This window comes from Microcebus murinus, chromosome 24 (assembly GCF_040939455.1).
Source record: "Microcebus murinus isolate Inina chromosome 24, M.murinus_Inina_mat1.0, whole genome shotgun sequence".
NCBI classification, from domain to species: domain Eukaryota; kingdom Metazoa; phylum Chordata; class Mammalia; order Primates; family Cheirogaleidae; genus Microcebus; species Microcebus murinus.
In genome coordinates, this window is record NC_134127.1 from 19,185,264 (window position 1) to 19,438,411 (window position 253,148).

At 53.3% G+C, this 253,148-nt stretch overlaps 13 protein-coding genes and 1 non-coding gene across 32 annotated transcripts; 7 read left to right on the plus strand and 7 right to left on the minus strand.

The window, feature by feature from the left end:
• Positions 1-3,114: 3,114 nt before the first annotated feature.
• On the plus strand, positions 3,115-8,704 carry FGF17 (fibroblast growth factor 17). Of its 2 annotated transcripts, none has more exons than XM_012739238.2 (5): positions 3,115-3,322; positions 3,515-3,551; positions 6,426-6,570; positions 6,809-6,915; positions 7,904-8,704. In XM_012739238.2, exons 1-5 carry the CDS (start codon positions 3,288-3,290, stop codon positions 8,195-8,197), a joined length of 618 nt encoding a protein of 205 aa, XP_012594692.1. In that variant the 5' UTR covers positions 3,115-3,287; the 3' UTR covers positions 8,198-8,704. The 2 variants fall into 2 exon arrangements, with proteins under 2 accessions (XP_012594692.1, XP_012594688.1); XM_012739234.2 differs by having other exon boundaries at positions 3,178-3,322; positions 6,393-6,570.
• Positions 8,705-9,002: 298 nt separating this feature from the next.
• DMTN (dematin actin binding protein) lies at positions 9,003-34,188 on the plus strand. 8 transcript variants are annotated; one of them, XM_075997426.1, is made up of 15 exons: positions 9,003-9,134; positions 23,995-24,184; positions 24,366-24,440; positions 24,801-24,956; positions 25,722-25,766; positions 26,116-26,215; positions 26,526-26,582; positions 26,791-26,943; positions 27,759-27,883; positions 28,460-28,565; positions 31,887-31,951; positions 32,118-32,166; positions 32,319-32,566; positions 32,810-32,890; positions 33,055-34,188. In XM_075997426.1, exons 2-15 carry the CDS (start codon positions 24,167-24,169, stop codon positions 33,166-33,168), a joined length of 1,392 nt encoding a protein of 463 aa, XP_075853541.1. In that variant the 5' UTR covers positions 9,003-9,134; positions 23,995-24,166; the 3' UTR covers positions 33,169-34,188. The 8 variants fall into 8 exon arrangements, with proteins under 8 accessions (XP_075853541.1, XP_075853540.1, XP_075853542.1 ...); XM_075997425.1 differs by lacking the exon at positions 9,003-9,134 and adding an exon at positions 13,753-14,633; XM_075997427.1 differs by lacking the exon at positions 9,003-9,134 and adding an exon at positions 13,753-14,633 and having other exon boundaries at positions 24,132-24,184.
• Positions 34,189-43,436: 9,248 nt separating this feature from the next.
• FHIP2B (FHF complex subunit HOOK interacting protein 2B) lies at positions 43,437-56,126 on the plus strand. Of its 4 annotated transcripts, none has more exons than XR_012914731.1 (18): positions 43,437-43,569; positions 47,296-47,374; positions 49,133-49,305; positions 49,810-49,914; positions 50,005-50,127; positions 50,288-50,533; positions 50,642-50,838; positions 51,150-51,258; positions 51,473-51,549; positions 51,910-52,099; positions 52,635-52,780; positions 52,889-53,017; positions 53,168-53,258; positions 53,426-53,569; positions 53,905-54,045; positions 54,256-54,356; positions 54,519-54,925; positions 55,692-56,126. XR_012914731.1 is itself a non-coding variant. In XM_012739253.3 (17 exons), exons 1-17 carry the CDS (start codon positions 43,525-43,527, stop codon positions 54,655-54,657), a joined length of 2,235 nt encoding a protein of 744 aa, XP_012594707.1. In that variant the 5' UTR covers positions 43,447-43,524; the 3' UTR covers positions 54,658-55,355. The 4 variants fall into 4 exon arrangements, 2 of the variants coding, with proteins under 2 accessions (XP_012594707.1, XP_075853506.1); XR_012914732.1 differs by having other exon boundaries at positions 50,645-50,838; XM_012739253.3 differs by lacking the exon at positions 55,692-56,126 and having other exon boundaries at positions 43,447-43,569; positions 54,519-55,355.
• A 1,368-nt stretch (positions 56,127-57,494) lies between these two features.
• NUDT18 (nudix hydrolase 18) lies at positions 57,495-59,890 on the minus strand. Of its 2 annotated transcripts, none has more exons than XM_012739256.3 (3): positions 59,678-59,890; positions 58,661-58,874; positions 57,495-58,441 (listed from the first exon to the last, which is right to left on the minus strand). In XM_012739256.3, exons 1-3 carry the CDS (start codon positions 59,837-59,839, stop codon positions 57,846-57,848), a joined length of 972 nt encoding a protein of 323 aa, XP_012594710.1. In that variant the 5' UTR covers positions 59,840-59,890; the 3' UTR covers positions 57,495-57,845. The 2 variants fall into 2 exon arrangements, with proteins under 2 accessions (XP_012594710.1, XP_075853507.1); XM_075997392.1 differs by lacking the exon at positions 59,678-59,890 and adding an exon at positions 58,962-59,616.
• A 4,611-nt stretch (positions 59,891-64,501) lies between these two features.
• On the minus strand, positions 64,502-79,502 carry HR (HR lysine demethylase and nuclear receptor corepressor). 2 transcript variants are annotated; one of them, XM_012739260.2, is made up of 19 exons: positions 79,395-79,502; positions 77,510-78,159; positions 75,741-76,527; positions 74,291-74,441; positions 74,022-74,215; positions 72,184-72,348; positions 71,339-71,428; positions 71,060-71,175; positions 70,330-70,411; positions 69,772-69,935; positions 69,421-69,657; positions 69,115-69,280; positions 68,867-68,936; positions 68,560-68,690; positions 68,302-68,421; positions 68,089-68,204; positions 65,927-66,091; positions 65,380-65,508; positions 64,502-65,190 (listed from the first exon to the last, which is right to left on the minus strand). In XM_012739260.2, exons 2-19 carry the CDS (start codon positions 78,119-78,121, stop codon positions 65,128-65,130), a joined length of 3,558 nt encoding a protein of 1,185 aa, XP_012594714.2. In that variant the 5' UTR covers positions 78,122-78,159; positions 79,395-79,502; the 3' UTR covers positions 64,502-65,127. The 2 variants fall into 2 exon arrangements, with proteins under 2 accessions (XP_012594714.2, XP_012594713.2); XM_012739259.2 differs by having other exon boundaries at positions 72,184-72,351.
• Positions 79,503-79,560: 58 nt separating this feature from the next.
• On the minus strand, positions 79,561-80,123 carry HRURF (HR upstream open reading frame). Its single transcript, XM_075997134.1, has one exon. The coding sequence runs from the start codon at positions 79,668-79,670 to the stop codon at positions 79,566-79,568; it is 105 nt and encodes a 34-aa protein (XP_075853249.1). The 5' UTR covers positions 79,671-80,123; the 3' UTR covers positions 79,561-79,565.
• A 5,807-nt stretch (positions 80,124-85,930) lies between these two features.
• Positions 85,931-89,798, minus strand: REEP4 (receptor accessory protein 4). Its single transcript, XM_012739263.3, has 8 exons — positions 89,326-89,798; positions 88,463-88,535; positions 88,037-88,113; positions 87,816-87,936; positions 87,304-87,417; positions 86,807-86,942; positions 86,519-86,673; positions 85,931-86,430 (listed from the first exon to the last, which is right to left on the minus strand). The coding sequence occupies exons 1-8, from the start codon at positions 89,355-89,357 to the stop codon at positions 86,365-86,367; spliced, it is 774 nt and encodes a 257-aa protein (XP_012594717.1). The 5' UTR covers positions 89,358-89,798; the 3' UTR covers positions 85,931-86,364.
• A 4,050-nt stretch (positions 89,799-93,848) lies between these two features.
• Positions 93,849-101,291, minus strand: LGI3 (leucine rich repeat LGI family member 3). Its single transcript, XM_012739262.2, has 8 exons — positions 100,847-101,291; positions 99,937-100,008; positions 99,398-99,469; positions 98,985-99,056; positions 98,808-98,879; positions 98,014-98,183; positions 97,663-97,827; positions 93,849-95,953 (listed from the first exon to the last, which is right to left on the minus strand). The coding sequence occupies exons 1-8, from the start codon at positions 101,044-101,046 to the stop codon at positions 95,136-95,138; spliced, it is 1,641 nt and encodes a 546-aa protein (XP_012594716.2). The 5' UTR covers positions 101,047-101,291; the 3' UTR covers positions 93,849-95,135.
• A 4,504-nt stretch (positions 101,292-105,795) lies between these two features.
• On the plus strand, positions 105,796-108,486 carry SFTPC (surfactant protein C). Its single transcript, XM_012739266.3, has 6 exons — positions 105,796-105,904; positions 106,663-106,821; positions 107,148-107,270; positions 107,487-107,597; positions 107,957-108,107; positions 108,287-108,486. The coding sequence occupies exons 1-5, from the start codon at positions 105,800-105,802 to the stop codon at positions 108,095-108,097; spliced, it is 639 nt and encodes a 212-aa protein (XP_012594720.2). The 5' UTR covers positions 105,796-105,799; the 3' UTR covers positions 108,098-108,107; positions 108,287-108,486.
• Positions 108,487-109,232: 746 nt separating this feature from the next.
• On the plus strand, positions 109,233-146,898 carry BMP1 (bone morphogenetic protein 1). Of its 3 annotated transcripts, XM_012739267.3 has the most exons (20): positions 109,234-109,538; positions 116,853-116,966; positions 119,014-119,178; positions 119,387-119,504; positions 119,797-119,975; positions 120,569-120,674; positions 122,088-122,212; positions 122,751-122,866; positions 130,381-130,483; positions 132,194-132,310; positions 132,550-132,695; positions 132,818-133,013; positions 133,658-133,783; positions 134,449-134,609; positions 134,986-135,166; positions 139,097-139,222; positions 142,445-142,572; positions 142,890-143,103; positions 144,525-144,775; positions 146,173-146,898. In XM_012739267.3, the coding sequence occupies exons 1-20, from the start codon at positions 109,385-109,387 to the stop codon at positions 146,305-146,307; spliced, it is 2,961 nt and encodes a 986-aa protein (XP_012594721.1). In that variant the 5' UTR covers positions 109,234-109,384; the 3' UTR covers positions 146,308-146,898. The 3 variants fall into 3 exon arrangements, with proteins under 3 accessions (XP_012594724.1, XP_012594721.1, XP_012594723.1); XM_012739269.2 differs by lacking the exons at positions 109,234-109,538; positions 116,853-116,966 and having other exon boundaries at positions 119,041-119,178; positions 119,760-119,975; XM_012739270.3 differs by lacking the exons at positions 139,097-139,222; positions 142,445-142,572; positions 142,890-143,103; positions 144,525-144,775; positions 146,173-146,898 and adding an exon at positions 138,402-138,762 and having other exon boundaries at positions 109,233-109,538.
• Positions 146,899-150,824: 3,926 nt separating this feature from the next.
• On the minus strand, positions 150,825-163,447 carry PHYHIP (phytanoyl-CoA 2-hydroxylase interacting protein). The gene is made up of 5 exons (XM_012739271.3): positions 162,995-163,447; positions 159,525-159,717; positions 158,172-158,346; positions 156,219-156,336; positions 150,825-154,530 (listed from the first exon to the last, which is right to left on the minus strand). The coding sequence occupies exons 2-5, from the start codon at positions 159,687-159,689 to the stop codon at positions 153,996-153,998; spliced, it is 993 nt and encodes a 330-aa protein (XP_012594725.1). The 5' UTR covers positions 159,690-159,717; positions 162,995-163,447; the 3' UTR covers positions 150,825-153,995.
• A 9,685-nt stretch (positions 163,448-173,132) lies between these two features.
• POLR3D (RNA polymerase III subunit D) lies at positions 173,133-189,796 on the plus strand. Of its 4 annotated transcripts, XM_012739279.3 has the most exons (9): positions 173,133-173,275; positions 173,502-173,671; positions 174,647-174,690; positions 175,615-175,766; positions 175,885-176,009; positions 176,171-176,339; positions 176,725-176,990; positions 177,719-177,871; positions 189,096-189,795. In XM_012739279.3, exons 2-9 carry the CDS (start codon positions 173,507-173,509, stop codon positions 189,282-189,284), a joined length of 1,263 nt encoding a protein of 420 aa, XP_012594733.1. In that variant the 5' UTR covers positions 173,133-173,275; positions 173,502-173,506; the 3' UTR covers positions 189,285-189,795. The 4 variants fall into 4 exon arrangements, with proteins under 4 accessions (XP_012594733.1, XP_075853505.1, XP_012594735.2 ...); XM_075997390.1 differs by lacking the exon at positions 173,133-173,275 and having other exon boundaries at positions 173,304-173,671; positions 189,096-189,796; XM_012739281.3 differs by lacking the exons at positions 173,133-173,275; positions 189,096-189,795 and adding an exon at positions 178,033-181,313 and having other exon boundaries at positions 173,310-173,671; positions 177,719-177,826.
• A 5,107-nt stretch (positions 189,797-194,903) lies between these two features.
• On the plus strand, positions 194,904-245,240 carry PIWIL2 (piwi like RNA-mediated gene silencing 2). The gene is made up of 22 exons (XM_012739283.3): positions 194,904-195,351; positions 196,428-196,515; positions 196,665-196,803; positions 197,296-197,502; positions 198,353-198,463; positions 201,466-201,583; positions 202,212-202,336; positions 203,176-203,256; positions 203,568-203,681; positions 206,447-206,635; positions 207,553-207,637; positions 208,378-208,467; positions 209,959-210,099; positions 220,215-220,328; positions 221,348-221,536; positions 223,894-223,995; positions 224,573-224,689; positions 225,687-225,775; positions 226,719-226,824; positions 242,541-242,794; positions 243,553-243,660; positions 244,281-245,240. The coding sequence occupies exons 1-22, from the start codon at positions 195,160-195,162 to the stop codon at positions 244,435-244,437; spliced, it is 2,916 nt and encodes a 971-aa protein (XP_012594737.1). The 5' UTR covers positions 194,904-195,159; the 3' UTR covers positions 244,438-245,240.
• LOC142864297 (U4atac minor spliceosomal RNA) lies at positions 210,501-210,627 on the minus strand. The gene has a single exon (XR_012914822.1). It is a non-coding gene; the product is annotated as a U4atac minor spliceosomal RNA (small nuclear RNA).
• Positions 245,241-253,148: the final 7,908 nt, after the last annotated feature.

The following is a 253,148-nucleotide window of genomic DNA, read 5'->3' on the forward strand; positions in this document are numbered from 1 at the left end:
GCACTGTTCAGTGAGGGGGTCTGAGGGCTCCCTCAGAGGAGGTGATGGACAGGAAGGGGCATCAGGCTACGTGAGGAGCTGGCAGAAGGACGCTCCTGGGAATGGGAACAGGAACAGGGCATGCAAAGGGCCTGAGGCACGCAGGAGCTTGGAGGGTCTGGGCAGAGAGGAGGCTGATCCGCCCACAGCGGTGCAGGCTGAGCGGGCCCTGCCCCACCTCTCAGATTAGGAAAGTGAGGCACAGGGGCTAGACAACCTGCTCCCAGGTCTCGGTGCTTGGTGCCCTGACCCTCTGTTTTTCCACAGGAAAAGGGTGGGCTGGGGCTGAAGCAGGTGGTGACAAGTGGCAGGTCTGTAGGTGGGCTCTGCGTTCACACCAGCGGGGCTGTTAGGAGGAGCAGGCGTGAGACAGCCCCAGCTGGGGAGTGTTGAACTTGGCACTAGGGGGTGGGGATTCAGCACAGGCAGCAGCAGCTACTTCTCAGTCCCTTATCACCCCCCATGGTAATGAGCCCGCCTGCCCCTCCCCTTTGCCCCCAGCTCACTCCAGCCAGGGCAAAAGTCTGCCAAAGTTTAGGTAAACTGAGGCTGAACCACATCGAGGGTCTTCGCCATTCCCCTGCTCCTGGGGCACTTGATACTTTCCAGTGAGTCCTTTATCTCAGCTGACAGCCTCAGTGGTAGTAGCCATTTCCTGTTTATAAATTGGAAACCTGAGACCAGAGAAGGGAAGGGACTTGCTCCAGGTCACACAGCCCATAACAACCAGGACCAGGGAATGGGGACAAGGGCTCTTCATGGGGCCCACTGACAGCTTTCCCATGGGGTGAAGGAGCAAACTGAGTCAGAAAGCCAGGCCTGCAGGTGCCGCAGGGGAAGGGACAAGGGGTCGAAGATATCCCACTTGTGAAGCCCCCTGGCTGACCCCACTGCCAAGTGTGACTGCCGGCATGTGTTACCATGGAGACCCAGGCTGGCCAGTGACAGCAGGCCCTGTCCCCACCGATAGGAACCAGGAGGCCCAGTGGCCAGTGAGTCCCAACAGACAAGGTGCACCTCCCGCCCTCCACCCTCCGTCCCCCAGTTGACACCTCCAGCATGGAACCTGCAGCCTGAGCTGTCCCCTCCAAGCATCTGTGCTCTCTTCCCTCCAGACACCCTGCCTAGGGGAGGCGGGTGGGGATGTGGTCACAGTTTTCCCAGAAAATGAGCTAGGCTCGAGCCAGAACCGATGGCTTTGGAGAGGCAGATGAGGGACATATCCATGGAAGAGGCAGAGCTTAAAACAGGTCTCAAGTGACAGGAGGAGCACGCACCGTAGAAGACCAGAAGCAGCAGCGTTAGAAGCAGAGGGGCGCAGGCTGGGGTGTGCTGGGATAGTGCAAGCACTGTGCCGGGCACTTGGGCACCTGATGCCTTGTGCACCATGCCACCAGCCAGCTGCGAGGCTTTGGGCAAGTCACCAGCCCTCTCTGGGTCTCTCTGTGGAAGGTTGCAGCAGATGCTGCGTCTCTAAGATCCCTTCCGGGTTCCACATGCTTTGAGCTGGATTCCCAAGCCCTGCCTGGAACCACCTGCCCTCCCCACACCAGCTCAGCCTGAGCCCCCAGCCCCCTGCAGTGGAGCTCTCAGGTGTCTGTGTGAGGGGGCAGGGGTGACAGACCACTTTGTGGATTGACCTAGCTCAGGAAGGCGAGAAGGAACCTAGAGGTGAGAGTTTCTCCCTCCCAGTCATCTCTTTAGGTAAATAAATCCACATCAGCATTTCCCCTTCCCTTCCCATCCTGGGGAGTCCAGAGCTGAGGCCTGAGCCTGCTTCCTGGGACCAGGGCTTCCCTTGGTGGCACCCCCAAGGCCACCCCCCTCCTGCAGTCACCATCCTCCACCTTTCCGTAGGAAGGGTCACCAGCTTCCAGGGCCTCCGATATCGCCTACAATCCCCCAAATCCGGGAAGGCTCCTGGACCCCTATGCTGAAGCCGTGCGGGATTGGGCCCTGGAGGGCGGGACATAATGCACGCAGAAAGGAAAGAATGTGGACTTTGGAAACCTGGTTACTCCATTTACTAGCAGGGTCATTCTCAGCAAATTACCCACCAGTGTGCCTCAATTTCCTCATCTGCAAAATGGGGTAGCAGCTGGCATGGTACAGGGCCATGCAGGACTGGAGGCTGTGTGGAAAGGCTGGTAAGTGCTTTGTCCCAGGCAGCTGCTGGGGACATGGGGAGGAGGCCCTGAGCTCCTCCCAGCTTTGAGAGGCTCCGTGGATGGTGGATGGTCTGGATGGTTTCTGATGGAAGGAAGGTGAGTGGGGCTGAGTCTTTGCCTAAGGCAAGGTCTGGGAAGCAAGCGTTTTGCATCCCGCTGAGTGCTGCTGTGTCACTTGGCCCTCAGCACCCTAAGGCATGCCTGTCCCCATTTCTCAGGGGAAACTACAGAGGCCCAGGGAAAAGGGGCTTGCACCAGCACATGCAGCTCTTCTCATCTCAGGCCAGCTTTTGCACCTCTGCACCAGGATTCTTCCAAGTCCCCAACTGTACCTGCTCCCCACCTTGATCCCCAGCCTGTAGCCCCTGAGATTTGCAGCCGGCCAGGACGGCCTTAACCCCTCCTCCCCAGTGGCAAGGGGCCACAGAGAGACAGTGCAATCTGCAACACCAAGCAGAGCCCACCCCTGCCCCCTGGAGAGAGCTCCTCCTTTTAAGGCTGCTTCTGGGACTTTGCACCCCAGAGCCAGAACCAGAGACCCCAGCCCCAGCTCTGCTGGACACCTGCGGCTCACCTTCAGGGACATGGGGCGCCAAACTTGAGGGGAGGAGAAGCTGACCCTGAGCAGGGAGGAGGGGCCCTGCCTGCCCTGCCTGCCACAGGACCCCAATCGCATCAAGCGAGTGCAAGGGTCCAGAATAGAGCAGGGACGGGAACTAGGACGACAGGGCCACCTCATCAAGAAGGCCCGCAGCTCTGTCCCTGTCCAGGGCAGCCCAGGGGAGGCTGGCAGCCCAGAGGGGACAAGCGCACGCCCCCACTGAATCGGCCAAGCAGCCTCACTGGCCGGGAAGGTGGACACCTCACACCTCAGTCTCCCAATTACGCCCTCCTCCCCCTCCTCCTCCCCCTCCTCCCCCCTTCTCTCTCCTCCTCCTCCCCTCTCTCCTCCTCTCCCCCCTGAAAACCTGTGGCTCGGAGAGACCTTGGCTTCTCTGGGACTCTACCCCTAGGGACTGCCCACATCTGCTCCTGAGTTTGGGGGCAGGGGGGCAACCACCTCGAGAAGTCTCTCCAGCGATGGGAGCCGCCCGCCTGCTGCCCAACCTCACGCTGTAAGTGCTGCCTCCAGGGCCAGGGCCGGAGTTGTGTTGCCACTTCCAGCCTTGGGGCAGACCTAATCTCCCTGGGACTCCCACGCGGGCCAGCTCCCCACACAGGCGGCGGGGGCAGGGTGGGGTGCACTCCCCCCCCCCCCCGGGCTCCTGCCGCCACCCACACCCGGGTCTGCCTGGTCTCCCACACAGGTGCTTGCAGCTGTTGATTCTCTGCTGTCAAACTCAGGTAGGCGGGCACCCAGCTTTCTCCCCATTTCCCATCCCACTGGGGGGGCGGTCTCCTTCCAGGTGGACAGAGGCAGATTCTGGGCTCTCACAGGTGCAGGAGGTGCTGAGGTTTGGAGGGGTCAGCCTTTGGGGGGGACGGGGAGGGAAAGGACCAAGGCAGATTTGGGGAATGAGGTTTTATCTCACTCCTCCCTCTGTCCACCTTTTCTCTGCTTCCCTGTCCACCCCTCTATTCGGGGTTCCGGAAGGAAGGATCCTGCACAGGCACTCTGGGCTTGAGGGGTGGAGCCCTGGAGTAGTTGGCAGTGGGTGGCGGTGATGGCTCAGGTGAGGCTTGTGCTTGCAAGTACCTGAAGGGACAGGTTTGGATGCAAAACCACTTGTATGTTCCACTTACCGCCCCACTCCCACCAACACGTATGTCCTGGTGGGTGTCACCTGGGCGCAGTCAGAGTGCCCGGCCAGGGCAGGGTGATCCCTTACCTACGGGGTGAGCCCAGAGAGGTTTGTTTGGGACGGGATTCAGGGTTTGCTTCTGCACACTCCCCCCACCCCAAGTCAGCCCCACACACCTCCCACCCCCCAAGTCTCAGCCCCCTGTGCAAGGCTTGGTCCCTTTTTTGTGATCCTCCATAAAAGTGCAGCTATTAAAATGCACTGGTCCAGAACCGCTCTGGGGAGAGATCGCTTGGCTTTCCCAGGCCAGAGGCCCACTTCTCTTCATATCCAGTGGGGACTTTTTTTGAAGGTAAATGCCTTTTCTCTGGGAGAGGGAAAGGGGCTGCCTTTGAAGCAGTGGGGGGGTGGGAGAGGGAGAGACAACCCCCCCTTCCTTCCCCCTTTTGCTCCAGCCCCGTTCCAGGCCTTTTGCTTCACACATCCAGGGAGAGCAAGAAGAAAGCCCCCAGCCTGGCCGGGAGGGGGCTGGGGGTGGGCCCAACCTGTTCTGGAAGGGGAACTAGCACAATAGTGCGGCTGGCCGGGCGTTTATGGCCTGGCTGAGGCCCCATTCAGGAGTCGGGGAAGGTGGCAAAGCTGTCCTTTCCCCCTTGAAGTGCCCCCTCACCCCCCTGGGGGGGCCGGCAGGCCGGACCACAGCCATGCTTGAGGGGCCGTCTGACAAGCAGCTGTCTGCGGCGGTGGAAGGGGAGGTCCCCCTGCAGCGGGAACATGAAAGGGACAGGCAAGGTCCCTCGGGGAGAGGGACTTGTGGGCTGTGGGCTGTGGGCTGTGGGGGGGCGTGGGGCTGCTTTTGTGAAAGGTTTGAAGGGGGACAAGGAGAGGTGGGGGCTTGGGGGGGCCCTCTCTGCCCCTGACCTGAACAGGCTGCCAGAGGGGCTGCCCGCCAAGAGGGGCGGAGGGCCTGAACCTGGGCCAGGAGGCGGCGCTGGGACAGACGGGACCCCACCCCCTGGCAGGGAGGCCACTGCTGAGGGCAGTCGGGGCAGGCCCCCCACCCCAGATACCCACCTGGGGGTTTCCAGGGTGGGGCACAGGCTAGGTCCTGCTGACACCACCCTGTCCTGGGGTGCTGGCAGCCCACTGGCCTGTGGGGGCTGGAGCCATGGTGCACAGGAAGGGTTAACCCTGCACAGGTTAAACTTCCAGCTGGGGGAGCTGCTCCCTCCCAACCCCGGCCTGGGACTGCCGGCCCCAACAAAGGCTGATGGAGGTCTAGCTCTGTCCAGATGGCTGGGATTGGGCCCGGGATAAAGGTGGAATTAGGGATTTGGGGCAGGTCAGGGAATGGCTGTCCCAACACAGGACCCAGGTGGAGAGAGAGACAAAAGAGCTGGGGTTATCGCCAGCAGCTGGGCAATCTCAGTGCTTGCAGGAGACAGGGCAGGAAGCTGTCTGTTTCTCTGCCACTCAGTGCAACAGATGGATAAGGCAGGCGAGACCCGCTCAGAGAAGGTGTTCCTCCCGGCTTTGTACAGTGACAGGGGGAAATGGCTTCTCTCCCCGCCCCGGGAAGCAGCTGGGTGGGTGGCATCCTCCCCGACTGGCCACAAGCCTCTGTTACATTGTGGCAAAGGAGGCCACCACAGGAGCAGCTGTCAGGCCACTGCTGATAGCCTCCCTCCGTAGAGCCTAGAGCCGGGCCCCAGCTCCTGCCCCAGCCCTTAGAGGAGGGAGGAGGCTGGAGCAAGGACTGGCTTCTCCACCCTCCGGAGCACCCAGTGTGAGGCCAGGGCGATGGGCATGAGCGCAGGTTTCACTGTTAGTGCTATAAAGAGATGCTGACTAGGGCCCTGCAGGTGACTACAGAGCCTTCGAGACCCCGAGTGACCCTAACACAAAGCACCAAACAGGCCATCCTCTCTGCCTGTGTGTGCTGGCCATGAGGTCTTTCGAGGCCACTGGGGAAATCTGGTGTCCTGGCTAACAGAGCCAAGGTTCAGGAGTTCCAGGAAGGCAGCAGGCTCTGATCTGAGAAGCAGGGACAGGGCTTCTGTCCCTAATGAGCTGTGTGCTCCTGTGCACCTCCTCTACAGAGGAGGGATGGGTCATGGGTATGGGACACTGTGACCTTGAAGGCTCCTCCCAGCTCCTTAAGTCATGATTCCAGGTCTTTGCTGTATCATTAAGGGTCCTCCAAGCATGGGCAGCCACCAGGCCTCTGCTCCAGGGTGGATGCAGAGCCAAAAGGTCATGACTGGCTCACCCGCTGGCCTGAGAAGGTCACAGCCATGTGGCCCCTTCACCCTGCACCCTCTGCTCTACAGGACAAGTGGCCTTCCCCCTCCACACTCACCTCCTCACCCCTCTCCCCTAGATGGACCAGTGGTGGTGTCACCCAAAGCAAATTGACATTATTTTTCCCTTGGTAACCACAAAGGGGGAGAATCACCCGTCTCCTAATTTTAACCAGTATGTGAGGGACCAGGGTGCCATGACCGACCAGCTGAGCAGGCGGCAGATCCGCGAGTACCAGCTCTACAGCCGGACCAGCGGCAAGCACGTGCAGGTCACCGGGCGTCGAATCTCGGCCACTGCTGAGGACGGCAACAAGTTTGGTGAGAGCCCCCAGGCCATCCACACCCCTGCCTGGCCTCACCTCCTGGTCCATCCCCAGATCCTGGGTCAGGGCTGGGGGCCTCCAAGGGCCTGCTGGCTTTGGGCCTGACAGTTCCCACTCTCCCTCGCCTGAGTTTGGAGGTCAGTCTTGTTGGGGGAGCCCCCATGCCGGATCCCCCTGGGCCAACAGCCCTGATGGAGGATGGACAGAGGCCTTTCTCCCCTCCCCCATCACAGCTAAGCTCATAGTGGAGACAGACACGTTTGGCAGCCGGGTGCGCATCAAAGGGGCTGAGAGTGAGAAGTACATCTGCATGAACAAGAGAGGCAAGCTCATCGGGAAAGTGAGTCAGCCCGGGTGGGCACGCGCGCTCCCCTCCACTGAGCCCCCCACCTGGGTAAAGACAGAGGACTTGGGCAGGACCCTAACTTCTCATTCCACTCTCAGCCTGGCCACTTAGCCACTCTCTGGTTTCTCTATTTAAATGAGTCCCTGTGGCTCTATCCCCCCTCCAAGGGGACTAATGGGTGGTCCATAGGATCCTTGGCTCCCATATCGGGAGCACTTCCTCCAGGCTCGATCAGTCAGAATCTCAGCACCGACAGGATGTTGCAGTCCACGTGGAAGTCTACAGGCAGATGGGAGTTGAAAGTTGGGGCATGCATATAAGACAGAAGTTCCCCCAAGTTCTGTGGGGTCCACAGCTCCAGCTACAGAGATGCATGCTAAGCACCTAGAAGAGTAACTGCTGTACGTTTGGGGGTCCCCGCATTGCTGAGCAGGGAGAATTCCATCTCCTTTGCAATCAGGCAATCTGGCTGTTGCTCACCAAATAACCTCTGGTTGGCTTATCCTTGTCAAGCCTCAGCCTTCTTGTCTGTAAAAATGGGCGCAGCCTCCAGGTTGTCAATAGGGTCAGGGGGTGGCTGTGTCCTTCCAGCCAGGCAGCAACACCATTCCCGAAGCCTGCAGGATTCTGGTAGGTACTAAGGGCCCCAGGGCATGCACCTGACCGCATAAATACCTTGATCTTTAAGCTACATCTCAGGAAACTGAGGCTCAGCAAGGTTAAATACCTGACTCGAGGTGCAGAACTGCCAAAGGACAAGCCTGTGTTTAAGTTCAAATCTGATTCCAAGCAAAGCTGGGTGGGTTTTTTTGCAGCTGTTGCCGCTCTCACAAAGGCACCCATCCGACGGGGCAGAGTTCCTTGGGCTTACAGAGCCCCCCCCAACTGTCCCCTCCTCAGTTCTGAGAAATAGGCCCCCAGGAGGCAGATAACCCAGACAGGTGGATGGACAAATGCCCCTCCTCTCCCTCCTTCTGCGCAGCCCAGCGGGAAGAGCAAGGACTGCGTGTTCACGGAGATCGTGCTGGAGAACAACTACACCGCCTTCCAGAACGCCCGGCACGAGGGCTGGTTCATGGCCTTCACGCGGCAGGGGCGGCCCCGCCAGGCCTCCCGCAGCCGCCAGAACCAGCGCGAGGCCCACTTCATCAAGCGCCTTTACCAGGGCCAGCTGCCCTTCCCCAACCACGCCGAGAGGCAGAAGCAGTTCGAGTTTGTGGGCTCAGCTCCCACCCGCCGGACCAAGCGCACTCGGCGGCCCCAGCCCCTCACGTAGTCAGGGAGGCAGGGGCAGCTGCCCCCAGCAGCCTTCCCGTCCCTTTCCCTTCCTAATCCAAAGACTGGGCAGGGGTGGAGGGAGGGAAGCCAGATCCCCCGGACCCTGAGGACCGGGAAGCACCAGGGCCCCAGCTGGGAAGGGGCAGGACTGCGATCAGGCCCCCTCCAGGGCCAGGGGATGGTCCCCCAGGAAAGGAACTGTAGCGTCACCCCGATCTCAGGCGCCAGCCTCCCAGTGGCTCCCTGAAACCAGTGAAAAGGTCAGCAGATTCGAGGCCACCTTCCGCAGGTGGCTGTCTTCAAAGTCTGCTCTTTCTAGCTCCCTGGGCCCATCCCAGCCCCCGAACTCAAATTGGCCAGACGGTAGGAAGGGACTTTGGGTTTTGTTTCAGGAAAAAAGGAGGGAGAAAAAATAAAAGAGAATTGGCCATTCCTCACATTCCACGACCCCGACCCTCACCCCCACCCCCAACTCCAGCCCCAGAATAAAGCCGTTTTCCTGCAAGCAGGTTATCTGAAGCGGGCTGCGGGATCCGACTCCCAGCCTCTGCTGGTCGGAGAGGCCCGGGAGGCTAGCGCGGCCCGGGAGCGCCCGGGCGGGCGTGGCCGGCAAGTGGAGGGGACCGGGGACCGCGGGGGCAGGGCCCGGGCAGAGCCCGCCTGGAGGGCAGCGGCGGGGCCCCGCGGGAGGCCGGCAGCCCGGGCGTGCCCAGGCCCGGACGGCGGCCCCTCCCTCTGCTCCCGCTCCGCTGTGTCCGGCTCGCACAGCGCGCCCGGGCCACCTGTGGGGGCGGAGAGAGCCCCAGCCCAGGGGCAGCCCGAGCCGCCGGGCCGGGCCGGGCGTCCAGCCGGGCCCCAGGCCGAGGCGCGGTCGAGCGGCCTGCGGGGCCCCGCGCCTGCACCCTCCTCTGGGGGAGCGAGATTGCTTCTTTCCGGTGAGGAGGGCCGGGGGCGGGGAGGAGGCCGGGACGGCGGAAGGGCAGCGGGGCGGGAATGGTCCCTTGTTCTCCGGTCCCCGCAGGGAGCGGGGGCGGGGGCCACACCTGAGGGCAAACCTCAATTAGAGGCGGCGGCGGCTGCAGGGCTGCGGGGGAGGGGCGGGGAGGAGCAGGGGGGCGGCCCCTGCCCTCCACCAGAGCTCGGTGGGCCTTCCCCTAGGCCTCCAGGTGTGCGCTGGGAGTGGAACAGGGGGGCCATAAAAGCCTCCTTTTTGCTTCCACGCACTGGCTTTTAATCCGACCAATGGGGAGGCCCTTCCTCGCGGGGACACCCCACCTTCAGGGGAAACACCCCACTGTGTCTGTGCTCCTGCCAATGGCCCCCAGCCTCAGTTTCCCCTCCCTCTTCTTTCTGAGAAGAAAGGGGATGAAAGACATCTCTTCTCCCATTTCTCCCCAGAATGGCCTAAAAATAAGGGAACGACAGGAAATGGGGTGGGGGCCTCTGATCTGGTCAAAATGGAAGGTGAGTTAGCAGCTGCAGTCCCAGTCAGCAGCAGTCCCCGTGGAAGTCAGGGCCGACACCCGGGCCCTGGCGGGAAAGCAGGACAGCAGCAGCCAGGAGGGAGGTCCCTCGCCTGGGACAGACATTCCCCCCCAGCTCGTCATAATTGCTTTTCGCCAGGTTACTTTTTTCTCTCCCCTTCCTCACAAAGAGCCTTAATCCTGGTGAAGACTGGGAGCGTGGGGGCAGTTTGCTGGGATGTGTGTAGGGAGGGTGGTCCGGGCACAGCTGATAACTGGCGAGTTCAATGGGACTTTAAAACGGGGGCAACACCCAGCAATTACTGGAGGACAAAGGGTTGGGGGCCCCCCAGGTGTAAAGGACTGGCTTTGGGGGTCTGGCGGGAGGAGGCTGGGAAGGAGGTGTGTTGGGGAGGGGAGTTCTTAGAATCCCTCTGATTTCCGCAGGAATTTGAGACATTCTTTAAAACTGACTGCCTCCCCCCAGCTGGGCTGTCCAGCCCACCCCCACGCCCCCCCCTCCCCGGTTAGAGACGGCTTCAAAGGTGGACAGGGCCCTTTGTCTGGCCTCAGCTTTCTTCTCGGCCTTTCTCCGGCCCCTCCCTCCCTTTCTGACCTCCCCAGCACAGACAGGCCTCTGGGGGCCGGCTCCAGAAAGCTCTCTCTGTTTTCTGTTGCTTTCTGAGGTGAGACCTGGCAGGGAGGAACACAGCATGGGGAAGGGTGAAGGAGGCCGCTGCAGAGGCCTGTGCCAGCCCCAGCCCCAAGCCTGGGTCTCTGACTCTGCTCCTGGCCCTGGGCACTTCTTAGCACCCCTGCTCAGCGTCCAGGCTCCATACCTGGAGGCTGTTCACATTCTGGGGAGGTCTGTTCAGCTCATTCCCTCTGAGCTGGTGGTGACTTGGAAGATGCTAAAAGGAAGAAACCAAATAAATGGGTCTCTAATAATGGAACTTCAGAGGGGACTTAACACGCAGGTGTGTGTAGTGGAAAGAAGGCTTCCCCACGGGCCTCAGACCACACCTGGCCTCAGCAACCCTGTTTGCTTCTGTGTGCCTGAAGGTTCTAAGCTAGTGTGAGCAGCAGGTGGTCACAGGGGACTAATTGCTAATAGACCCTTGCTACTGGGGCAAGATGAAGACATCAAGGGGAAGATGTGGCCAGGTGGAGGGAGGTGGCAGCAGCATGCCTCAAATCCTGTGCCTGTTTAGGATTACAGAGAACTCTCACTAAGAATAGCCCACATATTGATCACTCCCTCTGTCCTCCGAACGAACGATGGACAGGAAATCCGAGCAGGAAGTCCAAGGGGGGACATTCAGTCACTTTTGAAACCACACAAGCTGGTTCTGCTTACGTCACTCTGCTTAACCCTGTCTCCCAGACACCAGGCCAGTGACTTCACAGTGACCAAGCCAAAAGCCTTGTCCGGTCCTCAGCGTTCTTGGCCCCCTTAGCGTTTGACATCACCAAGGACTACCCCTTCCTGACCCACCTTCCCCCCTCAGCCTGTGACGACAGGCTGTCCTCTCTGGCTTCTCTGTCCTGATGCCTCATCATAGTAACGTCCTCTAAGATCTCTTCTTCTCTCCTCGTTCTGTGTGCTGCCTCTCTGAGCAAGCTCAATGTGTCAGTCAACACCCCCTCGCACACTGGGCCCTGTCTAAATTACTGTAGTCACTTCCTAAGGGGCCCCTCTGCCTCCAACACACCTCCACTCCAGCACGACACACGGATTGTCCCACTCACCCTCCCCTACCATAACCCACAGCCCCGCCCAGGCCACAGTGTGCCGAGCAGCCTCCATAGTCTTCAAGACTCCTGTCCAGCCCTAGCCCCACAACTCCCCTTCAAGAAGGCTGGCAAAACTGGAACCCTTGCCACCCAGCAAGCCCTGTCTCACCCTCGTTCATGAAGTTCCCGCTGTCTGGCACGCATGCTCTCATGGGCTCGCACGTCCAGACCACAGCATTCCCCCCTGCTCCCTAGGCTTTCCTCTCCAGGGTGAGTGGCCGTCTCCGCTGCAGCTGACCTTGCCAGCTGTTCACTTGCCCTAGCCTAAGACATATATCACAGCTTGTCCAGAACTGTCCTTATATATGTTAGTGCCGTGACTGTACTAGATGGCAGGTGCCTCAGGAGTGCAAACAGTCTCCGCCTCCCTACCGTGCCCAGCACAGTATGTCCCACAGGGTATTGAGGGACAAAACCACCCGAAGCCCCAAAAAGAAGTCATTTGCCCAGCACCCTCCTGTCCCCCAAAGTGGAGGCAGACAGAGAAGCCAGAATCCTGCCTTCACCCTCCATCCTTAGGTGGACTTGGGTGGGGAGGGGTCTTAAACAGTTAATGCAATATTTATTTATTCTCTACACCGTTCAAGCACATGCTAATCCCTCAGTTAAAAAAGACGGGCAAGATAGAGCTCTCAAGGCACTTGAAATTTAACTGGAGGCATAAACTTGTAAAAAGGCAGTTCTGTCGGGGCCCAGTGGCTCATGCCTATCATCCTAGCACTCTGGGAGGCCAAGGCAGGAGGATCACTTGAGCTCAGGAGTTCAAGACCAGTCTGAGCAAGACCCTACCTCTACCCAAAATAGAAAAAAGTATCCAGGTGTGGTTGTGCACACCTGTAGTTCCAACTACTTGGGAGGCTGAAGCAGGAGGATCGCTTGAGCCTAGGAATTTGAGGTTGCCGTGAGCTATGATGATGCCACTGCACTCGGGGTGACAAAGTGAGACCCTGTCTCAAAAAAAATGGCAGTTCTTTTGTGGGATGTTTGGAACTCTCTCTTAAGATAACAAAGCAGCCTTTGGTACACCCCAAAAGAGTGAAAGAAGATGTAAGAGCTATTAGCAATAAGGAAACTGATAAGCACTGAGCTCCAGGTGGCACTCCAGGCAAGCTCACTGTAACACCTTATTTAGGGCAGTAAGATGTTCCCATGGGTCACATGTGGATGAGCTCACACTGGGATGTGAAACCCTTCCTGGCCTCACAGCTAGAGAGCACTGCAGTCTAGATTCTTGCCTGTGTTCAACGCCTGAGTGCGATGTTCTCCACTTCCCTTTGGGGGTTGTGCATGGGGGAGGGGGCTTGCTGGAAGGGCATTATTTCAGTGGAGAGAAGATGCACAAAGGGGAAAACATTGGGAGGGAAAACAGCATGAGCAGAAAGGCTTGGTGGCAGGAAAATGTGTGATGTGTTCAGGGGAAGGTGGTGGAACCGAAAGTTCCCATAGAGAAGTGGCAGGAATAATAAAGAGTCTGGTCCTTATGCTGTGGCAGGGAGGAGACAGGCAAGGGAGGTGACCAGATGCTGTGGTCTGGTGGCAGCATGCTGGGTGCTGAGGCTCTGGGGTCCAGGAGGCAGAGTCCGGTTGCCCAGAGGTAGGGGGCGTGGCTTTCAATCTGATGAGAAAGGGTCCCTTTCAGGCCCTCATCCTTCCTTCTCTTCCTGGGGCTCAGATCTCTGTCCCCTCTCCCTCCTCCCTGGGTGTCCAGGGGCCCTGGCTTAGCCTTTCCAAGAGTTAATATTTAGACAGCATAGGGCGCACCCCTGGCTCCCCCTCCCCAGCAGGTTGGCTCAGGGGCGGGGCCAGGGGGCACTGGAGTGAGACAGAGAGAGAGAGAGAGAGAGAGAGAGGGTGGGCAGAGAAGCCTACTGCGCAGGCTGGGGACAGGGGAGGGGGCAGCGGGCAGGGCCAGAGTCCACTCGGGACATCTGTCACCAGTGACCTTGCCCAGGAGAGGCCTGAGAGGGGCAGGAGCCCCAGCCCTCTGTTGTGGACACCAGTGCCCATCCTGGAGGCCTGGAGGACTCCTGAACTGCTAAAGGTATGCTAGTCCTGTCCACGCCTTCTGCCTGCTGGGCTCTGCCTCAGAGGAAGCCGTCCACCCGGGCTGGCCGGAACTAGCCGGCGCCCAGTTTTGTGTTGCCACCTGGAGGCAGGTTTTGCCTCCCCTCTAGTCCCAGCCAGACAGGGCGGGCAGGCGAGAGGAGCCCCAGTAGGCTTTCTCACATCAGCTGGCCTCGAGGAGTCTGGGCCTTCGCGGGAGGAGGGGCTGGGGCAGAGCTAGTCTCTCCATGGGACAAGGACAGAGGCAAGGGGGAGGCAGAGCATGACAGGGGAGAAGGGTCTCCTGGCCTGGCTGTGCGCCCCATACCAACACACACACACACAGCCCAGCCAGGAGTGACCTTGGCAGCCAACTCTCCTGGTCAACAGAGGGAGCCCTAACTCTGCACTCCCCTGCGGGCAGGGCTGGCTGGGCGGAAGACGCTCCTGCCCATGGTGGCCACCCAGTGGAGGGACTGGGCAGTGGGATGGATTAGAAGAGAGCTATCCTATCCCATGACTTTCCTCTAGGTCGAGAGGAATGAGAGAGGGTTTGGGACCGGGAGGAGGTGCTCAGAGAGAGACAGCACAGTGGGAGGGGGGTGCCCCAGCTGCATGCCCACCCCAGCCAGCAACGCCCGGGGGGCCTCCCCTCCCTGCCAGAACCACCCCTTTGGCCCTTCAGCATGAGGGCCATCCCTCCCTGTAGTCTGTCGCCTGGCCCAACTCCACGCTAGGCTCCCTGGCATTCGGGGCTCTCCCCAGTGCTGTGCCCACATCAAGGCTGGCCTTCTATCTGGCCCTGAATTGGGGTTCTCCCAAGGCCACCCCCGAGACAATCCTAGAGCCTTATTGGGGGAGGGGAGACTTGCTTTGGGGGCTCAGGGGCAGCCCTAGCTCCCCAAGCTCTCCCCTAACCCCCACCCCAGCACACAGAGCCCCCCCCAATCACTGAGGAAGAGGCAGTGGGAGCTACAGCTTCCTCCTCCCCCTCCCGCTGCCGCCGCTGAGCCGGCTGAGCTGCCGGCAGGTTGTCTTGGCAACGGGAGGCGGAGAAGAGATGCGCCGAGGGATGGAGGTGGATATCACCGAGGAGGCTGCCGTGCTCCTGCCCCACGCCCCAGGCCCTTGAAGGTACCTCGCACCCGCCCCCTCCTCCTCCTCCCCTCCACCCTGGCCCTCTCCCCTGGACTCCCCCCATTCTGCCCTGCACCTCACGCTTCCGTCAGAAGGAGGCTCCCCTCCTCCTCCTTAGCAGCGGTAATCCTGGCTCATGGCCCACCTCGTTCCAGGCCCCTGTCCACAGCTGTCCTTCCTGGCATCCGCTCATTCCAACTCTACCTCTGGGGACCCTTGCACAGAAGGCCCATGTCCTGGGGTGGGTTCTGGTGGGGGGCAGGTAAGGGCAGGGAGGGAGTGGGAAAAATCTGGAATCCTGGAGGCCGAGCTGTCCAAGCCCCTGGTGCCTGGCGTCTGGAGGGACTAAGGGAGACTGCTCAGGGCTGGGGTGGCCAGGCCTCCCAGTCTCTCCCTCTCAGACTCAGGTTCGAGGGCAGCACGGGTGGGGTTGAAGCTTCAGAAAGCAGAGAGGCTGGGCTGAGGCCGGGCTGCTGGTGGAGAAGCGGCCTGGTTTGCTCCTCCTACAGGGCTGTGGCCCCCTCCTGCCGCATGACAGGTGCACCCCCCACATCACTCCTGGCCGTTCTCTCTGAGGTGTGATGGATCTAGTGTTTCTTCCCCCACCCTGGCTTTTCTCTGCCTTCCGCAGCACCCACCCCCAGCTAAGCCTGGGTTCTTTCTCCTTTTCCCAGCCACCTGTCCCCAACATCCCCCCTTTCTCTCTGGAGCCCATCCTTCAGGGCACAGTCTTCTCTGTCCCCACTATCCAGACGGTCCCCTCTTCTGTCGCCTTCCCTTTGAGAAAGAGATCCTGCGGAATACCTTCACCTGTCCCCCTGTGGGTCTCCCCTCAGCTATCCCAGAGCCCCCTCCCCAGATTCTAGATTTCCCCAACAACAGCTGATACTATCAGCTGACCGGCTGTGGGCAGCGGTTGCCAGGGCAACGGCCGGGCTGCCTAGGTAGGCAAGTCTGCTCAGGCAGGCAGGCGTGGAGGTGGAGAGGGCGCTGGGGCCAGGGCGAGGTCGGGTCGCTGGCTAGGCTCACCCCCTCCCCCGCCCGGGGCACCAAAAGGCCAATGACAACAGGGTCCTGGGCTGGCTGAGGTTTTTTCCCAGAGGCGGGGAAAGCACCTCCCTATAAGCGCTGTGCTGGGACCTGGGGGTCACCTGGCAGGAAGCTCCCTTTTCATGAAGCTGTCCTGGGGAGAAATGGGGTTCTTCTGGCTCTTTCTGTTGCACCTCATGGCAGTTCCCAGGGAACTGGGGTTACCAGAGGGCCAGCCTGGCTCTCCGGACTGAGGACCTACTTTCTTGCACCTTCCATTTGCCCCCTCCCACCCCACCCAAGGAGGGCTAATCCTTGGGTGAGCGATTCTGGCACCTCTGCCCGCACCCAATCCCCAGAGGCCAGGCCCCCAGCGGCCTCAGCTGCTGCTGTTGGAGGATGGGGCGGCCAGGCATGGGGTAGGAGGTGCCGGTGCGGAGTGGGCAAGCATTGCCCCCTCGGTCAGCAGCAGACACCCCCGCGTCCAACTCCCCGGCTGTATGTGAGGAGGCTTGAGGGGCAGAGTGTGTGCACGTGCATGTGTGTGAGTGCAAGTGTGTGTGTGTGTGTGTGTGTGTGCGCACACTGCAAGGCTGAGGGTGTGGGAAAGGGGAAAAGGACAGCGCTGCCCAATTGATTCTGCTTCGTCATGATGCCGGGTTAATGCTGCTCTTGTTCGAAATGGACTGAGCTGCAGCCGGGCGGGCGGGCCGGGAAGAGCACACATCCAAACACACACACCCTCGGCAGCCACACTATCAGCTGGAGGTGGGAGGGTGCGGGGAGGGCGTGGGGGAGCCGCTGCCGCCCGCCCCCAGACGCGGACGCCCCAGCACCGGGATCCAGGCTGCCGTGGCTGGCAGAGAAGCAGGGTGGGGGTGAGGGGGTGGGGGCCCAGAGGGGAGACCAGACCGCTGAGCCGAGACCAGCTCCCCTCCTTCGCCAGCTCCCACCCACCCCAAGCCGGCTTTTTTCCTGTTATTTGTGCTCCGGGAAAGCACGGCTGGGTTCCTGGAACCGACGCCTATTACCTAGGCGCCCCGGGAAAAAGCGGCGGCCTGTGGATCTGGGCCTGGGCCTCCCAGGCCTGGGGGCCTCAGAGCGTCTGGGCCACGTTGTCTGGGAAGAGGTAGGTGGCAGGGTCTCCCGCCCCTCTTGCCCTCTGTGGGCACTTGGGGCCCCAATACCTGCCTGGGAGAGAGGCTTTGGGTGGCGGCAGGGAACCCCCAGGGAGGAGTCAGCTATGGTCCCCTGCTCAGGGGAGAGTGGGCCTGGGTGGCTGACCCTCGGACAGCTGGGTTTGAGCTGATTTGGAGAAGAGAGCTGGGGTTTCCGATCCCAATAGGTCTGTGCTGCCACCCTAATGCCCGCTTTCCGGCTGCTCTGTTCTGCCCACCAAGCTGCACCAGCCCGAGATGGGAGTGATGGGGTTGTGGGGGCTTGGGGTGGGCGGAGGAGCCCTTCCTCCCTTGCTGAATAATGGAGCAGCAAGCCCAGTCCTCACAGCCTCCCTCCCACCACCCCAGGTGCCCTGGAGGGTCGGAGCAGTTAATTTAGGGGCCTGATGCTGTGGGTTTGGAGCCTGCTCCTTAAGGGGAGGGATCTAGGGAGCCCCCTTCCGGCCCTGGCTGGCCAGGCTGGGGTGAGGCCCAGTGAAGACAGGCTGGGTGGCAGGGCATGGCTGCAGGCCCAACCCAGAGCTCTCCCAGCCCAAGCTACTGCAGGACCTGAAGGGGCTGGGCCTGAGCAGACACGGGGGACCCTCAGGGTCCTGGGGCTCCCCCTTGTTAGCTCTGTCCCTCCCTGGGCCTGGTAGGCCCAGCACTCCTTCCTGGGCAGACACGCCGGTGTGTCCCTCCCAGGGGCCTGGTTGCCAGGTTGGGGGGGTCAGGGCAGCAGGGGCAGGTCTAGCAGAAACAAGGCCACTGGGATCTGGGAATGGGGCACAGGGGAAGCCCCCTGCACATGAGTAACAGAGGGCCCTGCGTGTGTTGCTGTACACGTGTTCGGCTCGGGATGGGTGCCAAGGAGAGGATGGCCGGGTGGGTGTGAGTGGGAGTCAGCTGCACTGTGTGTCACGGTGTGGGGGCCTCGCTGGGAGAGTGGGTGCAGGATTGGCAGGCAGCCTTGGAGTCTCCCCGAGTGCACCCGTGTGCGTTCTGCAACTCTTCCAGAGCGGGCCTTTTCCACCCGTGCGCACCTGCGGGTCTTGTGTCGGTGCCACCGGCCTCTCCATGGCCCGGTGTCAGCCCCCTGGTCCAGGTTGTCCTCCTGTGGGTGGGCGTCTGCAGAGTCCCTTGTCCAAGGCACCTCTGCGTGCAGAGACCAGAATAGGGGTGTCACCAGAATCCAGAATTTAGGAGGCAAGGCCCTTCCATCTCCCTCAGCTCTCTCAGTCCAGCTTGTGCAACAGGACCTGCTATGAACGGAGGTCAGAGCAGGAACATGCTGGCAACTAAGGGGGGGACATAGACGTGGGGACCTCTTTAGAGGGAGGGTGTAGAGTGAGGGTATGGAAACTCAAGCCCAAGAGAGAGAGACCTACGAGAAAACGCTGCATGATGCATATCTGTGTGGGGAGAGGGAGAGAGGAAGCACCTGGGCCCATCCTGTTGTCCTTGAGAGAACAGGGGGGGCCAAGGCCTGGAGCAGGTGGATTCTGGATCCACCACCGGCCCCTGCCTGGTCCCTTTCAGAGTGACAGGGTGTTGTGTGGCGCTGGCCTTAGAGGAGGCCTGGTCCTGGCAGCGAGAACAGGGGTGGGGAGAGGGAGAACAGGAGAGAAGAGGGGGAAGTAGCCAGGCCTTGACAGCCACAGACAGACTCGGGATGCAGGTGTGGCCTAAGTAGTGACACTGCTCATGAGCCCCTGCCCCAGAGCAGGCCTGAGCTGTCCTGATGTCCTTTTCAGGGCCAGCATGGTGTCCCGCCCCACCCCAGCACACACACACACACACACACACACACACACACACACACACACACACGCAGAGCCCAGGGGAGCCGGCCCCTGCCCTGCCTCCTGCAGCAGCCCTCCTCCTCCCCACCCTGGGATGCTGTTTTGGGAGCTGGCGACCTAGCTGCATGCTGCCTTTATTTCTGGCATTGAGTTGTTGCCACAGTAACTGCGGGGGTGGGGCCGGGAGGGGGAGAGGGTGAAAGGGAAAGGGAGAGGGAGGGAGGAAAGATGAAGAAAGCAAAGGAAAGGGGATGGGAAGCAGGAAGACGGGAGAGAGAAAGGGAAGCGGACACGGGAGAGAGAAAGGGAAGCAGACACGGCGGCGGTGACACCACCGTGGCTGAAACTGGGGAGAAAGAAGAGCAGCAAAGTTCCCTGCCCACCCTGACACCCGCCCTCCCGGACAGCGCGCCTCATTTCATAACTGGCTGACTGTCTGGCCCGGTGGCCTCCAGCCCAGCTGGACCCTGGCTGTGTGGCGCAGAGCCGAGGGCCCCAGACTCCCAGCTGCTTTGCGCCAGGTGCCGTCAGCAAGCAGGATTTGGGTGTCTCCACCATCTGAGGTTAGCACGTGGGGCCCCAAGTCCAAGTCAGATTCAAGGGGTATCTTTGGGGACTCCCTTGAAAAGAGCACTTGGCCTTAGACAGGCCTGGCTAGGGATTCCAGCTTGGCTGCTATTTGGGGTTAGCGTTGGCAAGTGAACCTGTCAGCCTCGTTCTTCCATCTCTACATGAGGAAAACTCCATTTTTGTGTGAAGTTTAGAGGGAAGGTACGAAAGTCCCTGGCACAGCGGCTGGTACAGGTACAGGGCAGGCGGTGGTTGGCTTGGGATTGGCGCAAAGGCTGGACCCGAGGGCCCAAGGCGTGGTTCTGCAGGTCCAGGGAACCTGGGATGCGACCGGCCCCTACATGGAACAAGAGCCCCACTAGGACGGGCGGGTGCAGCCTTGGAGGTCCCTGTGGGAAGGTCTTATCACGGACGGACGTGCTGGGGAGCTGTGGGGAGGAGAGCTGGGGCGAGGTGGGGCTGGCTGGCGGCTCAGATAAGGCAGGGTGCACAGCTGGGGCAGGGTGGGGCCGAGGCGTCCAGCCAGAGCCGGGGCAGTTGAGCTGTCCGTTCCGCCACCTGGGCCTGCCTTCCTCCACCAGCTCTCCCCTTCCTTCCAGTCCTCCCTCCCTTCCTGCTGCAGCCTGCCCTCTCTGTCTCTTTGTCGGTGGAGGTTGCTGGGACAGCAGGGATGCGCGTGCATAGCATAGGCGAGTGGTGCAGCACGGGTGGAGAGGGCTCAGGACGGGGCAGGAGCAGGTGGGCGACAGCCTGTACTGACCTGCGAGGAAGTGAGCTCTGCAGAGGGAGCTGCATGTGGGTGGAGTAGGCAGTTGCCTGCATGGTGTGATCCAGGGAAGCCAAGGAAACTCTCTCGCTCACACACACACCCCACACACTTCTCCGCCCCAAAACATTTTCCCTGCTGGCCTTCTAACAACCCAAAATTTCACCAGGAAGAACTTTCTTCCTTAAGGCTAGCCCCAAGTTTCAATGTAAATGCCTGTGATGGGTGAGATGGATTCCTGCTGTTAGCACCTCTCTAGATAATATATTGGCATGCTCTCTAAGGTGCAAGCCCTGAAGGAGACATGGGGGCAGGAGCCCCAGATGCTAAGGGACAAGACCCAGCAATGGAGCTGTGGACAAGAAGGGGCTGGGGACAGGGCAGAGGCGGGAGGCCAGGGCTCACACCGGCTTTGCACGGGGTGATATGGTGGTTAATGGTCTCAGAAGTCAGACAGCCTCACGTCTAAGTTCCACACAGTAGTGTGTCCTTGATGATAACTTAAGTCTCAATTTCCTCACCTTCAAACTTGAGATAGTAGCCAGTTCACAGGATTGGGATGTAAGGACTAAGTGCCCAGCACTGTGCCAGCCATAACATCGACATTCCATAAACAGAAGCCACGAATATTACTGTGACCATCTTTATTTCGATCCTGTTCCTAAGTGGCCGTGCGTGTGAGTGTGGGGGTGTACGTGCTCCTGTGACGTGGGTGGGCTGACCCTCGATGCCTCACCTGCCTCCTCACCTGGACAGTCCCCACTCTGTACCCCTCCCCCAAGTGATGTCCAGGAGAGGGTGCCAGGGCCGCCCCCAGACCCAAGACCTGCATATGATCTTATCTCTCACTCGTACTGGGAAAATGGAAGCCCCTGCATGGGTGTCCCCCAACTTCTTTCCCTGCCTGCTCCTTGCCGGTGAGCCTGGCTTCCCAAAGCCAGTCCTCCATGTGGGCACAGAACAAAGCCCTTCCTCCCTGCTAGCACCTTGCTCCACAAGTGCCCCTCTGTCCTGAGCCTCAGTTCCTCTCTGTCTGCTGTTCCCTCCCCACTGCCTGCAAGCATGTTCAAAGCTCTCCTTTCCTTAAAAACCTTTGGCCCATCTTGCCTCCTCCAAAGTGACTCTTTCAGCCCAGTCCTGCCCTTCTGTCACACCCCTGCCAGAGCCCGCCCTGTGTCATCCCTAACCAGCAGGCCACCGGGCCCTGACATCCCAGTTGGAGGGAGGGCATGTCTCCTGACCTTCTGCACAGCAGTGTGCTCTTGGCTTCCAGGACATTCTACTTTCTTAGCCCCTCCTTCCCTCACATTCTCTCTCTCGATCTTTACTGCACACTCTCTGTGTATCAGACCCTTGGCTGAAAACACAATCACTAGATATACTCCCTGCCCCCTAAGAGCTGCCCAGCTAGTTTTCCTCTCTCCAACTGTGCCATCACTGGCTATTTTCTTTCTTCCAGTCTCCTGGGAGTTTCCCAGGATGCTGTTTTTGACCTTCTTTCTCCCTTGGCAGTCTCAAGTTCAAACTTGCACCTTTAGGCAAAGGGCTCCCAAATCTCTGTTTCCAGCCTGGCCCCTCCCCCAAGCTCCTTCCTCCTGGACATTCCCACCAGTTCAGCTGCTGCACCCACCACAACCTCCACCTGGCAGAAGTGAGCTCCTTCTCTCCCCTCCTCCCTCCAGTCTCTCAAGGGGCCTGCAAGCTGCCTGCTCTGGGGATCTCCCGATGAAGCCCTGCTCTGCACATTCTGCCTCCACGACTTCTCCCGTTTGCCCCTTTCCTTCCCGCCCAGGTCTACACCTTCACAGCCACTGGCCTGAACCACTGCCACAGCTTCCTGGCTGGTCTCCCTGTGAACCCCCTCTGCCTGTCCAATCCAGATTCCAGGCCACAGCCGGATTCACTTTCCCAAAACACTACTTAGATTGTGTCACTTTTTTGCTTAAAAAAAAGTTTTTGAGTCTTCCATGGTCCCCTGTTGCCCACAGATTTCAATCAAACCATAATCTGGGTTCAGGGCCTCCACAATCTGGCTCCAATCTCCCACCCCAAATATTCCTAAACCTCATGAGTTCCATGATCCGTATTTGCTGTTCCCCAGACAGACCCAGTGCGCCCCTACATCCCCACCTTCATTCATGCTGCTTCCTCTGTCAAGAATCCCCTTTTCCGGTTTTGTGTGATCTCAAACTGGGCATCTTTCAAGGCCTGCCACAAACACCCCCTCCTCCAAGAAACCTGTTTTTCCCCCACCCTGACACCCTAGCAAGAGTAATCTCTCTCTCTCCCATGACTCCTCATGGGCCTTGTACTATCTTATCTGGCACATGTAATTTTCTGCTTTGCATGGGAGCCATCCAAATGCATGGGCTTTATTTCTGGAGGGGCAGCTTGGCCCCTTTAACTCATGTTTCTCTCCTCCATAAGAGCATTCTGCATTCACTGCAGAAGAGGTGGTCAGAAAGTATTTGTTGAATGCATAAAACAATACATGACTGGGTAGATGGATGGATGGACGGATGTATGGATGAGCATTTGCCTTAGAGTTAAGCCAAATGTATAGCTAGTTTGATAATGGCTATTAACAAAGTAAAGATCAGAGAGGAGTGAGAGGGAGCTAGCAGCTCTTCACATATGTACCAGAATTTACTCTGCTCCTCAGACACCTAGCTAAAAGCATTCCAAAGTGAGAACTAAGAAGGCAAGAGAAGTATGAAGCTCTGGAGTGGAGATTTTCCATGGGTGCCCAATACCTACTGTGACTCTGATGGCCAGGGTCTTGTCCTAGAGGTACCATGGTTCTTGAATTCCAAAAAGACTTGAGAAATCTGGCTAGAAGCTATCCGCCCCGTGCTAGGTGGGCACAATGCATCACACCTGTGCCGAAGACACGGTCATTTTCAGTTCCATGACTCTGGACAAGTGTTTAACATCTCTGAGCTCAGTTTCCTCACATGTAAGATGAGCTTATGTTATAGGATTGTTGTATCGATGTAACAAAATAATCCTATAAGGTGCTTATCCAAGTACCTAGCATGCAATGTGCATTCAGAAAACAATAGTTCTTCTTATTGTTGTTGTTGCCTTCCAGAAGTCAGTCTAGTTAAGGAAAAAACATGTTCCCATGTCTGGCAGCATACAACCAAAGGCTTGGTTACATGGGTCTCTTTTTATGTCCCACTGGAATTCAAAGAAGGGTTTATCAGTAAGGACTAGACGACTAAGCGAGGCCTCCCATAGGAGGGACCTTCTAGCTGGGTGGCATCTGGGAGGCAGAGAGGTGGACCGAGCAGTGCTAAGTGTGTGCAAAAGCAGAGAAATGTCCTAGCACTCTGGGAGGCTGAAGCGGGCGGATTGCTCGAGGTCAGGAGTTCGAAACCAGCCTGAGCAAGAGCGAGACCCCAGTCCACCCTCTTCGCTCTTCGGGAGGGGACCCAAATCTAATGCGAAATTCATTCATGTTTCATCTACACCTTATACACATACCCTGACGGTAATTTTATGCACTATTTTAAGTAATTTTGTGCATGCAACAAAGTCTGTGTTAAGTTCTCATGTGTGGAATTTTCCACTTATGGCGTCACATGGGCACTAAAGTTTCGGGTTGTGGATTTTGCATTTTCGGGTTGTGGATGCTCAGACTGTATCACTAAAGCAACCCCTCCGTGTTAAGCCTCCCCGGGCGATCATGAGGGAGCGGTGGCTGCGGGGACAGGAGACTGCAGGGGTGGGACGAGGGGCGGGAGGGCGGCCCAGGGCCAGGGAGGGCCAGGGCAGGACAGCCGGCTCCGGGCGGGGCGGGCAGGCAGGTGCGCCCGGGTGGGGAAGCCGCTGACCCCTGCCGTCATTTCCTTTGGAGCCCGAGAACAATGGCTCGATAACAGTGCAGCCCGTCCACTGGGCCGCCTCCCGTCCGCACGCGCCCTCTGCCTTCCCCGGGTCGAGGGCCCGGTCGCCTGGAGCGGGGCTGCCCGGCCGCCGAGGCCCCGCGCCTGACGCCCCCGGGCCCGGCCTCCCTCCCCTTCTCCTTGCAGCCCGGGGAGTCGCCGCCCGCCGAGGGATGAGGACGCGACGGCCGGGCGGGACGCGCTTGCTGCCTCCGCGGCCCCGAGCGCGCAGCGCCCAGGAGCCGGGCCGGGCCTGACACCCTGTCCTCTCCCCTCGCGCACAGGGCTCCGCCAGTGACCCGCCGCCAGCGCCCGCCGCATGGAGCGGCTGCAGAAGGTGCGCGCGCACGCGCAGGGGCGCCGGGGCCGGGTGGGGGGCAGCTTGGGAGTCGAAGGGCGCCACCTGGCGGCTGTGCTCAGCGCGGCGCCGCGGTCCCCAGAGGCCTAGGGCCGCCCGCCCCGTCCCCGCCCTCGCCCCCATGCGCATCCCCACTCGCCCGCCTTCTCGCTCTCCCCAGCAACCACTCACCTCCCCCGGGAGCGTCAGCTCCCCCCGAGACTCCGGTGAGCCCGGCTCTCCCTCCAGCATCGTGGTGAGTACCCCTCTCGGCCACAGCACCCTCCTGCTGGGAGGGGGGTGGGCGGGGACCGCTGGCTGCTGCGGGGGGCGGCTTCACTCCAAGCCTCCCAGGTCTGGCCGTTGCCCAGAAATCGAGAGGAGCGCCCCCACATCCTCCTTCTCCTAGTCTGGTCTCCGTGTACCCAAAGTGCTAAGCAAAGTGATGTCATATTTTTTAAGGTGACTATCTAAACTCTTAAAATGAAAATGATAGGTAATAGGACCGTTCACATCTAAAGTGATGCCATTTTCTCAGTAATAATCTGTAAGTCTAGCCTGTGAGGCGGGTAGCCCAGGTGAGGCTTCCGGCTCCATTTGCACCGTTTCCCTGCAGGCCAAGATGGACAACCAGGTGCTGGGCTACAAGGACCTGGCCGCCATCCCCAAGGACAAGGCCATCCTGGACATCGAGCGGCCGGACCTCATGATCTATGAGCCCCACTTCACCTATTCCCTCCTGGAACACGTGGAGCTGCCCAGGAGCCGGGAGGTGAGAGGGGTCCTCTTGGGCAGGACCTGGGGGGAAGGCTCCACAGCTCCACTGGTGGCAGAGGGACACCTGTGCTGCTTTCTTTCCCCAAGGGCTGCCTTGTGCTGGGGGCTGAGCTAGGGACAGGGCAAGTTTCCAGGCAGCAGCACAGGGGCTCTGGGAAGGAGAGGCCGGGAGTGAGCAGAAAGGGCAAAGTTTGTGGAATGAGTACAGAGGCACTGAATATGGAGGCTGGAAGTCCTAGCTGAGTTGCCTGGGTGACATTGTGGCTCAGTTTCCCCTTTTATAAAATAGAGGTGATCCCTCTGCCGTCCACCCACAAGGTACTCCAGGCACAGGCAGGTCCTTTGGCCACCATGTTCAAGAAAGGGGTAGTGCCGTGGCTGAGCAATGCCACCGGGCTGGACTGTGGGGTGACTTCAGTCTCCTCCCTGGATGCTTCTTGGTTCTGTCCCTTGGGTTCCTTGGCAGGCTCTGAGGACAGGGCCACAGCCGTTCTTCCCCTGGCCCTCAGAGCACCAAGCACACTGCTCCAAGGTCCGTGGTGTGCTGCTTGCCTCCTCCTGGAAGACTGCGGGAAGAATGAGGACGCTGCCTAGGGGGTGGTAGGAAGGAGGAGGGGAAAGGCCAGCACTGGGGACCAGCAAGGATGTGAGAGAGAGAGGAGGCCCAGACACTGGCCAGGAAGGGCTGCGGAGCTGGGTGGGGATGAAGTGACCCCTGGGGTTCTAGGGACCAGGGTTTAATCTCCCTGTCCATTCACAGCGCTCGCTGTCACCCAGATCCACGTCCCCACCACCATCCCCAGAGGTGAGTCTGCCCCACACCGGACACTGCCCAGCCTTGCTCTGAGGGGCCCCCAGCTCCCTCCCCCCCCACATCCAGACAGAGCTCTGCCGGGCCCAGGGGTGACCGGCCAGCTCTGTGGCCATCACTCTGTCTGACCCAGGGCCTCATCTCACCCTTTCTCCCCGGGCCAGGCACCGTGTGATCGGCAGGTTCAGTCCTTGGAGTCACTTCTTCTGCCACAGTACTGCCCTGGGGCCAGGGATGTGGCTGCCAGGGTGGGAGGACAGAGTAGGGTGGCATGAGGGGAAGCAGGGGTGTGTGGGTTGGAGAGGGTAGCCGGGGACTCCAGACCCACACACATGCTCTGCAGGTGTGGGCAGAGAGCCGGACCCCTGGAATCTTCTCCCAGGCTCCGGCCCCAAGAACCACTGGAACCCCCCGGACCAGCCTGCCCCATTTCCACCACCCTGGTAGGTCTTGGCCACACCCCTCCCAGGACCCTCTCTTTCCTTCAGTAGCCCCAGTAGCCCTTACCCTCAGTTCCCTCCTCTCTGGAGCACACAGTCACCACGGATCTGCGGGGCCCTAGAGATGGTGGGCCTGTCCCTTCTTCCCTCCCTCCAGCCCAAAAAGCACAGGAAGTCCCAGGCCCCTGAGGGACAGTGCCAGGAACTCCGGGTTCCATCTTGGCTCCGGGCAGGAGCCAGTGAGTCCCACCTTCTCCCATCCTGGGCCCCCTTCTCACGGCCCTGCCTCACCTGCCCGCGCTCGCTCCCGCAGAGACCTCCCGCCCGGATTCCAACATCTACAAGAAGCCCCCCATCTACAAGCAGAGAGGTGAGGGTTCCCTGGCCTGCTGGGGGGCCATGCCACGGGGCTGGGGTGGGGAACAACTGCTCATCACAGCACAGAACGATTGCCCTGTGCTTGTATGTCCAGCATCTCCCAGGTGTATAGGGGCCAGGTGAGGGACTAGGGGCAAGCGTGGCCGGGTTGGCTGCAGAGGTGGTGGGGTGCGCCTGGCTGACCCTGGCCTCATCTGCAGAGTCCGTGGGAGGCAGCCCTCAGAGCAAGCACCTCATCGAGGACCTCATCATCGAGTCGTCTAAGTTCCCCGCGGCCCAGCCCCCCGACCCCAACCAGCCTGCTAAGATCGAAACTGACTACTGGCCGTGTCCCCCTTCTCTGGCGGTCGTGGGTAGGAGAGATGGGGGAAAGCAAGGGCTTTGGGGTCTGCGTAGGCTTTCCCCCACCTTCCCGAGCCCCCAGGCTCACTGCTCACCCACTCGAAGCATTCCTACAGCACTGGGTATAAGTAGCTGTGTTTGCCAATCATTCGTTCACTTTCCCTTTATTTATTTGGCGACGCAACAGACATTTATCAAACTGTGTCCCAGGCTCTGTGATAGGAACTCTGCGAAAGAGAAAGATAGATAAGGTGTGGTCCTGGTGCATTTGTTGCGTGTGTGTGTGTGTGTGTGTGTGTGTGTGTGTTGCCTACCCAGTGTCACAGCAAGGCGAAGAAATGTTACTTTTATATTATTTTATTTTAAAAAATAATCTGGGCCGGGCGCGGTGGCTCATGCCTGTAATCCTAGCACTCTGGGAGGCCGAGGCAGGTGGATCACTCGAGGTCAGGAGTTGGAAACCAGCCTGAGTGAGACCCCATCTCTACTAAAAATAGAAAGAAATTAATTGACCAACAAAAAATATATATACAAAAAAAATTAGCTGGGCATGGTGGCGCATGCCTATAGTCCCAGCTACTTGGGAGGCTGAGGCAGAAGGATCGCTTGAGCCCAGGAGATTGAGGTTGCTGTGAGCTAGGCTGATGCCACGGCACTCACTCTAGCCTGGGAAACAAAGCGAGACTCTGTCTCAAAATAAAATAAAATAATCTGTAGTGGTCTCTTCAAGGCCCAGCCTAGGGCAGTGCACAAAACCAGCACCGGATAAATACCGGCTGAACCAATGGCTGGCTGATGGCTGTGCCTGCCCTGCCCTGTCTCCTAGAGACAGAATGGAGGAAGCGGAAGGCATCTCGGAGGGGTGCGGAGGAAGAGGAAGAGGAGGAAGATGATGACTCTGGAGAGGAGATGAAGGCTCTCAGGGAACGTCAGAAAGAGGAACTCAGTAAGGTAGCATCTCGCCACCCTGTGTCTTCCACCCTGTGTCTTCTCAGGGATAGATGTGCTGGCTCCATAGCTAGTCTAAAGGGGTTCAGGCCAGAGAAGCATCCTTGTTAGAACAACATGAGCAACCCCTCTTCTTTCCTGGGATCTCAGGTTTCTGCTTGTGAAGGGACACCTGGACTTTATGCTGCTTTCCAGGGGACACTACTTGACCTTAGGGGCAAAAGCACAGAAAAGGGTGGTCCCACCTGTGCCAGGCTTCAGCAGGCCTGGTCTCCAGGGGAGGAGAGAGAGTGTCAAGAGCCATGGAAAGGCCATTGACTGAGACATGGGCTTGTGCTCTGGGCAGGGTTACCTGGGACAAGGAGGCCACCTGGGTAGAGTTCCACCAAGCACTCTCACTCCGCTTGGGTGGCCAAACCCAACATGGCCGTGTGTCAGCCAAGAACAAGAGGCCCTGTGGGCTTCAGGGCATGAACCAGCCACCTTGGTAAATGTCCCTTGCCTGCCTGCAGGACACGCAACTCTAGGCTATTTGGAGATGAGGAACGAGTATCTGAGTCTCCCATTCTCCCTCCTCAGGTTACTTCCAACCTGGGAAAGATGATCTTGAAAGAAGAGATGGAAAAGTCATTGCCTATCCGAAGGAAAACCCGCTCCCTGCCCGACCGGACACCCTTCCACACCTGTGAGTACCGTAGAGGGGGTTCAGAGTCACCTGGCCGGACCTGGAGGCCAGACTCTGCTGTCTGGTGACTTGTTAGATGTAGGAGATGCGGTCCCTGGCCCAAGGCACTCACACTCTCTCCTTTGGGCAAGAACACCAGTCAGAACAACATCCAAGGACAAAAGCTAGTGCCAACTGAGTAGAGTTAGCAAATTCGGTTTAACAACACTTATCGAGTGTCTACCATGTGCACTGGGGGTAGAAAGAGTGAAAATATCTAGTCCCGTCCTCCAATGGCCTGTGGTCAGTGGGGAAAACCCATGTGAATCCCGAGGTTTCCACGTGCTGTTGTAGCTGGTGTGATGGGGCATGCCGGGGTACTTTGGGAGCACGGCAACACAGACTTCAGCCCATCGGGGAGTGAGGCCAAGTGAACCAGACAAAGTGAGGGGAGAGAAGGTCATTGCAGACAACAGGAACAGTGTGGGGGCAAAGGCAGGGAACCAGAAACATCCAGCCGGCTTAGAGGACCTCCAGGAGCCTGGAATCACAGAGCATGGCATGCACCTTTGGGTGGCAGGCAGCGCGACCAGAGAGATGGGGGCCAGAGCTTCAAATGCCATGCCTCTGGTCACCCACTGCTCTGGCCTGGACTTCCTTAAAGCATGGTGGCTGGAGAGGAGAGGGAGAGGTCTGAGAACCCAGGGTCAGAAGCCACATGGCGTCACTTCTGCATTCTATCGCTCAGAGCCAGGCACTGGGCAGCCTAGACTCTAGGGGAGGGATGTGGACTCTACTCCTTGATGCGAGAAACCGCACAGTCTCATTGCAGAAAGCGTGCGGGGTGGGAGTGAATGGTGGACGCCATCTTTGGGAACAGTCTACCACGCTCTCCAGTAGTCTAGGAAAGGGCTGAAAACAGACATGGGCCCAGAGAGAAGGGCATGGGTTTGAGAAATATATGGGTGGTCGAAGCCATTGAACATGGGGCGTGGGGGAGAGAAAGGTTGGGGTTCTTAGGTGCCAGGCGATGACCAGCGTGGAGCTGAGATGCTAAGAGCGGCAGGTTTCAGAGAAAGATGGAGGTGGTTTCAGAGGAGTTGGATTTGAAGGGCCCCACCTGGAGCGTGCAAGTGGAGGTGCATTTGGCGGAGTCCAGAGCTTGTATGTGGCAGTGAGAGGGGGAGGAGAAAGTGAGAGTGTATGGAGAGAGAAGGGAAGGGCAGCCCTGGAGGACGTATCCATTAAGGGTGCAGGTAGCGGGTTGGCTGACACGGAGCCTCTGAGCCTGGGAATGTGGGAGGCTGGTCTGGGGGCTGGGGACGCCGATCCCGGAGCAGGCCAGATCGGAAGTCGAGGTCATCTGCTGAGGGTCGGGGGGGAGACCTGCTGAGGCTGGAAGCTTCGGAACTGCTACTGTGGGGATGGGAAAATGTACGAGCCTTGGTCTTGGCAGTGATGCTGAGCTCCATGGTGTGGGCTTTATGTCCGCAGCCTGTGAGCAGAAAGGGGCTGCTGGGTTGACCTGGGTTTTGACTTTTGTAAGGAAGGTGCCCAAGGGGCTGTACCACAGAGGTGAAAGCAGTGACTGTCCCCAGCCACAGGGTTGAAGCTCAGTAGGTAGGACACGAGGCCGGGCGGGGCCAGGGTGGGCATCAAGAGACCGCAGCTCTACAGGAGATGGATGAGCTGGGGTGGTGGGGTGAGGCTACAAATGGGGGTGTCGGGCTCACAGTTCCCAGGTGGAGCTGCTGTGGCTGACGACAAGAGCCAGGGTGTGGCCCTTTGAAAGGGTTGTCTGATGCGGAACGGAGGGGAAGACACCTGGCACAGGGGAATTCAAGGAACCGCGAGGCTGACATGTGGCTAGGACGTCCACGGCATCGCCCAGCGCTCCCAGGATGCTGTTTCAGTGTGGGTGGGAAGAGGCGCAAAAGGTTTTTTAGAGAAAGTGGAAAAATGCAATAAGGCCTGAAGAATGAGATATAGACAGGTGCCCCAAGGTTGGATTCGGTCTTAATGTTCCGCCAGAATCTTCTATTCAGTCAAAATTAGCTCTTTAACTTCCATTTTGGCCTTGCGACGTTGCATAGCCAAATGCCTACCTCAACATCATTTTTGGTTTCCCTGAACTCACGCACAATGATCACATGATCGGGTAGGCCATTGTCATGCCAAATCAACCTTCCTTTCAGAATTATGAATAGGCATGTCATTCTGATTTAATGGTAACATTGGAATAGTCACTTTTTTTTTTGTCTTTTTTTTTTTTGGAATAGTCACTTTCAAACATATGTAAGCATGCTAACAGTAACTGGGAGTGAAAAAAATCTTCATATGTACTGTGAAGGTTGAAATTCCATCAGTCAGTTGACATTAAATAGATACGTATTATTTATTGCAAGAGTGAAATGTTTCAATAATGAATGGTGATTGTGAAAGCTGATACTTTTCTATACAAGAAAGCAAAAGTGTTAGGGGGTCAAAATGAGGTTCCCCAAACCCATTTTGTTCTCACCAATCGAACTTCCAAGCAACAGATTTTATAAGAAATGTTTTAAGAATATATTTCCTTGTAGTTTTGAATCTAACGGATGCTAAATATTTAAGCAAAATTCTTGTGAAGGCAATTGCTAGAGAACGCCAACCATTTTTAGTAATTGGAGATGAAAGAGTTTGGGGATCTGTTCAAGCTAAGATTCTTAGGTACAAAGTTCTTTCTAGGGAAACAAGTTACTGAAAACACATTTTCTTGAGTTAGAACCTGCGGTGCCTGAACGTGGAGAGATCCTATGACATGTGCAAGTTGACAGTGACACCCAGCGATGCTGACAGGAGGTGTTGACGGCTGGTCCCAGCCAGCAGCCGACAGCCCTGAGAAAATGACAGTTTTCATAGTAGAATGCCAGATGTTTGGAATTTGATTACTAAGGTTGTTAATGAAATTGTAATAACTCAATTATTTTGATTCGGTTTTAGATTTAGTTGGATATCCCAGAGTTCATTCTGTGACAGCGAACCTCGGTGTTGGCTGGCTGGCGATTTTCACACTCAACCGTGCACTCGGGCCACTTCTAGTTAGAAAGAAGAGGGAAGGCAGTAGAGACAGTTCTGAGTCACCAGTGTCACTTCTAGTTAGAAGAGGGAAGGGGTAAAGACAGTTCAGAGTCACCAGTGTCACTGGCTGGAGGTCCCAGTAGGAGCTGGTGGCCAGAAGTCCCCCAGCCTGCCCAGCTCATTCTTCACTGGCTGTCTGGCAGGGGAAGGCCAGCAGGGGAGCCCTCACAGGAAGGACTGTCAGGGCCACCAGGACTGAACGCAGGACCCCTTGCTCTCTTGCAGCATTGCACGCGGGAACCTCCAAGTCTTCCTCTCTGCCCGCCTATGGCAGGACCACCCTGAGCCGGGTAAGGTCTCAGAACCCGAGATGCAGACTATGTGGGAGGGGCGTGCATGTGGGGTACTTCTGGGGGACTGAGCCACTGTGTCCTCAGGAGCGGGGACACCTTCAAAGTGAAGGGGACCAATGAGGAATGTCCCCAGCTTCCTTTGACTCCTTTGTGTCCTTTGTAGCTACAGTCCACAGAGTTCAGCCCGTCAGGGAGTGAGACTGGAAGCCCAGGTGAGAAGTGGGACCGGCTGCTGGGGAGCGGAGGGAGGGGCTTGTGCAGGCCCCTGGGTGGCATGTGTCTGGGTTGTGGGCAGGGGTCTGACCAGGTCAGGCAGCAGCTGGCCTCAGAGCCCCCTCTGAATGGTGACCCTTCCCTCCCGCAGGCCTGCAGGTGAGCACCTCCCGGAGGGGAACAGGTGGACGCCAGAAGCCGGGCCAGGCGACTGGACGTGTGGGGGACGGGGGTGGGGCCTCGGAGTTGCCTGGTGACACCGTGAGACGCCAGGGTAAGGCTGGGAAGGTCTCCCCGCCCCGCTCTGGCTCACTGCGGCTTTGGTCTCCCCAGAACGGAGAGGGCCAGAGGGGGAGGATGGACCGGGGGAACTCCCTGCCCTGTGTGCTGGAGCAGAAGGTGAGGGGCAGGGACCCGAGCACTGCAGCGGGCGGGCGGCTGGGGACGCCAGGCAAGCTGAATGCACTGTGGGGTCCTCCTGGCCTTGAAGATGGGAGGGACAGCAGGGAAGCTGGGGTGGGTGACAGAGGGCAGAATGGCATGAACCCCACTGGCCCCTGCAGGTTGATGGGGGCCTGGGGACTTGAGGGGGCTCACAGGAAACCCCATGAGCCTAAGATTGCCTCCTGCCCTCGCCCCCAGATATATCCCTATGAGATGCTGGTGGTGACCAACAAGGGGCGCACCAAGTTGCCTCCAGGTGTGGACCGGATGAGGCTGGAGGTATGTGGGGAAAAGGCACCTGGCGGGTGCAGGGTGTCAGCAGAGCAAACACTCCTGCCTGGTGGGGAAGACCCGGGGCCTCTTTGTCTGAGTCCCCTGGGTCACTCGGCACAGCCCCCAGCCCACGGCTCCCTTTCCTGAGCCGCCCTCTGTGCCCCCTACAGAGGCACCTATCAGCTGAGGACTTCTCGCGGGTGTTCGCCATGTCTCCCGAAGAGTTCGGCAAGCTGGCTCTGTGGAAGCGGAACGAGCTCAAGAAGAAGGCCTCTCTCTTCTGACGGCCCTTCCGTGACCGACCCCTCACCCCTGCTGCTTGGGACACTGGAGCTGGGGTCACAAGACCCCACAGCATCCTCTTCCCCTGGCGAACCAGGAGGCGGAGGGGCCCCTGTGGGCCTGGCCGCTGGGCCCGGACTTTCCCGGCCACGAGTAGCCAGGCGGCCGCCTCCTCTCTCCCTGGTCCTCCCTGCACAGGGCAAACCCAGGCGGGGCTCCAGCACACACAGAGTTCACGTTTGCGCCTCTCCCTGCCCCTCACCCCCACATGAAGGTCCCCAGCAGAGGGTGAGGAGAAATGAAGGGGCATTGGTGGTCAGGCCCGGCGCCATCTTGCGCAGTGGGTGGAAGCGGCCAGGCAGGAGAACTCCAGGCCCCTGTGTGCGCCCACCCAGCTTCCCCCACTCCCTCCTGTCAGCTTCCCTGCACCTGGGCTTCCTGCTTCTCTGACTCTGGAGGGAGCAGCCTCCAGCTGGCCTCCAGCAGGGAGGCTGCCCTGCCCTCTGCTCGCAACCCAGAGCTTTGAAGCCTCTTGCTCCAGCCCCGTGGCTTCCCCAGAAGCCTTGGCTTAGAGGGGGATGCCGCGTGTACACAGCCCCAGCCCACCGCCGCCTCCAGGCCACGTCAGCAGGAATCCCACCTTCTAGTGCACGCCAGGTACCGGGCAGAAGCCAGGCCTTCAGCCTCCCTTGGATGGGGTCCAGAGGCCAGGCGTGGCACGTTCCTGAGTGTCCTGGCTACCAGCTCCCACTCGTACCCATGCACCCCCCACTATGCTCTCTAAAGAATGTATTTATTGGGGCCCCCCAGCTGCTTTCCTCACCTAACTCTCTGCCCTACCTTAGTCACACTCCCAGCTCTACTTCTCTCCAAGTACACGTGTATATAATTATATCTATATTTTTGCCCAGGTCCGGGTTTTGTTCCCGCCCAGACCCTGGCATCCCTTTCCACTGTGTGTGTGATAATGCTGGGGGAGGGGGACTCTGCTTGGAATTAAAAGGTTGCATTGGGTCCCTAAATCTGTTTGTCCTTTCTGAGCCACCACACCTGGGCAAGAAGGACAGGTGATGTCTGGGGTGGGGCGGGGGCAGAGAATGAGGGTTCAGATGGGGCACATGAGAGTTGTTCCTCTTCCCCCAACCCAAGCCACAGAAGCAGGGGCTGGTCTAGGCCGGGTCCCACCTGCCTCCTCCCCTTCAGGGGCTCTGTGATGGGGCAGCAGGGGGGCAGAAACCCCCTACCTCCTAAATGATCACCTTGGTGGTCAGATTCTTCAACATCTGACATGACTGCACCCCAGGGCCCAGGGTGCTCCTGGTTAGATGGGGAGGCCAAACACACAGCAGAGGTCAACAGCACATGCATATGCAGAGGGCAAGGGTCAAGTGCAGGAAGAGGGGCTGCAATTTGGTCTTGGTTGACTTGGCAAGGGCTCCAGAGGGGAACAGACATGGAACTGTATATGGGGGGGGTGGTGAGGGGGTACAGATTTGATTGAAAGACCAGAAGGAGGGAGGGCTGCAGTATGGGTGCTTATGGGGGCAGGGGCTGGCCCTACCTGGCTGACTCAGAACCCTGTGTGGGCACACGAAGAGGTGCAGGGGCAGAGGGACCAGGTGAGTTGGATGGGTACCCAAGCTGAAAACTGTAGCCTGGAGCTAGGGCCCAACCCAAGCCCCCTACATGAGTTTCTAGCCACTTTGGCTGAAATAAAAGCAAAGTGGATAAGAATCCCTAAAATGTGAATGATTGTTTTAAATTTGTAGGGGTTCTGTTGCATTCATGGCATTGTTTTCAACAAGCAAACCTGTAGGGTCAACAAGACAGACCATTTTAATCCTTGGAGCAGTGTCCCGACCCGTGGGACCTTCTATTACTCGCGGGGATCAAGGGGGACCTTGCCTGAAAGAGATGGGCGAGAGAAAGGAACGAGACCAAGCAAATGGTTGTCAAGGTCTGCTTTACTTAGATTCTTAGTAGGTTTTATAAGCATACAGAAACAAGGAAGTAGAAACAAAAAAATAGAGTGGGGCGAAGATGAGGCTTGGGTCTGGGTTAATCAGCCCCAATCAGCGTCTTATCAGTATCCTGTTTTTGACTGCTTACTCAACTCCAACCTGGCAGGTGGTCGGGAACAATTGCAGCCAGCACTCCCTGGAGCATCCCGTGGTCAGCACGTCATGGAATGCATTTTTCTCGGAGCTATAGCTGGAATTTTCCAGGGCGAAGTCCGTGCGTAGGACGAGTCATAGGGGAGTTGAGGGTCTTTGAGGGTCCTTGCCTCTAACATCTCCCCCTCTCTTTATTAATATGAGGGAGATTTATATAGGTGGGTGGAGAGCCTGTCTTAGGCTACTCGATGTGCTTCCGTGACCAGCACCCCAAATATAAGATCTGGCGATTAATGTGAAGGTGAGGTCTCTGTCTTAGGCTATGTAGGTGGCATCCTGCTCCGGCACTTCTGATTATGAAGTGTGCCCCCGGGCATGGACCTACAATATTCCCGTCATGGAGTCACCTCACTGTCGGCGGGGTGTGCATCTGGTACACGGCATCGTGATAATCCCATCATGGGCGTCTCCACAGCCTTTGGAACCAACTGCGTTCCATGTCTGAGGCAAGGTCTGAGAAATTTAGACCCTCTGTGGCTGAATGGGGAGACTCTGTATGGAGGTCTTCTCTGGAGCCTCTTTGTTCTAGCCGTTGGTAAAACACGGAGACCAATTTTTGTGTGGCTGCGTCTACCTGTGACTTGACAAAATCAGTTAGTTTTTTGAAAGCCCAAGGCCCAAAGGTGAGGAGCAACAGAAAGCCTACAAGCGGCCCTAAGACACTGGGAAGCAATGTGGATAGCCAGGGGGATGTAGAAAACCAATTTTGATACCATGCTTCACTTTGTTCTCTCCGTTTTTTTCTATCTTCTAGGCTCTGTCTAACTCTCTCAATGCTATCTTCTACCAGACCTGTTTTGTCGGCGTAGAAGCAACATTCTTCTTTAAGTGCTGCGCACAAACCTCCCTCTTGGAGGAACACTAAGTCTAGACCTCTTCTATTTTGCAACACTACCTCAGAAAGCGAAGCGGGGGATTCTTTGAGATATTTTAGGCCCTGCTGTAGCTCTCGGAGATCGTTATCGATGGCAGCAGAGAGCTGCAGGTATTGCTGGTTGGAGGTGACTAGAGAGGCTATGCCTGTTCCAGCCCCTGTGGCACCAAGGCCTAGAACAACTGTGAGTGTTATGGCCGTGATGGGCTCTCTCTTTTCTCGGGGCATTGTGGTGCCGCGCTCCCAAAATCTGAGCAATTCGTCAGCAGGATGTACAGTGAGTCTGGGGAAAAGCATGACTAACACACAATATTCTCTATGCTCAAGAAACGTTGCAGTGACTACATACGGGGTAAGACTGGAAGAACAAGCAAAATAAGAGGTGTTAGGTGCCTGAATATACTGAAAAGTGGAGTTGACAGTAATTGACTGATTGCATAATTTTTTCTAAGGGTGCAGGAGGGAGCATTCTTGGGCTAAGAAGGCAAAGGCCTAGGCCTGTGACTTGGCTGAGTGTCAGGCCATCATGGGTCTCCAGGCCCCATCTGAGTTTGCTGGTGTCATTAGTAAATAATAGTTTACCAAATGTAGCGACACCCTCATAGAAGGGAGGTGGGGGGGAGTAGCATACCCAACACTCCTGATATTCTGAATTGTTGGCCTCTCGGAGGGTCCTGATAGAGGCGTTGACTAAGGTGAGAATTAGTTCTACAGAGGAGGGGGGCAGACCTGAATTTTTTCAGGGGACAGGCGGAGGCCTCGAGCTTGTAAGGCTGAGACAACCTGCATGGTAACTTGAAGTAAGGTTGCCTCGTCGGCTCCGGCAAAAATAATGTCATCCATATAATGAAGTATATATAGCTAAGGATGTTGAATTCTAAAAGAATCAATTGTCTGAGCTACATATTTTTGGCAAAGGGTGGGGCTGTTGGCCATGCCTTGAGGCAATACTCGCCATTGGAAGCGCGGGGAGGGTCCTATACAGTTTACTACCGGGAGACTGAAAGCGAAGCGTTTGCAGTCATCTGGGTGCAATGGTATGGAGAAAAAGCAATCTTTTAGGTCAATGACAATCTTATAGTAGCATGGGAACCATTGTTTGGTTAACAGCCCGTAAGTCTTGTAGCAGCCGCCACTTGCCAGTCTTTTTTTGAATGACGAAAATGGGGGTGTTCCATGGTGAAGTAGAGGGCTCTATGTGTCCGGCAGCTAATTGTTCCTGCACTAACGCTGTAGCTGCGGCTAGCTTGTTAGATGGGAGGGGCCACTGATCGATCCAGACAGGGGAGTCACTCTTCCAAGTGATTTTATCTGCCTGAAGTGCAGGGGGATCAATGGCCCTTACGAAAAATGGGTTTGAACCCTAGTCCTGATCTGTCTGACTTAGGGAGGGTGGTTAAGGGTGCTCTTAGTCCCTGACCCTCTTTGCCTAAACCCTGTCCTGGGAGGAATCCCTGTTTAAGCATTTGGCTGGCTACAACTTCATTGGGGCTGCACATAATGACATTCATTTGTGCAAGGATATCACGCCTCCATAAGTTAACGGGTAGGTTTGGGACTACAAAGGGTTGAGTGGTACCTCTGTTTCCCTCAGAGTCTTCCCATGTCAAAATTTTTGAGCTCTGGAGAGTATCTCTAGACTGTCCTATACCTTGCAAGTGCGTAAGGGAGGGCTGCAGTGGCCATGAATCGGGCCAGGCGTCTTGGGCAATAACCGTGGAATCGGGGCCTGAATCAAGAAGGCCTTCAAAAAGTTTACCATCTAATTTTAGCCGCAGGGTGGGCCGTTCCTTGGTGATAGCTTGGACCCAATAGAGATCAGAAGAGCCAGGGCAGGAAGCACCTTGGTTAGAGGCGATGGCTGGGAAGGATGTATTAAGGGGCAAGGGCAACGCTTGAGCTAAGCGCTGTCCCTTAGAGACACACACAGGGCCGGTAAGCGCGCTGGCTAAGATGTTACTCTCCCCGGTAAAGTCACTATCTACTATGGAGGGGTGGACTATGAGCCCTGCAAGAGTGGAGGAGGCTCGGCCCAGAATAAAAAAGAACATGTTAGCCAGGGGGGGGGGGGTCCAAAGGAGCCAGTGGGCAAAATTTGAACACCATCCTCAGGTCTTAATATTGTGTCGGAGGAGGCACACAAGTCCACTCCTGCGCTCCCTGTGGTTGCTCAAAGGAGTCTAGGGGCTGGGGATCCTCTTGTCGGCTGTTCCCCGAGGCCGACTGAAATTGAATAGGGCGAGGGGCCCGGGGCTGGCCCCTCAGGCCGTTTCCCGAAAGGGGGGGCAAGGGATTTCCAAGGGCATCGGTCTTAGAGCGGCACTCACTAGCCCAATGGTATCCCCTCTTGCAGCGAGGACAGAGGGGGGGGGCCGAGTTGGCCTGCCTGGTGGTCCACTGAGGTTAGGGGCAGCAGAGGAGGTGGCTAAGGGACACTGTTTCTCAAAGTGCCCTGGCTGACCGCATTTAAAGCAGTCCCTCTGTGCCGCGGTCCCTTGGATGGCGGCCCCAACCGCAAGCTGCACGGCCTGCGACACCTTATGGGTGAAGGGGTCAACATCATTACACATTCTAATCATGTCATTAAGGTCTTTGTTTTTGAGTTTGCCCCTGAGGATGGCCCTGCAAGTGCTGTTGGCATTTTCATAGGGTAATTGTTTAATAAGCCTATTATTCTCATCTTCGTGTCCGAGGGTTCGTTCAGCAGACTCTAAAAGCCTGCCCACAAATTCACTAAAACCCTCTTGAGCTCCCTGGGTGATTTTTGTCAGGGGAGTGAGAACAGATCCCGTAGAGGGAAGTGTTCGCCAGGCACCGAAGGTGGCTGCGGCGGTCTGGGACAAAAGTCCAATCGGGAGTCCCCTTTGGCGCTGTTCAGTAGCAAATCTCCCCTGTCCGTTAAGCTTTTCAAGGGTCCAGGATGCAGAATTGGGGTTTTTTAAATTATTAGCAGCCGTGGTCTGACAGCAGTCGAGAAAGTCGGCTTTCCAAGAGAGGAACTGCCCGCGAGAAAGGACCGCCTGTACTAGTTTGACCCATTCTCCGGGGAGCAGGTAGCCGCCCCCCCGAGGCTGCCTCTAGGAGGGAGTAAGTAAAGGGTGCATTGGGCCCATACGCCCTAACAGCAGAATTTAATTCTTTTAAAGTCTTAAGTTTTAGTCTGTGGAACTCAGTGGGCTCTGCAGTGGGCCCCGGGACTGCCTCCTCCGGGGGGTCATCACCTTCACTTTCCCTTTCTCTCTCTTCTGTATCCTCATTATCTGAATCTTGGGGCGGGTAAGGAGGAGGCCATTCGGGATTGTAATATCAGGCTGCTTCCTCTTCTAGGGTTGCTTCTCCTGCGGGGTCGAGGGACTCTGGGGGGGGGGTTTGAATACCTGGTAATTGAATGCATGAGGAGCCGTACCCTCAGGCAAGGGAGGGTAGAGGGTCTTGGTGTCTGGCTTACTAATCGGGGGCTCCTCCCTAGATGTCTGGAGCTCAGCCGAGGGGTCCTGAGGGGACATATTAATACAAACTGAGGGGCAAGGGAAAGGGCATATTGGTCTCTCAGGATTATTAGGGGGAGTCGACCCTTTGGCCACCTCTAACGACGTTCTCGAAGCGGACTGTGATATGGGTCGGAGGCAGAATTCTGCTACTGAGAGCAGCTGCTTTTTATTGGGGTCTGAATCTGCTCCCTCAACAATATCTCTGATTAGTCCCCAGTACGAGAAAACATATACAGGGACGGCATCTGGGCCTTGATTCAGAAGTAAATTGTTTAAATCTCTGCCTACCTTCTGCCATTTGCGTGGGTGAATCTCAGGTCCACTAACAATAAACCAAGGACAAGCACGATCAATGAACACAAAAAACTTTACTAGATCCTTTTTCTTAACTCTAATTCCTCTCTCTCTGAGTGAGGCCTTGAGATCCTTGATAGAAACGGCCTCTTTAGACAATGAATGGCCCATCTCAATGGGATGACAATGTAAAAAATCTACTCACCAGACCGTGGATTCTGTGAGCAGCAGAATGGAGGTCTCTCTAGGGGTTTCTCGGCCGAGGAGCTTGCGGTGGCGTCATCCGACAAAGGTCCGTACCTCGAGCCCACGTTGGGCGCCACTTGTCCCGACCCGAGGAACCTTCTGTTACTCTCGGGGGTCAAGGGGGACCTTGCCTGAAAGAGATGGGCGAGAGAAAGGAACGAGACCAAGCAAATGGTTGTCAAGGTCTGCTTTACTTAGATTCTTAGTAGGTTTTATAAGCATACAGAAACAAGGAAGTAGAAACAAAAAAATAGAGTGGGGCGAAGATGAGGCTTGGGTCTGGGTTAATCAACCCCAATCAGCGTCTTATCGGTATCCTGTTTTTGACTGCTTACTCAACTCCAACCTGGCAGGTGGTCGGGAACAATTGCAGCCAGCACTCCCTGGAGCATCCCGTGGTCAGCACGTCATGGAATGCATTTTTCTCGGAGCTATAGCTGGAATTTTCCAGGGCGAAGTCCGTGCATAGGACGAGTCATAGGGGAGTTGAGGGTCTTTGAGGGTCCTTGCCTCTAACAGAGCAATGAGAAAATTGTGGAATAGAGACATTTCATCTGAAGGCCAGAATTACAGGCACCTAACCCATGGAGAATGGAGACAGACACTCAGGTTTCTGGGGCCTTCTCGATAGGTACAGTTGTCTCTGGAGGGGAAGCAGAGGAGGGCGGACATGGAGGTGCAGAGAGAGAAGAGTGGTCTCCACACATGTACCTGACAGTAGGCATTCAGTGAATGTTTACAGGGTTACCCTGTCCTGCGCATTGGGGACACAGTGGTGACAAGGCCAGCATGCCCCTTGTCTTCATCGACCTTCCAGGCTGTTGGGGAAAATGTCAAGGTCATTGAGTACCAAGGGGTGCTAAAGGTGGTATTTGATCAGCTAAATGGGAAATGTCTGTGGTGGGAGCAGATTGGATGCTAAGTCCTAAAGGATTTTAAGTTCCTGAAAATTTCGAGTGGCTCAGAGTAGAGCTCTCTGTTCCTAAATCAAAGCCTTACGGAGAGTCTCACAGTACCTCGGCCTCATGACACACACAGATGCAAAACCTGGGAGATTATTTAGCACCGTCGCTTTCAAACCTTTTTAGTAGCAAACCTTTTTTTAAGAAAATTAAACTTAATTAGTCATTAGAATGCATTTATAAGTTGAATTTTACAGTTTATTAAGAAATCATTCAATGGGAACAAGGAAGCTGTTTGACAAATTTAAAATGTTAAGTCGGAGGTTATAGATGACAGTCGCACTTTTATCAAATGCAGGAGCTAATTTATTATTGTATTGAGTTGCAGTATTGGGGAAATCCTGCTTCAGATAGGTAGTGACACAATTGTGGTGGTTTAAAAAGTGATGGAATTCAGTCACATTGGAGGGCAGTGACGACAGCCCTCTCCTTGAATCTGGACTTAGTGCCTTGCTCATTTAAAACATCTTACCCTGAAATAGTCTTCAATTCTTCATTTAACCTGATAGGAGAATTTAAAGGTCTTCCCCCAAATGGACTAACCTGGCAGCAGAATTTAATAGTATATCAGTGGTCTCTAACGCTTTGGGCATAGAACACATATGGTATGTACATTGACTTTTATGAGAGTTTTTAAAATAACATTTGAAAAATTAAGTCAAATAAAATGCCACAAACTCCTGGTGCACTTTCATTATCCCCTAGAGTTCCTTGGGACATGATGAGGGGAAAAAGCTGATTCTGTCCATGCAGCCTGCTGCCTCACCTGTGAGGAGCCAGGCTGGGAAAAAGTACAGCGTGTGGACGGGAACTTGACCTCTCAACTCTAGGTTGCTGCTCTAAGGTGCTTCCTGATACACAAGTCAGGCTTTTTTCTTTCCTTTATTCTCAGACATTGTGGCCTAACAGCTTGTAATTCTGTGCAGGGAGCTACTTCTGCTTCCCTAGTGGGCCTTTGATTCCTTGTCCTCCCGCCGTGAGACACCAGTGATTAGCAGAAACACATTTTGGAGAACCATCCTCAGCCCTGGGAGGATCTCTTTCTACTCCTGGGGGTGCAGGTGGTGGTGGCAGCTACAAGGCCCACCCCTCCATCCCTGGCTTTGCACATTCCAGGGAGCACTGCTCTTGTCGCAGGCTCTGCCAAGGCATAATTTCTCAGGGTGTGCCTCTACATGGAGACCCGCCTTCTGCTTCTTTCCTTGATGTGGCTGGAAGTGTCAAAGTGGGCTCCTTGCGGGTTCCTCTGGAGCGGCGCGCGTTGCCGTGGAACACAATGGAGCCACATGTGCAGTTTCACGATTTCGGGTAGCCACTTACAAAAGGTAAAAAGCAGCCACTGAAATTAATTTTAACAACACACTTTAACCCAATACACCGAAAAATATTTCCACGTGTAATTAATATAAAATATGGTTAGTGAGTTACTTAACATTCTTCCTTTCCTTACACTGTCTTCCAAATCCGCGGTGCACCTGGCACTGCACAGGTCGGTGGGGACCAGCACATTCCAGGAGCTCAGAGCCACGCGGCCGGGGACCACCGCGCCGGACAGGTGGGGCGCCGAGACTTACAGAGCCCACGAAACTCCATTCAGGGGGAATTCTAATTCCCCTCGACTTTCTCCCGGCCCACTCTCAGGCCTTGCGCTCGCGGCCCCAGGATCCGCAGGGTGTCCCAGCGGGACTGGACTCGGGACCGGACCCGCTCCCCGCCGCGCTCTTCTCAGTCCAGGACATTTCCCGCTGCCCCTTCCCCGACCCGGCAGAGCCCAACGCGGGCCCAGCGACCAGGGGGCGGGGCGGCCGGCCGGGGGCGGGGCGACTGGTCAAAGGGCGGGGCGACCGGTCAGAGGGCGGGGCGGCAGGCCGGGGGCGGGGCGACCGGTCAGAGGGCGGGGCGGCAGGCCGGGGGCGGGGCGACCGGTCAGAGGGCGGTGCGGACGGTGGGGGGCGGGGCGGCCGGTCAGAGGGCGGGGCGGCAGGCCGGGGGCGGGGCGACCGGTCAGAGGGCGGTGCGGACGGTTGGGGGCGGGGCGACCGGTCAAAGGGCGGGGCGACAGGTCGGGGGCGGGGCGACCGGTCAGAGGGCTGTGCGGACGGCCAGGGGGCGGGGCGACCAGTCAGAGGGCGGTGCGGACGGTCGGGGGCGGGGCTACCGGTCAGAGGGCTGTGCGGACGGCCAGGGGGCGGGGCGACAGGCCGGGGGCGGGGCGGAAGACCCGGCCCCGCCTCCCTGCCGCGCCGCGGGCCGCCGGGCCTCCTACTCCAGCGAGAGCGCCGCCGCCGCCGCCCGGGAGCGGGGCCGCGCCGCCATCATGCTGAGCCGGCTCGGGGCGCTGCTGCAGGAGGCCGTGGGGGCGGTGAGGCGGGGCAGGCCCGGCAGGCCGGGCGGGCGCCGCGCGGGCTAGGCCGGAGGGGCGGGCGCGGAGCCGGGCAGCCACGGGCGGGCGGGCGCCCTCGGGCAGGGGACCCCGGGCCGCAGCGCCCCTTTCCCGGGCCTCGCGCGCCCGGCCGCGCCCCTCCGGCGCAGCACACCTCGCTTCCTCCCGCTGCACCCCCAGATCCCTCTAGGCCGTCCCCCCTTCCCGGAGCCCGCTGCCCAGGTGGCTTCCGGTTTGTGGTTCCTGCGCGCCAGAGTCGCTCCGGGTTCCCGAACTCTTCTCTGCCAGAGCGCTCCCTTGTCACCCAATAGTTTCCTCCTCGCCCCCTCCCCCAGCCTCTGGTAGCTCCCTCCTTCCCCTCGCTCCTCCCTTCCTCGTCACCTGGGCTTAAAAACAGCTGCCCCTTCCCCTGGTTCTGAGCTCCCAGACAGCCCCGAGCCTTGCTCGGTGCAGGGCGCCCTCCCGCTCGCGTCCGGTCCCGACAGGTCCGGTCCGGAGAAGGGGGAAGGCCCGGGGCACGGGTGGGTGGGCGTCTAGCCGGAGGAGATAGCCTCCCACTGGGTGCAAATGAGTGTCCAGCTGGTATCTCACTCTCAGAGCCAAACTGACCTGGAGGCAGGGAGAGGCCAGCCCGTGGCGGGGCCTGGGTGGCTGTGTCGGGAAGCGTGTATTGATTTTTCATATTCCATCAGAGTTTGTGTTTTCGCTGTTTTCAGGTGGGGCTGAGGGCTGTGGTCCGAGGCAGCCCATTTCATTCAGGGGTAAAAGTGCAGTTTAGGTAGGGTGGGGGGTATGGCCTCTGTTTAAAGCATCCCAGACAAGAACCTGTCTGCAAAGTTAATTCTTTTGTGTCATGGTATACACCCGCCTCCTAATTGATGAGTTGAGTGTATCAGATTTTCTCAGCAGGAACAACCTGGGGTTTCACCCCACCCCATGCCCAAATCAGAGTTCATTATGACAACGAACAGACTCAGCCTTAAGCAAACTTGTGAAGAAAGTAAAAACTACCCCCTCCACCTCTTCACTTTCCCCCAGCCCTGCTCTTCCCCAGCCCTGGGCCAGGGCCTTGGAGCATCCAGGCAGGGAGGGGTTCCAAAATGATCTCTCCTTCCCCTCTTCTCTGTCCCCAGACTGTGATCTGATAAACTAATTCATACCTCTGAGGAATGCTTCATTTAGGGACAGGCAAATAATTCCTCAAAGAATTCTTCTCAAAGAAGAGTGAATTTCTGATGCTTCCAATGCAGGAAGTCCATGCAGGAGGAGATGTTGGCAGTAGAGAGAAACTTTTTTAGGCAGGTGGTCTTGGGTCCCTCAGTAAACAGCACGTAAACCATGTCCTGGAAGTGTGGCTGGCCCTGTGTGATCAGGGAGATGGCATCCCTCTTTTCTGCTACCCCCAGGTCTCGGTTCTGGGTCTTTTCCCAGGCTGGGCCAGCAAGTAAAATTGTGACTCCAGCAAGTCCACTGGCTCCTCATTAGGGAGGAAGAGTGTGCCTTTCTGCTCTCTTCTGTCCAAACAGACTAGGAATCCTGGCACTTCTTTTAAGAAATCATACTATCTTTAAAGAGAAATTGTTTGGTACAATTTCTCTTATTAGCAGTTACAGGAGCTGGGCATAGAGTAAGGTAAAGATTAGTCCCTTATGAAATCAGCTCTCAAACAGCCTGTGCCGGCCAACCTGCCTTTCTCCTGTGTCTCCTGGTCTTACTGGAGCATTCTTTTTGGTTAAAGCCCAGCTCAAGGTTTTTGGAGACTATAAACCAATTTCAAGGCTAGATAAGACCCCATCACAGAAGTTGCAAGGTAAGTGCCCTGCTGGCCAAGGGTCAGAGGGCTTTCCAAGACAAGGATCTATGGAAAGCATGTCTTCAGGAGTTTGTTGAGACGTGCAGGCAGAGATATAAAACACAGACACCACCGCTCCACCTCCACCACGCACCCTCAGGGAGCTCACAATCTAGCAGAAGAGGCTACTGCTTAGCCCAACAATAGCAGTATCACATGGAATGTGATAAGAGGTGGTCAATCCACAGTGGATAGAATATTTGGAATGACTGTGGGCAGTGCCACTTTGGGAAGGGCCTTGGCCCTTATAACTAACTTTGAAAGAGGGCAAGATTGCCTGCAGCCACTCCTCCCTGCTACCAGGACCTTCTAAGCATTCTTCTGTCTTTGTCTCCTCTCCTGCCCTCCACTGCCAGATGAATTTTTCTAAAATACTGCTCAGAAGGTGTCACTGACCTGCTCCCTGCAAAAAGCTGTCGGGACTTGGCTTGTCATAGGAGGCCCCGAGAACTCATCAGCCCGTCCTTTCCCCAGACACACTTTGCAGAGTTCCTTCTGGAGTGGAATGTCTCCCTTCTCTTGTTGAAATCTGACCCAGTTCTTCAAGTTTTAGTTGAAATGTGACTTCAGTGAAGTCTTCCCTGTTCTAACCTGTTAAAGGTGACCCCTGTTTTCTGAGAGGTCACTTTCCACTCTCCTGCAGCCTCACGCTATCTCCTTGGAGTTCATTTAGTCATGTGGTGCGGTTTCATATCCTTTCCTCCACAGCCCACCTCTGTAGCGTCCAGCGCAGTGTCTTGCACATAGCTGGCGCCACAGGCGTGACCTAATGAGTAGATGCTGAGCTCTGTGGTGCAGTGAAGTGTGGGGTCAGAGAGGGGTGTGGCCAGCAAGACCCCTGGAGAGGGCTTGCCAGATCGGCTGGCCCCTCGCTGGACCACACTGAGACCTCTCCGGATCTAGACAAGTTAGGGGGCTACAGGGCCCCCTGGGAAGAAGAGTGGCCCAAGCAAAGACCTCGAAATAGAAATGGGCACCTGTGAGTAGAGATGATTTGGTCAGGCATTTTTCTCCTGCAAATACTTACTCTGCAAGGAAAGATAAGGCATGGCTTTTTTTCTTCAAATAAGGTTTCAGGGCAAGTGGTTGTTCTCAGTTCAAGGCCAGGTCCAGCCAGTGTGCAGGTGGACAGAGCACTTAGGAAAAGTAGGGAGGTTAGGGGTTTGCTCAGACCAGAATCAGAGTTGCCCAGGCTGATAAGACGGAGCCAGCAGAGGAGGTGGCAGAAGCAGCACTGGCCAAGTAGGAGTGAAGGCTGCGCAGCCCGGGGCCTCGGGCGCCAGGTGAAAGCACATTGCAAGTAAAGCACTTGTCATGCTGTCAGCACAGTGTCATGCTGTTACTGGTAGTGGCCTTGAACTCAGTTTTTGTAGACTCTCAGATTGAGAGGGACCAGAGAGCCGCATCCCTGCCCTGCTTTCGATCTGTATCATTTGCGTTATTCTTTTGGGGGTGCTCTCCTGTGTTCCTGTATGTGCCTCGATTGTGGCATAACCATGTTGTATTGAAGTGATCTGTTTCTGTGTCTGTTTCCCCCACTAATATTCTTAGCTCCTCTGGGACAGGATCATAACAATGACATGTGGCAGGAAAATAGCATTTCCAGGAGGGAGGGGTATCTAGGGAGAGGTGCGGGGAGATCCTTCGTGAGACATGGGGACGATGCCAATGCTTCCTGGGGAACATGTGTAACTCTACCCTTTGAAAACCAGGGAGCACAGTGTCTCCCCGGTGCGTAGCACTGACCTGACACTTAGCAGACACGTGGCATGTCCATTCCCACAAGGACCTGTGGCAGTGGGCTCCGTGGTCATTGTAGCCCCACTGAGGTGGTGTCTCTGCTCTCTCTGCAGCGGGAGCCCAGCATTGACCTGCTGCAGGCCTTCGTGGAGCACTGGAAAGGCATCACACATTACTACATCGAAAGCACAGGTGGGGCCAGGTCCTCCCCAGCCCAGGGACCCTGGAGGGGCTGGAGAGGAAGGTGTAGTTTCCTGGGAAGGTGACACTCACTGTCCAGGAGTTCAGAGTTGGGTTGAGCTCATGGAGACAGGGAATCAGATAGGTGGGAGGAAGACCTAGAGGCCTGGCCACCTCTGTTCCTAATCGCTGAGTTGCTGGCCCCACCCTGACCTTTTGAGGGAGGGGCTGGGTAAGGAGGAGTGGGCACGGGAGATTGGGGGACTCACTGGCCTGACTGAGCAAGACAGAGGTGGCTCTACTTGCCCCAGCTTCCAGCCTCCAGGCCTTAAGTCCCCAAATGTTTGTGCCTAGAGTGTACTGATGAAAAGAAAACTTTAACAAATTCCCCTATCCCTTGAACCAATTTAGGGGCATTTCCCTCGTAGAGATCTGGGATAGGAAGAGAACAATACCCAGAGTGTGCACCATGCCTGGGTCCTTCTCCCCAAGCTGACACCCCAGAGAGCCAAAGCCTTGGGTCATCTGGGCCCATGAGGATGCTCGCTGAGGGGGCAGAATCTGATTGGCTGCTTTGTAGGCAGTGTGCCAGCATTGGTGGATACAGGCTGGTTGCCAGGTAACTGTATCCTGCATCCCTGGCTTCCCACTTCCGGGAGTCCAGGGGTTTGCTCCCAGCCTACCCTTTCCTAAAGGCTTTATTTCCAGCTTGAGCCAGTCCAAGAAATTAAAAAGTGACCTTGGACACTCTGAGGGACCCTCTGAGAGTTCTGTTCCAGCAGGTTTCTCAGTCTTGGCATGGCTGACGTTGGGACTGGATCTTTGTCATGGGAGACTATCCTATGTGGTGTGATCTGTTTAGCAGCAGTTCTGGCCTCTACCCACTAGGTGCCAGTAGCGCCTCCCTCAATTGTGACAACCATAAATATTTCCAGACATTGCCTAATGTTCCCTGGGGGGCAAAATCGCCCCCCCCCCCAGTTAAGAATCACCCGTTTACACTAAAGATTTCTCAAAGAGAGTTTCAGTCTATCAGGAGAGTGGGACGAGATCCCAGAACTGATTCAGATTCACGTGGGGCTTCACCTGGATCTAATCCTTTAATTTCCAGACCAGAGGTGTCGGAAATGGGGGAGATAAGTCACCTTGCTCAAGCACCTATGCCTTAGAGAAAAGCTAGGGGGTGCTCCAAGGCCAGTCCCAAAGTACCAACACTTGGATTAAGAAACACACTGTACCTGGGGACTGACTACAACAGCCCCACAAGGTCACTTCCCTATCAGGGCCTGGGCACAGGGGAGCAGGTTTGGGTCAGAACTGGGGGTGGTTCTTTTTCTGCTTTTCAATGATTCTTTTTCTGCTTTGTGAAAAACCAGAGTGGTGCCTGTTTTTCTGGGTGTAAGAGGGACCTACACAGGCTCCAAGTGTTCCCTCCCAGGCAGCTGCTGGATAGGGCTCCTGAGTGACACGACAGACCCCGGGGCCCACAACCAAGTGTCCCTGTCCCGGGTATGGGACAGAGGCTGCCACCCTCTGATGGGGGTGCACTCATTCTCAGAGGGCTGCGTCCCAGGCCTCATCCCAAAGGACATTGATGTTTTTAAATACAGAGGCACCCGCCATAGCCTTCTGTTTCCTGGCTGTCCTCAGCCCCTCCACCTGCCTCCCCGACAGGCCTTCTCACTGCTGGGCTTTGGCAGGAGGGTGCAGTGGTCAAGCCGGGATGCCCCGGCTCAGCCTGCTCACACTCGTCTCCGGACTCCCGCCTAGATGAAAACACACCGGCCAAGAAAACAGATATTCCCTGGCGGCTGAAGCAGATGCTGGACATCCTGGTGTACGAGGAGAGGCAGCAGGCGGCCGTGGGTGAGGCAGGGCCCTGCCTGGAGTACCTGCTGCAGCACAAGATCCTGGAGACGCTGTGCACGCTGGGCAAGGCTGAGGTGGGCAGGCCGAGGGTGGCCCTGGAACCTCCTGGCAGGGACACTGGATCCCAGGCTTGTCTACCTGTGCACCTCCCAGTGCTCACACCAAGGGAGGGGCCAGAAGGGGGACAGAGGATGTGGCTGTCTCCCTTAGAGCAGCAGCCCATCACCTCCCAGGGGAATTCACTCCACAAAGATGCACTGAGCTCCTGCCACGTGCCAGGCTGTGTTGTAGACGCAGGGGATGCGGCACCAAGAATCCTGGCGGGGGAGGGGCAGGATCATTGGGTAGTATGTTCAGTGGTGACCCGGAAATGGAGGAAAATGAGGCAGGAAGGGGTTTGGGAGCACTAGGGAGGCTGGTTTCTAGCACCGTGGCAAGGGGTGGAGGCCTTGTGGAGGAGGTGCCCCCCCAACCCTGAAAGGGGAACCTGAGCCAGGTGGCTCTCTGGGGGAGAAGCATTCTGGGCAGTGGCCAAGCATGGCCTGGTCTTCTGACGAGGCCTCTGTTCCCGACCCCAGTATCCGCCTGGCATGCGGCAGCAGGTGTTCCAGTTCTTCAGCAAGGTGCTGGCCCAGGTGCAGCACCCGCTGCTGCACTACCTCAGCGTCCACCGGCCCGTGCAGGTGAGGCCCGGGAGCCACCAGTGTCTGGGCACGAGGCCCCCTTTTCCCTGCCGCCCATTCCCTTCTGTTTGTATCCTGCTCCCCTTCCAGAAACTTCTCCGCCTCGGCGGGACGGTTCCTGGGTCCTTAACAGAAAAGGAGGAGGTGCAGTTCACCACCGTCCTCTGCTCCAAGATCCAGCAGGATCCGGAGCTGCTCGCCTACATCCTGGAAGTATGCACACCCCCTCAGGATGGGGGAGGGCAGGACCCCAGGTGCCAGCCAGGGAGGCGCTTAGACTGCCCCCCAGCCGGCCCACCCACCCTGCATTCCCGATGGGGGCCCCAGGGAATGGCGTCCACTGTGACCCGGCCTCATCCCACCTTCCCCGCAGGGTAAAAAGACCATAGGCAGGAAGAAGGCACCCAGAGACTCCACCGCCCTGCCGAGGGACACAGCCGGCCACAGGGACAAAGACCACTCCCACAGCAGTGCTCCTTCCAGGGGTACCCAGCGGGACGGGGAGCTATCTGGGGCCCAGGCCTCAAACAGCCACCTGCCTGCTGAGACCGAGGAGCCGGACTGTGGGACTGGGGAGAGCAACCTGATCACCTCCCTGCTTGGCCTGTGCAAGAGCAAGGTGCCGGCTGCAGAGAGTGGAGGCTGGGCGCCGGGAGGGGTGGGGTGGTCACTGGGAGGCTGCTGGGGGCTCAGATTCATGTTCCTGAAGTCACACCCTACTCCCTAGAAGAGTCGGGTGGTGCTGAAGGCCCAGGAGAACCTGCTGCTCCTGGTAAGTGTGGCCTCCCAGGCGGCTGCCACCTACCTGGTGCAGAGCAGCCCCTGTTGTCCTGTGATCGCCGAGCACCTGTGCCAGCTGTACCAGTCCCTGCCTGCCTTCCTCGACCCTGCAGACATTGCCGCCTTGGAGGGCATCAGCTGGAGGTGGGTCCTTAGCCAGGGGAGGTGGGCAGCACCCTCGGTGGCAGGAAGCCCTGCCTGTCTCCTGGTGGCCAGCTCCTCTGGTGTTCCAGGTGGGCTGGGGACCCCGCTGGCCACCCTCTTCCTGAGGTTGCAGCTGATCCCCAAGGGCCTCTCGCCCTCCAGGCAAGCATCGCTCTTGCTGCCTCTGACCACAAAGCCCCCAAGAGAACTGACCCCTAGCCACGGAATTTCTGTGGGGGAGGGCGGAAGGGCCCCACTTCCAGGACATCCTTGAGGAAGACCTCAAAGCCCCTCCCTCCCTCTCCCTGCAGGCTGCCCAGCGCCCCGTCTGATGAGGGTTCCTTCCCTGGCAAGGAGGCCCTGGCTGCCTTCCTGGGCTGGTTTGATTACTGTGACCACCTTATCACAGAGGCACACGCGGTGAGCGGGGCGGGTGTGGACGGGGCTCCCCTACGCTGCTCCCTCACTGTCTTGTCTCGGGGATGCTGGGAAACATGGGGTCTGGGAGCCGAGCAGCACCCTGGGGTAGCCAGGCCCCTCTACTGGCTCAGGCTTGCACAAGGACACGGTTGTTTCTCAGTGGAAGATCGTGGTGGGTATAAAACACCTTGATGACATGCTTCCTGGCACCCAGGTGGTGGCGGATGCCCTGGCCAAGGCTGTGGCCGAGAAGCTGTTTGTGGAGAGCCTGCAGCCACAGCTCCTGCACGTGTAAGCGTGTGCCCCGTTCCCTTGGGTGCAGCCATGGTCTGGATCAAACTGCCTGCCAAGCCCCTTCCTGTCCCTAAGGCCAGGGACCTCCTTGTCCAGAGTCACCTCTGTGGACTCCACCAGTAACGTTTGCCGGGCCTGCCCCTGCCCCTGCCGTGCACAAGGCTCTGAGCTTAGCCTCGGGCTAAGCAGAGGCCTCCCACCCTTCAGGACCCCTGTAGGGACAGGGAAGTGACAGGAGGCACGCTAGCCAAAGATGTAAGGAACCAGGAAAGGGCTCCGCCCCGCCATCACCCGCTGCCCGCTCCTGCGCTGCTGCCCCAGCCTGGCTCTGAGCGCCGGGCCTCCCTGTCCCCGCAGGTCTGAGCAGAGCATCCTGACCTCCACCGCCCTCCTCACCGCCATGCTGCGCCAGCTCCGCTCCCCCGCGCTGCTGAGAGAGGCCGTGGCTTTCCTCCTGGGCACGGACCCGCAGCCCGAAGGCCCCGAGGACAACCCCCGCGCCCTGTGTGCCCACCTCATCCGGCACTGCGACCACCTCTCCGACGAGGTGCGGCGGGAGGGGCGCCTCTCTGCTCACCCCCCACCTTCACAAAGGCATTTCCAGAACGCTCCCTCCCATTCTCATTAGCTTTCCCAGGTGATTCTGCCTCTGAGGCATTCAACCCCACAAAACGGCGACACAGAGGTCGGTAGCCAGGCTGTCTTTGTCACACGTTAATGTTCTGTGGTCGCATCCTTTGTGTGACGCTGTGTATTTTGCAAACTGCGTTTATATTCACTTGGCTTGTGTGAGGCTTACAACCACTCTGTGAGGGGAGTGAGGCTGAGGCTCCCATTTTTCAGACGTGGAAACTGAGCCACAGGAAGCCAGTTGGCTTGCTGAGGCCGCACATCAAATCAGTCGCACAGCGGGGACCACCCCGACTTCCTGGTTCCTAGGCCAACACCCACCCACTCTCCCAAGCCTGCCAGCGTTGCCCCGGCCGGCCGAGGGAGGCCTTGTCTTACGCGGGCCACCAGGTCCAGGGTCGCTCGGGGCCGGGTGGGGCAGGGCCGTCCTGCTGACCCACGTCTGGCCGCAGATCAGCATCGCCACGCTGCGGCTGTTCGAGGAGCTGCTCCAGAAGCCCCACGAGTGGATCCTCCACAGCCTGATCCTGCGCCACCTCGAGGGCCGCCTGTATGTGGCCCGGGGCTCGCCGGAGCCTGAGAACTATGAGGACACCCTGTAAGTGAGACCCGGCCCCACGGGACCCAGTCCAGCCCTGAGCACAGCTACACTCCGTGTCTCTGTTCATTCATTCATTGGCGCTGTGCTGCTCTGCCCCGGCCACAGAGATCTGGAGGAAGACCCCTACTTCACAGACGGCTTCCTCGGTCCCGGCTTGCAGCCCTCCGCGAAGCCTCGCCCAGCGCCCGCCCCCAACGCAGACGGCAAAACGGCAGTGACGGAGATCGTGAACAGGTGGGGAGCGGGTTAGGCAGTTGCAGCCCCTTGCGTTTGTTCTGTCTTTGGCCACAGCCTTGATGGGGTCTGGCCAGGGTGGAAGACGGGGTCCAGCGAGCAGGGGAAGCCCAGGGGGCACGCTTCCACACCTGGCCTCCTGTCTCTCAGCTTCCTCTGCCTGGTCCCCGAGGAAGCCAAGACCTCAGCTTTCCTGGAGGAGACAGGCTATGACACGTACGTCCACGATGCCTACGGCCTGGTGAGTGTCGGCCGCTGCCAGCTCCCATTTCTTGGGCTGATAAACTCCGTGTTTGATTGCCTGTCCAAGGACCACCCCCCAAGCCCATCCCTCCTGCCCAGGGTCCCCCCATCTGCCGCCTCCTCCTGACCGCTCGGCCCTCTTTCCCCTCTCCCTTCCTGTCTCAGTTCCAGGAGTGCAGCTCCCGCGTCGCCTCCTGGTGCTGGCCTCTGGGTCCCACACCCTTGGACCCCCACGAGCCCGAACTGCCTTTCTTCGAGGGCCACTTTCTCCGAGTGCTGTTTGACCGCATGTCCCGGATTTTGGATCAGGTAGCCCACAGGCCGGGGCCCACAGGAGGACTCCAGGCTGGTGCCTTCGGAGTCCTTAGGGAGAGCAGGGGCTGACCACGGGGTCGACCCCTCCTGGGTTCTCCAGCCCCACGATGGCTCCCACCCCCCTTCCCCGGGCGGGAAGCCCCATCTCGCCTCTGCTCCACACGCCCTAACACGTTCTGGCCCTCAGCCCCATGGAATCCATGACACACACACATCACGTGAGCCTCCCACCCCCGCACACGTTCACACCGGCCAGGCGCCTTGCTGGGGGAGTGCGAAAAAGCTCCCACCCTGCCAACCCTCGGCTTTGTCCACCGTGTTCCCTACAGCCATACAGCCTGAACCTGCAGGTGACCTCAGTCCTGTCCCGGCTCGCCCTCTTCCCCCACCCCCACATCCACGAGTACCTCCTGGATCCGTATGTCAGCCTGGCCCCCGGCTGCAGGAGCCTGTTCTCCGTGCTCGTCAGGGTGAGGGCGACTGTGCCCCATGGGGGCTGGGGGGGCGAGAAAGAAGGGGCACAGGGCAGGGTGGTTGGGGGCTGGAGGAGTGGGCACCCTTGCCAGTGCCAGAGCAAGCACAGATCCGCACCCTCCCCACCCGCCACAGCGTGGCAAGGCCAGGGTACCCTGATGCAGCGTCTCTGGCCCCTTCTTAGTCCTATGTGGTTCCCGTTCTAGGTGATTGGGGACTTGATGCAGAGAATTCAGAGGGTCCCCCAGTTCCCAGGCAAACTGCTCCTGGTGCGCAAGCAGCTGATGGGCCAGGTCCCTGGGGAGCAGTAAGTACCGAGGGGAACGGGTGCCAGGAGAAAGAAGCCTTGGGGTGGGCAGGCAGAAGACGCCTTTGGCCGGGGAGGGGTCCAGCCTTGCGGACACTGGGCTGTCACTCTGGGTGCACTCCCATCACCTCCCAGCGTGGCCCCTGTGCTGTCCCCCCGCAGGCTGGACCACCAGACCCTCCTTCAGGGCGTGGTGGTGCTGGAGGAATTCTGCAAGGAGCTGGCCGCCATCGCTTTCGTCAAGTTTCCCCCACGTGGTCCTCACCTGAACCTGTCCCCACCCCCGGAAGGGCAAGTCTGAGCCAGGAGCAGGATGGTGGTAGACTGCTGTCCACACCTCTGCCCCAGAGCTGCCTCCCGCCTGGCACTGCCGCCGCACCCTCCCCACTGGGGCTCTGGCTCTCAGGCTCGCTCACGGAGACCTGGAACTGTTGAGCGCACCGGCCTGGGTTTGGTGTTGTTTCAGAGAGTAGGCCTCCAAGGTACCCGGTGCCCAGGAGCCAAAGAGATGGCTCCCCAGGCAGCATGGTGTCCTCGAGGCCTTCTCAGAGGAGCTGGGTGGTGGCCAGGTGAGCGCCCACACCCTCACGTGCTGTGTGCCTGAGCCCCTCTGTACTGGCCATTTGTGGCCAGGGCCAAAACCTGTGACTCGATTCCCAGGCAGAAGGGGCGGGGAGGGAGCTGATGGCTCCAAGGCTGGTCGGAACCCGGGCCAGAGAGATGGGGCCAGGAGCCCTGTCTGTCACATTAGGAACCCTGGAAGCTGCTGAGACTTGACGTTTTTTCCCTGCCTTCTTGACTTGGCCCGTGGAGATGGCGCAGTGAAGGGGACAGTCGGGGAAGCCCCTCTTCCTGCTCTGCCTCCTGGAGACTGTTGCAAATTCCCAGCCTCCTCATGGCAAGTGCCCAAAGCATGCTCCGCGCCCAGGCGGGGGCAGCTGTTAATGAGAACCTTGCTGCAGCTGCAGCCAGGGCGGGAGAGGGCCTGGGGAGCCGGGGGCCAGGCTACGGCTCCAGCTGGTTTCTCTCTGGCGCCTTCTGAACCCGTCTCGGCAGGTCCGCAACACCTGGGCAGAGAGGTCAGAGACCAGGGAGGCCGGGCCTTGCCCTCTGCCGCCTGCCCAGCGCCCGGTGTTCTCAAGGCATGCCCTTCCAGGGGAGCAAGGGAGCTTGGGGTCCAGATGAGGGCCGGCTGCCCCCGACTCCAGGCCCTGAGGCCCGGCCTGGCGGGGAGGGGCCGAGGCGCAGGCAGCCAGATCTGCTGTTGTTCTCCCTGCGTGCCCTCCATGGCAGGGGCTGCTACCCCACCCGGCCCAAATCTGTCTCGACCTGCAGGCACACACGGGCAGCGCCAGCCATTACCTCACAGCGGGACTGCAGTTGCTGGCTCCGCTCCTGGGCAAGGAGGAGCAGGCCAGAGCTCCTTTCGCTTCCTTTTCCTGCCCATGCGGCTTTTGGAAGCCGGGCGCAGGTTGCCAAGAGGTGACATGAAAGAGGAGGGAACTCAGTGACCTCTGCCTCTCCCGCATTCCTCCCAGCGGGGGAGGACTTCGCTGCTGCACGGCACACCGTGCGCATGTGTGTGCACGCACGTGGGTGTCGGTCTGGACAGGGGAGCGGATCTCAGTGGGTGGATTGCGTCTGGACTCTTAGAATCATAAAGCACTCGAGGGGCTGCAATTCACAGACCGTCCCCTCTCCTCAGCGCACTTTGGTGTTTGCACAGTGTCTTCCCAGACAGCACAGCAATAAATGGCGTGATTATGTGGACACGGTGGCTCTGTTCTCCATGCTTTGTGTCCTGCTGCCCAGGGCTCCACTGCTAATTTGGGCCCATCTTCCCCTCCACCCCCCAAGGAAGACAAATTAAGTTCTTTTTCCAGCACTGGGGGGTGGTGGTAAACAGACAGGCTCTGGCAGTGCAAATCTGACGTTCCTCAGTGCCTGCCAGGAACCAGACTCTTGGCCGGGCAACGCTGTTTCTGCTCGGCTCACCTACAACTGCGCGCCTGCTAGCCTTGGACACGCCAGGAGGGGACGGCCCATGTGGCTGCATCTGTGTGCACGTCCCTTTTGACTTGTTTATGTTGCGTGTTGTACGGCTTGACTTGTAAACAGTGGGCCTAATGTTGAACAGACTTTGTCCTTGGATATGTGTGGAGGGGTGGTGGCATACTCCCAGGGAGTCACCCAGAGGACTCCAAGGCAGGGCAAGCTGTGAACTTGGAGGAGAACGGGCCAGCCAGTGGCTCTTAGCTCAAGCATGTCGGGGTCACTGGGTTGCTTTGTAAAACACCAATGCCCAACCCCACCATTTAAATCTATGTCACTCAGGGTGGGCCCAGAGCTAATGCTAAAGCTCCCCAGGTGATCCTAATGTGCATCCAGGGTTGGAAGCTTCTAGTGGGAGCAAATATCATTGCCCATCTGAGGGATTACCCACAGGCAGAAGTGAACCAAATAAAAGGGTTTGGTTCCATCATTTGCAAGATGTTTGTCCTTGGAGGGGAGGAGGATTCCTTGCCTCCAGGGGCCAGCAAGACAAGGTGGCAGCCAGGAGAGGCAGGGGGAGGGGGCTGGGAAGAGGCCCTGCAGGGCTGGAGTGTAGACCCGTAGCAGGGAAGCCACCCAAGCGTTTCCCTGCACAGAATCAGAAATCTGTGCTGTAGTCGCCGTGATGAGCACACAGTCTATTTTCTTCATTTCCTTTGGTTTTCCCTTAAATTGTAGTGAAGTTCTTTTATTATTAATACAAAAACATCCTGCTATGACTCAGCTGGGCTGAAGGGAAATGAAGAAAAGGTTTGGTTGGGCTTAGGCTGAGGCTGTGAAAAGGCAGAGGTGCAGGGGTGGTCAGAGCCAGGGAGGCCCAGGGAGACAGGAGTGGGCCGGTGTCCCCACCTCCTGTCCCACCTGAAGCTCCCCGGGGGTCCCCACTGCCCCATGTTGGAGCATTCAGAGCTATGTGGTCCCTCACAGTCATGCCCCGCCCCACAGGCGAGGTAGAGACAGCCCCAGCCCCAGCAGGCTGGCCCTGCCACTCTGTCTGGGACAGGCCTGGCTGGCTGTTGGTGGCTGAAGGGCCTGCCCCCCCCCCAGCTTCCTCCCCACAGAGACATTTAGGCAGGAAAGGCAAGGTGAGCAACACCTATTTACTCAGCAAGGTGCCCTCCAGGTTCTAAGTGCCTGGCAAGACCAGGACATACGCCTTTACCAAGGTGGGCACAGAAAGAGATAAGCAGATGACATCTGGGGTTCAGAGAACTCCCCATCCTCATCCCCTTAGTGAGAAGACTCAGTGTGTCCCCACGGCAATCAGGCCTGTGCTTTGGACTCGCTCAGTTAAAGGCACAGTCCCTTGTGGTGCAACGTAGGGGTCTGCTCTGCAGAACCCCCATTCCCAAGGCAACAAGGTCCAAGATCACCAGCCTCCTGCCTCCCTCAAAGGGAAGCATGGCTGCCCAGCTCCCGGCTCCTGCTGCCACCTTCCTATCTGTTCACTGGGACAACGGAGGATTCCTGAAGCCGCTGTAGGAGCTGGCTTTGGAGGTCTTCCTCCACCACCTTCCACCAAGAGAAGTTCTCACCCCGGACCTTTGGGGGCTCATCCTGGATACCTGGGTTCCGAAAAGCCACGGTCACCAGCACATTCAGACAAATGCCATCTGTACGGTCTCTGCCCAGGTGCTGCAGTCCCAGCAATCCCTTGGTCTCCACTGCCAAGTGGTGCAGGGTCAGACACTCCTGCAACAGGCGCAGGACAGCCATCTTGATGCCGCCCCTCTGCTCCATGGGGGTGAGACCACAGGCGGTGACAGGCAAGTGAGGCATGCCCACGGTGCCCACCAACACCCACACCGTCTGCACGCTGGTAAAGGTGGCCACAAGCCGCTGGCAGACCACACTGCAGGGAAGCTCCTGGGGCAGAATGAAGGGGTGCCTGGCTCGATGGCGGTACTGGGCAGCCAGCTCAATCAAGTGCAGGATGTCCTGGGCCCGCAGCGGTGTGGGCAGGGAGGCCCGAGGGTACCAGGCAGCCTGCAGGGACTCCGCATCTGCCTCCTTGGGAGTCTTGAGAATTCCACCTAGGGGAGATTCAGGGGATGGGGGGAGGGCCGGCGTTGAGAGAAGTGGGGGTCTGGCTGAGTAAACAGAGACCCCCTGACCTAGTGGGGAGGCTCTGGGCCCTCGAGCCCGAATCTGCTTGTGCCAGCCCGTACCAGCCAGAGGATGAGCTGGGAGGACCAGCTGGGAGGAGAGGTGTACACTGGCCCACGCTCACACTGCCACCAGGTGGGCTGTACCTGTGGGGTGAGCGAGGAACGAGAAGCGGATCCAGGAGGGGCCCCGCTCCTCCACAGACAGCAGCGTCAAGGGCTCGCAGTGCAGCCCGGCCTCCTCCTTCACCTCCCGCTGCAGCGCCTCCACGATGGTCTCACCAGGCTCCATTCTCCCTGCGGGCAGGTACCACGACCCCCGGCACTCTCTCTTGGCCTCCTGGATCAGTAGCACCTCATCCTGAGGGGAGACAGGGGGTCTTCACCGCCCACCTCGGCCGGCCCAGGGCTAGGGAAGGCTGCTAGCTGAGCTCCCAGACCAACAGACCTTCCCTGGCGCTGGGGCTTGGTCTCCACAACTCCCTTCCTCCCCGGAGAACTGCCCCGTCGTGGCTGGGGCTGCAGCCATCTCCTCTGCCATTCCTCCTCACAAAGGGGTGGAGATTCCGGGTGTGGGAGATTAGGCCCCAGAGTGAGGGTTACCCTGTGTCCTGCACGGAGTCGTGTCAGCATGTGTGACAGTGTATCTCGGCCTCCATCGTGGTTTACATACTGCTTGTGGTCAGTGCTCACGCTAGAGTCTGGGTTTTCAAATATGACCCTCCCCTGTATAACCCTGCCCTAGGGCCCTGGCCCTTTCTAGCTCTTACTACACCGAGGAGCACACGGATGGGCACCCAAGGCCTGAGGATAAGCCAGGGTTGTGCCGTGGCTCCCCGTGGGGCCCTGGACGGACATTCACGAGCGCCCTCTCCGCGCCCAGCACTCTGCTAGACTCGGGAAAGGAAGAGGAATACAACAGCCCTCTTCGCAAGGAATGAGGCCTGGTGGGATGAGAAAAACAGGCGCCCGGGCCTCAGTTTCCTCATCGATGCATCGGGACACTCGCAGGGCACAGATGCAAGAGTAAAGGGGAGTGCTTTGCAAAACTGGGAAGCGCCACGCACACAGCCGGCCGCGGTGGCTGTGGCCGTTAGGGCTCCTGTGCGCTCCGGGGCTGGCTGCGCGCTCCCGAGCCCCGGCGGCCGGCGGCCGGACGCTCACCTGCTCGTTGAGGAACACGGCCAGCACCACGTAGCTGACGTTCTTCCGCAGCCGCACCGGCGCCAGCGCCTCCCCGGCCGGCCCCGAGTCACAGCCCTGCACGAGCAGCCCCCGGCCCCCCAGCACTGCCGCCAGCGCCCCCGCCAGCCCCTCCGAGGTCATCGGGTCGCCTGCGAGGCGGCGGGCCGGGCCCCCGCAGGCCGGCCGAGCACAGCGGGACGCGTCGCGGGCGAGCGTGGGGCCCGGCGCCCCTGCCCCTGCCCCTGCCCTGCGGCCGCGGCCAGGCACGGTCGCCAACGCGGAAGCGCCCGGAGAGCCCTGGCCGCTGATAGGCTGCGGCCCGCCGCGGCCTCCCTGGATTGGTCCGCGGCGCCACCGAGGGGGCGTGGCCAGCCCGTCACGGGGTGGGCGCCTGGCCGAGGCCCTGAGCTGGCCAGCACAGCGTGCGCCCCCGAGTTGGTCCTCTTTCGCTCGCCCTCGGGGCGCCTCCCCGCTGCCGGCCTCGCTCGTGCCCCCTGCACGCACTTGCCCGCTCGGGTTCCGACGGTGGCGTCATCCCGCCTGCAGGGTGCGTTGAGCCGCGGTGACAGCGACGGTGACGTCACGAGACCGATGACGTCACGGGGCCCGGGCCGCCCCTTGGACCCACTGTCCCGCTTTTGTCATAAACATATACGACTGCATTAACGGAGATGATCACTTCCCCTGTAACTTTCTTCTTCGCTAAAAATGTACCAAATGTCACGTGACCAGAGGGACATAAACCCCTGCCTTGGAAGGGAGGCTGCTCCAGTCGGGAAGAGGGACACAGACGTCTGATGGAGGGAGCTGAGGGTTGTAGGCTAAGTGCTAAATGATTGGTTTGGGCGGGAAGAGTGACAGGTGCTCAGAGGAGGGAGGTGGCAAGCCTGGGGAGGGAGGAGGCGTGGGGCGAGAGGGCTGAGATTAGCCAGCCCACCCTCATCACTGTCCCCCTGCCCACGGCATTTCCCACGCAGCTTCCAGGCCGTCTCTGCTGCAGACGTGAGCCCTCGGAGGGCCGGGTGGTGCCCGGTGTCCTCGCCCTCGCACCCAGCACGCAGCGCCTGGCGGCGGAGAGCAGGGTGTGGGCTGTTTTGTCGAGCTCCTGCTTCTCTCCCAGCCTGACCTTTCCTCCTCAGAGCCTCCCTTAACCTCCTCTCAGGACGGAACGCAGGGCCAGCTGGAAGGAATCTGCCAGCCAAGCCTAGTCTGGGCACCCCCGCCTCCAGGAGGGCTCCCCTTCCCTCTTCCCACCTGCTGCTCTGCACACCTCCCTTTGGGGGCAGGGGACAGTGGCACGGTGGTGTGGACAGAGCACAAGAACTTGGAGCCAGACATGGGCCGCTGCAGCTTGCTCTGTGGCCCTGGGTAAGTGTGGGCCTCAGTTTCCTCATCTGTAGAATGTGGTCATAACAGCTCTTCTTTTACAGGGCTGTCAAAAATGCAAGACATTCAGGGAGGAGCTGGGTGGACTGTCCAGTGTTGGACACCGTCACCAGGCAGCCCTCCACCCTCCGGGCTGGGCCCTCTCCGCCGCAGCTCTTGGTGCTGCAGGAAGGCCCATCCTCATGGAATGTGCCCACGGAGCTGCCTGAGCGCCAGACTTGACTCTCAGGAATTCCAGCAACACCAGATAGGCCTCTTTAGGCCCTTGTCACGTTGGGATTCTGACTGCAGGTTCCCCGGAGGCAGGGCCCTGGGTTAATCATGGGGGGCCTGGGAGGGCCCACGGTGTTGGAGGCACTTGCCGAACACGCTGGTGGGCCAGGCCCTATCCTAGACCCCCCACCTCCCAAACACCTGTGCTCCCTGGGGCTGAGAGTCAGGACTCCCGGCTGCAGAGCAGCTTGTCAACATATTTGCTGTATGTGTTTAGCCCTCAGTTTTCCCATCTGTGAAGTGGGGGCAGATTCCTTTCTGCCTCCCGGGGATGATTTGAGCGAGAGTGAGGTCATGTCTGGGCAGGGTTCTGAGAGCTTCAGAGGCGCCTAAGGTAAACACCAGAAGGCCTGGAACGGCCAAGACTGCAACAACCACAGCTCCACTCCCCTGTCTGCCCCCGGGGAAAGCGCTCCTCCCTGTCGAGTGGGCCTGATCGCCCCTGCGGTGAGCGGGGTGTGAGGCAACAGAACACGCCAGAAGCCCCTTGTAAACTGTGAAGGGGTGTGCCCAGCCCTTCCCGCGGTACGGAGGAGACAACAAGAAGCAGACTTTCTCAGGGCCTGGGGAAGGAGAGAGCAGCGGTCAGACAGAGGCTGGAGGGACAGCAGCCAAGGAGGGAGGGAAATGGATGGGAGCGCCAAGGTCTCCGTCACATCTGCGGTGTGCCCTCCAGTCCCACAGAGGGAAGCGCACAGCCGGCGTGGCTGGCCGCAGGGCGCGGTGGACGACGGGAGTGAACTGACTGCTCCCAGCACCCATGGGAGCGGAGCCCGAGCCAGACGATTTGGGGCATGTGCGAGCACATGTGCGTGTGAGCGTGTGAGCAGGGAGGCCTAGGGTAGGCAGCCTCAGGGACCGGGACCAGGCCCGGGACAGACAGGCAGGGTGGGGCAAGGGTGTCTGTGATGCTAGAGTCGTTTATGGAGCAGCAAGGCTGGTCTCTTGACAAAGGAGGAAGGGTAAGGAGGGCAGAGCCCAGGCTGCAGGGGAGGGGGGAGGGCTGGCTGCAGGCTGGGCTCTGCCACCGGCTCTGAGTGACCCTGGGACAGCCACATGTACCCTCTAGGCCAGCTGTCCAACTCAGGCATTGCTGGATCCTGGAACAGAAAAGGACGTTAACAGAACTGGCGAAATGCCAGTGAAGCCCACTGCTTCATTAATAATGTCACGTCCGTGTTAATTTTGCAGTTTTGATAAAGGTACCCTGGTGTTACGTAAGATGTTCACATTAGGGGAAGCTGGGTGAAGGATGATTGGGAACTCTCTGTGCTATCTTTGTGACTTGGCTGTAAATCTAAAAGGATTTCAAAATTAAAATGTCTGAGAATTTCAACAGAAAAGGAAAAGAAGGCATTGAATATGCACACCCCACGCTCACTTCCGCCTCTGCGAGTTGTGTGTCTGGGATATCTGGGCCAGACAGAGGGGGCTGGAGGCAGAGGGTGGCCAATGAGCTGGTGGCCCTGGGAGAAGCAGGGGCCCAAGGGCCTCCAGGGGGAATTAAAAGTGCCACCAAGTGCTCCAAGCTGAATCTCAGGGCCAGTGTCCACCTGGTCTGGCCGCATTCCCAGGTCCAGTCCTGGAACACTCGAATGTTGGTCCACTTGCTATTTATAGTCAGACCGGACACGGCCTCAAGGGTGCTGTGACCCACCTGGAAGGGAGAAGGGGAAGAGGGGACCCAGTGACTGTGCCATCCCTGCCCCCACTGCACAAAATGAAGAGCGCCATCTTCCCACCCGAAGGACCCCATATATTGGGTTCTGGGGTGGCACAGAGACAGTTCTAGAAGGTGAAGCGTAGGTAGAAATGGGTCATTCAGTGCTACTTGGAACACGATCAGCTGTAAAGTGCATACTTCGGAAGGAGGAGGGCAAGCTATCTTTAAACTCCATTAAGAGCTAAGACCATAAAGTAAACGGGGTGGCCTGAGTGAGAACACTTGGTTCGAATCCCAGTCTGCCACTACAATGCTGTGTGACCTTGGGTAACTGACTTGAACCCCAGCCTTCCTGTTTCTTCTTCTGTAAAATGGAAATAAATCGTGTCTACCTCAAAATAGTGAGCAAGGGATTAAATGAGATCATTTCAATGACAGGGATTAAATGAGATAAGTTAAATGAAAACAGTTGCACAGCAAAAATATAGGAGTTCTCTAATTTTTCTTTTCTTTTTTTATCCCATAAAAAAGTCAAAATAACTGAGCTATCCAAACAATGAAGGAATCTACATTTTTTTTTCAACAAAGGATGGTTATGTAAGTCATGGCAAAGCTACTTAATGGCTACAGGCTGGCATTTAAAATGAAGGTGCAAAGACAGTAGCAGGGAAAATGACTACAATACAGTGTTAAAAGAAAGAAACCAAAGCCAAGGCACCCCAATCCAGCCATGTGTACTGTAGATCCTAGGAGAAGATTCTAGAAGGAAAGGCACCAAAATACTCTTAGTGGTTGGGGCCCAGCGAGTGGAGAGGGGCTTGCAGGTGATTTTCTTTTTTTCTAAATGTTCGGAAAGTATTTTTACATTTTATAATAAAAATTTTTATTTAATAAAAAATATTCCCCAAACCACAGCAGAAACAATTAGGCATGACAAGAGCTGGGGCATGGTTTGTGTGGGTCTGGGATACACAGGGAAGGGGAGAGGGCAGAGTCCCACCTGAGGGCTGTGGGCGTTGGAAGGGACAGGAGGGAGGTTGGCTGTCTGGGGCAGTGAGGCTCATCCTGGGGTGGCTGGATGGGCCTGGCACCAGCCATGGCCACCAAGGGCAGACGGGCTGGGCAGGGGCTCTCGTGGGCCACACTCCTGGATGTCTAGGTCAAGGCAGATGGCAGAGATGGGGTAGCCTGGTGTTTTCGGGGAGGGGTGGGCGCTGGGATCTCTGCAGGCTGATGCCAATGCCACACAGGGAGGCCCCTTCACCGTTGTGTGCCACCACTCTGCAGGGCCCACCTGCTGCCGCAGTCAGGAGCATTTGCTCCTCAGTGGGAGAAGAGCAGGCGTGGGGTTCGAGGTCCCTGCCACCCTGGCCCCTGGCCCACCCCTCTCCTTTTGCCTCTGCTCTGGAGCAGATTTCCGCATCTCCCCTCCCTCCCGGACCATGTGGCCTGCAGGAGCGGGGCCAACCACACTGGCAGCCTTCACAAAACAACAGACTTTAATGGAAATCACGAAGGAGGGGGTGGGCAGAGGGAGCAGGGCAGGGTGGCATCGCCCACGCTGTTCCCTGCAGCCAAGCCTGGGCAGTCCCTGACGCTGTCCCCTCCCCACACTTCTCAGCTCTTCTGGCAGGAGGGCAGGATTTTGGGGCCCCTTGTCCAGAGTGCCTGCAGTGAGCCCAGTGATGATGCAGGGGTGTGGGCGTAAGCACAGCCGGGGTGCAGGTGGGACGGCAAGGGTGAGGCGGCGTGAGGAGGTACTGCTTAAGCCAGAATGATTCCCAAGGTCCCCCAAGGAAGGGCTGCTTGTCTCCTGGGCAGGGGATGAGGTTGGGGGAATCAGTCACCCCCAGTGTGGGCCTGGTACCCTGAAAAGGGATGCAGGGGTGGGGCAGGTGTGAGCTTCAGTGGTACTGTGATGGTTGGATTTAGGGCCCGGGACCGGGGTGGGGAAGGGGGTGCCCTGCTTGTGCCCAGAGAGGTGTTTGTGGGATGGACCAAAAGCCCCCAAATCTCCCTACATCCTTCCCTGCTGCCGCTGTAGCTGTGCCCACCCGAGCACCTGGTCTACCTGCCCTGACTCCTACCCCAGACACCTGGGAGCCCCCTATTTGACCTCCTGTAATGTCCCCACAGCCACCTTCACTGCCTGGAACACAGCCCAGTCCATCTAGGAGAGAGAAGACAAACAGCTGTCAGCCACATTCCCAGGCCCCTGCCGCCCTCACGCCGCCCAGGAAGGACACCTTCCTCTGTGCACAGTGGCCGCCTGCCTGCCTGGCACAGGGCCGGCTCCGACATGCCCACCGCAGCTGGGCCACCGGGGACTTGGCAGCCCTCTGGCCAGTGGCACACTCACCTGGGCATAAAGCAGGCGGTGGTCGGGGGGCAGGCTAGGTCCCTGATGGTAGAGCTGAGCAGAGAGGGCGGAGGTCTCAGGGGACAGGAAGTGCTGAGTGACGCTGACTGTGCTTACCAGGCCCTGCACCTGTGTCAGAGAGGACACAAGCAGGAGGGTCAGCGGAGGCCCAAGATCGCACATCCTGCCCCTGCCCCTCTGGTCCCCAAGGCCTAGTTCCACTAAGGACCCCAGCCAGCTCTCAGAGAGCAGAAGCCCTGGGTAAGGCAGCCGATACCCCGAAGGCCATGGCCAAGGCCAGGCCACAGGGCTTCCAGAGAGGACACGGGGCCCCTTCACGTCAGCATGCCAAGGGGGCCAGGGCCAGACTCTGGGGCGCATCCTAGTCGGTTTTGACGACTCCAAGACCACTCAGCCTCCCTGTTTCCTCTTCCCACCACAGGGCCTGCCCTGCCTGACTCTCGGGACACTGGGAGAACGTTCTGTGCTTGTGATGTGGCTCTGGTGGCCTCTGATCTCCCGAACAGCCCCTCCCACGGGGAAGCACCTGGTGGGGAGCCCCCGCGGGCACCAGCACGGCCTCCCCGGGGGCCTGCAGCAGGGTCCAGCAGCTCACGCCCCACTCCTCCCGCAGGCGCCGGCGCAGCCCTGCGTCCAGGTAGCAGCTGCCCGGGGCGCCGGGCTCCAGGGTCCCTGCCCCAGCCGGGCACACCTCAAAGAAGAGAAGGAGGAGTAAGTGAGGCAGGGAGGGAGGAGCAGGGCTGCAGGAGGCCTGGCTCAGAAGGAGCTGGGGGCCCAAGTCAGATAGTGAGGGACAGGGGGGAGGACGTGGGCTGGGTGGTGCGGGGCTGGGGCAGCTCAGGTTGGCAGAATAATCACTGGGCTGGAAGGAGCTTAGAGAAAAGGATTCAGGGCCCTAACGCTGTGGGGGCCTGAGACCCTGCTTTTCATGGGGCTGGATGACTCTCATAGTCTCTGTGGCCCCAGCCCTGGCCCCCCTCTGCTGCCCCTCTCAATGGGACCCGTTTCTGCAAAACCCAGGGAGAGGTGCTGCATAATCCCGATTCAGGAACCGTCTATACCAGCATTTCTTAACCTGCAGTCTTGTGAATGGCCTGAAATGTGTGCCAAGTGGTGGGTGAGTGGGTAGCTACATGTCTCTAGGGAGACAACCCAAGGCATTTATCAGATTCTCCTAAGATCCCAGGTCCAGGAAAGGAAGGCCACACAGCTGGGGGACAGGCCCACCTGTCCAGGCAGAGCCCTCTGCAGCAGGCACAGCCATGGGGCCTCCACCAGCCCAGCTGAGCAGGGAGCCCCTCAGGGGGGCAGGGACTCTTGTGGAGGGAGGAGGAGGAGGAGGGAGCGGCCAGGAAGCACCTGCAGAGGTGAGCGCCAGCATCATGCTCCAACCAGCCACCACCTCCATCCACCCCCTTCAGTGAGGACTTCAGTGGCTGTCCCTGGGCTTAGGGCTATAGGGCTGGGCCATGGGGGGAGGGGAGGGCCAGGAACCAGACGGGACCCCAGGGGAGTCGCAGCCATGTGCCAAGACTCCTTTGCTCCCAGAGCCTCAGGTCTACCCTGGCTCAGCAGTGTTTCCCAGGCCACCCAGCGAGAATGTGCCCCTCAGCCTTCCCCGTGAGTCATCGGGATAGGACAGCCCACGGCTGGCCACACCCAGCTGAGACGGGGCCATCTGTGTACGGAGGTGTGCTGCCGTCTGCATGTCCCAGCAACTGTGTGCACATCTACACGTGTGCGAGCCTGTGGGCAGGAGGGTGGTGGACACCACATGGTCCTCTGCATGTCTGTGTGTGTGTGTGCCTTAGCAAGGGGTGACACTTGGTGGGTGTCTTTCCCCAGGACAATCAAGGCTCAGTTGGACTTGGGAACCACCGGGACGACTAACCTTACCCCTGGCCTCCCCCTCCCCTGGCCCTCAGGAGCCTCCTGCCCCCCCAGACCCTTCTCCATCCCCAGCCCCTCCCTGGCCCATCTCTCCATCCCCTGCCCCTCCCTGGCCCATCTCTCCATCCCCTGCCCCTCCCTGGCCCATCTCTCCATCCCCTGCCCCTCCCTGGCCCATCTCTCCACCCCCTGCCATGCAGCCACCTTCAGCCCCTTGGTCGCCAGCACCTCCAGGAGCACCCCTCCAGGACGCCTCCCCTCAGAAGGTGAGGCCACAGGACAGTGTCTCAGAAAGGCGCCCCTTTGTCCCCTGCCCACCCCCCACCACAGCCCAGGGAGGGGAGGCCAGCTGTCCCCAGGGAGAGCACAGTGTAGTGACCCGGGGCTGCGACAGACATAAGCTCTGATCCCAGCGGTACCACCGAGCCTTGGTTTTCCCACCTGCAAAGTGGGACAGTGGCAGCACCTGCCTCAGTGGGAGGTGGTGACGGTTAACTGGGCCAACGCACCCAAGGCCCCAGCCCTGTGCCCAGCCCGCTGCAGCGGCTGCCCTCGCTGCAGCAGGGCTCAGCCCTCCCGCCTGGGGACCTGCTCTCTCCCTGAGCCCCACAGGAACCTGAGGGCCCCACCTGCCTCCTCTGACCTGTCTGAGACGAGACTGTCCGGCTCACCTGGGGGAGTGGGGCGGGGAGCGAGCACACGGGGAGCACACACTCAGGTGGGCGCTCAGGTGGGCGGACGGGACGAGCTTCTGGGGCTGGGCGGGGGCAAGGGGAGGGCCCCCGGCTCCCTCCTCACCATCTGCAGAAAGCGGCGGATGCGCTGGGCGTCCTGTGCCCGGAACACGTGCCACACAGCGCTGACCTGGCTGCCCGGAGACCACAGCCCCTCTCCGTCCAGGCCTAAGAGGAAGTCTGAGGGAGGGGAGTGCTCAGATGGGGCGGCGGACGCTCGCACCTGCAGCCTGCCCACTCCTGTGCGTCCCTGTCCCGTCTCCAGCAGGGGACCTACCTTTCTGTGCCCGGTGCCAGGCTGGCAGCGGTGCCTCAGCGTGCACCAGGATGCTGACCAGGTCAGCCACCTCCACACAGAGGTTCTTGGTCCCCAGGTGTCCCCGATGTGGGCTCACACCTGCACGGAGGTGGAGAAAGGACAGTTGGGAACAGAGTCAAAAAATGCTTCAGCCCCAGGCCCTTGGCACAGACGCACATGTGCCCGAGACAACAGGTACCAGAACGGGGAGTGGGCAGGAGGGGAGGGGACACGCACCATAGGCTGCCCAGAGCTGGGGCTGCAGTGGACGCAGGGCAGGGCCTGGCGGGAGGTAGGAGGCCAAGTTGAGTTTCCCGTGGTGGGCACAGTACTCCGGGAGTGGCAGGCTGGCAGCCAGGTTCTCTACCCTGGCGGGACAGGGACAGGGTCATGCCCAGGAGGCCCAAGCCAGACACCAGAGACCCCATCACAGCCCCCACTGCTGGGGAAGACTCTCAGAGGGCAAGTGTGGGATCTCTGAGGGTCACAGGGTGGGCACAGGGACAAAGGAGGAGGGGGGGTTGGTCCTTAGTACTGCACATACCTGCTGGTGTCATCGTCCCCCAGAGCTTGGTGCAGCAGGAGGACAGAGCTCTCATCTGACTTTGGGCGAACTGGGGGAGAAGACAGAATGGCCCTTGTCCCAGAGGCTCCTGCCCCAGTGGCAGCGGCACACGAGTCCAGTCTCTGCCCTGGGCCTGCTCCCACCCCCAGGTCACACTGGGACTCCTGTGCCACCCAGCTCCTGGGGCTCAGGCTCCTGGCTCCCTCCCCCCGGGCAGTGGCACTTACGCTCAGGCCGGGAGAAGCCCTCCCAGAATGTCGTGCTGCCCAGGCTTGTGGGCTGGGGGGGCCCGAGGGGGGCCAGAGCCTGCACCTGGCCGCCAAGCGCCCCAAGAGCTTCCGTCCCCCACAGGCTGCCTCGCAATGCCCTCTGGATCCCTGACACCAGCACGGGCTGTAGCGGAGAGGAAGGCAGACAGGAGGAGAACGCATGGGGTGCCGGCGTGGGCGTGGTGCGTGTGTCACAAGGGCGCCAGGACATCGTGGGGACCGGGCCCTGGGTGTGGGGGTGGGGGGGCGGGCAGGGAGCCTCACCTGGCCCTGTCTCCAGTGTTCCTGGAAGAGGTGGAAGCCTCGCCGAGGCCTGGGCTCCTGCAGCCACAGCAGGGCCCCGGGGGGCGGCAGCCGGGGCTGCACCGGGGACAGCGGCAGGCCCAAGCCCCTGCGCAGGCCCGGGCCAGCTCGCAGCCCTGGCCCCAGGGCCTTCTCCTGGATCTTCCGTTCCACCACCTGCGCGATGATGCTGTCCAGGATGTTGGTGATGCGGTCGTCCTGCGGGGGGAGGCACGGAGGGGCAGGAGGGCTCAGGACCACCAGGCGCTGCACGGAGGGCCGGCCCCAGCCTCTACCCCGGGCTCCCAGCCCGCCCTCCGTGCCCTTGCTCACACTGGGCAGGGCTGGGGTGACGGGGGCAAAGGCCATGTGTATCCGCTCGTGGCCCAGGCAGAGTTTGACCGCAGTAGAGGCCAGCAGTTCGCAGAGAGAGGGGCAAGGCAGGGGCCTTCGGCCAGCACGGTCCTCTGCAGGGGTCTCCGTGGAGTCCGGGGTTTCTGTCCGGGAGGCAAACGGTGATTGGCTCCCTGTTTTGCCCCTCACCCTCCTCTCGAGGCTCCACTATCCACAACATGCTTCTCTCGAGTCCCGGCTGGGTCTCTCTTTCCACCAGCACCCCCACCTCGACCCTGCCCTGGGTCCCCCCCACTTCCACCACCTCTCCTGAAGGCAGAACCTCTAAAAAGAAGGGGCTCAGAAGGGGAATCTGGCCCGAGAGGCGGTTAGGAGGCTTATCTCAAGAGGAGGGACAGAGATTGCTGGTGGGGCTGAAGAGTTGCTAGACCAACTCCAAGTCGTCCCTGGACACTTCCGCTGTCTGTTCCCCTCCTGCCCCACATGCTGGCCCAGCCTCCCTCCAGCACAGTTCCCAGGGCAGGAGGAGCCACTCACCCTCTTTGATGTCCTTGGTCCTGTTGGTGTCCCCATTACAGGAAGGTTGTGGAGTTGGGGGCGTTTTATCCGTCGGCTCCTTCTGTGAAATGCATCCACCACCCCCCAATCCAAACAGAGATTTTAAAAACTGGCAGACACAACTCAACCCACGAGAATTAACCACGGGCTCTTGCAAGTACTAAAATTGTGTTTCCAGGAGCAAAACGGTTATAGGGTACCACGTTAGGTAGGAAAAGTTGCCTGTGGACTTCTGCATACAGTATGGTCTAAAGTGTGCCCTAAAATAGACATGAATAAACATGGAGACAAATGACTGGAAAGAAATATGTCAAAATGTTAAGGGTGGCGTGAGAGGTCATTGTTGTTTTTTTCCTTAAACTTGTCTGTATTTTCCAAATTTTCCACGATGGGTGTGTAGCACAGTGTCTGGCACCCAAAATGCATTCAGTGAACTATTTCTTGAATGGATGACTTGTAATAAAAACATGAACTTCATAAAAGCTTTGCAAAGTGCTCACCGAGCACCTGCTATGTGCTCGGGAACACCAAGAAGACAGACCAGCGCTTCTACTGAAGGGGCCTAATTCCACTGGCTTCCTTCTCCCTCTTCACCCCATCGAAAGGAAAGGGCCGACACCCCCAAGGGTCAGGCATTTGCAGGCACACTGCCCTATCCTGGGGCCCACCAGCTAGTCCCCTGTCACCTGTGCCATGGCCTGGTTTTTACCTGCTGGCCCCCATTCCCGGGGGCCCACACCCGGGCATCAGCTTGGCAGGGGCAGTGCCCCCGGATGTCAAACTTGACCCAGACCTGGTGCATCGCAGTGCTCAGCTCTGCCAAAGCTGCGCAGGGGGTAAAGAGGAGAGATGGAGTTTGGGGGTGAGTGTGGGCAGGCAGCCCCAGGAAGCAGAAGGGCATGGCACCAGAGGGAGGGACGGCCACACGGGAAGCTGATCTCCCTCGGGAGCCACCCTCTGCACGCCCCGCCCCTCCAAGATGCCTCACCCTGGCTGGAGACAAACTGGGTCAGCATCAGGGAACAGGCAGGGTGCCCAGCCTCCTGGGCACACTCCTCTGTGGACTGCTCCTGCGAGCCTGTGGGGTGGGAAGGGAGAAGCTGCAGGGCCAGACATCAAGGTAACCACAGGTCAAGGTCAGGGAAGAAGGGCAAGGAGATCTAAATCAGGGAGCTCAACAAGCCAAAAAACATGTGCTTTCTGGGAAACCTGGGCTACACAGTGACACAGGATTCTTTGCTTTTAGAATGCAGAGGCCTTAATACGCTGGGATGCTTTGCAAGAGCCATATAGAAGAGAATGTTCCAAAGCACATCTGACCCTGGAACTCTTTTTTGGCCATGTCGTTGGGACACCAGGAAATTCCAAGCCATCAAGTAGCCAAGCTAAGCCAAGGGAGAGGAAGCTGACCACAGTGAAAAGAACAGGATGAAATCAGAACACCTGAGTCTAAATCCTGGCTGCAACACTTGCTAGCTGTGTGACCTTGGACAAGTCACTTAACCTCTCTGAGATTTTCTTACCTGGAAAATGGAGGCATAATAACCACACTACAGTGTTACAGCAGGTTTAAGAAGGTGCAAGCTGAGCTAGTGGGCAGCACAGAGTGGGCACTTGACTTCCTTCAAGGGTGGGCAAGGAGGCAGGGTGTCCCTCTGATCTGGGGACAGGGGAAGTCTGCTGTGAGGGTCATTGGGCAGTGATGGCTGAGGCTGGGCTGAGCAGGGCGTGGCAAGGGCTTTTTGGGGAGAGACAGCCAAGAAATGGCCACAGCCTCAGAGCAGTCCCACTGAGACCCCCACCCTCCCACCTCCATCCCCTGGCCTCTCCTACCTGCTTTCTCCCCGGTCCTCCCAGCACCCGCCATCCGGCCGCAGGCCACACACAGCCGGTGGCTGCAGCGGGGACATCGCCAGTGGGTATTGAAGACTCCATGGTGGCAACGGCTACAGCAGCGTGGAATGCCTGGGTTGTCCTCTGTCACGGCTGGCCCCTGGCCTGCTGACCGCAGGAGAGAACAGGGTCAGAGGGCTGCAGGCAACGGCCCCTCTGGGGGCCCTCATGTGAGCAGCATCCGGGCAGGGGTGGGGAGAAGCGGGGAGCAGTTTCCACGGAGGGGACTCCCAGGGAAGGGACCAGGCCCCTTACCAGTCACCTCTACTTGCTCAGCAGCACTGTCAAGAACCCCATGCAGAAGCTGTCCTCTCCAGCCAGCCCTTCCCGGGGACACTAGAGGCCTCAGCTGCCCTGGTCCTGCCCCCTGCTGGGCCTTGCCCCAGGGACTTCCCACTGGCCCTGAATCACTAACCCACACCACTTCCAGCACATTCCTTCCTCCACCTCCTTCCCTCCCAAGCCCCACATGCTACCGGAAACGGCAACATATGGTGACCAAGCTCAGGTGGCACTCTCTCCAGGGGACTCTATATTAAAAACCTTAAGAAGTCGCTGCTGCCTTTACCCAAAGGAATGCTTTTTGGTGTTGTTTTGTTTTCGTAAGAGACGGGGTCTCACTCTTTCACCCAGGCTGGAGTACAGTGACGTGATCATAACTCACTGTAACCTCGAGCTCCCAGGCTCAAGCGATCCTCCTGCCTCAGCCTCCTGAGTAGCTGGGACCACAGGTGGGCACCGCCATGCCCAGCTAATTAAACGAATGTTTTTAGTAGAGACAGGGGTCTTCATATGTTGCCCAGGCTGATCTCGAACTCCTGGCCTCAAGCAATCCCCCCACCTTGGCCAAAGTGCTAGGATTACAGGTGTGAGCTGCTGCATCCGGCCAGAAGTGAGTTATTTTAAGAGCAAAGTTTCAGACTAAGCCATTGTTGGTAGGTGCCCCTGATCACAAGCCACTTTGCCGTGTCTCACTTTGACCGCAGGAGACTCAAAGCCGGTCAGGAATTGGTCCTTGCCCTCCTCACACCTTCGAAGTGGGGAGATGGACCCATAAACGCAGCAATGACTATGGCCCACTGGGCAGGCCCTAGAGTGTGAAAATGGGACCGAAGGATGGGGGCGGGAGCTCCCCAAGCGCCCGGAAGATGAGTAAGTGTTCATGCTCCAGGTAGCAAGGGAGGAGCGCGGCATTCCAGACCCAGGGAACGGCCAACGCCAAGGCCCGAGGGGATGGCCAAGCTCAAGGGAGCTGGGAAGGGAAGGACGGGTGGTGTGTGTGCCGGGAATACAGGCTGGCAGCAGCAGGAGCCGACGGGAGTCAGCTGGGAAATGCCAAGGGGGCTGGGGCTGGCCTTTCTGGGGTGAGCGGGAGCCCCCTGTGAGCCCCACCCAGGGAGTGACCTGTGGGCCCCAGGCTGTGTGTTTACAGAGACCACTCTCTGGGGCTGTGGAAAGGCAGCCAGAGGGACAGCTTGGAGCCAGAGCAAGCAGCCTCGTGCCCGCCCATCTCTGCCATCAGCCCAGGTCCCACGGGTCCTCCAGGAATGCCACTACCTGCCAGGCTCTTGGCACTCAGTCTTGCTTTCCCCAAAACTCCGAGAGAATTGGGCTGCACCAGGTTTGATGACACCTTTCCAACATCCCCCAGCCAGGCCAGAGACTTCGGGGTGGACCAAGAGCCTAAGACAGGAGTAAGGGCAAAGCAGGGCAGGCACCAGCAGCGTGAGTGGGGGGCGCGGGGGAGGGACACCTGGGGGCCAGGGGGTCCTGCTCACCTTCCCGCTGCGCCCAGGCCTGGGCCTCCCGCTCCCGCCGCAGCAGGCGGCACAGTCGGTCCCCCAAACCACTGAGCAGGTGCTTGGCAAGGCCCGTGCTGAGCGGGGCCTCTGGGCCAGACCCCCGGCCGTCCTCGGAGCTGGAGCTGGTGGCTGCATCTTCCTCCTGCTGCCACTCCCCTCCCAGAGGCAATCTGGAGAGAGGGCAGAGGAGGGTGAGGATGGAGTCCCGGGGGAGGATGTGGGGGCCCCCAGGAGGACGGGCTCACCTCCGCACTTGCTGGGAGTGGCAGGCCAGCCCTCCCCCATCACCAGCTGCCTGGGCACAGCTTTGGCACTGGGCGAGACCCGCAGGGAGAGCCACGCATGGTATGTCCGGAAGCCCAGGGTCCTGGAGGCTGGCCTGGCCATCTCGGGGTCCTGAGGGGACAATGTGGGCTGGTCAGGAGTCTGGGTATCTTGGGATCTGGCAACCCCGGTCCTTCCCCTAGTGCCCACGTCATCCGCACACAGAGCCAGCCCAGCCCCTCGCCCCAGGTTTACGAAGCCTAATTCAGGACCAGCGAGAGTGGACCAGGCAGCGAGAAGTTTCCTGCGCAAGGCTGAGCAGGGAGCCTGCCATGACGCGGACGACCGTGGGGTCAGGGGTCGTTGGTGTGCTGCGCCCAGGGCTGCGGGCAGCTGGCGCGATTGCCTTGCCACAAGTGCAGGATCCAGCCAGTGCAGACTTTGGAGAGCTCCACTGAGGGCTTAGTGACACCGCTGGCTGCATGACAGCGCGAGGAGACAATCCCAACGCAGACGGAGGGCGCCAGAAGGTGAGAAGGCCGGGGAGTCTCAACACAGGCCACAGGTGCAGTAACCCAAGAAGGCGAAGGGGCCACCAACTTCCCAGCCCAGCCAGGCCCGGGCGGGTGCAGGCAGACCGTGCCAGGTGCAGGGGCATTTGGGCAAGGCCGAGAGAGAGGTCTGTGCCAGGCCCAGCAGTCCAGGAGGCCGAGAAACCGAAGCGATCCCCAAGACCGAGTCCGGGGCCAGCAGTGCTAGAACCCTCTGTGAAGGGCACAGTGTGACCCAGGGCTCCGGGACGTTCCCAAAGCCCTCACACTGGCAGAGCACAAAATGAGTCTCCACAATCCATCTGGCCAGGAGAGCAGCCGTCCCCGAGGCAGGACGAGGGGTCTTTCAGGAGAGGTAAGCCCACAGTGGGGACTCGCAGCACAAAGAGTCACGGCAGTGAACATTTATGGAGGGTTTACTAGGAGCCAGGAATTCTTCAGAGCCTTCAATGCGAATTATTGTAGCATTTCAGTTTTGCAGCTGTCTTCATGAGGCAGGTGCCATCTTTATCCCCATTTTATAGATGAAGAAAATGAGGCCCAGATAGGTAAAGTAACTCACACAAGGTCACACAGCTACCAATCAGCCAAGTCAGGAACCAGGCACTCTGGCTCCAGAGCCAATGCTCTGAACCATGCCATTATATGGCCACCAACACACCATGGCTTGGGAGGAGACAGAGACAGAAGCCACTCGCTGGGACGCTCTGGCCTGTAAATGCTGAGGAACTCCTAAAGAGCCAGCACAGTCCAGGTGGGGAACTTGACAACCGGGTGTGATTCACTCGTAAGGGCCTACAGTCCCCAAGCCCAGCAAAGCCCCAGCCCTGGCTGCCCCTTCCAAGCAGGGCCCCCTGCGGCCCCTCCCCTGCCTCCTCACCTCTCTGGTCGTCTTGCTGTCCTGCCTCCACCTTGCTCCCTCTTGACGCGTCCAGCACCTCCTGCCAAGCCCTGGACCCCTGCCCCGAAGAGCCTGGGAAAGAGTCAGGAGGCCGCTTGGGGGCCGGGCTGCCCACTGCCTCCTGGCCCTCAGGGCTGCCTGCCCTCTTGAGGGCCCGGAGCTGGGCAGCCGGGCTCTCCTCGTCCCCAGGGCAGCCGCCTGGACACCCAAACTGCTCAGAGTGTCGTGTGAGCCATGTCTTCTTCAGCTTGGTGTGGTGGCTGGGGGGGCAGGCCCTGGGATCCGTGCCCTTGCTCACTTCCTCACTGGAATCACTGGACCCACTGGTACCCCCTTCCAGGCCCTCCTGGCACTTCCCACAAGGGCCAAGAGCCCCATCCTTAGCAGGTGGGCGGGATGAGCAGCAGCGCCCCTGGGTGGTAGGAGGCCCAGGAGAGGGGCCCCGTGGTGTGGCAGGTGGCCCCAGCTGGTACCCCAGGCTCCCGCTGCCTGGTCCAGCCCAGACGTTGCCGAGAGTGTGAACAAGGCCTGGGGGACAAGCAGGCCAGGGGGTCCAGGGAACAGTGCCCGGATGTCCCAGGAAAAGTGGACAAAGATTCTGCTGCCTGCCAGCGCCTGTCTCTCCATCCCTCTGGTGGAGCGAGGGGCGCTCTGTCTCCCTGGCTCTCTGGAGGTAGCCGCCAGGGCCCAAGCCCAACAGCCCAGGTTCCGCAGCTGCCAGGGGCTCCTTGGCCCGCCCGAGAATGGGATCCTTGTGGTGAAAGCCCTACAGAGAGGAGAAAGGGGTGAGCTCGAGCTGCCTTTGCTTCCCAAGGCCTAAATATTGAAGAACTCCTATCCTGCTAAGGAAATGGCGCCACCCTAGCTCGCCCTTCCCGTCCCCTACACACCCCAGCTGCCCTGGCTGCCGCCAAGACACCCGCACCCCCCGGGGTCTCAGACTTCCTCACAATCCAGCAACTCCAGGGCTAATGCCTGGCACAGCCAAAGGGCAGCCAGGATCTGCTTGGATGGTCTGGCATCCCGTACCATACTCTTTTTTTTAAAATTAATTAATTTATTTTTGAGACAGAGTCTGGCTCTGTTGCCCTGGCATCAGCTTAGCTCACAGCAACCTCAAAGTCCTGAGCTCAAGCGATCCTCCTGCCTCAGCCTCCCGAGTAGCTGGGACTACAGGCATGCACCACCATGCCCGGCTAATTTTTTGTATATATATTAGTTGGCCAATTAATTTCTTTCTATTTATAGTAGAGACGGGGTCTCACTCTTGCTCAGGTTTGTTTCGAACTCCTGACCTTGAGCGATCCACCTGCCTCGGCTTCCCAGAGTGCTAGGATTACAGGCGTGAGCCACCACGCCCGGCTCCATACTCTTTTTTAAATATTTAAAAATCTCATCCTTGGGCATGGAGGTTGCCTGTCAGAGAGGTGCCCTGGACACAGGCTGTTGGGGTCACCCACACGTCCTGCTCCCAGATAGAGGGGTCTTGCCTGCCCGCCTTCTCCACACAGGACTAGGCCACACATTCCAAGGCCAGAGTTCCCAGGGCCCTGCCCAGGCTTAGGGGGGCAAAGGGTGAGTCAGCAACAGCAAGGGGCTGGGTGCTGGGGAGGTCTAGAGAGATGGAGTTGCCCACAGGAGGGATTGCTTAGGGTCAACGAGGGGCTGGCAGCTGGCAGGACCCTTGGGACCACTGAGCTACCTTGCATGGTCTGAGCCTCAGATCCCCTGCCTGTCCCAGCACTCACCTTGCTGCCTAAGCCAAAGGCAGAGGGCACTTTGGGCTGGCTCCCAGAGTACGCCCAGGGGTGTGGGGCCAGGGGCCAGTCACATGGACGCTCTGGGGGCAGGCTGGACACCAGGTAGGGTGGCAAGCAGGTGGGCACCCAGAAGGGAGCTCGCTCCAGGATCTTGGTCTCCAGAAGGAAAGGGCAGTGCAAGGGCCGGAAGGCCACAGGGTCACTCTTGGGATGGCCACCACTATGCTCAGGAACCAGGGGGCTGTAGCGAGGTGGGCACGCTGGCCCGCAGAACGCCAGCGGGTGGGTAAGCATGGCCTCCTTCCAGCGCAGTCCATCCTTGCCGCCCAGCCAGTGGGCCTTCCTCTCCCCATTCTGGGGGCCCTCACCCTCCACAAGTGGGAGCATGTCCTTGGGGCCCTGGGGGAAGTCAGGGGGAAGCCAGGAGTCCGGGGTGCTCAGGACGCCCCTCCAGAAGGGAGCAGGCTCTCCCAGGCACAGTGGCCCACGGTGCAGGCCATCTTGAGCTGGGGTGCCCGGCTCCTGTCCCACAATGCCGTTCTCAGGGGCCGTCTTCTCCCAGATTGGGGTGTCCTTCAGGAAGCTGGGCGTACTCTCCATCACTCTCCTGTCCTCATGGGGCTTGCCCAGAGGGGGGCCTGGAGCACAACCATCAGAGCATGAGCTCCCTGGGCACATGCCCCAAGCACCTTACCACCTGGCACAGAGCGGGCACCGCCCTGGCAGCACCAAGGTGCCTCAAACCAGTAAGGCAAGTACCAGCCCACAGCCAGCGACATGCTGCCTATCCGTATACGGCCAGAAGGACCCTGCCTGGGTGGGATGCTCCAGTGTGGGAGCTCACCCTTTCCCCAAACTCCTGGGACTTGACAGCCCGCCTGGGCCACAGCCCCTCATTAGAAGCTGCCATTTCTAGGAGGGCATGTTCTGGCCTCACTGAGCCAGGAACCTGGTCACAGGTCATGGGGTAGGACAGAAAGCAAGAACCCAAAGGTGAGCTCAGTGGAAGGCGCTGAACTGGGAAGACAAGAAGCCTGGACGGTGGCTCTGACTCAGCCATGGCCTTGGGCGAGGCATGTCCCTCGTCTGAGGCTCAGTGTGCCCTTGTGTGAAATGGGGTGTGGGTCACAGAGGACTGTTCCCATACTGCCACTGTGGTTTTGGGGGTGCTGCCTGCCTACCACAGCCCGCAGCCCCAGCCAGCCTTGTAGGGGTGGCAAGTGCAGGCAGAGCAGGCTGGAGTCACTGGGGAGGGCTGCGCGCCAGGGCCCTGGCGGGTCTCTCCCTATACCTGGGCCCTGAGCCTGCCTCTTCGACTGCTCTGCCAGTTTCTCGCTTCTCAAGCAGAGTCCCAGGACAACTGCTGGGGGCAGGGATCTCCACCTTGGCCCCAGGGCGGGAGTGAGCCAGCACAGGAGAGGGGGATTACGAGGTCTCAGCTGGATGGGTCAAGCTGCCCTCGCCCAGCCCCGCCGGCCGCCGCCGCTGGAAACTGCAGCCCTGCAGCCGGCGGCGAGGGGGGAGGGAAGGAGGCGGGGAAAGCGGGCTGGGCCCCAGAGAGAGGCAAGGGAGGGAAAATTGAACGTGCGTGCAAGGGACGGGGATGACAGGTGGCACCAGCCCTGCAGCGCTCTCTTGGCGCGGTCCCCTCGGCTGGCTCCTGGAGGGAGGTGATAGAGGGCTCCAGGTTTTCTGGAGCCGCCACCGTCCCGCCGGGTCTGGCGTCCTAACTTTCCCATGATGTTGGGATGTGTGGCCCAGCCCAGAGGGGCCGGGGCAACTCTCTCCCTGTGGGCGCGCCGGGCTCGGCTCAGAAATCCCCAGCCTCAGTATCCCCAGGAGGCGCGCCCCCGGCGCCCCCTTCGGCGCTTACCTGGGCTTCACTGGCCGGGCGCGGCGCGGGCGGCGGTGGTCCTGGCCGGCGCCGGGCACCCGCTCCCCATGGGCCGGCTCCGGGGCCTCCCGGCCGGCGGGCGAGGACGCGATCTCCCGCTCTCCGCTCAGCGCTCTCGCGCTCGCTCTCCCCCGGGACGGCGGGGGCGCTCTAGGGCCGCAGGTTGGAGGGGTCGGACTCCGGGATCTGCAGGATGCGGCACACGGCGCGGATCGGCCGCACCAGTTTCTGGGCCGAGGCCGTGGGTTGCGCCATGGGACGCCGAGACTCCGTGCTGCGCCGCGGGGAGGGCCGGGCCGGGGCTAGGGAGCGGGTGCCCCCGGAGGGAGAGACGGAGCCGGGCCGGGGGGAACGCGCGCCCCGGGTCGGAGGTGGCCGAGTGGGGGGAAAGGCCGAGGGGCCGGGGGAGGGGGTCGTGCCTGCAAGGGGGGCCGATCCCGTGACCCAGGAGATAGGCACCAGCGAAGGCGCAGCACCGCGTAGCGCGGCTAATGGAGGGAGAGCGCGGCGGAGAGCGCAGCAGGACCTCCGATCGCCATCGCCAGACGCGCAACTGAGAGTGGGGAAGCTGCTCCGCCGGTTTCCTCCTCCAGCACCCTGCGGGAAACAGGAGCCCGTGATTCGGCGGCCCCGCCTGGGCCTGCCCCCTCCCAGGCCCCGGGGGCTTCCGCCAACGCCCCGGCGATGCCACCGGCTGCGCACGGGGAGAATGAGCCCTTTGTTCCCCCCTCCCCCCCGCGGCACCCGGGCGCCTGCCGAGAGAGGCTCCCCCGGGGCAGCGTGCCAGCTTCCCAGCCGCCCCACCCTCCCGTGGGCCCGGCCTCGGAGCCTGGCAGGCGGGCAGCACCCCCACTATAGGTGCCAAGCCCGGGAACTGGAGCAAAGGGCGGGAGGGGCCGGACCAGGCCATGGTGGGGCGGGGTGCCCCCAGGGGTGCTGGGGCGGGGCGCTTGGGAGGGGGCAGTGCTAGAGCTGGCAGGGGCAGTCAGGTTCTCACGGGTCAGTGATGGGTGCTCTGACCCACGCCGGCTGGGCCTTGCTTACTGGACCACGGCTTTTGGTCCTCTCCAGCTCTGGCACATGGACACACCCTACCGCCGCCTGCCCTGCTTCATCCCCACCTAGACAAGCTGATCCTCACGACCCCTCACCCCAACTCCCTCCCAAACCCCCTCCCAGGGCCCAGGGGCTCTAAGGGCCATGCCTTAGGAGCTCTGGGAGGGCCTGGGCTCTAGTCCATCCCTGGTCTAAGGGCCCTCCTTTCACCAAGTGTCAGAGAGGTGATGGGGACCAGATGAGCCCCCGCCACCGCTAGAGCCCTGCATTCTGGGGTTCTGTCCTGTCCCAGGGTTCCTAGTGCTTCCGGCCGGCTCTGGCCGGCTCTGGAGGGGAGCCCATGGGAGTGGCTCCCAGGAGCAAGCAGGGAGCACGAGAGAAAATGGGAAAGTAGGGCGCCCTCCACCCGAGGAAGCATCCCGGCTCCTCTGCGGGGGCGGTTCCAGAGCACAGACACACACAGACAGATTCAGACACACACAGACAGATTCAGACTCACACAGAAACCCACACGCCCAGCGGGCACTTCCCTTCCCCTCGGGCACCCACCTCCCACCCTCAACGCCCCTGCCTCCCTGCGGAAGCCACCCTCGGCCCACCTTCTCCCAGCCTGGGACAGAGCAGCCCCCCAGCTCTCCCATCCCATGGGAAGGATAGGTTCTGGATGCCTCCAGCCTGTCCTAAGTCACACCACCATCCCTGGAGAGCCCAAGCCTTCCTCCCAAGGGCCGGGGCCTTCCCCCAGTCGAGGAGAGGAGGAGGGGTCCTGGGAAGGGACTCAAGGCATGGGCACCAGGCAGGACGCAGGCCATGTTGGCATGGATTCGCCCAGACCCTTGCGCATCCCCCGTTGGCCAGCTCTGTGGCGGGGTGGGTTGGTAGGGGCTGTTTACATGGCTGAGTTATTAGCACTCCCTTCTTCCCCCAGCTCCCCTAGGGGTGGCCGGACTTCAGTGTGTCCAGGCAGGCGCTTGTGGAGGGTCCGATGTGGCCTGGGCCTGGCCTCCCACCCCCAGACTGGCTCCCGGGGCCAAGACGGGGATGGCTGGAGTGTGCCTGTGGTCCCCCATCTGTGTCCTCTGGCCTCCCTCCTCAGCTTGTGGGAGCATCCGGGGGAGATTCCTGCGGCTCGGGGCCTGGAAGCAGCCAGGGTGGAAGCCTGGGCTGTCCAGAGCCCTTAGGGCCTGTCGCTGTCATCCCCAAAGGTGATGGGGGCTGTCCCTGGGGATTGGGACAGACACCTCTCCCCCACCCCCACTTGCCATGTCTGCTTTGTCAGGCCACAGTCCCTGGACTAGAGCGGGCTCTGGGGACAGGCTCCAGAAGTCCCCAGGGGCTCTCAGGGGCCGGGCTGGGGAAAGGACCCCTTCCTGACCCTCACCCCGCTCCCTTCCTGCTGTGGAGCCCATGCCACAGGCCCACAGAGTCCTTGCAGCCGGCTGTTCTGTGCCCGAGGACGGAGCAGAACTGAGGAGACACACAAAAGACACAAACACAGAAGGAAAGCCACACAGCGTGTGGACACAATGCCAGACCCGTGGACAAAGGCAAGCTGACCAGCACCCCCGGCCACACATGGGCCCAGCCCCAGCCCCGCGCCGACCCCTGGCGCACTGGCACACACACTGCACACACGCACACGCTGACACACACTTGTGCTGACAGGCACGGCAGCACTCACGAGCCGGCTGCCCTCTCGCCGTCCCCAGAGCCCCTTACCTGGGCAAGCACAGTGCCCCTCGGAGGAGCAGCCCCCTGCCCAGGGGAGGGCAGCAGGCGGGGGCGGGGGCAGGAGCCCCGGAGAGTCAGGCCAAGCTGCCACTAATCCGGGCGGGGAAAGGGGGGGCACCCACGTCAGAGCGGGGACTGCCGGGTGGAGGGCATCTGAGGACATCCCCTCCCACACACGCGGCCGTCTGGGCACCTAGCCCTGCTTCCCAGCCCCTCCATCCTTCAGACAGCTGAGGCTGGCCTCCCCCCACCCTGCTCCCCACCCCTGTGGCAATGGGGGGGGCATGGAGGAGGGGATACCAGGGCGAATTCTCCCAGGACCTGGGGGGAGGGGAAGGGAAATGTGGAGATGTTTTTGGAGCCAGAAGGAAGCTCTGTGGCAGATGCCACCCCCCCTCGCCCACCCACCCACAGCCCTGACCTAATTCCCCTTCTTAGTCCACACCTCCCCAGCACCCCTCCCCACCTCCCCTCCCCTCCCCCGCAAGCTGCTCACCCGAGCTGCCCACCCACTCTACCCTGGGCTTGGGACCCCTGTGCCTACCCACACCCACTGGCCCCAGGATTTCTCCAGCAGCAGGCAGCATCCTCCTGCCCAGGCTTCTGCCCCTGCCCAGCCATAGGGGCCCAGGCTGATGTGGGTGGGGGATGGGGCCAGGGGGTGTGGGGAACTAGAGGCCAGGCAATGGCAGCTAGGAACACAGCAGTGGGGCCAGTGTCTGCCTGAGGCCAGAGGCTGGGATGGGACCAGGACACAGGGGGCCACAGGCCCAGAGGGTTGGTGATGATGGCTGAAGAGGCCAAAGGATGGTGGGAGGAGGGGGGAAGGAGGCAGGAATCGAGGGTCCTTTGCACCCAGAAACTGGGAGGCAATGGAGGAGCTCTGGGAGGCAGACAAGGGAGTGGGGAGGCTGAGGAGGGAGCCCAGGACCACGCGGAGGGGTGCAGCTCTCGGGGGGCTGGCCACGCTGACCCTGCCTGGGGAGGCTGCTGGCTGGCAGTGAGAAGAAGGTTGGGGATGCCACGCAGGAGCTAAAGGCCAGGCTAGGGGGGCTGAAGGGAGGACCAGGGACTCCATGCAGAGGGCCACCACTCTGGGGCAGAGGCGAAGTCTCAGAGGTGGTTCTCTGAGGGGCAGGACCGGCTCCGAGGGAAGCCCAGCTGACACCCAGTGTCCCGAGCCTCAGGATCACGTATGTGCTTGCCCAGAAATGCCCCAGAACTTGGACTTCTTGCTCCTCCTTCGCCTCTGGCCCCAGCATGCCTTGGAACCCGTACAACTGCGGACAGCCATTCCCCAAAGCCGTGCTCTAGAGACCCTGGCAATTCGAAGGCTCTGCAGTGGGCCCCAAGTGGTGCAGGGCACAGAGACAGAAAGCAAAAGTCCACCCCCACCCCTGAGAAGCTTTCAGTTGCTTAGTGCATTTGTTCTTCTACCGGCAAACAGTCCTCGAGGCCTCTTAGGTGCCAGGCCCTGTGCTGGGCCCTGTGGGATGACTATCCGGGAGTTTGGCTTGTTAACAAACGATGACAAGATACTTTGAGTCCCGCCCTGGGGAAGTCTGGGGAGCTTCCCGGAGGAGGTCAGGGAGTGAGCCGGACTTCATGACCAAATCGCACACTTGCGAAAGCATTTCACTTCGGGTAAACCACTGTTTGTTCCAGACTGGGATAGGACAGTGAGTAAAATACAAGTCTGTTCTTTAAGAAGTCTCAGCACAGAGGGGGAGAAAATACGATGTGCTCAAGACAAAACCAGAGCCGAGATGAGCCTGCAACTCCAGGGGAGGGGGCGCTCACAGAGGGCTTCCCAGGGAGGTGATGCCTGAGTGGGGTTCCCAGGGCAGATGGGAGTAGGACAGAGAGTTGGGTGGCGGAGGTCGGAGGGACAACATGCCGGGCTGTGCAGAGCCACGAGGCAGTCTGACTGTCGGAGCAGAGAGCACAAAGCTTCGCCAGCTCAGCCAAGGGGCCTAAGTGACACCATTGCCCACTCTAAGCACCCATGCTGGGAATGAGGGTGAGTGAAATCTTCCTCACCACCCTGCAACGTTTGGCCTTGCCCCTCTTCTTTATTTTGCCTTTTCGTTGCATTTTGTCCATTCATCATGCACTCATCTCTTTTTGTTGCTCCAGTTTGGGTGTGTGCATCCTGCCATTCCAGCCCTACCAAGGCAATGCCTGGGCAATTCCTGCACTAAGAGACAGGGTCCCCAGCGCATAGGCAGCACCATGGTGGACAAGTTGCTGCAGCTCTCCAAGCCTCAGTTTTTCATCTGTAAAATGGGTATGTATAGCTCCTAGCTGACAGGCTTTTGGGGAAGATTCAAGAAAATCATCTGAAAACAAATGATCCATACCTTTTCCTTGCCTCCTAGGCAAGAAACATCTCATTTACTTAAGCACTGCACAGTAACTAAGTGCATAGTCTCTGGAGCCAGACTGGCTGGTTCAAAGTCTGATCCTGCCACTTACAAGCTGTGTGATCTTAGGCAAATCACTTGCCCTCTCTGTGCCTGTTTTCCTGTTTATAAAATGGAGATTATAAGAGTATGTGCCTCCCAAGATTGGTACGAGGATTAAATTAACGTATGTCAGGGACTTAGAGCAGTGTCTGTGGTGGGGCAGCCACTCTCCGGGCGCTGGCAATACTGCTCTCTGTACCCCTGCACTATCTAGCAACATGTCTGGTACCTGGTTGGTGCCCAATAAATAATTTTTTTGAATGAAGTAATGAGGAGATGACACCGTGATGCAAAGGAAAGCCATGACAGGAAGCCACTGGGCTCCACTGCGCAAGGAGCTAAATCATCCCGGCGGATTAAGTGCCTGCCCCCAAATAAAACCCGGATAATCCCACACCAAGAGTTAATCCGGACTCTCCCAGACCACTCCGGGTCACCACCCCATTTCTCCTCTTCTCATCCTGCGCTCTCACCCGCCTCTTTGCTTAATCGAAAGCAGGTGGGCGAGGGGAGCAGCCGGGCGCTGTGGCGAGACCAGCATCCCGGGCAGGAGAAGGTAGAGCTGGCACTGGCTGTCCCAGGGATTAGGGCAGGGCATGGACCGCGGCCAGCACAGGCAGAGACCTTGGGTCTCAGGAGAGTGGAGGAGACTCTGTGGATGGGGCAGGCCAAGGATCAGTGACCACAAGCAGCAGCGAGGGCCACAGGAGGCCTCTGCTGAGCTCGGCCAGGCCCCAGTAGGGCGAGGCTCTGGCCGGTCTCCCAGCCCCACCCGCCTTGACCTGGAAGCCGGGGGCAGCCCAGATCCTGGCAGCTGCTGCCCTCTGGTGGCCCCTGCTAGGAGGTGCAGTGATCCCCTGCTGCTGCTACCTGAATTGTTTGCTGAACTCAAGGCACCCGGAGCTACCTGGGTTCCAGTGCCCATGAAGGAAACAGCCTTCCCAGGCCTGCCCCGAGCATGGCTCCAACATCCCCACGGGACTAACATGCTGCCCGAAGCCCCTCCACACTGTCGCTCCTACAGGTTTCTCTACAATTGCATCTTCCTGCCGAGGCCCAATCCCTGCCTGGACTCTGCACTCCTCCTCGGGACCGGTCCCGCTCTCCCACCTGTGTTCTCAGAGCTCCCCAAGAGCGTTCATGACAGCACTCGCTGCACTGTCTCCTTCTGCCCTAGCCCTAGCCCGGGACTGGCCCAAAGTGGGCTGTTGAATTTCAAGGGTGTGATGTGAGGAGTGGGGACACAAATTGGGAGAAACAGAACATCTTTATGTGTTTTATTTATCAAAATGTTCACAAACCTGACCTCATTCACCAACAAAAAAAACCCCACACAACCAGGACACACACACCAGGCCTTGGAAAAGGCTGTCAAGTACTTTGAAGGACAGAAGGAATGAACACAGCAGGCTGGACTTTTGGTTTCACTTGCAGGGGTTCAGGGGGTGCTATGGTCCCACATGTGGGGAATGTAGAGGGCTGCGAAAGGCAATAAATAGGACCGGGGCCCAGCCTGCTTTGGGACGCCGTGGGTGCGCCCCCGCACGTGGCTCCGCCAGCATCGGCCTGGCCCTTGTCCACCAGGAGCCGGAGGATGGGCCACGGCGGCTGGTGCAGATGTGCAGCCACAGGTCCCTCCAAGGAGCCCCAGGCACCCTGCAGTGCACGAGGTAAGACTGGGCCAGCTGCTGCAGCCCCTAGCTGTCCATGTCGGAGGGCACAGTCTTTTTCCTTGTCCGAACCTTGAGGGAGCGCGAGGTGCCCTGGGGAGAGAGCGGGGCGCTGTGAGAGGTGTGCGCTGGAGACCGGCACGCTGGCCCTCCCCCAGGCCGTCCTGTCCTCGTGGCTGACCTCCCGCACTGGTGGCTTCCTCTTGACCACACGGAGGCTCTGGCTGCGGCTCAGTGGCTTCTCTCGGGGCCGGGCTGGTGGCCGGGGGGCTGCCTCAGTATCCGACCAACACTCATCCTCTGTGTCACTGTCCTGCAGGCCCCCTGCCCGGTACCCTGTGTGGAGGACAGGCTGGGGCACGCAAAGCTGACGACCTGGGGCCGGGCCTTCCCCTAGCCCTGGGGTGGCCATGAGCCTATGGGGGATGCCACCCTCTCGGAACGGCTCTGGGCCCCTCTGCCCACTCACCAATGGGTGGCCGCCGGCGGGGTACCTGGTCCTCCAGGTAGAGGGGGTCGTGGTAGGTGGGGGCAGGGGTGTCAGGGATGGAACGCAGGTCCTGCATGGAGAAGCTCCGCAGCCTGCCAGCCAGCGCGCCCTGACTCTGAGAGGGAGGGATGGAGGGGCTGCTAGAGGAAGGGGCTTCAGCAGGGAAGCTGCCCTCGTAAATCAAGGGCCCACCCTCGGCTAATCACTGCAGCTGGGACTCAGCATTGAAAGCAACCCAGCAAGCTTCTGGCCCTGTGCCTTTGTGGCACCAACAGGAAACCAAGGCCAAGAGAGCAGGAACTGCTGCTCACGCTCAGTGCTGGGGCCAGGAAGGTCTGCGCTTCCAGCTCTGCACTCCTGCCAACACCTCCCCTTCTCACCCTGCTCCCCAGCTGCTAACTCTGGGCTCCCTGGCAGAGGAGCTGGACAGGCCCGAAATGCACTGAGGGGTGGGTGGAAGCCGGGGACCAGAGCACCTTGGTGGCAGCCTGCACAGCAGCCGAGGCGGCAATGTTGAGGCCCCGCTTGCCAAAGCTGAGCATGGTCTCGTAGCTGCGCTCCTTGGCCTGCACGATGTATGTGTCGATCTCCTGCAGACCCAGGGGAAGAGCGGGGGCTCAGGCACACAGCCAGAGTCCCTCTTCCTCTGCAGACCCTAAGAAGCCACCAGTTGTCACACTCCCTAGCCCAACCCCACCCAGTGCCTGGGAGCAACAGATCCAGGCCCAGAACACACACTGAGAGCAGGGCTTCCCACCCACTTGCCCACCCCACCATCCCAAACCAACTTCCACCCTCAAAGGTCACCCACATGTACCCCCATTTGATTATCCCGGCAGGTAAGATAGGCTAGGACCTGTCAAGGTCCCACAGCTTAGCAGCAGGACTGGGATGAGAATCCAGGTGTCCCCAGCATCCTGAACCCCAGTCCAGGGCTGTTTCCCTCATGCCTACCCCTAAGCCTCCCTCCCCACCTCCCCTGGGGTACCTTCTCATGGCGGGACAGGGATGGGTGGACAAACTTGCGGTAAAGCAAGCTGGCCCCCTTGGTGTAGGGCGACAGTAGCCACAGCACAAAGGCCATCTTGATCTCATAGTAGAAAGGGAACCTGTCAGAGCATGGGTGGGGGGGTGGCAAGGTGAACCAGGGAGCCAGGCCAAGGTGGGGCCAAGCCTGCCCCATGGCCTGCCGACCCCCGGCACCCATACCAGGAGATGAAGATGTCCGTGACGATCTCTGCTGCCATGAAGAGCGCAAAGACGATCCAGTACATCATCCACCGGACCTGTGGGGCAGAGCACGCGGAGGTCAGCACGGGGCCTGCCAACTCCCATGCCCAGCCGGCCCAGCCCAGAGACTCCCGAGAGCCTGCCCCGTGGCATTGCTGCATTCCTCCACCGCCTGGCTGGACAGTGCCCAACCCCCATGGCTTCACCCACAAGATCCTGCGCAGGCACCCCCGTGGCCTGCCCTCCGTCCACACCCACTCCAACAGGCCCTATTCTCTTCCTCCGCACTCCACTCTGCACGTGCCACACGACCATGCCCCTGGGGGAGGGGGAGCCCAGCTCAGGCCTTCCCCACCTCACCAAGTTCTGCAACACACCCCCACCCCGCCCTGCCCCCGCACTCACATATTCACGAATGTTCTTGGTCTTCACAGCTTTATAGGAGGCGTAAGCTGGATACAGCATCCCAAACACCAGCCTGGAAGAGAAGCCATGAGAGTGTGAGGGACACCATGCCCCCCCACCCAGGTGGCCGCCTCCCCCCACTGGGGTTCCAGGTGGCAGTGCCCGCCCTGTTTTTCCCGCTTGGCTTGCACAACCTGTGCCTGAGTCAGTGCCCTGGAGGCCACCACCCCACCCCGATGTTTACAAACATCCCGAGCCTGCCCAGGCCTGCACTGGTGGCCCATGGGTGCCTGATCCAGCCAGAGCACAGCCGCTCCACAAAGTGGGTGAGAGCACCAGACTGCCCCCTCCCATGGGCATGCAGGCCCAGGGCCACCAGACCTGGCACTGCCAGACGGCAGACAGGAATATTGGAGCCAGGTGTTGGAGTTCTCAGAGGTGAGCTGCAGGGCTGAGTGAGGAGGTTGAGACCAGGGCGGTGGTGAGTCATGTGACAGCTCAGATGGGAAGCAGGCACCTGGATTCTCCGCCCACAACGTGCCATATTACTTTGTGTTTGCCAAGGGGCTGGAGGCAGGTCTGTGGCCCTCGCCCCGGCGTGTTTACAGTGTGTGAGTGTGTGTGAACGCGCGCACCATGCATGTGGATGTGCATGGGAGGGGGCGGCATCAGCCAATGAGACTGGGGGTGAGGGGTCAGCCTGCAAACCCAAGAGGCGCGTGCAGGTCCGTTAACCCTTGCGGCCAGTGTTGGGGGCGGTGCGATGGCTCTCAGGAAGTTCCCTATCCCAGCAGACGTTCCCCGCTCCCCCCTGGGGCGGGACGGCACCCCGGGACAGAGGGGCTGAGGGCGGCCATACTCACACCACCAGGCGACAGATCATCCAGGACACCATCCTGCCAGCCTTGGGGACAACCCCAGGACGACGCCCGGAGGGACGTTCACGCCAGAGCTGGGACGCAGGGATCAGCGGAGGTGCGGGAACCCGTGGGGTGGTCCGGCTGCCCCTTGGCGGAGCGGGGCCCGCCGCCCGCTGGCTGCGACCCGCAGTCCCGGGAGCCTGGAGGACGCGAAGGCCCGCGGGCCGGGGGCGCGGCGGCCCAGCAGGTAGAAAGCGGGCACCGGTGGGCGCTCGGGCAGTTGCTGCTCGATCCGCACTTCCTGCCGCGCAGAACCGGGCGTCCGGCCCTCGCCGCGCGCCGCTGCTGGTCCCGCGCGGGGGTGGCGGTCGCGGCCTCGCTCGTGCGGGTCGCCGCGGTCCGGGCTCACAGTGCCGCCGCCGGCCGCGGGGCGGAGTTTGCAACTCACTTGAAAGTTGCACGGAACTGGGCGCTGCCCAACCCCTGCGCTCCGGCGCGCGGCGCAGGCGCAGTGCGGCCGAGGGGGCGGAGCGGGGCCGGCGGCCCGAGGCCCGCCCCTTAAAGGGGCGATGCGCCGCGGGACTCGCGCGAAGGCCCGTCCTTGCTAGTGGGGAGACTAGGGTGTGCGCAGCGGCAACGGAAAGCCGGGTTGGGAGGTAGAAGGGGACGAAGGAAATCTGGACCCCAGAGTTTTCGTGGCTCTTTACTGGCTTCTCCCAGTGTCCTTCCCTCTGGCCTCATTTTTCCCTCGGTAAAATGGGAAGGGGCTTGAAATGAGTGGGATGATGAATGGGGGTCCCCCCTGCAGGCCCAGGTGCCAGCTGGAAGGAAGTCCGGATCTTACATCCCTGAGTCACCGAGATCAGTGAATACCTCCAGGCTGCTACTGAGCAAGGGAGAAAAGAGGGAGGAGTGGGGGAGAGAGGACCTGAGAGACTCGTCACCCCAACAGTGGGCTTCAGGGGTTCACTTCTCTCCGGGACGCCTCTCCAGAGCCCTCACAGCTGGGCAGGCTGACTGTGGTGACTCGAGAGATTGTGGGTACCACCCTAGCTCCCATGCCACCTTCTCCAGAAGTTTGAAATTCCACCTGTTCGTCTGAGTCAAGAGTGCATGTATCCGTGGGATACGTTGTTAATAGTATTAATTGCTATTTGTAATGCATTTTTGTGCGCAGGGCCCTAATCTTTGCAAAGATCCTTTTTACCATTTAGGAAAGGCCATGCTCAGTGGTGAAGAGTAACTTGCGCACGTCACCCAGTGGTAATTATTGCTGGCCATGGCTAAATGCTTGCCTCAATCAGTCTTCTGAGGGATCAGCAGTGGCCAGCTGAGAGTGGCCCTGGTGGGGGACATGGAACTGGAGAAGTTCCTCTAGGAGTAAAGGCCCTAAAAAAGAAGACAAACTTTGCTGCTGCTACAACTTGCTGTGTGGGGTTTCATTCTTTGGGACATCTTCAGCCTACTGCCTCAGTGGCTCCCTCCAAAAATGGAAAGAACATTGTCCCCCCCAACCCTGCACTGGAGAGAGGGTACGAGTAGAGCTGCCTGGGGCTGTGGGGGCAGAAACACAGGCAGTTACTACTTTTTATTAGAGCCGTAGTTAAAACACCCACCACCTATTGAAAGGATGGAATAGGTAATGATGGGCCAGGGGAAGGAGGCTCTGGGAAACAAATAAACACACACAGTGATTATGTGGTCTTAATTATTATCATCAACCTTATTGATATTGCTGGGTGTGAGAGCTCGCAGTGAAACCGACCCGCAGGAGAAACTCCCCCGAGGCCCCACAGCTCCCCCTTTCCCTTCCTAACCTCCCCCGCACATCCACCCAGCCCCCAACACACACCGTGGGAACTAGACATGCCAGGGGCTGAGGATCCCCTAGGGAGGTCCCAGCCACCATCCATCTCTAGGCACAGACAGTGTTCTCTAGGTGAAAAGCGTCCTGCGTCTCCTAGGAGGAGGAAGATTGCGACTGAATAGGGGCCCAGCTCAGGGAAGAGAGGGGAGTTGTAGAAGAGGAAGGGGACGTCCACGGCTGGGGAGGTAACCATGCACATGTGAGCCTCGGCTCCTTTGGTGCCTGCTGCAGAACTGCCCCTCCCCGCTGGCTGCTTTCTGGAGCCGCGTGTGCCTGACCCCAGCATCCCAGGCCTCTCTCTAATCCTGTTCCCTGGGCAGGGTTCTGTGTCCACCCTAAGCCCACCCAGCTGGGACAGTCTCTCACATGGAGACTCCTGGTCCCAATGCCTGTGCATGGGAAAGCTAAGGCATAGGATGTTGCTTACCGCACGCTCAGCATGGGGGGGGGGCGAGCCTGGCAGCTAAAGAGTGTCACCCTCCTTGGCTTTGGCGAAGTGAGTGGACCTTGCCTCTTGCAGCCTTTGGTCCTGAGCTGTTGACACAGTCACCCAGTTACACTGGGTTGCTAAGCAGCTCTCTGGACACATGGACAAGCCCCAGGGCAGGTGACCAGGCAGGCACACAGCAGAAAGCCGGGCGTTCAGGGGCCAAGGGAGTGAAACATCTCCCACTCCTCGGAGGAGCTACCCCCCTGGGGGAAGCAGCTGTCAAAGTAATATTTATCTTTCTGCTGGGCAGCAGTGTGCCAATGTGTCTGGAAGGCTCAACCCACTTTCCCTGGCAACTTCTACCAGGCGCAGGACAGAGCCCATGTCCCATTTGCAAAAGCAGGACAGGCCTCTCCAGGATGATGGGGGCACCTGCTAGGCCAAGAGCACTTGAACATTGCTTGAGGAAGTGGAAACCCAGATGAGTCACCCATCGTGAGGAGTGGTTGGGGGGTTTGGCTGGGTACCTAAGGCTGCAGGTAAGATATTGGGCACAGGGGCTCTGAGAATGAGGGTGGGTAAGGAACCCTCACCCACAGACAGCAGTTCTCCCCAAAGATCAACCTTCTCCCGCACAAAACACCCTTTTCTGAGCCACGTTTGTGTCTCTCATCTTCCTACAGACCAATACAATAATTATATGCCAGACACACTATTCTAAGGGCTTTACATATATTGATGTATAAATATTTAATGCATTTAAATCTCATGACAAATAACCCAGGTAGGTATCTTGATTATACCCATTTCATAGATGAGGAAACTGAGACATAAATAGGCTAAGTAACTCGGCTAAGTGTTACTAGCTGGTTTCACCCGGCCAGTAAGCTGGCAGAATCAGGATTCCAAAAAATTGGTTTTGTTACTGCTTTAAAGGAGAAATTGAGGCTCAGAAAAATCAGTTGACTTGCTTGAAATCTCATGCCAAGTGGAGGGACTGAGCTCAAATTATCTAGACTCCAGAACCAGCACAACACTCTCCCTAGTCATCTATTCCGCTGGCTGGCTGTGAGGTCATGTCCCAATCCCTGGTGCCCAGCTAGCAGCTCACAGGTCTGTCACTGAAAGAGAAATGAAGGGCATTTGTGACATGTGAGAGCTGAAAGCGGCCCTGGAGAGCAAATGTCCCCAGAGAAGGGACATGACCTGCCCATGATCACACAGCCAGCATGCTGTTTCCATCTCCTGTCCCTTACACTGTCACTGACCTCCACAAGGCTACAAAAGGATTCCATTTACTCAAGTCCATGGGGGAGAGGGGCCGCCAAGGAGAAGAGGGGTTCCCAAGTCCAACAACACCCCATCTTGCCATTCAGTGCTTGTGTGCTCTCCCCAAGACCCTGTCATTCCCACTGACCCTGGCCTGGGTCCTACACCTGACCGCTGCCTCCCCCTGTCCCTGCCATTGACATGGGCTCTCTTGACTCCATTCTCAGAGATGGTGAGGGACCCGCCTGCCCACAGGGGCTTGGGTGCATAAAGTGGGACCAGGTCCCAGATGACCTTTCTGTCAGGCAGAGAGCTGTGGACTTGTTGCTGGAAGAGCAGGGAGCCAAGGCGGGTTCCGGAGCAGGGGATGGCATGATGAAATATGTTATAGGAAGGTTAGACTGGAAGGGTGTGAGAAGCAGTGGGCAGGGAAGGGCATGAGGGACCCAGGGTAAGAAGCGATGGGCGAGGGTTTGGACAAAGGTGGTAGCAGGGAAAAGGCAAAACCAAAAAGCACCCATCGAGAAAAACTTTGGGACAAAGACTAGAAAGGACTTGGTGGCTGATAGAATATGGGGAGAAGAGGGACCAAGGTGTGACCCAGGACTTCTCACCCAGGGTGGAGGGTGGCAGCAGTGACAGAGGTTTGCCCAGCCGAGGAGTGGGGACTGGTGGGAAGAGGAGAGGGACCGCCAAGCTTGTCTATGGCCATGCTGGTTGGAGTTGACCCAGCAGAGGGGCAGACTTAAGTCTTGGTGGGCCCCAAGACGGTGATCTCCAGGAAGGAACACCTGGGCTGTGAGTCAGCCCCAGTGGTGGAGACTTGTCACACTGGTCTAGCACCTGAGTGTCATCACCGTGAACTCCTGAGCCCAGCCCCAGCTGGCCTTGGGGGTGCCCACTCCTCTGGGCCCCCTCTGTTCTCAGCAAAACACCCTCATGACACTTGAGAGCCTGCAATGGGTGGGAACTTTTTATTTGAAGCAAGTGATTCATAGCATTGCCCCCAGCGCCCTGGGCATCCTGCCACAAGGAGCGGCACACAATCTGGGCACAGGGCAGGGCCACCCCTGCCGGCTCCCTCTGCACCAGGCTGGTGTCTCAGAGCCGTCCGTGCCCGGCATACGGCAGGGGGCAGCAGACACTTGGCTCCAGGGGCGTGCCCACAGGCCCCTCACCCCGTCCTCTGAAAGGCAGTGCCAGGGCCCCAACACGCCCTCAAGCCAAGTCTAGTCCTGGCAACTCTCCCAGGTGGCTCGGGTGCTTGCAGCTTCCCAGCACTTGAACTTGGCCAACTCTTGTACCCACCCAAGGAGCCACATCCCAAAAGATGCCAGAACCAGGGGATGGTCCCAGCCTGAGGATGCAACAGCTACGGAAAGAAAAGCAGAAAGGCTTTCAGCTGGGGGGACCCTCCTGTCCACAGGTAAGCTGGGATTCAGGGTGACAAAGGAAACTGCAGTGACAACAGAGACGGACAGCATGAGAGAGCACCCAGGCTCTGCCGGGGCTGTTGTTATTATTGCTTTGGGCAGAGGGGCTTTGCTCCCAGGAGGCCAAGCTGGCACCTCGAGGCTGGCACCACCATCCCCATCCTTATCAGCTGAGAGTGGGCACATGGGGGTGGGCAAAGGAGGGCCAGGTACTGCAGTCCCTCCAAGCACAGAGGCAAGGTAACAGAGGAGGCCCCTCCAGACTGCGCTGAATATGCATGTGTGCACACACGCCTTCACCTGTTTGTACAGCGTACAGCGACAGGAGTGTAGACAGCCGTGGAAATGCAGAAGGGCAGGCAGGGGTGAGTGCACCCAGCGCAGCCACAGGCTGCAGCAGGGAACACGGGCAGGTAAGCAAACACCCGGAGCACCGACAGGAGAGACCAGAGGGTCAGAAGAAGAAGGCTGAGGACAGGCGGGTCCCCTCCCTCCCAGCACCCCACTGGCACCACCAATATGCACGAAGCAGGCAAGCAGAGCGAGGGGGCCTGCAGGTGGGGAGAGGGACACTGGGCGCCAGGGGTCCTGGGCGTGCCTGGTGCATATACGGGTGCTCATGCTGACTACAGAGATGATAAATGGCTCCCTGGGCCAGTGCATGGTGTGTGTCGTGCCCACAGGGTGTGCGTGTGCAAGGGCACAGGCGTAGGCTGGCCACATGTGTCTTCACACCGGCACATCCACCTCTCATGGAGGCTCCCACCCAGCCTCCAGAGGCCACCCTGAGGAGCCCAGAGGCCTCGGCATGCCCCTAGGCACTGAGATCCACCACCACGTGTCGGTACACCAGCGTCTGTCCCTTGAAGCTGGGGGCCAGGAGCAGCTGGGCGTCCCCAGCAGGCACGTAGCAGAAGGCCCGAGGGGCCTGCACGGCCAGCTCCTGGAACCGTACGAACTTCTGTCTCCCCTCGTCCCACTGGTAGATCTGGGTGAAGGAGAAGTCGCTGCCCAGCGCCAGGTAGCGGCGGCCGCCCACGAGGAAGGGCTGCAGGGCCAGCGAGCCCCGGGAGGGCAGGGCCTGCACCTCGGAGAAGCGCGCGCCCTCCCAGCGGAGGATCTTGGAGTCGCCGATGTAGCGGCTGAGGCACAGGTAGCTGTCTCGGCCGGCACGAAAGTGTTTCACGGCCTGGGCGTCGGGCACCTGGGTCACCTCCCCCTGGGCCACAAACTGCTTCTGGGTGCGACTCCACTGGTAGATGACAGGCGCCTGGGAGCTGCTAGACACAATCAGCCGGGGCTTGCCCTCGCCGTCCACAAACTCAAGGTCAGTGTCACGGTGCCAGGCGTGCAGGGCCTGGTGGGAGTAGAAGCCATTCTGGTGCCAGCGGTAGAGGCTGGTGGCGCCCGCCTTGGAGCTGTCAGCCACGGCAAAGTACCAGTCGCCGTCAATGCGGAAGGCCTCCAGGTCGTTGGGCTTGCGCACGCGCTGCGGGTCGATGTCCTGCAGCTTGGTGAAGCGCGTGGTGTTGGGATCCCAGTGGTAAATGTAAGAGCCACCAAACAGCTGGGCCACGACCACGTACAGCTGACTGTCCACCACCATGGGCTTGCAGTGCACTGCCGAGGGGGCTGCGCCAGGACAGAGCCGGCACCGTCAGGCAGGCCCGCAGCTCCCAGCCCAGCCCACCCGCTCAGAGGAGGAGGAGATCGGTCCCCTCCACACCTGGGCCAGGACCAAGGCTCTCTCCTGTAGTGTTCCACCCCCACTGACGTTCACCCACCAAGCACTCAGCCCTTCCTAATTGTTTCACAGCTAACAGTCAATTTCAGTATCACCCTACTCCACCCTTGCCCCCAGGGTTCAAATACAGGCTCACACTAAGCACAAAATAGGTGTCCCTAGATGTTGACTGATGTTTAACCATAATGTCAGCTATCAAATTTTTATTATACGTAATTGCTGTGCTAATTAACCCTGCTGAGAAGTACCCCATTATTCTTCCATTTGACACAGAAAGAAACTGAGGCTCAGAGAGAGTAAGTGACTTGCCCAAAGCTACCCCACTGGCGAGTGACCAGGCAGGGGAGGCAGGAAGAGTTTGAGCAGATCCCAGGTAGACCAAAATGACACCTGGATGTTTGCCTAGTTCAAGAGTTTGTTTTGTTTTGTTTTGTTTTGTTTTGTTTTGTTTTGTTTTGTTTTGTTTTGTTTTGTTTTGTTTCAGAGATGGGATCTCACTCTGCTCTGTCACCAGGCTGCAGTGTAGTGGCGTCAGCCTAGCTCACAGCAACCTCAAACTCCTGGGCTCAAATGATCCTCCTGCCTCAGCCTCCCGAGTAGCTGGGACTATAAGCATGCACCACCACGCCTGGCTAATTTTTCTATTTTTAGTAGAGACAGAGTCTCTCTCTTGCTCAGGCTGGCGACTTTAAGTTCTTTAATGGATACAGGGCAGTGTAAATTTTCTGTTCTATCTTATGTCAGTTCAATCCTTTCTAAATCTCTCTCTCTATCCTCCCCTCTTGCTGTCCTTGCTACCTACCACCCCAGCGTCCCTCCATCAGACAGGCACAAACGCCTCTACTGGTCTGCCCTCATGTCTTGCCCCATGCCTAGCCTTTTCCTACACAGGAAGCTTTCTAAAATGCAGACTGGACTAGTTCATGTGCTCTTCTCAAACCCTGTCAATGACCTGGCCTTCACCCATCTCTGGTCTACCTGCCACTCTCCACCTTGGTCCTTATGCGGTAGTCATAAAAGCTGCTTGTGAATTACACACACGCGCACACACACACGCACACACACACAAACTAAGCTGCTGCACAGCTTCTTGACTTTGCGCATGCCATTCCCTGTGCCAAAATACTCTTCCTTTTTATTCCTAGGTAAGTCTCTCTCAGCCTTCAAGATCCAGCTCCAACTCGGTAGATAGAAAACTGAGCTCACAGCCACTCCTATCTCCTCCTCTATGTCCCTGGCCCCACCCAGTTGCTTAAGCCAGGACCCTGGGTGTCACCTCTGAGTCCTCCCTCCCCCTCATCCTTCAAGATGCAGCTTAGGCAGCCCCCTCCACCAGGAAGCCTTCCGATTGCCTGGGGTTAGCTCGTCCTCTGTGCTGTTGGAGCGCAGTGTTCACATGTCCCTGCTGGCACCTACCTACTGTGTGGGCGTTATCTGCGTGTGCAACTGGCCTCCCTCAAAGACTGGAAGGTTCTTGTGGGCAGAGACCGTGTCTCATCTATCCCTCTCCTTACAGGAGCGCGATGGGGTTGCAAGATGGAACCCAACCTCCCAATCCCGGAGCCAAGGCCAGCACCGCCAGGTGGGGCACAGGTACCTGGGATTCTGTCATAGTCTCGCAGCTGCCGTTCCACGTAGTCCCACTTGAGGACGGTGCAGGCGCTGACCCCTGGCTGGGCCAGAGCCAGATAGAGGTCGCTGGAGTAAAGGAAGGGCTCAGCCGACACGGCGGGGAAGGGCAGGGTCTGGTACAGCACGAAATCTGCGGGGACGAGAGGTGTGGGGCGGGCGTTACTCAAGTCCACTGGGAGGAGGGAAGAGCCTGTTGGGTGGTGATGGGTGCCTGACGGCTGAGGCTGGTGTGTTGGGGCACGGTGGGGGTTCAGGCGGCTGTAAAGCTCCCCTGGGAGAGGCCTGGCCTGGTGCCCAGAGCAGGGGCACCTCCTACCTGTGGTGATGCAGTCGAACTCCCGAAGTGGCAGGTCCTGCACCTTGTGCTCCTGGAAGCGAGGTGGGCTGGCGCAGTAGATGGGCGCCACCGTGGTGTTGGTGTGCGCCAGCCACTCCACCAGCCACTTCACCTTGCAGTCGCAGTTGAGCGAGTTGCCCCGCAGATCCCTGGATCACGAGGGCAGGGGAGGGGGGCACAGAGCGGGGCAGGCTCTCAGGTCTCCGCCCACCCAGGCCCTCTAGGCTTTCAGAAGTAGATCCCATCAAAGCTGCTGTGAGTTGTTCACACGAATCTTTGTGCCAATTAGAGAAAAAGTCCCCTCCTGGTGGACAAAACCCCACAGACACAGGCTTGGCCAGCAGAGTGTGGGCTCAGTTTCAGCCCCTGCTCACCTGTTTGGCCAGATGCCTTTTGCAGTGTGCAACCTGCACAGCTGTATGTTGCCCCCCTGTTCCTCCAAGCCTCCCATAATCCGAGGGTTTTATTTTCTTGTGTAAATAATAAATAATAAATGATTGCGGCTATGTTATAGGACTTTAATGTAGGTTCAAATCAAACATACATTGACAAAGCACATGTTTTTAAGACATAACGCACATGGTGTCTCAGGTGCATTTTGAGAGGAACCCCCATTTGGAAGGCCACCATCTCAACCTTGCCTTCTCAGAGGCCCCCTCAACCCAAGCCGATCCCTGCCAGCCTCTCGAGAGCTTCTGATCATCCCAATTTTGACTCCCACGCCGCCCCCTTCCCCTATGGCACTGCTGGAAGAGGTAGGACTCAGGCCTTACAAGTCATTTAGGATGTCCAGGGGCCGAAAGATGTCTCTGGGCAGTGTCTGCAAGTTATTGTTGGCCAGTGAACTGCAAGAGAGATCCCCAGGTCACCTGAAGAGCATGACCGAGGCCAAAGGCCACAGGAGACGTGGGGCTTTGGTGCGGTGTGTGTATGGGGTGGGAGGTACTCACAGGTGTGTCAGGGACTTCAGGCCTCGGAAGGTGTACTTGGATAGTGCCCAGATGTCATTGTTCTCAATGAAGCTGGAGGAAACAGAACTTGCCTCAGCTGCCAATCAGGACCCCAGACCCCCAGGCAGCAGTCTCCCCACACCCCAGCCTAGATTGCAGCCTGTGTCTCTGAGACAGGCTTCCACACGGGGTCTGGCATCATCAAGCCCGCCGTGATGGGCTGGGCAGGATGGTGTAGGCAGAAGGGATGAAGTGGCATTCTGCTTGGGTCCTGCAGTCCAGGACTCCAGGGCTCTCGCCTCCCAGCCTCCCCTCCCCCAGCCTTCTCACTCCATTCCCCCCTCAGCCCCTGCACCCTAGGCCTGGGCTCCCTCCTCCCTCCTGTTTTCCCATTGTCTTTCCCTCCCACACACAGGTACTGCAGGTGCGACAGTCCTGTGAAGGCGTTGTCTCCGATCAGCGTAAACTTGTTGGAGTTGAGTAACCTGGGGAGACAGAGGCAGAATTAGAACTCCCAAGGGTGTGTCTGCTTATAGAATTCCAGACCCTCCTGCCATGCCTACCTTTCAGCCCCCAGCGCTTTCTTCAAACCTGATCTCTAGGGTCACCTGTCTCTAAGATGACCCCCCCTGAGCACCCTCTGGCACTGGCCCCAGCTATTGTATACAATTCCCTTGAGTCTCCAGAGGTGCCAAGTCCATGTCCCAAAGACCCCCTCCTTGGCTGCTGCATGCAATCCTAGCTCTCCTCACAAGTGCCACCCCTACCCCCTGCTCCTCCTGACTCCAGGCTACTCCACCTTTTGTGGCACATCCTATCGGAGCAAAAGTAAGGGACACCTGCATCTTCATCTGCAGAGGCTGCTTCCATCCACTCCTCCTCCTCAGCCCTGGATCTGTCCCCTGTGACCGTCCCCCACCCCACCCCACCCGTCCACAAGAGCCATCCATACAGGAACTGTAGCAGCGGCAGGTGGGAGAATGCTCCATCCTGGATCTCTGAGAAGGCGGCATTCACCAGGGTCCTGCGGGGACACCCAAGTCAGTACTGTGGGGGGCCTGCAGGGACTGTGCTGGGGCAGTGAGGGGTGGACAAGGCAGTGGCTTCTGTACTCACTCGCCCTGGAAACGTCCTGTGTCCCCAGCCTTGCCTCCACCTGTGTGTCCCTCCGTTCTCCTCCCAACTTCACTGCCTCCTAGAACTCCAGGGCCCCAGGCTCTGCTCCCCTCTCAGCCAAGAGAAGGTTCCATCACCCGTCACTCGCAACATCACCATCCAGACACCCACCATGTGCTGGGTGCTGTTGAGGGACGGGCGATGGCCGTGGGGAGTTACCGTACTGCTCCCAAGGACCTCGTAGCCTCTCTGTGGCCCTGCAGGCAAGGTGGGCCCCTGAGACCAGTTGCTGCAAGTGACAGGCGGGCCAGGCTGGGCACTGAGTGGCTGGCCAGCGGCAGGCGTGTGCCCTGTGCCAGGGTGCTGTGAAGGCATAGCTCACTTCCCACCCCCTTGCTGCCACCCCCTCCCCCACAAGGAGCCCTTCTGCCCTTGGTATGACATCACAGGCAGGGGCCCATGTCTCATGTAAACAACCCCTCCAGTCTGGAGCCCGGCACACAGTAGGTCTCAGGGATGCTGATGGTGGTGATGATTCATGCTTGGCTGCAAACTCGTGCTTTCCCCAGCCATGGCTGCTGTGCCTGCGGGCTGCAGAACTCCCTGCCTGCCATCTCCAGCCCCGAGGACCCCCAGCCCTGCCGGTCCCCACACGCTGTGGAGGGGGAGCAGGGGTTCCCCATCCACTCCTATGCTCTCGCCCTCCTCTCCCTCCCCGCCCCCCCAGGCCAGGGCTGGACACTCACAGGGAGATGACCTCGGAGGGCAGGTTTCTGGGCACTGCCTTAGAGTCCACACAGAAGGCGGTGTCCCTGGTGCAGGAGCAGCTGGGCGGGCAGGGGGGCGTCTTGGGGGGCCTCTTGGCGCTGACTTGCAGCATCAGGCAGAAGCCGATCGCAGACAGCGTCAGCAGCCCGGGGCCCCGCCTGGCCGGCAGCCGCGCCATGCCTCCTACGAGCTCTCCCTCGCTGGTGGCCGGGGCCCTGGCCCCACGGCTCCTGTGGCGGAGGGCCACCGCAGCTGCTGCCGCCGCAGCCAGGGGCCGCCTGCCTGCTGCGCAGAGCAGACTCCTCCTGCCCTCGGGCACCACCGGCTGCGGTCCCCTCCTTTGCTCGCTCCCGCGAGCGGCTCGGGCGAGGTGCGCGGAGCTGGAGCCGCAGCCGCAGCCGGGGCTGGCCGGGCTGGGTGGACGCGGACTGCGGCGCGGGTGGCGGGGGCGCGCGCGGGGGCGCGGGGGGAGAGGCCCGGGCCTGGGAGTAGCCAAGGGGGAGGAATGGCCGCCCTGTGCCCTACCGGGCTGTCTCTGGGGCCACCCTGTGTGCCTGTGCGTGAGTGCATGTGTGTGCGCGTGTACATGTGCATCGGGTGTTGGCACGCTGTGTGCACACCTGTCTCTGCAGGGTGCTCACCTGTCTCCGCAGGCACAGGCACATGCTGCCTTGAGGAAGCGTTGGGCTTTAGGGAGCCATGTGCCTCTGTGGACCTGAATGTCTTTGCATGGGGCCACACGTCCTCTAAGCGGAGTCCATGTGCCTGTTGTGAGTGACATATGCATATCTAGGTTGGCATGCAAGATTAGAAGCACAAGGGTGTCTTCGGAGGAGTCTCGCATGTGCTTAATTCTGAATTCACACGTGTTTCCACGGGCAGCTGAACAGAATGTGCCTTTGTGTCGACAGGAGCTGAAAAGGGAAATGTAGCCGCTGGAGCGGGAGTGGGACGTGTGGAATTCTGGAACATTTCTCGCTATACAACCACAGCCTGTTGGAGCTGGGAAGCGCTTTGGACCTTTTCCAGTGCAGCCCTTTATAACAAATGAGGAAACTGAGGCCCCCCCAAAAGGGGACAGCTAAGTTTGTCATTGCATCCACAGTGTGTTGTGTTCTGTCTGTGGTTAATCCTCCCCACCTTGGTGGTAGGTGATCTTAATCCCCTTTCACAGACAAGAAAAGTGAGGCCTGTAGGACCAGAAGAAAAAAAATGGCAGAGCAAAGATTTAAGCCCACTCTGCCCAACTTCCACGTTCACAGTTGCCCTTCTACACCAGGGTCTTCCAAGTGTGGCCCTGGGAACCAGGGGCCTTGAGAATCCTTCAGGGAGTCTTTGAGGTCAAAACAATTTTCCTAATAATGTTAAGCCATTATTCTCCCCTTTTATTTCCAAGAGCTCACAAAAGTGCCCTGGAATTTTCCAGAGGCTACAAGGATGTGTCTTCTCTTAAGCCCCAAATGAAAGAGATTTGCAAACATGTAAAGCAAGGACACTCTTCTCTCTAGTTTTCTTTTGGGCTTTGTAAAATAGTTATTTTCATTTAGAAATGTATGTGATTTATGTCATAACATATAATGAGTTTATTATTGCTATTATAAATTAATAATAATGGAAAAATTTCCCAGTCAATATCAATAGATAGAACCCACATGCATAAACATAAGCTCTTTGGGGTCCTCCATACTTTTTAAGAGTGTCCAGGGGCCCTGAAACCACAAAGTTTGAGAACAGCTGTTCTATACCACGTTAATTCCCTGGGGCAGGGGTGACTATCCTAAGAGCTCATGGGTACAGGGCACAGGGAGCCTGGCAGTCAGGTGCTGGGGTTCCCAGTCTTGGGTTCTTTGCACATCAGTCCAGGGAACCGAGACTGCTGCATTTAAGATGTTTCCCCAGCTGTCCCCAGCCTCTGCCAGCAGGGGATTCTCTGGTCTGAGCTTAAGTCTGTGTTCTCCCAGCCAGGGATGCCCCTGCCCTTTGATGTCCACTGGCTACTGCCCGTCCAGCTGCCCTGCCGCCCTCCTCATGCCAGCATGTGGGGAGGGAAGCAAGGGGGTGGAGAGAGTGGCTGGGGCAGCTGGGCGACCGTCCCCACCCGTCCCTGGCACAGCTCTGCCCAGCACACAAAGGGCAGAGTGAATCGTGTCCCGTTCCCTGCAGCTGAAGGGCTGGGTGGGGAAAGGGGAGGCACACAGAAAAGGGGGGGCCAGCCAGGAGCTCTCCATCCGCTATGGCTCTCAGAGGGGGTAACCTAGAGACAGACAGAAAGGGGGAGTCTGGGTCATATTCTTAGCTAGCAAGAGGTGCCCCAGGGGATGCAGTAGATGATGATCATGACGACGATTGGATTTAACACCTGTAATGTCCTTGGATCCTCACAACAGTGAGGTGGACAGGCAGTACCAGGTCCATGTCCCAGATGAACATACTGAAGCCTTAAAAAGCATAATGACTCACTCTGGGCCCCAGAGCTGGCCAGGAGAAGCCCTGAGACCTCCACGTACTGAAGCAATGAACTACCCACCGATCGACAAGAGCCCCTTGCGCTCTTGTCTTATCATTATAAGATGGAGTCTTATCATTGAATATAATTAAACGTCAGCTGTGAGCATGCTCCTTGCCTGGTGGCATGTTCAAAGAAGCCTGGAGAAAGTATGTCCCTTTCCTTCCCAGGGCCCCAGTGTGGCTGGGAAGATGGGACCACAGAAAGCACCCATGTCATGGTTGACAAGAACACCCGTGTGTGCTACACGGCAGGTGAAGGTGCCGCAGAGAGGAGGAGGATTTCAGAGGCAGGAGGGCACCGTGGGCTGGGGTGAGGTCACAGAACAGGTGCCATTGGCTCTCGGCCTGTTGGGGTGGGTGGCATTCAGAGAGGTGGAGAGGGGGTGGGGGTGGGCTTCCCGGGAGGGAGAAATGGCTTAAGTAAGGGCAGCAGAGGGCTGGGCATGCCCGCCTAAAGGGCGCTCCCCCCCTCCTTCTCCACAGAGCCCACGACCTCCAGCAGCTTGGTGCGAGCAGCATCTGAAGGTCACTTGTGGAACTTGAAGGCGCCCTTCCCCAGCCCCCAAGCAGCAAAAATGGGTTTGAGAAGCCAGGAAGCCTGCGAGCTGTCCTGAGGGCTACAGGGAGGGAGACTGAGGACCCGGGAGAGCAGAGGCTTCTCTTGAGGAAAGAGACCCCTTTCCCAGCACCCAGCGATGATGGGGAGCCCTACCCACAGTGCCTGCTCAGAACTAGCCCCACGGCTGGGCAACACAGCCCCCCGAGATGCCCGCAGGGACTCCAAGATGCCTGCAGTTCTTGGCTCTCCCGCTGGCCACGGCCCATCTGGCTTGCGCCCAGTACGCGTGAGTCAGCCAATCAATCCCAATGTTGCCGGGACGACGGGGCAGGAGTGGGGGCTCTGGGGGCCGGGGGGCACTGCAGGCAGGCTGTCTCCTACATCTGGCACCTGCACACAGCTGAGGCCAAGCTGAGAGGACACTTCTCCCTGCTCCCCTCTCCCCACCTACACACCCCTCCTCTTCTTTCACTCTCCTGGGACACTCTCGATGCTTAGGCAAATATTTAAAGCGGCAGCTGACCACCCCCCACACACAAGGAGGGTGGTGGGAGCAAACACTTTTTCCCCTCTCTCCTCCCCTGCCCTTCCCAGGGGCTCTCAGTTCAGATGCCATGCTGTTGTGCAACCTTGAGACCAAGGCCCTCCAGCTGGAGAGGGGTCCTTGTGGGGACAGGAAAGCATGCCGGGCTGGAGAGTGGGGGCTCAGGTTGTGATCAAAGGGCAGAGCCCAGGTGGAGTGAGCCCAGGGCCAGGGACAAGAATTGGGTGGTGTGGTAGGGAGCCAGGCCCAGAGTGGGCTCTGATTGACGCAGTCACAAAGTTTAGAGGTGAAGGGACATTAGGGACCACCAGCCCAACAAGTGAAGGGGGCTGAGAGACAGGGCAAGCCAGCCCAAGTTGTTGCAGATGTGACTTCATACAATGCAATACCCAGCTGAGATGGCTTTTGGGGAAGTAGTAGGAAACAGGGGGGACAAGAAAGTCCCCAAGAGTGGATCGAGTTTGGGTGAGTCACATTCTCGCACAGATATAGGATGAGAGGATATGAAAAGGGGTTGCTGGACCTCTGGACCAGTGGGCTGATTCAAGGGCGGGAAGGTTGGGAGCCCGCCAGGGACCACACCCAGCCCTATGCGAGGCCATCCGGGAACAAGAAAGCAGCATCGGGCGTGGAATCCGCCATTGGGAGCCTCCAGCTTATAGACAAGCCCAGGGCAAAGCATGAAACACTGCACATGAGTAAGAATTTACCACCAGTCGGACAGTTTCCAGAATTAGGAAAAGACTGACCAGGGGCAAGTCTGAGGCTGGTACCAGATGTGTGGGAGGAGGCGAGACGAGGTGAAGTGCACTCGATGTGGGAATCCGGCCCTCCCAGGGAAATGCACACTTATGAGCCCCCCAAACTGAGGTCAAAGCACCCCTGTCCTCAGCAGAGCCTGCTCTAGGCCCACAGGCTCTGCCTCCTCAGCCCCCCTCCTGGCGCTCATCCTAAGCTTTGGGGCAATTCTGCTAGGAACTGTCACGGCCAGACCCTGGGCTGCCTGAGAGGTTCAGCCTGGCAGAAGGACAAGGAAAGCCACAGGGTCACAGGGGCAGGTGCCAGCAAGGAAGGCAGACACGCCAGGAAGACACCCACAGTGAGAGGTGCAGGTGGCCCAAGGGCAAGTTTGCTCAGCTCACCCAGGTACGTTCTTGCTGGGGCCAAGAGGACTCATGTGTTGCGGCCAAGGGCCCTCGGGGGTTCTTGCAGCTGGCTTATCAGGGCCTTGGCTCTGGAGGACCAGGAACAAACAGGCTTCAAAGCCAAGGGCTTGGCTGGCAGACGGGGTCCCTGGTCCTCCACCGGTTCCCTCTCCCTATGGACACATATAAGACCCTGGTCACACCTGGGAGGAGAGGAGAGGAGAGCACCTGCAGCAGGATGGACGTGGGCAGCAAAGAGGTCTTGATGGAGAGCCCGCCGGTGAGCGTGGATGTGTATGTGTGTATGTGCACGTGTGTGCACGCATGTGTGCCTGTGTGTGTGTGTGTGTGTGTGTGCATGTGCGTGTGGTGGGCTCTGCCTTCTCCATCCTCCCAGTGCCTGTTTCCTCGCCCAGATTCATTCATTCAACTAACCTAGGGCTGTGGCTGGTTAGGATGGGGACACCAAGGCCGCTAAGACAGAGTCCCTTGGGGAGCTACACATAAGGGGCTGAGAGCCACCGTGGGGGTCTTGGGCTGTAGAGAGCCCTGAGTAAGGAGCCACTAAACACGTGGAAGGTCACAGGGAGCTTCACGGAGAAAATGACATGTGAGCTGGAGCCAGGATAAGCAAGAGCTCAGAAGGTAGAGAAGGGGGAAGGTGGTCCAGGAGGAAGGGGTGGTTTCTATAAAGGCGTGGATGTGTGAGAGAGCTGGGGTCATGTGGGGAGCAGAGAGGAGCTGGCCATAGCTGGGGTCCCAGGGGACTGGGGGAGCTGCAGGAGATCATGCAGGTGAAACAGACTCTCTTGGGTTCCTCCAAACTAAACCTTGCTTCTATCCATCGATGGGTTTGTTGGAATCCAAGCCACCTCCTCCAAGAAGCCTTCTCTGATCTCCTTAGCCCTCCTGGGCATGTCTATAGCATTGGCTGTCCATCCCTAGCAGGGGGTGGGGGAGGGTGGTCCAGCTTGTGCAGGGAGAGGAGGGGACATCCTCATGACTCATGTCTGTCCTCTGCCTGCCCCACCATGTCAGGACTACTCTGCAGCCCCCCAGGGCCGGATCCGCATCCCCTGCTGCCCTGTGAACATCAAACGCCTTCTCATCGTGGTCGTGGTGGTGGTCCTTGTCGTTGTGGTGATTGTAGGGGCCCTGCTCATGGGACTCCACATGAGCCAGAAACACACTGAGATGGTGAGCCGGCATGGGTGGGGTGGACAGTGGGCATGGGAAGCCAGACAGAGGGCCCTCGTGGGCTGGGCAGATAGGAAGCCGTCTGAGGGGGGCAGCGTGGAGGAGGCAAGTGCACAGCTGGGAGGACAGAGGCAGAAGCAGGGTAGCAACATGGCCTGACTTTCTCCACCCAGCCCTCGCCCACAGTGTGACAGCCAGTTCCCTCCAGCAGCTGGTTCCACTCAGGCTCCCTGAGATCTGGGGAAACAAGGGACTGAGAGTGGACATGGGTACCAAAAGCTGAGTGGGGAAACAGTAAGATCAGGTGGCTTGATGCCTTTCCCCAGGTCCTAGAGATGAGCATCGGCGCACCAGAAGCCAAGCAACACCTGGCCCTGAGTGAGCATGCGGGTACCATTGCCACCTTCTCCATCGGCGCCACTGGCCTTGTAGTGTACGACTACCAGAGGGTGAGTATGCCTGGACCTCCAGACACTGAGGCTGGGGGATCAATGACAAGACTTTGCTAGAGCCACCCAGCTGGGCCACTTCCATCTATCCCCCTCCCCTAGCCCAGATTCTAATATGACTCCCGTGCCCAACCTAGAGGGAGCTTGCTAAGGACCTGGGTTAGGGAGTGGGCAAGGCAGGGACCCCCTGGGTGAACTCTAGTGTTCCGCGCCCAGCTCCTGATCGCCTATAAGCCGGCCCCAGGAACCTGCTGCTACATCATGAAGATGGCTCCGGAGAGCATACCCAGTCTTGAGGATCTCACTAGAAAATTCCAGAGCTTCCAGGTGGGTGTGTGGGTGAAAGGAGTGGGCTATCTCCCTCCCAGGGCTGCTGGGAGGAGCAGCTGAGCTCATGGTTATTTGTCGCCTGTAGAACGCTGCTCCTTGGGGGCTGCCAGGTGAGTGCCCCCTCTGTACCCACCTGCACCCACCTTCCCTGCCCATCCCCAGACCTGCCCACTGCCAAACTGCTGGCCTCAGCTGAGCCCACCCCCGTGGGGGCTTCTGACTCCAGTACAGCCCCCTCTTTGCTGGTGAGGAAACTGAGGCTCAGAGAGGTCACCTGATGTGCCTGAGGTCCACAATAAGGGCTGCAGGTGAGACAGAAACTCAGTTCCTGACTCCAAATGAGGTGCTCTTTGCAGGCCAAGCCTGCAGTGCCCACCTCTAAGCTGGGCCAGGAGGAGGGGCAGGACACAGACCCGTCGTCCCCTGGAGGAGACCTGGCCTTCCTGGGCATTGCTGTGCGCACCCTGTGTGGCGAGGTGCCTCTCTATTACACCTAGGACTCCTCAGGTGAGCAGGTGTGACCACCAGGGGAAGAGGGCTGGAGCCACCTGCCACGTCTGCTGACTGGGCGCTCGGGGACCCACTGAAGCGAGTCATCTGGGGGAGCTCAGGGGAGGGAAGGCTCGCAGACCCCCCACCTGCGACTCCCTCCCTCACATGCTGAACAACGTTCCTGTGCTTCACAGGGTCTTGGAAGCCCCAGGGGACAGGAAAGATCCCCCAGCAAAGGGTCTTTTGCAGACGGGCAGGAAGCTGCTCCTGCCCACCCCGCGGGGACTGGCCCTGGAGAAACGGGAGCTCGGGCGAGGATGGGAGCGGGCAGAGGTGGCTCCTGTGGGCCAGGGGACTCCCGCCACAAAATAAAGCAGCCTGATTGAAAAACAAAGGGGTCGTACTTGTATTTTTCCGACACCCGGGCTGTCCTGCTCTTGGCGGGGGCGGCTCGGGAAAGGTTAGGGCCCCGGAAAGGGTAGGGACGGGCGTTCTCCCGCTGTCCCCGAGCACGGGGGGATTCGGTCTACCCCGGCGGGGCAGAGGGGGCAGCTGGGCGCATCCGCGGGCTGTCGGCGCCCTCCAGTGGTGTCTCCGGAGGAGGGGGAGAGACAGAGAGCGAGGGAGACAGCGAGGGTCCCTAAGGGGAGAGACCGGGAGACAGCAGAGGCGGGGAGCCGCGGTGGGACACCGAGAGACCGAGAGGCAGAGGCGGCGCGCGCGACCTGACAGCGTGTCCCGCCGCGGGAGGGGGCTCGGCCGGGCGCCCGCGGGGGAAGCCGCCGCTAGAGGGCCCCTGGCGGGAGCGCCGCCAGCTCGGCACCCCGGGGGCCCGCGCCCCTCCCCGGCCCGCACCCGGCGCCCCCTCCCCGGGCTGCGCGGCTCCTCGCCTTCCCCGCCCCGGCTGGCGCGCGGCCCGCGCGGCCCGGCACAGTCCCGGCCCCGAGGGGGGCTGAGCTCGGGCGAAAACCCGCCCTCCAGCGAGCTCATTTCCCTAAAAAGGGGGGGGGAAGGAGGGGGGAAAGGAGGGAGGGGGGAAGGAGGGCGAGAAAGAAAGAAAGAGAAAAAGAAGGGAAGGGAGCGGAGCCGGCCGCAGCGCAGGGCTAGCGCCGAGCGGGGGGCGGGAGACAGGAAGGAGGGAGGCGAGCGAGGGAAGGGGAAGAGGCCGGAGCGCGGGACGAGCGAGCCAGCAAGCCGGCCGAGGGCAGCGCCCTCCCCTGCCTCCGGGCCTCCGCTTCCCCGCCGCCAGCTCCCGCGTCCGGGCGCGACCCGCCGCCGCCGCGCCCGCCAGCATGCCCGGCGTGGCCCGCCCGCCGCTGCCGCTGCTGCTCTGCCTGCTGCTGCTCGCGCGCCCCGGCCGGCCGCTCGACTTGGCCGACTACACCTACGACCCGGGCGACGAGGACGACCCGGAGCCCCTCAACTACAAAGACCCCTGCAAGGCGGGTGAGCGCCCGGGCCGGCGGGGAGGCGCGGGCCGCGCAGGGTTTGGGGTTGGGGGAGGACAGTCCAGTGTGGGAAGCCGGGAGCTGCCCGGTTGGCAATGCAGTGGGAACAAAAGAACGAGGGGGAGAGGGAGGAGGGAGTTCGGGGGACTTTTCAGACTGAAGTTTTGCTGCTGTTGGTGGAAGCTGCCGCCGCTGCCTTATCTTGGGAGAAGATTCCTGGGGAAATCTCCCTGGGTCCCGAGAGGGAGCCCAGCCGGCAAGGGGGCTCTCCCTTGTGCAGGAAACTTTTCTGGCCAATCCCTGTGTCTCTGTGTGTGTGTGTGTTCCTTTCTCTTCTACCCCATCTCTCCGCTCCAGAACATTGGTGTTTCCCAGCCTGTCGTCTGTCCTAGCTGCCCTGGGGCTGCGCATCTGTCTGGCCTGGGGCTGGGCGACCTGCATCTCTAAGGAGCAGGTCTCCTGGGCCCCCGTCCCAGCCCAAGCGGAAGAGGAAAGTTTTTCAGGGGATTCCCTGAGACGGTGCTCCCTGGGTATCCATGGTCCTAACCAGCAGCAGCAGCTTTCTGGAACCCAGGAGACAGCTGTCAAAGTTGGAGAAGCCAGCCCAGTAGGGGAACCACCTTTGCTCCTAAGTGCCAGGAAGCCCCTGCCAAGGCCAAGTTGGGGTGGAAAGAGGGAAATACAAAGAGAACTCAGGTGGTGTATATCAGCTCTCTCGCCCCACAGACACCAGAAGCTAATTAGCTGAGGTCAGGGCCCTGGAGTGTGTGTTTGTGTTTGTGTGTGTGTCCTTTGTCTCTGAAGACCCTCTGTAACCCCTTCACTCCTGCTGGGCCCAGAAGGGTCCTGCCCCTGGAGTGACCAGATGGCCAGGCACTCAAGCCTTTTGCCTGATCGCATGACCCCGAACAGGCTGGCTCGGACACTCTGGGGACAAGATATCAGAACTATTCCTCAACTTCCTGCTTCTGACCTCAGCTTGTCTCCAAATAGCCAGAGCCAGGGCCAGTGGCACGGGTCCTAGAAATGGACTGCCTGCGTGTTGGCCACCAGGGGCTGGAGGGCAGGTCACTCTGGTCCTGGCCCTGAGGACCCCATTCAGGGACTTTGCATGGCCTCACACTCCTCCTGGGTGGACGGATCCCAGGCAGGAGCAGGAGACCCATCCAGTGGACGGACAGCAAGCCACATCCCATGGCCCTTCCCCCTCCACGCCTGATGGGCTAGCGTCACCCAGGACTCGCTGTCATCTTTCTTGCCGGGGCTTGGTGTGGGCGTGAGGTCGAGTGGACAGAGTTTGGGCTTTAAGGCAGGCAGACCTGGCTTTCAGTGCTGGCCCCACAACTCATTCGCTGAACCACCCTGGGAATGGTAATTACCATGTCTGAACTTCAGCTTTCGCACCTTTAAAATGGAACTGATAATACATCTCTCCATAGAGTTGGTGGTGAGGATTAAATATGAGAACAGACTTTAGACACTTACTGGTGCTTAACACACATCCAGCACTAAATAAATGTTGGCTGCCCACTCCCTGTTTTCTGTGCCTGAGACTCTCATTTTATCTATTTACTTTTTTGAGGGACATGGGCTTGGTGGTGTCTCCCTATCCCTGTCCCTGTATCTTTTACCCATTCTGCTGATCCACTGAGTGATTAAGATGTGCCAAGCCTGAGGCTGGATGTGGGGGGCGGGGGGTTACAGAGAAACGTGCACGCCAGGGCCCTGCCCCCAAGGAGCTTATGGTCTAGTAGGGACCTGAGACATTCAGACACACCCAGCAGCAGAAACCCGGCTGTGTCAAGTGCCACATCGGAGGGTAAGGCGCTGAAGGCTCAGGGAGTCTCTCGCCCCTCTGTGGCCTGGTGGTGGCAGAGAAAGGCAATCACAGCAGGCTTGGATTGTTTGTGGAGTCTTCATGTTGGAGGTCGGGCTGGGGCAAGGCCATAAAGCATGAGTAGAAGCCACTCTGATGTCCTCCCCTCCTAGTTGGAAATGGGACTGATTTTCAGAGCAGCAAGAGGCTGAGGGCTCTACCCCCAGTCTCAGATTTCATGCTAGGGTGGGGCCGGCTGAGTTGGAGCCTCAAACAGGGCTCTGGAGAAAGCACTCTATCAGGGTGAAGCAAGGCTGGGGGGCACCAGGCCAGGCCCGGGGGTGGTAGAGAGGGCCAGGCCTAAGGTCACATCAGGCCCCCTCTTGGGTGTGACCAATGCCCCAGACCAGCTGAGCACCTCTGGGGGAAGCTCAGATACGCCTTCCCAGGCACTCACACCCACCACCCCATGTGTCCCAGGATCTCTCTCTGTGTCACCTTCTCCTTCCTCAGTTTGCTTTCTGTCCCCTGTGCAGCCTTGAGCTCCAGGTGCGGGAGGGGATGGTGGCAGGCGTGCTGGCCTCTGCTTCCTTTGGATGCAGCTGCTACATGGTGACCTCTGCCCGCCCGGTACTCCCCAGCTCTTCTCTTCCTCCTCCTCCACCCACCCCGAGGACCAGGAATGAAAGCTCCTTTGACTCCCCTTGCTTACCTGTGATCTCTCAGGTTGCCCCAAGGATAGCCAGGCCCCTTCATTTGAAGTCATCTCTGACTGTGACTGTCCTAGTTACGGTGACTGTTGTAGTAAGGGCAGAATTAAGACCCTTGATATCCTGGAGAGGTTCCCGGACCTTCTGGGCGAGACCAGAACCCTGGGCAGGAAGCCACGCTGGTCTGTTTGTGTGCTCAGAGCTGGTTCCCCCAAGCCCGCTAGCCCTTGCCCGGGGAGATTGTGAAGCAGCCCTGGTTTCCTGTGTGCCCGCAGGCCAAACCTCGCAGGGGGTCCTTCGGCAAGATTCCCAGCGCCCTTTGACTACCTCAGGTGTCTGGCCAAGGACCCCCAGCAGAGATCCTGGAGGCAGAAATTGGGACACAGTTGATCACATAAGCTTAGACGCCCATGGGGCGTGACCCTGAGTGACCCCGAGCTAGTGAGGTCCACCTGGACCTCAGCCAGCACCCCTGAGTCTGTAGGAGGGGAGGTGGGGCAGGGGCTCCCCCGCCTGCATCCCCCTCCCCCTCCTGGGGGCCTTGGGGCGGGGTTTGTACTTCAGGGGGCCTCAGAGGAGAAGGGTATGGGCTCTGGGGGTTGAGAATCTCTTCTCTCCCCAGACCACATTCCCCCTCCAGACAGCTGGATGAGTCACCCCACCCACCCACCCCCTGCTCCCTGAGTCACCTTCTCATTTAGGTGCCCCAAGGGAGGAAGAAAGACATACTCTCCCTAGGCTTTAGATGGAGGGGCCAGTGAGATCACCAGCAAGAAAGGACTGTTAAGAATTCTAGTTTCTCCAGAGATTTTTGGTAGAAGATATTGGGGGGAGGGGCAGGCCACTAAGGGCATACTGAGGATGCCTAGGGGACTCGGCTAATCTCTCCCCCACCTGCATTTCTGAGGGTGCCCTTCTCCTTGGAGGGGCGTGGCCTGTGAAATGGGGTGCACACCTGCAGTTATTTGTGTGTTCAAAAGCATGAGAGATTGCACAGGGAAGTGGCCGAGTGTGTTTGTGCACATTTGTAGGTGTGTCCCTGCCTCACGGGCAAGTCTGTTCACCTGTGCATGTGGGTCCTGCTGCATATACGTAAGCATGAGTGTAAACAGGCACCTCTGCATATGTGAACACATGTGGCTAAGTCCAGTCACGTGTTTGTGGGTCTTGGCTGTGTCCTTCCCCAGCTAGAAGCTGGCATTTGTGTGGCTGGATATGTGTCCGCCCTGCGTACATGGCCTTGAGGCTCATCACCCCACAGCAAGGCTCTTCTCCCTTCCCCCGAAGCAGGGGGTGCTTGCTGAGTCTGGGTGGGGGAGTAGGATTCCTCCCTGGGCCCAGGCACATGATCCGCCTCTCTCCCTTCTCTCCTCTCCTGCTCCGGGCCTGGCCATGAGCAGCCATGAGTGCTCCTGGCTGATTTACAGCCAGAAAACAAAACTAAAACTTTTGATCCTGTGTTGAAAACAGCTACAACCCTGATCCCGACCCCAGGCTTCCTCTGGGTAAGGAGAAGTGTCCTGGGTGCTCCAGCACCCAAATTCCCGGAGTTCCCCAGAGGGGAGCCCAAATGCCCAGGGCGCTGAGGCCTAGCTCCTGGCCACAAGGCTCTCCTGCCCCTACCCCCTCCCTCCCACCCCCACTCTGTTCCCACGCATTCTTCAGCAATGACATCCCCACCCCAGGGCACCCGCTCCAGATGAGCTCTGCTTGGCAGCCAGGACCAGTCCCAGGCCCTGCCCTGGTCCCACAGTACCCCTGGACCCACAGTCCTGTGGCCTCTGTACTTGGGTTTCATCCAGCCAGGGGGCAAGAATGGGTAAGCCAGTGTGCTCCGGGAGGGTACAGAGCTGGCCTTGAGCATACAGGGCTGGGATAATACTGAAGTGGCCACTGGTGGGTGCTCACCACGCTCCAGGTTCTGTGCGAGGTGCTTCATTGACACGCCTTACTCCATGCACTCAGCCTAGGGATTCTGTTATGTGGGAGAAAATTGAGATTTAGAAACATTTACATGGCTTGTCAGCTAGTTGCAGCCAAGCTGGGATTCAAAGACAGCTCTGTCCAACTGCAAAGACCTTGCCCTTTGTTCTATGTGCAAGGATGAGTCTGAGTGTCCAGCCCCACGTGCATATGGTGATTGGTGTGGATGTGGGAGCCTGGGGGTGCAGCATCTGTGCCCAGGTGCAAAGTGTGCAAAAGCATAGGGGCGTCCATATGGCACACGCATGCCTATGGGAACGCTGGCACGTAAGGATTCACTGCCGCCCCCTTGGAGTGTGCCTCCCATCCCATACCCTTGCTAAGGCTACTCTTACAGGTCAGCTGAAAAGTGACCTCTGTCCCTGTCTCATCTGTTGCTGAGCCAAGGCCAGCCTCTGAGGGTGGCATTTTTTTTTTTTTTCTTTTTTTTTTTTTTTTTTTTATATATCAGTTGGCCAATTAATTTCTTTCTATTTATAGTAGAGACGGGGTCTTGCTCTTGCTCAGGCTGGTTTTGAACTCCTGACCTTGAGCAATCCGCCCACCTCGGCCTCCCAAGAGCTAGGATTACAGGCGTGAGCCACAGCGCCCGGCCTGAGGGTGGCATTTTAAACAAGAGAAGCCTTCTTATGGGGAAGAAGAGATTCTGGGCCACTTGCTGGCTTGCCTGACCTTGGACAAGTCATTTCCCCTCTTAGAGTGTTCTGATCTAAAGTCAGGGCGGCCGGCTGGAAGGGAGCCAGGAGGTTATCTCTCTGAGAGTTTGTCATAGGACACTCCTCGGCAAAAGCCATGGGGCGGAGTGTGGCTAACGGGGTGTGTCATGGGTGGGCCAGGATTAAAGAACTCATTAATGTGAAAGCACTTTGTCAATTGGAAAGCACATAAATCAACAGACATTTACATAAGATGTCTTTATTGCTACCATTATGGGCTTAATGGGTTCAGAGCTTGCAGCTGGATTTTGTGTGTTGAAGCTTCTGCATATGTGTTTTTTAGGATAGTGTGTGACTGTGTATTTTTTTGTGTGTGTATGGATGTGTCTGTCTGAGTGTCTATTTTTGTGTCTGTGTATTTACAATAGGGGTTCTAGAGCGTGCAGTGGCCGCTGGACGATGAATAGGGAGGCCTGAGTTATAAATCCAGCCTTCCCAGGGATTAGCAGTGTGGTCTCAGTTAAGTCATGTATTTGGGCGCCTCAGTTTTCTCTGCTTTAGAATGGAAGTTTGGGCGAGATGACTGCTAAAGTCTCTCCATGCTCTGTCGATCCTACCTAGGTGAGGCTGTGTCTCTGGGTGTGTTTTGCAGACCAGAAGAATATCAGTATGGTATTTCACTCATTCAAACAAACACCCTCGAGTGCCTTCTGTCTAGAACAGCACAGTGCTGGGGGCTGCTTGCGTGTGCAGGGATGTGGGTCTCTGGCGCTGGTGGCTCCGAGTTTGATGGCCTGGGTGTGGGTGTCACCGTCTGTCTATAGGAGCACCGACCGAGTAGATCTGATTCTGTGTGTGATGAAGTCAGTGTGTGTGTGTCCACCCAGCGGGGCCAACCAGGGAAGAGAAACCTGTGTGCAAGGCCTCAAGGTCAAAGCAGTTTGTGTAAGGCGACTGCCAGGCCTGTGTAGCACCCCACAGGGATGAGAAGCAGATGTCGCTGTGGGTGGAGCTGCAGGGATGCTGCTCTGGTCCCACCCCCAGGCCAGCCTCCGCCTCCCCCAGCCCAGCCCAGCTTGCAGCTCCCATCCGAGCACCTTCCAGAGCAGCTGGTTCTAGGGCCTCTGCTTCCCCTTGCTCCAGGCTTCTCGAAAAGAAGATAGAGTGTTCAGCCCGTGTCTCTGGAAACATCTCTCCCCAGCTTCTGAAATTGAAATGCCTATTGGGAGGCTTCCCCCACACCCCTGGGATCCCAGTTCAACCTTTTCCTCCATGCTGGGAAGCTCCCAGTGTATAGCCTGGTTTCCCAGAGGTGCCTACCTGCTCCAGTTTTTACTGCAGCAAACAGGCATTTTATTTCATAGCCTCCTCTGGATTTAATTGAAGCAACATTTGCTGAGTGAACACCCCGTGCTCAGTACACCCTCACCTGGGCAGGATCAACAGAACATGAAGAGACTTTAGCAGGCATTTAGACCAGACTTCCATTCTACAGATGAGAAAACTAAGGTGCCCAAATACATGACTTAACCGAGACCACACTGCTAGTCCCTGGGAAGACTGGATTTGTAACTCAGGCCTTCCTACTCCTCGTCCAGCAGCCACTGCACGCTCTAGAACCCCTATTGTAAATACACAGTCACAAAAATAGACACTCAGGCACATCCACAAAAAAAGTACAGTCACACACCGTCCTAAAAAGCACACGTTTGATTTTCTCCATCATTTCTGTGGCTATCTGGAAGTCTCTAGGTTGGTATTTGCTCATTCGTGCACTGTTGAAGGTTAGCACCCCAGGAGCAGGGACCTCCTATGTCTTGCTAGTAGCTGGAGTGGTGTCTGGCATACAGTAGGTGCTAACTGAGTGTCTGGTAAAGAATGATGGGATCAATGACATCACTGTGTCTTTGTGGAGTTAACAGCTTTGTAGGAGCCTGGCATCAGCTTTGTGGGGATTTTAACTAAAAAGGGAACTTGAGTTTCCCAAGAGGTTCTAAAAGCTGACCCCCTGTCTCCACCCCTCTCCTCTTCCTTCCTCAGATGGCAATTGAGGGTCCAAGTTGCCGCAGGAGCTGGGGTGTAGGCTCGCTGCACCCAGTGCCGTGTAGGCAGACGAACTCAGCTCTGGCCTCTGTTTTTCTCTCTAGCTGCCTTTCTTGGGGACATCGCCCTGGACGAGGAGGACTTGAGGGCCTTCCAGGTGCAGCAGGCTGCAGATCTCAGACAGCGTTCGGTCAGGAGGTCTCCCCCCAAAGCTGCAGGTATGCTGGGCCCAGGTCGGCCTTCTACATCCCAGAAAATGGTTCCAGACGTGAAGAAACAAGGAACCTCCCTGTTCTCTAGCTAGGCCCTCCCAGGACAGAGGCCATGAGCTTGACCCCAGCACCCGGGCTTGGCTCCCCTCGGGATGTCTTCATCCTTCTGCAGAGGAATAGTGAATGCAGACACCCCCAGGAGCTGAGATCCGACATTCTTTCTGCATAGGGGGTACAAAGCACTTTCAGAAGTGTTATCTGGCCCGACTTTCCCCAGCCACCTTCAGAGGTGGGTGTCAGGACAACACCTGTTTTACAGGTACATGAACTAGTCTCACAGAGGTAACCGAGCTGCCCAGAATCCCACAGCTGGTCAGAAGCAGAGCTGGACCTAGAGCCCAGGCCTCTCCCACCAAATCCAAGATGCTTTGCACAGCACCATAACCTCCTGGGCTTCTTCTGTTGCCACCGTCCTCCGAGGCCCATCACAGGAGCTGCTTTTGGGAATCTTCCCCAGTTGCCCTCCAGATGTGACTGTCCCTCCGTTTTCTGTGCTTGCTTTCTGCTCTGTGCTTACACTGCTAGTGTCGCATATATCACGCTGTGCTGCAATGATTTGTTCCTATGTCTGTCTCCCCAGCTGCACTCAAAGCTCCTCCTCCAGGTCAGGGATGGGTCCTTCTTATCCTGGCCTGTGACCTGAGTGCCTAACAGCCCACATGGCACTTGTGCATGGGTGAGGGGACAGGAGAGAGGGCCTGGGTGGGTCTCACTGCTCTGCAGAAGCGTAAGGGCTCATCCCTGCCCATGCTGATGTCAGCACATGGTCCCGAGGACACACGTGTGGCTTTCCTGTCCCCAAAGGGCAGGGTGTGCCAGGCAGTCTTTCTGTCCAGGATGAGGAAGGATCCTGGCATGGGCAACCCGTGGAGTAAAGATCAAACTACCCCAGAGAGCAGCTGGCATTAGAGGTGACCTGGCAGCCTGGTAACAAGTGAGACATATGTGACCCTAGTTGGGACTAGTAGGCGCCAGGGAGAGCTGCACCAGGTGACACTGGGCAAAGCTTTGGCCTTAGCTTCCTCATCTGTCAAATGCAGATAATGACACTTGCCCACATGCCATGGAACTACTGTGTCAAAGGCAAATGTGAATCTGGGAAACTGGAAGAAGACATGAGGTTCTGTGTGCTCTGCAAACATCAAGGTTTGCTAGATGAGAAGGGACATTTTTCTAATCTCAGCTCCCCTTGGGCCACACTGTTCCTAGGAGATGAGTATACCTTTGTCCTCCCTCGCAGTTGCAGTCAATGCTTGCTATTTGTGGTAGTTATGAATAGTTACAGAATAACTTTGTAGTTATTACAGAGCTTTATAGTTATTCTGCACAGTCACCTGAGCACCGAATTAGGGAACATTGAACCGTTGCTCCTAAGGGACATACAGGGTTAGGTTCCTGGGAGCCTCTGGTCACAACATTTTTGTCACCTGGTCAATGCATAACCTTGATTTATGTTGTTTCTCTTTAAAGACACTTTATTTAATATATAGTTGATTCATTAACATCGAACTCACGGCCAACAGCACTGTAACTCATGCCATAGAGCAGCTCCCCCAACCCACACGCCTTCTCTGCAGGACACATCACAACCTTCTTGCCCCGGAGAACTCTAGACAACACTTCAGCGTTACGCTTGGGGGCTGTATTAAATGGCAAAATTATCAACAAAAAGCATGAAAATGCAAAAATGTGCCACTAACTAGACCTCCAAAAGGGACTCTTGTTTACGGTATGAGAGCTGAAAGGAGAAGGCAGAGCGTCACCTTCTCAGCGGGAACACGCATGCTGGGTGACTCAGAATTTTCAGCACTCCGCGCACATCCACAAATGACTGTGAGAGCCCCGACAGTATTGATTTTGGGGTTGCAAATAAATTTTCACGAGAAGGCAAATTTGCAAGCACACACTCCATGAGTAATGAAGCTCAGTGACACTGTCTCCCCCTCCTCCCCGCCACGCACTTGCCACCCAGGCCGTCCTCTTTCAATTCCAGGAAACTCTTCCTCCCCCAGCTGCCTGGGTGCTAGTGGGCAGCCTGCGAGGGAGACCTGCGGGAGATGGAGAGGCAGGTCTCGCAGCCGGCGCGCAGCGACATCCAGACCAGAGCGCGTGTGGCCCGATGGGGTCATCCCCTTTGTCATTGGGGGGAACTTCACAGGTGAGCGTGCTGGTGTGGGGCCCAGGGCACAGCCTGCATCCAGGCCTGGCCTTGGGGCAGCCCTGCCAGGCATGGAGACGTGGGTGCTACCTTCAGCCTGTCTGTCCACAAGTTCCTTTCGGGACAGTCAGCTCTCACTGCTCTTCGGCAGTGGGTGGAGTGGGCCTACCTGGGCACCGTGGCAGCCTGGCTTCCTTCCTCCTGGCAGGCAGCCAGAGGGCAGTCTTCCGGCAGGCCATGAGGCACTGGGAGAAGCACACCTGTGTCACCTTCCTGGAGCGCACCGATGAGGACAGCTATATTGTATTCACCTATCGACCCTGCGGGTGAGCAGGGAACCCCGGGCACTGTACCCTTGGCCATTGCCCCAACCAGGGCACTGCTGCTGCCCACAGTTGGGCACAGCCCTGGGTCTGTCTGTCCTCTCCTGCTATGGGGCATCTCCCCAGGAACTGCCCCTGGATGTGGCCCTGACCTCGGGCACATAGCCTGGGCATTCGGTGCTCAGGGCCCTGCCCTCCCCTCCACTCCCCTGCGCCCCGGCAGCCTGGCCCGGCCCCTGAGTGGATGCACTCCCCCAGCTCGGGACCGCCCCCCTGAGCTGGCCCCGCCCTCCAGGTGCTGCTCCTACGTGGGTCGCCGAGGTGGGGGCCCCCAGGCCATCTCCATTGGCAAGAACTGTGACAAGTTTGGCATTGTGGTCCACGAACTGGGCCACGTCATTGGCTTCTGGCACGAGCACACGCGGCCCGACCGGGACCGCCACGTCTCCATAGTGCGTGAGAACATCCAGCCAGGTAGGCACCTCACCTCGGAGCCCACCTCGGTGGGTGGCTCCTGCCCCAGCCCCCATCTCCAGGGCCCCTGGTGGCAGTGGGAGCCACTCATTGGAGCCATCACCGTGGGCCAGCTCAGTATTACAGTCCAGCCGGCCAGGCCTCCCTGTGCTGCCCATAGCTGGGGCTGATCTAGAGCCCGTCCGCGAGGTATCTCCTTAGCCCGGGACCAATCCAGGGACCCCACGTCAGTTGTGGAGCTCCTTTGAGGGATGGGGACATCGTGGGCAGCCAGACCCAGGGGCTGGGATGTTGGGGGACATGTCCCATCCTGGGTGCTGCCTTAGGCCTGTCACTCCTCCTGTCCTGTCCTCTGGGGGTTTTTCTCTCATCTCTCATTGATGTCCCTGTCCCCTCCCTTCCCATTCCCCCCTCTCACTTCTCACTGCTCCCTCTTGGCTGTGGCTCTAGAAATGGGTGCCTCCTTCCCCTATTCCCCTGAGCCCTCTGTCTCCATTCCCAAGCCCCGTGCTGCACAGCACTCTAGAGACCCTCCCCACGCCTAGGCAGCCCCGCCCCTCGCCCTCCCCACACCCTCTTCCGGATCTTCCCAGGGCAGGAGTATAACTTCCTGAAGATGGAGGTCCAGGAGGTGGAGTCCCTAGGGGAGACTTACGACTTTGACAGCATCATGCACTATGCCCGGAACACGTTCTCCAGGTAAGACGGGCTGGACCTCTGCTGTCTCAGACTGCCCTCCTTCCGCCTCCCGCTCATACCAGCCCACCCTGCAGGGGCAGCGGCCGGGAACCAGAGTGGCCCTCTGGGTGACTGCAGCCCCCAAGCATAGGGTCCATGGGTGCTGCCTGCCCCGCTGTCCTCTTCCTCAAGTGGGTCTGCAGCAAGGCCTAGGCACTTTGTCCGCCGCAATGTGGGAGGAGGCTGAGTCCTGCTGCTCTGCGAGCCAGGCAGTGTGGGACAGCCCCAGCCTGTATCAGCTGGACAGGGTGCATTTTTCTAGCTGGGTCCCCAGAGGGCAGCATCCTTTGTGAATTGGCCTACATCCTTTCCGTAATTGGCTAATTTGCACAAAGCCTGGCCCCATCCCCAGCTCCCAAGCTCACCCTCCTCACGTACCTCCTGCCTGGGTTCCCAGAAGTCACAGCCAGAGCTCCCCAGGGTGGAGGCCTGACCTCCCCTCCTGTGGCTGTTCCCTAGGGAGTGTGGGAAGTGCAGCCTCCCCTCCTGGCCTCCCTTTCCCACGACTGGCTCTCTCCTCATCCCCTGCCTCCCCCAGACAGCTCCTCCCCTCCCCCACAGCGCCCCCCCAGCGCCCCCCCGCCCCGCCCCCCAGCGCTCCCCCCACATCCATTCTTCCTGCCGCAGACCTGCGGGAGCAGAGACCAAGGCAGGGCGATGAGGTCACTCCACGCCCACACCCACGGAGCCCTCCTTACCCTCCACTGAGTCCCACCCCACCCCCCGCCGTGTTCCACCCAGCTGGGTGTGAGTCAGGGGCCCTGGGGAGGGGAGGGCTGCCTGCTTCCCTCTCCTCCTGCCCCTCCCAGATGGAAACCCCCAGGATTTAGCAGGAAATGGGGGAACAGGAGACACGGATGGGCTGAGGGCTGGTGGGGCTGTCCCCAGGGTCTGGTCTGGTACAACCTGCCCTTTGTGTCCCATCAGATGTAGCCTGTGCCAGCAGGGTGAGGACCCGGCCTGGGCAGTCCTGAGAGCTCAGCCAGGGCTGAATGGCAGCAGGGGCTGCCGCAGAGGGCGGGGAGGGGCTGGAGGGGTGCCCCGCTAAGGGGTGCGTAGCTCCCCTGGTGCTGGCCTTGGGACCAGCCTAAGCTGGGTCCCCAGCGGGTCCCCAGAGCATCCTGGGCCTGTGTCCCCGACCTCCCAAAGTGTTCCAGGGGCTCCCCCGGCTCTGTGGTGTGGCTGCCACGGAGCAGGGTGGCTGCTGGTCAGTGGGCAGCATAATGACAGGGTGAGATGTCTCCACCCGTCCCTGACCCTGCTGAGGAATGTCTGGGCTCTGGCAGGGTCGCCACCTATGGGTGCAGACAGGCCCGCCACCCCCACCCTTGCCCACCTACCCTCAGACTCTCTCTCCTTTCCCTCCCTCCTCAGGGGCATCTTCCTGGACACCATTGTCCCTAAGTATGAGGTGAACGGGGTGAAACCGCCCATCGGCCAGAGGACCCGTCTCAGCAAAGGGGACATTGCTCAGGCCCGCAAGCTCTACAAGTGCCCAGGTTGGGCAGGGAAGGGGCAGGTGGAGGGCAGGGCCTGAGGGAGGCAGAGGCCACCAGCTTACAGCTGCCTATCTTCAAGGATGGTGCTAGGGGGAGGGGACCCTGAGGGAGGGGCTGTGTCCAAGTTCAGGAACCAAACTGGGGATCAGGTGTGGTGACACGCTGAGCCACCTGCTTTTGAGGGTCCAGTAGCAAGCATGATGGCATTGGGGACAGAATAGGGAGAATAGAGCAGTTCCAGGGGAGGGAGTGGTGCCGAGGCCCACCAGAGGAGCTTGACCTCAACTCTGGAACCCATGTTGCCTTGACAACAAGGCATCATTACTCTGGCAGCACCAGGCCGGGAGGTGGGGTGGGATGTGCATGGATGTGAACAGGAGGGGGTGGATCTTAAAGGGGCAGGTCCATCACAGACAGCCCCCCCTTTAGCCATTCTTCTCTCCCCCAAGGGATGTCAGGGCTCAGGGGTGGGGGAGGCAGAGGGTGGGGGGCTGCAGCGCCTGCCGCCAGCTGCCCAGTCATTCCCTTTCCTCGACAGCCTGCGGAGAGACCCTGCAAGACAGCACGGGCAACTTCTCTTCCCCCGAGTACCCCAACGGCTACTCCGCCCACATGCACTGCGTCTGGCGCATCTCGGTCACGCCTGGGGAGAAGGTAACTGCCATCTGCGGCCTCTGAGCCTCCCGTCCTCTGCCAGGGCCCTAAGAGGAGGAGAGCATGGCTCTTCCTGCAGTGGCGGTCGCCATGGGTGCCGGTGACCTACCTGGTTATTGTAAACCCATTAAGCCCATAGGTCTGTGGCGCGGAGGGGCCCCGGGCAAGCCACAGCCCTGCCCAGTACTTGCGAATCAGTGCTGATTTGTGCGTAGCATGCACTGTGCACACTTACTACGCAGGTTTGTTTCCATCCTCCAGTTCTCCCTGAGCGCTTTTCTAAGTCCTTTTCATATATCACTTAAGTGCTTTTCATACAATATCTCTCTTAATTCTTACAGCCACCCATGTCTTCTTTTTACAGATGAGGAAACTGAGGCACAGGGAGGTTAAGTCACTTGCTCCAGATCACACAGCTGACAGGGAGTGAGGGGGATCTGAACCACTCCCAGGACAGGGTTGGGTCCCAGCCTTGCCCTCGGCTCCCTCTCCTGCCTTGTCCTCAGGGCTTGGGCCGGGCTCACGACAATTAAGGAACAGTTAAGGACCGAGGCAGACGCCTCCAGCAGGAGCATCCTGACGGTCTCCTTCCCACCCCTCCTTCTCCTACCCACACCAGGACCCCCCGTCTTTGCTACGTGGGCCTGATTTTCTGAGCCCGGCTCTCTCCCATGGCACCCCTGTCTCCTCCCCCTGCCTGTCACCTGCTTTGTACGTTCTGATCCGGAGAGGAATCTCAGCCTCCACCCTCCCTTTCTTCTTGTGGGAAGCTCCTGGTTCTCACACTCGCTGCCACCATGGGGCTGGCTGTGGGCAAACCATGGGAGTGGGGTAGAGCTGTCTCCATCTTCATCTTCTAGCTCAAATCTCACCTCCTCCAGGAAGCCTTCTCTGCCTGTTACTTGTTGGCGGCAAGCAAGGTAGATGCTGAGCACGGACAGGTCCTCCGAACCTGTCTGGTCCAGTCTCCTGTTGTATGGTTGATTAGCTCTGTTTGAATACCTGGGGTGACAGGGGGCGCACTACTTTCAGAATATTCCATTCTGTTCTCTGGCCAGCTCTTAATGTTATGAAGTCTCTTCTCTCTGAAACCTCCCACTTGCCTCGGTACTTCCCTCGAGAGCAATTCAGAATAACTCAACTCCCTTTCCCAGCCTCCTAACGTGACCATTCTCATGCTTCTTAGATCTGTCCACAGGCTTTTCACGTGCAGTCTGGGCCTTTCCACCAACCCTGGACTTTCCGTGTCCTTCGTACTTTTATTGTTCCCAAGAGTGAGCTATGAGACTCTATGTCCCTTGATTACAACATGGTACTTAATGTATTAAGCACAGCTCTAGCTGGATTCAATTTTGTTATTGGTTGCACTGTTCATTCTGACTTCTCTCTCGAGATGCACCAGGTGGCCATCCCTCTTACCTCTGCCGGGAGCTCGTTTGATAAGCGTGTCTTCTGGGTCTTCATCCTGGTCTTTGTTTTTTGTTTTGTTCTGTTTTGAGTCAGAGTCTCACTCTGTTGCCCGGGCTAGAGTGCTGTGGTGTCATTGTAGCTCACAGCAACCTCAAACTCCTGGGCTCAAGCGATCCTCCTGCCTCAGCCTCCTGAGTAGCTGGGACTACAGGTGCGTGCCACCATGCCTGGCTAGTTTTTTGTAGAGATGGGGTCTTGTTCTTGCTCAGGCTAATCTTGAACTCCTGACATCAAGCAATCCTCCTGCCTTGGCCTCCCAGAGTGCTAGGATTACAGGCATGAGCCACTGTACCTGGTCTTTGATCAAAATGTTGGACTGCACACCCACCAAAGCAGATCCAAGACCTCCCTCCAAATGGGCACCGATCCGTTAATCTTCAGGCTTTGGGCACAGCTATTCCACCAGCTGTGATGCCACTTAACGCCATTACCATTCAGCCACAGGTCACCGCCTGTTGACAGAGAGCCTGTTCTTTCTGAGACCACACCTTTGACATCTTTCTCTTTCTGGCACGGGAAGAGGCTAATAAATGGCCAGTACGCAAGATGGGCCACTTAGCAAATCCACTGCTCCACCAGTTGATAAGAATCCCTTTTCAAAAGGAAGACAAGTTTGTTTGAACGTGCCTTGTTTCAAGTGAACCCAGACTGGCTCCTAGTAATCAAATGTTTCTTTTCTAAACGGTCACAGACCATCTGTTTAATTGGAGATCGGCATTCAGTTCAGTGGTTTGGAATTCCCAGAATCCACTCCTAACCCCCTGCCCGACACACACACGCCCTTTGAAGACTGGGAAAGCTTTTGCTCTGAGCTCTCAAGATTACACACGCTGATCACATCTGCAAGTCATTTCACTGTCTCTGATGTCATTTGTGGACCCAGAGACAAGCGCCAATTTAAAGAGGTGCTCACTGACTCTCCGCCTTCTACATTACTGAACTTCTGTTTCCAAACGATGCTGATTTCTATTTGTTGTGATTTGAAATCATTCTCACGTACGACAAGAGTTTTATTGAGTGGAGTGATCTGTCATCTCTCTTAGCTGATGTTCTGCTTTCTTCCCTGAAAAGTGAACCCATCCCTCCTTGTTCCTCTTGCTCTTGATCTCACTTAAAAACTGCAATACTGACTGGGCGTGGTGGTTCACGCCTGTAATTCTAGCACTTTGGGAGGCCCAGGCGGGAGGATCACTTGAGCCCAAGAGTTGGAGGCTTCAGTGAGCTGTGATTGCGCCACTGCCCTCCAGCCTGGGTGACAGAGCGAGCAAGACCCCATCTCTTAAAATAAAAAATAATTGCAGTCCTTTTTTGCCGTTTTGTACTGGCCCTGCCCTCCCGTCTTCCTTCATCCCTCTCCTGAGGGTCCTCATGACTCTAGCCTTTGGAAATCTCACCCACAGATAATATTAATAATAACAACTAGCATGTCTGTGCTCCCAGCGTTTTGGGACGCCAAGGCGGGAGGATCACTTGAGGCCAGGAGTTCCAAATTGGCCTGGGCAACATAGCAAGACCCCATCTCTACAAAAAATTTTTAAGGAATTAACTGGGTATGGTAGTGCGTGCCTGTAATCCCAGCTGCTCAGGAGGCTGAGGTAGGAGGATCTCTTGACCCCAGGAATTTGAGCTTGCAGTAAGAGATGGTTGCCGCACTGCTCTCCAGCCTGGGTGACAGAGTGAGACCCTATTTTTAAAAAATAATAACAATTATCCAGCAAACTATCAAGCAGGCACGTGTTAAATTCTTTGCGTGTGTTATATCTTTTATCTAGCACAGCGACATTTCAGGCCAGGTACCGACGTTATCCCTGTTTTGCATGTGAGAAAACAGACCTGGAAAATTTCTGTAACTTGCCCAAGATGACATAGAACCGGATGATGGCACAAAAGTCTATGATTGCAATACCATGTGTGTTCTAACGCCCTGCTGCACTTCGACAGTTACTTTAGTGCTCCTCGGCAAACCCGGGTGCCTGCTATGTGCCCGGCACTGGGCCAGGCACTGGGGTTGTCCAGGTGCACATGACAGTCCCTGTCCCTGAGGAGCATGGAGCCATGGGCAGCGTTGCTTTCTCCCCTGTTCAGGACTTTTACTCAGCTGGCAGGGGTATGGCCGCTTGGTCAGGGTCAGTGTCCTTCTCTGCTGTTCTTGGCTGCCCTGGGCTGGCCCTAGTCTCTCTGGCAGACACATGGCCTTGCCCCAGGAGCCTTCCTGTGCCTCGGGCCCCCTCCTTACACCATTCCCAGAAAACTCCCATCTTTTCCAGACGCCTGCCTGGAGCCACAGGGAAAGAAGTGGGCTAGGGATAAAAATTCCAATTTAGTCAATGCATGGTTGTAGAAACCCATAAAGCAAAAACCTGCATGAAGCTGTAGAGTTGAATCCCAGATGGCACAAACTTTGAAAGGCCCGCAGAGTCAGGCAGTCCGAAGAGGCTGGTGTCATAGAATAACAGCAGCCACTCTGTTCTTAGGCATCTTTCACGCACGACCTAATCACACCCTACAACTTTTTTACAACCCCGGCGCTGTTATCCTGCTGGATAGCCGAGACAGCCGGGGCTCAAAGCACTTGAGAAAATCTGCCCAAGTGCACATGGGCAGTAGCAGTAAAACCGCACTCAGACTCCAAAGTCTATGGTCTTTCAACAGTAAACCTTAAATAAAGCCACCTGGTTTGGCAGATGGACTTTGACATCTATTTTGGCAGCTGAGAGGTTGTTTTTCAGTTGCTGCCAGTTCAGCTTACGGCCAGACGTGTGAGTGGCAGCTACACCTCATCTTGTACAGTTACGCGTGTCGTGGGCACGCCACGCAAGGCAGGGGCCCCTCTGAAAGCTACCTTTGGGGTCCTCCAAGTCTACACACATGTAATGAGAGGTTGCTGTAAACTTTACACACACTAATATAATTCCCCTGAGCCCTGTGTGGCTGATATTCTTATCATGAACCTCTTACAAACAAGGACAGGAAGGCACAGAGTTCGACATCGTGCCTGAGACCACGTGGCAAGGTCAGCCTGGGGGCAGACGTGTGTCACCTAGGGGAAACGTGCTCAGCTGGCACAGAGTGGCTCTGTCCCTAGAATGAGAAGCGAGGTTCCTCCCTCCCTCCCTCCCTCCCTCCCTCCTCCTTTCTTTTTTTTTTGAGACAGAGTCTCACTCTGTTGCCCAGGCTAGAGTGCCGTGGCATCAGCCTAGCTCACAGCAACCTCCAACTCCTGGGCTCAAGCGATCCTCCTGCCTCAGCCTCCCGAGTAGCTGGGACTACAGGTGTGCATCACCGTGCCCAGCTAATTTTTTTCTATGTATTTTTAGTTGGCCAATTAATTTCTTTCTATTTTTAGTAGAGACGGGGTCTCACTCTTGCTCAGGCTGGTTTCGAACTCCTGACCTTGAGTGATCCGCCTGCCTCGGCCTCCCAGAGTGCTAGGATTGCAGGTGTGAGCCACGTGAAGTGTCCCTTCAGCTGGCCCCTGCTGGCATGCAACACTTCCCCCACGCAGGGCACTCCAGGAGACTCTACACCTCGTATTTCATTCAGTCCCCCCAACTGCCCAGTGGCATCATTTTGATCACCTCCGGTTTTTAGACAAAGACCTCGAGGCTCAGGGAAACTGAGCCGCAGGCCCCAGGTCAACCAGCCAGGAGGTGGTGGAGCTGCCAAGTTTGCTGGGGCAAAGGGCAGTGCCCCAACACCAGGGCCCAGCGGTGCCTACATGACAGCTGTGGGCACAGCTCTTAATTAGACACCTCCGGTCTCCATATAGCCGTTGCCGTGCCCCCGTGAGATGCCCCAACCACCAGCACAGGTGTCTTCCTCCCAAGCGAGGTGACCTTGGGTTCCTCCTGCCTCTTAGGACGTCTTGGGTGGGCCCCTGGGGGTTCCGCCAGCTGGGAGTGGTTTCTTCTTTACTGCGTCTGAAGTCATCCTCCCTCAGCAGAGCCAGGGTTGCTTCCAAAGATGCAGAGAATGTGGGCGCTCGTTCTCAGCACAGAATTGGTTGGCGGGTCCCCGTGGTGTAGTGGCAAAGGGTGGAAGCTTAGGAGCCAGAGTGCCCCCTCTCCGCCCTCTGCATCCTCTTCCACCCAGCGACTCTTTTACGGGTATTTTTGTTGTTCGTTAGATATAATGATAACATGTGCGTCGTAACATATTCGAACAATCTAGAAATGCATAAAGTAAAAAGTGAATATTCTCCCCTTAATCCTCCTCCAAACCCCACTCATCAGAGGGCACTAAGCCTTGGTAACACTTTGGTGTGTCCTTCCAGACCTCCTAGGGGTACACATGTATGTGAGCATGTGTGTATGTGTGTGTGCATATACATACAAAGCGAAAAGGAATTGTATGTGCACACATGTGGTCTTCTGCAACATGCGGTGTGCTCGACAGCGAGCCGTGGTCATTCTCCATGTCAGCACACGTAGATCTATCTGTCATGTTTACGGCTGTGTAGAATTCCACCCTCTCAGTTTCCCTTAATTTAATTATTCAGTTGCCCCCTGAAGGTCTGTATTGATGAATATTTGATTTAAGTTTTCCTAAGTTTTCGTTATTATAAAAATGCTATAATAAATATCTTTAAACGTACATCTGTAACGCCTGGGAAAGTATATCTGTAGAGTAGATTGCCAAAAGCAAAATTCTGTTTAAGAAATTAAGCACCTGCTACATGCCATGTGCTGAGGACTCCACAGAAAATTAAACAGAATCCCTGTCCTCATGTGGCTTACATTTTGGTGCAGGGTAGGGGAGCAACAATAAACAAATAAGTAAATGTGCAGTAGGTCAGATGGCGGTGAGTGTTAGGGAGGAAGCCAGCAGCGTGTGGGATACTGCTTCACGTGGGACGGGCGGGGAAGGCCCCATTCATGCTGGAGCAGAAACTGGCAGGAAGTGAGGGGACACCCCAGGCAGGCATCTGGGAAGAGCTTCCAGGCAGCAAGTGCAAAGGCCCTGGGGTAGGAATAGGCTTGGTGTGTTTGAGGACCAGCAAGGTCCGCTGTCACAGAACGGGAGTCCCCTCGGCCTGCCAGTGTCCATCGCACATGCCTCACAGGCAGCGTCTGTGCTTGCTGGAGTTCTGAACACACAACAGGCTTTGGGGCTCGCTCCGGAAACCACCAAGGAAGTGGTTTCCCTGCTGGGAAATGTGTTCTCTCCTCTAAAAGGCCATCTGCTGGGAGAATTGGCCCTTACCAAGGTGTTGCCCGTCGCTCCAGCATCATGAGCATTCGACGTGCTAAGAGCCCGACACGGCGCTCAGGACAGACAGTGCCTGTCCCCAGCAAGTGCTGTGTCAGCGTAGGGGCTCCTGTCCCCACGGGAGATGCAGTGAGGTCAGGGAGGCTGGGTGGTTTGCCCAAGGACTCGCGGCAGGAAGTGCAGAGCCGAGGTTCAGCCCCGGGCCGGGTGACTGGAGTCTGAGGTTTCTCACGGGCGTCTCGTCCCTTGTCCTAAGCTCCCCGGGGACAGGATTCGCATCCGGTATCCGCGGCAGTCGGCCTGCCCCAGCCCCTGCCCGAGTCAGTGCTCAGTGTTGACCGAGGGCCCAGCCCGTCCTCCCGCACCCTTCATTCCCATTTCAGTCGCCCCAGTGCCCTGGCGCCGCCTGGGGTCCTCCCTGTCACCGAGGAGACCTGTGTTCCCTTTACATAAATCTGTGGGGTTTAAGTTGACAACGCGGAGAGCCGGAGTTGTCATTTGAACCAAAGCGCTGGCTCCTCCCTGGGGGGTGGGGGGGGACAGTGCCGTGGGACCCCCGGGCTCTCATGTGTCTTGAGAGGGGAACAGAGAGGCCATGCACTTCCCATGAGGACTGGCCAGGGCCGTCTGGGGACAATGACCATCTGGGGACAATGACCGTAACTGGCAGATGGCTGGGAAGGAATGTCATGCCTGGGCCAGGAGCTCCTTTTCAGAACCCGATAACTCTTACCACGGCGACCCGCCTAGCACGAGGTGGGCGGTGGTTGTGGGGCTGGCGGGGGCCGGCCAGTGTGGGGCGGGGCGTGATGCTCTTCCCGCCCCCTCGCCCCCAGATCATCCTGAACTTCACGTCCATGGACCTATACCGCAGCCGCCTGTGCTGGTACGACTACGTGGAGGTCAGAGACGGCTTCTGGAGGAAGGCGCCCCTCCGAGGTAAGGGCGCTCGCCACCCCTGCCTCCGCCACGGCTGATCCTTCTTAGAACCACCCTCACCACGCTTTCTTCCTCCTGCTCCGGGGCCCAGCCCTTGGCCAGGGGCGGCGTCCTGGCCTGGGAACCAGGAGTCCGGGTATAGGCTTCTGTAACTAGCCATGTGACACTGAGCAAGTCCTGTCCCCAATCCGGACCTCAGAGTCCTCAATGCAGGCTTCCAGGCGTCCCTCCGAGGGTGGCTGTCACTGTGGGTTCAGGGACTGATAGGAGCTGTTAAAGAGAGCTGGGCAGACTATTCTGTGCACCTCCACGGCCCCAGGCTCTCCTCCTCACCTGGGCGATTTTGGAGGTGCCCCCGTTTTCTCTGCCTGCAAAGTCTGGCTGTCGGATGCCCATGGTGCAACCTGGCTCGAAAGAGACTCTCTGTAAATCTACCTGCCCTTCTCTTAGCTCACTGCAGATGCCACATACCTGCGCAGCGGCCCGGCCTGGTCTGCGCGGGATGCTTTGTCCCTGGTAGCGGGTGCGTTGGGGACTGAGTCAGTGGGAGATAAATAAATGGGTCAAAACTTCAGAGCAGAAGGTGCTTCAATGAACCTAGAATTAGGGCAGAGGGTGGCAGGTGGTCCCCGAGGGGGTCTGCGTGAAGCCTGAGGAGCTGTGTGAGTGTCCTCTGAACTGGACACGACCCTAAGGGGCTCAGGGCTGCTCTTTAGTGGTAGAATCTTTGCCACCCAGCCCGTGCCCAAAGCAGCCTGACTAATTCACGCTAACCCTGTTTTCCCCCCCAGTTTCTGATATTCCAGTATTTCTTTTTAGTCGCCCAAAGCAGCTGTCATTACAACACTTCCTCCTGCAGACGTGTTAGCGTTTCCAGGGTTGCAGTTGCTTTTTCATAACTTACATTCCTCGGCCAGCACCCTCTGTCCCTTGCTGGAAGTTGGGAAACACCCAACCTTATTAGGAACACACAAATCATCCCAAGTCGATTCTTGACTGCAAAGAATTCCACAGATGGCCGGCCTCACCCATGTATGTTGACTTTTGTTGGTCTTTATTTCAAAGGGGATGCCCCCCCCCTTCTTTTAAATGAACTATATGTGTAAATTTATGAAACAGTTAACTTTAACGTGAATTATGCATATACAATATGCAAATAATTTCAAGCATCGCTAATAGGGATTTGGCTTTGGATTGACTTCCAGTCCCTTCAGGAAACCCTTAGTCAAAAGGCTCTGTCAAAGGGAAACTTTTTGGACCCAGTCACCAGATTCTGAGATTTATTTGGGGTCCCGGGGCATCCCCTGCCTTTGAGCAAATAAAAACATGTCTGTGAGAGCAGTTTGTAACGTGCAGAGAAAGCTGTGTTTGTTTCTGGTTGTTATTTCTGGCATGGAGACCAAATAAGAGAAGTTAAGTAGTGATGGTTATATACCCTTTGAAAGGTGAAAAAAGGTGTGTATAGTCGGATATATGAAGATCCACCTTTCCTCCTAGAAGCAGACTCGTGTCCTAGCCCTCAAGTGGTCTCTGGCTCTGCAAAGCCAAGTTGGACCTGGGACCCCATGGAAGCCAGCCGAGGGTGTGGGGTCTCGGGGCCGTGTGCAGTGGGGTGGCCACAGACCAGGGCCCGAGCGCCGGAGCCTCCCGGAGAGGGGGGGCTTCTCCAGGCACTGGCTCACGGCTGCCCCGTCCACACCGTCTGTGCAGGCCGGTTCTGCGGGGGCAAACTCCCCGAGCCCATCGTCTCCACCGACAGCCGCCTCTGGGTGGAATTCCGCAGCAGCAGCAACTGGGTTGGAAAGGGCTTCTTCGCAGCCTACGAAGGTACTGGGGCAGGGCATGGTGGGGGTTGTCAGGCATGAGGTCCCTGGAGAACGAGCCCCTCCTGGCACCCGAGGGGCAGGGGCGTGGGTCCCCAGAGGGGAAGCAGGGAGAGTGTGGGATTGGTGGGCATCGGGAAGCCAAGGGTGTGGGGAGGCTGGAGGGCCGGGCCGCCCTCGAAAGCAGGGCAGAGCGTGCTAACCGAGCGCCCTTCCCACCTCACCCTGTGTCCGTCCCCAAAGCCATCTGCGGGGGTGATGTGAAAAAGGACAACGGCCACATTCAGTCACCCAACTACCCAGACGATTACCGGCCCAGCAAAGTCTGCATCTGGCGGATCCAGGTGTCCGAGGGCTTCCACGTGGGCCTCACGTTCCAGTCCTTTGAGGTAGGTCGGAGACCCTGTGACACCCCAATCCCCCGTCTCTGCAGGCCCCCTGCAGGGTGGGTGGCTGGCAGCCAGAGCCCCTTCCGCTGATCGACCCCTGACCCCCGACCTCTGACCCCCAGATCGAGCGCCACGACAGCTGTGCCTACGACTACCTGGAGGTGCGCGACGGGCACAGCGAAAGCAGCACCCTCATCGGGCGCTACTGTGGCTACGAGAAGCCCGACGACATCAAGAGCACGTCCAGCCGCCTCTGGCTCAAGTTCGTCTCCGACGGGTCCATTAACAAAGCCGGCTTCGCCGTCAACTTCTTCAAAGGTGCCGCCCCCCCTGCCCACCCAATGGCTAGCCTTCCTGCCCGTCCTTCCTTCTCCACTCCCTCCTTCCACACAGGCCCGCAGAGGCACGGAGGTGCCAGCGCCACCCTGGGGCCTGCCCCGGAGGAGCTCAGGCCAGCTGGGGGAAAGGGGCCGCCCGATGAGTACAGGCAGGATGTGCCTTCCGAGCTCGGGGAGAAAGCAAGGCGGGTGGATACCTCGGGCAGGGTTTTCTCGCTGAGCCTCAGTTTCTCATCTTCAAAATGGGCATAGTAACAGTCCTTCCGTCACAGGCTGCGTGCAAGGATGGAAGGAGAAATGAAAGGAGGCTCCTCAGTCAGGGAACGGCACACGAGAGGCATTGGGAAATAATGGTAGTGGCCACCAGCCCGGCCCGTGTGCTCGGAAGGAAGGCTTTGTGGGGTCCACCGTGGGTTCCGAGCAGCCTTGGAGGGCCGGCTGGGGCCTCGGAGCTGAGTATAGACCAGTGAGGCTCACTGCTGACTTCCCCACCTGCGTTAATTAGGGTGAGGGGTGGTCACAGGAAGCCTGAGGGACCCTGGACTTGACCCTCAAGCAGAGGCAGGAAGAGAGACCCAAGCCCCAACCTGGAGTCTGTGACACCCTGTCCCCCCATCCCCGCAGAGGTGGACGAGTGCTCCCGGCCCAACCGCGGGGGCTGTGAACAGCGCTGCCTCAACACCCTGGGCAGCTACAAGTGCAGCTGTGACCCTGGGTACGAGCTGGCCCCGGACAAGCGCCGCTGTGAGGGTGAGTGCCCCTGGACTGTCTCCGACCCCGTTCCCTCCCCAGCCCCGGCCCCCCAGCTGAGACTGCTTACTCCCCTGGACAGACCCCTTCCCCAGAAAGCTGGAAGGACACCCTGGCACTCTTCACAATTCACAGATGAGAAATGCATTTTGTACGGCAACCTCCAAGAATATGCTGTTACCAGATGTGATGCGCTCTGGCTTGGGTTTTTCTTTTTTTCATGCTTATTCATTTTTTAATAAATGCTGATCGTGACTTGCCAATCAATATCACCACCCACCAGACGGTTATGAGCCACAATTTGGAAACCACTGTTCTTGGACAGGCACTGGGTTTCAGCCCCTCTGTGCACTCCCCCGAGATGCTGGTGACGGCACCCCCAGGCTAACGGCTCCAGCTCACTGTGCCCATCTTGCTGCACCCCTGAGCTCCCGTGCCTGTCGGGACTGCCCTGCTCCTGTCCCCTTATAAGGCCACCTCTGAAGGCATGCACCTCATCCTGCTTCTCTTTGTCTGTCCCTTGGGGACCAGACACAGGCCCCCAGGCTGTGGGAGTCCACAGCCACCCCTACCCCGTCCCCTCCTTACTGCACCACACCATGTCCCTAGCCGTGCCCCAGCAGGGACCCCCCCTGCAGATGGTGCCACCTCCCTTGTCCCCCCAGCTGCCTGTGGCGGATTCCTCACCAAGCTCAATGGCTCCATCACCAGCCCCGGCTGGCCCAAGGAGTACCCCCCCAACAAAAACTGCATCTGGCAGCTGGTGGCCCCCACCCAGTACCGTATCTCCCTGCAGTTTGACTTCTTCGAGACAGAAGGCAACGACGTAAGTGCCACCCGGGGCTGAAGAGGGGTGGGAAGGTGTAGGACGTGGACCGAGAGAGGTCCAGGCGGGAATGCTGTGTGCATGTCGAGGAGGAGAGACTGCTCCCAATGCAGGGAGGCACCACAGGCTCGGGGACAGGGCCTTGGAGGCCGGGGGTCTTGTGGCAAGTGGGGTGAAGGACATCGAGTCAGGGAGGCCAGTTCAGCAAGGGAAGGCGTGGGCCGGGCTTGGGTGTGCGCAGGGACCCCAGGAGGCTCCAATGCGGGGAGCAGCTACCCGAAGGCTAAAGGATCTGCAGAACAGAGAGCGCCCCAGGGTGGGAGTGGTCAAGGGGGCTTCCTGGAGGAGGCAGGCCTGGAGCTGGGCTCCCCCGCAGGTGTGCAAGTACGACTTTGTGGAGGTGCGCAGCGGACTCACGGCCGACTCCAAGCTGCACGGCAAGTTCTGTGGCTCCGAGAAGCCCGAGGTCATCACCTCCCAGTACAACAACATGCGCGTGGAGTTCAAGTCCGACAACACCGTGTCCAAAAAGGGCTTCAAGGCCCACTTCTTCTCAGGTATCCTTGGACTCCCCAGCTCCCAGCCCTGCCTCCCCTTGGAGGACGGGGCTCCCCTTCTGCCCGCCCTGCACCCGGTACTCCCCAGCACCCCCAGGTGCCCGAGATCAGAGTCTGCCCCCTGCTTCTCCCACCACCCCTTCCCGCAGGCCAGCTCCTCTGGCATCTGAACCCCGTTATTCTTGAGACCGCAGGGCTATAATGCCCGGACCTAAGGATGGGCGGACATAAGCGCACAGAAGTGAAGGAGAGGGCGTCCCGGGTGTTGGAAGCCACGCAGGGCCGAGGCTGGAGAGAGGGCAGGTCCTGAGAACAGAGAGTTCAGTCTGGCCAAGAACGTGGGGTGGGTGGAGGAGAGGAGGGTGTTTGTTTGCCTTGGACCACGTGGGGCAGGTTCTCTCTAATCAGACCCTGCACAAGCCAGACAGGCTCATGCCGGGGCCTTCAGAATCAGGAGTCGCCCCTTCCTTCTGCACCAAAGCCTCCAGACCCCCGCTGAGCCTGTGGGCAGGGTCTCAGATGCCATCAGCACACGCAAACTGAGAGCTGCCCTGTGGGAGGCCTGGGCTCCAGTCCCTCAGCCTCATCTGACCCTTCAGTAGCCCCAGGTGGGCTACGTGGTAGCCAGCATCCCCCTGCCCAGCCTCTCTGAGCTGGGCCTCTGGGGTCCCAGGACACCCCTGCCCTGTGTCATGAACCCTTTATTCCTTCACCCTGGGGTGAGGCCATAGGAGGCTGGTGTCCTCAAGGGACGGCAGGAGCTCCATGGAGTGGAGCGTGGGGGACAGCGGGAGGTCGACGGGCTGGCCAGAGCAGGTGTTGTCATGGAGGAACAGCCTGGGGCTCCTCACCCCATCACGCCAGGCAGGCCGGACGGGGGCGGGCAGGAAGGCAGAACGCCCATGGCCGAGTCCACGCTGCCTTCCTTTTCCCCTCCTTCGCCCAGGCTCCTGCATCCTCAAGCCCCCCATGTGGCCGCCCTGCACCCCACCTGCCCCACCTGGATGCGTGCACCTGCCCCCGTGCACTGGTCCCCCGCTTGGCACTGCCAGCCACCCTGCTCTGCTTAAAGTGCCCCGTTGACCTTCTGCCCACAGCCCCCGGCCACTGCTTGCTGAGACCCTCCCTTGCAATGCCAATCCCTTTCCTCCCTGTGCCCACCTGGGACTCACACGAGGGGCTCTCCAGAGGGCTGAGGGGACGTAACCTGCTCAGAGGTGGGCTCCGCCCCGAGGAAACCATTACCTGCTTACTCTCGTCTCTTCCTGCCCTTCTGTTGCTCCAGTCTTGGAGGAGGCGGGGGACCGACACTCAAAGCTGTCAGGCCTGGAGTTACTGCCCTCCTCCCCCACCCTATGCACAACACCGTGCCCACCCCCTGCAGCCCTGCACAGAGACACACACACATGCACACGCATACGCGTGTGCACACACATTGGCCCATCGCATGAGAGAGCTGCAGAGGACCCCCACCAGTGGGCATCCAGGTTCAGCCCTCAGGGCCTGGGGCATCTGACTGTGGCCCCCCCAGGAGGGGGGCTGTTTGGACTTTTGGGACACCCATCGAAGAGACTCTAAGCCAAGAAGCAGAAGAAAGAGCCTGAAGACCTCCAGTCTGACCCCAGCCACCTTCCAGGGCATTTGGGCACTGTAGGGTGAGTGCCATCTCCTTGCCTGGGCCCGTGCCACCTCCCGCCCTGCCCCTCCCGCAGCCCTCTCCCCTGGCTCCGAGGGGAGGCTGCCCAGCCCATACTTGTACCCGGAGCTGAAGCAGCCTTCCTTAGGACTCACCTTCCCTCATTCATTCATTCAGCCATTCACTTACCCATTCACTCATTCATTTGGCCAGTAGTTACTTTACCCCTACTGTGTGCCAGCCACTGGACCAGGTATTTGGGGTGCAAATACAAGGAGGGGGTGGGGATCAGAACATGTCAGGGAAGTCTTTGCTCAGTCCATGAGTTGGGCCCACTGATGCTCCCAGCACAGCCACTGGCCAGGACCCCCACGGTGGGTCATGGGGTGTCCCAACCCCCACATCCAGCAGGGCTGCTGCCCTCGATCAGGCCCCTCTGATGTGGTCACTGAGCACTGCCCTTGGGAAGGACTTGGGGCTTCCACCACTTGTCCCTAGGTGCCTGGGGGGTCCAACCCGCCTGAGCCCAGGATGGAGAGGCAGGGTCCTCTGGGGGCTAGTGTTCCAGCCCTCGGGCCCCCTCCCAACGGACACCAGGCACGGGGCCCCGGCACAGAGTCCACCTGGCCAGTCGAGTGGAGCAGACATCTTTTCCTACCTCATGGCTCACCTGGAATTCTGGGTGTCCACTGGGACCCACACACCTCCCCTGAATGCCTGGCTCTATGCCAGGCACACTGTGCCCCAAATGACCACGGACACTCCCGAGAGTATGTGGCATACACACACCTGTGACCCTGTGTGCTGCTGTGAGTTAGTGCACGTGTGGGTGTTCCTGTGAGTGCATGTGCAGGTCTGCCTTTACATGTGTCTTTGTGTGGTGCCCACATGCCTGTGTGCACACGTGTGTCCCACTTCTTCTGTGTTTGTATCTGTGCCTGCTTCCTGACGCATGTATGGGAGTACGTGCTGTGTCTCTTGTGGGTGTGACGTGTGTGTGTGTGTGTGTGTGTGTGTGTGTGTGTGTGTGTGTGTGGTTACCGGTGTCTGTGTCTACATCAGTGTGCTTTGTTGTGGATGTCTGCGTGTGTGGGTGGCGTGTGCCACCCGCACACGGATGTGTGTGTCTGTGGATCAGTGTCTATGTTGCACGTGTGGGCTGCAGTCATCCGTGCACAGGGCTGTGCGGGGATCCCGTGTCTGCAGCGTGTTCGTGCGAGCGTGTGTCTGTGTCTGACACGTTCTGTAGACGCAGCCGCCAGAGCGAGAGGCAGAGTGGGGCGCCCTCCGCGCCCTTCCGTGTCCCGCTCCCCGGATCTCTCCTTCCCGATGCGCACGCGCGTCGCTCCAGGCCTTCTCCCGCCACAGGCTCTGTCTCCGTCCCTGTCGTCCCTGTCGCTGTGCCTCCCCCCCTGCTAACCCAGCCCTCCGTGCCCTGGCTGCGCCCGGACATGGCCCTGCATGTGTGTCCACCTGCCTTCCCACCCCGCCCGCGGCCTGCCCCGGAGGCCTGGGTCTGGTGTTCTCAGCGCCCCTCCCTGGCCCCTGCCCTGCACCCCCACCCCTCGGTCCCCTTTCTCCTTCTCTCTCTCGTTTCAGAAAAGAGGCCAGCTCTGCAGCCTCCTCGGGGACGCCCCCACCAGCTCAAATTCCGAGTGCAGAAAAGAAACCGGACCCCCCAGTGAGGCCTGCCAGGCCTCCCGGACCCCTTGTTACTCAGGAACCTCACCTTGGACGGAATGGGATGGGGGCTTCGGTGCCTCCCCAGGCCCTGCCTCCGCTCAGCCACCCTGGCCTGCCCCCCTCTGGCCGGACAGAACTGGTGCTCTCCACTCCCCCTGCCCCCTGCACGCGGATAGGGGGACCGTCCCCATGCGCCCCTCCCATTTTGATGGTGTCTGTGACATTTCCTGTTGTGAAGTAAAAGAGGGACCCCTGCGTCCTGCTCCTTTCTCTTGCAGTCTGCTTGTCCGTGTGTCTGTTTTTCCACTTGTCCGTCTGTCCAGTAAGCAGGTAATGGTAGGGGGTTCCCAAGCTGGTCCGCTGCGGACTCCCAGCCCTCCTCCACCCACTGCTCCTTTCTCTCCTGCAGCTGGGCCCCGCTCAGCCGGCCCTGCTTGCCTTGACGCAGTGCCCCGTGGACCCCCCAGCACCTTGGCTGCCCACTCCCCGCCAGCCGCCCTCTGGCCGGCTGCCGCTCTCTCCTGCTGGGGGGAAGCCCAGCCAGGCCTCCACTTCCCCTGGGGTGACCAGACCTCACACAGACCCAGCCTGCCCTCGTTTGCTCCCTACAGACAAGGACGAGTGCTCCAAGGATAACGGCGGCTGCCAGCAAGATTGCGTCAACACGTTCGGCAGCTACGAGTGTCAGTGCCGCAGCGGCTTCGTGCTCCACGACAACAAGCACGACTGCAAAGAAGGTGAGGGGCGCCTGGGCTGGGAGGGGGCCCCGTGCTGGACGCTCAGGGAGCTGAGCGGCCTCTCAGGTCTCCTCGATTCGCCTCCCACCTGGGGCACAGGTGTCCCTGGCCCTCCCCAAATACCTGGGCCGTGGCGTCAGGAGTGGAGGAGCTCACCTTTCCAGGCTCCTCTTATGGTGGCCGGTGCTTCGTAACACCACGTCCGAGGCTCTCTCTTTGTGGTGACCTGCTCCCAGCACAGAGGCAAGAAAGGACAGCGGTTCAGAGCACAGCCTCCCGAGCCAGCTGGCCTGGCCCCACGCTGCTCCCTGGCCAGCTGTGCAACCTTGAGTGACTGCTTGCCCTCTCTGTGCCTTGGTTTGCTCCTGCGTAAAATGTAGTGGGCTCAAACCTGCCTGGCAGGGGTGTTGGGGTGTCGTGAAGTGCTCCAAGCAGTGCCCAGCTTGTAGCAAGCATAATGGTGCACGTCACACTTCTGACCCCTGGGGATCCCCGGAACAGGGTCGTTGCCTTCCTGACGCGGAAGCCCTGTGTGTACTTAAAAATAGCTCTCGTGCCATCACTGGTGTCACCGGTGCCTCTTTGGACATGAAACAGCACAGGCCCACTTTAAGGCAATGATTCCACTGTGGTCCCTGCCTGCTGGGACGTCCAGACCTAGCAGCACAACGCAGACTTGCTTATACCACTAGATGTCTGTGTGACTTTGGGCGAGTCACTTGACCTCTCTGAACTTCAGTTTCCTCATTTAGGGAATGATAAAAAATAATATCTCCTGGCCGGGCGCTGTGGCTCACGCCTGTAATCCTAGCTCTTGGGAGGCCGAGGCGGGCGGATTGCTCAAGGTCAGGAGTTCAAAACCAGCCTGAGCAAGAGCGAGACCCCGTCTCTACTATAAACAGAAAGAAATTGATTGGCCAACTGATATATATATATATAAAAAAAAAATTAGCCGGGCATAGTGGCGCATGCCTGTAGTCCCAGCTACTTGGGAGGCTGAGGCAGAAGGATCACTCGAGCCCAGGAGTTTGAGGTTGCTGTGAGCTAGGCTGACGCCACGGCACTCACTCTAGCCTGGACAACAAAGTGAGACTCTGTCTCAAAAAAAAAAAAAAATAATAATATCTCCTTTGCAGGGCACTGAGTTCTGAGCACTTAGCTCGGTGCTTAGCAAATGACTCTTTTCACCATGAGTAGGTGGACAGACGAGGTATAGACAAATGAGCTGCTGACCAGAAAAAATAGAACTGAACACTCAACAGTGAGCCAGTGGACAGCTGAGGGCTTCCACCCCAACAGGCTTCCCAAATGTGGAGTCGCTGACTCACAGAACTGGCCAGAGGGCACCTTATTCTGATGTTGTCTGAACTACATTCTGTCTCTGCGCTCTCGATGAGAAAGAAGGTTTTGATAAAGGACGCAAGATAGCCAGGGCAGGGGTAAAGCATGCTGGGAAGACGGCTCATCTTCCATGTTCTGATTCATTTTAGAAGCACGTTGGGCTCCTTACTCAGGTGACAGGCTAATTACAGATCCGTCAGCGCAGAGGACCCCAGAGAGGGGTCCCTCTTCTCCCTGGGAGATGGCAGCCCATCTGGGGAGCGATGTGGATGGGCAAGGCCAACAGAGAGCGTGCGAGACCGGGGTGGGAAGAGGGAGGGCAGGTGGCCACGTGAAATTGCAGATGGGTAACAAGGACAGCTCACACATGGGAAGATGGGAACGTGATTGCCGCCACCAGGGACGTGGAGAGCAGTGCTCTCTGGGCCTTCATTCTGTGGCTGTGCGTTCATTCTGTGAGCCTCTGACCCTGGGTGCTGCTGTGTGGCCTGCACCCCGCCCGTCCCTCTGTTGTCCCCAGCTGCAGAGTCGGGCTGCACCCCGCCCGTCCCTCTATTGTCCCCAGCCACAGAGCCGGGCTGCCCATGTCCCCTCAGAGGGACCTGAACCATTTCGTGATCATGACTAATGATAACTAGCGTTTAAATCTGAGTTGGGGAGGCCACACTTTTCAGAGGCAGAAGCCAGATGGCTGTGGCTCGAGGAGGTATAAGTAGTGAGAACGTGGTGACGGCAAGTGTTCTGGAAGGTGAGCTCGGAAGGAGAGCTAGACCGTGGCTGGCAGGGCACGGGAGACGAGTTCGGGATGCACCGAAGCTCACGGCTGCAGGGCTGGGAGAGCGCGTGAGGGTGGATCGGTCGTGCCACGAGGTTGTGGACGGCCCGTCCCGACAGGGAGGAAGGATCCCTTCTCTGAGGATGCTGGGGCGGGGGGAGGTGAGTTCGCAGGTGGGGGGCCAGAAGTTGAAGCCATTGGTTCATTGGTCCCGAGGGCCCGGCTTTCTCCAGAGGTGGAGAGAGGTGGCCTGCTGCTAGGAGGACGGGGTGACGTGGCTGAGGGTCCGCAGCAGCTGCCGAGGGGTGAGCGATGGAGCCGGGGAGAGAGTGCCGAGGGACCTGGGCGCCCAGGCGAGGCCGGAGTCCACGGGGGGTTTTCTAAGATGCTGCCGTGGAGGGGCGGGGGGCGCAAGGCCACGAGTATGCCCAGGAGCAGCTTGGGTGACCAGCCGTGGACTCAGTGGAGTCAGCCACGGAGGAAATACTGGGAGGAGATGGAAGGATTGAGACCATGGCGGTCGCTCTAAAGTTGGGTGCCCGTCGTCGGGACAGCGAGGGCCCGAGCGCCTGGAGGAGCGGGGTGGCCTCAGGGCGATGTGTGTGTGGCGTGGAGAAGCAGTGCATGGTGACGAGAGAGATAAGAGCCAGCCGGGCTGAGGTCAAGGAACAGAGAGGCCGTGTCGGGCGGACTGACTGCGTGTTTGTTGACATCACCTTGGAGGTTGGCGGGAGCGGGGGTGGGGAAAACTGAGTCAGATGCCAAAGTCTCCTGTGGCTGGGGAGGCCGCTGGAGGTCAGAGGATGGCAGCTTCGAGGCGGGGGAGAGGGGATGTGGCCCCGCGGCCGCAGAGGTCCAAGGGCTTTACCCCGGGAGCCTGCAATGGCCGCCTCCATGGACGCTGCCACGTGCGCCTCACCTAGGGCTTCCGTAGGAACTGTGCGGCCAGGTGCCCCCAGGCGCAGGTCACTGCGTGAGAGGGCAGTGATGCGTGCCCCAAGTCCAGGTTGTAAGTGGGGGCAGGAGACAGAAGGAAGGGGAGGGGGCAGGAGGCATCGGAGCATGGGGTCCCTGCTGATCCCCTTCTGTCACTTGTTTCCCTGCAGCCGGCTGTGACCACAAGGTGACGTCCACCAGCGGCACCATCACCAGCCCCAACTGGCCCGACAAGTATCCCAGCAAGAAGGAGTGCACCTGGGCCATCTCCAGCACCCCCGGGCACCGGGTCAAGCTGGTAAGGTGCCTGCTCCCCAGCGCACATGAGACCCCTGCTCCTCCACGCCGTCTCCAAAGCCCAGCGACGCTGCCCAGAGCCACGTAGGCTGCAGGCTGGGGGGCCCGGCCAAGCCCCCATGCTGCTCCTGGGAGAACCCCAAGTCTGGCCCCGACAGAGGCCCCTTTCCCAGCACATGTTGGGATGCCCCTACCATTGCCCCATTCCTGGGTCCTCCCTCACTGTCACCCCCAGCAGGGGCTGCTCCCATGGGCGTCCCTGCCCCGCCTGCCCCCCAGCCACGCTCCTAATCTCGGCTCCTCCCTTGCGACCTCCAGACCTTCGTGGAGATGGACATCGAGTCTCAGCCCGAGTGTGCCTACGACCACCTGGAGGTGTTCGACGGGCGCGACGCCAAGGCCCCTGTCCTCGGCCGCTTCTGCGGGAGCAAGAAGCCCGAGCCCGTCCTGGCCACGGGCAGCCGCATGTTCCTGCGCTTCTACTCCGACAACTCGGTCCAGCGGAAGGGCTTCCAGGCCTCCCACTCCACAGGTGAGGCCCGCCGTGGGCAGCCGTGTCCTCCACTTGCTGTGGAGGCGTCCCGACGCTGGTCTCCAGGCCGGGCCCTGGCGTGGGGTCTGTGTTACAAAGAGCTTATGGAGGCAGGAGGACAGCCCGGGCCTTCAGCGTGGGGATCCCAGGGGTGGGGGCCCTCCCCTGGCAGCACATTGCCACTGCAGCAGGCCACCCCCACCCCAGCCCCCAAACGCACGCCTGCATTCACTCCGCAGATACCTGCTGTCACGCAGCACGCGTGAGGCAGCGTTCCAAGTGCAGGTCACAGAAATGAGCTAAACGGAAGGAGGTCCCCATCCTCGAGGGGCTTGTCCTGCACTCGTTTGTTTGTTTATTCGGCAGCCACGGACTGAGCTCTCGCACCGCGAGCAGGCTGAGGGCGCGTGGCCATGAAGCAGGCGTGAGCCCGGCACCCCTGCCCGCCCCGGACTCACAGTGCAGAGATAAGTCAGGCACGCGGCATCGTGGCACAAGGGCAGGAAGGCGGGCGCTCGGGCCTAGCTGTGCGTGAGCTGGTAGAGCCACTCCGCAGCCCCGGCGCAGCCCAGGGTGTGCACAGGCGACAGCTGGTCATTTGGTTAGTCTGGAGCCTTGGGTATGTGAGGACAGCAGTGACGTGGGGACAGTGCAGCTGCAGAGAAAGGCTGGAGAAAGGCCAGGCCTGGGAGACCTAGAGTGCCAGGCCAAGGTGTCCCCCAGGAGCCTTGCAGTCTCTCTGTGGCCCTGAGCCACCCGTTGGGGTGTCCCCAGAGCTCAGGGGTCCACAGCTTCCCCTCCCCACTTCCACCCGTGGCCCTGATACAGCCCCACCAGCCCTCTCCACCTCCTCCCGGGAGACCCCAGGTGCGCAGGCAGAGGCCGGAGGGCTCCGGGAAGGGGGGCCACGCTCCCGTCCGCGCCTCCCAGCACAGGGTCACGACCCGGAGGCCCGGAACTCATCTGGCCCTCGGACCTGCTGTGTTTGGCCCACACTGTGTTTTTTAAAAACTTGAGCCAACATGTAAAAATCAGACGTTTTCACACAAAAACCCAGATGTACAGCTTCTCTCTTGAAAATGGAAGCTCTGGCAGTGCTGGGCCTGCATTCTTCCATGACAGCCATCAGCTGGAGCAAATTAGCAACGTCCCCTTTAGACAGAGTGTGCTGTCCCCAGCACCACCGCTCTGCACTGCCTCTCACTCACGGCGTCTCACCCTGAGCCTGCTCCCTCCACTGCCCCATTGTCCCCCAGCCTCTGCAGACATCAGCCCAGAGGTGGAGCCCCAGAGCACTTGTCCTGGGGCACAAGGCATGGCCCAGGTCCCAGCCCCCCTGTCACTAGCCATGTGGCCTTATCCACAGCCCCCGTCTGCCTGGGTGCTCCGGGGCTGGTGGCCAATCTTGTCATACCCTGCAGAGTGCGGGGGCCAGGTGCGGGCCGACGTGAAGACCAAGGACCTTTACTCCCACGCCCAGTTTGGTGACAACAACTACCCCGGGGGGCTGGACTGCGAGTGGGTCATCGTGGCCGAGGAGGGCTATGGCGTGGAGCTCGTGTTCCAGACCTTCGAGGTGGAGGAGGAGACAGACTGCGGCTACGACTACATGGAGCTCTTCGATGGCTACGACAGCACGGCCCCCAGGCTGGGGCGCTACTGCGGCTCAGGGGTGAGCCCCACCCCTCCTCATCCCCTCACTCAGCACTGTCCCCTCATTCCCGCCCCAATCCCAGCACCCATGGTGCAGGCCCCTGGAGGCCCAGGGTGCGAGGATGAGCACGGCACAGGCCTGGCCCTCTGCGGGCGCCCGGAGACCCAACCTGGTGGGGGGTGCTGCTCAGAGAAGCCACCCTGCCCTGGTCCGCCCTCACCCAGGAAACTCGCTCCCTTCTGAGCAACCCACAGATTCTTGCAGCCTCTGGGACAGGCCCTGCCCTGACCCAGGCTTGCTCAGTGGCCTGGGTCCCTGTCCCTGCCATCCCTCCCCGGCCCCCATCTCTCCCACGGCCACGCTCCAGGCAGCCTGGTGTCCCCGGGCGGGTTAAACCTCCCACGAGCTGCAGCAGCTGCTGGACCCAGCGTTGGCCTCCCGGGTCAACACTGGGTCTGAGGAGCAGAGGGCCGGCCTGCGTGTGGCTGGCAGGGGCTGAAACAAGGCAGAGTGGGAAGAGGCTCAGCGGCTCTGGCATCCCCTGGCGACCAGGCCAGCACCCCCCTCCCCGCTGTGCCCTTTCGAGTCACACACCAAACCCAGTGTCCCCAGGTGGCTTCTTCCAGAGACTTCCCCTAGGCTGGAGCCAAGGGAGGGGATCTGGGGAAGGAAAACAGTCAGGGCTTCCTGGCACAGCTACTGGAAATGTCCCCAAGGTTCTCAGAAATTCCTTCTCTGCCTAGAGGGCCAGGGCATCTGTGCACTAACGCTCTGCGGGTGGCCCACACTCTGAGTGGGCTTGCAGCAGCTACCGAAGGGCATCACCGAGGCCAGGACCAGGGCAGGACTGGGGGGTGGCAGAGTGCAGGTCCTGGGGAGACCGCGCCTCTCCCTGCGGCTTCCTCCACGCCCGCCAGAGAAGCAGCTGTGCCATCTTCTCTAGCAGCTGGGACTACAAGAAGGCAAAGCCACTCAGAGAAGCCCTCCATTTGCAAAACACTTCCACATTTGTCCTCTCCTTTTTGTTTCTCCAGCTGTCCTCCTGGGCTGGGAGAGTGGAGAGCTTTTGCTCCTGCTTGCAGTTGAGGGAAGTGCGTCCCAAAGAGGGCAGGTGGCTTGCCCTGGACTGCGGCACTAACCAGTTAGCAGCACAGCTGGGTTTAGAAAGCAGGGCTGACTCTGAACTTGAGCTCCTGTGCCCAGTGCTCTCTGCCTTTCCCCAGGACCCCCATTAAACTCCCGCTAGCCTAGTAAGAAAAAAAAACAACTCCCACTGGGGAGAGACTCTCTCCTTCAAGGGGCTGGGAACTCTGGTGACAGCTGGGAGGTATCTTCAGAGCCGGGCACCTTGGGGAGGGAAGAGGGGAGCCCCAGCCCCTCTTCTTCCACCTCATGCCATCCCTTTTCTCTGCCAGCCTCCCGAGGAGGTGTACTCGGCGGGGGATTCTGTCCTGGTGAAGTTCCACTCGGATGATACCATCACCAAAAAAGGCTTCCACCTGCGCTACACCAGCACCAAGTTCCAGGACACACTGCACAGCAGGAAGTGACCGCGGCCCTCGCACAGGGGGCGGGAAGGGAGGCCTGCTCCCCTCGGTCACCTAGACCGGACAGTGGGGGCGGGGGCCGGGGCGGGCGGAAGGCGACACACTGTCCCTGTCCCCCAGGCACCAGGGTCTGCAGGGCCTGTGGGCCAGGTGAGGCTGTCCCCAGGAGGTTGGGGCACTGGACTCCGTCATAAGCCACGTCCCCACCCCACCCCCACCAGGGCAAGGGGCCAGGGCCAGGGAGCCGGAGCTTTCACTGAGACACTTGAAGTGACCATTCCTCTCTGGGGGCCCTGCCCGGTGGCGGGAGGGACTGCCAGTGGGACCCCGCCACCTCCCCGACGTCTCTGTTGTGTATAGCCGGCGGCGTAATCCTCATTGTAACGGACGTCTCCCACCCCTGCTCCAGCCTAGGTGTGGTTCTCTTCTGAGCCCTCGCTGCCCTGTCCCCTGGGGCATGCGTGTCCCCTCGGGAGCCTCAGTGGGGAGCTGATGGGGAGCGGGTGGAGAAAAAAGACAGGGCTTCTCTGGGGCCCAGTGGCTGGCCAGCCACGAGGGGCACCCCAGTCAATAAACCGAAAGTGTTACAGCCAACGTCCTGTGCCAGATGCTGTCTGGGCCGCGGGGGCGGTGCTGTCTCTTTCCAGATGTGCCGGCTCGCTGTGCGGTGCGTCTGAGGCCGGCCGCCGCCAGGGCACCTGGCCTCACTGGCGGCCCTCTCTCCCATGACTCCAGGCCCCCCGAGGGTGTGATTTCACACTCGGGCACTCGCAAGCTCACAGGCGCCCACCACACCGTGTGCACATGCTGCGCCTGGCCCTCCCGCGCACAGGGAGGGGTAGAACATTCTATGAAGAGGCTCTTTGGTGGGGAGGGAGGAGGCATGTCAAAGGGGTTGGAGGTGTGTCTGTCCACCTGGGTTTCCTGGCTGTATCTGGGGAAGGCAGGTGGGCTGCAAGGGTGTCCAGCTAGGGTAGCACGCAGGAGCCAAGAAAGCCGCATCGGCTAGGCCAGGTCCCCTTGTTGGCCCCCCTGCCTGCCTTCCCCTTGGTCAGATGCCGAGTGCCTGCCCCGTGGGCCCTCCTCCCCTCCCAGAGACAAGAGCCAGAGCTCAGCAGCCACTGAGCAAACATTCCAGCTCTGGCCTCTCCTCCCAGGCGACCCAAGGCTGTGTCTTGTCCCTTCCTCCTTCCTGCCATTGCCCCCTCTCCACAGCCAACAGTAAGGCCCAGACCTGTGCCTCCCAGAGGCCAGGAGGAGAGAAGCCACATCCCTGTCCTTCCCTTCCCAGGCTATGCTCCCTCCCCTCTCCCTACATGGATCTCACAGGGCTGGGTCACACAGGGGAGGAAAACCCAGAGGGGACCCTGCTCCTAAGCTCCCAGATGCTGGAGATAGCCCGGCAGCCTGCTCTAATCCCTGGGGTCCCCCAGGGCCCTCAGTGGACTGCACGTCTTTTCCTGGCTCCCCCTGCTGCAGGGGCCAATGCTGTGCCAGATGTCGTCTGGACTCTGGGGGCCCACCCCCAGGGAGCGGTGCAGCCTGGTCGACCCCATATGAGCCCTTTAAGCAGAAAGCAGCAGTGGAAGCCAGACCTGCAGCTGCTCCTGTGATGTGCTCGCAGGGCTGTCCCCTCCAGGCAGCCACCCTCTCCTCCGGGCCTGAGCACAGGTGTGGCCCTGGAGCCTTGCAAGAGCGGGAGACGCCCAGAGAGGTCACTGCTGACTGCACCAGTGAAGTCACAGGCTGTGCTGGCCCCGCCACCCCTCATTGCCGCTTTGTCCTCAGCCCTCCAGGTTCTTCCGAAGCTCAAAGGATAACCCCAGCTCACAAGCCACGTGCCCAAAGGAGCCAGCGTCATAACCTCATCCAGACTGAGGGGCTCCAGCCCGCAGAGACATACCTGGTCCCCTACCCCTGATACAGTCCTTATGATCTGCATCAACGCACAGCTAGAGGCAGGCTCCAGATCGAGCCGTGCAGCCAGCTGGGCACATGTCCCAAGGTTCCATCACCCACATAGACGAGGACCTCCCAGGAACTCGTGCTGGCCAGCCGGCCCAGCCTTCCCAGGGCAGGCAGAGCCCCTCCAGTCCAGGCTGGGCCCAGCCAGGCACGCTCGGTGCCAGTAATAGTAAAAGACACAGAGCGGCCTGGAGACCCCGCCCAGACCAAAGCAGGACAGGAGCTTTGGTGCCAAGGGCCAGAGCCACCGCCACATGGGAGCTCCCAAACCACCCTGTGGTGTGGATGCAAATGAGCAGCTCCACAAGGCAGTGTGGGGCTTGCTGTTCCTGCCAGCCAAGAAGTGGGGGCACGGCCTGTCTGGAGGCGCACACGTCCACCTGCAGGTGCTTGCAGTCGGGCCGTAGGCAGCCCGAGCAGGGTGATGGGCAGAGAGGCAGAGGAAAAGGAGGAGGAGGAAGATTTTGAGGACAGGGGCCAGAGAGGGTCCGAGGAAGACAGGATGGTGCGGGGTAGGGGGAGCAAGGGTCTGCCTCCTGGGGTGGTGGGGGCTACACAGGACTTGGCTGCAGGCCACTGTGACGTATTTGAGAGCCCAGGAACCTGCTGTGTTCTCTGGGCCCAGCCCGCCCTCCCCTTCTGGCCGCTCAGGGTTCTAGACGGGCGACTCCAGGGCAGCTGCCCGTCTGCTCGGGTGATCCCATGGTAGAGGACGGCACATCTGCTCCTCCAACTGTGCCCAAGTCCCCGAGGTCCCCTGGACCCCCTGGATCCTGAGCACCTGAGGAGCATTGGGAGAGCCAGGATGGAGCTGCCTGACCCAGCCGAGAGGGCGCCACGAGACTGGCAGGAAGCCACGCTCGGCTCTGTGACCTCGGCCAGCTGCCCCCTCCCCAAACCTATCCCCTGTCCCCAGCACCCTTCCTGCTGTGGCCAGAGGCAGACTCGAAAACCCAATGTCTAGTCTCCAAAGCGGCCAGAGCCCAGGGGGCCAGGACACTGAAGCCACTGGGACGCTCCGCAGAGGTGCGGGACTCCCAGGGTCCACCACTGGCGCGACTGCAAAATTGGCAACGTCAGGTGGGTGCCTGGCTCTTCCCTGCCCATGCCCCACCCCACAGCCCTCTCGGTAGTAAATAGGTCCCAAGCCCGAGGGCTGACAAAGCCCATTCTGAACACCAGCTCTACCACATGGTGGGGGCTGTGTGGCCCTGAATGAGTCACTTCACCTCTCTGAACCTCGGTGTCTTCATCTAGAAACGTGGTTGTGAAGAAGGAATGAGATAACTTTCCAAGAGAGCCTGTCCCTGTGGCTGCCGAGTGGACGGCCTGCAGCCCCCTCCTCTCCCAGACAGTGTTCTCGCGCCTGCCCTGCTCTGTTCCTGTGCTAAAAGGAAAGTTCTGGGCAGGCAGGTTCCCAGACAGGCATGAGGAACTTAGCACAGAGCTGCGCCTGCCGAGGGGGCGCCGCTCACCCACAGCAAGGAGGGGCTTGCGGGCAGCGGGGGACATAATTTCTGGCGAGCTGGTTGCCTCCCCGGGCATCACCCAAGTCACGCCTCGTACTTGACTGTCCCTGCGCACAGGCTGGTTCTCAAATCTGTGAAAAGATTTGCTGCTCCAGTTTGCAAAAATAGTAGTGCCTGACTTGGAGAGTTGGGGAGAAGGCAGCCAGATGTTTTCCCCAGGGAACCATGAGCCCCGCTCCCCCACCCCAGCCTCCTGCAGACCAGGGCTGCTGGTCTCCTGCCCCGGCCCTTGCCCTTCCCCCACTCCCTTCCCCCACCCCGCGAACATCTGGTTCCAATCTCCTCCAGATGCTGTGGCCAAGCTGTTTTATGGCCAATCACCTCAGCTCAGCTTCCTGAAGGCCTCCCTCCATTTCAGGGAATGGTCCCTCCTGGTCCCTTTCCTTGGGACCCTGGCTACGTCTTTTCCTAACACGGAGAGATGTGACAAGGCCGGGGAAACTGTGAGGGTCCTCAGAGCTGGCTCCTCTCCTCCCACCGCGTTGCGGAGGGTGGGGGCTCTCATCTGCCCAGGACTCAAAGGAAAGATGCTAGCGCAGGAGGAATGGGCTGGGCAGGGAGGTGCAGGTGGGTGCCTGGGCACAGCAGCATGTTCGAGTTGGGGGGGTGCAAGTGTGTGCCACCACATGTTTGTGTGTGTGCACACGTGTGTGTGCGCGCGCGTGTGCCTGCACAGAAGAACACCCCACCTGGAACCTTTGTGGCCACTGCCTCATCTTCCCTCTCCACCTGGACTACAGACAGAGCCAACTCAGGGACGCGGAGCTGGATGGTGGCAGCTATGGCTCAGGGTTGTCCCCCACCTTGGCGCTCTCTCTGGCCTCCTAGGCTGTCCTTCAGATCCAGTGCAGGGAGGGGGTGTGTGTGTGTGTGCATGCACGTGGACTCTCTCCCTCCACCAGGTCAGATTAGACCCCAGGCCAGAAAGGACCCCAGAGTGGACACTGGCGGACACTCTGACCCAGCTCCGTCTGACCGGTGCTTGGAGCAGCCCGGGCTGGCCGCGTGCCAGGGACTGGCCATCTGGACAGAGCAAGGAGAAGCCCCCGGCTCTCTGGAGGGACCCACGTGGGGCCCCTCCCCTCCCACCTCCATTCACTGCCTTTGTCCCCCACTACAAGGGCTCTGGGAGCCAATCTCTCCCCTCAAGAAACCCAGAAGTGTTCACTAAAGGAAGAATGCAGCCTGCCCCTCTGGAGGACTCTGGAAACCTCTCAGCTGGGCGTGCGGGAGGCCTGTGCGGGCCTGCAGAGGCAGGAGGGTGGGCCCTGAGTCGCTCCCCATCTTCCAAGCGCTGCCCACTACTCCTTTAAATCAAGCCTCCCTGGTGTTTGTGACTCCACAGCCCCCCCTGGCGTTATTCTGGAAATAGGCAGGGCTTTGGGTGGCGGAAGTAACCTGGAGGAAGTAACCTGGAGGAAGACCCACAGCCAGGGTCTCACTGCCCGAGGTGGCCCTTGCACACACTAGGGGAGAAGGGCACAGGGCAGGAAGATGGGAAGATTCTAGTTTCTGAATCGAATCCTGGGCACAGCCGCCTACTGGCTGTAAGACATTGAGTGGCCTTGTTTGTGCCTCAGTGTCCATCTATTAAATGGGAATAATTCCACCTAGGGCCACAGCAGCCACCACCAGCCCGAGGTAGGTGCCTGGCAGGTAGCAGGAAGCGCTCATCCACCCTCCGCTTTGCTTCCTCCCCCAGAGAGGCTGTGCCCGAGCTCTGGATGACACAGTGAGTGTGGCCTGGAGTCAGGCGGAGTTGGTGAGGTGCCTCTGACTTTTCTGGAGCTTTCCTCCTCCAGAGAGGACCGCGGCAGTGCGTCCATCTGCAGCAGCAGACGCAGAGCTGACTCAGCTCTGCACGCGGCGGCCCTGCTGGGGGAGGGCACGCGCGGGCTCCTGGGAGAGGGAAATTCCATGGCATCTGGGTCCAGCAGTGACAAGCTGCTACAGCGGAAGGGCTCCAGATCGCTGCAGGTCCTCCTCTAGGAGCCTCAGTTTCCCCACAGGGGAAGTACCAGGTGGAACAAAAGGACTGTAAAGTCCCTTCCACGCTGGAGATGTGACTTTGCACCCTGAGGCGGGGCCCCCACAGCAGGACACGGGTGTTCCCTTGGAAGGATTCTGGGTGGCCTGTCCCGGGGGGCGTCCCCATTTAGCTCCTCTGTGGATTGTGCAACTCACCCACCCCACCTCCCAGGGCCCAAAGAGAGGCAGCGCCGTGATCTGAATGTGTGTCTCCCCCCAATTCATAGGTTGAGATCCTAAGTCCCCAAAATGCTAGAGTTAGGAGGTGGGGCCTTTGGGAGGTGCTCAGGTCAGGAGGGTGGAGCCCACATGGACGGGATGAGTGCTGTTGCAAAAGGAGCCCGAGGAAGCGTGTTCGCCATTACTGCCGAGCGAGGACACGGGGAGCAGACGGCCCACTGGGGCCCTTGCCGACGCGGAATCTGCCAGCGCCTTGGTCTTGCTTCGGCCTCCAGAGCTGTGAGAGATAAACGTCTGTGGTGTAGGAGCCACTCAGGCTGTGGCATTTTGTTACAGCAGCCGACTCGGTCAGGCGGGGCCCTCAGGCCGTGGTGGTTTATTGACACACATCGCAAGCACAGCACAGGCGGGTGCACCCCCAGCCTGGGGAGGACTCGGGGGCCGGGGAGGGCGGCGGGCCACCCCCACAGCAATGCTGTCAGCACAGGGGGGAGGGCCTGGGGCCCATGTTCTCTCCTTCTCCAAGCGTCTCCCAGAGCCTGCAGACCTCCTGCACCACCCACTGAGGCAGCCACCCACGCCACTCCCCGCCGCAGGGAGGTGACCGGCTGTTCACCTGCCGCTCACTGAGGCATGGCCCTGTTGGCCCGCCAGCTGCTTCTGTCCTTCATCACAGAAACCCTGCTGGGTGTCTGTAGTCTCTCTGTCACCTCTAAGGAAGTCGCCATGGGGGCTGCTCTCTTCTCCGCCCGGTGTCACCTCCATCATCCCCCAAGCAGCTCGCTGTGTCCCTCAGCTCCTCTCCTGGGCTCTCCCCCTGCTCTGCTCACTCAGGGAGTCCAGCCTCGCCACCCCTGCCCCGCACAACCGCAGGAAAATGCAGGGAGGCCCAGGGGAGACTTTGCCAAGGACTCCCCCGGGGAGGGGCTCGCAGCCCGCGGGGTGGCCAGGAGAGCAGACGGTGCCAGCAGAGGGGCGGGGGGCGGGTGGCAGAGGATCCGCAGTCCAGGTCATGCACAGGCACAGTACAGTCACTGCCCCGTGGCAGAGCGGGCGAGCAAAGCGAGCAGCCAGGCGGGGTGCCAGGGCTCTGCAGGGAAGCCCTCGGTTCCAGGCCAGGCCCCGTCGGGGCACGAGGTAGCCCAGTCCTGGCTGGGGAAGGGGTGCCTCTGGGTCTCAGGGGACTCCTCCCCCCTCCTCAACGCCAGAGGCTGCTGTCCCAGACCCCAGCGCTCTGAGCAAAGAGAAGGTGTGCTGGGGCATGTGTCACCTCCAGGTAGAAGGATGGAAAAATCCCAGCAGCTGGAAGCCCCCAAAGCCAAAGAAAACAGAGGGTCCCTTTCTAGAGAACAGGAGGAGTGTCCCCAGTGGGCAGGTGGAGAAAGGGAGGGACAGCCCCCCCATGCAGGAAGAGGGTTCTCTGGGCAAGGAGAAGCCAGGGCGTCACACGGTGCAGGAGACTATTTATAGGAGCAGGGTCCGGGCTGCGGTGGGAAGCCCCGAGGCCCAGCTTGGTGGGGAGGGGCATTCTGTGGTCGGCCCTGAGTGGGGTGGCTGGGGCTGAGGAAGGGCGCCCCACGGCTCTCCGCGTGTCCTCTGGAGGCAGCCAAGCTGCACAGGGGCTCCAGCCTAGTGAGGCTCCCTGGGAGAGCCCGGGAGGGGCCAGGCCTCTGGGAGACAGGGCCTGGGGGACACAAAGAACAGCAGGACGGGGAAACCAAAGGGAAGGGGAGGTTCTCCAGGGATCCAACCCACCCACCAACCTACTGAGGCTAAGCAGCCTTTCCAAGTCCGCCAGGCCTGGGGTGGGCCACACTTACCAAGAGGACCACCATCTGTCGCCTCCAGTGCCAAGGGGCGGGGGGAGGGTAGCCGGGCCAAGCGGAGGGAGCAGGGGTGCAGGGGAGAGAAAGCCAGCTCCCTGAACCTGGGCCACGCCCCTCCATCTTCCCGTCATCTCTCCCTCGCCCCCCAGCTCCCTGGGAGTCCCTAGCGGCCCACGCTAATGTTGCAGGTCTTGCAGCTGGGGTCCTTCTTGGCATCGGCGGTGGACAGGCTCATGAGCTGGTGCCCGCTGATCTCCCCCAGCGTGCCCAGGGACAGGTCAACGGGCTCGGTGTAGATGATCTCCAGGATGAGGTCCTGGGCGTGGCGGAAGACCAGCTCCCCGTCCTCCACGCTGCAGGTCAGGAACTTGTTGCAGGCAATGTCCAGGAGGGGCAGGCGGTCGCGGCAGAAGCGGTCCCCCAGCGAGCCCTTGGGCGCCAGCACCAGGATGGCGTAGTGGTAGGCCGTGTACATGCAGTAGAAGTCCGCGAAGTACAGGTTGGTGCTGGGGTTGAAGAGGCGCTGGGCAGGGATCTGGAAGCGCCAGCGGCCGTAGGGGGAGTCCTGCGGGGGCTGGCCCGTGTTGAACTCCGTGTTGCAGCTGAAGAAGACCCCGTGGAGCATGCCGCTCGTGGGGGAGCCGTGGCTGCCGCTGTTGTCCTTCAGGTAGGGCTGGAGCATGTTCCCGCAGTGGGTCCTGCCAGCCCCGGGGAGAGAAGATGGCTCAGGTTAGCCAGGCTCAGGCTTGGCGGCTGCGTGGGGTCGAGAAGGGAGAGGGCCAGCCCAGCTCCCAGCCACCCCCACTAGTCGCAAGTAGAGCATTCCAGAATGCAAGAGCAAGGAGGGCCCCCCTCCAGCTCCTGGGGGAGCGCTCATCCAGCCCACTCCTTTGCAGAGAAGGATCTGAACCTGTCACTCCCCAGCTTGAAACCCTTTGATGGGCTTGCATGAAAAGCAAGGCCCCTCACGGCCTGGTCTTTCCAGCTTCCTAGTCGCTGCCCACCTCCTACCACCCCACCTGCCACCCACCCACCTCCACGCTCTCCCTCCTCTGTGCTCTTCCCTCTGCCTGGTCTGACTGCCCTGTCCGCCCTTCCCCACCTGGCTTGGCAAACTCCTAATCGTCCTTCAAGCCCCAGCACTGGTGTCCGCCTCTCCCTAAAACCTCCAGGGAACAGCAGGCACTTGCATTTGACAAATATTTGGCCGCCTACCATGTGCAGGATGCTGAGTTTTGCTCAACAATTACGCACACTCGTTACATTAAATCTTTCCACACCATCTCCCCGACCCGACTCTGAGGTTCTCGAAAGGGTAGACTGCGCCTTTGTCTTTATGTCCTGGCACCAAGCAAGGCACCTGGCACACATGGGTGCTCCCCGCCTCCCTCTTTCTCACTGCGTCTCTTCTTTAACACAAAGAAGAGACGAACTGGGCCACTGCATCTCTTCTTTAACACAAACACCAAAGACCCCCGAGGTCCTCACTGCCCTGGGGTAGGGTCGAAATGCCCCACCCCAGCTGACCATGAGGATAAAGACTGTCAGAGCAGCGGCTCGCCCTGGCTCAGCTTCAGAAGGACACAGACTTGGAGCAGTGTCAGCAGGCATGGGGGAGGGTGGACACCCCCTGGTGCTGCCTCGCTCTTGCCTGGACCTGGCTGTCCTGAGTGACAAGTGACTTGCTGGCTCGACTGGACAACCTGCTTTCTCTCTGGGCCTCAGGTTCCTCATCTGTATGCTGGGGTTGTTGGATCTACTCACCAAATTTCAAACGTTTTTGGACTGCAGACCCTTTTTATCTTTTTCCCCCAAGAAAATTATACATAGGCAGGGCAAAGGCAAATAACACTGAGGCTGCTATGGCCAGACGATGGGGTGGGGCCCGCCAAGCCCCATCCTCTGATCCGCAGCCCTCAGCAGCATTCGCAGGGGCTCCCCGAGGTGTCGCCCCCGAGCCCAGGCTCCTTGGCATCCAGTTTGAAGCCACCAAGCTGGAAGCTGCCTAGAGCCCTTGGTGCTCAGATCTCTCTTGTATCCTGCTCTCCTTGCCACCTGCCCTGTGGGCCCAGGGCCTGGATTGGAGAGACAGCTGACCTGCGGTGGCAGACCCCTGTGCAAGGAACTGTCCCAGAGGAGGCTCAAACCCCGAGTCTCACCCCTTGGGCTTGTTAGCACAGTGCTGTGCCAGAAGGTTCCTGTCCCCAGAGCCCTGAGCTCCCCTAAGCCTAATTCTAAAGTAATGGTCACTTCAGAGCCAGCCTGGTGACGTGAGGGCATATGGAGCCCAGAGGAGGTCCTGGTAACCGCCAGGGTGGGGTGACCTTGGACAGCCAGGCAGGAGCAGGCGGGGCTGGGGCAGGGAGGAGAGGCCCGGTGGGCATACCTGGCGTGCTGGAAGTACTCCTTGTGGTGGTTGCGGTAGAAGACGGAGAAGCGGAGCATGCGGCCTGCGATCTGCTCGGCCTTCTCCTGCAGCTGGGCCAGGTGCTCCTTGGCATAATCTGCAAGAGCCAGGGGGGGGGGTGAGCCAAGGACCAGCTGAGTGGTCACAACCACCTCCTGTCCCCCAACTCGCACCCCCATCGTGCATGTCCGGCCAACCTCTGTCTGAGGCCGGAGTGGCAGGGGAGACAAATCATGGAATGTTGGACTCAAACGGGAACAGGCCAGCTAGCCTCTGGTGGGAGCAGGGAGAGCGGCACACTGCCTGTCCTCGTCACCTCCGCACCTCATCACTCAGGGCTCTCCAGGTTGGGAAAGGGCAGGAGGCTGCCCAGTCCTCACTCCTGGACCCAGGGACTGTCATCCCAGGCCACCCTCATGTTTAAAGAGGACAAGTTGGCAAAAAAAAAAAAAAAAAAAGATTCGAGAGGGCGGAATGTGAGGTCCTTTTGAGACAGCCCCTCAAGTCTAGCAAATAGGAGGCTGCCCACACCCCCGCCTGGAAGTGGGTTGTAATTACAGGTGGGTGGTCAAAGAATCCTGGGGGACCTGGGCCTGGGGCGATGGCCCTCTGCTTGGGCATCTCGGGAGAAATAGGATAATAAAACTGAACCCCTGGGGCCCAGGCAGGGCAGCTGCTAGCTGCACAGGACCTTGGCACGAATTAGAAAAAGGTGCCCTTCCGTCCTTGCTGATGCAGCCCTGGCCGGAGCACTTGGATTGGCAGGAGGAGTGTGGACTGGATGGCAGCTGTCCCCAGCTCCCCAGTTTGAATTAAATGCCCACTACGTGTGGAGGTCTTGGGAGGGAAACCAAGACACTTTCCCCGCAAGGAGCAGAAATGCCCTCAGAGAGTGGGGTTTTGTAGCAGAATCAGGAAAAAAGCATCATTCAAAAGACAACAGCAGCTCAAGGAGATTTGGGGCATAGACCTTGGCAGAGGATGAAACCAGCAGCCTCGGAGGCCTGGGGCTAAGAATGTTCCCTGCCCCTTCCTTGTGACAGAGGGATCTGGAGCAGTTCTCCCCGTGGACACCAGAAGAATGGAATCTTGTGGGGCAGATCCTGGGTCATTAGTGAACAAGTACACATAAGCCTGGTGTTTGTTTATTCATTCCTGCTGGAGTCTGCAGGTTACGTTCTGCTAAGAGAGCTTGCAGGGCCATTGAATAGGGACCATTTTCCCAGGCTCAGTGGAGGCTCAGAACAAGCAAAATGTGATCGTCCCACCAATCACATTTGACCGATAAGCAAAATGTGGTCTGGGCATGCAATGGAATACTACCCAGCCTTGAAAAGGAAGAGGACTCTGACACACGCTACAGTATGGCCGATCCACGAGGACATCGTGCTACGTGAAACAAGCCAGTCGCAAAAGGACAAATACTGAATGATTCCACCGATGTGTGGTCCCCAGAGGAGTCAAACCCATGGAGACAGAAAATAGAATGCGGGTTGGCAGGGGAAATGGGAAGTGGTTGTTTAGTGGGTTAGAGTCTCAGTTTTCCAAGATGGAAGAGTTCTGGAGATTGGTTGCAATGTGAATCTACTTAACACGACTGAACTGTGCATTTAAAAAGGGTCAAGATGGTAAATTTCATGTGATGCATATTTTACCACAATCTTAAAAAAGATGCTTGCACCAAGCCAGGAAAGTAAGTTCATCCCTTTACGTACGTGGTCTTGCCCGCACGATTAGTCATGCTCACATCTGCCTCTGATGTGAGAAAAGGTCTCGTCCACGTGGGTCCCCACCCCCCACCCCCATGGCCTGAGCTTACTCCCCAGTGTATGGCAGGGGTCGTAAGTGTTTGCTGGATTAAGATGAAGCCCCTGTCTTGACCACACTAAGGCAGATGTGCCGAAGCCGCAGGACAGTAACAGCAGGGCTCACCCCCGGTGCAGAACTCGACCGTCTCGCTCCAGCCGGACACCAGGTACTCGCCATCGCTCTGCTTCACGGCCGTCTGCACGGCCACGCTGTACTCTGTGCGGGGGCTCAGGAACCAGTGGCCTCTCACCGTCATGGGCAGTGGCACTGCCTTGGCCACAAGCTTGGTGGGGACATCCTGAGAAACGGGGTAGAGACAGACAGCCGGGAGTCAAACTGGGGGGCACGCCCAATCTTGGCATGCGCCAGAATCCCCGCTCCCCAGATGTTCCTCCCGAGCATGGCCAGAGTCTCAGGGATCCGATGGCTCCAAGTCCCGGCCACCATTTTCCTGCAGAAGCCAGTGGTGGCCACCGGGAAGGCCACATAGACCCTCCCAGCCTCTCCTCTCCTTAAGCCCCGCTGCCGCCCCGTTCTCCTGGGAACGGGAGGAGAAGGCCCCAGGGGAGAAGGCCCCCAAAGTTGAGGGCGGCAAGGCCTCCGTTTTTGAGGGAGACTTTGAGAGCTCTGCACACTGCAGTGCCGTCTCCACGGCAACGGCAAATGCTGAGAAGCCAGGGAGGAAGGAAAAATATGCCTTATTCTTTGGGGGGGAGGGTTAAGGGGGTGGTGTTGAACATTCACGTCACCGTGGCAACTGGCCTGCCAAAAGACACCCAGATCGGGAGAGCCGGTTCCAGAGAGAGAGGGTGAGTAACCCACGCCAGTGCCGTCGTTGTGGGCGCCAGCTCCTGCCCGCCTCACTCTCCCCTACCTCTGCCAGCCCGCAAGGATGGGAGGCCCCCTCCCACCCACCCCCACCCCAGCCTGTCACCCCGGAAGAGGACACACCGCACAGGACCCTCTCTCGTTCCTTCTCCAAACCAAGTCAACAGCAGGCCAGCAGGTGAGGGGAGCACTGAGTACCCCAAAGAGGGGCCCCACCCCTGCCCGAAGCCCATGCTGCCCACCCAGCCAACAACAAGGCTGCTCCACGAGTGGGGATTTGTCAGGACCTGAGACGTCACCCCCACGTGTGATACCTGCGGCCCCACCCCAACTGGGCTCTCTGCCCCTGTCTGAAGTCCCAGTCGTGGTGCTGATAGCAGCACTCCCTCTGTGCTAGGCCCCGTGCCAAGCACCACGCAAACATTACTCATCGGATCCTCTCAACGACCCTGTGAGGTTGGCATTATCATTCCCTTTCCACCAGCAAGGGAACGCAAGCTCAGAGAGGTCAAGTAACTTCCCCAAGGTAACACAGCAAGGATGTTAACCAGGACTCTGACTCCACACCACCACTTGCAGGTGTGCCACTCTCCTGCCTCCTTCAAGAACAGGTGCTGGGGAGAGGTGCCCAGGGCTCCTTCTACTCACCCGGTGCTTGAACTTGTTGGAGTTCTTGTTCTCCTTCTTGTTGAGGTCGATGAAGTAATGGGTGACCCTCTCCAGGTCACTGTCCTCCATGGCCCAGGAGATGCGGAAGGAGTCGCAGGTGATGTTGTTGATCTCAATGCTGTGGGGGGTGGACAGCAGCTCCATGCTGCCTCTGGTTTGGCTCCTGTGGGGACTGACGGGGAGGGGAAGAATGAGCTCCACCCTCACCCACACAGAGCTTTCTGGAATGTCCCCCTCCCAGTATCCCCTGTGAGGACCCAGGGATTGCACCTGCTCAGAGAGCTGATGGAATAGACTGCAGGGGGAAGGCCGGAGGGGGAGGACCCAAGGTGGGACGGGTGCCCCGGGGCAGTGCTCTCTGCTCCCCTTGGAGGGGTCTGCAGAGCAGACGGCACCTGACAGGTGGCAGAGGCAGTGGGAACACGGCAAACGCCGGGCGGGGACAGATTTGCAGCAGATGGAGCCGAGGAGGGCGGGGGCCCTCAGCCAGCAGGCGTGAAAAGAGAAGGGGTTGGGGGTGGAGAGACGGGGGAGGGCGGAGGACAGGCAGGAAGCACCTGCCGAGGACCCACGGTGCCAGGCTTGGGCAGGTGACGGCAGTGGCAGCCAAGGCCACAAGTGCCAAGGCCCTCGAACTTGGGCCCCTCTCCTCTCCGGGGGTGGCTCAGCAAGGGCCAGCCCCGCCAGGGCTGGAGGACAGGGACACGTAGGTGCACATGGCCCCAGGCCGGAGGGAGTGGGAGCACAAGCCACAGCCCACTGCAAGCTCTTTTCCTACCCAGAAGGTTTTTGGCAATCCCTCTGTTTTCAATCCTTTCAACAATTAGTTTTAACACCGACATCTAGTGGGGGCTGAGCACGTGCTAATAGCTTCACAAACATCCCCTGCTAGCCTCACAGTGGGGACGTGCTATTATTATTCCCATTTTACAGATGAGGCAACTGAGGCAAGGGGGGTACTAACCTGCCCAAGGCCATGCAGTAGCAAACCATTTGAACTCCAGAGCTCTTTACTGTTAAGCCAAGGCCATGTCCCCCCTCCCCTAGTGTGTGCGTGGAGGGCACACGCAACATGCTTTCACTGCCTGTCCTCCTTCCATCCCTTCTTTCCTTTCAAGCAATTGCCTTTTCCCTCCCCTCCCTGTCCTGCTCCTCTGGTTCTACCCTTCTGTCTGGTGCTCTTCCAGGTACGAAAGGGCCACACCAACATCACGCTCAGTTGTGCTTCGTCTAGGAAGGGCTGACTCTGGCCTTGGCTTTGGCCCGGCCGCCCTGAGCTCCGGGATGGAGAAGGGAGTGCGGGAGGGGGTGAGGCGTCTGGGAGGAGGCAGATGAGGGTGGGGCTTTCTCCAGGGGCAGTCGGTCTCATGCTTCCCCTCCCTTCCTCAAGCCCAGCTCTTGGCACACAGGAGTTTTCCGAGTGTCATTTCCTTCTCTCCTTTCTTCCCTCTTTTTCTCCTCCCCTTGCCTAGGAGCTAGGGGCGTGTGCAAAAGCAGGTACTTTTATTTATAGCTCCCAGAAGATCCAGCCCACACTCTCCCGTCAGTTAAGCCTGCTCCAGAGCCTGGCACCTCTAAATTAACCTGTGGGCTGCCTGGGTGGCAGGTACAGGTTGAAGGCTAAGGGTGCTGGCCCTCGCTGCCCCAGGGTGTCACTCAAGTCCTGTTGCATCTTAGTCTCCCACCCCAGAGCCAAATGCCAGTGGCTTCGTGCACAGGGAATCCTAAGGCAAATTAAGCATGGGGCTGCTGCCAGGCCCACCCCATAATAAAACAGATGGGATTGGGTGTCTAGAAGCAACCCTACGATAATAAACCAGTTTGTAATTCTCAGGACAGGTGTGGAGCAGTGGGGTGTTACCACCTCCCAGGCTCCCAGTGAGAAGCTCCCAGGGAGACACATGTGTGCCCCTCCCACACACATGAGCACAGACACACGCCTGCCCACGAGTGACGCAGCCCACAGCCGCCCCCAGCGGGCTCCTATTCCTGCCTCGATGCCTCCTCTCCTCACAGTCTCCCCAGAATTCGGGGCAGCTGTGTGTGGCGGTTGGGGTCTCCAGGACCTGCGTGGATGTTCGTCCCTTCCTCCTCGCAGTTCTGGGAAGGCTGAGATGACACCCCCACCCAAGCTTGGGAGGATGGCAGGGAGTGCCACCGAGAAGCCTGGGGTGGACCTGCGGTGGGCGTGAACCCCAGTTTTCTACACCCCGATGCCTGGGGAAGGGCAGGGTGTGAGGGACAGGTCGGGACAACACCCGAGAAACACCCACACTCCCAAGTGGATCCACCCCGAGACAAGCATGTACACACCCACACTCAGGCAGGCAGGCACGCACGCACACACGTGTGCCAAGCGTGCCCACCCACACGCACCCCACACCTCCGCGGACACCCTCGCTGCCCCACGCTCAGCCACGCACTCAGGCACCTCTCGCCACCCTCCACAGTCCAAGAATGCCCCGCAGTCTCCCTCCACAGCTGTCGCCTCCAAACACACCAGACGCGTTCGTGTCCACAGGCTCACGCACACCTTCTCACAAGCCATATTTGGGGAAAAGAGGAAGCCACAGGCACCAACATGCGTGCGTGCCACCTCCACAAGCAGGCACGCAGCCCACATGCCTGCCTGCACACACATGTGCATTCGCACACGCGTCAGCCCCCGCCCGGATTCTGGTATTCTCTCTCCTGAGTCTTCTCCGGGCTCAAAGACACAGACTTTGCCTCTGGCCCCACTCTGCCAGCCCTGACGGCTCATGCCAACAGGTCTGCGCACCTACGCAGGTCTGCCCACAGACCAGGGCTTCTGCCCAGGCTCGCCACTGCCCACCCCGCCCTGCTCCCGAGTTGCAGCCCCCGCCTAGAAGCCCCCGGGTTGCATGCACCCCCCAACGTGTACTCCCACATACGTGACAAGTGACATGTCCACCCTAAATGCACTGTCTCACAGTGCCTCCACCCACGCATGCCACAGGCTACTCAGGTAAGTGTCCCCCCACATGTACCTCACGTGTGCAAGAAAGATATGTTTGGAGACATGCCTCACTCCAGTTGAAACCCACATATGAGCACATTGCATGCACACAGACCCGTCTGCCCAGACAGCCTCGGTCTCCTGGCGAGTGTGTGCACAGTGGTACACACTGACACCCCTTCCCCGCTCTGGTTCGGAAAAGCCACCGTGTGCCAGAGGGGAAGCTTCCCCCACCCGCCGTCCCTGTTGGCATCGCTGACTGCAGCAGAATGGTCACGGGGTGACTAACTGTGGTGCCCCAGAGACAGGATCCAGCTGTTAACCCCTTTGAAAGGGCCCGAGGGAAAGGGGACAAGGTCGTCGGGCCTGGAAATCCAGGTGGGCACCCCCGGCAGTGGCAGGACCCTGGAGCCCCCGGCTCCCAGCCCCTCAGGATGGACAGCAGAATGCTCAGGGGAGGAAGGGCACTCACCTGGCTCCACCGGGCTCTGCAGAGGAAGACCTGGCAGGGAGGGAAGGGAGAGACCTCTGTGTGGACAAGCTCCCCAGGCAGGGGGACAGCGGCCAGATGCCTGGGTCACAGGCAGCGGTGGGCGCTCGCTCCTTTCCCGGCCGCCAGGGAGGCTGCGTCCATGCCCTGCGGGCAGCTCCTGTCTGGCTCCGCAGGCGCCGCTGCTGCTGCCCCCGTGAGACGATGTTCCCAGCCCAGCGCAAGAAGAGAGGCAAGAGCGAAATCAAAGCGGCGTGGAGGAGAGAGAGAGGCAGGGAAGGCGAGAGAACGAGAGCGCCAGACCGAATCTGGCTCCACCAATGGGATCAGTGGCTGCGCAGCGTCAGGTGATAACCAGCGAGCTCCGCTCCGTCCCTGCTCCCCGGGCTGGGAGGGGACAGGGCACAGGGTCTCCCAGGGAGCTACACAGACATCCTTGGAGACAGCAGCCGCTGCCGCCTGTCCCCCATCCTTCCAGGATGAGCTGCCCTCAGAAGTCCCTCCAACACTCCCCTACTTGGAAATCTCTGACTTGAAGGCAGCCCCCAAACTTTAGGGTGCTGGGAGAGGGGTGGAGCTTAGCCCAGGGCTCGAGCCCCCAAACAAGGATTCTGATTGGGGGAAGGGGAGGGGCCCTCGTGAAGGGGAAGGGTCCGGATGGGGTGTGGGAGTCAGGGGGCCGCCCTGCCTTCGGTCTGGATCCTCTCCTGGGGGCCTTTCACTGGTCCATGGCTCCATTTTCTTACCGACTCTGCCAAGAGCTATCAGACCTGCAGCACGAGGGACCCTGCTTGTCTAGCAAGAAGCCTCTGGCTGCTTCCGTGTCTCCGTGGAAAGGGGCAGGAGAGAGAGGTTATAGCGAGGGGTGCACAGAGGCGAGAAGGCGGGGGTGGGAGGACACAGGGAGCTTTGAGCATTCTCATCCCAGCCAACCCTCTGGGCTTGGAGGAAACCCAGCCCCAGGCACCTTGGCCAGAGATTGTAATATTTGCTCTCGCGTGGGCAGCAGACACCAAGAAACAAGGACCCCACAGAGGCAGTCCGTCATAAAGAACACCCAAGGAAACGTTTGAGTCAAGCAATGACAGTGACAAAGGGTCTATGCAGGAGTGAAATCAGTGGGCTTGCAGCCAGGCAGATGTGGTGAGAATTTCTGCTCTATCACTTTGCAGCTGGGAGACATCGTACAAGCGACTCAACCTGTCTCTTCATCTGTCAAATGGGATCACACAGGTCTATTGGCATCACGAAATGAGATGATTAGGCAAATCACCCAGCTCTGGGCCTGGCACTTAAGAAATGCCAGTCACCTGTCGGAGATGTTATCATACCTGTCTGTGATTGACAGTGCCTGCCTGCAGGGAGCCCGGAGTCTTCCAGGGGAGAAGAGGTGGCTTTCAGATGGCACAATCAGACCGCAAGGAGTACGTAGCTAGACTGCAGGGCACAGGCAGGGACTCAGAGAAGGAAGAGCCGGCACAGAGGGGGCCGTGGAGACAGGGGTGGGGTGGGGTCGGGGAGGGCTTGGTGAGGACAGCAGACATGACAACGCAGGCCCAGGGTGAGGCTTCAGAGAGCCGGAGAAGGGGTGACCAGAGCATAAGGGACACTCGCTGAGAAGGACTCGGGGCTGTGGGCATTGGCAGCAAAGGTCAGAGGAAGTGACACTGTGCAGAAAGCTAAGAGTTCACAGACTGCAAGACAAGCAGAAGCCAATCCCGCATTACAGGGGTGTGAGAACCCGAGCGAGTTTGGTCAGATCCTGCTCGGCAGAATGCAGCGTGGCGTGTGACAGTGAGGCAGGATTAAGCACTCTCTCGGCGAGACAGGACTGGGTCCTGCCCCCACACACCTTTGAAACCCAGAGAAGATGCGGAACACGACCTTGTGGTTACGGCCAGCGCCAGACGTCTGGACTAAAAACCCTGTCCCTGGGACCAATGTGAGCAAAAAGGCAGGTGCTCTATGACTCAGTTTCCCCTTATGTCAAAGGAAGACCAGTCCCAGCCCATCTCTGCCTCCCGCCTTCTCAGGGTGGCATGCAGAGACCGCATGAGGTCATGGGGCCCCAGCAGTGAACAATGGCCATCTGAATGCCCCTTTGTGGAGCTGCGCTAGCCTCAGGTAAAGGCACAGCCCTCCCAGAGCTTCTGCCTCTTCTTGCCTTGGAGGACTTCTCTACAGATCACGAGGGAAAACACATGGTAAGAACAGTACGCAGCGTGCCAAGTATAACTAACTCCATGTGAAACCAAGCAAACAACTGCCAGGGTGCACTTCTGCGGCATTCTTATTTTTAATAACTTTTTATTACACAAGTAGTACATGATCATTGCAGAAAGATGAGAAATTTCATTTTAAATTTAAGAGAGAATTAAAATCTCTAATTTTCCCACCATTCAGAAACAGGCATAGAATATAGGCACATAGTTTATTAACAAAAACGGTATAAAAGTAAAAATGCTGTTTTATGGCCTGTTTGTTTCACTCTGTAATGCTTTCTCTGGTCATCACATAATCTTTCTACAGTATCATTTAAAATTGCTGTCCGATGTTCTATTGTCAGGTCATATACCTTTTGGGGGAGCAATCCCATACCCTTCTTTGATTATTTCCCCCCCAATTCTAAACAATGCTGCAATGAACATTCTTACAGCAAAATCTCATCCCATACCTTAGTTATATTTCCAATAACATATTAAAGAGAATGGACCTTAATTGGATACTGATTTAAACAAACTGTTAAAAAAAAAAAAAGACCCTATGTGGCAAATGGAGATATTTGAATACTAACTAGATGTTTGATAATATTTAGGAATTATTAGCTTTGACAATGATATTGTGGCTATTTTTTTAAAAAGAGTGCTTACTCTTAGAGATATGTCTTATAATATTTATGGGTTGATAAAGACATTATATCTGTGATTTATTTCAAAATAAGCTGGGACAAGGGAGTCGGTGGTGTAGAGATGAAACAACAGTAGATAATAGCTGCAGCTGGGTACTTTGAGACCCAATAAACCATTCTCTTTACTTGTGTGTGTGTTGGAAAGTTTCTATATTAGACATTATATCTAACCTATCTTACAATAATAACAAAGCATTTATTAAGCACCAAGACACAGTGCCAGGCACGTGATTCTCATAACCTTGAGAGAGAGATTCATCAACCCCCTTTTTAAAGGTGGGTGGTGGAAAAAGAGACTCAGCCCATAAGTAGTAAAACTAGTATTCAAATTCTGGTCTGAGTACAAAGGCCAGATTCTTCATGGTAGAAGGATGGATAGTGAATACAGAGTCTGATGTAACAGAGAATGAGGCTATAAGTAAAAAATATTTACAGACTTATGCACTTTATAGACTCAAAATGTGTGTGTGTATTTCCCCATGGCTGAACTAAGTACAGAGATTCAATGAGTCAATGAATACATCCACATCCAAACAGTCCATAAAGACCACTTTGTTCATTTACATGTGTTTACAATGACAAGAGTGAGTAAGGACTATTTAGAAGAGCCACACGGGTTTCCCAGGGTTTATTTACTCTGTCCTTTTGAAATTATGTTTAGACATCCTCCAATCCTCACCAGTCATCTATTTTGAACTTACTAAAGGGCATTAAAATGATGCTAAACACTAGACACATTTCTGAGCATTAACTCAACTAAAGAATAGAATAAATATTTTAGCTGTTTTAAAAACTTACATAATGGCCGGGCATGATGGCTCACACATGTAATCTTAGTATTCAGGTAGGCTGATGTGGGAAGGTCACTAGAGCTCAGGAGTTAGAGACCAGCCTGAGCAAGAGGAAGACCCCATCTCTACTACAAAAATAGAAAAAAAATTAGCCGGGCAACTAAAAATAGAAAAAATTAATGGGGCGTGGTGGCACACACCTGTAGTCCCAGCTAGTCGGGAGGCTGAGGCAGGAGGATCGCTTGAGCCCAGGAGTTTGAAGTTGCTGTGCGCTAGGCTGATGCCATAGCACTCTAGCCCAGGTGACACAGTGAGATTCTGTCTCAAAAAAAAAAAAAAAAAAAAAAGAAACTTCAAGGGGAAAAGATCAAGAACAATGATGAAAGGGAATTGCAAGTGAAACAAGAAGTCGAAAGACTCATGTAGAATCATGGTATTAGAATAGTAAATTATACCTGATGTGGAAGAACACAATGTAGGAAATACAAAATGCCACTGAGCACAGCATGGCAGGCACTGGGACAAGAGTTAGACATGCTGAACACAAGCTACTGCCATGATGTCTAAACTCACTCAATATTTGCCACACTTACTCTATTAAGAGAGTTATTTACAGAAGAAACTATAGAGAAGACAGATGAAAATACAACTCAAAGATGGCTTTTACATCATTAGCACTGACTTTAAATTACCTCCTGGAATCAGTCTGCCCTTATTTTTCTAAAGCACATCCAGATTTTCCAATTGGTCTTACTACAAACTAGAATTCATTCTTCCATTAAAAAGAAAATGTAGTGGGTGCCTAACTAGGTACCAGGCACTGTTGTAGGCAATGAGGATACTGCAGTTGGGGCAGGGGGAGGAGGAAACCAAAATTCCTGCTCTTATGGGGCTTACATTCCAGTGTGTGTGTGTGTGGGGGGGGGAGACAGACACTTAAATAAGTAAGTAAATAAATTCTGTTGTCTATTAAATGGCGATGAATACTATAGAGAAAAATAAATCAGTAAATACGGACAGGAAATATCATGGTGGGTGGGGAGTTTTGATTTTAAATAGGGACATCAGAGAAGGTCTCTTTGAGAAGGAGACTTTGGGATTTAAAAAAAAAACAAACAAAAAATAACTCTGATTGAAGGGAGGGAGGGAGCCATGCAGACTCGTGTGAGGGAAGAGAATTCCGGGGAGCAGGTGCAGAGGTCCTGAGGCAGAAGCATGCCCGACATGGTCCAGAAAGAGCACTAGGGGCCAGTGCGGCCGGGACAGTGAGTGAGCAGACTATGCAAGGGTGCAAGGAGTTGAGGCCAGAGAGATGGTGGGCGGAGGGGCAGATGATGCAGGGCTGCGTAGGCCATTCTAGAGCTCTTGGTTTTCACTCTGATATGGGAAGCCCTTGGGAAGTGCAGAGCCAGAGATGTGACCTAATGTGAAATATGTCAGTGGCACTATGTGGGGACTACACTGGTGGGGAGGGGGCCAGGTGGAAGGAGGCCAGTTCGGAGGCTATTAAGATAATCAGGGCCAAAACTGATGGTGGCCTGCGCCAGGGTGGCAAGAAAGAGTAAGATCCCAGATATGTATTGAAGAGCTGACATATTAGATGTAGTGCATAAGAGAAAGAGATGCGTCAAGAAGAACCGCAAGATGTTTAACCTGAACCACTACAGGGATGCAGTTGCTATTTACTGAGATGGGTACCCCCTTGGAGGAGTAGTCCAAGGAGGAAGATCAAAAGTTTGGATGTGTACATAGGTTTAAGATGCCTAGGAGACATCCAAGCGAAGGAGGTATGGAATAGGTAGAGATACACACCTGGAATTCAGAGAGCTCCAGACTGCACATAAGCATTTAGGAGTCATCAATATACAGTACACTGTTTGAAGCCAAGCAACTGGACCACTGCCAAGGGAGTAAATATAGGGGGAAAAGGGAAGGATTCCGAAGACAGAATCTTAGAGCTCTCCAATGTGTAGCGGTCAAGGCGATAAGGAGGAATCAGCAAAAGAATGGTCTGCAGAATGATGCAAATCAATTAGGATAAATTACGCATCAAGAACATGTAATAGCTTGAACTTGGGCAGTGTTCTCATACCACACATTCCTTTTCTTCTTCCAATACATATCAAAACAGTTCCTTATTCATTTCATGTTTTCACTGCCCATCAAGAATTCACAAGAACAGGCCAGGTGCAGTGGCTCATGTCTGTAACCCTAGCACTCTGTGAGGCCGAGGTGAGTGGATCATTTCAGCTCAGGAGTTCAAGACCAGCCTGAGCAATAGTGAGACCCTATTTCTACTAAAAATAGAAAGAAAATTAGCTGGACAACTAAAAAATATATAGAAAAAATTAGCCAGACATGGTGGCACATGCCTGTAGTCCCAGCTACTTGGGAGGCTGAGGCAGGAAAATTGTTTGAACCCAGGAGTATGAGATTGCTGGGAGCTAGGCTGATGCCACAGCACTCTAGCCCAGGCAACAGAATGACTCTGTCTCAAAAAAAAAAAAAAAAGAATTCACAGGAACAGGCATTTGACAGCGTCTGTTCATACCTTCCCAAAGTTGCACTTAGACCCAAAAACTCTATTTATTCTTAAGAGTTTGGTTATTAGTTTCATTGAGTTAATTGTCAGAAAAGAATGAGTTTATTATAGTAATCTCTTTAAGAGACTTGTGAAAATAAAATGCGATAAAATGTTGTTAATAACAAATTAAGATTTGCTAGAATCATGTCCATTACACAGGGTTTGGCTACTAATAATTTACAAGTTTCCTTTGAGTCTAGATGAAAGACTAAACACTCTTTGGGAGAAAATGAAGGAGAGAAAGTAGGGGGACAAGTAAAGTAAGAAAGCACAATGGGGCCGGGCGCGGTGGCTCACGCCTGTAATCCTAGCTCTCTGGGAGGCCGAGGCGGGCGGATCGTTCGAGTTCAGGAGTTCGAAACCAACCTGAGCAAGAGCGAGACCCCGTCTCTACTATAAATAGAAAGAAATTAATTGGCCAACTAATATATACAGAAAAAATTAGCTGGGCATGGTGGAACATGCCAGTAGTGCCAGCTACTCGGGAGGCTGAGGCAGAAGGATCGCTTGAGCCCAGGAGTTTGAGGTTGCTGTGAGCTAGGCTGACGCCACGGCACTCACTCTAGCCTGGGCAACAAAGTGAGACTCTGTCTCAAAAAAAAAAAAAAAAAAAAAAAGAAAGCACAATGGTACTGAAAGTATAAAGTATATTAGCTCAATTAGAGGGAAGGTTGGAGAATATTCTTGAAGGGAAAGTATAATAATCATTGTCAGGAAGTAACCACCAAAGTGTCAAAAACAGAAGGCCCTATTTAAGTGTTCTCTCCTCTTCTCCTTTCAGGGGTGAACAATGCTGTGGAAACTCAATAAACATTACCAAAAGGAAATTGGTTAAATAAATGATGGAAGTGGCTCATGCCTGTAATCCTAGCACTCTGGGAGGCTGAGGCAGGGAGGATCACTTGAGGTCAGGAGTTCAAGACCAGCCTGAACAAGAACAAGATACCCATCTCTACAAAAACAAAAAAGAAAAATTAGCCGGGCATGGTGGCACATGCTTGTAGTTCCAGCTACTTGGGATGCTAAGGCAGGAGGATCGCTTGAGCCCAGGAGTTTGAGGTTGCAGTGAGCTATAATGGCACCACTGCACTCCAGCCCAGGCGACACAGCAAGACCCTATTTCTAAAAATAGATAAATAATATTTTCCCAAATTTTCTGCAATGAATAAGTATCTTTGTAAAAATACAGAACAAAACAAACAAAAATGAAGCTGCTAAAAGGCTGGTTAACCTCAAAGCCCAAGAGAATGAAATCAAAGTAATTTCATCCAGTTTTTTTTTTTTTTTTTTGAGACAGAGTCTCACTTTGTTGCCCAGGCTAGAGTGAGTGCTGTTGTGTCAGCCCAGCTCACAGCAACCTCAAACTCCTGGGCTCAAGCAATCCTTCTGCCTCAGCCTCCCGAGTAGCTGGGACTACAGGCATGAGCCACTATGCGCGGCTAATTTTTTCTATATATATTTCTAGTTGGCCAATTAATTTCTTTCTTCTTATAGTAGAGATGGGGGTCTTGCTCTTGCTCAGGCTGGTTTCAAACTCCTGACCTTGAGCAATCCCCCCCACCTTGGCCTCCCAGAGAGCTAGGATTACAGGCGTGAGCCACCTCGCCTGGCCTCATCCAGTTCTCTAGGCAGAAGCTAAAGGCTGTGTGTAGCTCAGTGTAGGGGACAGGAACGTTTAGTTTGGTTTGGCTTGATTATTGTTAACATCAATATGGAGAAAAGAAGTTGAAAAAAGTCTGTTGGTTAGAAACCAACATAGAAAACTATTAATATAATATTAATATATTATTAAATTGGCAAAAGTTTTAAATTTTAAGAGCCAAAACTCAAAAGGATGTGGTGAAATATTAATATTACATATATTCTTATATACTCTATGTATGTTCTCATTCATGTTTATTATCTTAGCAGTGATGCACTTTAGCACAACCCTTCTTGAAAGCAATTTAGCTATATGAATGAGGAATCAAAATGTGCATGTTCAAAATGGCATAGCCACTGTGGAAAACAATTTGACAGTTTCTAATAAAACTAAGATACATCTACCATAAGACCCAACAATTGTACGCATGGGCAATTATCCCAGAGAAATAAAAATATATGTTTACACAAACATTTGTACATATATTTTCATAGCAGCTTTATTCATAATAACCCAAAAGAGGAAACAACCCAGATGCCTTTCAAAGGGTGAATGGTTAAACAAACCAAGGATACTTAGCAATAAAAAGAAATGAACTATTGATATACACAATGACTTGGATAATCTCCGGGGACTTCTGCTGAGTGAAAAAAGCTATCTCAAGAAGTCACATACTGTATGATTCCATTTATATAACACTTTTGAAATAACAAAATTATAGAACTGGAGAACAGATTAGTGGTGGGAGGAGGTGGGTGGAGGGAGGTGTGTATATAAAAGGGATCCTTGTGGAGATGGAAATGTCTTTTATCTTGACTGTACCAATGTCAATATTCTGGTTGTGATAATGTAGGATAGTTTTGCAAGATGTTATTATTGGGGGACACTGAGTAAACAGTTCTTGGGATCTCTGTGCATTATTTCTTACAACAGCATATGTATCTACAATGATCTCAAAATAAGTTTACTTTAAAAAACTTATACATCTTTTTTTTGGCCAATTATCCCAGGTCTGGAAATCTGTCCTAGGGATATAATCCAAAAGAGGAAAAACAAACAAACAGCGTTAATTACAACAGGAAAAAGAAACAATCTAAACGTCCAAACAGAGAAATAGGTAAATCATGACATAGCCACCAGAGAATTACAGTCATTGATGAAACAATGAAAAAGTGTTATTTGAGGCCAGGCCAGGTGGCGCACAACTGTAATGCCAGCTACTCTGGAGGCTGAGGGAGGAGGATCGCTTGAGCCCAGGAGTGCTAGAAGTTGCAGTTGAGCTATGATTACACCGTTGCACTCCATCCTGGGCAACAGAGTGAGACCCGCTCTCAAAAAAAAAAAAAGGTTCTTCGAAGAAGGACGATATATAACTGTGGTACAAAACGCAAGCTGAGTAAAGGGGGCTGAATATATTACAAAAATTTTAATAGTAGAGCTCTACATGGAATTCCGGCACAAATGGTTTTCTTTCCTCACACTCTCCGTTATGTTGTTACATGATTTTTATATTGTCTGGAGGGGGTGGGGGGACAACATTAAAGGACACTTCTTATATTAAATTGCAAACGTCGGAGTCCATAAAAGTTCTTCAAATTAGTCCCTCCAACAGTAGAGCAAACTTCGTTTTGCGATTCCTTCCAGGCATTGACCAAAAGCGCTCAGACGGGCCCTCGCAGTCGTGAGCCCGGGACAGTTGCGGTTAGGCAGCGGCCGGTCCGCTGCAGCTGTCCCGGGGCTGCCTCACCCCAGGACCCCGCCCGGACTCCAGAGAAGCGGGCCCCGCGCGAGGGCGAAGCCGCTGCCCAGAGGTACAGTGACCACTCCAAGGTCACCACCGAGAGCCTGCGGCTGGGGCTCGGCCTGGCCCAGGGCTCTCCGACTCTGAGTCCGGGTATCGCTCTCTGCCCCTTGCCCCATCCCAAGCGGCGACCCCAGTGCTCCCAGGGGCTCCGCCGCAGCGAGTTCTCGCGTTGCGGCGTGGCAGCCGCCCAGGCCCCTGACCCTGAGCTCGGCGTCCCCACCCCGCCCGGGGCCAAGACCCCCGAGCACCGCCCCGTAGCGTACCCTAGACCGCTCCCCTCATCCTTTTTCGCCCTCTCAACCCAGCTTTTCCCGACTCCGGGAAGAACCGGGAAGAGAAGGCGGAGGGGAGTGAGGCGCCGCCTGATAAATACTGTGGCCCAGTCCCGCCTCCCGAACGTCACTTCCGCCCCGCGGCAAGATGGCGGTGCCCAGGCCTTGCCACGCAGACTTCCGCCCGGCGCGAAGACCGAGGGCTGGCGGCGGGTCGCGTCGGAGGTGAAGTCGTGACGCGCGGTGTGGAGCTGCAGCCCGGGTGGGTCCCGGCCTCGTGCGTGGTCGCACGGCTAGGCGAGCGCGCAGCTCGCGAGCCAAAGGCGCCAGCCGGGGTGGTCCGGGCAGTCTCGCCACGTGGGAGGGGGAGGAGTTGAGATGCCACCAGAGGGACGCCCTGACGGGGGCGGAAGGCCAAGTGGGTGGCGTTCCCGCCAGGGTCCGCATGTCGGTGTTCTCTAGTGATTTCGTTGCACCTTTTCTCCCAGGCATCATGTCGGACGGAAACGCCGCGGGCGAGCCCAGCGCTCCAGGAGGGTCCCGACCCCTCTTGTCTGGGGCGCGGGGGCTTATCGGCCGGCGGCCAGCGCTCCCCCTCACCCCAGGCCGCCTTCCCTCCATCCGATCAAGGGACCTCACCCTCGGGGGAGTCAAGAAGGTACCCAACCACCTTGAATTCCAGGCCCTGGGATTCTAACATTCGAGTCGAGCCTACTGTATGCCAGGTGTGGTGTTGGGCCTTAAGAATCTTGTCCACAAACTTCTGTCTAACCCTCTTCAAGTTCTAGGGAGCCTGTCCTACCTTCTTCAAGTCTAAGTACTGGGTACAAGATACTGTGATTCTCAGAGGTGGCTGAAGGACAGAAAATACTAATTAGTTGAAGACATTCAAAAGCAACTTTAGCATGTTTACTTACTTTTATTGTGTGTTTTGGACACCTTTAAGAAATCAAAAGCCAGGCAGACATAAACTTTGCTTGCAGTTTTAGGGGATTCAGAATTCTCCACTGTCCCAGTGTGCATACTTATTATCTAGAATGTACTGAATCCTAGGCATGACATAATAGACTCTGTGGTCTCTCCCATTATGTATATGACTGTTGTTGTAAAGAGCAGCTTAGAAATGGATGAGGGGACAGGATGACAGAAGCATAAAGCAGCCAGGTTTTAAAGACTTTGCCTTGGGAAAATCTGGTGACAATTGAAATGTATCATATAATTGTGAGTGCTGGCAGATTCCTAACTTTCCTACTTAAGCCTTCTGCTAGAGCTGGTCCTGGTAATGGTCTCTGTTGCAGTTTAAGGACTAGAGGTGAGTTTAGATAAATTCCTTTGCTTTTAGAAGTCCCAGAGGTTTTCCTTTCAGGATAGAAGCTGAGGCTGCTGGTTGTAATAAAATTGTTTTTTGGTGTCCCTTTCTTCAATGTGAAACTCCACTGCCACCACAGCATGTGGTCCTCCCACAGACAGGCACATGTCTGTCACTGTAAAACTCTGACAACAGTGTGGAATGTGCAGAAGAGAGCCATGGTAGTCTTGGTCCATAGGAGATGCCCTTTGGGAGTTTTTATTTTCCTCTGTACTTTGGGGTCAGAATTTAAACACATCAGTGACTCCTGTATTTTGCTTTCAGAAAACCTTCACCCCAAATATCATCAGTCGGAAGATCAAGGAAGAGTAAGTAGCTAGACCTTCTGAATACTTGCCCTGAATTTGGGGCTTTGGGGAAGTGACTAGGTGTGTATGGCTCAGAAATTTAAATTTGTGTCTTTAGTTCTTTTCATTAATGATTTTTAATCCTGGCTCCCGGGTGATTCTAATGTACAAGCTTTAAAAAAAATACTGATCCCTACAGCTCCATTTCTAGAAATTGTGATTTAATTTATTTGCAGTAGATTGAAGGGATTGTCTCTTTTTGGGGTGGAGGGCAGAGTCTCACTCTGTTGCCCGGGCTAGAGTGCAGTGGCATCAGCCGAGTTCCCAGCAACCTCAAACTCCTGGGTTCTGGCAAGCCTTCTGCCTCAGCCTCCTGAGTAGCTGAGACTACAGGCATGCACCACCATGCCTGACTAATTTTTTTCCTATATATATTTTTAGTTGGCCAATTAATTTCTTTCTATTTATAGTAGAGACGGGGCTCGCTCTTGCTCAGGCTGCTTTTGAACTCCTGACCTTGAGCGATTCACCTGCCTTGGCCTCCCAGAGTGCTAGGATTACAGGTGTGAGCCACTGCGCCCCGCCTAAAGTGATTGTCTCTTACAGCCAGAGTTGAGAACCACTAGTTTAAACAAATATGTATCATGCTTTCCCTTAAGTTGCTTTGAATTACAGCCTTCCTACTTTCAGTCAGTGCAAAACCAAAAAAAAAAAAAAATACCTACACTTTTGGGCAAGAAGATAAAGTAAAGCAAACTGAAAGGGTGCTGCTTCATCTGGGAAGTGAGAAAAGCACAAGACTTAGAATTGGGTTCGGCTTGTCATCGTGGAGTTATTGGCTCATAAACTCTCCACTCACTTGGCATGAAGTGGTATGGGAGAGTAACAGCAGGTTTTTGAGGCACGAGAAGTGAGTGGTTTCCCTTAATCCATTCTGTTTTCCAGGCCCAAGGAAGAAGTGACTGTGAAGAAGGAGAAGCGCGAGAGGGACAGAGACCGACAGCGAGAGGGGCATGGGCGGGGCCGGGGCCGCCCAGAAGTGATCCAGTCCCACTCCATCTTTGAGCAGGGCCCGGCTGAAATGATGAAGAAAAAAGGTACGAAGTTGTCACTAGTGGCTTTCAGTTCAGACTGCCCAAGCGAAGGGCAAGAGCAGTGGAATTCTTTTGCTCCTTCTTCCTATGTATCCCTAGTGACCTGGCTGATTTCTCACAGGGAACTGGGATAAGACAGTGGATGTGTCAGACATGGGACCCTCTCATATCATCAACATCAAAAAAGAGAAGAGGGAGACGGATGAAGAAACGAAGCAGATCCTGCGCATGCTGGAGAAGGATGACGTGGGTACCGGGCGCTGGGGGAAGGGGCAGAATCGCTCACTGGTGATGTCCTGGAATCTTGGCGAGCAGCAGGGGTCTTGGGTTAGAAGCAGACTGCAATCCAGGTGGGTGTGCTGGCTGTGTGACACCCCCCCCCCCACACACACACTCTTCTTTGGCAGTTCATAGATGACCCTGGGCTGAGGAATGACGCTCGAAACATGCCTGTACAGCTGCCACTGGCTCACTCAGGGTGGCTTTTTAAGGAAGAGAGTGAAGAACCAGATGTTAAACCTTGGCTGGCTGGCCCCAAAGACGAGGACATGGAGGTGGACGGGCCTGTTGTGAAAGGTACCCATGTCAGTTAAGTTCTCATCTCCGTTTTCATGGCTGCCACCCCGTCACTCCCCAACCAATCCCTCACGTGAGACTCTGAGACCACTGCTCCTGAGGAGGCCCGCTCCTGTTCCAGCTATAAAGCACCTGAGCGAAGCAGACACACTAAATTCTCCCTCTCAGAGGGTTCACTTGTTGACATGGAGCAGTGGAACAGCCCCAGATGTCCCTTTTTATATAAATCACACAACTCACGAATGTGCTGTCTCTTGCCCCTCTCCATAACCCGTGTCTCCTTCCAGCTCTCCAGTGACAAGGGAGCAGACGGGGGCAAAGGGCTGGGAACAGTGAGGCGGTGGGGAGGGCCATGTGATAGCCCTTCGTTGTCTCGTCCGAGCAGTGAAAGAGGAGCCACGAGATGAGGAGGAGGAGGCCAAGATGAAGGCTCCTCCGAGAGCAGCCAGGAAGACCCCAGGCCTGCTGAAGGACGTGTCTGTGGCAGAGCTGCTCAGGGAGCTGAGCCTCACCAAGGAGGAAGAGCTGCTGTTCCTCCAGCTGCCAGACACCCTCCCCGGCCAGCCGCCCACCCAGGACGTGAAGCCCATCAAGACGGAAGTGCAGGGCGAGGATGGGCAAATGGTAGTCATTAAGCAGGAAAAAGACCGGGTATGCCCAGGGGCGAGTCCTGTGATCGTGTGAGGGTGGGAGCCAGTGGGGGAAATAGTGACCTGTGTAGCAAAGGTGTGCCGCCCAGCTGGACGGGAGAATATGGGCCTTTTGTTCTTGGTACCTGCAAGGGCCGGGGGGCTTGTACTTCTGACCCCAATTGTATGTATAATGAAAAACCTCGACCATATTTAAATGAGAGAACATAAACTTCCAGGTACCATCATTCTGCTTTATTTATTTATTTGGTTTTTTTTTTTTTTTTTTTTGAGTCAGAGTCTCACTCTGCTGCCCGGAGTAGAGTGCCGTGGCATCAGCCTAGCTCACAGCAACCTCAAACGCCTGGGCTTAGGCAATCCTCCTGCCTCAGCCTCCCAAGTAGCTAGGACTACAGGCATGTGCTACCATGCTCAGCTAATTTTTTGTATATATATTTTTACTTGATCAATTAATTTCTTGCTATTTTTAGTAGAGACCAGGTCTCGCTCTTGATCAGGCTGGTTTCAACCATCACTCTGCTTTAGCAGTTACTGATATTTTGTCCATCTGTTTGCTGTGGGTTTTGTTCTTTAACCAGTGGCAGGGAGTCCTGGGAAAAGGCCCTCTTTGAGGAGCTCATTCTGACCTTTGCTGCCAATGCCTCTCTCCAGGAGGTGGGATGGGGTTCATTCATGAAAGACAAGGAAAGAGCTGTTTGCTCAACTTCTACCCCCTTTCTTTCTCCACAGGAAGCCAGGTTGGCTGAGAACGCCTGTACTCTGGCTGATCTGACAGAGGGGCAGGTTGGCAAGCTACTCATCCGCAAGTCGGGAAAGGTGCAGCTCCTCCTGGGCAAGGTGACCTTGGATGTGACCATGGGAACCACCTGCTCTTTCCTGCAGGTGAGTGCCCTGCAGGGTCGGGACGAGGCCCCCGAAGGGGTTGAGGAGTTGAGCCCGTGCTAAGTAAGGAGGAGGTTCTTGGGAGTGTCCCATTCAGATTCACAGGACTGAGCACAGGGCGCATGGTTGTGGCTTTCATCACTGTCTCTGTCCATTGGCAGGAGCTGGTGTCCGTGGGTCTTGGAGACAGTAGGACGGGGGATATGACAGTCCTGGGACATGTGAAGCACAAACTCGTATGTTCCCCCGATTTCGAGTCCCTCTTGGATCACAAACACCGGTAAAATGAGCAGATGGAGGAGGATGGTGACTGTGCCCACGGCTGCTGCCTGCTGCAGACGTTTTGTTCTCTAATCTGAGCGACCCAGAAGGGGCCTGTTGAGCCCACCCACTCCAGCCTTTGGCAGCCGTTGTCCCAGTTCCCCTGGGGCCCACAACTTTTTCCTGCAGTCACCGTGAATGGCACGGTGACCTTCGCACAGCGTGTATACTGCACATCCTTGCTGCTGGGGACTCGCCCCTGCTATTTATTTTAGTATTTATGTCTCAATCTCTTCAACTGACCGCATCCTCCTGAAGAGGAGGAGGAGGGAGAGGGCCTGTGGAAAGGTGTGGGCTCCTCTTGGTGGCAGTCGGGCCCGGGGCCCGGAAGTGTGGGGGCTGCGGCTTCTGCTTGTGCAGCCTCCTTCCTCCTGGGAGGCAGCGGAGGAGGGAGCAGGGATGTAGTCTCAGACACACGTGCTCGGGCCCAGCTCAGCAGGTCCTAGTCTTGTGTTCTTGGACAAACGACCTAACGTTTCTGAGCTTCGTATCCCTCAGCCGACAAAAATCGAGTTAATACCTACCTCGTGGGCTTGGCGTGAGGTTTAATGGGGTATCACAGGGGAGACTCGTCTCACAAGGCTAGACCCAGTAGGCGCTCAGGAAATGAGTTTCCCTTTCCTTTGCCTGAGTCTGTTTACCTGCAAGATGAAAGTGGCTGGAGCTGCCCGTTTCCCTGCTTCTGCTTACCCCGTCCCATTCCAGCCTGGGCCTGGTGCTCCAAGTGCACAAGTTCAAGATATTCTATGCATTTTTCTTCTTGTTACTATATTTTATTTTTATTTTTTTGAGGAACAGCAGAAAGATCTCCTGGTTACTCTTAGCTAAGTACTTCCTGTGCGAGTTACTAGCTGTAGGTTCTTGTAGAAAGGAAGGAGTCAGAGACTCCTCCCAGCACCCGCCTACAAATGCCTTTGCATGACATGGGGGGTCCAGAACTGGTTTACCCACATCCACACCCCACAATTAGTAGCCAGCATTCTTCTAGCTTCTATTTAAATATTTAATTTTTTTTTTAGACAGGGTCTTGCTCTGTTGCCTGGGCTAGAGTGCCGTGGCATCAGCCTAGCTCACAGCAACCTCAAACTCCCTGGATCAAGCAATCCTTCTGCCTCAACCTCCCGAGTAGCTGGGACTACAGGCATGTGCTACCCAGCTAATTTTTTCTATTTTTAGTAGAGACGGGGTCTCGCTCTTGCTCAGCTTGGTCTCAACCTCCTGGCCTCAAGCAATCCTCCCTTGTCGGCCTCCCAGGGTGCTAGGATTACAGATGTGAGCCACTGCACCTTGCCAAATATTTAAATTGTTCTCAAAGGAAACTTGCAAGTACTCACGGTGACTTATCACCACACTAAATCAAATGTTGCCCACTGCCCCCCCTCCCCGCCCCCAAACACATATAAGATCTTGGTAAGATAGAAGTAGGGATTTATTGAATAATGGCCTCTTCGACATTTGGCAGATGACCTCCCACTTCAAAAGGTTTGAGTTTGAGAGGCCTGCCTCTGTCTCCTTCTGTCCTAGCTCTGCCAGGGCCACCTGCTTAACATGGATCCTAGTCCCAGCTGGCCTCGCTCGCAGCTGAGTTTATAGATCTGTGATCTTGTTCCCTTCACCAGGTCAGTGCAGTCTGTGTAGTCCCTGGAGGAACAGCTTCTCTTTCTCTTCCCTTCACAGCAGGGCTGAGGAGATGTTTGCAGGTTAGAGAAAGGCCTCACGCTGCAGCATTCTGTGGCTGTTAGATGCTGGTGGCACAGCTGCCCTTTGCCCACATCGTGGCACATGGCCTCTGAGACGGGGATGAACCACAGGGGCTCAGTGAGAACTGCCTTTTCCTGATTCTAGTGGCCCCAGGAGTTTCCAATGTCTTCAGTCTCACCTTTTAGTTCCTCAGCTTGTTCATTCATCGCTTGGGGCTTTTCCTACAGAGCCCCTCAAGCTGCCCAGCCAGCAGCTATGAGCGGCTATTGAATATTTGCTGACCACATTGCCCCTCTAAAGCTGAAAGCTCAAATTAGCTCTGTTGGATAGTGTTGTTCTGGCCTCTTTGAATTGTAGAGGACTGGAGCAGAAAGGGTTCCTTGGAAACATGTGCAGTGGAAGCCCTGTTAGGTCCGATGCTGAGCTGTGTGTGATTAGCTCTGGGCTTCAGTGCTTTCTTCTCTTAAATAGCTGATGCACTGCCAGTGGGTCTCCATTGTAATCCTCTTTCTCTGTTCTGTTTCTTTGGTTCAGAAATAATCTGCTTTTTTTGGACGAACTCAATGGCCCTGTGTCGTTAGATGTTGGGCGTTTGCAGTCTTTAGTGCTTTGACTCTTCCAAGAAGGTTTGAGGAAGAGCATGTACCGCTTTTCATATTCACTTCACCCGTTCAGATATCTTGGGGCTTGAACCATATGACTGCATGAAAGTCCTCATGGCCTGTCTTCAGATCCCAATGCGCAAATTAGAGCTTGTCAATAAAAGTGCCGCAAAGGACGAGGCATGTCTGCTTCCTTGGCGGAGCCTCTGAAGTATACATTTCTACCAACAAATACATGCAAATAACAGGAGAGAAGAACCCAAAGCCAAATTCATATGTTTGAGCAAATAGATGTGAATTTATATCTACCTGCATCTGTGTATATATACACTTTGTTAGAGGTAGAAAGAGAGAATGATAGGCTTGTTCATTTTTTTAACTACATGATTAAATGATAGTGTGGCCTTTAGTGTCAGGCTTGGGTTTGAATCCAACTCCACCGGTAACTTTGGAGGGGGGTGAAAATCACTTATCCTTCCTAAGCTCAGTTGTATTTATTTTATTTTCTGTAACAATGGTTAATGGGTGCAAAAATATAGGTTGATAGAATGAACAAGATGTAATATTTGATAGCACAACAGGGTGACTGTAGTCAACAGTAAGTTATTGTATATTTTAAAATAAGTAAAAGGAGTAGAATTGAAATGTTTCTTACACAAAGAAGTGATAAATGTCTGTGGTGATGGATACCCCAGTTACCCTGTTTTGATTATCACACATTATATGTCTGTATCAAAACATCACATGTACCCTATAAATATATACAACAATTATGTGCCCGTAAAAATTAAAAATAAAGAATTTTTTAAAAAGAGTGAGACACTAGTAGCTTTTTTATAGGGTTGCTTTTACATTAGAGTGAACATGAAGTATATATTCAGTGCCAGACAAATACTTGCCTATAACAGGATGTGATCAGCACAGATAACAGAAAATTAGGCTGACAGTGGCGTAAGCAATGAGGATGTTTATTTTATATAGCAAGAAGTCTGGAGATGGGTGGTTCCAGAGTTGACTGGCAGCCAAAACGTCGTCCGGATTTTCTTAAGGTGTGTTTGCTCTGCCATCTTCAGTATTGCAGAGTGGCTACCACTGCTCTGGGTGTCATTTGTCTAGTGACAGTGTCTGCAGCCAGAGCAGGAAGCAAAGTAGACAGCAGCAAAGGAGCTTTCTCCTTGTTCTGCTCTCACCAGGGAGGAAGATTCTGCAGAAGCCCCAGCAGACTTGCCCCTGTGTCTCTTTTTAGACCTAGGCGGCATCCCCACCCTTGGACCAGGCCCTGGCAAAGGGTGCTGGGTTAGACCAGTGGATCTCCTGGCACTGGGCACACGGTGGCTTGTGAGATGAGGTTTTGTTAGGAGGGTGGATGACCCATAATTGCTGCCACCATGTTCAAAAATACCGTATTGTAAAATCATAAAGCATATCTAGGTAGAATTTTTTGTTAAACATTCAGCCCCCTTTTATTCTACTAAATAAGCTAGTTTTAACATTTGAATGTATATTCTTTCAGCCTCCAAAATTTTGTATATTATTTAAAATGATATAAATTGTGTGCGTTTGTCATATATGCTATCTCGCTCAAAAATATATACAGTTTTTTATTTTTTAAATGTAGCCTAGACTGGTCTTGAATTCCTGGCCTCAAGGGATCCTCCTGCCTGGGCCTCCCAAAGTGCTGGAGTCATAGGCATGAGCTGCTGAGTCCAGCTCCAGTTGTTCCGAGTTAATGAGCATCTTATGTTTCAGATACTTCGGAGCCGGCTGAAAGAATTGAAGACAGTGTCTTAATCCTTATACCTACCCATGTGGTCCAACTGAGGCTTATTTCTTAGGCAAGGTGCGTGGTGGGAAGAATGGCACACACAGTTTGTTCATGCTATGCTTCAATCCCTGATCCCAGCACAGGATACTGCCACAGTTGCAGCATTTCCCCTCCTAAGATGGCTGTGGCTAGTGACAGATGTCGTGTATGTCATGTTAACAGCTCCTCCTGGACTGTGGTTGGGCTGCACAGGTTCCTGCCGAGGTTCTGCTGATGGAGTGTGGGGGCCAGAGTGGGACTGGGTCTCAGGGGTGTCATCTGAAAATATGGAGCCAGAATGCCAGCTTTGGGAACCCCTCTACATAGCCAACTTCTGCCTCTGCTCTTGCAAAGCGTTTCCTCTGTTCTCTTCCACTGGTACCGTTGCTGGTCCATCTCCCCCAAAACTGAGTCAGAAGTTGGACTTTTCTATTAAAATATTTGGCTCATCTGCATTTAAGACTTAACCAGAAAAAAATGCAGTCTTGATCCATCATTGGCCTGGTGACTTTATCTTGTATGTTTTCGAGGGATCCGTGGAAAATAGAAACCAGTCCATTTAATGGTTTAAAGATTTGGCCGGGCGTAGTGGCTCACGCCTGTAATCCTAGCACTCTGGGAGGCCAAGGCAGGAGGATTGCTCAAGGTCAGGAGTTCGAAACCAGCCTGAGCAGGAACAAAACCCCATCTCTACTATAAATAGAAATTAATTGGCCAACTAAAAATATATAGAAAAAGTTAGCCGGGCATGGTGGCGCATGCCTCTACAGGCTACTCGGGAGGCTGAGGCAGGAGGATCGCTTGAGCACAGGAGTTTGAGGTTGCTGAGAGCTAGGCTGATACCACAGCACTCTACCCCAGGCAAAGAATGAGACTCTGCCTCAAAACAAATAAAAAGATTTAAATACAGGAAGATAAGTGTTCATAAACTCATTGGAAGGCTGAAGGATGAGCCATAGGTTGAGCCTCCAGGAATCAGAACATCATAGAACTGATCCACCTGGGTGTTAGAAATGCTGACAGAGGAACGCACGAGGCCTAGATGAAAGAAATTTAGTTTATTTTAATGTCTGTTTACAGATGGGCTAAGTCCAAGATGGCACTAGCCCCCAAGTGGTGGGCGGCTAGGGCTTTTATAGTCGGGTTTGGGCGGGCCCTGAAAGGGGGTGGGGCCAGTTTGAAGGCAAGGTTCCCATGGAACCTCCCACCAGCCTGGGTTCAGCCCAATACTGGGGAGCAAGTTGGAGAATCTCGAGCTCTACTGAGTTCCAGAATGCTCTGCCTTAGCCGCAGTCCAGGGATCAGGAAATTCCAGGGCTTCACCTGCCCCTGGAGAACCACACAGCTACATTGGACCCTGGCACACCTGAAGAAAGCGCCTACTGTATGCTAGGCACAGCTGGAGGAGTTTAGACACATTAGCGGCCAAGCAAAGGTCTGTGTCCTGATGGAGCTGGTGCTCTAGCGAGAGGAGCCGGACAAATGCGTGAATGACGCAGTGTGTTAGGAGGAGACAGGTGCTTGGAGGGCATGCTGGGCAGGCCTCATTGAGAGGTATCATTTGAGGAAGTGAACCAGCAGGATCGGAAGGGGACAGAGAGTGTTCTGGGCAGAGGGAACAGCAAGAAGGACACTGCCTTTCACTGGATGAAGGAATAAGAAGGAGAGGTTTGGCTGGGCGTAGTGTCTCAGGCCTGTAATCCTAGCACTCTAGGAGGCCGAGGCCAGCGGATCATTTGAGCTCAGGAGTTCGAAACCAGCCTGAGCAAGAGCAAGACCCCGTCTCTACCAAAAATAGAAAAAATTAGCTGGGCATGGTGGCACATGCCTGTAGCCCCAGCTACTTGGGAGGCTGACGCCATGGCACTCTAGCCTGGGCATTTTGAGACTCTGTCTCAAAAAAAAAAAAAAGAATGCCTGAACTGGGACAGGGAAGTTCCAACGGCATGTTGGAAAACGTACATCACTTACAGAGGCAAACCCTCAACCTGCAGCTGAGATACCATGTGCTGTTGGTATATCCACTTCATTGCATCCACTCTCAGTCCCCTTGCCTTGCTCTCCTGTCATATTCATTGGACAAAACCCCAGTTTGGGGTAAATTTAAATCTTGGCTGGGTGCAGCAACTCACCCCTATAATATCAGCACTTCCAGAGGCTGAGGTGGGAGGATCACTTGAGGCTAGGAGTTTGAGACCAGCTTGGTAACATAGCAAGACCCTGTCTCTACAAAAACCTTAAAAATTAGCCCGGTAAGGTAGTGTGTGCCTGTAGTCCCAGCTACTAGGGAGGCTGAGGCAGGAGGATCACTTGAGCCCAGGAATGTGAGGCTACAGTGAGCTATGATCATGCCACTGCAGTCCAGCCTGGACAACAGAGCCAGACCCTGTTCTAAAAAAGAGCTGTCTGTGCTCTTCCCTGAGACCAGACTCTTGGCTGGGCCACCAGATCCCACTCCCTCTCGTCCACTCTAAGGATATTGCTCCAGCAAATACCTCCCCTCCCACCCCACACATATCAGTCCCCTCTGTTAGATCAGCCCCACAGGACACAAATACAGTGGTCACCCTTATCCACAGTGGATATGTTCTAAGAGCCCAGTGGTTGCCTGAAACTGCAGATGGCACCAAACCTACTATAGACTGTTTTTTCCCAATACATACATACCTATGATAAAGTTTGATTCATAAATGAGGCACAGTAAGAGACTAACAACAATAAATAATAATAAAACAGAGCAACTATAACACTATGCTGTGATAAAAGTTCTGTGAATGTGGTCTCTCGGTCGCTCAAAATATCTTTTTGCACCTTACCCTTCTCGAGATGATGCAAGATGATGAAATGCCCGCATGACGAGATGCAGAGAGGTGAAGGACGCAGGCACTGTGACAAAGCGTTAAGCTGCTGTTGACCTTAGAAAGGTCTGTCCGGAGGTGGGTCATTGAGCCACGTCAACGTCGATGCCTGGGTGCTGGGAGCAGGCGATGCCATGGCTGCCGGGTGGGTGGCACCTACAGCGTGGGTCTGCTGGACAAAGGGATGGTTCACAGGACAGAGTGGGACAGTGAGGGATGGTAAGAAATGTGAAACTGAGGAGTTGTTTACTTCTGGAACTTTCTGTTTAATATTTTCGGATCAAGGTTGACCACAGGTAACTGAAACCTAGAGAAGCAAAACCTTCAATAAGGGGGACTCCAGTGTGCTGGTACTGGTCGTCTTGGAAACAGATTTGCCCTCAGAGTCACATCCTCCTGTTGTTAATGTCACCTCCTTTTTTGGCTCCCCCTGGTGGCAAAACTTCTTGAAAGAGTTGTCTTCCCTTCTCGGGTTCCTCTCCTCTCATTCCAGCCAACCTGTCACTGCTCCAGCCAACCAGCTGTGCCAAGGGGACCAGTGACGTGCCCTATGCCAAACCCAGTGGTGAATTTTCAGTCCTTTTACCGAATCCATTAGTCACATTTGACACAACAGATTGCTCCCTCCTTTAAATGCCTTCTTCAGGGTCACTGCCCCTCTCACCTTGCTGGGTGTGCACCTCATCTCTTTCCTGCTGCCCCCTCATCTCCCTGGCTCTAAACGGGGGAGTGCCCAGGGCTTTCTGACGTTCCTCTTGTCTGGCCACCTTGTCCCTTCAGCCATCTCATCTGGCATCATGGCTTTCAACCCTCTCTCTAGTGTATATCTCCAGCCTGGACGTCTGTCCCGTCTCCCAGGCTTAGACCCAGCCACCCACTCGCTGTCTCTTGTATGTCTAGTGGGCAATTCGACCTCGCTACCAATTTTTGGGAAATACAGGAAACAGAGAAACATCATAAAATAACCCATGAAAACGCAGTCAGCAAAACCCAGACTGTGTCTACAGGGCGAATGACCCAGTTTCCTTAGCAAACAAAATTGTATGGGGGAGAATAAGGAAGATGCTATAGCTTAAAAGAGACTTAAGAGAGAATGTCAGTCAGTTGCCATGGATAGAACTTACTTGGTTACTGATTTGAGAACCACAAAAAAACTGTCGTCGAGAACACTAAGCACCAAGAGACCACACTCTAACATGACTTCTAGTAGCCTAAGGCCCCCTCCCTGGGACAAACCAGCCCCTTTTGAGTTCCTGTGTGTTAAAGCTCAGGGCTGTCAACAGAATTCACTGCTTGTTCTCCATTTCTTAGAGCATTTACTAAAAAGGGCTTGTAAGTACAAATCCTTCCTCTGTCCCTTTGAGATGTGTATCTCCTACAACTCTGAGTGTCTCAAGAACCTGAAAGCTCTTCCTTTGAAATGTAATTATCAGGAAGGCCAGGGCCTCTGTCTCTAGTCTCTGCAGGAGGATAGAATCCTAATAATATCCTAATAATAATAATAGTTAGCAGACAGGAGCTGGCATAACTGCATTTACACTGACCAACCCAGTTATTTTTCACAGGAGTCCCTTCCTGCTCTGTCCTCCTGTCTATTCCCTCTTTATCCCTTTATTGTCTTATTTTTATGTTACTTATTTATTTTATGTTATTTCTGGAGATGAGGTCTCATTCTGTTGCACAGGCTAGAACCTCAAACTCCAGGGCTCAAGCAGTCCTCAAACTCCTGCCTCAGCCTCCCGAGTAGCTGGACCTACAGGCACGTGCCACCACACTGTTGTTTATTTTTTTTAAGCTGTGTTAATGGTGCTATGGTTATATTTTTCAAAATAATCCGAAGAAACCTATCCAGACTGTAATCACCGCCCCCCACTTCCAACACTATCACTTTTGGACAAACTTACATCCTCGCATGTCAGATTTTTACATTTGCCTCTTAAATGATCTATCAGCTTCTACGCCATGCCCACTGCCACCCCCGGACCGTCTGTTCAATCTAGAAGATGGTGTAGGACCCTCCCAAGCCTCTGTGGCCTGGTGTTCCACTCTCCTCCTGGGTTTTCCCACTCCGGCAGCACAGGTCTTGCTGCTCTGTCACGCGGCACGAACACTCCATTCAAACCCCGAGCCAAGAGGCTGCCCAACGCCTCCAGCTGTAGGGCTTTTGTGATACTTTCCTCCTGCCTAGAACCCTCTTTCCCCAGATACCTGCGTTATCTGGTTTCCTGCACTCCTCAGGTCTCCGAGACTCACTGTTACCATCCTGCATGAACCAGTAAACTCCCATAATTGTGTAAATTGTGATTATCTATTTCCTTTTTTGGTCTGATCGCACTAGAACACAAGCTATTGCAGTAGAGATGGGTTTCTTCATGACTGTATTCCCAGGACTTAAAATAGTTCCTTGTACGTAATACACACCAAGGAAATGTTGGTTGGAAGAATCATTGTGTGAAGGTTTATGTGTGTGCTAAAGAATCTATAACCACATTTAGTTTGTTTGTTTGTTTGTTTGTTTGTTTGTTTGTTTGTTTGTTTGAGACAGAGTCTCACTCTGTTGCCCTGGGTAAGGTGCAGTGGCATCAGCCTAGCTCACAGCAACCTCTAGCTCCTGGGCTCAAGTGATCCTCCTGCCTTAGCCTCCCGAGTATCTGGGACTACAGGCACATACCATAAGGCCTGGCTAATTTTTCTGTTTTTAGTAGAGACGGAATCTCACTCTTGCTCAGGCTGGTCTCAAACTCTTGATTGAGCCCAATCCATCCTCCTGCCTACCTCCAAGAGTGCTAGGATTATAGGCATGAGCCACTGCATCAAGCCTATAACCACATTTCTGAGAAAATGCAAGAAAGAAAACAGATATGGCTGGAAAGTCTCCTAGCTTCCCTTCCTCCCATGGGAAGAATGTCCCTCACTCCTCCAAGGAGAAGAAAGGATTGGACTGACCTTTGGGTAGGGCTTTGAGCCCATTCAATGTACTTGTTCTTGTGGCCTCCCCATTGAGTGTACAATTGGCACTGGTGTTTTACATGAATGTTCATGAATGCTGAAAAGGATTATACCCATTGGCAATTGCTGCACATAAGGAAGTGCTCGTATCTTTGGGACCCCACGACCCTAATGACACATTTGAGCTAAAAGTCTCTCTGATCATTTTTCTGATTACAGTGTGTGGCAAACAAAGGCCACCTCCACTTGCAGGCACCCCTTGGTGCGGGGGGGGGGGGTTGGATTTGTTGCCTCCCTGATGTGGCTAAGAAGTACACCCCTTTTGAAAAGCAGCTCTTAGCTTGCTGTTGGGTTCTTGTCAAAACTGAACACCTGACAAAATGAGTCACAACACACCCCCATAAAGGCCTTGGGACCAATATGCCCATTTTGGGGGTGGGTTAACTTGAACTCAGCAGCTAAGAGTGTGGGAAGGGCCCAACAAGCCTCTTTTGTAAGGTAGCAATGCTACATTTAAGTATGCAGCTGGCCTGGCTCCTGTGGCGTTTGGCTGTATATGAAACAAAGTGGCAGCTATTCTTTTGGGGGCAATTTTACCCTCTGCTCCACAGCCTAAAGCAAACCCACTAGCTCAATGGGGCTCTCAATTCACAGAGGTTCCCCTAGGTGCCTGCGCCCAGTTCACTGAAGATTTGGCTAAGCTGAACCCAGTGGTGTCCAGCAAGGTGTCATCTGTGTGGTGTGGAAAATGCTTGTGGTCGCTCCGCTTGGTGGGCAGAACTCAAGGCTATTCTCATAGCTCTGGCCAATACTCCTTCATGAGCCTTGTCCTATTTTTACTGACTCTTAGGCTGTTGTCAACGGCCTAGCTGTTTGGGCTGCCACATGGAAAACTACAGACTGGCAGATTAAAGGTGTCCCTCTTTGGGGCCATGAATTGTGGAAGCAAATCACAACTGCTGATTGAACCTTCTTGGTCACTCATGTAGGTGCTCGTGGTAAGGATCCATTCTCTGACAAGACCAACTGGAATCAAGGTGGGGATTGAGCCTGCACTGCCCAGCCTGTCACCTTTGCTGCTGGACTGGGCACCACGACCTCAGACAGGGCACCAAGTAGAGGACTATATTTCAGACGCACAAGCTACGACTGCACGCTGCCAGCCTTGTGACACCTAATAAAAGTTGAGCTGTGCCGCAGCACAATTCACAGTTGCAAAAATGCAGAGTCAACCCAAATGCCCATCCATTCATGAGCGGATTAACAAAATGTGGTATATGTATACCATGGAGTACTACTCACCCATGAAGAAGGATGACTTAATGTCTTTTGCAACAATTTGGATGGAACTGGAGACCATTATGCTAAGTGAAGTATCTAAAGAATGGAAAAACACCACACGTACTCATTATTAAACTGGAACTAACTGATGAGCGCACATGTGCATAGAGGGAAGTAAAACTCAATGGAAATCAAGCAGTGGGAGGAGAGGAGGGGATGGGCATAAACCTACCTAACAGGTACAGTGAACACTATCTGGGTGACTGGCACACTTTTAACCCAGACTCAAGCATTATGAAAGTGATCCATGTAACCAAAAACATTTGTACCCCCATAATACTTTGAAATAAAAAAAAATTGGCCGGATGTGGTGGCTCATGCCTGTAATCCTAGCACTCTGGGAGGCCGAGGAGGGAGGATCACTTGAGCTCAGGAGTTTGAGGCCAGCCTGAGAAAGAGTGAGACCCTGTCTCTACTAAAAATAGAAAAAAACTGGCCAGGCGTGGCGACACATGCCTGTAGTCCCAGCTACTTGGGAGGCTGAGGCAGGAGGATTGCCTGAGCCCAGGAGTTTGAGGTTGCAGTGAGCTAGGCTGATGCTATGGCACTCTAGCCCAGACAACAGAGCAAGACTCTGTCTAAAAAAAAAAAAAAAAATTGGGCCATTTGTCTCTCAGTGAAGGAGGCCACATTGCACACGGTGAGGCAATTGAGTCCATCCAACCTTCTACCCACTCTTGGGGCTGCTGGCTCACTGCTGTTGATACTTTCTCAGGTAACAGTGTTGTTGTCCCAGTCCAGTTGGCTGATTCTGGCCACCCCATTGTGGCCCTTGAAACTAATCTTTGTCATATTTTCTGCTCTTTGGGCATATCTAGTCTAACAACTTTTTATCACAGTGGGCTCAAGGTAGTCAGTGGACCTTTCAGACAGTCCGCCATCCACAGGCATCTGGTATTGTTGAGTGTTGGGGTGGACTCTTTGGTTACTGAATATGGCTTTTCTTGGAAAGAGATCATTCCCTGCTGGCCACTCGCTGGGTACCGATCAGAATGAAAAGGCATCCTGTTTAGGGGTGTTATATAGACCTATTTTGAAAATTCAACATTCCCTTTTGTGCATGATGTTTCTTTCTTTCTCCTAATGGCAACCCCACCCTCCTGGTTGGTCTATCCTCTGGTGGCTGCCCAGGCAAAAGGGTGCCTAGGGCTGTAGTCCCCAACCCGAGGGCCGTGGCCCAGTACCGGTTGGTGGCCTGTTAGTAACACTAGGTGGACTAAGACAGGTCTGTTCATATCTTTTGCCCACTTTTTGATTATATTGTTTGCCCTCTTATTGAGTCTGATGTGTTTTGTGATTTATTTTTTCTTGTGAGTTCATATTTATTAACACTTTTTATGTGGGAGCTCTGGGGACCTGGTGTATTTCTCCTAGAAGGATTTATATTTACCTCTGCCAGGAACCCAGATTTACCTCAAACGTAGGTCCACTTTAAATCAAATCTTCCCTTTAGTTTTTAGGACACACAAATACTATAATTTTCTGCCCTTAATTTTGCTGTGGCTCTGGTGATCTTATTTTCTGAACAACAACATCATGACCACATCAGAATACGTGGTCACAATAGAAGCACTTAGGGGGACAAAGGACCAGGATAGTTGGAGTTATGACTGCCTAGGAAAATCCAGATTGTATATAGTTATGGGGCCATCTTAACTCTGAATTTTAGAGCCTGGCAGGGCCAGGTGGACAGAATTTGGTGTTATCACTTTTTCTAGTAAAAAAAAAAATCATCTGTGATTTAACACAGTGTACTTTATTTTAGATAGTGTGATTGTATTTTTCCCTTTCTTTCTTTCTTTATTTTTTTGAGACAGAGTCTCACTTTGTTGCCCAGGCTAGAGTGAGTGCCATGGCATCAGCCTAGCTCACAGCAATCTCAAACTCCTGGGCTCAAGCAATCCTACTGCCTCAGCCTCCCGAGTAGCTGGGACTACAGGCATGTGCCACCATGCCCAGCTAGTTTTTTTCTATATATATTAGTTTGCCAATTAATTTCTTTCTATTTATAGTAGAGACGGGGTCTTACTCTGGCTCAGGCTGGTTTTGAACTCCTGACCTCGAGCAATCTGCCTGCCTTGGCCTCCCAGAGTGCTAGGATTACAGGTGTGAGCCACTGCGCCCAGGCCCTTTCTTTTATTTTTAATTGACAAATAATAATTGTGTATATTTATGGGCTAAATTAAGATGTTTTGATACATGTTTACATTATGAAATGAGTAAAGGAAACTAATTAACATACCTATCACCTCACAAACTTATTTTTTTGTGTGTGGTGAGAATGTGTGTGTTATTTTTAATCAATACCCTAGGGATGTTTAATTAGCAATTGAAGTACCCTGATGGGCAATATAATCTCTAGGAGAGGTTGATTAGCATTTGAAAGATTCTATACAGATGCCCAAGTTTCAGAATGCTTCATTCACCGTCTTTATTCTAAATCAACACCAAAACTATATAGATTTTCCTTTGGTGAAATAAGCAGTATCCATGATGTCTGAATTGCCTAGAAATACTATACAAAGGCCACCTACACTTTCAGGAACAGGATATAGAAATCTGGGGGTGTGCACACAAAGTGTATGCCCTTTGTTATGGTGATCTTGGTTTAGATTCCAAAACAGATGTGTTCAGAAAATCATCTGAGAATTACTGTTGCTTTACTTCAACTAGATTTGCCAAATCATGCCCCTAAAATAATGTTTGATGTGTACAGAATAAATCTTTCATGCAAGGTTTGGCCTGAGTTCCTGAAAAGACAGGTAACTGGGACTTTATCAAGGTTACAAAACAGTTTGCATAACTGTTTTTCAGTGCACTTGCTACTAATGTTTACATAGGCAGCAGAATTTCTATAACATAATGTGGTAACATTGTAAGTTGGGAAGGTTGTAGGGTAGAGGAAGATAAAATGTTATTATAAATGTTAAACAAATAACCTCTACAAATAGTGAAGGGTCGTCCTGCTAATTTGATTCCTGTCTTGAAAATCCTCCTGCTACAATAATTTTCAGAATCTATTCTCACTCGGGAAGGAGAGGAGAGTGCTTAAATGCATAGATTAAAACAAGGTATAGGATATCTGAGGCCTGGGAAACGTGAAGTCAATCCCTCTCTAGTCCTATTCCATGCAGAGGACTTGGATGTCTCTACAGCATCAGCCAAAGCCTCCAAGCACACCCTGTTAAACTTGAGAGGTGGGCGAAGGGTGCAGTTATTTGCCAGAATGGTTGGGAAAGGGGCAGAAATTTTTCTTTGGGTGAAAATATTCTGTAATAGCAGAATTAACCACTTATCATTTTATATAGTTTGAAGAAAGCTTTTCTTGGCTCACAGATTTTAGGCATCAATAAATAATAATACGCAACATCGACTTCGAGTCATTTTTTTCTCCTTGTGCTAAGTAGATAACATATGGTATCTCATGAATGTATGTACATTTCCATTCGACCCTGTGAATGGATAAATCCCTATTTCATATATAAGGAAAACAGCGTGCAGAGATTTTAGGTGTTCGTGCACTCAAGCTTACTTTTCCCTGTTTACCGCCTATATCCCTATATCCTCTAGGAGGAATGAGGCAAGTCAATTTTAACCCGTGTGTCTTAAGCTACAGGTGTTCCCAGGAGCCGCACACAGAAAGGGAATCCAAGATCTCAAAAAACGTAACCACATTTTAACACTTAGGTTCGCACCTAACTTCCAGCAACCCTTCGTGCTAAACCTCCACGCAGAGCAAGCTTCCCGAGAGGGCGAGTCTCTCTTGCAGACGAGCCAATGAGATGGCTGGATCTTGTGAGCGGCACGTCACTTGGCCAATGGGCTCAGCTGCTGGCGTTGGGAGGACCGGAAATTGGAGTCTGAAGCATGTGGGTCCTCCGGCGTGGCGGGTGGGTCGAGCGCAGTGTTCTCCTGAGGCCTCGCAGGGCTGGTCGAAGGCTCGCGCCCAGGTGACAGGACGCGCCCTAGGTGTGGAAGGCCAGGAAGGCCAAGGTCGCTCTGGCGCAGGCTGGGATGGGCTTTGGCTCAAGCACGTGGGTGTGAGCCGCGCCTTCCTGCCCACTCCGGACCTCGTCCCCTCCCCCCCAGGCGCGAGGTGCCCGGGCCCTCGGGTGGGGCCGGCGGCTGGCCGGGAAGTCGTTATTTGAGCCTCGGGGTGTGGGAAGAACCCAGGACCTCAAAAAGGCTGGGGAAAGTGGCGGCCCCAGGAAGGAGGGCCCTTATGAGGGGTGTGAGTGGGCTTGTTATTTGAACGGAAGTAGTGGGCGGGACCCCGCAGAGCCGTTGGTTTGGGGAAAGGTGCTTGTCTCTTGAAGCCTGACTTCTGGTTAGGCCCGGTCATTGTGCTCCAGCGCAGAGCACACGCTTGGAGAGGTGGAGCAGGTAGGCCGAGCCTGTCCTGGGACCCTTGCCTGTTGAACCCCTTGGGTCAGCCACGGATCTGCTAACTAATCACATGAGAAAGTCCACAGTAGGGACTTCTGGAGAAGGGGCCTGAATCTATAGAAGTGATGGTAGAGGTGAGGCAAGGGTGGAGAACGAGGAATGTTCCAGAAATCCTGTAATTGGTGGGTGTTACAGCCTTCTCAGTTTGTACCAGTTAGGCAGCTGATTGTTCTGGATTCTTCGGGCGGTGTTGGGGGAGGTGTGAGCAAAGGGTCCAGCCTAATCAAAAAGGGGTTTTAGCAATTAAAGAGGAGGGCTGTTGTAGGCTTTGAAAAAAGGCTTATCCTGCATTTACAGTGTGAAAGAGAGTAGTTTAGTTCAAGACATTTTGCGAGTTCTTAAACTATCTCCATCTGTGCTCTTGACTTATGAATTGTGTGTTTTTTCTTTATATGTGTGGCCTGATTTCTCTGCAGCTAATGAGACAGGAGTTCGAAAGTTAAGAAGAGGCTTATTTAACTTTGCAGTTAAGAAAGATTCTTCAGGGATCTGGGGTAGGTCAGTAGAATGAGAAGAGTCCCTTAAAGAGGGAGTCCTGAAAGCTGTAGGTTATAAAGTGATTTTGAAGAGGCCTGATGGACTTTATATTTGGGGGGGAGGTGTGGGCAGGGAGAGCCTCATCCCTGGTTACCTGGAAGAGAGAAGGGTATTAAATGTCACCTGAGACTCAGCAGGTGTTGTCAGCTCAAAGCGAGGGCTTTGTACTCTGGAGACCTCAGCTCTGGTGGAGTGTGAAGGAAGAGTTTTATAGAAAGGAATTGCATAAAGATTCAAAGAAGCAACTATAGAGGTCAAGAGATGAGTTTAATGTGATTATAGACTGGACAACAATTAGTAGTCTGGTATAGGAAAGAGGACCCAAAAAGCAAAAACCCATAAATATTTACTGACAGAATAATTTTATGATATGGCTATGTTAACTAAAAACTTGTTTATAAATCAAAATCATCCCCATACATGAAAATTGCTTCCATCTACAACAGGTAGTTAACTTATCGACTGAGTGCTCCAAGGGGCTGTTTGGGTAGAAAATACTAAGTAAGTACAATGAGGGGTTGGGTCCCTAAGGGATTGCTAAGCTTTTGAAGTGAGTATTCTATAGAAGGCTGGTTGTTTTACCGGACTGACTTAAAGTAACTATTTTTAATGCTTTGTGAGTCTGCCTTTAAGGAAAAGGAAAATAATTGGGAATCTTTAATCTTTTTAAAATGCTAGCAGGTAATTAACCAGAACAGGATCAACACACGTGTCCTCTACGGCCTTTTGATGGATCCTGTCCGACCACCATTCAGGGGCCCTTCTCCTGTCCACCCATCTCAATGTGTACGGATGCCAGGCTGTTGGCCACAAACTCCTAAACCTTTGGCCTCAGGTCTGGGCAGGGCAGTACCTGCAGGCAGAGGCCATGCATTTGGAAAGCCAGAGGAACCGAGCACACAGAGGGGGCCAGCACAAAGGGTAAGAGACCACTTCTGGATGCATAGTAGTGACATATAGCTTACCTGTGCTATCAAAGGAAGTAATGGATTTCAAAGTGCTTAGAAAACTGTGAAGCCCTATACAGAAGCAAGGCTTTTTTGTTCTTTGTTTTCTTCAAAAAGTAGTTGTATCTTCTGGACATATATTTCAAATCTTAAGAGTTGCAAGTCTAGACAGAGTGTCTCATAATGAACACTAGGTGGACTTGGGTAGGTGCCTTAGGTCCTCTAGCTTCAATCCATCTGTCTATCTGTACATCCATTCATAATTGATAGGTTTAAAGATACAACCTCTTGACTTTTTCTGAATGTTTAGATTTTTGCCCTGGGTTTGGCTTTATGATATTAGCAGCAATTCCTGCCTCTGAGGTAGTAATTGCTAGAGTTTCTTTTGGAATGCTCTTTGCCCAAATCTTAAATAAAAAGAGGCTCCTCAGCTATTGCTACTGCTATGTGAACACTTACACGTGTGTGCATTCTTAATCTCCTAATTTTATGGCCATTTTAAGAAAAATATTTATAATTAATGTATGTCAGAGTTAGCAAATATAGGAAGAACTTAATACTGCAGTTATAATCATTTTAAGTAGAGTTGACAGTGTCAAATGGAATGTTTTGTAAGAAGAAAAGTTTATGACAGTAATCTGGGTATGTTTGCTCAGATGAATTGCTTGAATCTATATGTAGCTTTTATATACATCAGTTCTAATTGGCATAACAGTAAAGTTTCAAAACTGCAACTGGAAAATAGTAGGTTTTGTTGGATATTGTTGGAAAAAACAAAAACTCTGGTACCTCTTAAATAATCTAGCTAGCTAGTTCTGTTGCATTTTGTCATACTGTATATCAAATCATGGACTTTTAACTGTGAACTTTTATACTTAAAGACCAAATAGGATGTGGTTACAAGTATTAAAATTTTTTTATAAAGTATTTTAACATTTATGGAATTTGAGGAAGATAATTTTTAATATTTACCAAGACTTTTAAGAAAACCATTGTTTCTGGAGTTTTAAACTACATCTTAGAATAACTTTACTTTTTGACTTTCCACAGGAGTCTGTGGGTTTGGTCTCCATGTTCCGAGGCCTGGGCCTTGAAACAGTTTCCCGGACCCCTCTGAAACGTGAAATGCCCTATTTAGGTATGTAGAAAACTAACTTGAGAAATTTAATGTTATATATGATTGCTTTGTTTTTAAATCCATATGGTTTATCTTCAGAAAAATAAAACAAACTGTGCTTTAAAACATTTAACTCACAGTTATTGCTGGGGTTCGGTTCTTTCATTCAGGTAGAGGCATTTTAGGTCGAGGCTTTTCTGCTAATACGGTGCACAAGGACAAAGAAGAACCCCGTTCCACTTTTCCGGATCCTTTAGTGTTGGCAGCTGGGGATAGCAAGATGGCAGAGGCCTCTGTTGGTTGGAATAGGTGGGTAAAGTTACTTTCTCATGTAACCATCACATTCAGATGGAGTATCTCTGTTAAGTTCAAAGAGAAACTCCAAAAGTATTATATTATCTCACAAATAAGCAATGCCTGATTTTATATTCAAGAATGGACATTTTCCAAGAGTAGTCAGCAGCTGCTGACCCAGTTAGTCATCAAAAAAGGATAAAAAGTAGTTCTGCATTGAGCAGTTCACAGCTTCATTTGCCCTCTTAACAAGTTTCCCTGGTCTTTGCGGTTCTTTAAATCACTTTCCTCTCAATTCTGTTATTGAAGATGGCTCTTGAGAGTCCAGGTCAGTAGCAGTTGGTGAATGAATCATGTTGGCGTATTGTATTTTGAGAGAATTCCAAGGCTGTGCTTGGGTCCCTTGTGCTGACTCCAGGAAGAGAGTGTAGACTTGGGGGAATAATTTAGATGTGGCATAGATAGGAGGATGATAAAGCCCCATTTGCTTCTCGTTCCACATTTCAGAGTGCTTGGAAGGGGGAGTTCAGATGCTGCTTTATTACCCCTGGGAAGGGCAGCTGCTGGTATCGGTAGAGGAGTGGACAAGCCTCCCAGTGCCTTCAGCCTAACTTCCCGGGACCCCCCACGGCTATCATCACCACCGGCTCTGCCCCAGTCCTCCCTGCACTCTCCAGATCGACCTCTGGTCCTGACCATGGAACACAAGGAAAAGTAAGTCAGGAGCACTGCCTTCTGTGCTTGGTGATGATCAGAGGAGGAGAAGGAGGCGCCTGATGAATCTCTGCGTTTTGGCTGGTGTGCAGTATTGTAAAAACTGTGTCTTTTGTGTCTGAAGTCCTGCCTGGGTGATAAGTACTGCAGAAGGTTTTCTTTTCTTTTTTGCCAGTGGGAGATTGATGAAAAGGTGGGAAAATTCTTGATGAAGTTAAGTGAGCTTAACAATGAATATATAGTCTGTACCAGAGAATAGACTCATGGCCTTTTGTTTCCTTCCCATTCAAACAGACAATTCTTTATCACGTTGTTTTTTTGTTTTCTTTTCTTTTTAGAGATGGGGTCTGGGGTCTCGCTCTGTCGCCCAGGCTGGAATGCAGTGGTGTGATCATAGCTCACTGCAGCCTTGAACTCCTGGGCTCAAGCGATCCTCCTGCCTCAGCCTCCCGAGTAGCTGGGACTACAGGTGTGTGTGAGCCACCATACCTGGCTTTCTTTGTTACATTGAAGATAAGGAAATAATTTAGGAAAAATATTATGGCACTTCATCTATTTCTATATAACTAGAATAACTTTTATGTTCTTAGTTAACTGGCCTAGTTTATTCCAGTAATATTAACTAGGACAAATAGGGCGACCTTCCTTATCTAATTAAACATTGCTAAGGATTTATCTTCTAACCTTCAAAGCTTGCTTTTGTATGTGCTGATGCTTGGTTTGTGTATATGTAGCAAAGTGTGAAAAATATTACTTCCCTTAATCTTTTTGTTGGTGGTAGTGGTTTGAGTTGGTTGTGTTGTTTTTGTATTTTGGTAAATGTGGGAGCTTTTTTATTTTTATTTTCCAGAGAGCTTCTTGTAAAGCAAGGATCAAAAGGAACGCCTCAATCTTTGGGTCTGAACCTTATCAAAATACAGTGTCATAATGAAGCAGTTTATCAATATCATGTGACTTTCAGGTATTCACAGCTTTTTTCTCCACATTGTTCACTTCTTAGAGGGCAGTAATGAAATAGTTCCACTGGGATAACTAAATGTTGTTCTGTACAATTCCTGGTGAACTTCCCTGTGCAATAATGCATGTACTCAGATCCTTACAGGAAGTTTAAGGTTAATTTTTTTGTGTGTATTTAACAATATTACCAATTCAGATTTTAACTTATTAGTTACAGGTGTATACATGAGGCTAGAATGGATTTCATATGAAATTAACGAAGCTTAAGTTCAGGGCCTTTTACTTGCATAGGCTTCTTCCATCATCTCTTAACTTATTTTATATGTGTAATTTTATATTCCTTTACTTAAAGGAGACCCCTCCCCAAATGATATAAGATCCATATGCCACAAAACATGGATTCTTCCCTGCATGAATCATCATACCAACATTTGATGTCTCTCCAGTGACAGTCTAGGGTTAAATTTATGAGTGATAAAATCAGGGAAAATAACTTTAATTTTATATCAATAATTTTAGGATTTATTTTACTTTTTTAAAAATTAAGAATTCATATTTGTTTGTGTTATTTTTAAGGTCTTAGGGGAGTCATTAGCCGGAATTAGCTAGAATTGTGAAAGTATTTTGAAATATCTGGAGAAAATGAAAAGATGGAAGTCTGATTTTTTTAATTGACAAATAATAATTGTATATATGGTATACAATGTGATGTTTTGATACATGTATACATTGTGGAAATGTTAAATCAAGCTAATGAACACATTCACCTCACCTACTTATTTTTTGAGGTGAGAATATTTAAAATCTCTTTTAGCAATTGTGAAATATATCTTGTTATTAACTATGGTCACCACAGATCACCATAGATTGCAGTAGATCACTAAAACTTATACTGCCTAACTGAAACTTTATACCTTTTGACCAGCATCTCTCCCCTTTCCCCATCCCCTCCACTGCCCAGCATCTGGTAAGCACCTTTCTACTTTCTGTTCTATGAATTGGACTTTTCCAGTTTCCATATAGAAGTGAGATCATAGAGTGAGATTTCTGTGCCTGGCTTATTTCACTTATCATAATGTCCTTCAGGTTCATCCATATTGTCACAAATGATAGACTTTCCTTCTTTTTAAAGGTGGTATAGTATTCCTTTGTGTATATGTACCACAATTTCTTTATCCATTCATCCACTGATGGACACTTAGGTTGGTTCCGTATCTTGGCTGTTGCAAATAGTGCTGCAGTGAACACGGGAGAGCAGATATCTCTTTGACATACTGATTTTACTTCCTTTGGTTAAATACTCAGAAGTGGGATTGCTGGATCATATGGTAGTTCTATATATAGTTTTTGAGGAACCTCCGTACTATTTTCAAAGATGACTGTACTGGAAGTCTTAATTTGTGAAGGACTGGCACTAATTGGTGGTAAAAGGCGGAAGTGGTGTGAAAGAAGAAGGGAACAGTTAGGGGGAAACTATCCAGAAGATATGATATAAAGGATGGAACCATTTGATTGAGGAGAAAGTGGTTGACTTTGGCCATGGGAAAAAAGTAATTGGATTTACTGTTGAGGGTATTCTTGGTGATCTTGTAGTAGTTTTGCTAGAGAAAAAAACTAAAAGATTAAAGGAACAAGGGAGGGCATAGGCCCTGAGAAGTAGCCAGTGACTTGGCCACTCATTTTAAATGTTTTTAAGACGAATGGGAAATGCAGTGATAATTGAAGAGGGTGACAGGATTGCTTTAGTGGTTTCTATGAGGTAAGAAAGCAGAGCTGAGCATGTATGACAGGTGGAAGGAAGAAGCCAGAAAGTAAGGTGAAGTTGAGCCCCAGGAAACAGGCATTTTGTGGACCATATGGGGATGAGGTGAGCATTAAAGAGAGGAGAACTGTTTCTCTGAAAATGGATTGATATGTTAAGGAAACAGAAAGGAATCTGCATTGAATGGGCCACAGAGGAGGCATGGATTTATAGCTTTAAAGATTGTACATCTGGACAGTGTATAGTTGTAGATTGTAGATTTGAAGCCCCAGTGTGAAGGGGCTGCCAGGTCATTGAGAGACTACTAAGCAGATGTATTACAGCAGACGGGGCATCCTGTGGCTTCCCTGCAGTGCATGAAGGGCGTATAGGAAGACAAACTTAAGTACTGTGCTTAGAGCATAACTCTCTGTGTGTCTATGAATTTCTTTTAAGAAGTGTGATGTTTGCATGTAAGTGTTTACTTTTGAGGACAACTGTGTTGGATTAGCACTTGATTTTTTTTCTTTTTGTCTTCGTGTACTTGAACGTGCTTGACCTTAGCCTTGGATTTGTTTAAACTTTGCAGTTGTAGAACAGGCTTGGGTGTTACTGTGCTGTAAATGGGACAGTTGTCATACAAAGTAGCTACTAGAGTTTTTCAAAGCTGTAAGATTTATGATAGTGAATCAATAGAAAGTTGACATTGCCATGAGTGAAAAATGATTTGAGTAAAATCCTGGTTTAAAAAAATTTTTTTTTTTAAAAAATGTGTATCTCTGAAGACTGTAGAGCAGATATTAGCAAACTATGGATGGTCTGAAGGTCAAACCTGGCCCACCACCTGTTTGTGTAATAAAGATTTATTGGTGCTTAGCTATGCTCATTTGTTTGCATATTGTCTATGGCTGCTTACGTGGCCTGCAAAGCCTAAAATATTTATCTGGCACTTTACAAAAAAAGTTTTCTTTTCCCCTGTTCTAAAGTCTGGAAGAATATACACCGACACATTAAAGCAGCTGTCCTTTGGTGGTAGAATTACAGGCTGTTTTCATTTTCTTTACCTACAATTTCTAATGTTCCTGCCCTGAGCAGGTATCCTCCAGTCAAAGGTCCATTTGTAGTCAGATGTGTAATTTTTAATATAACCAGTAGGTGGAGCACCAGTTACAAGTGACTGCTTCTCTAGCACACCTGTTGCACAACTGTGGTAAAGATTGCTGTTTGAATCAAATTGAAGTGAAATCCCCTTTATTATTTTCCAGCCCCAATGTGGAGTGCAAAAGCATGAGGTTTGGCATGTTGAAGGACCATCAAGCTGTCACTGGAAACGTCACTGCTTTCGATGGATCCATTCTCTATCTGCCGGTTAAGCTTCAACAAGTGAGACCAAACAGGAAGTGTATTTTGGGATAAAACCTAAGAGTGTTCTGGTGTTTTGAGTGATGGGAAATCGTAGACATCCTGAACATTTGAGTTGTATCTTCCTATTCCTAGAGGGAAGATAGATTTCTTCAGGACATAATAGAAAATTTTACATTTGAATTGTTCAGGAAGCACCTTCTCACATAAGAAGAGTGATTGGGGCCAAGTGTGATGCTCACACCTGTAATCCCAGAACTCTGGGAGGCCAAGGAGGGAGGATCACTTGATTGAGGAGTTGGAGATTGCTGTGTGCAGTGAGCGATGATTGGGTCACTGCACTCCATCCTGGGCAATAGAATGAGACCCTATCTCTTAAAAAAAAAAAAAAAGTAATTAGAAGCCTTTGGCTTCTATGACAAAGAGTGGCTTATAAATTTCAAATGCAAATTTTGTTGGGTTTCTCTTATCAAATAGTTTCTGAATCCTGGTTGTCATGCTGTGCCTTTGCCAGTGTGGGCAGCAAAGTGAGGGGAAGAGTAGAAAAAAACATTTTAAGATATTTTAGTGTTCTCTAGAACACAGTTGGATTAGATTAGGACTTGGTAGTTTTGTCATTTCTTTTTACTTGTGTGTATTTATTTGTTAGGTTCTCGAGTTAAAAAGTAAAAGGAAAACTGATGGTGCTGAAATCTGCCTTAAGATTCAGTTGACAAAGATCTTGGAGCCCTGCTCTGACTTGTGCATTCCCTTCTACAATGTTGTTTTCCGCAGGTGAGGACACAGCTGAAGTCTTAATTTCCTTTAACTTCAGTCTTGTATTTGCAATAATGCTCTTCAAGAAGCTTGGATGGTTTTATACTACAGTGTGTATGTAGATAGGTTTGGAAGCATTTACTAAATGAATGGATGATACTGAGGTTAACTTACTCAGAAGTCATCTCACCAGTGACAGGCCAGATTTGAATACAAAATTAGGTTTGGAGGTAGCTGGGTAGAGGAATGAGTTCCCTTGGATTCATTCAGGTTAAAAACAGCTGTTTAAAGTGCATATTTAATGGTGGTGGTAGCAAGAGGGCCACTTAAAGAGGTAGTGTGCAGAAATATCTGCTGAAAGAATTTTTTTCTAGTCTCTTGAGTTTTTGGATTACAGAGAGCTCATAATTATTTAACTTATTTTGAGCTACCCTAATTTCATCAGCTGTTATGCCCAAACTACCTCTTATTTTTAATGAAACATGTAACCTAGGTTTTACCTGGTAAGCTGAACTGCCAGGAACAAACATAACCCCTTTTACCAGACTGTTGATTCACACACTTAGAAATGGGCTCTCGTTAATGGTAAAAAGTAATGAAAATTGAGCCTGGGAAATGAACTTGGTGTTAGGTTAGCTAGTAAGTGGGAAGGGCAGTCAGTTGCACATACTCCAACATAAATATTTTGGTAATTTTTCTTTTTCTTTTAGCAAAATTGTCCTCAACACAAAAGCTGTATTTGTGCAAAGAACACAAACATTTCTGACCCTTAGGCTTCAAAAGGCAAATGTAGCTAAGAATAATGGAGCTTAATTTTTTAATTCTATTAGAAAACCCCTCTTTGCCTTTTATTTCAGAGTAATGAAACTTTTAGATATGAAGCTTGTGGGGAGAAACTTTTATGACCCTACGAGTGCTATGGTACTACAGCAACACAGGTTGGTGTTTTTTCCCTTTCCTCACTTTTGAATGTTCTGGAAATAAATTTTTCATTGCAACCTTTATATTTAGAATCATAATCTCAGCAGTATTTTATGGTAGTGAATACAATTTATCAGTTAAGTCTCTTCCTTAGTTTGAGTTTTCAATAGGTTTGCAATGATGTTGATTTACTTTAATTTGTTTCCTGGGGCTTTCTCACTGTTATGAGGGATGGGCAGTGTTGACTAAAAGTCTTGTTTCAGATGGGGACATGGAGCTAGCTGTGTTCTTTTTAGAACCCTGGGGTAACGACCACCTCTCTCTTCAGATTGCAGATCTGGCCAGGCTATGCAGCTAGCATCCGGAGGACAGATGGAGGTCTTTTCCTGCTAGCGGATGTCTCCCATAAGGTCATTCGGAATGATTCTGTGTTGGATGTCATGTGAGTGGATGGTGGGATCTGCCCTTAACATGATGATGATTTTCTGAAAGTTCAATAACAACTGGTAATAATACAGTAAGACATTGTTCTGTTTGGATTTTTAACTGTAGAATAGATTGAGAGAGAACTAAAAGGATGCACCCTTGTCTCTAAGTCCTTCTGAATAGACATCTGAATAGACATCTGCTGTGCTTTGAGGAGGAGTTTTATTTAAATTTGTGGTTAAGAAGACATGGTTTGATATATGCACATCCTGAGCTTTTGTTTAATATACAGTGCATGTGTTACTATAGTAAATGTGGATGTGTATAACTTTTAATGATTGCATGAAATCCCATTTTATACATAAGTCTGTGTGCATCTCTGTGCATTTTTTTTTTAGGCTGTATACTTAGAATTACTTAATGGAAGGACTCAACATTAGATTTTTAAAGTTATTTATTTATTCTATTTTATTTATTTACTTTTTTAAGAGACGGGGGGTCTTGCTCTGTCACTCAGACTGGACTGCAGTGACGCCATCAAAGTTCAATCTTGAACTTCTGGGCTCAGACAATCCTCCTACCGCAGCTTTTTGAGTAGTAGGGACTACAGGCATGTGCCAACATGTCTTGCTAATTTTGTTTTTTATATTTTTTAGAAATAAGATCTCACTACACTGCTAGGCTGGTCTCGAACTCCTGGCATCAAAGAATCTTCCTGCCTTGGCCTCCCGAAGTGCTGGGATTACAGGCGCGTGCCACCATGCCCAGCTAATTTTTTATAGAGATGGTTCTCATTATATTGCCCGGCCTGGAGTGCAGTGGTATGATCATAGTGCACTGCAGCCTTCAACTGCATGGGGCTCAAGCATTTGTCCTGCCTCAGTTTCCCAGTAGCTGGGACTGTAGGCTTGCCCTACCACACCTGTAGTCCTTTTTTTTTTCATTGTTTAAGTACAAAATTTTACATGTAAAAGCAGTTCAACCTCGAGTTTACATTTACTTTTATAATCTCACTATGCAGTCATTCAAATTTTGTCAGTTTCATCCTCCTTCCCTCTCCCCCATAAAATTACATTTCTTAGTTAGTCTATATCAGTTTTGATCCAGCTTTGAGACCCCATTCTCCAAGATAGTCAGAAGACCTGGATCAGGCATCGCCCCTTTATATCGCACACGGATCCTGGGGTGCCTGTGGTCCTGGTTCTGGGTGCAGCTGTGGTGCCCAGCTGCTCAGCCCCAGAGAGCATGTGAACGGCTGTCAGGCAGCTCTGCAGTGCCTGTCCTCCCGTGTACCCCATAGCTGGTACAGCATTGGTGTTCCACCACCTTCGTCCATTGTGCCCTCTGTGTTCTTAAGGGTCACGGGAAGCCACCAAAGAGTCTTTTCCTGAAGGTGAGAAGAGCTCATTCTTTATACATGCAGCTGCTTTTCTCTTCATGGTTCAGGAATGGTTTGCATACTTCTAAAAGGTAGCAAGCCAACGAAGGTTTACCATGTAAGGTTAAATTTCCCATGTTGCTATTAAGTTCTCAATAATTCGTGTAATGACTCATCCCCACTGAATTCAATACCATGTTAGACATGTCTTTGAAAACCTGATTGGCTTTCATTTGTCTGGTTGCTCTCCAGGCTGGCTGGGCCAGCACTGTCTTGGGGTTCTCCTTCCCCTCTTGTGGGGAAACTCCTGTCTCTCAGATCCCATGGCTGCTGCCTTCTTGGTTTACGCCCGTGCTTGCATAGAGCACACATCCTCCAGTATTTTCCAGAGGAAGGGCGCATTGGAGGAAGTAGTTTTGAGACCTTTCATGTTTGAAAATGTATTCTGTTAACAGACTGGTTGTCTAGTCTGATATGTATATAATGCTAGCTCGGAGATGCTTTTCCATCCGAATTTTGAAAACATTGCTCCATTGTCTTTGCTTTTAGATTTGCTGTTGAAAGATCTAAGCCATCTTGATTTCTGATTCCACAGTCTTTGTATGTCTCTCCTCACTCCTTCCTGTCCCTCTGAAAGTTTGGGGAGTTTTTCTTTACCCTTGGATTCTGAAATTTTAGTTGTTTTTTATTCCTTCCTGAATCTCTGGGGATTCTATCTGGGATTATTTTACCTTTGCCTGAAGAACTCTCTGTAATATGTCATTTAGTGTGGGATCTGCTGGTGACATTCTTTAAGTTTTTGTGTAAAAACGTCTTCCATCTTGCCTTTAACTTAGAATTCTGGGTCTGGCAGTTGTTTTCTTTTAGCTCTTGGAAAACATTACACTTGGTTCCAGTGCGTTCCTGCATCGTCTTGCTCACAGCACTGTTACACGGGGTTCCCGAGAGTATGTCCTTTGTGGGGTCTTTTCATCTCCACATCTTAAGGTCTTCTCGTGGGGACTTGCCTCACTTGTGTAGCAAGTTCCCTCTTCAGCTAGGGAAGGGCAAATACAACAAAAGAATGCTTTTCTTGTGACTCTTAGAGACTATCTTTGTAATGATAGAAAACAATAATTGTTTTGATAAAAGTACCTTATTTTAAAGAATATAGGGAACTTTATTAACTTATAGTTGCTGCTTTTAATATGATTTTTATTTTTTCATTATTTTTTGTTGATTTTTTTTTTCGTAAGGTTAAAAATAACAGTGATGAGAGTCCCATCTTTTAAAAGACACAATTGGAGCCTTCTGGTGCTGTGTAGCTATGTTGGACCCCTGAATTACTTAGTTGAGTCCCCTGTCTCTTTTCTGTTGCTCTGGGTATACACTGTGATCCCAAAGTCTCTTGTCTCTTTCCAAAGGCATGCCATGTATCATCAGAATAAAGAAAACTTCCAGGATGAGTGTACTAAGCTTCTGGTTGGCAATATTGTTATCACCCGATATAATAATCGTACCTATCGTATTGATGATGTGGATTGGAATAAGACCCCAAAAGATAGCTTCACGATGTCTGATGGGAAAGAGATCACGTTCTTGGAATACTACAGGTAGAAAGAGACTGAATTGGGGCCTAAGATGGGGGTGGGATGCAGTTTACCATTCTCTAGCAGGATTTTTTTTTTTTTTTTTTTTTTTTTTGAGACAGAGTCTCGCTTTGTTGTCCAGGCTAGAGTGAGTGCCGTGGCGTCAGCCTAGCTCACAGCAACCTCAAACTCCTGGGCTCCAGTGATCCTTCTGCCTCAGCCTCCCGAGTAGCTGGGACTACAGGCATGCGCCACTATGCCCGGCTAATTTTTTATATATATATCAGTTGGCCAATTAATTTCTTTCTATTTATAGTAGAGACGGGGTCTCGCTCTTGCTCAGGCTGGTTTTGAACTCCTGACCTTGAGCAATCCGCCCGCCTCGGCCTCCCAAGAGCTAGGATTACAGGCGTGAGCCACAGCGCCCGGCCTCTAGCAGGATTTTGAGTTTCATCATAGCATACAACTTGACACTTTTAAAATAATTGAATTGGTAATGCACCTAAGGTTAAGTTGAGTTTATTTGTAGGACTTGACCTGAATATGCTATCCTTATAGTTTCAGAAGTTATTCATAAATTAACCTTAGGGCTTGAATTGTATTTCTTTTGCTGATTTTGTTAGAAGTCTGGTTGGATAAATTCAAGTTATTAACCATTTGACTATGATTTCATCTTTCTATTGCCTAAGCCCTTTAACCTAACACAGTTTTTAACAAATTCTTCCCTAGACTTTTAGTCTTATTTCTCCTCTATTTAATTGCAATACAACTTGAGCCTGCTTTTTCAGTTATAAATATATTATGACCAGTTTCCAGTGGATCCTTGACAAGGTTATTATGTAAATTATATACCTTAGTCCTGATTAAGAGACTCAGATTGTGTTGCTGTAAGAGTAGTGATGTTGCTTCTGAAATTTTTTCCTGCCTCTGCCCTGCTCTAGCAAAAACTATGGTATCACAATTAAGGACGAGGACCAGCCACTGCTGATCCATAGGCCCAGTGAGAGACAGAACAACCATGGGACGGTGAGTGGGGATGTCAGGATTACATTTCTAGCTCACGTTCTCCATCCTCTCAGCCGTCCTCACGGCTCTGTGAGAGCCAGGGAGCGTGACTGCAGTGTGGCTGGGGAAAGCCATGCCGGGTTTCATCTGTCTTATCCAGCTAGAGGTGCCACTTCACACTGGTAGCATTTACTTTTGACATCCCCACAAGGAGGAGTTCTATATCCACGTGAGCAATGTAGGGTAAAGGAATAAGGAGAACTTCCTGTGAATGAAGATAAAACTCTGGGTCCCTTAGGGAAGGTATAGACGTTTATTTTAACAGTGGTAGGGCTGGAGGAAAATGCCTTGTCACCTGACTCCCCTATCTTCAGTGTGAAAACTGAAGATCAGCAGGATGAGATGAGACTGAGGCACACAGCTTAATAGGATATAATCGCTTACCTTTGACTGAGGCCCAAGAGGGACAGATTTTTTTTGTTTGTTTTTCTAGTTTTTCCTCTCCTTTTGACAGTTTCAATATTTAACCTAGTATAACAGGCTATCTGTCTTGTGACCAAGGGGGAAAGGGTAAAATACTTCTAATATTTTAGTATTCTAGTATTTCTAGTTTCACTACCCTCTTCCCTGTGGTTTTATGTCCTTAATGCACAAGCCATGTCACTGCAGGACCAGCCCTGGGCACGGCATGTTTCATGTGGGTCAGGGGAACACGATTCTCTTTTACTTCCTTTTTCTTCCTCTCCCTTCTCCGGTCAAAGCTGCTAAAAGGCGAAATCCTGCTGCTTCCTGAGCTTTCCTTCATGACCGGAATTCCCGAGAAGATGAAAAAAGACTTCAGAGCCATGAAGGTTAGAGTCCTGCTATTGTCAACAGGAAATGCGGCTTTGAGTGGCAGCCTTTTGGGTGGCAGTTTTGAGTCAGACCCAGGGCAGGTTCAGACCCTGATGCTGGCTTGCGCTGTTACCTGGGCAAGTCCATTGTTCCAGGCTCCAGTTTTCCTCTCTGTGAAACATAATCCATGTCCCCTCCCACACATAATATGAAAAAGCATATCCGAACTGCCTTTTGAAGGTCATTAGAACAGTAGAGGGACTGGATTATAAAATAAGAGCAAGTCTGTCTTTATCCTCACCAATCAGATGGATGATGGTGAAATGGTCATAGCACCACAAGTAAAGTTCTTTGACAGCACTAAATTACTGTAACGTTTCCATAAACCTTCAGTTTATTTGAAGGTATGGAGGAGATAATGAAACAAAAAGTGAGCAAGTCAGAAGTCAAGGGTAGAATTTATCTTGCTGGGTTCTGAGTGTACTGTGAGTATTGGGCTCAAGTCTCATAGGCAGTGGCTGAGCAGGGGTGGATGCAACAGCTTGCACCCAAGCAGCTTGAGTCCAGAGCCTGAGAGCTTGCTCTCCACACAGTCTGTGACTCCTGGGCCTGTCCACCCTTGAGTTCCTGGTGGCCGCCTCCCTTTCCAGTCCTTGTCTGTTTTGGACCCATGTGCCACATACAGCTTTTAGTAACATAAAGAGCCTTAGTGAAGCTCAAAATTCCTGTAAGAGATTTCTTCCATGTTTACCTTCCAGTGCTTCTGCTTTGACCTGCTTTATGTAATTGTTCAAGGCCATTTCCTTATGACTCCCAGTTGGCTGATGACTTTATGATCACAGAGCTGTCTGTATAGCCCCATGGACTTACCCTAATGACTGCCTGGCAGGAAGCAGCAGCTGTACATATCGTTCGCCCCAGAAGGATAAATGAAGATCTCCCTTATGTGTTTCAGAACCTTTATACACACCTGTTAGACATTACTCAACAGTAAATATTCAGCACGCACCTATTATGGGTCAAACACTATGGCAAGTTCTGAGCAAAAAAGTGGCTTATGGTAAAATTAAAAGGCTAGTATAACATGACATAAAGTGTCAGACTAACTACGGTTTTCTGTTCTGGTAGGATGCTTTCTATATTGCTCTCCCCCCCTGTTTTTCCCACATTTTAAATGGCTGTGATCAAGCCCCCATTGCTTATGTTTTATAGAATCTCTTAGACATTTTAAAGTCAAAGCATGCTTTGAGAAAGAGATTAGATTCATACATCACTAAGGAGGAAAATTCTTTCTTTTGTTATTCAAGTTTTAACCTTCTATTTCATTCACATTCTTAAGAGATACTTATTAACAAACATCCTTAGAGAGACTTGAAGATTTCTACTGATTTCAAGGGGAAGGAGGTTTCTTATGGAAGCATTTTAAACACATTGAGGTTTATTTAACCTCACACTGGAGAAAGTAATACATATACGTTATTATCTCCATTTTAATTCTGTTTATAAAGGATCTGACCCAACAGATCAACCTGAGCCCCAAACAGCACCACAATGCTTTGGAGTGCTTGCTACAGAGGATTTCAAAGAACCCAACGGCCAGCAATGAACTGACACGCTGGGGGCTCTATTTGCAGAAGGATGTACACAAGGTAACCAGAAGGTGTGGGGGGGTGGGAGCAGGCATCAGCCCATGATGATTTTAGAGCTTGGTTGAGTCTCGGTGATAGCTTCCTGTCTTGTCTTTATTTTGGAGTTTTTGATTTATTCTTATACTTGTTTTTTTTTCATCCCAGTCATGATACTTCAGTTTCCTTGACTTAATTTGCCAGTGTCTTTTACAAATGTTTTTCCTCTGTATTTCCCAGGGATCGAGCTAAAGTTCTATGAGTTTTTCTTTTTCTCTTTTTTCTTCTTTTTTTTTCAACTTTTTACCGCTCTCAGCAATTAACTGGTGTTTCCTTGAACATACTACTGTCATTTTTCATGTAGCCATAAGAGACTCTCCTATTTGTACAATCTATTTTTCTTTTTTGGAAAGATGTTTTATCTTTTTTCTAAAAATTGCACCAAGGCAAAGCAAAGCTGTAGTTGATATGGGCATATTATGTGGGCATTGTCAGCACTGCCCTTACTACATGCTCACTGGACAGTATACACAGCCCTGAGAATAGGATAGCTAGGATCTAATTTTCCCATGGCCCTTTCCACCTGCAGTCTGCCTGAGAGGCTGTGTTGTATTTTGTGCAGGCAGGATTCATAGCGCAGAGGCTGTATGTGGTGGTGGTGAAGTCCTTGGACTTTGGTGTCAGCTCTTCTGGCTTTGAATCCCAGCTCTGCCACTTACAATCTTGTTTACTTTGAGCAAATTGCTTCGCATCTCTTATTTTCCTTATCTGTAAAATGAGGGTAATGATTGAGTTATGTATGAACTAAATGGTAAATCTTTAGCGTAATATCTGGCACATAGCAAGTGTTCAAAAAGTTTTGGCTAGTATTACTTTTCACTTTTCTTTTGAAATTATACCAAAATAATTAATTCTGTTTTTTCTTTAGTTCTCTTGCACTCTGAATTTACTCCTTGTTTCTTATTTTCTTCTTTCCTGCTTCTAAAAGTAATGTGTAATCAATAAGGAAATTGTGGAAATACTAGAACATGTAAAGAAGGATTTAATAAAGCCATCAATAATTGCATCAATCAAAGATAATATCTTAGTGATTTATTTTAGATGCATATAAAAGATAATGTTTTCAATATTTGTACTTCTCCTAAAATTATTTTTTAGGATAATCTTTTTCATATAATATGATTATACTATATATGGTTTGTATCTCCTTTTTCATTTAATATTATATCATGATCATGTTTTCATGTTATTAAATATTATTTGAACATGTAGAAAAAGAAGGAAAAAGTCTGTCTATAATCTTGCTACATCAAAGTAGCCACTGTTAACATTTTGGAAAATATTCTTCAATCTTTTTTATGTGGTATGTGTGTATACACACATCCGTGAAATATGTATTCATGTGGTTTCCTTTTTTGTTTTAATATATTTTGAATGTTTTCCTAAGTAATTTAATATTTTTCTAAATATTTTTAGTCTCGGCGCAATGGCTCACACCTGTAATCCCAGTGCTTTGGGAGGCTGAGGCAGGAGGATCACTTGAGGTCAGGAGTTTAAGACCAGCCTGGGCAACATAGTGAGACCTTGTCTCTATAACAGATTTTTAAAAATTGGCCAACCATGCGTACCTGTAGTTCTGCCTACTCTAGAGGATGAGGCAGGAGGATCTCTTGAGCCCAGGAGATTGAGGCTGCAGCGAGCTATGATTTCACCACTGCACTTCAGCCTGGGCAATAGAGGGGATCCTGTCTGTAAAAAATAAACAAATATATATATATATATATTTATTTTATTTTTTTTTTTGAGACCGAGTCTCACTCTGTCGCTCTGACTAGAGTGCCGTGGCGTCAGCCTAGCTCACAGCAACCTCAAACTCCTGGGCTCAAGCAATCCTTCTGCTTCAGCCTCCTAAGTAGCTGGGACTACAGGCATGTGCCACTATGCCCAGCTAATTTTTTCTCTCTATATTTTTAGTTGACCAATTAATTTTATTTCTGTTTTTAGTAGAGACGGGGTCTCGCTCTTGCTCAGGCTGGTTTCGAACTCCCGACCTTGAGTGATCCTCCCACCTCGGCCTCCCAGAGTGCTAGGATTACAGGCGTGAGCCACTGTGCCTGGCCAATAAATATTTTTTAATGGCTGCCCAGTACTTTCTTTTTTTTTATTTTTTGAGACAGTGTCTCACTCTGTTGCCCTGTCTAGAGTGCTGTGGCATCAGCCTAGCTCACAGCAACCTCAAACTCCTGAGCTCAAGCGATCCTTCTGCCTCAGCCTCTCGAGTAGCTGGGACTACAGGCATATGCCACCATGCCCGGCTAATTTTTTTCTATTTTTGGTAGAGACGGGGGTCTTGCTCTTGCTTAGGCTGGTTTTGAACTCCTGAGCTCAAACGATTCTCCCACCTCAGCCTCCCAGAGTGCTTAGGATTATAGGCATGAGCCACCTTGCCCAGCCCGTCCACCAGTACTTTCTATTAACAATTTCTTATCCTTTTATATTCAAATTGAATTTATTATTTTCCTATTAGGGATGCAGTGAACATCCTTCTAACTCAGTCTTGGCACATGCTAATATTTTCTTAGGTTACATTTATGGAAGTGAAATAATTTAGAGACATTTATGTTTTTAATATTTTTATTATACATGGCTAGTTGCCGTCTAGAAAGGCTCAACAGTTTTTGCTTTTCTGAGCATGAGTGTGATTCTAATACCCTTGCCAATGGGTATCCTTGTTTTTTAGTTAGTTATTATTTATTTATTTATTATTTTTATCCTTGTTTTTTATAATAGACTTTTATGATAACATCATTACAGTGTTTTTGATTATATTAATAGATAAAATAGGTGTTTGTTATTTTTTTTAAAACAAGCAGTAGAAGTCATAAAAAGTAAAAGTCCCCCATAATTACCCTTCACCCAGAGATAATCACTGCTAAGTTTGAACTCATTGAGTTTTCCTTATGTATACATTACTATTTATTTTTGCAAAATCAGGATCATATTATAGTAGTTAGAAAGTGATTTTAATGATTGCAAAGTAATCCATCATACTGATGTATCATTAGTTATTATCCTGGTTTTGGACATTTGGATCTAATTGATTTGTTCCTAATTTTAATTTGTTCTTATATTTATGCCATTTTTCTTTCAGCTCTTCTGTGGTATAATGTAAAATAATAGTCTTTGTTCAGCCTTATTAAGAAATTTTGTCTTGAGATTTTCAACCGAAAAAAATGGTAGAGTAGGGATGTCCTCCGGGCTCTTTGCTCCTAGGGTGGAAAGTAGGGAAAGTGGACAAACGTGTCCGAACATCCTGCACTTCCACAGGAACAGCTTCGTAAGCCTTCAGACATTCACCGGGATACAGAGGGACAAGAGAGTCTTCAGCTGAAACCAAAGGCACCTGCTCTGAGTGTCCAAAGAGCGGAACCCATCTCGGCAAGGTGCATCTGCGAAGAAGATTGTTTCTCCAAAATATAAATGGGAGAGACACTTTAATTCACACCCCCCTGCAATTTGGGACCGTGTGCTTCATGCCAAAGATCACAACTCCGCCTTGGGACAGTGCTGGGAAAGAGACTGTTCCTATTTCTGTCCCTGGTCTCCAACTCGGTGTTTGGAGAGTCAGAGAACTGAGAGGGACAACTCATGCTACTGCCCTGTCAGTCTGATCCTGATGAGAAAGAACCAGCGGAATATCACAGGAATCAGGAAGGAGCAGAGAGAAAAGTCACCTCCAAAAGAAAACACTCGACCTCTATCAACTGACACCAACTTACATGATATGATCAAACTGACGGAGGAAGAATTTCCAATATGGATTGTTAGAAAGCTCAATGGAATCAAAGAGAAAATAGAATCACAACACAGATACTATAAGAACAATTCAGGAAATGAATGAAAAATACTCCAAATAAATTGAAATTATCCAGAAAAACCAATCAGAAATTTTGGCAATGAAGGAAACAATCAAGGATCTCTATAGTACAGTGGAAAGCATCAAGAACAGGATGGACCATGCAGAGGAAAGAATCTCAGAGCTCGAAGATTATGCCTATGTGCTAAACAAATCAGAGGAAGAAAGAGAACACAGAAACAAGAAACAAGATCAAAGCCTATAAGAAGTGTGGGATTATGTAAAAAAGCCAAATTTCAGGGTGATTGGGATTCCAGAAGGAGAAGAGGAACAATCACAAAGGCCGGAAAACCTATTTCATGGAATACTGGAGGAAAATATGCTGGGTCTGGCCAAAAATCTGGATATCCAAATATAAGAAGCACACCGAACCCCTGGGTGACTCAACATGAAAAGACAATCACCCCGTCACATGGTCATTAGATTGACCAAAGTAAACGTGAAAGAAGCAATCCTCCGTGCAGCGAGACAAAAACAACAATTAACCTAGAAAGGAAAACCTATCAGACTAACAGCAGACTTCTCGTCTGAAATATTACAAGCCAGGAGGGACTGGGTGCCTATCCTTAATCTTCTACAACAAAACAAAGCCCAACCTAGAATTCTGTATCCAGCAAAACTTAAGTTTCATTTATGAGGGAGAGATAAAGTCCTTCTCAGACAAGCAATCACTGAAGGAATTTGCAAAGTCCAGACCAGCCCTACAAGAAGTTCTCAGACCTGCTTTTCTAACTGAACAGGGCAATAGACACTCCTCAAAGTAAAATCTTCAAATAATTAAAGCTTAGATCTCGAACTACATGATGGCTCAAAGAATAAGACAAAGCAACAAGACTCCAGCCAACAATATGAATGGAATCCTTCTTCCAATCTCAATCCTCTCAATAAATGTAAATGGTTTAAACTGTCCCCTGAAGAGACATAGACTGGCAGAGTGGATAAAAACCCACAAACCAAGTACCTGCTGTCATCAGGAAACACATATAACCAACAAAAATGTTTTCCGCTGAAGATCAAGGGATGGAAAACTATCATCCAGTCAAATGGAAGCCAAAAGAAAGCTGTGGTAGCTGTACTATTTGCAGATAACATAAGTTTTAAAATAGCAAAAGTAAAAAAGGATAAAGATGGCTATTTTGTAATGGTAAAAGGGAAGATCCAACAAGAAGATTTCACAATTCTTAATATTTATGCACCCAATGCAGGAGCACCCAATTACATAAAGCAAACAGTGTCTATAATCTAAACACCATGTTACACAACACTACCATAGTAGCAGGGGATTTCAACACCCCACTGAATGATTTGGATAGATCCTCCAAACATAAAATAAGCAAAGAAATAATAGACCTGAACAGAGCCATTTATCAAAAAGGTCTGACAGATCTCTACAGAACATTCCATCCAAATAAAGTTGAATATACATTCTTCTCAGCAGCCCATGGATCCTTCTCCAAAATTGATCACACTCTAGGCTGGAAATCAGATCTCAAAAAATTCAAGAAAATAGAAATTATACCTTGTATCTTTTCTGACCATAGTGGTATAAAATTACAGTTCAATTCCAATAGAAACACTCAATGCCTCACAAAATCATGGAAACTAAACAGTATATTATTGAAAAATTATTGGGTCAACAAAGAAATTCAGAGAGAAGTCAAGAGTTTCTTTGAAGATAATGATAATGGAGATACTAGTTACCAAAATATGTGGGATACATTAAAAGCTTACCTGAGAGGAAAACTAATAGCAGTTAATGCTCACATACAAAAAACAGAAAGCTTAGATACTGACATCCTAACGAATAAGCTCAAGAAATTAGAAAGAGAGAATAAATTCCAATCCTAGTAGAAGAAAAGAAATAACAAAAATCAAAGCAGAACTTAATGAAATGGAGAACAAGAGAGCTATACTGAAGATCAACAAAACCAGAAGCTGGTTTTTTTAAAAGATAAACAAAATTGATGGCCCTCTAGCTAGACTGATAAGGGCTCAAAGGGAAAGGACGGTAATAAACTCAATAAGAAATGAAAAAGGAGAAATCACAACAGACACATTGGAAATTCAAAACATATTTGACTACTATAAAAAACTATATGCCCCAAAACTACATAATGAAGAGGAAATGGACAAATTTCTAGATTCATACAATCTCCCTAAGTTCACCCAAGAGGTAACAGAATTCCTGAATAGACCAATCAAAAGCTCAGAAATTGGAGCAGTAATTGATAACCTCCCCAAACGGAAAAGTCCCAGACCAGATGGCTACACTTCAGAGTTCTACCAAACATTCAAAGATGAACTCCTCATACCTATACTACAGAAACTATTCCACACCATTGAGAAGGAAGGTATCCTTCCCAACTCATTCTGCGAAACCAACATCACTTTGATACCAAAGCCAGGAAAGGATGCAACAAAAAAAGAGAACTACAGACCAATATTCGTCATGAACACAGATGCAAACATTCTTAACAAAATTTTAGCAAATAGAATCCAGCAGCACACCAAAAAAATAATCTACCATGACCAGGTGGGCTTTATTCCAGGGATGCAAGGCTGGTTCAACATACGTACGTCTATAAATGCAATTCACCTCATAAATAAAAACAAGAAGAAAGACCATATGATTCTGTCAATAGATGCAGAAAAAGCATTTGACAATGTCCAACACACCTTTATGATAAAAACTCTTAACAAAATAGGGATAAACGGCTCATACCTCAAACTTATCAAATCCATTTATGACAAACCCACTGCTAATATCATTCTAAGTGGGGAAAAATTGAAATCATTCCCTCTTTGAACCGGAACCAGACAAGGATGTCCACTCTCTCCTCTCCTATTCAACATAGTGCTCGAAGTCCTAGCTATAGCAATCAGGCAATAGAGGGGTATTAAGGGCATACAAGTGGGGGCAGATGAGATCAAACTCTCACTTTTCACCAATCATATACCTAGAAAACCCCATGGATTCATCCAAGAGACTCCTAGACTTAATAAATGAATTTGGTAAAGTCTCAGGTTATAAAATCAATATACACAAATCAGAAGCATTCATATATTCCAAGAACCATCAAGCAGAAACTCAAATAAAAAATGCAATACCCTTTAACTATAGCCCCAAAGAAAATTAAATATCTAGGAGTGTACTTAGCGAAAGATACGAAAGATTTATACAAAGAGAACTATGAAACACTAAAAAAAGAAATTGCGGATGATTTAAACAGATGGAAAAATCTACCTTGCTCATGGATTGGTATAATTAATATTGTTAAAATGTCAATATTACCTAAAGTGATCTACAGAATCAATGCAATCCCCATCAAAATACCACCAGCCTTCTTTAAAGATCTAGAAAAAATAATTCTTCACTTTGTATGGAACCATAAAAACCTCGTATAGCCAAAGCAATTTTAAGTAAAAAGAACAAACTGGGAGGCATTAGTCTTCCTGACTTCAAGCTGTATTATAAAGCAATAATAGTTAAATCAGTCTGGTACTGGCACAAGAACAGAAGCATCGATATCTGGAATAGATCTGAGATACCAGAGATGAAACCCTCAGTATACAGCAACCTAATCATTGATAAAGCAGACAAAAATATACAATGGGGAAAAGAATCTCTCTTCAATAAGTGGTGCTGGGAAAACTGGTTCGCGACATGCAAAAGAGTCAAACAGGATCCCTACCTCTCACCTCTCACAAAAATTCACTCAAGATGGATAACAGACTTGAACCTAAGACATGAAACCTTAAGAATCCTAGAAGATGATGTCAGGAAAACCCTATCAGACATTGGTCTAGGCAAAGAATTTTTGAGGAAGACTCCCAAGGCTATCTCCACGGCATCAAAAATAAACAAATGGGATGTGATCAAATTGAAAAGTTTCTGCACAGCCAAGGAAACTATCATTAGAGCAAATAGACAACCCATAGAGTGGGAGAAAATATTTGCTCTCTACACTTCTGATAAAAGTCTAATAACAAGAATCTATCTAGAACTTAAAAGATTTAACAAGAAAAAATCAAACAACCCCATCAAGAAATGGGCAACAGAAATGAACAGAAACTTCTCCAAAGAAGACAGAATAATGGCCAGCAAACATATAAAAAAATGCTCAACATCTCTAATCATCAGAAATGCAGATCAGAACCACAATGAGTATTACTTATTAACATAAATTAAAATATCATCTAATATTCATTCTTTACTTAATCATCAAATTGCCTCCCATAGGTTGGCTACCAATACAAGACAGCAAGTGCCAATAAATATTTATACTAAAAAAAAAAACAAAAAAAGCCACAATGAGATACCACCTAACCCCAGTGAGAATGGCCTATATCAAGAAAACCCAAAACAACAAATGCTGGTGAGGATGTAGAGAGACAGGCACACTCTTACACTGCTGGTAGGACTGCAAATTAGCGCAACCTTTCTGGAAAAGAATTTGGAGATGTCTCAAACAGCTAGAAATAGAAATACCATTCGACCCAGCAATAGCATTGTTGGGCATCTAGCCAAAAGAGCATAAGACATTCTATTACAAAGACATCTGCACCTGAATGTTTATGGCAGCACAATTCACGATTGCACAGTCATGGAAACAACCCAAGTGCCCGTCAATTCACCAGTGGATAATTAAAATTTGGTATATGCTCACAATGGAATATTACTTAATTCTGAGAAATGACGGTGAGCTTGCACCATTTATGCTATCCTGGATTAAGCTTAAGCCCATTATCCAAAGTGAGGCGACTCAAGATCTGGAAAATGGGCTCTACATCTACTCACCATCAAATTGGTACTGACTGACTAAAACTATGTTGTTCAAATGGTGGTAGTGTGCACCAGGGATTTGGGGGGGAGCACATCTTAAAGATGTGGTGAACATTGTGGAGGGGAAGGGAATACCTCTAACCCTTCTTAGGGAGAGGCAAAGATATATAATGTAACCAAAATGTCAAAAAAAAACCCAAAAAATCCTTTCATCGAGTGGTAGGCAGGTGGGAGGGGGGAGGAAGGGAAGGGGGTATACCTACATAATGGGTGTGATGTGCATAATGAGTGTAATGCGTGTCCAACTGGGATTTGGGCACGCTTGAAGCACTGGCACAGGAGAGGAGGGGTGGCAGGGGCAATATATGTAACCCCAACAATATCTGTACCCCCATAATATAATGAAATAAAAGGAGGGAAAAAAATTTTGTCTTTAATTTTTTCCTTTCAATTTTTCCCTTAAAATATTTTTGAAAGATTATTTTTGTGTTGATGCAGAGATTTTACAGATCACATCTGTAATCCCAGAATTCTGGGAGGCTAAGGAAGGAGGATAGCTTGAGCCAGGAGTTTAAGACCAGTCTGAACAATAGGGCAAGACCCCATCTCTACAAAATATTTAAAAACGAGCCAGATGTGATGGCAGACACCTGTAGTCTCAGCTACTTGGGAGACTGAGGTGGGGGGATCACTTGAGCCCAGGAGTTCAAGGCTGCAGTGAGCTATGATCATGCCACTGTGCTCCAGCCTGGGTAACAGAGCGAGACCTCATCTCTAAAAAAGAAAAACAAAAATTATTTCCTTCATTCACTGGATGTTTTTCTGAATGAATCCCTTTTGTGGGATATCATGTTGGAAGCTTCAATAATGAAAGAACGGTGCTTATAAAGATTTACCTATAGGTGGCTCATTACCTATGGTGGCTCATGCCTGTAATCCTAGCACTCTGGGAGGCTGAGGCAGGTGGATTACTCAGGGTCAGGAGTTCGAAACCAGCCTGAGCGAGACCCCATCTCTACTAAAAATAGAAAGAAATTAATTGACCAACTAAAAATATATATACCAAAAAAAAAAAAAAATTAGCCGGGCATGGTGACGCATGCCTGTAGTCCCAGCTACCCGGGAGACTGAGGCAGTAGGATCACTTGAGCCCAGGAGATTGAGGTTGCTGTGAGCTAGGCTGATGCCATGGCACTCACTCTAGCCTGGGCAACAAAGTGAGACTCTCAAAAAAAAAAAAAAAGATTTGCTTATATATGTACAGGTTTTTATTGACATGGACTCTCATTACTAGAAGTTTTATTTTTCTGCTGTTCTCAGAAGTTACAACGGGGACAAGTGTACATGGGTGGAGGTAACCAGGCCTCAGAGAGCAGTAGTGGTATTGTCTAAATAATGTTTATAAGTGGCTCATGTACAGATGGTTTATTTTCTGTTTAGATTGAAGGACGTGTTCTACCAATGGAAAGAATTAACTTAAGAAATACTTCATTTATCACATCTCAGGAACTAAACTGGATTAAGGAAGTAACCAGAGACCTTTCCATCCTGACCGTAAGTGATTTTTGAAGTGGTAAAGAGAGGACCTTTATTCCTAAGAGTGTGGAAATTAGGAAGCAGAAATGATCTAGTATCCTGTTTGAGAGAAAGTACCAACTGATTTCCCATTCTGAATGATCTACTAGCTAGGGGTCCTTCAAATAGAGCAGTTGATGAGTTGTTAGGGCTGAGCCATTTGCCTGACCATGGCCTTAGAAGAAGGAGACAAGATGCCAGGATAGTTCATACGGTACCAGCCTGCTACCCAGTCTCCCTTCTTCCTTTCTCTTTCCCCGTCTTTTCCCTTGAGGGTTTCTGGAAGGTGTTTTTATCCACGAAGGAAGTTAGATTAAATTAAAGCGGTACTCCACCTAGTCAACTAATACACTAGCTATTTGTATCAAAGGACAAAATGCTATATAATTACTTCTAAAGGTTTTTGACCAACCTAGTCTTTGTGTATAAATATATCTGTTTTTAAAAATGTTTTATTGAAATATATATTTAAGGAAAAAACATAAATGTATGACTTGATGAATTTTTCCAAATTAAATAGACCTGTGTAATCAACACCCAGGGTTAAGAAACAGAACTTTAGCAGCACCCCAGAAGCCTGCCTTTATTCTCGTAGCTACTCCCTATCCCTTACCTCCCCACACACCAAGAGTAACCACTGCCTTCTCACAGCATAGATTTGTTTCAGTAGTTTCTGTATTTTATATATGCACAGAGTCTTAGGGTTTATATTCTTTTATGTCTGGCTCATTTTCTTCAACTTGGTATTGGTGGGTTTCAACCATATTGTCAGGTGTGGTTGTGGATCTTCCATTCTCACTGCTATATAGTATTCCATTGTGAAAATATGCTACAATTTACTTATCATATATATATCCATGTTAATAAGAGGAATTAATATAGGACTCAAACAGTGGGAGTGAAAAGTAATTCATTCTCTAGAATAAAAATCTCCTGAGTGTGAGTTTGGAATGTTTAAGTTGTGAGAAGTACTAAAAGTAGCCTGTGATTGTTCCTAGATCCCTATGCATTTCTGGGCACTTTTTTACCCAAAGAGAGCAATGGACCAGGCCCGAGAACTGGTCAACATGTTGGAGAAGATAGCTGGCCCCATTGGCATGCGTATGAGCCCACCAGCCTGGGTCGAACTAAAGGATGACCGAATAGAGACCTACATCAGAACCATTCAATCCATGCTGGGAGTTGAGGTAATAAATTAATTTGAGTAAATTTATAGTTTGTCTGTTGTAAAATACCTGAATACTTGATTTTGAGTTATCTTGGGTATCAGTCTACTGTTGATGATGTCCAGGAATCTATGTCTTACTCACGTGCACATGAAATCCTGATTGAGAAAGTGATCGTTATGCCCGTTGGTTAACTTTGCTTCTCTCATTCTGTGTTGGCACTCTCACTTTAGTCTTCCTGGCAAGTAATGGGCTGATAGAATAGCTGACTTAACTTTAGTTCTTTATCTATAGAACATGTTGTCTTCAGATAGCAACTACTTGGGCCAGGTGCCGTCTTGCACGATTCAGTACTGAGCTGTCACAGTCTGGTCTGGCTCAAGATTAAAATTGCTCTGGCAGTGAACTTGGCCACTGGCCCATTGACTCAGTCCTGGGGACTGATGAGGAACACTGGAGCCGAGCAGGCCATAGTACTCACAACTTTCAGTTCTTATCTGTTTATAAATGAAAAAGAGGAAGAAGATTAGGGAAAGAAAAAGGCAGAGGAAAGGCTTTTGGAAGTGATTAGTTCTTTTTTTATTTTTTGAGACAGAATCTCATTGTGTTGCTCGGGCTAGAGTGAGTGCCGTGGCGTCAGCCTAGCTCACAGCAACCTCCAACTCCTGGGCTCAAGCGATCCTCCTGCCTCAGCCTCCTGAGTGGCTGGGACTACAGGCATGCGCCACCACGTCCGGCTAATTTTTTCTCTATATATTAGTTGGGCAATTAATTTCTTTCTACTTATAGTAGAGACGGGGGTCTCGCTCTTGACCAGGCAGGTTTCGAACTCCTGACCTCGAGCAGTCCGCCCGCCTTGGCCTCCCAGAGTGCTAGGATTACAGGTGTGAGCCACTATGCCGGGCCTTAATTAGTTCTTGAATTGAGAACTCTGGTGACTTGAGGTGTTCTGTGGGGATCAATCCTAGAATTCAGTCATTTTGACATCTTTTTGATCCACCACTCTTGGTACACCATTCTTGGCAGCACACTCGTGTTCTCTCCTTGGTGTGTTCTGTTTATAATTTCCTCCTGACTCCCTCTACTGTGGCCTCTGCTTTCAAAGGAATAATCCAGCTCAGTGCATCAACTCCTCCAGTTCACAACTTTTCATGTTCCCTTTACGAGAACGCACAGCCAACAGTTTTCTCATAGCATGGATGTAAGTTTCATTCTTAATGTTCACCAATTTCTCTCATGTTGGTCTTGCTGTCTCTCTGTCATCTTTAGGGCATTCTGTTTTATTATTAGATTTTTTAGGGATCCCAAACTCATATGTCTTCAGGGGCCAGATAAATAAAACAAATGAGTGACATGGGCCAGGAGGGAAGTGCAGTGAAATAAAGAGGGTAACCCCTGCAACTAGAGGTAGAAGCCAAGGATTGCCAGATGGATTTTTAATTTGCTTGGTTTTTGATAGAAGCCAAAAATCTGGATTTGTGTATGCATGCACCTCCCTATGTTTAAATGTTAATTTAAACAAACACACTTGCGAATGGGTGTAAGGACTAAAAAAATACACGTTTGCAGTGTCCATCCCATAGGCTCCCAGTGTGCAGCTGTGTTCTGAGACTTTGGAAATCATTTGATGCAATTGCTTAATGTGTGTCCTCTGAGAAGTCTTAATTAACATAACGCCAGTCTTGATTTGGAGCAGAATACTACTAATTTACCATTCATAGCGGTTTCTAGCGTAAAGGTTGGCAACCTTGTATCACTCGAGTGCTGCTTTTCTCTTGGGAAGATCCTCTTTTTTCAATATTGGATCCCTTGAACAGAGGTTGAGGATACCAACATGAGAAGTGCTGTTGACAATATCATTCTCTCTTCTAACCAGAGAGTTAGGAATAGCTAGCTGTCTATGGATTTTGCAATGGTTCCATTCCATTCTGCATTTGGCGATGAACCTTTCTGTAGTAGTGCATTCCATGTTTCCTCTGTTAAAGTTCTGTGGTATGAAGGTACTAAGTTGCTTGGTTAACTAAAGAGAGTGGTGAAAAACATTACAGGGAATTGGAAGCAATAAGTAACGTAAACTTTGCATATTTTCAAGCCTGGTCCTTTGCCAGACATCGAAAGTCTCCTAATAAATAAATCTTTGGTAATCAGGGCCAGCTGCAGGTAACTAATGGTACCATTACCTATCCATGCAGAGCAGCCCGGAGCCAAACAAATGCTAATTCAGATCCAAGGACCTTTTTCTGGTTGGGATGTTTACCCTTTTTTTCAGTTCCCTATCATACAGATCCTGTGATTTTGCAGACTGTCCCCAACTAGTGTCCCATAGAAGTCCCCAGAGAGTTCCAAAGCCTGACTTATGTGTATTTTGTCTCCTCAAGGGGAAGATACAGATGGTGGTTTGCATCATCATGGGCACCCGTGATGATCTCTATGGGGCCATCAAGAAGCTGTGCTGTGTGCAGTCCCCTGTGCCCTCCCAGGTGAGTGGGAGTTGGGGCAGGAGGCGCAGATGGCACCTCCCACCTCCCCTAAGACTTAGAAAAGGGGAAAGTGTGTTAAAAAAACCTAAAATAGCTGTTAGAAGCCAGTATGTGCAGAGCCTTCTGGTGAAAGATTCCCCTGATTAGAGTGACCTGGCAGGGAGCAGCTAGCTCTTTATAAACACTGCCTCAGGCTCCCGGGGAGCAGTTCTGCTTGTTCGGAGGCTGAATCATCAGGTAGTTTCACATTGTAGAGTTCTGAGGGTATAGGCTTTGTTCTGAAAGGGAAAAGCTGTTTTTCCTATAGGAATTTAAAAAAAATTCTACTCTACATGAGATCCTTTTCATTCTTTTTGGTTGTGTTGTGTGTGTGTGTGTGTGTGTGTGTGTGTGTGTGGTATTTTCCCGATGTACATGTGTGCTAGAAATCCTAAAATTAGAACTATTAGTGCAAAAAGAATTATCTTCCAACTCGAGTTTGATAAACAAATGTAGTATTTGCTTTAGAATTGCTTGCATTTGCCGGGAGATCTATAGTGTCCTCCCTTCTCCATACCTTTTGGTCCCTTTGTTACAGGTCATCAATGTTCGAACCATTGGTCAGCCCGCCAGGCTTCGGAGTGTGGCCCAGAAAATTTTACTTCAGATTAACTGTAAATTGGGTGGCGAGCTCTGGGGAGTGGATATTCCTCTGGTGAGTGACACTGAGCTCTCTGTTTTCATTCAGTTCGGCTCTCTAGAAAATCCTACCTGGCTGCTATTCTAGTTTTCCTTATCTGGTTATGCTTCCTATTCTCAGTGTTTACTCAGTAGTGTAAGTGGTTCACTGCCTGTCTGGGGACAGCCCATGAGCTAAGACTGGATTTTACTTTACTTTTGTGTGTGTGTGTGTGTATGACAGTGTTGCTTTGTCGCCCTGGTTAGAGTGCCGTGGCGTCAGCCTAGCTCACAGCAACTTCAAACTCCTGGGCTCAAGTGATCCTCCTGCCTCAGCCTCCCAAGTAGCATGTGCCACTGTGCCTGGCTAATTTTATCTATTTTTGGTAGAAATGGGGTCTTGCTCTTGCTCAGGCTGGTCTTAAGCTCCTGACCTCAAGTGAGCTACCCATTTCAGCCTTCCAGAGTGCTAGGATTACAGGCATGAGCCACCATGCTCAGCCACTTTCGTACCATGTCTATGGTTGCTTTTGTCTTATAAAGGTAAAATTGAATACAGGTTGAGTATCCTTTATCTGAAATGCTGAGACCAGAAGTATTTTGGATTTTTTTTTGGTTTTGGAATTTTGTATTATATTTACTGGTTAAGCATCCCAGATATGAAAATCTGAAATCTGAAATTCTTCAATGAGCATTTCCTTTGAGATTCATGTTATACTCAAAAAGTTTCAGCTCTTGCAAGATTTTGGATTTTTGGATTTGAGATGCTCAACCTATGGTTCCTATAGAATATATGGCTCACAAAGCCTAAGGTATTTACTTTTTAGTCCTTTTACAGAAAAAGTTCACTGATCCCTGGTCTAGATCTCTTTCTTCATTGTGTTTAAAAGAATGCCAAGTTGATTGTATCTTTCTCTTTCTTTCCCAGAACTTATTTTCGTATGTAAACGGTAGGGCTTAGTATAATAATGAAAAATGGAGTGATGGATTGCTTGGGTTTGGAGTTTGCTTTCTGTTTTTGTTTTCTAACCTAGAAACAATTAATGGTGATTGGGATGGATGTGTACCACGACCCCAGCAGAGGCATGCGCTCCGTGGTTGGCTTTGTTGCAAGCATCAATCTGTAAGTACTACTCACAGTGCCATTGTGTTTGCTTACCTCATTTTGATGCCTAATCTTACAACTCCAGCAAATGTTTTTGAGTGTTATATATTATAGTATAAAGAGTTCTAAACTCCTTCCTTCTCTATCTTCCTATGATATTGGTTTATGTATCCTGTTCACCAAACTTGTCACGGGTATAAATTTGCTTTCCAGTTGCATTGTAACCTCCTTCAAGGATGGGAGCTGTGTCCTCTTGTTGGCTTTTCTCCCCCAGGACATGAAGTGTTTTTTGTTTGTTCTGATTGTAAAAATGAGGCATGCTCATTCTAAATAACTGCAGAAATTTAGGAAGTAAAAGTTCCTCATGGCTCATCTTTTATTAACTACCACCAAAGGTTTGATGTGTGTATACTCTCAGGTTCTCTTGTATGCATATTAACACATATGTATGAGATACAGCTGATATATACACACACATATATTTGTTTATTTATATATGTGAGATATTACTAGGAATTCCTAGATATTACTAGGAATACTGTTACTTAGTTTGTTATATATACTTAAACTATATATTTTGGACATTTTCCCTTGTCAATACAAATCTCAACCAATTCTTGTTATCTGCTGCGCAGAATTTATTGTGTGATATATCACTATTTATTTAACTTGTTCTCTGTTGGTGGATATCTAAGTTATTAAATTTTTTATTGGAGGAGTTTTGTAGCAATATCCACAATTATACATATATTTTTGCATTTTGTATATGGCTTAAGCATATCTTTTCCCCACATCATATTTGTTCTTACATACACTATTAAATGCATTTATTAGATATGTGTTGTTGTACTGATTCGCAGAAAAACCTGTGTGTCCTGCAATCCAGACCACAGGCCTTTCTCTGTGCGTGTGTGTTCATCTTCCTATCTCTGTCTCTCTCTTTACTGACTTTCGGCCCCAGCACCCTCACAAAATGGTATTCACGAGTGGTGTTCCAGATGCCTCATCAGGAGATTGTGGACAGTCTGAAGCTATGCCTGGTGGGCTCTTTAAAGAAGTTTTATGAGGTGAGGAGAACAGAAATTCTGGGTTTTTAAGCACTACCTACACAAGTGCTCTAACAGGAAGTCTGATGTAGTGAGAAGGGTCCCAAATCAAAGGTAAGTCCCTTACGTAGTCATAGCTAAACAACAGCTCATGGTTACTCCTTTCAGGCTTCTACTTGTACAGATAAGCTCAAAGAGCTATGATTTGATTTGGTAAATAATAATTATTTTCCAAGTCATCAGCCGATTGCCCGTAGACATAATCTTCATGCCCTTATCAGGGAAGTAGGGGGTAAATTTCAGCAATTAAAGTAGCTTATGAATTTACTCAGCTTTTTATGACTGTCATTAGGCACTAGCTCTTTTCATTTTGGTTCAAGGCAAATGCCTCCCTCTAAATCATTCCTAGAACTCCAAAGAATGCTACCCATGGAGAATTGCTGTCATTAAGCTGATACTGGGTCTGGAACTGTGAGCAGGGAAGGTACTGCTTTTTGCTTTGGCCAGCACATCAAAGGAAGCACTAATAAGTGGCTTTCATTTCTTAGGGTCAGGGTTAGACCCTAACCTTTGCATATAGGTTAAACAGTAAGAACTTTAATAATTTCATGATTGAAGTCGGTCTCTAGCACTCCACCTTGTCTCTTTATAGAATGTTTCCCACAGTGTCCTGCAAGTATTAATAGTTCAATACTGTTCAGGGAGTAGAGATTATGTTAAAAAAAAAAGTTGAATTTTTGCCTCCATGAAGGTCTGTATGTTACTTTGTCACCAACTTCTGCAGACTTTCCTTTTTCTTTTTGTTGTTGTTATTGTTTTCCTTCGAAGTTTGATTTGTCTTCCAGAACCTAGCTGCGAAGCCCTTCCCATTTTCCCTCTCTGCTCCCTCCCTCAGCTGGAATCATTTGTGTTCTTTGCCCAAGACCCTTTGTTTATAGTCTGTGTAGTAGTAGCAAATATTAGTATTTTTGCCTTATATTAGTATTTGTGTCCTTATTTCTCTCTCCTACTGGATTGTAAATTACTTGAACACTGGTTACTGATGGCTGTGTAACAAATTACTCTAAAACTTAGTGGCATACAGTGAGCATGGATGATGTTCACAGTCAGGAACTTGGGTAGGGCACAGTGGGCTCCAGTTCTTCCACATGTGGGCCTCAGCATATGATCTTTCCACATGAGCTGTTTGGCTTCCTCACATGTGATGGGTGAATTCAAAGCCTGAACATCCTGTGAGATTCAGAGAGCCAGATGGACACACATGTTTACTCCTTTTATGGCTGAGCTCTGGAAGTCATGCAGTATAACTTCTGCTGCATCCACATTGTCAAGATAATCACAAAGTCCCACCAGGTTCAAGGGGGAGGGAAGTAGATTCCACCTCTTAATCTAGGGGTGGCAAGGTTCTGGAAGAGTATGTGGGACTGGAGATACAACTGTGGCTATTTTTGGAAATCAAGAAGGAGCCAGCCATGTGAAGAGAGACATTCAGACAGAGGGAATGACCACTGTCAGTTTAATGGCTTTACAGTAGGCATAAGCGTGGTGTGGTGTGTTGTGTCTAAGGGACTGGAAGAAGGCCAGGATGTCTGGAGTCCAGTAAGCAAGGGGAAATAATAAGATTGTGTCAGCCTCTCTGAACTTGGATCTTATGCCGGTGTTGGATTCAGGTAAGAGGTGGTAGTTCAGATGAAGAGAGGTGGAAAGAAAAGTATGGATTTGGGGTCTGTTTTTGACGTAAGGGTGCCAGTTTTCCTGATGGTATAGATGTGAGTAGGAGAAGAATGCAAGAGAACAAAGGATAATTTCTAAATGTTTGGCTTGAACAACTGCTCAGTTTTCTTAGAAAAGGGAAGACTCAGAAATAATATCAAGAGTTTGTGGTTTGTTTTTTTTTTCTTGAAACAGAGTCTCACTGTGTTGCCCTTGAGTAGAGTGCGGTGGCGTCAGCCTAGCTCTTGGCAACCTCCAATTCCTGGGCTCAAGTGATCCTCCTGCCTCAGCCTCCCAAATAGCTGGGACTACAGGTTCTCGCTACCACACCTGGCTAATTTTTTGTTTCTATTTTTAGTTGTCTGGCTAATTTTTTCTATTTTAATAGCGACAGTGTCTTGTTCTTGCTCAGGCTGGTCTTGAACCCCTGATTTCAAGCGATCCTCCCACCTTGGCCTCCCAGAGTGCTAGGATTACAGGCATCAGCCACCTCTGGTGGCCAAGAGTTTGTGTTTTGATTTCACTAAGTTTGATATGCTTATTTGACATCTGCGTAGAGCCTTGAAAATAGATCAGTATGGAATTCTGGGGAGGTGAGGGCTGGAGGGGAAGATTGGGACCCGTCCGCTCTTAGCTGGTGTGTAGAGTCTTTGGTGTGGAAGCAGCACCCAGAGAGAACAGGGAGGGAGAGAAAGAAAAGGAGCCCATGACCCAGAACTTAACTATGTAGAGGTGGAACAGAGGAGGAAGAACCTGCAGATAGGCGGGAGAAAGAGGAGCAGGTGAAGAGGAAGAAAATCAAGGAGCCTGTGGTCTTGCAGGAGGCGGCGGAAGGAAGTGTTGTAAAGGGGCAGGCTCTGCTCCTCCAGGTACCAGAGTTTAGTCTCGATCCGATGGTCACAGAAAAGTAACTTGAATTTGTCAGCGTGGAGAGGGAGGTCTTGGGGATGGAATCCTGATTGTAGTAGGTTAAGAGAAATCATGAGATGGCAACACTTAGATTATTTTTGTTCTTTAAAAAATAATTAATTTTTTATTTTCATCAAAAGAAGGTGTATTTAATATATACTGTATATAACTTTATTTATTTTTTTGAGAGACAGGGGCTCACCTTGTTGCCCAGGCTGGAGTGCAGTGGTGCTATCACAGCTCACTATAACTTCAAACTCCTGGGCCCAAGCCAAGCCATCTTTCCACCTCAGCCTCCCTTGCAGCTAGGACTACAGGCACACAGCACAATGCCCGACTGATTTTTAAATTTTTGTAGAGATAGGATCTCACTGTGTCTTCCAGGCTGGTCTCAAACTCCTGGTCTCAAGTGATCCTCCTGCCTGGGCCTCCCAAAGTACTGGGATTATAGGCATGAGCCACCACACCTGGGCCTACTGTATGTAGTTTTAAATATCAAATATAGTCATGTGTCACTTAGCAATGCATTAGAAATGCATTGTTAGGTGATTTTGTCATTGTGTGAACCTAACAGAGTATACTTATACAAAACTATATAGTATTGCCTATTGCTACAAATCTGTACGGCGTGTTACTGCACTGAATACTGTAAAAAATTTTAACAGAATGGTAAATATTTATGTGTCTGAATGTATCTAAACATAGAATAGGTACAGTAAAAATATGGTATTATCTTATGGGGCCATTGTTGTTACGCACTCCATCATTAACTAAATTGTCCTTTATGTGGTTTAGGATTGTAGCATCGGGATTAGCTTCTTAGAGCTGCTGTAGTTGGGAGGCTTAAACAAGAGAAATTTATTTCCTTACGTTTCTGGAGGCTAGAAGTCTGAAATCAAGGTGTTGGCAAGGCCATGTTTCCTCTGAAGGCTCCAAAAAACGAATCCTTCTTTGTCTCTTCATGTCTTTTGTTGGTGGCCAGCAACACTTGACATTCTCAGGCTTGCAGCTGTATCATTCTAATCTCGATATCTGTGGTCACATAACCTTTTACTGTGTGCCTGTGTCTTTGCTGTGTCTCTGTAGCTCCCTCTTCCTAGAAGGACTCCAGTCATTGGATTTTTAGGGCCCACCCTAGTCAGTATGACCTCTTATTAACTTGATTAGATCTGCAAAGACTCTTTCCAAATAAAGACACATTAACAGGTACTGGAGAGTAGGACTTGAACATAACTTTTTGGAGGATACAGTTTAACCCACAATAGTATCAAAAAGCATGTAATGAAAAACAGGTTTACCAACCTCTTCCTTCCCACTCTCTGTGTTCAACTCCCTAGAACAACAACTTTCACCCACTTTGCTTTTTTTTCCTTTTGGCATATATCTCCATAACCCCAAATAGTGTAGTTTTTGCTCTTCCTTTTTGAGGCATTAGCTATTGTATCACTGCTATGGAAAATGAGGATTTAGGTCTGTCACAACATGGCACTGTCACCACCCAATCCCCTACCTCAAGTCACCTGATACAGTTATTAATATATTACAAAGTCTGGTTAAATCTTTTTTTAGAGTTTATCATATTATTACAGCTGAGTCATATGTTATGATTCTAATCTCTTTCTTTTACAACTTTTTGAGTTTTTTTTTTTTCTTATGGAGTCATTAATTGCCTTGTTTTTTCTTTCCTTAGTTGTCTATATATTTATCACTCAAATTCAACTAGAGCCAGGCATGGTGGCATGTGCCTGTAGTCCCAGCTACTCAGGAGACCGAGGGGGAAGGATCACTTGAGCCTAGGAGTTCAAGACCAGCCTAGGTGATAGAGCAACCCTTTCTTTTTTTAAAAAAAGAAAAATTTCAACTAGAGACCTTTAAACTTTTCTTACTAATTTCAAACAAACCTATGATATCTATAACTTTCTTTTCTTTTTTCTTTTTTTGGCAGTCTCCTTCCTGGAACCCTGCATTCTCTCCTGTAGCAATCTAAGCCTAAATGCTCACCAGGCCCCATGCTAATCTGTTGACCTGGGGTTCCCCTTCAGCATCTGGGAAATTACTTTGGCCACTCTTCTGTGTTGGATATAAAGATATCTCTCTTGGTTTATTTCATTGTTCATTTCATTGTTTCTAAATGACTCTTCTAGTAGCTTCTCAACAAAATTTTGAGAATTTTAGATGCCTATAATACTTTACCCACACATTTGATTCACAGAATTCTGGCAATCATTTTTGTTCAGAATTTTGAAGGCATTTTGCTTCACTGTCTTCTAGATTTTGATATTATCGACCAGTCTCAACTTATTTCTAATTCTTTGTTGATGACGTTTTTTTCTTTCTATTTGTTTCCTTCTATTTGTCTCTGGCATCCTGAAATGTCATGATATGGCCTGGTGTGGGTGTTTCTCACTCATTGGGCTGAGTATTTACCAGGTCCTTTCAACCTGGAAATAAACCTGTGGTTCCACAAAATTTTCTTCTATTTCTCTGTTTTTTTTTCCTCATCCATTTCTGCTTGCTTTATCTGGTCTTCTAGATTGAAATCTCCTAATTTTTAATCTTTTATTTACTATTTTTCATATCTTTTTCTCATTCTGGTTTCTGAGTGATTTCCTTAACTTTATTTTCCCTACTAGTGAATATTTGAGAGATTTTGTTGTTGTGGGAGTTTAGGGGCCAACAGTGAAGTTAAACGGAACAGGCCCCAATATTGCCCTCATTTCTGACACTACAAGTTTGGGGAGTTCCCAAAATCACGCTCAGTTTTGAGAATTCACAGTGAGGACTCTCAGAACTCACCGAAAGCTGTTATACTCACCATTGGAGTTCATTGTGGGGAAAGGATACAAATTAATATCAGCCAAGAGAACAAGTGGATGGATAGGCAGAGTCCAGGAGCGTGGTACGAGGCACTTTCGTCATCCTCTCCCTATGGAGTCAGGATGCGTTAGTTTCCTGGCTCTGATGTGTGCTGACGTGCCAGCCAGCTATGCTCACCCAGCCACGCTCACCCAGCCACATGTCCAGAGGCTCCATTGCGTAGGCACCATGGATTGACTGACTGCCCTAGCGATTGATCTGGAACCCCCTGGCGTTCCCCGGAGCCCCCACCCTATATCACATTGTTTGTATCTAGCTGGCCTAAGCCCCACAAGTGAACAAAGATCTTATAGATTACCTCCCAGAAGCCAAGGGCAAAGGCCAGACCTCTCTCTGGGTAAGGTGAGTTCTTCACCATACAGCCCAGCTCCCAGGCTTGCCTGTGGCTCTTTTACAGCATAGCAGTCATGTTTGTCTGGAAATCTATGTGTAGCATAGCATTTGTATGACAGACACAGCAGTGGTGTCATTGTGAATATGCCAGTGTGGGGTAGGGATAGATTCAAAGAAACAATCTGCCCTGTAAAGCCATTAGATACATTTTCAAATTTTTGTACTAATTTTTCTTTTCGCTCTTAATTTACCTGCCACTTGTGATAAACTTGTGCAGATCTCTGGCATAGAAGTTAGCTGCGGGTTGGCTGCATCTGCTTCTTCCCCAGGCCTGTCATTTTTCTGTCAGCATACATCCTGGGGAGGCTTTAACCTACTTTCCCAACACAACTGATTATCAGTAGCAGTATTGTCATAAGCCTTGTCTATGTGAGTAGGCTGACTTGTACCAACAAGGTTAGTGTTACTTCATGTCATGGTATGATAGGAAGTATAAGCATCAAAAGATACTGGCATATTACTAGAGTCCTACTCAGTCATGAGTAATTAGTCCAGTTTATCATCATACTGTATGACTACAGTGTCTCCCAGAGCTGTGCCATATAGGCTTGTATTTGGCATTGTCAGGTTTCAAAAGCAGGTAGTCTCAGCAGCATGGCTTTATCCCTTCAGGTGTCTGGTTTATTTGAATAGACAGTATCATCTCTTGCTCTAAGCCTCTCCCAAGGCACCAGTATAACATTGGATTGCCCTCACTGTATAACCATTTATTATTTCCTTTACCATCAGCTACCATTCTTATTCTTCCATCCCTCCACTTATACCCAAACCTTTCTACTTTTGGAAGGGATTTTAGATTTGGCCACTGTGCTGGTCTGGATTCTGGCAGCACTGCAAGTCTAGCCGGTGTCTCCCCCTCAGTCCGCTCCCTTCATATGGTGCAGAGTTATATAGGCACAGAACTGGACAGCTGTCTTGACCACTAGGCAATGTAGCTGTATTCCATGTGAATCCCAGTTTTGCCAGATGGAATGAAGGTACAATCTACCCCATCAGGCCTTTAGGAACTCTAACATAAAGGTTTAAAAGTATGGTTAATAATTTCTTGCTTAGGGATTGTCGTGGGTTTAATTGTGTCCCTAAGAAGATGAAGTCCTAACCCTCAATACCTGTGAATGTAACCTTATTTGGAAATAGGGTCTTTATGATCAAGTTAAAATGAGGCTATTAGAGTGGTCCCTACTCCGATATAACTGAGTTCTTATGAAAAGAGAAGATTTGGACACAGACACACACACAGGGAAGATAATGTGAAGACATAAGGAAAAACCACCTACAAGCCAAGGACACCTGAGGCCACCAGAAGCTGTGAGGGCACCATGAACAGACTCTCCCTTAAGTCCCTCTGAAGGAGCCAATGCTGCCAACACCTAGCCTGTGGATTTCTAGCCTCCAGAACTGTGAGGCAGTAAGTTTGTTTGTTACTGTAGCTCTAGCAAACTAGTGCAGGTATCATTCTAGCTTCTGGCACCTGCAGTGTGGCCCTAGTCCCAGGACCACAGCATCAGGCAGAGAAAAAGAATGTTGAAGTCATCTGGAGGAAAAAGAACAAAGTATGTTGTACCAGCATTCCCCCCTCCATGGGAAGAATTATTAATACACAGTCATAGCAGCATCCTGCCCCACCCCTTCTCCAGATTCAGCAGAAAAGGCAGGAATCTGTTCAGTGGAGACATTCTCCTGGCCCCTCTTGTGTTGAGTATGAACCAGCCTTCACGTTTTTTTCCCTTCATTTTAGACAACAAATGTTTCAAGTGCCCATTCTAATTCTCTCTTAAACCATTACTGTGAGGATGAAAGTGTGTTCTTTGGTTTGAAGAAATGTCTAAATTGGTGGAGTATCTTTTGTCTTAGACCATTTCTAGTATTCTGGGGTTTTTTTTCTTTTTAAAAATTAAATCCCTGTATTCTCTTTTTTTGAGATAGAGTCTCACTTTGTTGCCCAGGCTAGAGTGCTGTGGCATCAGCCTAGCTCACAGCAACCTCAAACTCCTGGGCTCAAGCGATCCTCCTGCCTCAGCCTCCCGAGTAGCTGGGACTACAGGCATGCGCCACCATGCCTGGCTAATTTTTTCTATATATATTTTTAGTTGGTCAATTACTTTCTTTCTGTTTTTAGTAGAGACAGGGTCTCGCTCAGGCTGGTTTCAAACTCCCAACTTTGAGCAATCAGCCTGCCTCGGCCTCCCAGAGTGCTAGGATTACAGACGTGAGCCACCGCGCCCGGCCCCCTGTATTGTTCTAATTTTACCATATATGCTGCCAAAGCGAGCAGACGTTTATAATATTTTGAGCATTTGCATCTACCAGCAGATATGCAAAGCCTCGTCTGTAAGAAGTGGCTGCTCCTGTCAGGAGCTCCTGCAGACTCCTGGGGCTACCACAGTCAGTCCAACTTGCCAGCCAAATACAGAGCCTTCCCCCTAGGGGATCTGCCCCATAGCCCTCTGCACTCTCTTTTTGGCAGATAGCACAGTTCCTGTTGGCAGTTTGTGCTTCAAAGGGTACAAGAGGAACTTTCGATTCAGCCCATGTCTGCATGGCTACAGCTCCCCATCGTCCACTCGTGTCATGGAGCTGGGTGGCCACCTCAAGTGGGCACACTTGGATACCCACTCCCTGCTTCTAGTCCCCTTCCCACTCTGGAAAGGAGGTTCTTCTGATGAGCACCAGCCTACTTTTGTTTTAATTGAGGTGAAATAAAATAACATGTAAATTAACCATTTTATAATATATAATTCATGCATACTTAGTATATATATAATACTATGCAACTACCAGCTCTCTCTAGTTTAAAAATATTTTCAAGGCCGGGCGTGGTGGCTCACGCCTGTAATCCTAGCACACTGGGAGGCCGAGGCGGGCGGATTGCTCGAGGTCAGGAGTTCGAAACCAGCCTGAGCAAGAGCAAGACCCTGTCTCTACTAGAAATAGAAAGAAATTAACTGGCCACCTAACATATATATAGAAAAAATTAGCCGGGCATGGTGGCACATGCCTGTAGTCCCAGCTACTCGGGAGGCTGAGGCAAGGATTGCTTGAGCCCATGAGTTTGAGGTTGCTGTGAGCTAGGCTGATGCCATGGCACTCACTCTAGCCTAGGCAACAAAGCGAGACTCTGTCTCAAAAAAAAAATATTTTCAGTACCCCCCAAAAAACACCCTGTATCCATTAAATAATTATTCCTTATTCACCTTTCCCCCTACTTTTTTGTTGTTGTTGTTGGAGATAGTCTCACTCTGTAGCCCTGGCTAGAGTGTAGTGGTATCAGCCTAGCTCACAGCAACCTCAAACTCCTGGGCTCAAGCGATCCTCTTGCCTTAGCCTCCCAAGTAGCAGGGACTGACTACAGGTGTGTGCCACCGTGCCCAGCTTTTTCTATTTTTGTAGCGATGGGGTCACACTTTTGTTCAGCCTAGTCTCGAATTCCTGAGCTCAGGCAATCCTCTTGCCTGGGCCTCCCAGAGTGCTAATTGAAGCATTTGACATCCATTCATGATTTTAAAAGATACCCATTGGTGATTAAGAAAAAAACCAAAAAACTCCCAGCAAACTAGGAATAGAGGGGAATTTCATCAACTTGATTTAAAAAAATCTATAAAACACCTACAATTAACATAATCGTGAGAAACTAGATTGATGTCCTAAGATTAGGAGTAAGACAGGAATGTCCTTTGCCACCACTTCTATTCAATTTTGTACTGGAACTCCTGGCTAATGCAATAAGAAAAGGAAATTAAAGCCATACAGATTGGGAAGGAGGAAAGAAAATTCTTTGTTTGCAGATAGCATGATTGTCTGTGTAGAAAATACCAAGGAATCAACAACTCCAAAAAAACCCCTGCAGGATCTCATAGGCAAGAATTACAAGGTTGCAGAATACCAAGTTCATATACAAAAGTCAGTTGCTTAAAACAAGTCAATTCCTTTGCTGTGCATCATCAATGAACAGTTGGGATTTTAAATTAAAAACATTTGTATATTAGCACAAAAATGGAATATTTAATTTTAAATCTAATAAGTTATGTACAGGATTTACATATGGAAAACTACAAAACCGATGGAAAAAAAAAATCAAAGACCAGCTAAATAGATGGAGAAATATTCCATGTCCATCGATTGGAAGACTCAATATCATTAAGATGTCATTTCTTCCCAATTTTGATTGCTAGATTCGATGCACTCCTAATTAAAATTTTACCAACTTAGTTTGTGGATATCAACAAATGGATTTGAAGGTTTATAGGGAGTGGCAAAAGATAGGTTAGTCAGTACAATACTGCAGAGGACTGATGACTACCCAACTTAAAGACTTAAGTGTAAAACTACGTAATCAAGATTGTGTGGCATTAATGAAAGAACAGGCAAACTGCTCAGTGGAACAGAATGGAGAGCCCAAAATAGACCCATACAAACATGGTCCAGTGATCTTTGATAAAGGAACACAGGCAATTCAATGGAAAAACAATAGTCTTTTTGGCTGGGTGTAGTAACTCACACCTGTAATCCTAGCACTTTGGGAGGCCAAGGTGGGAGGGTTGCTTCAAGCCAGGAATTCAAAACCAGCCTGAGCAATAGTGAGATCCCATCTTTACAAAAATTTAAAATATAGCCAGGTGTAGTGGCAAGTGCCTGTAGTCCCAGCTCCTCGGGAGGCTGAGGCAGGAGGATGTTGAGCCCAGGGGATCAAGGTTGTACTACTCCATGACCACACCTCTGAATAGCCACTGCATTCCAGCCTGGACAACATAGTGAGACCCCATCTTTAAAAAAATTTTTTTAAGGTTAAACATAGATTTACCATATGACCAAGGAATTCTAGTCCTAGGTTTATAGTCAAGAGAATTGAAAACATATATGTCCACACAAAAACTTGTACACAAATGTTTATAGCAGTATTATTCATAATGGCCCAAAATGGAAATAATCCAAATGTGTAAGAACTGATAAGTAGATGAAATGTGATACATGTCTATGAAATGGAATATTATTCTGCGGTAAATGGGAGTGGAGGACTTGAGACATGCTGCAACATGGACAAATCATGAAAACATGTTCAGTGAAATTTCTTGGACACAAGATTTTATTTGTCCAGTATAGGCCAACCCATAGAGACAGAAAGTATGTCAGTGAGTTCTAGGAGTTGGTGGGGAGGGGGCAATGGAAAGCAACTGCTACGGGGTATGGGATTACCTTTTGGGGTGAGGAATATGTTCTAAACTTAGATAGTGGTGATGGTTTCACAATTCTAAAACTATAAAAACCTTTGAATTGTGAAGTTGAAAATAGTGAGTTTTATGATATATCAAATTATATCTCCGTAAAGCTGTTCAAAATAAAAGGCACTCCTCAATCTCATAGCCTTTTAGCCACTGTTGTGGAATCAGCAGACCTGTCAGAGGAAAAACACCTTCTTCCTGTGCCTGGCTCATGGCTCCAGCCCCATCCCTCCTACGCAGGTGCTGGGCCATGTCTAAGGTCTTCACCTAGATGCTTTTACATTGTGTCCAGCTTTTCCAGTTGTCCAGAGGTGTAGAGTTTCTTTCAACATTTTTAACTAAAGATAACTGCTTCCTCCTGTAATCCTAGCACGCTGGGAGGCCGAGGCGGGTGGATTGCTCGAGGTCAGAAGTTCGAAACCAGCCTGAGCAAGAGCGAGACCCTGTCTCTACTATAAAATAGAAATAAATTAATTGGCCAACTAATATATATACAAAAAATTACCCGGGCATGGTGGCGCATGCCTATAGTCCCAGCTACTTAGGAGGCTGAGGCAGCAGGATTGCTTGAGCCCAGGAGTTTGAGGTTGCTGTGAGTGAGGCTGACGCCACAGCACTCACTCTAGCCTGGGCAATAAAGTAGGACTCTGTCTCAAAAAAAATAAATAAATAAATAAAGATAACTGCTTCCAAAAGGTTTAGTGAGAACAGTGCCATTGTTTTGCATTTTTACAAATGGCTTTGATGTCTGGGCTAACAAAAGTTAGATAAATATTCTTCTACATTTTAGTCTTATCACACACATTTACTGTCTGGAAGATTCAATTTTATATTTGTGAGAGAACGAAAGTGAAAAAGGCAAGCAAGGTTATTAGTGGTATTATGAAAATAGTCTTGACCAGTGGACTTCCTGAAACTGTCTCAGGGACTCCTTGGGGGCAGGCAGCAGGAGCAATTCTTTCAGAGCACACGCTGGGCATCGCCGCTGGAGCCCACGCGGGGCCACCGGGCTCCCAGACCACGTGCCCAGTTGTCTGCTCAGCCTCTGCTCAGAAGTCTCATGGCCACTGAAACCTAATTTGTGATTCTCGGCGGCAGCGTTTCCTTCCACGCAGATGTGAGAGTCAAAACAAGCTGCGATCTGGACATCTGCCTGTGCTCTCCCTCTCACCGGATGCAAGTTGATCCGAGCCGGCCTGAGCGGTAGGGATGTTGGGCTGGGCTCTGGTCAGCCCCGCCCCTGCTGCTGCGGGCCGCCTAGCGCTGGACCAGTTCTTACTAGTGTTTGACCCCAGAGCAGAGAGGGAATGGGCCAAGGTGTCGCCTTTGGACTTAGAAGTTCAGGCACCTGTGGGATTCGTGAGACCGGGCCTTTCTGCTTTTCACTCCCAACTTCACTTCCCTTTTCTCAGCGAATTAGGAGGAGGTTGGGGTGGAAGGTTATCTTGAGCAAGTGATGATTGGTTTGTGGGATCTTCTAGACTCCAGCCTGCCTTTCCTGCACCCACCACTGCCCATAGCTTGTCTGGCCTCTTCTGGACCTGGAAAAGCGTGTCAGCGCTCGGGCTCCCTCTTCCTCCTGCCCACACCCACTCCTGGCATCTGCTCCTGGGAGGCTTCAGAGGCCCACTGGTCACCTGTGAAGGCTCCTGTCTCAGAAGTTCATTTCAGGGCTTTCTTGCATCAGCTGGTCTTCAGTAGTCCTGTGAATATCTGCGATTTCTATATTATTTTGATTCTTTTGGTGTTATTATGGGAATAAAGGTTTTCTGTATCTTTTGACATCCCAAACTAGAAATGACTTCCTAATATATCCATTCTTCTTAAGTCTGGTTTTCTTTTTTTGTCTTTTCTTTCTTTCTTTTTTTTTTTTTTTTTTTTTGAGATAGGGTCTCACTCTGTCACCCTGGCTAGAGTGCAGTAGCGTTGTCATAGCTCACAGCAACCTCAAACTCCTGGGCTCAAATGATCCTCCTGCCTCAGCCTCCCAAGTAGCTAGGACTATAGGTGTGTGCCACCACGCCCACCTAATTTTTCTATTGTTTGTGGAGACTGGTCTTATTCTTGCTCAGACTAGTCTCAAACTCCTGACCTCAAGCAATCCTCTGTGTCGGACTCCCAAAGTGCCCAGCCCTTCAGTGTGTTTTATAGTTCTTTTCTAGAGTAATCTTTCAAAACTGATCATATAGTTCCGTCTCTGGTGAGTTACTCACCTCTTGTGTAGCCACAATCTAGGTCTTTGCTCATGCCCTGCCTGGAGTCCTTTTACCCGTTCTGCTGACCACATTGTCTACTCATTCTTTCAATTATGCCTTTCCTGACACACTTCCCCCCCCCAGAGAACAAATCTTACATTCCTCTGTTCCCACAGCATTTTATTCATATCTTTTTTATATTGTTTATAATACATTGAGGGCATTTCCTTTATATATCTGTCTCCCCTTTCTAATTTGAGTCCATGAATATTTGGATGGTATCAAAATAATTTTTTTTTAATTTTCTGAGGTAAGTGCAATGGCTCCTATCTAGTGAACATTAAGTATTTGTTCCGTGAATGAATGGAGCCACACATAAAAACATCTCAAGGCCGGGCGCGGTGGCTCACACCTGTAATCCTAGCACTCTGGGAAGCCGAGATGGGTGGATTGCTCGAGGTCAGGAGTTAGAAACCAGCCTGAGCAAGAGTGAGACCCCGTCTCTACTATAAATATAGAAAGAAATTAATTGGCCAAATAATATATATAGAAAAAAATTAGCCGGGCATGGTGGCGCATGCCTGTAGTCCCAGCTACTTGGGAGGCTGAGGCAGGATGATTGCTTGAGCCCAGGAGTTTGAGGTTGCTGTGAGCTAGGCTGATGCCACGGCACTCACTCTAGCCTGTGCAACAAAGCGAGACTCTGTCTCAAAAAAAAAAAAAAAAAAAAAAATCTCAAATATTCAGCAAATATTTATTGCCTGCTTGACCCTTGCCACTGCACTGAGTGCTAAGGGATGCTGAGATTAACAAGTACAGTCCTGCTCTCAAGGAACTTGTTACTTACTGTTCCGTGTATCTACCAAGTATTAATACTAAAGTGGTTTTATAGCATATATTTAGGAATTCTGTTTCAACTTTGCAACTTGTGATTTGTCTCCTATCCTGACTCCTGGACGATAGTTTTATAATTTATAAAATGAGGAGAATAGACTAGATGACCTAGAAAATTTAACACTGTTATTTTTAGCTCTTTCAGCTCCATGATTACTGGAACCATGTCTTTCAGTTCCACTGGGGGCTCGAGTAGGGCCGAGCATGGGGCCTCATACTCAGTGTTTGGTCAGCATGTGTTAAAGAGGTGATGTCAGTGAATACTTCAAATTTGATTCCTGTTTTTCACTCCATTGATTTCATGTTCTTTCTCTGTGATTCAGAATGTCTGTATTTCCTGGATCTAGCTTGGTCTCAACTTTTGTGTACTGCTTTTTCATATATATATATATATATATATGTGTATTTTTATATATGTGTAAACCCTGTCTCAAAAAAACAAAAAGAAAGTGCTGGGGCAATTTGAGACTGTGAAGATGAATTGTAGGCTTATAAATGTAGTGCTTGAAGTTTCTCAGATAAGGAGAGCATTTATAAAATATTTGAAACTGAACTTAAACTTCATAAGATTCTTTTTTTTTTTTCTTTTTGCTCAAGAAACTGAAATCTACATAAGATTCTTAATGATTTTTAAATAATAGGGCTACTTTGAAATAAAATTTTCATATAAACTATAAAGAATAGTACATACATATTTAATTAACACCTAAATCTAGTTTATCATTTAGGTTTTTGAGGGGAATTGTCTACAGAAACCTAGAATGAACCACACCCCACTGGAATCAAAACTAAGAGTTAAACCAAAGCTATTTTAAGGGAACTTCTAGTTTAAAATGGAACTTGAATTATTGAAGTTGAACATAATTATTGAAGTTGAACAACTTGGACATAATTATATTGCCTGAATGGGGAAAAATTAATTCTTCAAAGTGATTCAAGCTAGCATTTAATCTAATTTGGATCCATAGACAATTAATGTGGCTGTTTGCTAATTACATAGTTATAGTGAAAATGCTTCACACTACACCAGATTGTAAAGTAATCCTTAGTAATTGCCCCATTCCCTTGTCAGCAGCTTTAGTAGATGTTGCCAGTATGTAAAAATCTGAGGATGGTGGATCTGTGGCATGTGTGATCATGTGTTAAAATTTCTCAAACTCTTCACCTTGCTCTTTGCCCAGGTAGTTATTAGTGTTAAATCCAAGTAGAAGGAGGATTGCTCCAGCCCATAATTTTCTCACCATTCCTTTGAACTTTGTTCACACTGTTTGAGGATAAGCCGTGTGTGTGTGACTCATACTTACTTTGTTTTCATGTTTTATAACACCTTTGCTGTACCAGGCCTGTTTTACCACCCCAAGGAAGTCTAGAAATGATTAGAAGCTTTTTCCCCTGCCCGTCAGACACAATATCTTTGGGGCCAAGTCAAACGGTCTGTGGCCGTGACTCTAGTTGTAGGACTTGAGTGAGCCTCTCACTGACTGTGGTCTTTAGCCCTCAGATCCTGTGAGTCACCTCATCCTGGGTTTCATTTCAGGTGAACCACTGTCTACCAGAGAAGATTGTGGTATACCGTGATGGAGTGTCTGATGGCCAACTAAAGACAGTGGCCAACTATGAGATTCCTCAACTACAGAAGTGTTTTGAAGCTTTTGAGAATTATCAGCCCAAGATGGTGGTGTTCGTAGTTCAGAAGAAAATCAGCACCAATCTATACCTGGCCACCACTGAGCACTTTGTGACTCCCTCCCCCGGGACTGTGGTGGATCACACAATAACAAGCTGTGAGTGGTAAGTGCGCAAAAGCATGGTATTTGAGGAAGACTAGGTTGGAGAAGTTATCTATTTCTTGGGTATTAGATTGGGAGGTTGCCTGGAGAGGTATGGACTGGAATTCTCAGAGATGCTACAGTTAAAGGAATGAAGCTTTTAAAAAATGATTTAAAAACAGCAAGAAAGCTTTTACCTCTTAAGTGTAAAGTATTGAACATACATTCTTTTTTTCCTAAGGTAGTGTGTGCTTAACCTTCTATAGGCAGATAAGGGAGTTTCTACCACTATTCTTTTTTTTTTTTTTTTTTTGAGACAGAGTCTCTTTGTTGCCCAGGCTAGAGTGAGTGCCATGGCATCAGTCTAGCTCACAGCAGCCTCAAACTCCTGGTCTCAAGTAATCCTCCTGCCTCAGCCTCCTGTGTAGCTGGGGCTACAGGCATGCACCACCATGCCCAGCTAATTTTTTCTATTTTTAGTAGAGATGAAGTCTCGCACTTGCTAATAAGGCTGGTCTCAAACTCCCGACCTCAGGCAATCCTCTTGTCTCGGCCTCCCAGAGTGTGTACCACTATTCTTAACTAGGCTGTTAGTCAGGAGACCTGGATTATAATCCTGGTCCAATCCCTGTGTGTCCTTGGCCAGTCATTTAACCTATCTGAGTGAGAGGTTCAATTTAACCTCTCTCAGTGAAGGAGCTACAGTGATCTCCAAGATCCCTGCTAGCTCCATCTGGCCAGATCCAACCACATCAATAATTTGTGCTTTTTCCTTACTAGGGTGGATTTCTACCTTCTTGCCCATCATGTACGGCAGGGCTGTGGCATTCCGACACATTACGTCTGTGTTCTCAACACCGCAAACCTGAGCCCCGATCACATGCAGAGGTGGGCCGATCCGTAGCTTACTTTCTCATTCTTAAATAATTCTGGCCAGCTAGCTAAGGTGGGTTCACTGCCCACCCTACATTTATTTACTCCTTTCTTCATGTCTTTGACAACAATGGTATTTTTTTGAGGAGTGATTAGTAATCCTGGTTTTACATTAAAATTATTTGAAGAGCTTTAAAGAAAATACTGATGCCAGACTTCACCCCCAAGCATTTTGAGGCACTTGTGTTTTTAAAAACTGTTTCAGGTGATTATGACAAACAGCCAGATACGAGACCCAGTGCCCTTGAGTTCAGATTGTATACATACCCTACTGGGATACTAAACCCTCTACAGCCCTTTCTTGTAGACAAAAAGGATTTTCTCTTGTGTTTTTCCTTTTTTGAAACAAGGAGATGCCTAAAGTGGGGGATTTACCCATGTCCTCTGATTTAGGAATAGTGGAAATGGAAATAATTCCATTTAAAAATTATGATTCCAAAAAGCTGCATCATGTATTCCTCAGTTCCCCAGTTTTTAGGAAAGTGTGCTGGGTGTCATATCCCTATAGGTATATAATCATGCCCCAAATTGCAGGTGGAGGGTGACAAGGATCCTATTTTCTTCTTGGCCTACAGGTTGACTTTCAAACTGTGCCACATGTACTGGAACTGGCCTGGTACCATCAGAGTCCCAGCGCCTTGCAAGTATGCCCACAAGCTAGCTTTCCTGGCAGGACAAATCTTACATCATGAACCAGCCATGCAGCTGTGTGAGAACCTGTTCTTCCTGTGACTGAGTGGCCTGCGTGTAGGCCGGTTAGGAGAAAGTCCACTTCTGAGCTCGGCTGGGACTCTCGCAGAATCAGCAGAGGATGAAGTGGGTTTTGCGTCGGCGTTTCTCCTTTCTCCAACTCTGTAGAATAAGATTCTTTCTTTTTTTTTCCTTTTAAACCAGGTATCACGAAAAAGCAAGTTTCTTTTTAAGTATCAGCTGGAAATTGCCTTGTTTGTTGCCTGTGGGGAGCACGTGGTGGTGGTACACCACCTCTGCGCAGAGTGGGTGGATCCGGGGAGCTGTTAGGGGCGTCCAAAGCCAACAGGAGCTGTAGAGACCTGCAGAAGAAGCAGTTGCACCTCTAAGCTGTGCTCACCAAGCAGTTCCCATTTCTGGTGCCAGAGGTGATAACGAATGAAGTCATTGCAAGTTTCTCAAAGTAAAGAGAGTTACTTTATTTGGGCAGCTGGGTAAGGTCATAGCAGGCCTGTGAAACGACATTTTTCAAACAGATATTTCTATTGCTGGCAGGTGTGCAAGTTGTGTAGTAAAACCATCTTGTGGCATACTGAGGCCCTTGGTGATTTAATCTTCTCTGGAGATTCAGTTTATGATGCCTGTGACTCGAGTTGGATTTGAAAGTGGTTTTCACCTATTCTGTGGCCTCTTGACAGAGTCCATATGAAGTTTTTCTGTAGCTTTTAGTTACTTCAGCATACCATTGCTTCCTTCTCCCAAATAGACACATTCACACACACACATCTTTGCTCTTTGTGACTGATCTTCAGCAAATTTTAGTTTTAGTTTAGTCTTTTTGTTTTTGTTTTAGAGATAGGGTCTTGCCATGATGCCCAGTCTGGTCTTGAACTCTTGGCCTCAAATGATCCTCCTTCCTCAGCCTCCCAAGTAGGTGGGATGATAGGTGCATGCCACCACACCTGGCTACGTTTTAGTTTTTTAAGTAACAATCAGAACACACGTAAAAAATTCAACAGCTAGGAAACTTTGGCATGGGGGTGTGAGTTTTTACTGAAGCTTTCTCCCAGGTGTGTGACCTTCATTTTTGTTTATATATGTTTGTAAATGGAATTACTCATTTCTCTTGCATAATAACCTCTTCCTGGTTGTTGGCTCACTTTGCTAGGAATTTTTCTGAATCCAAGTTAAAATTTCCAGAAGTTGGTTTGGAAAACGTGACACTTCTACCAAAGTCCAGATGGTTTAGAAAGTTGTCCCTCTTTCTGTGGGTCCCTCTTTCAATGTTTTTGAAAAGCACTTTTTTTCCTGTGTTTTTTTCTCCCCCTCTCCCTGTTTTAAAATTTTCTCTCAGTCCTCTCAGGCTTAATTCTATCTTATCTTGCTTTACTGGGTTTTAAAACCCAGTCTTATTTAACCTTTTTAAAATTTGTATTTATTTATTTTTTGGTATGATGGCAGGGAGGGAACAAAACAAATACCCATTTTATGTGCATGTGAGAAGAGAAACTTTAGTGTAAAACTTCGTAAAAGAAGAAAACCAAGGAAATCTTTAGTTTGTTGCAGCACTTAGCAGAGGTTGAGGAGGGACGAGTCAAGTCGTTGGTCCTTGAGTGCCCTTCTGGTTTTATTTGGAATGTGGGACGTAGGGTGAGCCTAAGACCTAGAATTTTAAAACTACAGAATCAAACAAAGTGAACCACTGGTCTCTGGCTTAACAGATCAGTTCTCTGATTTTCTTTGGAAGCATTTTGAATTTCTCTGTTGAAGTTGGATTTCCTAGTACTCTGTTTCTCATAGATCATGAGAACAGACAAATGTTTGAGTACATATAATACAAAAATGTCTCCACTTTTTATTCTTGGTTTTTTTCTTGCCTTATTTTTCAATTTTAATGCCAAATGATTGGGTCATGGGGTAGGAGATAAAAACAAATTTGTATAAATGTGTAGTTGTGTTTGCAATGGCAGTGTTTATTATGTTGATACGGCTCTTTTCCTTCAGAGAGCTGCAGCACTTCCTAGCAGTGCAGCTCCAGTGTCAGTAGCCAGGTAATTTCACCATGTGCTGGATGGTAAGATTTACTGGAAAAGACACTAGCAGTCTCACTTCTGGGACAGATGAGGCACTTATATTCTGTGTGTGTGTGTGTGTGTGTGTGTGTGTGTGTGTGTGTGTGTGTGTATTTTGTCTTGTTTTTTTGGTTTCTTTTCCCATCAGACAATTTCTGTTAGCCTAAGTGAGAGCCAGCTTCCAAGACAGCCTCTCCATGACCTACTCTTTTTTAATGCTTTCCCTTCTATACATACACCTCATGGTGTGTCTATAACCATTAAAAGTACCTTCCCTGGGTACAAAAGTACAGTTAGATAGAAGGGATAAGACCTAATGTTCACAATAGGGTGACTATAGTTAGCAATAATTTATTGTATATTTCAAAATTATAAATAGAGATGTGGAATTAGAACGTTTCTAATACAAAGAAATAATAAATGTTTGAGGTGATGAATATCCCAATTGCCCTGATTTGATCATTACACATTGTATGCTTGTATGGAAACATCACATGTACCCCATAAATATGTACAACTATGTATCCGTAAAAATTAAAAATTTTAAAAAAAAGTACCTTCCCAAAGCAGTCTGGCTGCTCGCTTCACCACTGCATCCCATTAGAACACTGTGATTTTTTTCTATTTATTTAGAAACTCCATTCTTAAATGATGCAGTGTTTCTTGAATCATTCTAGAAAGAACCTAATTTCTGTGGCATTGTCCCTTTTTTTCCTTGGGATTCATTCCAAGACCCCCAGTGGCTACCTGAAACCTCAGATGGTATCAAACTCTACATGTGTATGGTACTATGTTATTTCTGTCTGAAAACCGAGATGGCTCCTAAGGGACTAAGTGACTAATGGGTGGCGGGGGTAGTAACATCTACAGGGAAGATACACACCCAGTGGGCTGAAGCAGAAAGACATGAGATTTCATCATGCTACTCAGAACAGCATGTAATTTAAAACTTATGACTTGTTCATTTCTGGAATTTTCCATGTATTTGGATCTCAGTTGCTCGAGGGCAACTGTGAAACCTCAGAAAGTGAAACCACGGTTAAGGGGGGATTGCTATACAGTGTGACTTTTTTACTTGGGCAGCATTTTGTTGAATGGTGTGAAAAAGGAAGGAATTTTAGAAATGACTGTTGAAGTCTTTATATTGAAATCCTTAAAATCTAGGCCTGACATTTAACTTCTCAGAGATTTGGAATTACTACAGAAGACCTTATTTTTTTATTTTTGGCTCTATGATTAACTTCATCTGAGTCTCATACTAACTTTTCCTGTCTGGACTTATTTTCTTTTTCAAAAAATGAGGAAACTCAAGAGAATAAGAAGACAAACCACAGACTGCACGAAAATATTTTCAAAACACGTTTGATAAAGTGCTGTTATACAAAATAATACAAAGAACTCTTAAAACTTAATAAGAAAGCTAACAACTCAATTAAAAAATGGTCAGCAGACCTGAATAGTTCACCAAAGATGAATAGATGGCAAATACATGTATGAAAAGATCTCAACATCATATGTCCTTAGGTAATTGCAAATTAAAACAAGATATCATTACACACCTGTTAGAATGGCCAAAATCCAAAACACTAACAATGCAAATGCAGGTGAGGATGTAGAACTGGAGGAACTCCAACTCATTGCTGGTGAGAATGCAAAATGGTACAGCCACTTTGGAAAAAGTTTTTTACAAAGCTAAACATCTTACTGTATGATCAGCAGTCCATGCTCGTTGGTGTTTACCCAAAGGAGATAAAAACTTGTCCACAGAAAACCTCCACATGGACATGTGTAGCAGCCAAGATACTGCTATATTCATAATTTATAAAACTTTAGAAACAATCAAGGTGTCCTGCAGTAGGTGAGTTGATAAACTGTTGTGCACCCGGATAGTGGAATATTATTCAGGGCTAAAAAGAAATTAGCTATCAAGTCATGAAAAGACATGTAGGAACTTAAATGCACGTTACTAAGTGAAAAGAAGCCAGTCTGAAAAGGTTACATAATGTGTGATTCCAACACAGGACATTCTGGGAAAGGCAAAATGTGGCAATAGTGAAAGAATCAGAAGTTGTGGGAAGAGGGATGAATAGGTGGAGCACAGGGGATTTTTAGGATAGTGAAACTATTCCCTATGATGCCATAGTGGTGAATTTGTGTCCTGAATTTGTCAAAACCCATAGAATGTACAATGCCAAGAGTGAACCCTAATGTCAACTGTGGACTTGGAGTGATAGTGATGTGTCAGCGTAGGTTCATCATTGGTAACAATTGTACCACTGTGGGTGGGATGTTGGTAGTGGGGGAGGCTGTGTGTGTGAGAGTGCCAGGTGATTGTGGGAAATTTCTGTACCTTCTGCTCAGTTTTACTGTGAACCTAAAACAGCTCTAAGAAAGTCTATTTTAAAAAAATATGAGGAGGCCAGGCGGTGGCTCACGCCTGTAATCTTAGCACTCTGGGAGGCCGAGGTGGGTGGATTGTTTAAGGTCAGGAGTTTGAAACCAGCATAAGCAAGAGCGAGACGCCATCTCTACTAAAAAAAATAGAAATTAATTGGCCAACTAAAACAAATATATATATAGAAAAAATTAGCCAGGCATGGTGGTACATGTCTATAGTCCAGCTACTCGGGAGGCTGAGGCAGGAAGATCTCTTGAACCCAAGAGTTTGAGGTTGCTGTGAGCTAGGCTGATGCCACGGCACTCTAGCCCAGGCAACAGAATGAGACTCTGTCTCAAAATAAAAAAGGAGGAAAATAGACTTCTAGCAACATGGCAGACTGAGCTGTGACCATTCTGGAAAATGTTGACCAAAATAGAAAAAAATATCTATTTTTTTAATGTAGCTGGTTGGGGGAAATGAGAGGAAGGAAGGAAAGAAGAGAGTGGGGAGGGAGGAAGGAAGGCTAATATCCAGTACAAGAAAAGCAGGGAAACAGTGGTCTCAGCACAGCTCTCACAGAGTTCTGGACAAAATACAGAGACAAGAGCACTGAGGTCTTTCATTCCAGGTAAGGACAAGAGTTGTGGCCTCAGACCCTGTGAGGTGCAGGGTTGCTAGAGTTGAGTCTCTTGGAGGAAGAAAGCTGGAAGGGGACTGGAAAACTGCCACCGTCCTAGGGCAGCAGCAAGGAGATTTGCTGTTTGACCAGGGAAATGGGTAGGGGATAATAAAGCCTCCATGAGAAATCCCCAAGCCTGGGCCAGATACAGGCGTGTGTAGTCTGAATCTCTATTACCAGCATACTAAAGGGCCCCAGGCTGGTGAAAGTTCCAGAGCCTTGTGGAAACCATTGCAGTTGATTGGATTGCAGCCCAGAGGAATGAACAGGAGCTATGGAAGAGAAGAGAGAGGAGAGAATGAAAAAGTCCAACATTTGTCTAAGAGAAGTTCCTGCATGTTAAAATAGGGTGAAAGACAATATGGAAGATAGAAAGACTGAGAATTTTCCAGAATTTAAAGACAGATATGAATCATCTAATTGAAGAAACATATTAAGGGTAAAGAAAACCATATCTAGTGCTAGATATGCTGTAGTAAAACTACAGAACATAAAGACATATTCTTAAAAACAACCAGATGTGATTCAGCAATCCCACTACTGGGTATATACCCAAAGGAATTGAAATTAGTATGCAGAAGAGGTATCTGCACTCTCATGTTCATTGCAGCACTATTCACTTATAATAGTCAAGATGTGGAAACAACCTAAGTGCCCATCAATGGATGAATGGATTAAAAGAATGTGGTACATATCACAATGGAGTACTATTCAGCCTTTAAAAACAACAGGACATTCTGTCATTTGCAACAACCTAGATGAACCTGGAAGACATTGTTAAGTGAAGTAAGCCAGGCACAGAGAGACAAATACAGTATGATGTCACGTACATGTGGAATCTAAAAAAGTTGAACTTACAGAAGCAGAGAGGAGAATGGTGGTTACCAGGGGCCAGGTGTGGTGGCAGGGAGGTGGACAGAGAAAAGCACATTGGTCAAAGGGTACAAAGTTACAGTTAGAAGGAATAAGTTCTAGGGTTCTATTGCACAGCAAGGTTACTAGTTAATGTATACATTTCAAAATAGCTAAAAGGATTTCAAATGTCCTTACCATAAAGAACTGATAATAAAAAAAAAGTCTGACAAAGACAAGGCAAAAAAATTTTTTCGAGGTAATAGATATGCTAATTACCTTGATTTGATCATTCTACAATATGTACACGTATTGAAATATCACATTGTGGCCGGGCACGGTGGCTCACGCCTGTAATCCTACCACTCTGGGAGGCCGAGGCCAGCGGATTGCTCAAGGTCAGGAGTTCGAAACCAGCCTGAGCAAGAGTGAGACCCCATCTCTACTATAAATAGAAAAATTAATTGGCCAACTGATACATATAGAAAAAAATTAGCCGGGCATGGTGGTGCATGCCTGTAGTCCCAGCTACTGGGGAGGCTGAGGCAGTAGGATTGATTGAGCCCAGGAGTTTGAGGTTGCTGTGAGCTAGGCTGATGCCACGGCACTCACTCTAGCCTGGGCAACAAAGAGACTCTGTCTCAAAAAAAAATATCACATTGTACCCCATAAATATATAATTTGTCAATTAAAAATAAACCAAAACCAACCAGAAGTGAAAGATTGCTTACAAAGAAAGGTAGTAAATCTACCAGCAGACTAGTCATGAGCCATGATAGATGCCTTAAGACAAAAGGAATAATAACTTAAAAATGCAATTGTCAATTCTGTTCCCAGCTAAGCATCCAAAGGTGAGGACAAAGATAATATTTTAAAGATAAAGACCAGAGCAGAAATTAATGAAACAGAGAACAGAAAACCAATAGAGAAAATTAAAAAAAAAACTGTAAGTTGGTTCTTTGAAAAGATTAATAAAATGAGCAAACTTTTAGCTAGCCTGGCCAAGAGAAAAAGAAGACTCAAATTATTAAAATCAGGAATGAAAGACAGCACATTACTCTCAGCCTTACAGAGAAAAAAAAAAGCATGATAAGGGAATACTATGAACAATTCTATGCCAACAAATTAGACAACTTAGACAAGATGAACAAATTCTTATCAATTATTTACAGAAGTGTTATTTTTCCCAAGTGTCTTTTTTTTGATCTGCTGAAACCATCAGGTGATAACAGAAGTGACCAGCACTCAGTTGAGGCTTCAAGCTATTCTAACTCTAGGCTAACAGAGCATAGAGTACTAGTACTTGAGTCTTCTGATGTGCTTTGGGGTTGAACAGAACCTTCATATTCCTTCCAACCCTCTTAAATTTGTTAAGCCATGTCAAAACATAGCAAACCCATTTTTCCCCAAGAAAGTATCAGAGAAATCTGGTCATTGATCTCGTGACAGGCTGTAAGAAAAGCTGTAGTCTCTCTAGAGCCGGCCTGTGAGCTAGGGACAGGAAGAAGGATCTTGTCCCCACCTTGCTGATCTATCACCTGCCCACCTGGTCAACACAAATCACCCAAGGGGCTTTGATATTTCTGAGGGGCCCGCCCCACCTATGCATAATCTGGGCTGGAGTCTCATTTCTCTGGCTTCCCTCCCAAGGCTGTTGCACTGACCTCAGCTACGGGAAATCCGTGTACCTATCTTTGGGCAGGTAGCTGTGGCATCTTGTCAGAAGAGAAACAGTAGCAATGAAAATGTCAGATTTTTGTGCTCTGTTTCCTTAAATATTGCCCAACACCAAACTTTACCGAGCAGGCTTGTGATCCAACAAATATTTGTTGAGAAACTGTTATGTGCAAGGTGTTACATTAGGTGTTACAGGTATATAGGGAAATCTCTTGTAATCAAGGCTGATTAAAGTCTAATAAGGTTAGAGATAGAAATGAAATCATTTTAAGGGAATCATGTAAGTACCATAAACCATACAAAGTTTTAATTCTCTGGATCACAACCCAATAATGGTCATGAAATCAATATAGTAGGTTTGTGACTTCTTTTTAGAAAATTGAACTACAATATAAAATATTAGTGCCTTGCATATCTTAAGGACATTTCATAAAATTTTTGTTTGCTGTATTATTTATGCTGGAGTTATACTGTGAAATATTTTTTAATGTGGGTTACAATCAAAATTTGAAAGGGTAGATCAAACGTACTTGAGAAGAATCAGGACGCTTGCTAAAGGGGGGTTGACTGGAGAGTTAGAATTTTGACAAGTTGAAATGGGTGATGAGAGGGGAAAAGGGGCATATCAAATGGAGGAGAGAACTGGGACCCTGCTCCTGGCACGAGGCATGAGAGACCGAGTACCGCTCAGCAACAAGGTAGGATTTAGTTAGGGTTTACCTAAAGAATTTTGTGTGGGAGTGGATATGGAGTTAAGACCTTTTGATTTCAAGCTATGTTAATAATTAATTATATTCCTCTAATGGATTGCTGATAGCTTATCAGCCCTGGTCCTTGCATATGGACTTTGGCAGCCCTACCTTCAGTCTGGTTGCAAAAAATGAGAAGCCAGTGATAGGCCCTGTGGTGGGGTGTCTGCAGCCTTCCTGACTAATGCCTTATGCTCTGCTCTGGGCTCCGGCATGAGGTAGTGACACCTCGCCTGGAAAGCAATGGGATTGCTCTTGGACTTAGGTTTTAAGAAGAGATTGACACTCCGTTAGGATATGTATTTGCAGGCTTCATACCATTCAGAGCTTTCCATGTGTTTGAA

Excerpts from the sequence above, each read along its gene's own strand:
- SFTPC (XM_012739266.3), top strand. The coding sequence starts at position 105,800 with ATGGACACATATAAGACCCTGGTCACACCTGGGAGGAGAGGAGAGGAG. Across the intron at positions 107,271-107,486 it reads TAGTGTACGACTACCAGAGG|CTCCTGATCGCCTATAAGCC; the intron begins GTGAGTATGCCT and ends TTCCGCGCCCAG. Across the intron at positions 107,598-107,956 it reads GAAAATTCCAGAGCTTCCAG|GCCAAGCCTGCAGTGCCCAC; the intron begins GTGGGTGTGTGG and ends TGCTCTTTGCAG.
- HR (XM_012739259.2), bottom strand. The coding sequence starts at position 78,121 with ATGGAGAGTACGCCCAGCTTCCTGAAGGACACCCCAATCTGGGAGAAG. Across the intron at positions 74,216-74,290 it reads CACTCCCAGCAAGTGCGGAG|ATTGCCTCTGGGAGGGGAGT; the intron begins GTGAGCCCGTCC and ends CCCTCTCTCCAG. Across the intron at positions 71,429-72,183 it reads GAGGACCGGGGAGAAAGCAG|GCTCGCAGGAGCAGTCCACA; the intron begins GTAGGAGAGGCC and ends CCCACCCCACAG.
- PIWIL2 (XM_012739283.3), top strand. The coding sequence starts at position 195,160 with ATGGATCCTGTCCGACCACCATTCAGGGGCCCTTCTCCTGTCCACCCA. Across the intron at positions 201,584-202,211 it reads TGCCGGTTAAGCTTCAACAA|GTTCTCGAGTTAAAAAGTAA; the intron begins GTGAGACCAAAC and ends TTTATTTGTTAG. Across the intron at positions 226,825-242,540 it reads CTTTAAAGAAGTTTTATGAG|GTGAACCACTGTCTACCAGA; the intron begins GTGAGGAGAACA and ends GTTTCATTTCAG.
- NUDT18 (XM_012739256.3), bottom strand. The coding sequence starts at position 59,839 with ATGACCTCGGAGGGGCTGGCGGGGGCGCTGGCGGCAGTGCTGGGGGGC. Across the intron at positions 58,875-59,677 it reads CCGTGTTCCTCAACGAGCAG|GATGAGGTGCTACTGATCCA; the intron begins GTGAGCGTCCGG and ends GTCTCCCCTCAG. Across the intron at positions 58,442-58,660 it reads GTTCCTCGCTCACCCCACAG|GTGGAATTCTCAAGACTCCC; the intron begins GTACAGCCCACC and ends AATCTCCCCTAG.
- FHIP2B (XM_012739253.3), top strand. The coding sequence starts at position 43,525 with ATGCTGAGCCGGCTCGGGGCGCTGCTGCAGGAGGCCGTGGGGGCG. Across the intron at positions 54,046-54,255 it reads TGTTCTCCGTGCTCGTCAGG|GTGATTGGGGACTTGATGCA; the intron begins GTGAGGGCGACT and ends TTCCCGTTCTAG. Across the intron at positions 54,357-54,518 it reads GGCCAGGTCCCTGGGGAGCA|GCTGGACCACCAGACCCTCC; the intron begins GTAAGTACCGAG and ends GTCCCCCCGCAG.
- PHYHIP (XM_012739271.3), bottom strand. The coding sequence starts at position 159,689 with ATGGAGCTGCTGTCCACCCCCCACAGCATTGAGATCAACAACATCACC. Across the intron at positions 158,347-159,524 it reads CCAACAAGTTCAAGCACCGG|GATGTCCCCACCAAGCTTGT; the intron begins GTGAGTAGAAGG and ends CCCGTTTCTCAG. Across the intron at positions 154,531-156,218 it reads GAGTACTTCCAGCACGCCAG|GACCCACTGCGGGAACATGC; the intron begins GTATGCCCACCG and ends CGGGGCTGGCAG.
- HRURF (XM_075997134.1), bottom strand. The coding sequence starts at position 79,670 with ATGGCGCAACCCACGGCCTCGGCCCAGAAACTGGTGCGGCCGATCCGC.
- DMTN (XM_075997426.1), top strand. Across the intron at positions 26,583-26,790 it reads CCCCATCTACAAGCAGAGAG|AGTCCGTGGGAGGCAGCCCT; the intron begins GTGAGGGTTCCC and ends CCTCATCTGCAG. Across the intron at positions 26,944-27,758 it reads CCCTTCTCTGGCGGTCGTGG|AGACAGAATGGAGGAAGCGG; the intron begins GTAGGAGAGATG and ends CCTGTCTCCTAG.
- FGF17 (XM_012739234.2), top strand. The coding sequence starts at position 3,288 with ATGGGAGCCGCCCGCCTGCTGCCCAACCTCACGCT. Across the intron at positions 3,552-6,392 it reads TTCTCTGCTGTCAAACTCAG|GGGGAGAATCACCCGTCTCC; the intron begins GTAGGCGGGCAC and ends GTAACCACAAAG. Across the intron at positions 6,571-6,808 it reads TGAGGACGGCAACAAGTTTG|CTAAGCTCATAGTGGAGACA; the intron begins GTGAGAGCCCCC and ends CCCCCATCACAG.
- POLR3D (XM_075997390.1), top strand. The coding sequence starts at position 173,459 with ATGTCGGTGTTCTCTAGTGATTTCGTTGCACCTTTTCTCCCAGGCATC. Across the intron at positions 173,672-174,646 it reads CCCTCGGGGGAGTCAAGAAG|AAAACCTTCACCCCAAATAT; the intron begins GTACCCAACCAC and ends TTTTGCTTTCAG. Across the intron at positions 176,991-177,718 it reads TTAAGCAGGAAAAAGACCGG|GAAGCCAGGTTGGCTGAGAA; the intron begins GTATGCCCAGGG and ends CTTTCTCCACAG.
- BMP1 (XM_012739267.3), top strand. The coding sequence starts at position 109,385 with ATGCCCGGCGTGGCCCGCCCGCCGCTGCCGCTGCTGCTCTGCCTGCTG. Across the intron at positions 120,675-122,087 it reads GCCCGGAACACGTTCTCCAG|GGGCATCTTCCTGGACACCA; the intron begins GTAAGACGGGCT and ends CTCCCTCCTCAG. Across the intron at positions 144,776-146,172 it reads GGCGCTACTGCGGCTCAGGG|CCTCCCGAGGAGGTGTACTC; the intron begins GTGAGCCCCACC and ends TTTCTCTGCCAG.
- LGI3 (XM_012739262.2), bottom strand. The coding sequence starts at position 101,046 with ATGGCGCGGCTGCCGGCCAGGCGGGGCCCCGGGCTGCTGACGCTGTCT. Across the intron at positions 98,184-98,807 it reads CTGGACATCCTAAATGACTT|GGATCTGCGGGGCAACTCGC; the intron begins GTAAGGCCTGAG and ends CTCGTGATCCAG. Across the intron at positions 97,828-98,013 it reads GTTCGACTGCATCACCACAG|ATTTCGTGCTGTACCAGACC; the intron begins GTAGGAGGTGCC and ends TCGTCCCCGCAG.
- REEP4 (XM_012739263.3), bottom strand. The coding sequence starts at position 89,357 with ATGGTGTCCTGGATGATCTGTCGCCTGGTGGT. Across the intron at positions 88,536-89,325 it reads ATGATCTGTCGCCTGGTGGT|GCTGGTGTTTGGGATGCTGT; the intron begins GTGAGTATGGCC and ends CTTCTCTTCCAG. Across the intron at positions 86,943-87,303 it reads CTGTGCAGGCTGCCACCAAG|AGTCAGGGCGCGCTGGCTGG; the intron begins GTGCTCTGGTCC and ends CCTCCCTCTCAG.